Source organism: Lissotriton helveticus, chromosome 5_1 (genome assembly GCF_964261635.1).
Source record: "Lissotriton helveticus chromosome 5_1, aLisHel1.1, whole genome shotgun sequence".
Lineage (NCBI taxonomy): Eukaryota > Metazoa > Chordata > Amphibia > Caudata > Salamandridae > Lissotriton > Lissotriton helveticus.
The window spans coordinates 2,073,749,992-2,074,038,349 of record NC_136065.1 but is presented as its reverse complement, the minus strand read 5'-3'; the positions used below and the strand labels follow the sequence as shown (position 1 = coordinate 2,074,038,349).

Genomic DNA, 288,358 nt, shown 5'->3' with positions numbered 1-288,358 from the left:
TCTCGCCCCTCTCTGATATTGAAGAAATCGATTGACAACCACCTCCACCCCAGCCCGCAATCCATGAGATTCATAACCCAGGCGAATTAGTAGGCTGGAAACTGATAACATGGAATATAGCTGGGATTAGAACCAAGAGGGCTGATCCGTCATGGATTGAGTTTGTTAGTAGCCACGACATCATAGCGTGTCAAGAAACTTGGGATACTTCACCCAACTTCTGGCTAGATGGCTTCACATCTTATTCTATCCCGACCACTCCTAGCTCTGCTGGAAGGGCAAAGGGTGGTCTTGTTTTTCTTTTTTCACTTAATCTCAAGGGCACCTTTAAGAGGGTTCATAGTAGCTCACCGAACATCTTAATTGTCGAATGGACAGCCTTACCTAGTAGTAAAACTCTCTTAATCAATTTTTATAATTCTTGGAATAGGGATAGGGGAAACGACCACTTAGTTGATCTGGAACAATGTCTCACCACGTTCAGTCAAAAGAATCACACTAATTTCGAGCTAATCTTACTAGGAGATTTTAATGTACATCCTTGCAGAGAATCATGTTTTTTAGGCGAACAGGAGGGCCTAATGGGTATAGGGACCCCCAATTTTGAGCACACTAAGTCAGGGGAGGCGCTTGAGGAGTTGCTTGCTGATCTGAATTTATATGAACCTTGTGTTAGCGAGGGAGGGGCCATAACCATCACATATAAAGGTTCTAGTCCTGGCTCCATTTTAGATTATATCTTCCTGACTTCAGGTATTTTACATAGGGTGGTGTCCTATAAATCTATAGCTTCAATCCATAGCGACCACAACCCAGTCTTGTTAATTATGCATTGGGGGGCCCACATGGAAGATAAATCCCGTCCTGTGGCTACTGGTCACATCTTACGCCCCACGGATCAAGGGAGAAGGGTTAAATGGGCAAATGTAGTCCCCGGAGACTTTATGGATAAATTATTGCCTACAATTGAGGGGTATATGGCAATCTGCCAGGACCAACAGGCTACTGCCCACGAGGTCATGTTGGCCTTCGAATCTATATGCTCCCATGTTGCTGGAGCATTAACGGTTAAAGCTTTACATGGGGGAGCAAGCAGCATCGCTGGTTCGATGCCAAGTGCTCCAAAGCCCACAAGGCGTTAATGACAGCTTTAAAAACCACCCCGAGAGACAGGGCATTTGTGGCCTCTTTAAGAAAGGAGTACAAGGCCATCGTCAATGGGAGGAAAAATGATATAAAAAATAAGGCTTCGGACGATCTACTTTCTTGTGAGGTCTTGCGTGATAGTTCACAGTTTTGGGCCATAGTTAACCAACCATTTTTTGCAGAGGGGGACAACACAGTCATGGAATGTGTTATCCCAGATGACAAATGGCTGAGGCATTTTGGGGAGGTATATGCAACCAAGAAACTGACGCCCCCGAGAATTTGAGGGTGATGGATGAGTGCGCCCCCTTGTCCTTTTCCCCCGATGAGGTGGAGAGAGCAATTGAGGAGACTTCCAAGGAGAAGGTCCCAGGGCCGGATGGCGTCCCCGCTGACTTCTATAGACATTCTCCAAAACTCTGGGTGGTGGTTCTAACATATGTCTTTTCAGCTGCAAATGGTAAAGTCTTCCCTAAAACTTGGTCCACCTCTAACATCATGCCAATTTTCAAAAAAGGTCAGCGGGATGATCCAGGGTGTTACAGGCCCATCTCCCGCTTAGACTCAGCAATTAAGATCTTAGGCAGAGTCTTATTATATAATTTTAGAGGTAACATCGAAAGGTGCGGGGGCCTAACAAACATTCAATATGGCTTTAGAGAGAAGAGGGGCACATTGGACCAGTGTTCCAATCTACACTTAATAATATCTAAGTACACAGTGGCCAAGGAGGGGTCCTTGTTTCTGGCCTTCATGGACCTCTCCTCGGCTTTCGACCTAGTGAACAGGTCAAAATTGTGGGAAGTTCTAGTGCAGATTGGTGTGGACAAACCACTTGTGTATTTTGTGGCATCCTTACATCAGGAACTGTTCGCCTCAGTGAGGGTCACGAAGGAGGGAAGGTGTACAAGTCACTTCAAATCCTTGAGAGGAGTGCGTCAGGGTTGCATTCTGGCCCCCCTCCTCTTTACCATCTACATAAATGGCCTGGGAAAACATCTAGAGGCAGTGAAGGGGGACGTTCCGCATGTAGGAGAAGTAAAGATCCCGGCTCTCCTATACGCGGACGATGCTGTCCTGATAGCACGCACATAAAAGTAAATGCCTTTGCTGGTGGCAGATTCCTTATTGATCAAGTCCTCTGCTTCTGCTTAATGGAGGAGACTGTACTAACAATGAGAGGCTCCTCAATAGATCCAACTGTGCTAACCATGGAAGGCACCTCGACAGAGCCCACTGTGCTAACGATTGGAGGCTCCTCAACACATCCAACTGTGCTAACCATGGAAGGCACCTCAACAGAGCCCACTGTGCTAACGATTGGAGGCTCCTCAACACATCCAACTGTGCTAACCATGGGAGGCTCCTCAACACATCCAACTGTGCTAACCATGGGAGGCTCCTCAACAGAGCCGGCTGTGCTAACAATGGGAGGCTCCTCAACCGATCCGACTGTGCTAACAATGGGAGGCTCAACTGAGCTGACTGTGCTAACAATGGGAGGCTCAACAGAGCTGACTGTGCTAACAATGGGAGGCTCCTCAACAGATCCAACTGTGCTAACCATGGGAGGCTCCCCAATAGATCCAACTGTGCTGACCATGGGAGGCTCAACAGATACAACTGTGCTCACTATGGGAGGCTCAACAAATCCAACTGTGCTAACCATAGGATTCTTCTCAATAGGTCCGATTTGTGCTGACTTCTACTTCCTTCCCAGTGGAGACACCTGTGCTGATCACAGATTCCTTATCAATAGGAAAGACTGTGTTGATCTGTACTACTTTAGTCCTAGGGCAGAATATGGTGATCATGTATTCCTGTTCAGTGTTCTCGTCTGTATCTGGCGCGGATTCTGCATCAATCAAGTGCACAGTGTGGATTGTTGATGGTTTGTCATCAGTGCCTTTGTTGAATGTGGTGGCTTCATCCATGCTAAGCTCCACCTTAGAAAGCAAATAATGTATTAAATGAGAAGCAAGATTTAAAATTAAAGGGCAGCAAGCACTGTATGATGCATGTTCAGTGCAGTGACAGAAGAAGCACGCACCTGGGGACATTTAATTGATATATGGACAGCGAACGAAGATTTATCAATATTGAAATAAATATGCGTTGTAAACTTAGTATAAAATAAGTTCCTCCTTTTTCACAAAGCATGCTCATTTTTCACAAAATAATGTGTAGTAGATTGGGAACTGTCCCCCCCCCAAAGAAGAAAGAATTCAGGCCAGATGCCAACAAGGGGGCTAGATCAAGGACAAAATGTCTATAAGGACAAAATGTACATATTACATAGTAATTCTTGGTATCCAATACAAGTAATTTTGCAGACCTTTGAGAAATCCTCCAAACAGTAAATCACCTACATTCCAGCAGGGGTCAAGTTAGGCACTGACTTCCCCATGAAACCGTATGTACCAGTCTGCAGGCTTACAGACTGATGTGAAATATCCAGGAACAGAAGGCACCAGAGCCAGCAGCTGCTCTTTATTCCATGCAGAGATGGAGTGAAATTGAAGGAGAGAAATTCCTGAGATGTTCTTGGTTCCAGCATTGAGAGAAGCATTGAAATGAGTGGGAATATTTTATATTACAAGCGGTGTTACAATGAGAAGGAAGAGTAGACTGTTTTTTTAGCACACTAGTGGCTTAAAAAAAGCAACAAAATAATAACATACATGTCTGGTGTGTCCTTTTTTCCATGCACAGTTTCGGTGGGAAGGACAGAAGCTTATGGTGGTATGTGCACTGTGGCCCGACTCCAACTGACATTTTGCTGCCTGTACTACATTGCTTACTCAAACAGTGCTGCAGTTATAGGTGGTGAAATGCCTGTGGGCACAGTAGGAGGGAAGGCAACAGGGGTAAGCCCATGTTATTAATAAGGCAATGACAGAGGGGCAAAAACTGAGTATGTCAGTGTTGTTCCCATGGTGAAATGTCTATAATTTGTGTATGGTGATGTACACATTTCGGGAGTGGTTCTTCCTAAAGGGCAGAGGAGCATTCCTCCACCTGTTGCAAGCACAGCAGACAAACACAAATAAATAAAATGGCATAATAATGTCATTTTATTTTGCCACCGGTCTGGATCACACATGTGTGCTGCACTGGGCGGGAACAGCATTTATGGCGAGTTGTGCGCCATCGCGAACCACCATATTTATGATTTCTAGCCGCAACTGATATATTCCATGCAGTGACACAGTGAACGACGTAAATTGATACATTTATTTTGCATGCAAGTGTACATTGAGAGAGAAGGTCATGTCTCTAGTGTGCTTTATTTCATGCAGTGACGCAGAAGGATAGAAGTGTAAATTGATGTCTATATTGCATACACGTATATATTGAGATGGATGGACATGTTTGAAGCGTACTTAAATCTATGCGTGACACAGTGATATAGAAGGATAGAAGTGTATGGTAATGTTCATATTCCATGCAGTGACAAAGCGAGATAGGATAGAAGTGTATGGTAATGTTCATATTCCATGCAGTGACATAGCGAGATAGGATAGAAGCGTATGCTAATGTTCATATTCAATGCAGAGACACAGCGATAAAGAAGGATAGAAGAGTATGGTAATGTTCATATTCCATGCAGTGACACAGATAGGATAGAAGTGTATGATAATGTTCGTATTACATGCAGTGAAAGTGGGAGAGAAGGATAGAAGTGTATAGTAATGTTCATATTCCATGCAGTGACACAGCGAGATAGAAGGGTAGAAGCATATGGTAATGTTCATATTCCTTGCAGTGGCACGATGAGATAGAAGGGTAGAAGTGTATGGTAATGTTCATATTCCATGCAGTGACACATCGAGTTAGAAGGACAGAAGAGTATGGCAATGTTAATATTCCATGCAGTGAGACAGCGAGATAGAAGGATAGAAGTGTATGGTAATGTTCATAATCCATGGAGTGACAAAGTGATAGGGTAAAAGCCTATGGTAATGTTCATATTCCATGCAGTGACGCAGCAAGATAAGATAGAAGAGTACGGTAAAGTTCATATTCCATGCAGTGAGACAACGAGATAGGATAGAAGTGTATGGTAATGTTCATATTCCATGCAGTGACACAGCGAGATAGAAGTATAGAAATGTATGATAATGTTCATATTCGATGCAGTGACACAGCGAGATAGAAGGGTAGAAGTGTATGGAAATGTTCATATTCCATGCAGTGACGCAGCGAGATAGGATAAAAGTATATGGTAATGTTCATATTCCATGCAGTGACACAGTGAGCTAGAAGGTAGAAGTGTATGCAATTGTTCATATTCCATGCAGTGTCAATGTTATAGAAGGGTAGAAGCGTACGGTAATGTTCATATTCCATCCAGTGACATAGTAAGATATAAGGATAGAAATGTATGATAATGTTCATATTCGATGCAGTGACACAGCGAGATAGAACGGTAGAAGTGTATGTAAATGTTCATATCCCATGCAGTGACAAAGCGAGATAGGACGGAACTGTATGGTAATGTTCATATTCCATACAGTGACAAAGCGAGATAGAAGGACAGAAGTGTATGGTAATGTTCATATTCCATGCAGTGACACAGAGAGCTAGAAGGATATAAGTGTATGGTAATGTTCGTATTCCATACAGTGACAGTGAGATCGAAGGACAGAAGTGTATGGTAATGGTCGTATTCCATACAGTGACAGTGGGACGGAAGGACAGAAGTGTATGGTAATATTCATATTCCATGTAGTGACACAGCGAGATAGAAGGGTAGAAGTGTATGGTAATGTTCATATTCCATGCAGCCAGCACCAGACAACACTCCACGACTGACAACCGCCGAGAAGCCGACCATCACATCCTGGGCCCCTGCCTCCGTCGCAACCAAGAAGAAAACTCACTCAGGAGCCCCAACGGACCCCTGCCCCGTCACATATTCCACAGGACCACCGCTGTCATCGCACCCGAACTAAGACGGCTCATCAACACCTCCTTGAGATCCAGCATCTTCCCAGACGACTGGAAACGTGCGAAGTAGAAACTCCTCCTCAAGAAACCAACGGCCGACCCAACCGACCTGAAAAACTACCAGCCCATCTCTTTCCGCCCCTTCACAGCCAAGGTCACCGAGAGACTTGTGAATGCCAAGCTGACCACCTTCATTGAAGAGAACTCCATCCTAGACACCTCCCAGTCTGGCTTCCGCAGCAACCACAGCACTGAGACTGCCCTCCTCGCCGCCACTGACAACATCTGCATGCTACTAGACCAGGGACACACCGCGGCCCTCATCTTTCTATACCTCTCCGCAGCCTACAACACCATTTCACATTGCACGCTAGCCGCCAGACTCCATGGCGCAGGGATACAAGGAGCCACCCTCGACTGGATCCAATCCTTCCTCTCCAGCAGAAACCAGACGATTTGCCTACCCCCTTCCTCTCCAAACCCACTGACATCAACTGCGGAGTACTCCAAGCATCATCACTCAGCCAAACGCTTTTCAACATCTACAAGGCCCCCATTGCTGCCATCGCCAGACAGCATGGGCTCAGCATCGTATCCCATGCTGACGACACCCAGCTCATCCTCTCCCTCACGAAGAACCCAGAAGACACCAGACTCTGTTTCCAGGAAAGAATGAGGAATGTGGCAGCCTGGATGAAAGACAGCTGCCTGAAGCAAAACTCAGAGAAGACCAAGGTCCTCATCCTTGGACCCTGCACCTCCGCCTGGGGTAACACCTGGTGGCCCTCCGCCCTCTGAAGCCCACCCACCCCAACTGACCATGCTCGGAACCTCTGCTTTATCCTTGACTCCTCCCTCTCCATGAACAGCCAGATCAACGCTGTCATGCCGACCAGTTTCAACTGTATCCGCACCCTCCGAAGACCTTCAAATGGATCCCCCCACCTGCAGGCTCATAACCAGCAGACTGGACTACGGCAACGCCCTCTACGTCAGAATCAACAAAACTCTTCTACACAAACTCCAAACCATCCAGAACGCCGCAGCCAGACTCATCCTAGGGACACCACGCCAAGAGCACATGACCCACCACCAACGAGGCCTCCACTGGCTCCCCGTCGAGAAAAGGGTCACCTTCAAGCTTCTCACCCACGCCTACAAATCCATCAACAACATCGGACCCAAATTCCTCAACAACAGAGTATCCTTCCACATACCCAAGAGGAATATCCGCTCCACCGACCTTGCCCTGGCAGAGGTCCCCCACATTCGCAGAAACAGACCTGGTGGAAGAGCCTTCTCCTACATCGCAGCCAAGACCTGGAACGAGCTCCCTATTAACATCATCCGCTCCCCGACCCTGCACACTCATTCAGGAAGGGCCTCAAGACCAGGCTCCTTGACTAATCTGGATCTGGTACCACACCCCCCTCCCCCCGCTTCCCCCCAACACCTTAAGACCCTCACGGGTGAGTAGCGTGCTTTACAAACCCCTGATTTATTGATGCAGTGACAAAGCGAGATAGGATTGAAGCATATGGTAATGTTCATCTTCCATCCAGTGACACAGTGAGGTAGAGTATGTTGATGTTTATATTCAATGCAGTGACACAGTGAGATAGAAGGGTAGAAGTGTATGGTAATGTTCATATTCCACGCAGTGATACAGCGAGATAGAAGGATAGAAATGTATGGCAATGTTTATATTCCATGAAGTGACATAGCGAGATAGGTTTCAAGTGTGTGGTAATGTTCATATTCCATGCAGTGACAGTGATATAGAAGGTTAGAAGTGTATTGTAATTTCATATTCCTTGCAGTGACATAGGGAGATAGGACAGAATTGCATGGTATTGTTCATATTCCATGCAGTGACAGAGCGAGATAGAAGCGCATGGTAATGTTCATAGTCCATGGAGTGATACAGCGAGATAGAAGTGAATGGTAATATTAATATTCCATGCAGTGACATAGCGAGATAGGATAGAAGTGTAAGGTATTTTTCATATTCCATTCAGTGACAGTGATATAGAAGGATAGAAGTGTATGGTAATGTTCATATTGCATGCAGTGACATAGCGAGATAGGATTGAAGTGTATGGTATTGTTCATATTCCATGAAGTGACATAGTAAGATAGAAGCGTTTGGTAATGTTCATATTCCATGCAGTGATACAGCGAGGTAGAAGTATAGAAGTGTATAGCGATGTTCATATTGCATGCAGTGACACAGTGATATAGAAGGATTGAAGTGTATGGTAATGTTCATATTCCATGCAATGACACAGTGAGATAGAAGGGTAGAAGTGTATGCAGTTTTTCACATTCCATGCAGTGACTGGGATATAGAAGGATAGAAGTGTATGGTAATGTTCATATTCCATTCAGTAACAATGATATAGAAGGGTAATGTTCATATTCTATGAAGTGACACAGCGAGATAGAAGGATATAAGTGTATGGTAATGTACGTATTCCATACAGTGACAGTGAGATTGAAGTACAGAAGTGTATGGTAATGTTCATATTCCATACAGTGAGAGTGAGATAGAAGGACAGAAGTGTATGGTAATATTCATATTTCATGGAGTACACAGCGAGGTAGAAGGGTAGAAGTGTATGGTTATGTTCATATTCCATGCAGTGACAAAGCGAGATAGGATTGAAGCGTTTGGTAATGTTCATATTCCATCCAGTGACACAGTGAGGTAGAGTATGGCGATGTTTATATTCAATCCAATGACGGAGATAGAAGTGTATGGTAATGTTCATATTCCATGCAGTAACAATGATATAGAAGGGTAGTAGCGTATGGTAATGTTCATATTCCATGCAGTGACACAGTAAGATATAAGGATAGAAATGTATGATAATGTTCATATTCGATGTAGTGACACAGCAAGATAGAAGGGTAGAAGTGTATGGAAATGTTCATATTCCATGGAGTGACAAAGCGAGATAGAACAGAAGTTTATGATAATGTTCGTATTCCATTGAGAACACTGGTCAACACAATGGTGAGACTGTTAAACTAGAAAAACCCAATGGATTCAGTTCCACTATACTGAGACACGTCCCATCAGCCCACCTCACTGGCGGAGCATCGTCATTTGGGACTGAGAAGTACCGATACAGTGAAGTGCATCCCTCAATGAGGGGGACTTTACTCACACTGCATTTAGAAGACACTAAACTGTCCAAGTTCTCAGTAGAGTGGTGCTGAAAAATGTTGAAAAGTGCAGTGCATGAAAAAGTGCGGGTTAAAAATAGCTACCACGAGTGAGGTTCAAGACTTCCACGCCTGGCTCAACAGACAGAACAGGTTTTTGAAATTCACTGTTGAGATCAGCCCCACCCGGCTATCGTTCCTGGATATCAGTATCTTCCCACAAGAAGGGAGACTGGGATGTGAATTGTACAAGAAGCCCATGGCTAAGAACTCATTATTAGCCTTTAACAGCCATCATCCGAGGGCTTTACGAGAGAATCTGCCCGTGGGACAGTTTCTACGGTATCGGAGAAACTGTTCTGAGAAGCCTGTATTTGAGAAACATGCTAAGGCTTTGGCTGAACAACTGACGATGCTCCGCCAGTGAGGTGGGCTGATGGGACGTGTCTCAGTATAGTGGAACTGAATCCATTGGGTTTTTCTAGCTTAACAGTCTCACAATTTTGTTGACCAGTGTTCTCCTAGTTTTGTTATTTGTTCATTTTATGGGGGTTTGGAGTTCATTTGGTCATTAAAAATAATCCCTCGGACCCTCTTTTCATATTTTGGTTTTAGTGTATGGTAATGTTCATATTACATGCAGTGATAAAGCGAGATAGAAGTGTATGGAGATGTTCATATTCCATGCAGTAACACAGTGAGATAGAAGGATAGAAGTGTATGGTATTGATCATATTCCATGAAGTGACATAGTAAGATAGAAGCATTTGGTAATGTTCATATTCCATGAAAGTGATACAGCGAGGTAGAAGTATAGAAGTGTATGGCGATGTTCATATTGCATGCAGTGACACAGTGAGATAGAAGGATTGAAGTGTATGGTAATGTTCATATTCCATGCAGTGACACAGTGAGATAGAAGGGTAGAAGTATATGGAATTTTTCACATTCCATGCAGTGACTGGGATATAGAAGGATAGAAGTGTATGGTAATGTTCATATTCCATTCAGTAACAATGATATAGAAGGGTAATGTTCATATTCTATGAAGTGACACAGCGAGATAGAAGGATATAAGTGTATGGTAATGTACGTATTCCATACAGTGACAGTGAGATTGAAGTACAGAAGTGTATGGTAATGTTCATATTCCATACAGTGAGAGTGAAATAGAAGGACAGAAGTGTATGGTAATATTCATATTTCATGGAGTACACAGCGAGGTAGAAGGGTAGAAGTGTATGGTTATGTTCATATTCCATGCAGTGACAAAGCGAGATAGGATTGAAGCGTTTGGTAATGTTCATATTCCATCCAGTGACACAGTGAGGTAGAGTATGGCGATGTTTATATTCAATCCAATGACGGAGATAGAAGTGTATGGTAATGTTCATATTCCATGCAGTAACAATGATATAGAAGGGTAGTAGCGTATGGTAATGTTCATATTCCATGCAGTGACACAGTAAGATATAAGGATAGAAATGTATGATAATGTTCATATTCGATGTAGTGACACAGCAAGATAGAAGGGTAGAAGTGTATGGAAATGTTCATATTCCATGGAGTGACAAAGCGAGATAGAACAGAAGTTTATGATAATGTTCGTATTCCATTGAGAACACTGGTCGACACAATGGTGAGACTGTTAAACTAGAAAAACCCAATGGATTCAGTTCCACTATACTGAGACACGTCCCATCAGCCCACCTCACTGGCGGAGCATCGTCATTTGGGACTGAGAAGTACCGATACAGTGAAGTGCATCCCTCAATGAGGGGGACTTTACTCACACTGCATTTAGAAGACACTAAACTGTCCAAGTTCTCAGTAGAGTGGTGCTGAAAAATGTTGAAAAGTGCAGTGCATGAAAAAGTGCGGGTTAAAAATAGCTACCACGAGTGAGGTTCAAGACTTCCACGCCTGGCTCAACAGACACAACAGGTTTTTGAAATTCACTGTTGAGATCAGCCCCACCCGGCTATCGTTCCTGGATATCAGTATCTTCCCACAAGAAGGGAGACTGGGATGTGAATTGTACAAGAAGCCCATGGCTAAGAACTCATTATTAGCCTTTAACAGCCATCATCCGAGGGCTTTACGAGAGAATCTGCCCGTGGGACAGTTTCTACGGTATCGGAGAAACTGTTCTGAGAAGCCTGTATTTGAGAAACATGCTAAGGCTTTGGCTGAACAACTGACGATGCTCCGCCAGTGAGGTGGGCTGATGGGACGTGTCTCAGTATAGTGGAACTGAATCCATTGGGTTTTTCTAGCTTAACAGTCTCACAATTTTGTTGACCAGTGTTCTCCTAGTTTTGTTATTTGTTCATTTTATGGGGGTTTGGAGTTCATTTGGTCATTAAAAATAATCCCTCGGACCCTCTTTTCATATTTTGGTTTTAGTGTATGGTAATGTTCATATTACATGCAGTGATAAAGCGAGATAGAAGTGTATGGAGATGTTCATATTCCATGCAGTAACACAGTGAGATAGAAGGATAGAAGTGTATGGTATTGATCATATTCCATGAAGTGACATAGTAAGATAGAAGCATTTGGTAATGTTCATATTCCATGAAAGTGATACAGCGAGGTAGAAGTATAGAAGTGTATGGCGATGTTCATATTGCATGCAGTGACACAGTGAGATAGAAGGATTGAAGTGTATGGTAATGTTCATATTCCATGCAGTGACACAGTGAGATAGAAGGGTAGAAGTATATGGAATTTTTCACATTCCATGCAGTGACTGGGATATAGAAGGATAGAAGTGTATGGTAATGTTCATATTGCATTCAGTAACAATGATATAGAAGGGTAATGTTCATATTCTATGAAGTGACACAGCGAGATAGAAGGATATAAGTGTATGGTAATGTACGTATTCCATACAGTGACAGTGAGATTGAAGTACAGAAGTGTATGGTAATGTTCATATTCCATACAGTGAGAGTGAGATAGAAGGACAGAAGTGTATGGTAATATTCATATTTCATGGAGTACACAGCGAGGTAGAAGGGTAGAAGTGTATGGTTATGTTCATATTCCATGCAGTGACAAAGCGAGATAGGATTGAAGCGTTTGGTAATGTTCATATTCCATCCAGTGACACAGTGAGGTAGAGTATGGCGATGTTTATATTCAATCCAATGACAGTGAGATAGAAGGATAGAAGTGTATGGTAATGTTCATATTCCATGCAGTCATACTGCGAGATAGAAGGATAGAAGTGTATGGCAATGTTCATATTCCATGCAGTAACATAGCGAGATAGGATAGAAGTGTATGGCAATGTTCATATTCCATGCAGTGATAAAGCGAGATAGAAGTGTATGGAGATGTTCATATACATGCAGTAACACAGCGAGATAGAAGGTTAAAAGTGTATGGTGAAGTTCATATTTCCTGCAGCAACACAGTGATATTGAAGTGTATGGTAATGATCATATTCCATCCAGTGGCACTGTGGTATATAAATAAATAATACCGGATCTATTTTTGAATGAATGAATGAATAACAGATAGCTCAATAAATAAGAGTCAAGATTCGAGGTAGTGGGAGTTTTTGCAGGTTTATTACAGCATAAAGGACAGGATCAGAACAACCTGCATAGGAATAGGATGGCAGGGCCCGGCAGCTGCCGGGGACAGGATCAGGGATAGCTAGCTCTAACATTTAATAACAATACATGAGCATATATACATAACGCAAACACATAGCATTACATTGCAGTAGGCGTAACAGTGGGTGGAGTAGTAGGCATGACGCGTAGCAGTCGCGAAAGATAAGGGATAAAGAAGGCGTAACTCAGACATGTGATGTAAACGTAACAGAATATGTCACAAATGGGCGGAAACATTGGAGGGGGCTACCTAAGGAGCCGGGACCTCTAACCTGGTGGTGCGCGCAAACTGGCAATGACGTGTTACTAGGAGAAGCTGGGGGCTACGAACTCTGTGCTAGGAGCAGAGACTAAAGTCTGGAGGGTCGGAGCGACATGTACCTAAACCCTATCTAGTATCTGATGTTTAGGGAACATGTTGATATAAACTAGAAGTCATGAGGGGAAAAGCTAACGGACTCTAAGACTGAAGCATGAATTTATTCTACATGTAGTGCGTGATGAAGAATATTAAATGACCATTAAATACAGTATTTCTCTTAACATGGAGCCGCATAGGCTAGACAATGACGGAAACTATTGATGCAGTTCAGTAGCTTAGGAATGCAGAGAAGGAGGACTAAACTGATAGCTGGAATCATAACATAGTCTTGGCAGACTCAGAGGCAGAGCCAAGCTGCACCGGGCACTGCGAGGCAGGAAATAAGTGAAAGGTCGAGGATACAGGTGGGGGCTGGATCGCTCCTCAGCGAGGCTCAGGAGACAGGAGCTGAAGCTGAATCTGATGTCCGGGCCCTGTTGAGGCCTGGAAACGGGGACTTTATAATGAAGTAACGTGCACACTGAGAAACGTGGCAACATAACTTTACATAGGCCTGATACTCATATTACTCATGAGGACTGGGGAATGACATACCAGAGGTGGACACAACTATAATTGCGTCTTTAATCGGACATGGGGAATGCATATGCATATTGATCATGCACACATAATATGTGATGGATGACACGTAGTGACACAGAACATGACAAAATTTACTTTTCCACATTCCCTCCTTGTCACTACGTTTCCATTAGGAAACATCAATATTCATGATACCATCTATCATTTCATACAGTACCATTTGTTCATCTCGAATTGTCTTGGAACGAGATTTAGAACGGGGCTTGGGACTAGGAATACAAGAGGTAGCACACATGCCGCAAATCGCAGGGCCACATTGTATACAGAGGCAGCAGCTGAATATGATCGCTACTGCGATACCTAGAAAGGACAGGACTTTCCATCCCCATGCGGAAATTATATTCCAGAACCAACCGGACCATGTCCAGGTGCCTGGATCTTGGTGTAACAGATGGGCAATTTTATGAAGTCTGGTTATAGCTGAATAAACAGACGGCGCGTTATTTGGAATGAAAATGCAGCAACTAGATCCGATGACTCTACAGGCCCCGCCCCTATCGGCCAGTATGACGTCAAGGACGAGACGATTCTGGAGCACAACAATTCTCATGAAGGATTGCTCTTCGGTTAAGTTACCTAGAGCGGAGGCAGTCTCATCTACTACAGCTTCAAGGGTTCTTGTTAACCTACGGATTAGCTTACTATTTACAACTGTACCTAAATAAGGGAAAACACCTTTATCAATATCAATGAATTGCTCTGCAGCAGTTTCAGTATAATCGACAATCGGTAGGTTTCTTTTGTGTCTAGTATGAACTAGGTAGGAATTCCTATGGTAGTCTGGTGGGGCTAGAAAAACAGGTGGCAGTAGGAAGGCAATGTAACAGGTTCCTTCCCAATCGAGGGGCAGACGAACATATGCAGTTTGACCACAAACAAAATAAGAATGACGTGAAGCTTTAAAAATAGATTTCCCACTGTCACTATACTTGACAATAGTAGTACAATCACTATGTCCTACGTGTACAGAACCATGATTTCGGACACATAATTCGCCTTTGACTGGTAATACTGAAATAGCAGGTGAGTCTGGAGTAGTATCAGACTGAACATTCAGGACCATGAAGTTCGACGAATAGTTACCTAAATTGTACACTTCATTTTCTAGATCTAAACCTGTTCTGTGGGGGAAACCTTACTTGTCTGGGAAACATGTGCTGTTAAGAAAAGACATATCTGTTGAGGATGACGTTAACGTGGACCATGCTCCACACGAACCATTATGGGAAAAAGGATAAGGAAAAAGTGGCAGAACTCCCTTTGACGTCTGGAAAGGGGGGAGTCGACCACACACCCAACAATTAGTGGCATTGCTGGTCTGGTGTGAATAATGCAACATGCGGATAAATGTATTGTTACGCATAGCGAGGCGGTATGAATATTCGTGAGGAGGCAGATCACTAAACGTGTGCTCTACTGTAACATTAGAAGACACTTTTACATGAGAAACTGGAAAACACAGGTAAAATGCATAACTGGTGCAGGAAATCAAAATGCTGAGAAATAATATGAAACTCAGAAAAACGATACATCGAATTGAGTTTTGACTGACTCTCTCACTATGGGGGTCTATTTTATACATGTCAGAAACAGTCTAACCGTTTCACCTAGGGGAGGACTTAGACAATCAAACTGACTGACTTATTTTACTAGACCGGAGTTTTTGCTTATACTCCTGCTGCGGAGTTTTCTCTACCAAGGGAGGGGTTGTATCAATGTCATTTGCGGGACAGTCCTTAGGAACAATGTTTTGACAAGTCTTGATATCCTGGGAAATGTTCTTGGAGACCGGCTTTAATCCGTAGAATTTCTTGACGTGCGAAAGGTGCACCCAGCCGCGGCGTCCTTCCAATTTCACGGCTGTACGGGTGGTGAGGAGGACCTGACGGGGCTCCTTCCAACGTGGCTCCAGCGGACTTGATCTGTCGAAGTTCCGTACGAGTACCATCGAACCTGGAACGATTTCATGCGGTGCCACCTCGGTATTGTCTGGAAATGCGGCGGCAACCTGTGAACGACATGAGTTGAGGGCAGACATCAAGGAAGCTAGGTAATCTGTCAGCATATTACATGAAACATCAGTAATACTTCGGGGTCTAGGAGTACCCCACATGTTAGGGGGGCGGCCGAATACGACCTCATACGGGGACAGACCTGATCTGGAATGTGCGACCATGCGCATATAAAACAAAGCAACTGGCAGAGCTACTAGCCAGTCCACACCCTTATCTTTACATATTTTGGCAATTCGGATTTTCAGAGTCTGATTATGTCTCTCGACTAGACCAGCTGCTTCAGGATGGCGTACACAATGAAACTTCCACTGGTACCCTAACAACAGGGAAACGTGCTTCATGAGTTCAGATGAGAATGGCTGACCGTTATCAGAATATACGACTCTAGGGAGTCCATATCGAGGGAAAAACTCACGAACCAACTGTTTGGCAGTGGTCGCGGCTGTGTAATCTGGGACTGGATATGCTTCTGTCCATCTGGACAAAGCGCATACAACTACAAGAACATACTTGAAACCTCGACATCGCTCCATCTGAATATAATCCATCTGGAGGACCTCAAAAGGGTGGTCAGGAGGCTGGAAACCACCTTGTTCCACCGGGACACTTTTACCTGGATTAAACTGACAACATATCATACAGGTACGGACTTTCTGCTTGGCTGCAGCTCGTAAATGCTTGTTGAACCAAATGTTCTGGATACTGTCTAACATTGCTTTTTCTCCTAAATGTGCTGGACTATGTGCGGTATTTATAATGACTTGAACCATAGAGTCGGGGAGAAACCATGTGGTTCTTCCCTTCGTCACCCATCCTTGATCTGTCTGGACCCCTCCTTGTTCAGACCATTTCTTGATTTCATCGGGAGTAGCATGTAACTGGATATCTATGACATCTTGAGTAGGGTCCTTAACTGTCATACATGTAGTCGGATCTGGAGTATGTGTCTGTGTTAGATTAACTTGAGTGTCTGGAGTCTGTGCTGTAAGCTTGGCTGTGCGATCTGCTAGATCATTACCTTGGGAAATAATGTCAGCAACTTTCGTATGTGCTTTGCATTTCATGATAGCAATGGATGTCGGTAAATGTATGGCATCTAACAGAGCTTGAATAAGGAAACCATGCTGAATTTTGGTTCCATGAGAAGTCATGAAACCTCTCTCTTGCCAAAGCACTCCAAAGTCGTGTACGACTCCAAATGCGTAGCGTGAATCTGTGTAAACATTAACTTTCAAGTTCTTGGCATGTATACAGGCTTGTGTCAGAGCAACTAGCTCTGCTGCTTGAGCGGACAGGGTATCAATACGGTGTGTTTCAATAACTTCGGTGTCAGTAGTTACTGCATATGCGGCTACTAGTTCTCCTGTACCAGTTCTCATACATGAACCATCCACATAAAGTGTCAGGTCGGGATCTGGTAACGGAATGTCTGTCAGGTCTTGTCTTGGCTTTGTCGTAATGTTGACTACTTCCACACAGTCGTGTGTGGCAGAATTTGAATTAACTGATGGTAACAGTGTAGCAGGGTTCAGAACGTTGCAGCGTCTGATTTCTATGTGTGGCTGGAACAATGTCAATTCATAACCTGTTAAACGTGCAATTGTCAAGTGCTGTGTTTGTGTTCTATTTAAAAGAACTTCCACGGAATGTGGAACTTGTACTGTCAGGGAGTGTCCTAAAACTATGGAATCACTTTGTCTGATAGCTAGTGCTGTGGCTGCAACTGACTTGAGGCACGCAGGCAAAGCCTGGGCGACCGGATCTAATGTGCTCGAAAAATAAGCACACGGCTTATATTGTCCTGCTTGATCTTGTGTGAGAACAGATAATGCTGTACCTTCGCGTTCAGTGACGAAAAGTGTAAAAGGCTTACTGTAGTTCGGTGTTGCTAGAACTGGAGCTTGACATAAAGCTTTCTTTAACTCGTTGAAACTAAGTGTATGTTCAGATGTCCAAGGGAGGACAGTCGATACGGCTGCCTCCTGTGTCGTTAACTGTATCAGTGGCTTGGCTAGAAATGCATACTGAGGAATCCATTGTCTACAATAAGAAGTAAGGCCAATAAAGGCACGTACCTCCTTCTGGGTTCTGGGCTGAGGAAGACTCGCTATCAATTGGATACGGTCTGGTGTCAACTGCCTACCCCTCTTGGACAGTAAGTGTCCTAAGTAGACCACTTGCTGGACACAGAATTGAAGCTTCGAAGGTGACACCTTGTGCCCCATCTCGGCTAGGAAATACAGAACCGTCAGTGACGCTCGCTCGCAGTCACGTTCAGAACGGGCTGTGATCAATAGATCATCGACATACTGGAGCAGGGCGGTGTCAGTTGGCATGTGAATATTGTCTAGTTGTCTCTTAAGTGCTTGACTGTAAATACTAGGGCTTTCTGTGAAACCTTGAGGAGCGCGTGTGAACATATAGCTCCTTCCATTTAAACAAAATCCGAAAAGAAACTGGCTGTCTGGATGGATGGGAACACTAAAAAATGCATTTTTAAGATCGATTACAGTAAAGAACATGGCTTCGGAATCAATGGCTGTCAATAGGGAAGAGATATCTGGGACAACTGGGTACTGAGGGATAATACATTTGTTAAGCTCTCGTAAATCAATCACTAATCGATATACTGGGGGTGCATTTGGATCAGTACGTTTCATGACTGGAATGATCGGAGAATTGCATACATTTGAGTCAGTTTCTACAACTACTCCTTGAGCCATGAGCTCGTCTATAATTTTGGATAAGGCTGCTACAGCCTCAGGTGGCAATCTATACTGCCTGATTCGTGGTAACACTACACCTGGTTTGAGAGTCACACGATGGGGTGTGATTTGCATGTAACCTACATCAGTTGGACCTTGCGCCCATAAATGCTGCGGAACTTTAGACAGTCTGGGATCAAAATCTCGTAATACATAGTGACCCTTAAAGTCACGTAGGAACAGACGTATTCCCTCCGGGGAACAACATATAACTGCACCTAACTCTTTCAGTGTTTTAATGCCTAATAGATTTTCTGGACATGACTTAGTAAGTAACAGATCAGTAGTGCGGGACAATGGACCTACTTCTAGAGTGACTGGCTTTGAAATCTCATTAACGATAGGCTTTCCTGAAAATCCAAGGGAAACATTTCTTGAGCCTGAGAGCGGAGCCCCTGGAACTTCGGCATGACTAATTGTGGTCCTACTTGCCCCTGTATCAATCAAAAACTTTCTGTCTTTCCCTAATACTTGACTGTGAACATAGGGACCTTCTTGATCTACAGGTATCTCGATGAGAGGCAAGCCTACCTCCCTCTCCAGGCTGTTTCATGAATACTGCTGGTACTCTGGATACTCAGACTGTGCATACTGGTACATCTGCGATGTAACATGCTGTGTTGCAGCAATAGGCTGCGGTGCTGTAACTGTCTGTGGTGCATTCTGTGACTGAGGAGTCTGTGAAACTTGTTCTTGTCTAGGCGGACGTGGTCTTTCTTTAGTCTTACCAGTAGCTATGTTATGTTTCAGGACTGTACACTCGTTTATGAAATGACCTGGTTGTTTACAATAATTGCAGTTCCCTTTAACGGGTGCTGCAGGATGACTGGCTTGATTCGGACCCCTCTTCTGACTGTCTTGAGGAACAGATTGTGCAACTAGCACTTTCATTTTCGTGTCTTTCATACGTTTTCTCTCGTGTTCTTGCTCTTCCCTGATTCTATTCTGGTGATACTGGAGCATCTGGAGCATCTGGGACGGAGTATTTGCTTGCCAGGTGCTTTCGACTTTCAAAACTCGGTTTTTAACTTGTGGGCTTGAATTCTCGACTAATTTAGTAACAAAAAGGTGAGGGTATGACTCACTACTTGTCTTGAGACCACTGTTGATACTAAAGCACTTTTCAAACCTAGAATAAAAATCACTAATATCTTCATCTTGTTTCTGTTTACAGGCTGAGATTGCATCCCAGTCTTCCTTTTTCGTTGTTAATAATCTGGGTAAAACTTGAATCAATAATTCTGGTAATTCTTTACATTTCTCTCCAAGACCAGTACCTGGTACACGTATCTTATCTTCTGCTTCTAGGACTGCCCAATCGATCTTTTTCTCTCCCACCTCCCATTCTTTTTCTTTAAGCTTTTCATACACCCCTGCGGGCAACAGAACCTTTAACATTTTAATTATATCCGGGTATGTGTATTCTCCCATACGGAGCATGTCCTTTAATTCTCTATGGAACCCTGCTGGATCTTTATCATGACAGGGAATTAATTTCTTCATTTCGAGGAGTTCCATCTTTGTTATCGGAGTGTATACAAACACTCGCTGCATTTCGCCACCCGCTCCTCTGACTGGGTGGACTTCTCGTAACGGATTCTGTCTGTCTATGTAAAATGATTTACTTTCTGGGGGTGAGACATGAACGAAATGCGGGTTCAAGAACATTCTATATTTGTGGCGCTGTTCTAGAATAACACTAATTAAATCGGTACCTAGACCTCTCCATCTGTACTGGAGTAACTCGTTCAGGATATCATGTAACGGACCTGGATCAGAATGTTGACCCTCATACAGAATAATGAGGTGCTGAATCATATACATACCCACCAGTCGTTGCTCGGCTGGGGGCATTTTCAGAAACATTTGTGCCACTATTTCGTCTGGAAAAGTGGTAGAATCAGTAATCCATCTGACTGCTGATCGGACTAGTTCTTGTTCATGCATAGTACTTAACTCACTATAACCGATTCGTGATTTCAGAATGTGATCGGTAGCTTGGAACACTTGTTCTACGGAACCTTGTTCTGGTGCTGAATGATGGAAAGTAGACTTGGGTTCTAGACGTAAATGGCGATCTGGAAATCTAGGTTTTCCTACATACGCTATTCTGGCAGTATTCTCATCGTCTTCCTCTTCAGGATCAGAGGTACTTTCTTTCTCGCTTACTTGTGCTGCTTTACGCTGTTCGTGTATCTTTATTATCTCTCTACGGATTTTCTTGTACATACTTTCCATGGCACCAATAGTATTGTGCCTACCTTCGGCTATATTATCACTCCACTTTGTTAGAGTTTTCATTTCTTCCGGATCTTTAGATGGGTAATCCTGTTCTCTTATTAGACAATTAATTAAGAACTTTAATATCATGCGCTGAATCTCGGCTTTCCTTTGAGACATGGCATCACTAATACTTTGTGGGTCATCCCCTGTACGGATGAAACGATATATCCTGTCTAGATCTTCTTTCATACCTGGCAGGGTGACTAGATACTCGGTCACTCTCCTTACGCGTACGGAATATAAAACCATATTAAACTCGCCTGGAACTGGGTCATAGACACATTCGCCAAGGGTTTGCCTGATCTCTGCAACAGACTTATTACTTTTAGGAGTACGCTGTGATGCTTGAGCATGTAATTCGAGTGCTGATAAACGCTTGTATGGCGGCGGGGTTTGAGGAAGACTTCCTCCTGCGGCCCCTAAACTAGAATCGTCAACTGATGCTTTTCGTCCTGGCAGAGTGGGTAATTGTAACGTGGGCTGGACTTGTATGGCGGGCTGACCCGGGGGAGCTGTTAAGGGCACCCCGGTGTCTGGAGGAGCAGGAATTACCTGATTTACAGGGACTGGCGGAGTGCGAACAGGATTTGCATATTCTGGGACTGTGTCGTCCAGATAGGACGAAATAAAAATATCAGCCGCGGTCGGTTTGTGACGTAGCTTGGTCGGAACTAATGGTGGCGGAAAATTACTGGATGCCTCCGGGGTCGCTTTTGGCAAGCCCTCGGCAAGAAGAGGATACATACCCTTACTGAGGGCATTCCTCTGTCTGTCTGATTGTTCAGCTTTGACTTGTTCACCTATCTCGATCAATTCTCTTTCTTGGGCTCGTTCTGAACATTCTCTACTTAGTTCTGACTTTCTGATTTCTTTTTCGGTTCTCTTATGAGCTTCTTTGCGCCATAACTCGATGGCATCTTTCTGTGACTGTCTGGCTTTCTTCTTCCATAATGCTTCTTCTACTCGCATGATGCATTCGGCATCCCATGTACCCGATACGGGCCATTTATACTTTTCTTCTAACTGTTTGGTATACTCTACCCATAAATCTAGATACAATATGGCACTTATGCCATGTTTCTGATACATAAAATGACCTGGACTGTCCCTAGGCGGGACGGGAACTGCTGCTTCCAGCAGACCCTTTCTAGTCTTTAACAAGACGTAATTTTGAGAAGAGCGGCATGACTGGACTATAATCTGAACATAATACAATACACAATGAAAACACGAAATCACGTCGCACTCATACCACAACATTAAAATACATGAAGAACATTTAAAATAACAGTTCGAACAGAATACTACCCGGAAATACTGAGAACAGAACACATGAATTTCTCGAGAACAGAACTGACTAGAACAGAAACTAGATGCACTGCTGAAACAGTACGAAACTTACCGGTCTCTTAAAGAGACACGTCAGGACCCGTATCCACCGAAGTGAACACTTCGTTTGTGGGACTGTGTACCACCAACCCACAGACCAGAGTCAATTAAATTGACCCTGTCTAGATACCACCCCAGTAACGGTACTCACCGGGCAGCAAGAACGGAAGGCCTCGGACTGGACTGGACTGCTACGACGATGACGACGAACTTCGGACTTCGGACTTCAGTTACGGGTGGACCTCCGGATACCTCGGACCTTGGACTCTTGGCTTGGGCTCTGGTCGGGACTCGCCGCGTTCCTCCACCGTCTCGTTTGGATGCTGGACCGCCTCCTCCGTCTTCTCCGTGGGCCTGAGGGATACTTGAGCAGAAATATCTGCCACTGCGCAGAAGAGTTCCGTCACGACTGCAGAGGGTCAGGGGGTCGGCGTGGCTTCACCGACGCGTGGGGAAAGGGCAAGTCCCTGTTCGGGCGCCATTATGTGGTATATAAATAAATAATACCGGATCTATTTTTGAATGAATGAATGAATAACAGATAGCTCAATAAATAAGAGTCAAGATTCGAGGTAGTGGGAGTTTTTGCAGGTTTATTACAGCATAAAGGACAGGATCAGAACAACCTGCATAGGAATAGGATGGCAGGGCCCGGCAGCTGCCGGGGACAGGATCAGGGATAGCTAGCTCTAACATTTAATAACAATACATGAGCATATATACATAACGCAAACACATAGCATTACATTGCAGTAGGCGTAACAGTGGGTGGAGTAGTAGGCATGACGCGTAGCAGTCGCGAAAGATAAGGGATAAAGAAGGCGTAACTCAGACATGTGATGTAAACGTAACAGAATATGTCACAAATGGGCGGAAACATTGGAGGGGGCTACCTAAGGAGCCGGGACCTCTAACCTGGTGGTGCGCGCAAACTGGCAATGACGTGTTACTAGGAGAAGCTGGGGGCTACGAACTCTGTGCTAGGAGCAGAGACTAAAGTCTGGAGGGTCGGAGCGACATGTACCTAAACCCTATCTAGTATCTGATGTTTAGGGAACATGTTGATATAAACTAGAAGTCATGAGGGGAAAAGCTAACGGACTCTAAGACTGAAGCATGAATTTATTCTACATGTAGTGCGTGATGAAGAATATTAAATGACCATTAAATACAGTATTTCTCTTAACATGGAGCCGCATAGGCTAGACAATGACGGAAACTATTGATGCAGTTCAGTAGCTTAGGAATGCAGAGAAGGAGGACTAAACTGATAGCTGGAATCATAACATAGTCTTGGCAGACTCAGAGGCAGAGCCAAGCTGCACCGGGCACTGCGAGGCAGGAAATAAGTGAAAGGTCGAGGATACAGGTGGGGGCTGGATCGCTCCTCAGCGAGGCTCAGGAGACAGGAGCTGAAGCTGAATCTGATGTCCGGGCCCTGTTGAGGCCTGGAAACGGGGACTTTATAATGAAGTAACGTGCACACTGAGAAACGTGGCAACATAACTTTACATAGGCCTGATACTCATATTACTCATGAGGACTGGGGAATGACATACCAGAGGTGGACACAACTATAATTGCGTCTTTAATCGGACATGGGGAATGCATATGCATATTGATCATGCACACATAATATGTGATGGATGACACGTAGTGACACAGAACATGACAAAATTTACTTTTCCACAGCACAGTTAGGGAGACTATGGGGATGTTTATATTCAATGCAGTGACACATTGAGATAGAAGGATAGAAGTGTATGGTAATGTTCATATTCCATGCAGTGACACAGCGAGATAGAAGGATAGAAGCATATGGTAATGTTCATAGTCCATGGAGTGACACAGCGAGATAGAGGGATAGAAGTGTATGTTAATATTCATATTCCATGCAGTGACACAGCGAGATAGGATAGAAATGTATGGTATTGTTCATATTCCATTCAGTGACAGTGATATAGAAGGATCGAAGTGTATGGTAACACTCATATTGCATGCAGTGGCATAGCGAGAGATGATAGAAGTGTATGGTATTGTTCATATTCCATGCAGTGACACAGCAAGATAGAAGCATATGTTAATGTTCATATTGAGGTAGAGTATGGTGATTTTTACATTCAATGCAGTGACATAGTGAGATAGAAGGATAGAGGTGTATGGTATTGTTCATATTCCATGCAGTGACTCAGCGAGATAGAAGGATAGAAGAGTACGATAATGTTCATATTCCATGCAGTGACACAGTGAGACAGAAGGATAGAAGTGTGTGGTAATGTTCATATTCCATTCAGTGACACAGCAAGAAAGAAGGATAAAAGTGTATGGTAATGCTTGTATTCCATACAGTGACAGTGAAATAGAAGGATAAGATTGTATGGTAATGTTCGTATGTCATACAGTGACAGTGAGATAGAAGAACAGAATTCTATGGTAATCTTCTTATTCCAAACAGTGACAGTGAGATATAAGAACAGAAGTGTATGGTAATATCCATATTCCATGCAGTGACACAGCGAGATAGAAGGGTAGAATTGTATGGTAATGTTTGTATGTCATACAGTGACAGTGAGATAGAAGAACAGAAGTGTATGGTAATCTTCTTATTCCAAACAGTGACAGTGAGATCTAAGAACAAAAGTATATGGTAATATCCATATTCCATGCAGTGACACAGCGAGATAGAAGGGTAGAAGTGTATTGTCATGTTCATATTCCATGCAGTGACAAAGTGAGATAGAAGGACAGAAGTGTATGGTAATCTTCATATTCCATGCAGTGACAGTGAGATAGAAGAACAAAAGTGTATTGTAATCTTCATATTCCATCCAGTGACACAGTGAGGTAGAGTATGGCGATGTTTATATTCAATGCAATGACACAGTGAGATAGAAGGATAGAAGTGTATGGTAATGTTCATATTCCATGCAGTCACACAGCGAGATAGAAGGATAGAAGTGTATGGCAATGTTCATATTCCATACAGTGAGAGTGAGATAGGATAGAAGTGTATTGTAATCTTCATATTCCATCCAGTGACACAGTGAGGTAGAGTATGGCGATGTTTATATTCAATGCAATGACTCAGTGAGATAGAAGGATACAAGTGTATGGTAATGTTCATATTCCATGCAGTCATACAGTGAGATAGAAGGATAGAAGTGTATGGCAATGTTCATATTCCATACAGTGACATAGCGAGATAGGATAGAAGTGTATGGCAATGTTCATATTCCTTGCAGTGATAAAGCGAGATAGAAGTGTATGGAGATGTTCATATTCCATGCAGTAACACAGCGAGATAGAAGGTTAGAAGTGTATGGTAAAGTTCATATTCCCTGCAGCGACACAGTGATATTGAAGGGTATGGTAATGTTCATATTCCATCCAGTGACACAGTGAGGGAGAGTATGGGGATGTTTATATTCAATGCAGTGAAACATTGAGATAGAAGGATAGAAGTGTATGGTAATGTTCATATTCCATGCAGTGATACAGCGAGATATAAGGATAGAAGTGCATGGCAATGTTCCTATTCCATGCAGTGACATAGCGAGATAGGATGGTAGCGTATGGAAATGTTCATATTCCATGCAGTGATATAGCGAGATAGAAGTGTATGGTGATGTTCATATTCCATGCAGTGACACAGCGAGATAGAAGGATATAAGCATATGGTAATGTTCATAGTCCATGGAGTGACACAGCGAGATAGAAGGACAGAAGTGCATGTTAATATTCATATTCCATGCAGTGACATAGCAAGATAGGATAGAAATGTATGGTATTGTTCATATTCCATTCAGTGACAGTGATATAGAAGGGTCGAAGTGCATGGCAATGTTCATATTGCATGTAGTGACATAGCGAGAGAGGATAGAAGTGTATGGTATTGTTCATATTCCATGCAGTGACACAGTGAGGTAGAGTATGGTGATTTTTACATTCAATGCAGTGACATAGTGAGATAGAAGGATAGAGGTGTATGGTATTGTTCATATTCCATGCAGTGACTCAGCGAGATAGAAGGATAAAAGAGTATGATAATGTTCATATTCCATGCAGTGACACAGTGAGACAGAAGGATAGAAGTGTGTGGTAATGTTCATATTCCATGCAGTGACACAGCAAGAAAGAAGGATAAAAGTGTACGGTAATGCTTGTATTCCATACAGTGACAGTGAAATAGAAGGATAGAATTGTATGGTAATGTTCGTATGTCATACAGTGACAGTGAGATAGAAGAACAGAATTCTATGGTAATCTTCTTATTCCAAACAGCGACAGTGAGATCTAAGAACAGAAGTGTATGGTAATATCCATATTCCATGCAGTGACACAGCGAGATAGAAGGGTAGAAGTGTATTGTAATGTTCATATTCCATGCAGTGACAAAGTGAGATAGAAGGACAGAAGTGTATGGTAATGTTCATATTCCATGCAGTGACATAGCGAGATAGGATGGTAGTGTATGGAAATGTTCATATTCCATGCAGTGATATAGCGAGATAGAAGTGTATGGTGATGTTCATATTCCATGCAGTGACACAGCGAGATAGAAGGATATAAGCATATGGTAATGTTCATAGTCCATGGAGTGACACAGCGAGATAGAAGGACAGAAGTGCATGTTAATATTCATATTCCATGCAGTGACATAGCGAGATAGGATAGAAATGTATGGTATTGTTCATATTCCATTCAGTGACAGTGATATAGAAGGGTCGAAGTGTATGGTAATGTTCATACTGCATGTAGTGACATAGCGAGAGAGTATAGAAGTGTATGGTATTGTTCATATTCCATGCAGTGACACAGTGAGGTAGAGTATGGTGATTTTTACATTCAATGCAGTGACATAGTGAGATAGAAGGATAGAGGTGTATGGTATTGTTCATATTCCATGCAGTGACTCAGCGAGATAGAAGGATAAAAGAGTATGATAATGTTCATATTCCATGCAGTGACACAGCGAGACAGAAGGATAGAAGTGTGTGGTAATGTTCATATTCCATGCAGTGACACAGCAAGAAAGAAGGATAAAAGTGTATGGTAATGCTTGTATTCCATACAGTGACAGTGAAATAGAAGGATAGAATTGTATGGTAATGTTCGTATGTCATACAGTGACAGTGAGATAGAAGAACAGAATTCTATGGTAATCTTCTTATTCCAAACAGTGACAGTGAGATCTAAGAACAGAAGTGTATGGTAATATCCATATTCCATGCAGTGACACAGCGAGATAGAAGGGTAGAAGTGTATTGTAATGTTCATATTCCATGCAGTGACAAAGTGAGATAGAAGGACAGAAGTGTATGGTAATGTTCATATTTCATGCAGTGACAGTGAGATAGAAGAACAAAAGTGTATTGTAATCTGCATAATCCATGCAGTGACACAGTGAGATAGAAGGACAGAGTGTATGGTAATGTTCTTAATCCAAACAGTGGCAGTGAGATCTAAGAACAGAAGTGTTTGGTAATGTTCACATTCGATGCAGTGAGACAGCGAGATAGAAGTGTAGAAGGGTATGGTAATGTTGATGGTCCATGCAGTGACCAAGCGAGATAGGATAGAAGTGTATTGTAATGTTCACATTCCATGCATTGACACAGCGAGACAGAAGTATATGATAACGTTTGTATTCCATATAGCAACACAGTGAGATAGGATAGAAGTGAATGGAGATGTTTATATTACATGCAGCGATACAGGAGATAGAAAGACATGTTTCAATTGCCCTTTTCATTCCATGCAGTGCCTCAGTGATGTAGAAGTATTTGGTGACGTTTATGTTCTATGCAGCAATATATTGAGGTAGAAGGAGATGTCCGAGGTGTCCTTTATTCCATGCAGGAATACAGTGTCAGAAGGAAAGAAATGTATGATGAGGTTTATATTCCATACCATGATACAGAAGGATAGAGATGTCCCAGTTGTCCTTTATTGCATGCAGTGATGCATTGAGATAGAAGGTTGTGGTGATGTTTATATTCCCTGCAGTGGGTTAAAAGGATGGACATGCACCAGGTGTTCTTATACCTTGCAATGACACAAAGAGATAGAAAGATAGAAGAGTGTGGTGATGTTTATATTCCTTGCAGTGATGCAGTGAGAAAGAAGGATGAACACGTCCCAGGTCTTCTTTATTCCCTGCAGTGATGCAGTCAGTTAGAAGGATAGAAGGTTGTAGTGATGTTTATATTCCCTGCAGTGGGATAAAAAGAGGGACATGTTGCAGGTGTTTCGTATTCAATGCAGTCAGAAGGATAGAAGTGTATGGGGATGTTTATGTTCCATGCAGTGATGCAGTGAGAGAGGAGGATGGACATCTCCCAGGTCTTCTTATTCCATGTAATAACACAATGCGATAGAAGAGTGTGGTGATGTTTATATTCCTTGCAGTGATGCAGTGAGAGAGAATGATGAACACGTCCCAGGTGTTCTTTATTCCATGCAGTCAGTTAGAAGGATAGAAGTGTACAGTGATATTTATATACCATGCTTTGACTTGGAGATAGAGGTGTATGGTGAGGTTGATATTCCATGCTTTGAGATAGAAGTGTATGGTGAGGTTTATATTCCATGAAGTGAGATAAAAGGATGGACACGTCGCAGGTGTTCTTATTCCATGCAGTGATATAGGGCCCTCGACCTCGGACCTGGGGATCTGGGTTCGAGTCTCGGTAACGACGCCAAACAACCTCCTGTGATTCTGGGCAAATCACTTAATCTCCCCGTGCCTAAAATGAATGCGTGTCCTCATGTAACGTAACTGGTGCTATGTAAAGCGCTCTGATACCCGATTCAGTTCGGGTCTAGTTCGCGCCATATAAAACTCTGTAAAAAAGTATATGGTGATGTTTATATTCCATGCAGTGAGATAGAAGGGTAAAAGTGTATGTTGACATTTATATTCCCTGCCGTGAAGCAGTGGGATAAAAGGATGGACATCTCCCACTTATTCTTATTCCATGCAATGACACAATGAGATAAAAGTGTGTGGTAATGTTTATATTTCTTGCAGTGAGATAGAATGATGAACATGTCCTAGGTGTTCTTAATTGCATGCAGTGGAGCAGTGAGACAGAAGGATAGAAGGTTGAGATGATGCTTATATTCCCGGCAGGGAAATAGAAGAATAGAAGTGCATGGTGATGGTTATATTCCATAAAGGGACACAGTGAGATAGGATTGACATGTCCCAGTTGTTCTTTATTTCATGCAGTGACATAGAAGTATATGGCAATGCTTATATTCCATGGCAAGATATATTAAGGTGGGATGTCATGTTTGAGGTGTCCTTTTTTCCATGCAGGTAGATGATTATATGACATGCAGTGATATACAAGGATGGACATGTCCCAGGTGTCCTTTATTGCATGCAGTGAGAAGGAAGGATAGAAGATTGTGGTAATGCTTATATTCCTTGCAGTGAAGCAGTGAGAGAGAAGGATGGACATGTTCCAGGTGTTCTTTATTGCATGCACTGAGATAGAAGTGTGTAGGCTGTCCTGTTTTCAGTTTCTATTTTTGGTAAATTCTGGTGGGGTTTTTTCAGTGTTTTCAATATCTTAAAAAACAGTTGTTATCAGTGGTTACACATTTTCACGCCACTAAAAACAATAGAAAAAGTGTTTTTCCGGTGTTTATGGAACGTTTTGCTTGTATCATTGCTTGCTTTCTGCACTGAAAAAACATGGTATATAGACAGTGTACGTATAGCGTATATGAGGTCCAAAGAGATTTTTGCAAATTAATCTTTTGTAGTACACCATACAATACTTCTTCAGTGAGTCTTTGGTCATGTGCGCTCGCGCTTTCCTTCCCATGTAAATGTCTGTGAAAAGGCCCTCTCAGCATTTATAGCCCCTTGGGCTGAGAACCGTCAGATAAGGGACACAGTTGGGATGACTCTTTCTTTGATGCCACATAAATCACAAATTGATAAATATTTGCATTTTAGTTCCTGGGCATAAGAAAACAGTGCACCAGAATGGACTAAAAAGTCAATAGCATCCCTCATTAACTCTGAAGATTGTAAAGATGCTTTCAGCATACCATCTAACAAGTGGCAAGGAACTCCTATAGGGAATCACTTCAGCTTGGGTATCAATTTTGACACGTCATCACTCAAATTGTTTATATACGTAGCTGAATCACTACAAATACAAACAATATCACTCCAATCTTTGTTGAACTTGGAAAGAACCTTTTTTGCAGAGCATAACAAGTGACACTGCGTTCCATGTTTTCCAAAAGTCTGGTGTCACGTTTTCACCACTATCCCAGATGCATGGTGATATATATACTTGTCACTATACCTTGCATGTAATGTTTAAAGCCTGAGGTGTTGACAATTCACTTACTATCAATACTGTCCTACTAGAAACTATGGTCTGATGTATTAAGGGTTTTTACCCATTCTTTGTGGGTAAATGTGATGACACATATTAGGAAAGATTTTTATGAAACTCGCCGTTTTACCTATCAGTGAAAGAATCAAATGCAGCCAAAATATCAAATGTGAGTTTGATATGTCCTGATTCTCTACAGTTTATAAAATAATTAAACTAAACCTAAAATGTGAACCTAAACCCTGCATCTTTTGACCAAAGGCCATAAAACTGAAAAAAGTAAAAGGAAGAAGAAACAATATTTTAGTGGCATCCCTAAAGAACAAAACTCAAGCAGAATAATGTTAGCCAGTCTTTCTTACTACTAGCTTGTATAACAAAGTTACATTTTATTGACCCCTTCAGTAAGAACAAAATTACTCTTTCACTTTCTTTTTCCTTTCTTTGAATGGCATCTAGTTTGTGGTTGTGCAGGTGTTTTTTCAGTGTTTATATGTTTTCACCGGTGAGGGCTATTTTTCTTTCAGTGGGGTTTTATCAGTTATTATAGGTTTAAACCTAAAACCCCACAGCCTAGAAGTGTGTGATGTATATCTTTCATACAGTGATATATTGAGATGACTGGACATGTTTGAGGTGTTGTGTGTTCCACACAGTGAGGTAGTGAGATAGGACAGAAGTGAATGGCGATGTTTCTGTGTTGTGTAATGACATAGTGAGATGCAAGGATTCACTTGTACAATGTGCCCTGTACTCCAGGAAGTGATGCACTGAAACAGGGTAGAAAAGGATGGGATGTTTAGGTGCCATGTGTGGATACAGTGTGGGAAGATGGATAAATCAGGGGATATTACATGCTTCAACACGACATCTCAAGAAAGTAAATCAAACTCCTACCTTGTTAGTAATGGCTTCTGACACACTGATGCAGCTGCTTGTGTTCATCAATGATTCTTGACTGATGGAGCCATCAGGGTTTATAGAGTCATTATCAATAAATCCATCTGTGTGTAATGGTAAGTGCTGAACAGTGGAGTCTGTGCTGAGAGACGCTGCTTCCCCAGCGGAGATGTCTGAGCTGAGAGGCGCTGCTTCATTAATGAATTGTACTGAGCTAATCTCCAGTTTATCAATGCAGCTTTCTGTATCAATTTTAGCTTTATCATCAATAAAACTGTGTGTGTTTCTATGAGCTGCCTCATCTGTGGGCTGTCTGTGCTCAGAGGCGCTGGCTCATCCATGGGGCCGTCTGTGCTGGGACGCGAGGCCTCATCTGTGGGGCCATCTGTGCCGAGAGGTGCTGCCTTATCCGTGGGGCTGTCTGTGCTGAGCGGCACTGCCTCATCCGTGCAACCATCTGTGCCGAGAAGCGCTGCTTCCCCAACAAAAACGTTTGTGCTGAGAGGCGCTGCTTCATCAATGGATCATACTCATCAATGCAGCTTTATGTATCAATCTTAGCTTTCTCATCAGTAAGACTGTGTGTGTTTATAGTCGCATGCCTCATCTGTGGGGCTGTCTGTGGTGAGAGGCGCAGCCTCATTCGTGGGGCCATCTGTGCTGAGAGGTACTATCTCATCCATGGGGTCATCTATGACGAGTGGTGCAGATCCTTCTGTGGGGCTGTATGTACCGAAAGGTGCAGCCTCATCCGTGAGGCTGTCTGTGCCGAAAGGCCCTGCCACATCCATGGGGCCATCGGTGCCAACAGGCACTGCCACATCCATGGGGCCACCTGTGTCGAGAGGCGCTGCCTCATCCGTGGGGCTATCTGTGCTGAGAGGCACTGCCTCATCTATGGGGCCTTCTGTGCTGACAGGAGTTGCCTCATCCGTGGGGCAGTTTGTGTTGAGAGGTTCTTCCTCATTCTTGGGGCCATCTGTGCGAGAGGTGCTTCCTTTTATGTGGGGCCATCTGTGCTGAGAGGGGCTGCTTCATCCATGAGGCCATCTGTGCTGGGAGGCACTGCCTCATCCGTGGGGCCGTCTGTGCTGAGAGGCACTGCCTCATCCATGGGGCTGTCTGTGCTGAGAGGCGCCAACTCATCCGCAGAGCTGTCTGTGCCGAGAGGCGCAGCCTCATCCGTGGGCCCATCAGTGCCAAGAGGCGCCGCCTCATCTGTGGGGCGATCTGTGCCAAGCCGCACTGCCTCATCCGTGGGGTTGTCTGTGCCAAGCGGCACTGCCTCATCTGTGGGGCTGTCTGTGCTGAGAGGCGCTGCCTCATCCGTAGGGCCATCTGTGCCGAGAGGAGCTGCCTCATCTGTGGAGCCATCTGTGCCAAGAGGCGCCACCTCATCCATGGGGCCATCTGTGCTGAAAGGCGCTGCCTCACCTGTGGAGACAACTGTGCTGAGAGGCACTGCCTTGACAGTGGTTAAGTCTGTGCTGAGATGCACTGACTCAAAGTGGTGTGTGCTGAGAAGCACAGCCTTATCAGTGACATAGTCTGTGCAGAGAGTCACTGACTTATCAACTGAGCAGTTTGTGTTGAGAGTCACTGCCTTAATGGAGCCATCGGTGTTGAGTGACACTGGCCCATCAAGAGAACCATCTGTGCTGAGAGGTATTGCCTCAACAGAGCCATCTTTGCTGGGAGATATTGCCCCAAAAGAGCTACCTATGCTGAGATGCATTGCCTCAATGGGGCCATCTGTATTTAAAAGTACAGCCTCAGAGTCCTCTGTGCTGAGAGACACTGCTTCCATGGAGCCAGCTGTGCTAAGAGGGGCTGTCACAATGGAGGAGTTCTGCTGAGAGACTGTGACTTAAAAGAAATAAACGCTTCTTCAGCAACATCCGTCCACAAAACAGAAATTCTGTAAAGAAAAAAAAAAGAACACCCTCCCACAATAACTAACCAACGCATATTAATATCAACATTAAATATGAGATAATTGAATTAAACAACACATAATTAACACTACATAACACTTTACTACTATCCAACACATGTCAAACACATAAAAAACTAAACTACTAAAACAACACCTAACTACACCTCAAACGAACAAATAACATCCTAACAAATCTAACTAAACTACTACTACCTCGCCCCTATCTTAAAACTACGTTAAAAGTAAATTACATTAAACTTACCTTAACCAACAAAACACAGCACCTAACTGTGAGCTTCCGTCTTCTAAAATGACCTAAAAATGAAACAGATGGACAGAAAAGTGAGGAAATATAAAATAAATGGCTGCTTAATAAAAATGGAAAACAAACTGACTCCCCATAGACAAGAATCGAGAAATGATAAAAACATTCAAAAAATTAAATGTATACTTTTATTTCTTATAAATATTTTTTACAAATGTTAAAAAATATACAATTTTTCAAATATACATTAAATATTATATTATTAAAAAACTAAAAATGTAATATTTAATATATATTAAAATGTATGTTTCTTTCATGTACTAAAAATGCGCAACCAATATGAACATGTTTAATAAAAATATATGATAAAAAATATATTTGTTAAAAAAAATTACATTATTTAATATGTTAAATATTCTTTTCTTAAAAATAATCTTCAATATACTAAATAATAAAATGTACAAAATATACATTTGTAAAATACATATATAATTTTACCCCCAAAAAACTAATATATAAAAGGTATTATAAAAATGTAATGTAGTAAATAACGAGAGAGTGAGGAAAAAAGGAATGGGACTGCATCCTCTTCCCCAAGCTAATAGTTGAAACAACATGGACGAGCCCAGCAAAAATGTTACCACTTCAGGTGACTCAATATCCTGTAACAGAGTATAGACATCCAGGGGATGTGTAAGAAGACCTCTCACCCACTAACCTGGTTGGTGGCATGCTTTATCATTGCGGTCACAGCTGGGCTGCCGAATGCAACCCAGCTGTGCTACAATGTCTGATTACAGCGGAGAGAGTTTTTGATGAGTGAAGTGAGTGCTCTGTGAGTAGGGTACTCAGCGTGAGGTGAAAAATATTAAAAATGTCTCTAAGAAATGCCCCTGGGAAAAACTTTATTAGAAGGGTCTTAGGACATGATTAAACAAGCATTGGCATAGCCAATAGGTCTCGCCTTTGGGACCTTGTAAGTAAAAAAAAAAAACTGAAGTGTAAGACTTCACGTTTACATTTAGTGCAACCTACATACGAAGTATATGTAAACGTGAAGTCTTATACTTCAGGTTTTTTTTTACTTACAAGGTCCCAAAGGTGAGATCTATTGGCTATGCCAATGCTTGTTGATAATAGGCAGAAAGAGAGCTCCTGGGAAAAGAAGGGCGCTGGAAGTGAAAAGGAGGTGCTCCAAGGGGAGGGACAGTGTTGAAGCTCCAGTCTGCGGATGAATGGTTGAATGCTGGAGGGAGGGGGTGCCCGGGGCTGTGTGCTGAACATGGGAGAGAGAGGGCTGCCCGGAGAGCACCTGGGAGGGTTACCAGCAGGGAGTGGGTTGTATACAAGTTCATTTACCAAGTAACATAGTGCTACTTCTGCTTCACACGGTGAGCTCACACACACACAGGCACAATTACTTCAAGGGGCACACACAGTCATCATTGGAGCCAGGGCAATGCGCAGCGCTCCACATCCTCCTGAAACACTTGTGGGAAGTGCACAGAGGCAGCTGGAAAACACATACTAATGCTGTAATGTCATGCACACAGGTCTCGTGCGGAGGGAAAGCATGGCCTGGTCATGAAGGCAGGCCATTGATAGCACGGCCAGATTAGGGTAAAAAAAAAACAAGCCGCTGCCCCTGCCTGACCAACGCGGCCGGGGAAAACAGTCACACGCACACACATCGACGTTATCTGCCCTCCCAGTGCAAGGAATACAACGCACTTCCACACATACACACACACAAAAGCACACATGCTAACCAATCATCTCACTGTCAAAACACCCACTTGAGTCCGGATCTGGCCACATTGTAAAAACACACACAAGCAAAAGTGCACACAAGGGCAAACTTACAGCCGCCTCAGACACGCGATGCACGCATACACCTATCCACACACGCAAGCACGACCCAACCTGCTCCTGACTACTCCAAAAACACTTTTGCATCCAACACATACGCTCACAAAAACATTACACCCCACTGCTTCATGCGCAATCCACTCACACTGTATTACAAAAACACTCATAAACCACCACAGCATGCACTTAGACTCAATGAACAACCTTCGCTGTCTTGCCCAAACGCACACACAAATTTACCCCTCCACCCACGCACACACCCCACACACACACACATAACACCATGCCTGTTCCTTCAGACTACAGCAAACAAAATTACGCCCCCCCTAGCCCACCCTGCTAAGATCGGCCCTGGCTCGTGGTATATAAAATAAGTAACATAAAAATAAATATTTTGTGTTAAATTCAAGGACTTACAGCACGCATTTGTTAATCGCAATGCAATAAAATGCTGACCCTGATCTGTTTAGGACTTGTGCCCTGGTTGAAGGGGAAGGGAATCCTTCTTCCACAACAAGATCATCGACATTCCTCGGACTATCCCTGCTAACCTCACCACACCGGACCCACCGAACCATACAGAACACGACTACCTCACTACGTGTACCAATGTGAACTCTGAGGGCACTATCAAGACCATGAGCACCATCCACTTAGGCGCCGCATCTGACCCTCTCCCCCACCATGTCGTCAACAAAGCCGCCAGCTCCATCGCACCCTACCTGCGTAACATCATCAACCTCTCCTTCGAGACGGCAAACTTCCCTGAGAGCTGGAAGCACGCAGAGATCAACGCCCTGCTGAAAAATCCCAAGGCAGACCCGAGCGACCTCAAGAACGTCCGGCCCAACTCCCTGCTTCTGTTCCCAGCCAAGGTCATCGAGAAGATCGTCAACACCCAACTTACCCGATACCTGGAAGACAACAGCATCCTCGACCCCTCCCAGTCAGGCTTCCGCAGGAACCACAGCACTGAGACCGCCCTCATCGCCGCCACAGACGACATCAGACTCCTACTTGACAACGGCGAGACAGCAGCCCTCATCCTCCTGGACCTTTCCGCCGCCTTCGACACCGTCTGCCATCACACACCACACACACGCCTCCACGACACAGGGATCCACGAGAAGGCCCTGGACTGGATGACCTCCTTCCTCTCTGACAGAACCCAAAGGATCCGCCTTCCCCGTACCACTCCGGATACACCAAGACCATCCGCGGTGTCCCACAAGGATCTTCCCGCAGCCCGACGCTTTTCAACGTCTACATGGCACCACTCGCACGCATCGCCAGACTACACGCCCTCACCATAATCTCCTACACTGACGACACACAGCTGATCCTCTCCCTCACCAAGGATCCCCTCACCGCCAAAGCCAACCTCCACGGTGGTATGAAGGCCATCACCGACTGGATGCAAGAAAGCCGGCTCAAACTGAACACGGACAAGACAGAGATCCTCCTCCTCGGGCCCAACCCCTCAGCATGGGATGACTCCTGGTGGCCTGCATCACTGGGCACCCCCCCACACCTACCAACCATGCACGCAACTTTGGAGTCATCCTCGACCCGAAGACCAGCATGACCAACCAAGTCAACCCAGTATCCTCCACCTGCTTCCACATCCTCCACATACTCCACAAGATCTACAGATGGATCCCGACAGATACACGTAAAACCGTCACAAACACCCTCATCAGCAGCAGACTCAACTACGGCAATGCCCTGTATGCCGGAGCCCCGTCCAATCTCATCAACAGACTTCAAAGAATCCAGAACGCCTTTGCACGCCTGATCCTCGACGTACCGCGCCGAGACCACATCTCCCCACACCTGAGAATCTTGCACTGGCTCCCCGTAGACAAGAGAATCAGCTTCAAACTCCTGACCCACGCACACAAGGCACTTCACAACACGGTCCCTGCCTACCTCAACAACCGACACTCATTCTACGTACCCAACAGGAAACTCCGACCTGTCTCTGGCCGCCGTCCCACGCATCCACAGAACCATTTCCGGGGTCAGGTCCTTCTCCCACCTCGCCGCCAAAACCTGGAACTCCCTCCCCCTCCTCCTACGACAAACTGAAGACCCGCTGGCCTTCAGGAGACTACTCAAGACCTGGCTCTTCGACCACTAGCAGCAGCCTCTCCCCCCCCAGCGCCTTGAGACCCTCGCAGGTATGTAGTGCGCTTTACAAATTCTCTGATTGATTGATTGATTGAGTTAAAGAGAGTTATTTTCTCTTTTTGAAACTCAGGAGCAGCAACATTGTGGTGGTGTCATCAGGGCTTTAAATCAAAGCTTTTTCAATATTATATACAAGCCATAGTTGCTGTTTATTTATCTTATGCAACTAACAATCATTAACAAAGGCAATAGTCGTGACTTGTGGTAAGTATGATGTTTCTTGTTGTAGTATCATACATCTGGATGCATTGAGAAAAACATAAAAATACCAGTCAGGCGTCACACTATGCTAAGTTTTTTCATCCCACCTAAAGCTCTGGGTTTAAGATATGGCGATTCCCGGGTGCGAGCGCCTAGAAGCCCTAGTAGTGAGGGAAAGTGGGTAGGAGCGAGGCTGCCCAGGGTGCTGGCCTGGAGGGGGAGAAGGGCGTTTCCAGGGCTGTAAGAGACAGGCACAGCCTCTCCAGAGCCTAATGGGGCCAGTTCAGTGACGTATGGGAGTGACCTAGGGCGGGGTCACTACGCTTCTTGAAATCTGGGGCAGGGTGAGCTTGGTCGATAAGAGGGGCCAGTAGGCAGTAGGCACAGAGGCACGTGACGCTAGTCAGTGGGCAAGTAAGCTTGGTTGGGATAGAGGCAGCTAGGGGAGATAAACAACTCCGGGGTGGCGACTGGCGAATTGGACCGGGAGAGACAGGGATCAGTGCGGGCTGCTGTAAGCTCCCCGGATGGGGCCGAGGTGAAGCTGAGAGGGGTTGCAGTAGCACCCAGGGTTTGGGTAGGCTTAGGAATGGGCCGAGGTAGCACCGAGAGAGAGTGGGGCAACCCCCTAGGGTTTGGGTAGGGCTGTGGGCGGGGTGAGGTAGCACCTGAGACAGGAGGTCACTGGTAGGAGTTGTGGGAGGATTCCCTCTGTACAAGCTGGTGTTGTATCGCATGGCAGGGTGGCTATGCACCGCTGGGCTGTGTGAGTGACATTTGGATATACATGTGCTCTGGCACACTTGCCTCAAATGGTTTATTCCTACCCAGGCTTCAGTGGGGAAGATCAGGGCACCAGCAGGTGGCCTGCACTGCTCTGTTTTGGGAGCTGGGGAGTGACACTGAGCCCCAGGCTTGACAGTTTTAAAAATTGTGCTCACCCAGCTCTATGATTGATAGGAAATTACGGGGGGTCAGACAGCACGCTGTGTGAATACGGGGCTGTTCCTCGTGATGGTAATTAACCAGTCGGGTTCGGCCAGTCTTGTGGTGTTGCACTACATGTTCCCAGGACCTCTCTTATGCGGTTGGGGTGCAGGCAGGCTTGGGGTCGGTGTGGCAGGTCATCATTGCAAGGGCGGCGTACTACTTAGTGCTAATATCGGCAACACTCCCCAACCTTCCCACAGCAATACTTTAGCAAAATAATCAGACACAACACATTTTTGGTGGAGAAAATTGCTGCAGGTTTATTTGCATAACAAATATGCCAACATGGTGGGTTATCTTACGGGCGATCCCAGGGCAGGCAGCCCCTCGCCACCTACCCACCTGATGAGCCAATCTACCCATGTGGCCCTTGCCAACCGGTGTTTGTCGATTTTGGGGGAGGGTCTAGCCCCTCCCACCAGTGAACCGCCAGTCCGCCCCTTACTCAAGCCCCTCCCAGCTAAGGGGGGGCGGAGAGTTGCAGGCAACCCCCGGTTGCTCAGTTCCACAACCGCCCAAAGGACTAACGGGGCGCCGTCGCTCCTCCAGGGTCCAGCGTGAGGACCTCCCTGGGGATTTTGGCTTTCGCACCCTTCTTGTGCTCCTGCAGAGGGTACCCTTACTGTACCTTACAGCCTCTGGATCACCCTGTAAGTCCGCCTGCAACACAAAATAATAAGTTAGTGAAACACCCCCCCCCCCCTGTCTGTACGCTGGGTACGCGGTGGGGAGGTTAACAGCGTCAGGGCAGCAGAGAAAGAGGATGCTCCGAGGGCAGGGGAGGTATAAGTACTCCCCCCCCCGCTCTCCCCTGCCCGGAAGTGACGTCGGCCTAGGGAAGGCTGACCCGTCGTGTGCCATCCTGTGGCACTAAGTGGGGCCGCCCTCTTAGGAGGGCCCCCTGCGTGGGCCCTGGGCAGCCCTGCAAAGTGCCAATATCGGCAACACTCCCCAACCTTCCCACAGCAATACTTTAGCGAAATAATCAGACACAACATATTTTTAGTGGAGAAAATTGCTGCATGTTTATTTGCATAGCAAATATGCCAACATGGTGGGTTGTCTTACGGGCGATCCCAGGACAGGCAGCCCCTCGCCACCTGCCCACCTGATGAGCCAATCTACCCGGTGGCTCTTGCCAACCTGTGTTTGTCGATTTTGGGGTAGGGTCTAGCCCCTCCCACCGGTGGACCACCAGTCCGCCCCTTACTCATGCCCCTCCCAGCTAAGGGGGGGGGGGGAGTTTCTCAGGTCCACAACCGCCCGAAGGACTAATGGGGCGCCGTCGCTCCTCCAGGGTCCAGCGTGAGGACCTCCCTGGGGATTTTGGCTTTCGCACCCTTCCTATGCTCCTGCAGAGGGTACCCTTACTGTACCTTACAGCCTCTGGATCACCCTGTAACTCCGCCATAGCACTGGGTGTGGCCAGCAAGCACAGCACATCAGTTTTGCTTGGATGTGATAGGTTACGTAACTTACGTTACATTCCCCGTCATTGCACCTCGCTGTGGTCTCTTTTTAAATTAAATGGTGTGTGGCATGCAGTTCTCCACTTCTGCGCCAGCTACCCTTAAGGTTGAAAGCATTCCTTTCTTTCCAGCCTGTCTCGTTCTACTCCTCTCATGAGATGGCCAGCGCTGGCTTCGCCAGCACCGGTGTGTTGAGCAGTACGCAGTGTTTCTGCTGTGGGCTAGTGCTGTGCTCTACAAGTTTCATAATTTCCCCGCACAGTGCCCACTTGAAACTTTAGCACTCAGCCTGACTGTGGTTCATTTACGGAAAAGACGGGGGGCATCTCCAAGTATGACGTGCGTGTCCAGGTGCCCCACGGAAGTATCAGGCATGAGTGTGGAGAGGTTCAGAGCCGAGGAGCAGAGACTGGACTTGTCAAGAACTGGCCTTTCTACTCCAGGACAGACCCAGAGGCACTAGCAACCGCTGAATTTTTCTTTACTGGTAAATGAGAGTGTAAACATGGTCTTGCTGTTAAAGGTACATGACACGTGTCCCCCATAGGTACTTAAGTGTCACATCCACCTGATGCAACGGACTCCCCGCGCAGACAACTTTCCACAAAACATGCTGCACAAATATGTAAACTATGAGCATGTGTAACGTATGTTAATACGACCCAAATAAAGTACAGTTAAAAATTCCCTTAACACATCAGTCCTTAATTAATATCGGGACAGTTGCCGTTTAACTTTATTCCAGAGTGTTGTTTTCAGCCCAACAACTACCCTGACTATGCCAACCTCACTCATCCAATACTCAGCCAGCCAGGTTCTATGCACTTCTACCCTTTTGTATCAAGTGCCCAAAAGGTAGCCTGTTGCTGTGATAATATAGTAATAAATAAATCATCTGCTTGAATTCTTGAAAGGTTGTTGTTGATATGAAGAATTGCCACTTAAACTTAATGAAAATCTAATTTTTCAAAATTATTGCACAATTTATAATAAGGATGAATTTTGATTTCCAAAAATTATGTCTACTTCTTCGTATTAGACAAAGAAACATATGTCATATGCCCCGTTCTGAATGCGTGTTCAATGGAGATACTCATCAGACCAAGTTTTACAACATTTCTTGCAGCACACGGCTGCCGCAACCAGAACTATTACACTTTCTCCCACCAAGTTCACTTCCATTCAGTGACGTATCATTGACTGTACAGGTCACAAATCCAAACTTTCAATACTAAAACATAAATCATATATAAATATTTTTAAAGTAACTTAAAATAGGTTCATACAAAATAACATTCAACATATCACAGCTCTTCTTTGTACCCCAGCCTGCATCTGAACTCCTCTTCCAGATCATTGGTACATATTTCGGTAAGGCATCTGGAACAGTTGAGTACTTCCTCCTAGAAAGCACACGTACCACTATACTGACCCACTTAACCAAAATTAAAGTTTTTCGCCCTCATTTTTGTCTGCAACCCATGCCATGCCAGTCACTGTGGGATCCACGAAAGGTGTATACCTTCTAGATCTTTCTTCAGGCTAACAACTGACTATGTAAATTATTCCCAAATGTATTACATGTAAAATTATCCCTTATGGATATCCAGACATTCGAGCATGTATTTTGGACTTCTGCTTAAACGTTCGACACTTTTTTTAGTCTGCACTATATCAAATAAGCTCAGTGGTGCAATTTATTGTACCTTCATAATGATGCCGGGGTGGTGTTTTGTTTTGCCCCAGTTGCCAGTGTATAATCTTTGGTGTAAACTTAGTGCTGCTCAGTTGTATTGTTGAGCAATGCTTTTTTAACTGTCTATTTTTTCTTAGAGGGTGTTATTGTTTTGGATACTGTTTGCTATTTTTATGTATAACTGTGACTTTCTTACAAACTAAATGCTGCAAATGTTATACAGTGGTTCATTTGTACAGTTACAATTCTGTATACAAATACAAATGCTACGCTGAAGATTGACTCCTTTATTAAATTACGTAAAAAGAGTTCCACTCAGCTACCAAAATGTTTTCATTAAACTCTTGATATTTTAGAAACAATTACCAGCACAGTTGTACATTATAAACACAATGGTACACACCATCCTGCACCATTTTGTCTTCATAACAAATTGGCGCTCCAAAGCATGATTGATGTCATCTGGCCCGTAGTTTAAGAAGGATTCTATTTACAGTCCTGCAACATTCACTGTTACAAAAAAGGTAAAGCTTCTCTTGGCCAAATAGGACTCAGCAGTTTGGATTCATTTGTTCTGTGTTGGTTCACCTAGGGTGCAATCTCCCAGATTTTCTCTTGGGTGGTTGTGTTGAGTTTTCTGATACTCTCCATTTCCCTTAGCATGGGGCAGGAAATGTTTAATAAATGAACTCTGTACTTTTTGCCCAGCTGGCTAATTCTTTGGTTGACCTCTTGCTGTCCCTCAATAGATGGACTGGTCAGCCTTTTCAAACCTGAATTTCACAGGCAGAGATGCACTTCATATTGTCACCTGCCCGCAGACATGTCTTGAACCAGCTAGACCGTCAAGAACCTTTCTTCTAGACCCCTGATTGTCATCGGCACCGAAAGAGGCTCTTGTGGTAAAATAGTTTTTCCAATTAAAACTATTGAAAGGCTATTTGCATACTTGACCACTGAACAGAATTCAGCTGACTGTATTCCTGATTTTTATCAATCCTGGTTTATGGCAGTGGTGTCTTTCTCAGACTTACAGCCGACTTTTGTGTACCATTTGAAAGCAGCCAGATTGCTGACAACAGTTCCACCGGGGAGCATACCTCGACTGTTGCGGTCACATTGTGCGTGTACCCTTGGGACAGAGGGTCAAGTTAAGAGCCTGTGTGTTGATTTGTGGTTTCTATGGAAATGTCATGTTTCTGTTCTCTGTGTTAATCGTCCCCTTTAATCTAGTGCTTGGTGCTTACCACCCCATTGACAGCAAAGTGCTAAGCCTTTGCCATATTTGAGGACGTTAGTTCTTTTACCACAATCTCATATTTTTATTTCTTTGCACCAAATTATTGAAACTCGTAAATAACTTCTTAGTAGCCTACTGTGGTAGCCTGCTGGTTATGCGTTTCAATCGCATCAGAAGGATGTACATAAAAAATATCATGACATATAGAATAGGTTCCCTCGGTCTAACACTGTGGTGCAGTATGTCTTGAAAATTCAGAATTGTCCTTACTGAAAGAAAGATCCCGAAAAGAGTTAGTCCAAGGATAAAATATTTACAAACACTGCTTTTATGTTTGACAGTCCACTAATATCTCTATTCGGACATGCTTTAACAAAAGTAATTCATCCAACCTAGTGTTCAGCCATTGACCCATTGGATGCAATGTAGCCCTTAGAACTAGAATTTATCCCTTATCTGCATAGCAGGTGTAAAGAATTATTCTCGCTTCTGCTTTCGTAAATCACTGTAACCACCATGACTGCATCGTGTAAGGTAGCAATAATGATGGAGGGACTAGGGCAGTATGTTTCAGTGCCCTTCCATTTTCCACTAGATGCACGATCCTTGTAGATGCCATATTCATGGTCCTGTCAAGCATCAAATTGGTGGTAAAACAAAGCACCACCAATTTTATTATCTGGGTTTGGGCTACGCCCCGGATGTGCCACTGCTCACGTAGGGTTTCACAATCTAGCACCAGGTTCGGGTTTAGTGGAATAGTTTAATGCTTTTTTGGCTTTAGCCATTTATCCGTACAAGCCCCAAGGCATGTTTGATCCACCCCAAGACAATATTTGGAGGCAAGCCCATTATGTAATGCACACCTTGCTTTAGCTGGTTTCTGTCCTCATTTCTTCATCCCATCCGACCCCTCCATCATCTAAGGTCCTCTATCAGTGGGTACTGCCTTCTGTGACTGGATGGTTGTGAGGTTTCTCAGTAGTGCATTCTGGCAGGTCTCTGAACAAGGATCTTAGGTACATAAGAGATGAGAGTAAAAGGGAGCAATACTTTCGGGCAGATGCTCTAGGCTATGAAAAGAGTTATCCACTTGCCCAGGCCAAAAAAGAAAGGACGTGGCCAGAGCGGCTATGCCCACCAATAGGGAACTATTACAATAAAATACAAAGTAATGAACTAAACGTTTGAAATAATCTCAGCCACTAGTGATTGCTCAGGGCTGCAATCCAGTTCATTGTGCCAATTTAGACTGAGATTAGCAATATCCAAATATGTAGATATTAATGTTAACCCTAATAGGACATTCTAGCCCTAACTGCTAAGTAAGGTCTCTTTCAGACAGGAACATAAGTGACCCCAGACCACTTTCAGCCGACTCAGACCTCATCAGTGAGGCGCAGCACTTTTCAGAAGAGGTGTAAACATACAAACTGGGAAAATGGGAAGACTCAGCCTACTAAAAGAAAAAGAGACATGCGACAAATGGCAACAAAAGCCCTGGCATGCTCAGGCCATTGACCCCCTGCTCTTCGGCTACTTACATTCTTTGGAAAAGCTTTCTACCTACATAATCACTGTTGCATTACACTTGAGTAGGTTCTTCAATGCAGTGCCTTGCGGTTTGAAAGTCTCTGGGTATGAACTGGGTCCTTGCTGGCAGCAGCCCCCCTGTGATGGCCTGTGAAGCTGCATCAAATTAGGTGCAACCTGTCAGGATTTCATCAAAGGGAGTGGAGAGAAAGAGACATTGATTCATGGCCCTTGGTCTGACAGTGTGTCCCCCAATGCTGGTTCCGACATGGTCTCATGGAATTTTTGTGTGCTTATGGTGCTCATCATTGCCAATTTGTTTGAAAGACCGGGTGAGTGACATATAACACATAACTTTGTACCTAAATGGTGATACATTCGTGCTCTAGTATTTATTTGCTATTTGCTGTGTTAGGACGCTGCCCAGATCCAGACACAACCTTTCACTCCATTATCCCTGCAAGTATTAAAGGGGCTCTCTCTGGTGTCACACGGCTGGTATATCTACACTCTCTGCATCCCCTCAACCCAAAATCCTCTTAGCTTGCACATTACTACTTTCATGAGGCAGTTATGCACCTCTGCTTCTTGAGATGTCCATAGATGGAGATAAGTGGATTATATTTTGAATCCTTTGTTCAGTATTCCCTTGGGGGGGGCAGATGCCTTAGTAACACTACCTGGCATAATTAATGGGCAACGCCCCTCAGGGGCTAATACAATCAATGACAGAGCACAGCACAATGTGGTATGTAACTGACTATTCCCAGTCAGGTTCATACATTTTAATGCAAAGAACAAATGCAGAAATGTAACACTTATCCGGCACATAGATCTTCACCACTGTTGCTATGTTGTTACAGCAATGGCACAGCCGACACGAGTTTCGTCACTATTGCAACTTTTTCAAGGCTTAAATATATGTAGTAGTTAATCTTTTAAAATTTAAGGCCTTTGTATTTGTTCCAAAGGAGCACAGAATATGGATAAGATTGTCCAGATCCCTGTTAAGACGTCAATTTTGGACCGACATACAATAGTAGCGTATGCGAGGTTCCCAGTATGGAGAAAGATATTAGATAGCTACAGCTGCACGCAATGGTATCTCCTTCTCAGATGTATATATGCAATAGCTCAAACGGACGGACTCCGGGTGGCGGTATGGCCAGTTAGCAACAGAGGTGCTGGCTACTGTTCAAAACCACTGCCATCATTTATGCCCCTCAGGGGATGTACATCTCTTTTTATGGTTTGAGTTCATGAGTGGTGCACATGTTAGTGCCACATCTCTGAGTTCTCAGATGAATCAGTGCAAATGTTGTCTCCAGTACTGAGTTAGCTCTGAGTTCTGCTATTGATTTTCATCAAGCATATGCAGGATTTGCCAGGATGAAGATTCCACTGGTTTTAGTGGTTGAGGTGGTCTGGTAACTGTATTGTGATTGTGACAACTCCCCACTTGCTGCTTCACTGCCTCCCTGATTTTCGAGTCGTAGTTCTTATACCACTTTCTTAAAATATGTTTTCTCCCCCCTTGAGGTCAACTGTGTATTCTGTACTATTTACGTGATTTCTATGCAAAGTATTGTGTGCATTGTCCATATCTCCGGGTAGGGGATATCTAAACGTGTTAGTGAGTATTATATAATAAATACATATTTTTATAGATACCTTGTATAGGTGTTTTTTCATTTAATCTATACCTATAAGATTGCATTCTGGTAAAACAAGCTGCTTTACACTCCTTCTGGACTAAGCCTGAAGGCTGCTCTCCACAACTACCCCGTAGAGAGCTTTCTATGGTTGTCTTAGACCTCCTAAATCACCATAAGGGTTGTCTGGACTGATGCAGGGTGTCCACTTACATAAGTGTACATCATATACCAGGCCAGCCTCTCACAAAGTGATTTATGGTTTATAGATGGGCAGGGGTACAGGGATGTAATGGTGATTTTAGAGCTTACGGGGTGGATAGAGGTAAAAAGAGGTACAGCTGATTGTATAGCTTTAGAGTGGGTAGAGGTTAAATGGTAATATGGGTGTTTTAGGATTTGGGGTGGGTAGAGGAAGGTAAGGGTGAATGTGGGATTCAGGGGTGGTTAGAAGAAAAGGGAGGTCAGAGTGAATTTAGGGTTCAGAGATGGATAAAGGTAAAGGAAGGTAAGGATTCAAGTGTGGGTAGATGTAAAGGGAGCTGAGGGTGATTTTAGGGTTCAGGGTTGGGTAAACTGAGGTAAGGATGATTTTACGGTTTGTGGGTAGAGGTAAAGGGAGGTAAGGTGGTTTTTAGGATTCAGGGGTCGGTAGAGGTAAAAGGAAATAACAATGCTTTTAGGGTTTGGGGTAAGTATAGGTAATGTGAAGTTTGGGCTCTGGGATAGGTGGCGGTACAGGGAGGTAGGGGTGATTTTATAGTTCAGGGTTGGGTAGAAGTAAAGGGAGGATAGAGTTCAAAGGTGGGTAGAGTTAAACTAAGGTAAGGTTGATTTTAGAGTTCAGGGTGCGTTAGAGGTGAAGGAAGGTAAGAGTGATTTTAGGGTTTAGGAGTGGGTAGACATAAAGAGAGGTAAGGGTGAAACATAACACATTTTCAAACAATGCATGTTTGATTAATAAAACACCTTTCAGAAAAACACATACTGTATGGCAACAAAAATAAACAAGGGAGAATGTTTACAGTTTCATCATCAATTAACGCGACAGAAGGCCAAAATGTATGCTTCAGACATTGTCACTGGCAGCAAAGTTTGAATATTGCTAGTTGTTTGGGTTGGGGTACTGGAAATACTAGGAAGTGCAAGCTTCAGCTTTGATGGTTTCAAATTGTCTTGCAAGCAAAAGTAACAAACAAAAAGCACCACAATCTGAGTGCAAGCAGCTCCAAAGAACACTTATCAAGAAGTCAATTGGAAATTGGTCCAGGCCCCAGGGAAGACAAAAACACATGGAAAAAAAGGGAATCCCAAGTGAAGCTGGCACGCGCTGACACACCCTCATCAATGAAAAGGAATAAAATAAGAGTGACAATGAAGCCACCAAGTAATGGGCGGGCTAAAACCACCTTTTTAGATTTTACATTTTTTTTATAAAAGGAACAACAGATGATGCGCTGTCTGAGGCAGACCCTAAAAACCTTTCACCAGGAGAAATTAAAGACTGAAGGTTCAAGAAAAAAACTGGCTATGTAAGGGACAACGCAGGAGGCAAAGACTGGACTAAATTTCGAATGAAGGTGATCAAAGCCCCCACACACTGTCCTTGTTGCATTACTTTATAGTGTCATCTCGATTGTAATAACCCTTCATTTTGAAATACATGTGCAGTCGGCTGCCCATAACACTAGTATATAACATAAGATGTGTTTTTCTAAAGTGCACGTTCACCTATAGGTATCCTATCGCTGAATGACAGATGTTTCTTGTTACCCAACTCAATGGTACTCATTTTATCAACCTCATATAGATGAAAGGCTGAGTGGACCTTCCAGGATTTTAACCTGTGACCATAAGGACGAACACAGGCCCCTGCAGTAGAGGCATTAGTCCACTGAGCCACCAGACCCGTTTATACAGGTCTACCGGTGTATAAAGCAATCATGTGTGTGTGGTTGTGCATCCAGTTGTTACTATCCTCACTGTGTGAGTTTTTTCCTTTTCTTAAGTGGTGTTAGTCCATGACGCCATTGCTTTCTATGTCATTCTCTGATAGTATGTGTGAGTGGCCATGGATGATGTGTGACAAGTACTTAATTTGAGCTGGTGAGGCCCTCCGACCCTCATTTTTGGGGACCAGCACTTATTTTTCCTCATGGGACATTTCCTGAGAGCAAAACAGAGAAATCACACAAAATAGAACAAAGGAGGAAGAGAACGACAAAAATCATCGCAAACCGAGAAAGCAATAATCTGCAAGAGTGAGATAAAGGGGCAGGGAGTGTCTGGTAAAGGGTTTAAAGAGGTGTGAGGCCGATTTAAGAGTGGGATAAAGCAGCAGGGAGTGGCTGGTAAAGGGTTAAACAGACGTGAGGCAGATTCAAGACTACGATTCGGCACGCCAACATTTGATGGCGCGGGCCGTGGGCTTCTGAGCAGAGCTTTGGGACCGGCACTCATTCCTGTACAACGTAAGCACAGTGTGACTTACTCCAAGGCCTGGCTAGAGCCTGTTGTGGCCCTAGTACTGTAGAGCAGATGCGGGTGTAATTGTAGAGAATTGGAACTGACTTACCCCTTTGTGTTAGCAAGTCTCTCCCTGTACCCCCAATCCCCCCAACCACCTGATTTTACATCTGCTCCTCCCACTTTGCAGTGGCTATTTATTCCCCATTTACCATCAGCTCCCTCTTGTTATTCCCCGTTTTCCAACCACTTCCCCATGCCATTTCCATATCCACACCTACATTGTAAGCATTCGTGCGTGTAGTTTCTCGCATTTACAACTCTGAACACGCACATGCAAACAAGGCTCGGAGCCGGCAGGCCTCGGTCAGCATCTTTGTGAACGGCAAACGTGCGTGTGAAGTAGTGTTACCTGGGCACTTCATATAGACTCGCAGATTCATGCGTGGACTGCTCCCCCCCACCCCCCCCTTTCGCTCCGTACTTATTTATCAGCACAGGTTATTTTTGCTCACAGTTTGTAGGAGGGAGAGAAGATGGTAGTCATCGCGCAAGAAAACATTGTCCACACCTTCTTTTAGGAGCAAGAAAGGCCACTTTTATTTTAGGACAGGTGCATCATCAATATCATAAACATATTCATTATTTATTTATTATTTACATAATTCAACTCTACAGTGAGCCTACGAAACCTAAATCCCAAAACCCCGAACAAACTCCTGCCTACTAACCCTAGCCTACCCAACGCTACCCTTCAGGATGGCCAACCCGCTCCAGGCTGCCCACCCCCACTAACAAAAACCCGCCTACAAAAGAACAAAGGCACCCATCCTAACAGTGGCAAACCTACCTAAACTAAACAGTGCCTAGAGCACCGCAAAATAACAAGCCCAGAAATAAATAAAGAAAAAGAAAAAAGAGGGAGGGTGGGTGGGGCAAAACAACCTCCCTTCACGCCTCCCGCCACGCAGTTACTAATCCCCGCCTGACTTCCCCTTTTCCCTCTCTGCTAATCAGCCCCCACCTGTAGAATGTTCCTCGCGCGAACCTGCCCAGGGAGAGACCGGCTCGCGCCTGGCTCTCCCTGGGTCCCCCCTCGCGCAAGAAAACATTGTCCACACCTTCTTTTAGGAGCAAGAAAGGCCACTTTTATTTTAGGACAGGTGCATCATCAATATCATAAACATATTCATTATTTATTTATTATTTACATAATTCAACTCTACAGTGAGCCTACGAAACCTAAATCCCAAAACCCCGAACAAACTCCTGCCTACTAACCCTAGCCTACCCAACGCTACCCTTCAGGATGGCCAACCCGCTCCAGGCTGCCCACCCCCACTAACAAAAACCCGCCACCCAGGAAAACCTTTAGCGTTTTCCTGCCCCACCTAAAGGAAAGGAAGGAGCACACCACAACTGTACTTGAAGAACCTTGCTAATCAAGTCCCTGAGTTCAAGGAGGTAAAAAGAGAGGCCCAAAGCTGAGAGATGCACACCGTCCTCACAAAATAAATGATGTTCAGATACTTGTAAATGATAATGGTTCAAACTGTATATCCCCCAATGTTGACAAAAAAGGCGCATTGTCCTGTTCACTTTCCGTCTAGCCTTTTCCAGGGCAGAATGGGTCCGTGCCCCACGCCAGTGCAAACGGGGCACAAACTCAGTCCATATGAGCATGGTGCTCTCCCATGTGGTTCGGATGATTTCCAGGTCCTGCTTCATTAATTTTAACAAGGTCAGCCCAGAGAGAGAAACCAAGTCATTCTCTCCCAAATGTAGCACCAGGAGATCCGGAGGGCCCCCCAAACACTGCGAAACCAAAGCAGCCAAGGCGGGAAAAAGCCCACCCCAGCGCATTCCCCCTGTTCCATGCCATGAGACTTCATGTGTCATACTGTTCAGACCAAGCGATCTCCCACAAAGCTGGCTGGCAGCGGCTAAAGCTGCTCTTTTAATGAAAGAGTGCCCCAGTATCCACACCCTCCTTTTGCATCCGGCGACTGATAGCCAGGGACCTAGGAGAGAAAGAAATGTTAGACCAGCCAAAAATGCACTATTTCCTCACATACTTTTCACAACACTTGGAACGCCAACGACCAATGCGTCTGATCTGGGACCAGTCCCACCCCAGGCGGGCGGCCTCCGTCGCCGCACCAATTCTGAAGGAATGGGTACCAAACTGAACAGGGTCCTTCCCCAAACGCAGCAAGACCTTGCGTAATACAGCCAACAATTGAGATGCAACTATGGGACTACCATCTGCATGACAAAATATGGACCCCTGGAGAAAATGCGGAGAGGACACAAACACTTCCCATTCCCCAACCGGGCAACATGCAGAGACCCCACTCCTACCAAGGAACACCCACTTACCCCTCCCCATCTGGTCGGTTTTGGATGCCCGCAGCCAAAGTCGCACTCTGTCACTTTCCAACACCACCTCACCGCTGGTCATACCTACCCTGCCCCGCAACCCCAGCAACTCTGATGCCCGAAATGCCCCAAAGAACAACCACACAAAACACAAACGAAATTTGGCACACTCAAAAGCATCATGACAACACACCTCCAGTTCCAGCAACATCAACTGGAGCAATTCAAACGTCACAGGCTGCCGGAGCTGCTGACCCCCAGCCCGGAGCCTGGCCAAACCTTTCAACAATTTACGAACCAACACCCCCCCAACCGGATCCCTCCCCCACCAAAGCTGTCCATAAAAAGAAACCCCAGCCAATTTACCCGAAATGGTAGTGGGCGACAGGCCTTTGTCCGCCAGATGTAAAACAAACTGCAAGATGCATTGTTCATCAGACCAACCAGCCCTGAACGGCCCCATCGAAACATTACAAAACTGCAGAAACTCAGACCAGGCTTTCACATAACCCCGCCTGGTGGATTCAGCCACAGAATTTTCCACCAAGTGGTGAACCCTCAATCCCCCAGGTCCCATACGTACTGTGGGATCGCTGTTGGTGCCAGGTCCGCCCCAGGAGCTAACTTGCGGAACTCGGACCACTGAAAGCGAGACAAAGAGTCAGCGATGCAATTAGAAGTACCAGGAACATGCCGCGCTTTAAAGACAATATTCAGTTGCAGACACCGCAGCATGAATGCGCGCAGGAGCCGCAAAACCCGCAAATCGCGAGCCTTTTGGTGATTGACAAGGTGTACTACAGCCAAATTGTCCACGTGAAACAAGACGGAACGATTCTGAAACTCATCCCCCCATAGGTGCAAAGCAACCAGCAGCGGGAAGAGCTCCAGAAACGCAATGCTGCGACCCTGATCCTTCCAGTGCGCCGGCCAGCCGGCCGCGCACCATCGACCTTCCCAAAATATTCCGAATCCGTGAGCCCCTGACGCATCAGTGAACAACTGTACTTGCCACACCATGTCCTCATCCGCAAAAAACAAGGACACGCCATTAAAGTCTTGCAGAAAACGAAGCCAGACAGTCAAATCGGCACGCACAGCGGTGGTAATGCGCACCCTATGATGGGGAAGGCTTGCTCCGGACATGGACAGACCCAGACGTCTGCAGAACGTCCTGCCCGCCCGAACAACCCGGCAAGCAAAATTGAGATAACCCAACAACTTCTGAACAGTTTTCAAAACCACTTTCCGCTCCCCCAACACCAGATGTATGAAAGCAGACATTTCCTTCACTTTAGCCACAGGCAGTCTCGCCATCATAGACAGAGTATCAATTTCGATCCCCAAAAAAGTCAGGGACGTACAGGGACCCTCTGTCTTGTCCGGCGCCAAGGGGACACCCAATTCCTCCGCTAGAGCCTGAAAGATGTTCAAGGCCGACTGACACTGCCCAGAGCAACCCTCCCCAATGAAAAGAAAATCATCAAGGTAATGACAGACCAACGCGTGGCCACTAACAAAAGTGAATCGCCACTGTAGGAAGGTACTGAAAGTTTCAAACAGGGAGCATGACACTGAACAGCCCATGGGCAACACCCGATCCACGTAGAAACTACCATCAAAATGCATTCCTAACAGACTGAAATCCCAAGGATGAATGGGCAATAGCCGGAAAGCCGACTGAATGTCGCTCTTCGCCAGCAAAGCCCCAACACCAGCCGTGCGCACGAGCCGCAAGGCATCGTCCACCGAAGCATAATTGACAGTTGAGTCAGCTGGATCAATAAAGTCATTGATTGATGAACCCTCGGGCCAGGACAGGTGATGGATAAGACGAAACTCCCCTTCCGCCTTCTTGGGCACCACACCCAGGGGTGATACAATCAAGTCAGGCAGGGGACAATCCACAAAAGGACCAGCAATCCTACCAGCCGCAAGCTCTGCATCCAGTTTCTTCCGCACCACATGTGGACTCTCCTTCGCAGACTTCAAATTGTCCGACCACCTGCCCACCCTGGGTCCCTGATACCCAATCCGAAACCCAATTTTGAAACCCCAAGACAAAATCTTAGCGGCCTCAAAATCCGGATAATCCACCAGCCAGAGATCGAGAACCTCCTGCCTAATAGGAGTAGGGGCCCTTGTAAACAGACTGATGTTGCTGCCCCCTGCCCCCAGAACCCCGTCCCTGATCACCCCATCTCTGGCCGGGAAAACACTGGGTGAGGGCATGCTTCCCTCCACACTGCGAACACTCATGTTTATACCTGCAAGCGGGTCTGTTACAGGAACCCCTGTTAAAATGCCAGCAAGTGCCGGAAGCGGCCGATTGACCTCTGCCCCAAACCCCCGCCCCAGATTGAGCGGGGCGAGCTGAAAAGGGCCGATAAAACACAGGCTGCCCGCTAGCTGTGTGGGTCGTAGCAGGAGGGTTTGCCGATGCCATCCATTGCAACCATAACTCAGAGTCAACCGCACCCCACGAACGCTCAGGGAAAGCGGCCATGCGCGCCCTAAATTCGTCATCGTAGGACAACCAAGCAAAGCCGCCAAAATAACTGTGAGCCTTGCGGATGACATCTGCATATTTAAACATGTCTATTGCTTTCTCAGGATGACGTTGACAGTAAACGCTGGCATAAATGAGAAAGGCCGAAGTCCAGTTCTCTATAGACCTCGGAACACGAGGCCTCCGAGCCAATTCTAATTCCTCCTCTTTCGACCCTTCTTTTGCCTGGACATCCCTGTGGAGAAGTCGAAAAACATCCACAAAAGCCCCAGACCAGATCAGAGTCTTCGTTTTTTCGGACAAATGGGACCCCAAGGGCATCCCCACCCCAGAATAAGGCAACTTTTTCGGTAGGATACTATCCTCCGCTACCCGAGTGGCAGCCACCCCGCCATCCCCCGATATAGAAACTTCTTTTGCCACTTGTACAGTAGAAACATTCGAAAATACGGGCCGCTCAAGCCTCGGTGCCAGAGCGACTCGCTCAACCACAACCCCATCACCCGTACCACAAGATCTCGTACTCTTAACAGGGAGACTCTCCCTAGGTTGCACATTTGAAATTACGGGCCGCTCAAGCCTCGGTGCCAGAGCGACTCGCTCAACCACAACCCCATCACCCGTACCAACAGATCTTGTACTCTTAACCGGGAGACTCTCCCTAGGTTGCCACACTGACCACCACCCATTCTTACCTCTCGGTAACTGCTCCGACTGCTGGGCGACGGCCCCACGATCCCGCTGAGAAGGTCCAGACCACACTGCCCCTCGTACACCCGCAAGGTCCGCTCGAGACTCCTGCAAAACACGAGAAACAGCGGGTTGCCCTAACCCACCCCCCTGGGCCCGTGCTGCCAAAAACCCAACATCTGTCTCTCTCAATTCCCCTTCTTCCAAATCATCATCACGAAAACTCCCACAGAAAGCTTCATCAGAAAATGCAACCTGTTCACTCCCACTGGGCATAGCCCCATCACCAATACCCCCATCATAAAATTGCCAGTCGATGTTTTGAAAGCTATGTGCACTGAAAGCTGTAGAAGAGCCGTCCGCTCCAGACAGCCCCCCTGTAAGCCCACCACTGGAAACAGCCGTGTGGACAGTTCCCGGGCCCGTAGAAACAGCCAACAGCCGCCCAGCCGAAGGCGCAGAGTGAAAACTGCGGCCGCTCAAGCCAGACGAGGAAACAGCCCCTAAAACATCACCCCCAACATGAGAACCGCACTCACCCCCCGACGCCAGCCCAAATCCACCCACCGACCCAGCCTCAGGACCACCCAGAAGCCCACCCGGGCAGCCCCTGGGGACCGGGAACAGAGACTGACCAGTGGCCGGGGGCGCCCCTTTGCGCAGCATGCCCTTACCCCCCAAGGTCATGGACTTAGGGGTGGGGGGGGGCCGGGGGCAAGGAGCACCAGTTACAACAGCCTCGGGGGCCGTGGGATGCGGCGTGGCATGTGTAGCACCCACCTGGACCACAGCAGGAGCCGGGGGCGGGGCCTCAGGGGGGGGGCGCAAAGGCATCGCAACCCGGGAGTGCCCAGCATCAATGAGAACCGAGTGAGGGGGGCCAACAACGTGGGGGGGGGCAGAGACAGGCCCCGACACGGCCGGTGAGAGCAGGTAACACTGCCCATTGATCCATAAACATGGAGGGCCCCCAGCCGGCAAAGGCGGCACAGAGGACAGGGGGGCAAGAGACACCACAGCAGTGGGGGGGGCGTGCGCGCGCCCATGCGGCTCTGCGCTGCGCCCTCGCTTGGGCCTGGGCCCCGCCTGCTGCTTCCCCGACGACCCAGCAGCGAGACCGCCTGGACGCGGTGTCAAGCGGCCCGCAGAACGCCCCCGCCTCCCCCCGGGCGCCCCTCGTGAACAAGCAGGTAAAAAAGGGGCTTCACATACCTGCTGGAGGGCGCCCGGGTCACACGGCGGGGGTCCTGCCTCCTCGGCATGCAGAACAAGCCCAGGCCCATCGACCGACATGGCCGCCTCGCCGTCGTCGTCGTCCTCAGGGCCCGGCGACAGACACGCCTCCACCGCCCTGGCGACGCCCTCCGCAGCTTTGCGAGGGGGGCGGGACAAGCCAACCCACGCCTCCTCCGGGACGCCGGGCATCAACAAATCCTCCCGCCCTGCTGCACAGAGGAGGTGGACCGCCCGCCTGACCTCCGCCGCTTCTTCCATGACCCAGGTACCGCGCAAAACAACCTCCCTTCACGCCTCCCGCCACGCAGTTACTAATCCCCGCCTGACTTCCCCTTTTCCCTCTCTGCTAATCAGCCCCCCACCTGTAGAATGTTCCTCGCGCGAACCTGCCCAGGGAGAGACCGGCTCGCGCCTGGCTCTCCCTGGGTCCCCCCATAAAGAATAAATAGAGGGAAACAGCCAATGCTGACAGAAGGTGGCATGTTTGCGTGAGCGAGGGAGGACTTGAAGCAGGTCTGTTGACAGACAGCCCGGCCCCTCACCTGGGACCCACTGATGCAAAGATGCGCTTCTGCGGTCTCCTTCGTGTGGACGCAGGTGACGTCAGTGCTCACGCTGACGCGTCTGTGCGGCCAGGGCTCACGTGCGTCCTGACTGGAGCTTTTTTTCTGTGCACTCTTTACCGGTGGATTCTGCCCCAGAGACAGGTTGGTGTCACTCCTGCGACCTGCGCTGATCAATGCAAAGGGCACATTGTCATACTTCTCTGCCTCTTCTCCATGACCTAGATCTCTCCAATTTCACTTTATTTTCTTCTCATTCTTTTTCTTCAACTTCTCTTGTGGGTTTTTTTCAGTGTCTCTCATAATTTTCGCAATGTACTCTCTCGTGCTAACTCGCTGTCTCTCCACTTTCTCTTCTCCATCATCTTTTCTATTTTGTTCTATCTTTTTCTGTGTCTCTCTCTTCCTCTGTATCTTACTTCACTTTGTCATCACCTATTTCTCTGGCTTGCAATAATTCTTCTGTTTTTCTCACTATTTCTGTTTCTCATTGTTCATCTTTCTTTGAACTTTCAGCGCTCACCTACTCCGTCCCCCTCGCTCTATTTTTCTCTTGCCAATCAATCAATCAATCAAAGCATTTGTATAGCGCGCTACTCACCCGGAGGGTCTCAAGGCGCTTGGGGAGGGGGGGTCCGCTACTGCTCGAACAGCCAGGTCTTGAGCTGCTTCCTGAAGGCGAGGTGGTCCTGGGTCAGGCGGAGGTGGGTCGGGAGGGAGTTCCAGGTCTTGGCGGCGAGGTAGGAGAAGGACCTTCCCCCTGTGGTGACTCTTCGGATGCGGGGGACGGCGGCGAGAGCGTGGCCGGTCGATCGGAGCTGGCGTTTGGGAGCGTAGAAATTGAGGCGGCTGTTGAGGTATCCTGGTCCTTGGTTGTGCAGGGCTTTGTGTGCGTGGGTGAGGAGACGGAAGATGATTCTCTTGTTGACCGGGAGCCAGTGCAGGTTTCGCAGGTGTCCGGAGATGTGGTTGCGACGGGGGATGTCCAGGATGAGCCTTGCTGAGGCGTTCTGGATCCGCTGGAGTCTCTTCTGGAGTTTGGCGGTGGTTCCGGCGTAGAGGGCGTTGCCGTAGTCCAGTCGGCTGGTGACGAGGGACTGGGTGACCGTCTTCCTGGTCTCGGTTCCGCTCTCTTCCTTTCCATATTTTCCTAAGGTCTTTTTAACTTCCTGCTTTTCCTCATGGTTAGGTTTTATCTTTCTTTTCTTATTGGTCTTGCTTGTTTTCCATTTTATTTTATTTCCTTTGTTTCTTTTCCTGGTTCTCTTTTCTGTTCTCTTTTCAGTCATGTTTTTGAGACTCTCCTTAGTTCTTATTTTACCTTTCACATTTTCTCTCCTTTATGTTTTTCATTTCTCTCCTATTTTTAAACTGTAAATTCATGTTTGTGTTTTTTTTTACATTGTAATCTGAAAATGCATTTACCTAAACAGAAAAATACAGAAAACCTGCCTACCAGTTTCTTGTACTACCCCTCCCCCCTCCGATTCAATAGGTTGCAAGGTAAGACCTTGCACGGGCTGAGAACGAAATGACACGTGTCAGAATTAAGTGTGAGTGAACGTGACATAGTTTCCCTCTGACATCTATGCGAATATTTTTTTTTTAATTAAATAAAGTTTTCAACCTTCAACAGCTTCTCGAGGATGCATAGTTTAACTGGAGGAAATAACAATTCCTGGAGTAATAGGGGTTCCTCACAAATATCGCTTCAAAAATTACTTCTTAAAACGATTTGTTTCTCACATAAATGTTTTTTTTTTGTAGGAACAAGTTGTGCTTAAAAAAATTACCAGCACAAACTTTTAAATTTGCCCCTCCCTATCCATAAATTTGGCCTTTATTGCTCTATTTGTTGGAATTTCAACAATGAGAAACGTGAGGTTTCTCTCTGACAGTCTTCTTTTTATATTTTCTTTTCTTTTACACTGCTCTTTTTCCTGACATGATCAAAACTGGGTCCGTAAAGATTGCCACTGTATGTAAAGTCTATCGCTAATTATTCAGAAAAGGTCAGTGCTATGTTAGAGTAATTATATTTCAATGTATTAATATTGGTCTTTCTTTTCTTAAGGATCTCTTGGGAGTGAAGGTTTCCATGATCTCCTGGACTCTTTCTTTACGTCACTTCAAAGCACATACAGGGTGGAAGAAAACAAGAGGATGTGCTAAACGAAATGGGTGGTGTGATGAGGAAATGAACGAGCACTAACAAACCCAATAGGTCTCGCCTTTGAGAGACATTAGGAAACCCTTTGACATTACCAAGGGTTGTTACCTGTGGTTAAAAGCATCGGCAAAAGCACAAGACAGTTAATGGAAAGCACCAGTATGAGGATGTATGCCCAAGCAGGAGTCACTACGCATGTCTGCGTATGTCCATGCACGTGTCACGACTCATGCTCACGTATGTCTCGTCACTCTAGACCTTCTGACCCTCCCCCGCCAAGCCTGAGGCGGATGCTGGGTGCGGGCGAGTGGGTACCTACGCTGCTGCTTACTGGCCTCATTTTTAAATTGATTGTGTGCCGCGCTGACTGCTAGCGCTTTAATTTTAAAATTGCATTGTTTGCACTGTTGGATTTTTAACTGTGTACTCTCCCGTCTCTATTCTCCATTTTTGTTACCTGAGGCGGATGCCGGGTAACATCTTGCTCTTAGCTTTCCTCAGCCTTGCGCAGTCCTATTTTTCTGCCCCACAGTTCAGGGTGGCTGTGCTGCGCAGGAGACTCCCTCGCTGGTCCCCGTCCTCACGGCCGATTAGGTGCCGCATGGGATTGTGGGACGCGTAGTTTGAACGTTTTGGGAGCGGCCATCTTGGGGGGAGCCAGGCACACTGGTCGGCTGACTTGTGGTGCGGTTCTCTCGGCTGAGACGGTATAAATTTAGAGGCCCTTAACTCCTCGCAGCGGACGCGCATTGCAGTCGCGCCTCTTTCGCGCCGAAGGAGCGCCTAAGGAAAGCCCGTCTGCGCCCGTCAGCGTCCCGGAGGTGGACCAGTGCGGACCGACGGGGCTGGAAATTGTCGCTCCTTGCAATTTGGCATCATGCTGACATACACTACACCCGAGCTTACCGCTCTTAAGGGTAAGGATGGTAATTGTTGTACTGTTTTCCCTTGCCGGCCAAAAGGCAAGACGCGATGTCCAGGCTGTGGTTGGCTACCGGGCAACGCCTATGCTCCGACTCCCTTGGCTTCTCCTACAAAGAGCTCATGTTTGCTCGTGAATACTAGATATTTGAGCAAACATGCTTTAGACATTCATGAGCTACTAGTGGAAGCAAGGCCCATCTGTCTATTTCTTACTGAGACATGGCTGGGTGAATGTTCGAGCCCTGACATAGCCGCTGCTATCCCTGCTAATTATGTCATTTTTAGGAAGGATAGGGTGAATGGCAGGGGTGGGGGTGTCGCGATGGTGGTTGATAAGCGCGTTACCTGTTCAATCATTCAAACTGATGAGATCCAGGGGTGCGAGGCCCTTGGGTTTTCGTTATCCATTTCTCCTCACCAATCCTGCGCTGGGTTATTGATATATAGGCCACCGGGACCGACAGGTTCCTTCCATGAAGAACTTCATGCAGTGGTGTCGGCACTCTGCCTAAAAACTGAGCACTGCCTAGTATTGGGGGATTTTAACATTCACATGGATATAAGGAACGATGCTGACACTATTAAGATTTATGACACTACCTCCCCTTTGGGTCCCTCCCCCTATCTTTCTGTCTCCACGCATAATAAAGGTCATACGCTAGATCAAGTTTTCTCCACTATTCCTATTGATATCTCCTCACCCTCACCGGTCTTATGGTCGGACCACTTTTTAGTTAGTTTCTAAATTATTCATACTGACAAATCTTTGCGTAATATGTTTAGTCGCCCTCTCCAGGCCTCTCGTGCCTATCATCAAGTCACCCCCGAGATGTTAGCACAGGCCTATCTCTCCCACCCCTGCACGCTGTCTGGCACTTTGGAGAAGGGCCTTGATCTCCTGCAGACGTGGTTTGTGGAAAGATTAGATGAACTAGCCCCGGTAACAACTTCCCGCAAGCCCGCCTGCTGGGTTTCTGCTCCTTGGTTCACTGAAGCCTTGTCACTGAAGCGACGGCAATGTAAGGCAGCTGAGAGGGCGGGGCGGCACCATTATGACACCACGTCTAAGATGGCATACAGGGTATCCATTAAGTCATATCACAGAGATATTATGTTAGAGAAGAAAGCTTATTTTTCAGGAAGAATCGAGGCTGCCACTAACACCAGCAAAGAAATGTTTTCAATTGTGAAGGAATTCACTACTCCTAAAATGAGCACGTCTCCATGCGCTCGCTCTGAATCGTGGGTCATCCTATTGGCTGATTTTTTCACCAATAAAATTAAGTCCATCCAGGACTCCTTTCTGCTGTCCGGGGTAGTGGCAGACTCTGGTGCTAGCATTCTTCCCTCTTCTTCTCTGATGGGTGGGGACCCCACTCTTTCGGAATTTCCTCGATTAAGCTGTTCAATATCATTGGATCTTCTCACCAAATTAAATTCTGGCTCCCCCCTGGATCCCTGCCCGGCCAAGTTTCTTGCTAGAATGGCTGTAGTGATCAATCCCTTAATCAATCCCGTGCTTAATCTTTCCCTTAGCATGGGAGTGGTACCTTCAGCCTGGAAGCAAGCCCTTATTATACCGCACCTGAAAAAGCCTAATTTGGATCCGGTGGTCCATGCCAATTATAGACCTATTTCTCTCCTGCTAGCCTTTGCCAAGGTGGTTGAGAAACATGTTCACTCCTCCCTCTCCAACTTCCTTGAGGTGAATAACATTCTGCACTGCACTCAGTCGGGTTTCCGTGCTAATATGAGCACGGAGACAGCATTGCTGGAAGTAACGGAGGCAATCAAGGAGGTTTTGGATGCGGGGGGTAAGGCAATGTTGGTGATGCTTGACCTGTCGGCAGCCTTCAACACCGTCCCCCACGGGGGTCTCCTCACAAGACTCAGTGAGATCGGTCTGCGGGGGACGGTGTTCAGCTGGTTTAAGTCCTTTCTAGCGGGCCGGCGTCAAACGATCTGGGCCCCTCCGTTCTCTGCCGTGGTGCCGCCATTAGAGGTGGGAGTCCCTCAGGGCTCAATTTTGAGCCCAACTCTTTTTAACATCTTTATGGCCCCCCCTGGTGGCACTGGCGGAGTCGTTTGGCGCCCAGATCGTGTCATACGCCGATGACACCCAGCTCCTGTTCACTTGTGATAGGGGGTCTGATTTCGATGGGGAGAGCATCAGAGGCTGCCTGGGGGCGGTGTTTAAGTGGTTCCAGCAAAACAGCCTGAAGTGCAACTCGGACAAATCTGAGGTGTTATTCTTCGGCTGCCTGTCCGATCCTAGGTGGCAGTCTTGGTGGCCTGTGGACATGTTCCCTCCGTTGGCTGATTCTTCCATGGCCAAGAACCTTGGAGTAAAGATTGATAATGGTTTGTTGTTGAAGCCTCAGATTCTTGGCCTAGTAGGGAAATGTTTTGGCCTCCTTAAGATGCTCCGAAAATTCCTTCCTCTGCTTTCGCAGGTTCATAGGAAAGTTACGGTACAGGCACTAATTGGGTCTCGCCTTGATTATGCCAACGTCCTGTACCTCGGATTGCCAGAGTATCTTCTCCAACGCATGCAAGTAGTCCAAAACTCAGCTGCGCGAGCTGTCTTTCGCCTCCAGCAGGGAGCCAGAGCCTCTGATCTCTTGAAGACACTTCACTGGCTTCCTATCCGGAAACAAATTGTTTTTAAGGCACTTACTCTTGCCTTTAAGGCTCTCCATGATATCGGTGCTAAATACATCCAAAGACGGTTGACTTTCTACCAACCATCTAGATCTTTGAGGTCAGCGTCCCTGGCCTTGGCCTCGGTTCCCATTATTAGGAGAGCGTGGATAGGAGGCCGGTCTTTTAGACGCCTGGCGCCCCTACTATGGAACACCTTGCCGGTGTCTCTGAGACAGAATGTCCATCTGTTAGCGTTCAGGAAGGATTTAAAATCATGGCTGTTTGTCCAGTAGCGCTCATCTCCCATTTGCCTGTTCAATGTTCCGTGTTAGGTCTGAAGCGCCGGGACACTCCTCGGAGTAGCTGAGCGCTATACAAAACCACCCCTAACATAACATAACATAACCCTACGGTGGACATTTATTGTTCACTTGTAATTTACTGTCCATCTTGGTGCAGTGCATTAAAACACTATAAAAAGTGCGTGCACTCACAATCAGAGTGGCTTGGGCAGTGTTTGGTGTTCTTAGACCTTCTAAATGTTTTTGGTGTTTTGCTGTTTCCATCACAAACATCATCATTACACAGTGCCTCCATCACCTGCTCTGGTTCATGCTGTCCATCCTTCCTGCCTACCAAGCTCTGTGCAACTATCGTTAAAATATATACCTATCTCTTAGAAATATCGTGCTGACTTGGAAATAAATAAGTAGAAATCTGTAGGTTCTTTGTGGTTTTGATGTGGTCCAATCTGGGGCTTTCAGGGAAAAGGAAAATCCTAAACATGGTCTAGTGGAGTCCAAGAATAACATTTGCAAGACCAAAAGGAATGAGTTGTTTACCCAAAAAGTGAGCTCCCAAGATAGAGAAAAGTTACACTCTTCATTACTACTTGTAGCACACAGGCTCCCAAGTTAGAAGGTCAATCAACAAATATTGTTGACTGTTACAAGCAGTCACTAAACTATTGGGGACATTTGCTTGCTCTCCATCCTTGGCCTATAGTAAAGTCACTCGTTTGAGGGATTCACTAGTCAAAAGTTAAAAGTTGCATATGGCTGGATGCAAACCAGGAGGCCTGGTGAGCAAAAGAACGATGGGTTGGAATGCCACCTGAGCGATTGCCAGTGGGTAGACAAATTGCTAGCATGTATCCATCACTTTTTGTGTGTTTGATTTACAGCTCTAAGCTTTACCCAGCTGTGGGTCCCACACTCGCTGTGGCACTAGAAGTAGGCTGCTAATGACTGATAACCCCAATCAGGACGAAGCTGGTCCTGGGTTGCTTGTGTTCTGGTTCAGGGAGGACCTGACTTGACAGCTCGGCTTGGACTGTTCCTATTGGAAAGGGATCAAGACTATATTGCATATAGCTGGGTCCAAACTGAGGTGGCATATATCCTATTAGGATCCTACTCAGCGATACTACAATACAATAGATGACCAATGAGTTGAATATCAATAACACGTATTGTGTTCTTCTTCCCATACAGAACACAGGAGACATGTTGGGATGGGGCATTCTGCTGGCCCTCTGGCTCTGGACAGGTAAGAGAGAGAAAGAGACTTTCCTAAACTATTAACTGTGTGAGAAACAGCACTCGGCGTTCAGGGCGAGGAAAGAAAGTGAGATACTACTGACCCACTCGAAGGAGCACTCTGAGGTAGAAGGAATAGAGCGAGACACACACCCCTAGCACCTGGTCCTGCTAGACTCAGCACTCTGGGGGTCACTGAGAGGGAAAGACCGAGGCATGCCCCTTTTCTACTGACCCTGCTAGAAGCAGCACCCTGGGGGTCAGAGAGAGAGATAAAAGAGTGAGGTACACCCCTTAGCTACTGACCCTGCTAGATGCAGCACCCTGGGAGTCGCGGAGAGGGAAAAGAATGAGACTCACTCCTTAGCTACTGACCCTGCTTGAAGCAGCCCTTTAGGGAGTCAGTAGTTAAGGGAGTCAGAGAGATGCATCACACCTGCCTGAGTCGCACTCACTGAGTGGGACTCACTCAAAACTGGCTGAAATGATGACAGCAGTCAAGGGGCCACTCAATGGGGGCAGTGCCACCAAGACACACAACACAGGTCAAAACATTTACTGGGAGCGGTGAACAGTGAGGGCCCGATTCACAGAACTAACTTAAGACAAAATCCTAAACTTACTACTTTTGGTATTCACAGAAGTTAGGATTTTATCTTAAAACAGATTTAAGACAGACTTAAGACAGAATCCTAACTTAAGTCTGTCTTAAGTCTGTCTTAAAACAAACTTAAGACACAATCCTAACTTCTGTGAATACCAAAAGTAGTAAGTTTAGGATTTTGTCTTAAGTTAGTTCTGTGAATCGGGCCCTTAGGCAGGAAGTACCACTTGTACTTATACACAGGCTTTTTTATTTTGATGTTTTTATTTTGGCAAGATCAAAGGCCCTGAGGACGTCAGAGAGCCTCACAGTATTATGATACATATTTTGATACAATCGGTTGTAGAGAATCTCAATTGTGGTAAATGTAGGGGCCAGGGGGCAGAGATTACACAAATAATAATAATAATAATAGTCATTTGTAAAGCGCGAACAGCTACCTCCCGAAGGAGGTGTGCCAGGGCCATAACTACAAGTGACACACGTGGAGCAGGGCTAGAGCAAAATTAGTCACAACTAAAAAGCCACGTTTTAACTGCTTTTCTAAATTGCGATTCCGAAGTTATCAAGCGTAGTGTGTTGGGGAGAGAATTCCATAAACTGGACGCTGAGCATGAAAGATCTGCCACTCATCCGGGCTTTCCTTACTAGTTGGGTTCAATGTCGGTTCTGGAAATTAGACCTCAGTAGGCGAGTCTGCTTGTACTCACCTAGCCATTGTTTCAAGTAGCTGGGGCAGGCACCATGAATTGACCGATGTGCTAGAGTTAAGGCCTTGAATTTAATTCTTTTGGCAACTAGTAGCCAGTGTAGTTCTTTATTATGTGGAGAGATATGATGCCCGAAAGGGACATTTCTAATCAATCTCACAGTCGCATTTCGAACCATTTGCAACTTTCTGACAAGGTAAGCCGGAAGGCCAAGATACAGGCTGTTCGCGTAGTCCAGCTGGTATGTCACTGTGGCATGGACTACGACCTGACGAAAATTCACAGGCAACAGATGTATACATTTCTGCAGGTTTTTCAACCTGCCAAAACATGCACCTGTTACCTGCTGAATTTGGGCAGAGAGGATAGGTCAACGTCCCATTTGACTTCCAAATTTTTGGCAGAACTAACAAGTTAGGTGGAGGGCCCATTTCCAATGGCCACCAGAAGTTAGCATCTGGAAGTTGGTTTGTGCCAAAAAAACAGCACCTCTGTTTTATCGGCATGGAGCCTAAGTTTATTTTTGTTCATCCAGTTGGCGATGTCTTTTAGACATCCCTTGAGGCTCCTAAATGAGTCTTCGGACGAATCATGGAAAGGGAAAACCAATTATGTGTCGTCGGCGTAGGAAATCGCCTTCACACCCCAGGTGGCTATCAGTGAGAATAAAAGTAGCCAAATATATATTGAATAGTAATGGGCTCAAGGCCGAGCCCTGCAGCGCTCCACACCATAAGTGTTTGCGACTGAACCCATAAAAATGTAAGGCCACCCATTGAGTGCGTTTATGTAGGAAGAGTTTCAGCCAGGCCAGAGCAGTCCCCTCTATGCCGACATCCAGGAGACATTGAACCAATAGCGAATGATCAACTGTATCAAACGCGGCAGAAAGATCCAGGAGCACCAGCATCCATGATGCCCCTGGATCCAGAACCATCCTAACAGAGTCCACCACCTCTAGCAGCACCGTCTCGGTGCTAAAACCAGCACGAAAGCCAGATTGGGTATCGTGCAAAAGCCTGTGATTCTCAATAAAATTAGCCAGTTGACGCAGTGCTATCTTTTCTAACATCTTTACAGGAGCAGGCAGCAAATAAATAGGTCAATGGTTATTCAGTTCGCTTGAATCAACATTGGGTTTTGTTTAAGGGGAAGGAGAGTGGCATGTTTCCAAGAGTCAGAAAAAATACCTGAAGAGAAGGAGGTATTCCATAATTTGGATAGCACATGAGCAAGGAGACTCGCTAATTTATGCCATAATTTAGGGGGGCATGGATCCGCTGGAGAGCCAGATTTACAGACCTGTATCGCAGCTAATGCCTCCGTCTGAGAGATAGGAGCAAATACTGAGAAGAGGAGCACCTGTGCCTCCCGTTCTAGCACATCTGTCTTAATAGTTTCCACTGTAGTGGAGAAAGAATTGTACATCTTCCGTATTTTATGATCAAAAAAATCCAAAATCCTCTCACACAGCCCCTCAGAGGCCAGGGCATCAACAACCAGTTCTCGGGGGTTAAGAAACGAATTAACCACATTAAAAATAACTTTAGCAGGTTGCTCCGCATCATCAATACACTTAGCTTTAAAGTCCCTCCTAGCCTCCTTCATCAATTTATGCATTGCTTTAAGGGAAAAGAGAAGTGTACTTTAAACAAGAAGGTTTAATGGTGTGATTGTGTGCTTACATCATCAAGCATTAGGTGGAGAGTATACCTGCTCTATTGTCGTCACCTATGCTGTCTGTGCAACAGTAAGAGTGCTTATTGTTATATTATCGGCTGGTGATAAAGAGAAAACCTGGATTGTTGTTACCTATGCTATCTGTGTAACAGTGAGAGCCCTTCAGTGTTAGATATACCGCTGGTGTTAAAGTGAAAGCGCTCTATTGTTGTCACCTATGCTGTCTGTGCATTAGTGTGAAGGATACAGAGTTAGATATACCGCTGGTGAAGTGGAGAAGTGGAGAAGTGTGGCTCAGTGGTTAGAGGCGGCAGACCCGGAAGCAGTGGAGAAGTGTGGCTCAGTGGTTAGAGGCGGCAGACCCGGAAGCTGAGATCGGCCGTGGACCAGGGTTCGATTCCCCGCCTCGCCGGGTCTCGGGCTCTAAAAATTCCACGGACTCGATAATTCTCGCTCCGGTGCCTACTCGACTCACGGGGTCACACTCTGCGACTCTGGGCAATAGCTTGCTTAATCTCCACTATGGCCCCTCGTGGCGGGATGCCTGGCTTTCACCTTGTGGATACCCTGCCGGGGTATCTCACAGGGGAATACCAGGACGGGTTCCCTAAGCAAGCGCTTAGATACCGTGTCAGTGATTTGCGCTATATAAATACATGTACATTTACATTTACATAGGGAGAAAACCTCGATTGTTGTTACCGATGCTGTTTGTGCAACAGTGGGGGTGTTTCAGTGTTAAATATACTGCTAGTGATAGAGTGAAACTGCTCGATTGTGGTTACCTATGCTGTCTGTGCAACAGTGAGAGGGCTTCAGTGTTACATATGCCACTAGTGTTAGAGTGAAACCACTGAATTGTTGTTACCTTTGCTGTCTGTGAAACAGCAAAAGCGCTTCAGTGCTAGATATAACACTTTTGTCTGATTGAAAAGAACAGAATACGGATGGAATGCGGAACAATACAAACATTCACCCCAAGTCACAGATCTGGTTTTAATCCATTGTTTTCTTGCTCACTTTGCCACCTCAGTTTCGACCCAGCCACATGCAAATCATTCTTGACCCTGCTCCTCATGGGAACGGTCCAGTCTAAACTGCCAGAACAGGTTCTCCCTGGACCGGAAACAAGCATCCTGGGACTAGTTTTGGGGTATCACCCCTCATCAGACAGGCTAGCTTGAATCCATTGTCACAGTGAGCACGGAACCCATATCTGGGCATACCCTTCCCAAATAGGGCAACAAAAGCAAAACGAACATATGATATACAGAACGCTGATCAAATCAAACATTCACCCGCAGTAACAGATTTGGGGGCCCTGACCTGGCCTGGCAATTCTGGCTGGATTGTTCCCATGGAGGGCAGGGTCAAGACTGATTTGCATATGGCTGGGTCCAGAACTTGAATGGTGTGGCAAGCAAAAAAAACTATGGTTTAAACCCAGATCTGTGACAGGGGGTGAATGTTTGATATATTTTCCGTCCCTCTGTTGTTTTTGCAATTGTCACCGTAAGTGAGAAGGGTTGGCCCAGAAGTGGGTCCCATGCATCCTACGCCACCAGATTGAAGCTAGCCTAGCTGATGAGGGTTGATATCTCAAAACCAGTTCCAGAATGCTTTTCATAGGTCCAGGGAGGTCCTAGCCTGGCAGTTCAGGCTGGACTGTTCCCAAAGGGAGCAGGGTCAAAACTGATTTGCACATGGCTGGGTCCAGAACTGGAATGGTGTGGCAAGCCTAAAAATTATGGGTTTAACCCAACCTGGGGGTGAATGTTTGATTTTTTCAGCATTCAGTCGATCATCTTTTCTTTTTGGTGTTAGAGTGAAAGCGCTCTATTGTTGTCACCCATGCTGTTTGTGTAATAGTGAGAGCACTTCAGTATTAGATATACCGCTGGTGTTAGAGTGAAAGCGCTCTATTTTTTTCACCTATGCTGTCTGAGCAACAGTAAGAGCGCTTTCGTGTTAGATATACCACTGGTGTTGGAGTGAAATCGCTCTATTGCTTTCACCTATTATGTTTGTGCAAAAGTGAGAGGACTTTGGTGTTAGATTTACGCTGGTAGTCGAGTGAAAGTGCTCTATTGTTGTCACCTATGCTGTTTGTGGAATGGTGAAAGTGCTTTAGCGTTGGATATACCCTGGTGTTAGAGTCAAATCCCTTTATTATTGATACATATGCTGTATGCAACAGTGAGAATCCTTCAGTGTTAGATACACTGTTGTTGTTAATGTCCTCTACTGTTGTCACCTATGCTGTTTTTACAATGGTGAGAACGCTTTAGTGTTAGATATACCACTGGCGATAGAGTGAAAGCACTCCATTGTTGTCACCTATCCTGTTTGTGCCACGGTGAAAGTGCTTTAGTGTTAGATATACCCCTGGTGTTACAGTCAAATCACTTTATTCTTGTTACTTATGCTGTCTGTGTAACAGTAAGAGGGCTTGAGTGTTAGATATACCAATGGTACTAGAGTGAAAGCACTCTATTGTCACCTATCTTGTTTGTGCAACGGTGAGAGCACTTTAGTGTTAGATATACCGCGGGTGATAGAGTGAAAGTGCTCTATTGTAGACACCTATGCTGTCTGTGCAACCATGAGAGAGCTTCAGTATTAGATATACCGCTGGTGTTAGGTGAAAGCACTCTATTGTTGTCACCTATGCTGTTTGTGCAAAGGTGAAAGTACTCTAGTGTTAGATATACCGCTGGTGTTACATTCAAAAGACTTTATTATTGTTACATATGCTGTCTGTATACCAGTGAGAGGGCTTCAGTGTCAGATATACTGCTGGTGATAGAGTGAAAGCGCTCTATTGTACACACCTATGCTGTCTGTGCAACCGTGAGAGGGCTTCAGTGTTAGATATACTGCTGGTGATAGAGTGATAGCGCTCTAATGTTGTCACCTGTGCTGTCTCTTCAAGAGTGAGAGGTCCTCAGTGTTACATAAACCGCTGGTGTAGACCACCAAAGAAATATCCACACTTCAGCCCCCTACTTTCCAGCCTCTGAGACTTTTCGCAGCTACTTAAAGCTTACCATCTACAACATAAAAGTCATGATTCGGACTAGAAGAGACTCTGAGATGTAGGACACCATTGTTTATTGCTTTATTGCTTCATAAGCTCTGAACTTGGCTTGTTTCCGAGTCCCCATGCTGCTACCAACTGCTGTCTTTTGTTCTCTCTCTCTATGGACTGTACCGACTGCCTTGTATTGTATACTGATCTTTATGTGTCTGCTAATGTTTATTATCTCTCGATGATTCATTTCTTTATAATTGCCCTCCACTTGTGCCCATATTTTGGGTTGCATGTGATGTTTGTGGCCTTACTTTAAGCAAAATGATAAATAAAATGATTTTAAAAAGTATATACCGCTGGTGTTAGAGTGAAAGCACTCTATTGTTGTTACATATGCTGTTTGTGCAACAGTGAGAGCGCTTCTGTGTTAGATATATAGCTGGTGTTAGAGTGCTTCATTGTTATATATACTGTGTAACACTGATTTGCATATCTGAACTGGGGTGGTAGAGTGAGCTAAAGAATGATGGATTACACCCAGATCAGTTGACTGGGGGTGAGTGTTTGATTTGCTCAAGCGCTCCGTCCATCATCCCCTTTGGTAACACTGATAGCGTGTCAGCAGTGTTATATATAATGACCATCTAACAATGAGTGTGCTAGTAGGTATGTTACTACAACAGTGACAGCCCTAATGTGATACAGACCAAATGTAGAGCATTTCAGTGTGAGATGTGTTAATTTATTGAATTCTAGCAGGATTTCCTCAAGGATTAAAAATGATCATAGATTTTCTGATGCCATTTTTCCAGGTCTTCCTCCATTGGACAACGTGTCAGCAAGCAGCGGTGAGGATGCCACGTCTGGGTGACATTATTTCCTAACCAAACAGTGTACTTTTCTAGAATTATTAGGTAATTGCTTGTCGCAGGAGAAGAGGGCAGAGTGTTGGCTACAGCCAATGAGTTTGAGGCTACAGATTCCTGAATGGGTCAAACTAGTCTAAAATGTGATAACCATAAAATATAGATATTATAGGTACATCCAGCCTACTCAAAGAATACAACTCACTAGACATCCACGTCTCCAAAGAAACAATCTTCATGTAAGACATGAAAAGGCAGATCTTTTGCTTAAAATGCAGACCCTACCTCTGCCTTAATGTCCAAATGAGAGTAGTGAAGCACTCAGCCTCCACCAACTGAATGATCTTAAAAACCCTAACCCTCAATTGAGAAACTACCCTAAAGTTAACTCATACCTGGTCTATGGCAACAGCCTCAATTCATGCCTGCCAGAAAAACAAGCAAACACAATTAAAGAGCTGAAAATGCAGCAACCCACCTCCTAAAAAATCAATGGAGGAACTCAGGCAAAAGTCCGACCTGCCAGTTCCCTCTAGCGGCTATGCTCTGGCCAAGCACAGCTCCTAGCAGCCCCAGACCCATGGGCAGGAGCAGGGGAGAAGGATATTTCACTGCCATGATCATCTAGTTCTGGAAAAATCGCCTTGGTGGACCATCTGTAACAATCCCAGCCTCAACCTCTCTAGAACAAAACCAAAAACTCAACCCATGTTGCTCCCACTACTGCGTGACATTTGATATCCTGACTCCCATGCAACATGTGATACACATGATCTCAAAATCTCCCTCTTTTTCCAAATATTGGTATGTGTGATTTTAGCGCTGCCTGGTGTAGTTTATATGAGAGTCTTCTTTTTGTTTCTATGCTTTCAGGCTTTAACCTGCCTGCGGCTCGATCCGCAATGGATATTTCTGACACTCAACTTGTTATTTCACTGGACCTTCTGAGACTTTGCCAGTCTACTCCTTCTGTCTTTTTAACTTGAATTCGCACAAGTCTATCTTCTTTTCTCATGACTTCATATCTCATTGCCCGGATGTATCTCTGGAACTCACAATTTCTCTTCACAGAGATCGACGTCGCACGTTGGGGAGTCGCCAGCCAGTCCAGCACGCTGGACGATGAGGCTGTCGCGAGTCGGGCCATCGATGGGGATCTGAGGAGCGAATACACACAGGGTGACTGCAGCTCCACGGAGTACAGCTACAGTCCTTGGTGGAGGGTGGATCTACAAGTCACCTTGCCTGTAACATCTGTGGCCATCACCAACCCAGGAGGCAATGAGTCAACGAGAATCAGTGGTGCTGAGATCCACATCGGGGACTGGCTGGGGATGAGCGGTCTCCTGAACACCAGGTAGGGTTGGCTGAAAGTAATGTGGCGCATGTCATGAGCGATCTTTTGAGAGGACCAATTGTACACTACAGTTGCTTGGTTTATTGGCATCTCCAGCTTTAAAGCTAATATAGCGAGGCTGGATGGCACAAGGGATTGCCTAGGGCCATTGATTCTTCTACTCTGTTGTCAACTGTTAGCTTTACTGATTTACTTTAAATAAGTGGTTTCTGCCAATCTAAATTACTCTGCTAAAAGCAACTGGAATGTTAGTTTGTCGTCCCTCTTCATGTTAAGGATACAGAGAGAGTTTGCAGCCAGTGTACAGTTTACCATTCCTCTGGGTAACCACCTTCAAAGATCCTGGAGTGATGCTACTGCTGTGCTTCTGAAGGACAGTGGTAACCAGGTGAGGGTATGTCTAGATGTTTCCAGCCACACATGGAGGGTTCAAAGATATCTCCCTTAGGTGGCTGCCTTGGTGGACTCTCACGGCCCCAAGGGCTGGACGTTTCTCCATGAGGCAGGCCTGGTCCTCAGGTCGGCTGGTTACCCGAATTCACCTATGTCGTAGCCCGTCCTCACCAGGTGCTTGGTACAGAGGATGAAGAGGAGTCACCAGAACCAATTTCTGAGAAGGAGCTGGTTCAGGATGATGCACTCAGTGTGGTCAGATGTATTTGTTGAAGAAGGCTGTGGTACAACACAAGGTGCCCAGGCGCTATACTTGAAACCATGCCAAGGTCTAACACTAAATATAATATGCGTGTAATGCCTTTTAGCAAACGTTCTGTCAATTACTCTATCCACTATGAGCTGATAAACGGTACATTCCAAGGGACACTTGGAAGGAAAGATGACTGTTTGTAGACTGAGTCTAGGCTGACTTGGTGTTTACACTTTCGGATTCATCATTAACAGTTTTTGTCAAACGCAATAAATTATACAGTGAGACCTCAATGGATTTTGTTCACTTTATTACCAGTGGATGGGCTGATATTTTAAAAGCTCTTGAAGCAAGGTTTTAAAAACATTAGCAGTAGATGTTTTTTTGATATCAGGCTTCAGCTCAAGGATGTTTTTGGTGATGAAAGGTGATGCCATTAATGATTCAATTAGGAGGTCATCAGTGACGTCATTTGTGTGGCTCTGAGCACAGCATGACAGGTGCTTGAGTTGGGGTGTGCGTATAACTTTATGTGAAGTGACTAGCCCCTGAGCCTTACCTTTGATCTATATTTAAGTTAGTGGTATATGCAGCCTTTTAAAAGAACCTAGATCCAGGTCACACGTGAAGAATGTTTGGTACGATTATGAAGACTTGTAGTGTAGAGTGTTTTCAGTTTTTTACTAGTTATGTTAATAAACTTCTACCATATGGGTAATTTCTTGGATTTTCTTCAAAATGTCAAGCTTTCCTGCAAATTAAAAGAATTTAAAAAACAAGTTAATCTATCACTTTTTTTAGATTTTCTTTTAGTACATTTTGCAAAAATATTTTTTTAGTGTTTACATAAAATTGTTATAATTTATGTAATTCAAATCTTACCAAGGCGTCTTTTGCCATTCTCAAACACACTGACTGGTTTCAATAATGCAGTCATCAATAGGTGCACTGCACTGGGCTCATTTGGAGCATTTTGTCTTCACTCATAGAACCATATGGAAAAAATCTTAGTATACAAAAACCGATTACACAGTACATAATTTATTATGCATTGTAAAAAGTAACTTAGAAGTAACTCATACATCACATTGTCATTAGCTTTTGATCAAGGTGGTCTCAGTAAGAAAGTTAGAGGTGGGTTTATGTGGGCTACTGGACATTTGCTAAGAAGTGGCTTACATCTTGTCTGTCCTCCTTACAATATATTGGTATCTATAAATTCTTAAGAGTACAGGCCTCTTCTTTTTGACACGTGTTGCATCCATCAAACTCCAAATCCAGCCCTTAGTTTGAAATGTCAAAAAGCATGTGTCTTGAAATGGAAAAAGCACTATGCAAAAATACATTATCTTTACTACTTTGTGCACCTGCGTTGGTTGTCACCTGTGGAAGCTGAACAACAACCTATTTTCCTTTCTAAGAGGTGAACCTTTTGTTATCTCTTCCAATTGACATTTGAGTCTTTTTTCCAGTTGAGTCTTTTAAGTGTTTGGGCTACCTCTGTTTGGATGTTAAATATGTTGAGTAATCAAGAAGGTAGGGAGGAGGAATACATGTCCATTTGCTTCCCCAGGTTAGGTACAAAGGTTATCAAGTGTGGAAATGGACACTAGTTACAAATCTAAACCTTTGGGTAAAAATACTATAGCACCCTCAAAAACTCAATGCATTACGGTATTGCGGTGTATATCTTTTCTCCGCCCCACATTGTAGTTGTGGCAGGTATCATTGGGTGCTATAGTTCGTGATTTGTGCCCGCCTCATCCAGAGGCTCCTCTGGTCTAGTTTGCAGTGTCCACAGATTATTTAAGGGTGCCCCCACCAGGTAAGGGTAAGTGAAAAAATTTGGTGAGAAAGTGGGTTTAAAATATAGAACTCCTCCTCAAAAACTTTAATAAATGGTGTGAGTCTATAATGATAAAACATAAATGGTACTTGTGAAAGATCGAGTTACTTGATCTCTAAGTATATTGAAAGTTTTGTCGACATGTTTTAGCCCCCCTTGGCTCGAGCGAGTCTGTGGGGCTTTCGTCAGGACTTACAAACAAACAAACATTTAATGGTGTCTTTTACTTACACAATTTGTGTAGTAACTTTTTTGATTGCCTTATTCTAGGCTTTCACTGACCAATCACCCTCTGTGGCGCTGTAAGTAGAGAGAAAGAGGGAAAAAATACAGACAAGGAAAACAATCTATACATTTTACGATGTTATTCGCTGTATTCTGTGGGGGGTGAAGAAAGATAGCTTTTGTCTCAACTTTCAGGTATCTATATTAAGATTGTATCTGACAGATGGTTGGAAGGCTTACTGGGGGCAGAGGACTGAGAGCTTAGAAAGCGGTATATACATAGGTGAACTGACATTTTATAAAAATCAAGTTTATAAAACATGGTAGTTTAATCGATCTTAACGAGTGATTAGTCATCTTTTCACTCTCAGAAGTGAAATAGTGCCTCTTTGGTCTCTTATCTGTAAATAACACCCTGAGCAAACAAGATAGGCAAACGTGTATCGCTTTTAATGCAGTGCTAAAGGATTATACTGTTTTGCCATCTTCGTACTACGCAAAACTGTGCGCATGCTGTGGTGACTACAAACAGTAATTTTCTTACCTTATGGTGATCGTATTTGTGTCTCCACAGGGGGTTCCAGCTTCCTTGAAGCTCAGAGCTGAAGGAAAGCGGAACCGTATTTATTTTGAGCCTAATGCCGTCTTACCGCATTGCCGTGAAGTAAAGTTAAGTTGACGGAGTCTGAAAGACGCCAGGACGCCATTACCCGCATGGATCTGGATTGCGCCGCTTGTGCTGACTCTGCCCCTGGATGGGGAGGGGTGTCACTGTTCGTGTATTGAAGGGCTCGCATATCGTTTTTTTGGACAACTTTAATGTTATGATGTTAAAGTACATTCACAATTTGCGTTGAGTGGAAGGAGTTGGAAGGAACCCAATTCTTTAAATGTTTGTGCATTTGGGCAAAGCTTAATTTTAGTTCTCAAATATTGATTTTACTGTCCCACTTGAATATTTATGTGTTCGAGGCATGTGGGCTGCTAAATTCATATCTTATGCATAGATCGCCGCCTAGTGTTGGGTCCGGATGATTGCACATTGTTGTCCTGGAAGAGTCTTCGAAGTATCACCAGATAGGTGGCTCCTCCCCTGGACTACAGTGCACATGGGCATCGACTCCATCCCCAGATTGTTTTTTTCCGCCATTGGGTTCGGATGTGGGTTCGACGTCTCCGTGTCGGAACCGTTCAACTTTCTTCTTAAGGTCAAAAGGCCTTCGTTACCTGTGTCGGTATTGTTGCGTACGGTCTCGCGCGTCGTCCGACTCTCTGAGCCGGATATCTCCGGAGTCAAATAACTGCTCGGACATCGAGGCCCTCTCGTCGCAGCAAGACCCGGCGAACTTCACATGGAGCGGAGCCCGTTCAAGTTCTGCCCCGTCTGTGGATCCAAATATCCACACATCGATGTGCATCCGGTCTGTAATAAATGCCTGTCGCCGGACCACAATGAAGAAAACTGCATGGCCTGCTCCAAGTTCAGGTCCAAGAAGACGCTCAAGCTTCGGCGCGCGGTGCGCCTTGAGGCCCAGCGAGCGACACCGGCACCCGACAACATATTCGACGACCCCGAGGAGGAAGGCGATAGCCATCATCTCCAGATTTCGCCACCGTCGACGGAGGTCCAGGCCGATCCAGAGGAATACATCGAAGGACAGGCCCAAGACCTTGAATACGTCGAGGAGGTAGGGGACGACGAAGAAGTTTATGGGGCCGTGGAAGATAGCTCAGAGGAGGAGCTATGCCCCGATGTCTACATTATTCAGGCTCAGGTCACGGGATCGCCACTCGGCCTTACCCACGACCCTGCACCGCTATCCCCGGCCCCACCTTCTGGCCCGGCCACGGACACTCAAGCGGAGCCGCCATTGCTCGTATCGAAACCGAAACCTTCGGATTCTACGGCACACAAGATGGCCGACGTCCAGTCGAAAACGAAACCGAAACCTACGGACTCGACAAAACCTAAAATGGCCGACGTCCTACAAAAACTATCAAAGCCTGCTCCTTCATCGACTCCGTCGCCCTCCGGCCCACAAAAGTCGAAGAAGGCTGTTGAGTCGACAGCGCCGCAGAAGGTGCACAAGGAACCCTCCTCCAAGAAGGCCGTCCATCAGGCGTCGACCTCGGTTGCTCCGGCGCGGACACCTAAACCTCTTGAGACGCCTTCGGACGCTGCTACGGCGCCGTCCAGTAAACGCACGGCCGACCCAAAGTCGACTAAAAGCCACAACCCAAAGGCCGCTGGCTCAACGCATCGGCACAAGGATGCGGGATCTGCTGCAACGGCGTCGGCGCCAAAGCCTTCAACGGAGCCGCGACACATTGCAGCCGAAGATTCGTCGACGCAAATACCGTCGACACCAAGCAACTCCGACGCCACCGAAGATCGGCCGTCGGTTACAAAACCCTCTACCTCCTTCACAAAGCAGGTTACCGACTCCCTTAAACGTATTCGGGAAAAGACTTTGTCGTCCACGGCTTCCACGCCATCGGCTCCAAAATCAGTGGACACACCTCTGAAGCCCTCCAGCAAGCTTCTTTACACTCTGCCACCGAAGGTGGCCCCAAAGGCCTTTGCAACCACGTCGGTGCCAAAACCGTCGGATCCGTCGACGCCAAAGAGCCTCTCGGATCAATATCACGCCTCAGATGACCAATCTGAGCATTGCATCGATGCCCAAACAGGGAAATTGACCCTTTATAAGAGGAAAATCACTTCCCAACCACTGGAATCCTATATTATTCCACTGAAGAAGAAGAGGCCCGCACAGGACATTCCTTCACTTGTTGAGCCTATTCTGCCACCACCAAGAAGGAGTCCATCACCTTCCCCCAACCAATCAGGAGGAGATGATGATGACCAACAGGACCAATACAATTTCCCAGTTGGCAATGACCCTGATGTTCAGCAGGACTCATATGGCGACCCTGGGGACCAAAGTGGACATCAGGTGGTACAAGATCCACAAGGCTTTGGGACACGTACATCTCCAACAGAGGATTCTGCTGCATTTAATGCTTTACTCGAACGGGCAGCAGCAAATCATAATGTGGACATGCATGCTGACCCGGTAGAGGAAGACTTTCTATTTGACACTTTCTCCGTCTCAGAGAGAACAGTTAAAATACTTCCTATGCTTAAATGTGTCCTTAAACATGCCCCAGAGATCTTTAAGGAACCTACCAGGGCGAGAGTGGTGAACCCACGTATCGAGAAAAAATACAGGCCAGCGCCTGGAGATCCTGCATATATTCGAGGACAGTTGCCTCTAGACTCGTTGGTGGTCGCCAATGCCCACAAGAGGGCAAACTCCCAAACCACGGGTGAAGCTCCTCCCCCAGACAAGGAGTCGAAACTGCTTGAGGCATCGGGCAAGAGGGTGGCGGCGCAGGCTGCCAATGTATGGCGTATTGCAAACACACAGGCACTATTGGCACGATACGATAGGGCGCATTACGACACCCTAGAACAGCTCCTTCAACACCTACCTGATGAGTTTAAGGAAGCAGCCGAAATGCTCATACAAGAGGGAAAGCTTATCTCCAACGCTGCAATAAAGTGTGCACTTGATGTGGCAGATACAGCGGCTAGGGGGATTAACACTAGCGTCATGTTAAGGCGACAAGCTTGGCTTCGCATATCTGGATTTAAGCCTGACATCCAAACTACAATCCTCAACCAGCCCGTCAATCCTGACACACTGTTTGGTCCAGATGTAGACACCACCCTTGAAAAAATTAAAAAGGACAACGAGACTGCTAAGTCCATGGGGGCGCTTCAGTCACAACAATTCAGGGGAAACACTTTTCGTCGCTCAGGAGCACGTGGTGTTACCAGAGGACAATTGGGTCAACAAACACATTACGCGAAGGGTGGTGCACAATCCTCGTACCCCAAGCAGGGTAGAGGGGGTTACAGAGGTAACAGTGCCAAGGGCAGAGGCAGAGGGAACAACAACTCCCGTACCTCTGCCGCCAACAAACAGTGACTTTCTGTCTCTGCCCCCCGACCATACCACACCTGTCGGGGGGAGACTCCAGCAGTTCCTGCCAGTCTGGACGTCCATCACCACGGACAGGTGGGTGAGAAAACTTATCCAGTACGGTTACTGTTTGGAGTTAACATCCACTCCTCCCAACATTCCCCCAAGACACCGTCCTATGTCGGCAGAGCACTTGCACTTATTGCAGCAGGAAGTACTGGAGATGCTGCAAAAAGGCGCAATCGAGCTTGTGCCAGTGGAAGAGGAAGGCACAGGGGTCTATTCCCTGTACTTCCTCATCCCAAAGAAGGACGGATCCCTCAGACCTATTCTGGATCTACGCCCCCTCAACATGTACATACTGTCAGAACACTTTCACATGCTGACACTGCAACAAATCCTTCCCCTGCTCAATCAAGGGGACTTCCTAGCAACCTTGGACCTCAAGGATGCTTATTTCCACATCCCACTCCACCCATCCCACAGAAAATACCTCAGGTTTACCATTCTAAACAGGCACTATCAGTTCAAAGTCCTACCCTTCGGGGTGACTACTGCCCCCAGAGTGTTTACAAAGTGTCTGGCGACAGTGGCAGCGCACCTCAGGAGACAGAACATACATGTCTACCCCTACCTAGACGACTGGCTTGTTCAAGCAAAGTCGGAACAACAGTGCGCCACGGACATGTCCCACACTATTCAACTCCTTCACAGCCTGGGGTTCTCGCTAAACTACCCGAAGTCGCACCTTCAACCAGCCCATGTGCGGCAGTATCTGGGCGCGACAATAAACACCCTGACTGCTATGGCTCAGCCAAACCCAGTCAGAATCAACAGCATTCAGTCGCTGTGCCAAAAGTTCAGACCGCAACACTCCCTGCCAGCGAGAGTGTTCATGCAGTTGATAGGCATGATGGCCTCCTGCATCTTCATAGTCCCGCACGCAAGGTTGCACATGCGCCCGCTCCAAGAATGCTTGGCAAATCAGTGGACACAGGCTCGGGGACAGCTAACAGACCTAGTGTTGGTGACCGGTCGGGCATACAACTCTCTGCATTGGTGGAATCCACACAACCTTTGCAAGGGCCGACCGTTCCAAGAGCCAGTGCCACAGATAATCCTAACAACGGACGCATCTCTCCAAGGGTGGGGAGCTCATGTGCTCCACTACACTGTGCAGGGACTGTGGTCCACCCAGCAGCAGAAGTTGCACATCAACTACCTGGAATTGATGGCAATCTTCATGGCGATGAAGTCCTTCAAAGTACATTTGTGCAACAAAGTCGTGTTGATCCGGACGGACAACATGACCGCCATGTACTACATCCAAAAGCAGGGAGGCACACACTCTCCACAGCTGTCTCATCTAGCTCAGAGCATGTGGATGTGGGCCATTCAGAGGAACATTTTCCTCATGGCGGAACACCTCCCGGGCAAGGACAATCAGATGGCGGATCTGCTAAGCAGATACAGCCATCAAATGCACGAGTGGGAGATACATCCATCAGTACTCCACCCGTACTTCCAGCAGTGGGGTCATCCAGAGATAGACCTGTTTGCCACAAAGGAAAACGCAAAATGCCAAAGCTTTGCCGCCAGGTTCCCTCACCCGGAATCGCAAGGGAATGCGATATGGATGAACTGGTCAGGCAAATTTGCGTACGCTTTTCCCCCAGCGCCTCTCATTCCGCTGGTGGCAAGAAAGCTAAAGCAACACTCAATGACTCTCATCCTGGTTGCTCCAACATGGGCACACCAACCATGGAACTTTCCGTGGTACCACATCAAAGGCTGCATCTCACATCCCGGCTCTTGACGCAGAACCATGGCGACATTCAGCATCCAGATCCGCGACAGCTCAATCTGGCGATCTGGCTCCTGAAGTCTTAGAATTTGGCTACCTCAACCTGCCTCCAGAATGCATGAACATCATCCGGGAGGCACGTAAGCCCACTACCCGAGCTTGCTATGCAGCTAAATGGAAGCGGTTTGTCATGTACTGTCAAGACAACAATATCAACCCGCTAGATGCATCCATTCCTAACATCATCTGCTATTTGTTACATCTTTACAAATGCAATCTAGCGTACGCTTCCATTCGGATACATTTATCCGCCATAGCGGCTTATCTCCAGAATAGGCAACACCTCTCTGTTTTCAGGGTGCCTGCCATTAAAGCCTTCCTAGAGGGACTGAAGCGAGTCATTCCTCCAAGAACACCACCAGCTCCAGTGTGGAACCTCAATGTGGTCCTCACTAGGCTGATGGGCCCACCTTTTGAGCCACTGCACTCCTGCGAGATTCAGTTTCTCACATGGAAAGTGGCTTTTCTCATTGCTATCACATCGCTCAGACGTGTAAGTGAGCTGCAGGCGCTCACAATCCAAGAGCCCTTCATACAGATACATTCCAACAGGGTACACAACAACTTTTTGTTGCCTTCTCAGCACAGCACAAAGGCAACCCCATTTCCAAAGCAGGAATAGCCAGATGGATTGTTAAGTGCATTCAAATTTATTTTTGTGTGTTTTGGGAAGTGAGTAGAAATAGGGAGTCTTGGGTTCTTTTGCCAAAAGATAGTCCGCCTCTTTGTTTGATATCCACCTATGGGTTTCAGCTTCATAGATCATCATCTTGATAGTATTGACAAGTCTCTCTGTGGGATCTTTATCAATTTTCTTGTAGACAAAAATAAACTTCCCCCTCCTGGACGACCTATAGTTTCAGGCATAGGATCGATCCTGGAACCACTTTCAAAATTTGCAGATGAATATCTCAAACCCTTGGTCCAAAAAACGCCCACCTACTTAAAAGACACTAGAGATTTGCTAACACAGATTTCTGAAAAGACATTTGATCAAAAATCAATGCTCTTGGTAGGTCTGGACGTAGAGTCATTATATACGAGCTTACCCCAAGATGACACCCTACAAATGCTCGAGGACGTCCTCTACAATGAAGACTGGAAATACCATACTCCGAGGCATTTTGTCCTCCAATGCTGCAAATTGGCCCTAAAAGAAAACTTTTTTGAATATGAGGGAGAATTATATCTGCAGAGCCATGTCACCTCCATGGGGAGTGCCTTTGCTCCTTCGGTGGCTGGACTCTACGTGAGCCATTTTGAGAGCCAACACGTACTCAACAAATCCAATCCGTACTCTTCCAGTATTTTATACTGGAAGAGATACATTGATGATATCCTTGTCATATGGGATATAAAACATGACTTGAAACTATTCATCGATTGGCTCAATGTCCGTGATCCTTGGCTGAAGTTTACGTACACGGCTGATAACTCGACCATTGACTTTTTGGACCTTACCATTTTCGTTGAACATAACATTCTACATACTAAAACATACACTAAACCGACTGCCAAAAACAGTCTCCTTTCTTATAAGAGCTACCATCCGAAGCCTCTGAGAGACAATCTTCCTTACAGTCAGTTTTTGAGAATTAAAAGAAACTGTACAAAAGATGTTGATTATAAAAAACAGGCACAAGAACTCAGCAAGAAGCTAAAAGCAAGAGACTACACAACCGCTACCATCAATAAGTGTAGAAAACGTGCGAATAATCAACCCAGAGACTGCCTTCTACAGATCTACCCGAAAGACCCAGTACAAGATCTTGCAACCTGTGTAACTACATTTTGCCCCTCTACCTACGAGGTACAAAAGCTAGTGAATAAAACTGGAACATCCTTAACACGGGAAAATTTTCTTGGCCTAAACCACGATTCGCGAATAAAAGAACAAGGAACTTGAGGGACACTCTGGTCCATACGCGTCCCAGGAAGAAAAAATTACAAACAGTAACAACAAGAGACATGACTATGACACCAATAACAGGTCACCACCCTTTTGGCAATTGTATTGCCTGCAAATTCACGACGACTTCTAAACAATTACAACTTACAGACACACTCCTATGGACGCAGAGACAACACACGAACTGCAATTCTACCCATGTTATATACATGGCAAGTTGTCCCTGCCAAAAGAAATATATAGGGATGACTTGTAGAAAAGTCAAAACTAGAATAGGAGAACACAGGAGCAATATTAGACTCAAGAAAACAACGACTAAACTCTGTGCCCACTTCGTAGAGACAAAACACTCAAGCGAAGACCTACGTTGGACAGTTCTAGAAATGCTCGAGGATAAAACCCAAGATGCTGAAAAAAAGCTATATGAAAAGGAACAAAGGTGGGTGAATCGCCTTGAAACCCATATTTGGGGCCTCAACGATACCATACCTTGGCAACAATTTGCAAAATAACATCTTTGCAAAAATAACACCATCACTAACTCTTAGAGAACAAGTCCATAATGAAGTAGGGTTTAACTTGGATTAACAAGGTCTAACTTGATCTAACCTGAATATGATCGATACGAATATTAAAATCTTCCTCACCTAACCATACGTAAAAAACAGAGTGTGTCCTGTGATTGGCCAAAAAACTATGAAGCAAATATCCCTACAAACTTTCGCCATAATTCAGGAGAACAAAAACGACCCGTCATCTAGTAAAGAAGTCATAACATGCTATAAACCATTCAAGAGACTATAGGTTTCATATATATAAATAAATATTCAAGTGGGTCAGTAAAATCAATATTGAGAACTACAATTAAGCTTTGCCCAAATGCACGAACATTTAAAGAATTGGGTTCCTTCCAACTCCTTCCACTCAACGCAAATTGTGAATGTGCTTTAACATCATAACAATAAAGTTGTCCAAAAAAACGATTCGCGAGCCCTTTAATACACGAACAGTGACACCCCTCCCCATCCAGGGGCAGAGTCAGCACAAGCGGCGCAATCCAGATCCATGCGGGTAAGGGCGTCCTGGCGTCTTTCAGACTCCGTCAACTTAACTTTACTTCACGGCAATGCGGTAAGACGGCATTAGGCTCAAAATAAATACGGTTCCGCTTTCCTTCAGCTCTGAGCTTCAAGGAAGCTGGAACCCCCTGTGGAGACACAAATACGATCACCATAAGGTAAGAAAATTACTGTTTGTAGTCACCACAGCATGCGCACAGTTTTGCGTAGTACGAAGATGGCAAAACAGTATGATCCTTGAGCACTGCATGAAAAGCGATACACGTTTGCCTATCTTGTTTGCTCAGGGTGTTATTTACAGATAAGAGACCAGAGAGGCACTATTTCACTTCTGAGAGTGAAAAGATGACTAATCACTCGTTAAGATCGATTAAACTACTATGTTTTATAAACTTGATTTTTATAAAATGTCAGTTCACCTATGTATATACCGCTTTCTAAGCTCTCAGTCCTCTGCCCCCAGTAAGCCTTCCAACCATCTGTCAGATACAATCTTAATATAGATACCTGAAAGTTGAGACAAAAGCTATCTTTCTTCACCCCCCACAGAATACAGCGAATAACATCGTAAAATGTATAGATTGTTTTCCCTCTTTCTCTCTACTTACAGCGCAACAGAGGGTGATTGGTCAGTGAAAGCCTAGAATAAGGCAATCAAAAAAGTTACTACACAAATTGTGTAAGTAAAATACACCATTAAATGTTTGTTTGTTTGTAAGTCCTGACGAAAGCCCCACAGACTCGCTCGAGCCAAGGGGGGCTGAAACATGTCGACAAAACTTTCAATATACTTAGAGATCAAGTAACTCGATCTTTCACAAGTACCATTTATGTTTTATCATTATAGACTCACACCATTTATTAAAGTTTTTGAGGAGGAGTTCTATATTTTTTAACCCACTTTCTCACCAAATTTTTTCACTTACCCTTACCTGGTGGGGGCACCCTTAAATAATTTCTGGACACTGCTAACTAGACCAGAGGAGCCTCTGGATGAGGCGGGCACAAATCACGAACTATAGCACCCAATGATAACTGCCACAACTACAATGTGGGGCGGAGAAAAGATATACACCGCAATACCGTAATACATTGAGTTTTTGAGGGTGCTATAGTATTTTTACCCAAAGGTTTAGATTTGTAACTAGTGTCCATTTCCACACTTGATAACCTTTATATGATGTTAAATATGTGTCATTGCATTTAGTCCAATCTAAAGGGCTCATTATGATGGCGGAAGGACCGCCATCGCTGGGCCGGCGGTGGCGGTCCTTCCGCCATCACACATGAATTTCCCACCGCCAAATTAGGATGGCGTTGGGATTCCCAATGTGTCCGCGGAGGACGAAATTCTGTCCACCATGGTTCCACAAGGCATTTTACGCTCGCCTTGCAGAACCAGGACACAGGGCAGCATGCGGCGGTGCCTTGCAGGCACCATCGTAGGCAGTAGGACACCCCTTTCCACCAGTCTTTTTGCGGTACAATAGAGAAAAGGTCAGAGTAGCAACAATATGTTTTTAGAACAAAATTAAAGCAGCATTTACAGTACCAATTTAAAGACTTGCAAAGAATGCAATTTATTTCAAATGTGAATATTCAATTCAATTGTGGCAACACAGTTGATCTTTCATTATCAAATGATTTTAATATTTTGAAAAAGGTGATCAAGTGTAGGGAAAGTGGAGGGTTGTTGGTCAATGGCGGTGGGTAACGCGGAAGATGGAAAGTCCGTCTGCTGCTTTTCCGCCAGTCGGCAATCGTTACGATTGCTGGTCGGGCAGAGCTGGGGCACATATATGGTGGCGGTGCCTAGCAGGCACCACCATCCATATTATGATGTGTGGCATTATGATGTGTGGCATGCAGCGATGCCTGTGTGACTCCCTAGTTCATATATTTTGATGCCATGAGAATAATGCATTTTATGTATCTTTTTTACTTTGGGAGGGTTGTTGTGGGGATCAGATGTGCCATCTGTTCATTTGCTTTGAATAGTTTCTACACCATCATTGTTATGGATATTTATTTATTATAGTGACAGCATCAAACCACTCTTCACAGGTCTACCATTGTCCACTATTCATTTAACATTTTATTTTTGAAAGGAGAATACAATCTGTGTTGTGTTTCGATTTAGATACTCGTACATAGGTTTCCCGACTCAAGCCCTTATAAAGGCACAACTCTCATTGCCCTTATTTAGGCATGGAATTCCAGTCCTTATTTAGGCATTGCCCATGCAAACCAAATACAGGCATGGAAACCTACATCCGTCCATCCAACGTCACAACAAGTTCTTGGAAAAACCAGACTTTAGAACTTCCCCTGCTTGGATTATTGATTTCTCCAAGAACTCATTTATTATGCATTAACAAATATTCCTTAGGGGTTCATTCATGACGCTCCTCTGCCCGACTTTTACGTCAATGCTAGCATTCCTAAACACCTTCAAGGTATAAATATACATGCACTTACCATGGCAAAGCACGGCTCGGCTACACAGCTCGATACGGCTCGCCGCGGCAATGTGGGAAGGAATTTGAGTCCCCACCTGACCTACTGACCCGACGCTGTCATCCTCCTCGCAGAGAATCCAGCTTCCAGTGTTTCTGACTCCCTTCGCGGGGTGTTAGAGATTGAGACCCGGAAAGAGATTTCAACCTCTCTCATTCTAAGGTATGGAGCAGACTAGAACCTAGAGGGACTCTTGGCAATAATATACTATAGCTAAACTAGACTATAGAAAAACAGCATCTACTTCTTACCTCGTACTACACTGAGGTTAGGTACACTGGGGTAGAACTAGCTAGCAGCACCAGACGAGTATTCATATTTTAGCCTGTATTATTTATGTAAGTATTTATGAATATATGTCATAGCTAAAAACCATGCTATTACAATGTTATTTTATCTTACCAGACCCTCCAGCAATTCGCGATTTCGCGATTCACGAAAAAATCGCGAAATTGGCTGAATAGCGCGATGGCCGCGATATTTACATTTATCACCGCGATATTTGCCAAAGTGACTGCAAAACAAACAATGTCCGATAATAGGCTGTGCGCGCACACGTCACTACGTGCCGCCGTCCAATACCTGCTTCCTCCTGTCCAAGATCTGTCTGTTATTCTGCCATTACATCTGCCAAAGAACAACAAAAGCGCAGAAGTGCCAACAAAGTTGCCAAAGTAAGCATATTTTCGTTTGTCGGTAAAATTTATTGAACAGGCAATCTGTTTATAATCCTTTCCCTCGCCGTCAGCATTGGAGCGCCGGAGCTGCAGCTGAGTTGGATTCGACATTGGCTATTTTGACGGCGTTTGTTGTGTTTGCCCCCACCCTACTCCCCCCTCGCCTCCAGTGGGTAAAGGACTGTGCCGTGCACGTAGTTCTTCACTGATAATCCCACCACAGTGTTACACATTTTAAAGTGAGCCAGGAAAAATATGTCGGAGCTGAAAGTTTGGGGAAGAATGTTACAATGTAAGATGCACTTCGTAGCCTAAAAGAAATTAGTATGGTTAGTGTTTTAGACAAGGCTTTAATTTCAAAATGCTACACACCTTAGGTCTTCGGATCCCCCTCTTTCCCCCTTTATCGTTTCTTCAAGCAGTAATTAACAAAATGGATATATCAAGTCAAAAGGCAGGAGTTTGGAAAATACACAGAGACACGAGATAGCAAGTCTGAGAACCATAGATTACTTTTTTGCAGGGCCTTTTACCACTGTTACTTCAGCTATATACCTCTTTCTGCTCGGAGGTCACCAAAATGCGTTTTTGAAGGAAGCGTTATTAGACATATAAGTGTAGCTTTTATATGTAACAAAACGTGTTCCATTTAATAAAATTGGCATTCAATCAACTGACGTAATGTTATGTAAATATTAAATGTTTAAAATGTTTTTACTAGCAAAACAAATCTTTTAAAAACGTCCTCCCAAAGACACTGACTTACTGTGCACAAGACCCACCTTTCTTCAAGTGACACAGGCTCATACAAAACTAACAATCCAGCCACCTATAGGCAGCATTGTGTCAGGGGATGTTTGTACTTATAGCTACCAGCTTTTAACACTGCTTGTGTCTGAGTCAGCATCTGTTTAACTGTTATTCACGGACCTCTGTGTGCATGCCACTCACTCATGCCCTTGATATGTGGGACCTAGAGGCAAGCCATCAAGGAGGAAAGCAGCAAGCCCCCGGTGTGTATTTCTTTGCTGCAGTTTCAAGATATTCAGAGTTTCTACTTGCTCAAATTGGAAGTAATATCTGATATTTATCTGTTTTCCTAGACTTCATTGCTTGATTTTGTTCAGGAGAAATTGTCAGTCATTGAATTTTACTCATATGTCACTCATATGTACAGTGAATTTATGAAAATGTCACACATAAGCAATCTGAAACCTTGGCAGCTATGTACCCTGCAGCAGCGCTTCACAACTGCTCTGGATGTTTTAAGGCCCTTTTTAGACCATTGGGTATCAGAAAAGAGGATAGTTTTTTAAATGAATATCCTTGTCTTTGTCCACTCACAAATTTGCTGCATTACTTTCTGGTAAATCTAGTGCTCCAGCAGCTACGCAGGACTTCCTCTATGGGTTATATTTGTATTATCAATATATTTTCAATGTTAAAAAGGGTGATAGAAATTACTGTTTTTTAAAACGGACTGGTCCAGGAGACAGCGGTGCCCTGGCAGGGGTGCCTACATGGGTGCTATAACACCCAAGGGAGAAATACAGCCCCCTCAAGAGGTACAGATTGAAGCTGTGCTTCCGTAGAGTCCCAGACACTTTAAACATGTCAGTTTCCCAGTGGAATACCCTGCTGAATCAGTTTACATTGATTTAAGGCTGAAAAGGAATGATTACGAATAAGATCCAGTTTTGTGCCGCTAAATTTCCATTTTTGTGCCGCTAAATTTGACAATCTATGCCGCTATATCCTGGGGGGTCTGTCTTACTGCTAACGCTGTACGTATTCTATTTCACATTCTGTCTTATGATTGTAGCAGTTCATATCTCGTGCACGAGAAATAAGACTGTCAATAAAGCCTTTTTATTGAAACGCCCGTCTATCTATTTCTGTGTAACTCTACAGAAGGGAAGCATGCACGATTGACTGAGTGAAACTGTTATCTATTGCTTCCACGATTCTGAGAACTGTTCAGAATCTAAGGGAAACAAAGTTGTCATGTTTATGCAGTTGTCAGAAACAAATCCCTTCTTGTTCATTCGAGAAGTTTCTAGTGACCTCTGAGTTAGCTGGCACGGATGTATGACGTTACAACGCATACTTTTACAACTCATGCCTTTACAACGTGGTTTTTACAACGAAAACCTTTACAACGCATAGCGCTTTGGGGTGCTGGATAGTGAATAGTTTAATTTACTATTCCAACTCCAGTCCCCGTGGACACTAGGGAAGGTGTTGGATAGTAAATTAAACTTATTCCCTATCCTAGAGCGCCCCCAGCGCAATGCGTTGTAATGGTTTGCGTTGTAAAAGTTGCGTCGTAAAGGCACTGCGTGGTAAAAGTTGCGTTGTAAAGGATGTTTCTCAGCTGGCACACAAAGTAATTAAGTTTAATGTACTTGATAGTGGCATACTGACCTCAGTCCTATGCCACAACTATAGTTTATATTATTCCAATGCGCGGAGCCTATAAAGGAAATAGGAACTACACTACATGGTGCCCAATGGTTTGGTAAGGCACTCATTTAACGCAATATACTGAAGTAACACAGTTGTGCTTTTCTCAGAGACCCCTCCTCATAATACTCCATAAGACATCTGGAGTGGGTAGGGATAATATCGCCATAGCTGAGTAGGACGGAAATCTGATGTATTAGCTGTTTGGTTTGTTTAACGTTGAAGGATACTGTGTTCCAAAAATTTTGTGCACTTTATCTTTGTTTCCTTGAAACATGCTCTGCATTTTTCATTAAACAATGTTCGCAGCAGCTTTTAATCATACAGGTTTTAATGAAACCGATGAGAAGGTTTTAAACATCCCTCCAAATTTAAGGGAAACCATTACTCTAAAACTTATAAAACATGGCCTAACACCAAGAGGTGGTAGAGCAGTTTTCGTAATAGAGGCGCATGCATTTTTTCAGAAAGAGGCATTCTATTCATGGATAGTATTCCCAGAATCAAATCCAGCAACAAGAATGTTTCATTTCTAAAAAGGAGATGATCCACCTGAGGAATATATTCCTTTCGAGGTTGTTGAAATTCCTCTCATATACCAAGAGCATAATCTCTGGTTTAAAAGTGCCCTAAAACATTTAAGTCACATTACCAGGCTCGGTCCACTAGGTAGACCAGGAGCAACATTGCCGATTTTATCCGGTTACACACCTGATCCTGACATTGAAGCAATGTCGGACAAAGAATTACTAAATAACATACAAAAATTAATAGAATTACACAGTTAAACAACAACTGTCTGAAGGTCCTGCGAAGGACTCTGTTAAACACAATCCTACCTCTTCTAAAAAGAAGTGGGAAAATAACAAACAACATTCAAAAGAGAAACGTTCTCACTCCAGAGGTAGGTCTCCTCAAAAGGAGCCCTCTGAAAAGAGGTATAACCTAACCTAAGGAATAGGAATAATTTGAGAAAACCTGATAGGTATTAAGATACTGATACACTTTCCTCTCGTACCTTTTAGATATTGTCACAGACATCTGAAAGAAGAGGACCGTCAGATCAAAAAGAACGTGTGAAGTCCAAGGACGATCAACACGTTCAGAAAAACAAACCAAAACCGCAATTCACCAAGAAGAAGGTAGCAGGTCTGAAGATCAGACATGCCGAGAATTCTGAGAACACAACTCAAGAACGGAGAATGGGCTCAGACAATGCTGGACAGCGCAGCAGAAGTAACAATAGCTTGCCAGAACCTGAAGGAACTTCTGGAGACAGTGGACTTGAATGAAATCATTCACGTTGAGATTGTAAACACCAGGGTTAGTTCTCCACACAAGTTATTTATATTTATTATTTATTTTGAGTACTTGTTAAGCGCGACTGTCACCCAAAGGGTATTCTGGCGCTGAGACCATATCATTCCATCGGATGAAATACACTACATTGCTCTTGGAAAGAGGTGAGTCTTGAGATCCCTCTTAAAAGAGGTCAGATCTTGCCTACTCCTCAGCGCCAGAGGTAGGGTGTTCCATAATGTGGCGGCCGTGAAGTTGAAGGCTCAACCGCCCATCCTCACTCTGTTGATCCTGGGAACCATCACCAGGAACGCTGAGGAAGATCTCAAGGGTCTGGCAGCTTGATACCAGGAGAAGAGGTTTTGGAGCAACATTGGTCCCAGTCCGTGCAAAGCCCTGAAAACAAGTCATAAGTCCTTAAAAGCAATCCGCTGCTGGACAGGTAGCCAGTGGAGATCAGATAGTGCTGCAGATGAGGATGCAGAACGTGGGCGAGATAAAGCCAATTTGGCTGCCATGTTTTGAATCCTCTGCAGCTTTAAAATCAGGATCTTAGGAGCTCCCAGAAGCAGTGCGTTACAGTAGTTAACCTACTGAGAATGGAACTACGCACCACTTCTGCTCTGGCTCCTAAGGGAAGTAACGGCAAGATTTTTCGTAGGGCTCGAAGCAAGCCCATACAAGTCACCGCAGTCCTGTTAACAGAGGCATCGAGCTGCAGGCTAGGCTCAAACAAGACCCCTAGATTGCGAGCCGATTCTGCGGCAGTCACCGTGCCCAAAGTAGATGCTGGCCAGAAGTCATCTGGCAGCGGGCGGGGGAGTCGATCCAGGGAGCAGTGGAGAACCTCAGTTTTTGACCTGTTGAATTGAAGCGAGTTAACTCGCAGCCATTCTGCTGTTGCTGACATGCATCGGTGGAAGGTGTCCCTCGACACTGTCTCATTGCCCTCAAATGAAAAAATAATTTGGGTGTCATCGGCATAATTGATGACTGATATGCCGAATGATTTTATCAGACTTACTAGGGGTCGTAGATATAAATTAAATTGGATCGGACTGATCGCTGACCCCTGGGGTACATCCTGATTCACCTGTCGTGTGGCTGATCGAAACGGTGGCAACGCCACAGCTTGCTGTCTATTGCAGAGATAAGATGTTAACCAGCTTAAAGCCAGGCCAGTTACTCCCGCACTCCGAAGGCGGCCCAGTAGAACTGTATGGTCCACCGTGTCGAACGCGGCCGACATGTCGAGCAGCACTAAAAATGCTGACTTACCCCTGTCGACACGCGTTTGTAGATCATCCAACACGGTGACCAAAGCGGTCTCAGTACCGTGGGCCGGCCTAAAGCCAAATTGGGCTACATCCAGACAAGAGTTGGTTTCAAGGAAGTTGGATAAAGCTCTTGTGACCAACTTCTCTATGATTTTTATCGGGAATGGGAAAAGCGAAATGGGCCTATAATTGGCCGGACATAGAGGATCCAGAGAAGCCTTTTTTAGCAAAGGTGTTACTATTGCCAGCTTCCAACTGTCTGGGACTGACGCTGTAGTCAACGACTGACAGCAGATGGTATAAAGCGGGGGAAACAGCTCGGCTTGGAATGACTTCTAGATCTTATGTGGCATTGGATCAAGTGGTGAACCTGAGGAGACGTTGTTGGCCAGAACGCAAAATTCCTCCAAGGAGGGGATAGGAAAACAGGACAGCTGAGGAAGCTCTTCCCTGTCGTCGTCCTGCTCCGAACCCAGATAATAGGGGTATTCTAGGGAGCAAGGCAATGTCGCCTCGGACTGACCAGAGGCCAAGAGCCAATTCAGAATTGTCCTGATTTTCTCCTCAAACGCAGAGGCCAGGGAATTGCACAGTTCCTGAGAGGCCGGAATAGCTGGTACTGCACAGGCCGGGTTAGCTAGATTATTAACTAGCTTAAAAAGGGTCTGCGACTTATTGGAAGCCTTTGCCAAGGTGTCTTCCAGAAACTTTGCTTTGGCCTTCCTTAGCTGGGCTTTGTATTCCTGCAGGGCCTCTTTATAGGCTGCCCTATCCGACTCCCTATATCCTCTCCTCCAGGCACGCTCCGCCTGTTTACAGCGAAGTTTCTGCTGGCTAAGGTCGCTGGTAAACCAGGCATTGGCTCTCATAGGTTTGTCCCTCACCCTCCGTAAGGGGGCAAGTTCATCTAGTGATGTCAAGATCTGCTGGCAGAGGGCGGCATAGCTCTTGTCTACACTGTCCTCCACAGTAAAGGCTCTAGGCAGTAATGTAGGTAGGCTCGATTCCCTCACTAAACGAGACCATTGCCTGCTAAACTTGGTCCTGCCCGGGCCATTTATATTTAACGGACCTCCAGGCAGAGAGATAGACATGAGAATCAGTGCGTGATCAGTCCAGCATTGATCCACGACCTCTTTAATTGCAACCAGCTCCTTGTCAGCAAATACTAAATCCAAACTGTGCCCCTTAGCGTGAGTGGGTGCACACTTTGGATTTAGTATTTGCTAGCAAGGATATATAAGTTAAATGACATAACACTCCGTATGGAGGGAGACATACCAAGAAAAGTGAAAGCACTCTTTTGGGAGCGACTTTCAAGGGGTTATGATATACTTCTAGCTTACCAGGACTGACCACCAGAATTCGTCAGGGAGTGCCCACATGGCGAAGACATCATTATGCCAGCCTTCTCCAACCATGTTCCAGTACATTTCAAATATACTTATGCCAGGAAATGGGCATGTGCCCAAGCCACAGCATTATACAAAAATCATGTAGGATGGGATGAGGACTCACCTCACCATAAGATCCTGTTAACCCCTTTCATGCTCATGACGAGCTCAGCTCGTCATGGCATATACCTCTCAGGTGCTCATGACGAGCTGAGCTCGTCATGACCACACCCGTTTTCGTTGCTGTCCAGCACAGGAGGGGAAACTAGCAAGCAGCGATGTGGTTAAAAAGTAAATCAACTGCACAAAGTCAGTACCCAATTAAGCAAGAAGCTAAAAAACAGGTCAGGGAGATCTTAGATCAACTTGAATACCAGGGGGTGATTGAAACATACACTTCATCAATGGACAATCCTTTTTTTCCTGTTTCCAAACCAGACAATACTTATCGTCTAGTTTTGGATTACAGACACCTGAACTCTTGTTCTAAAACATTTGCAGGGCAAAATGCACACAGTACAGCATTAATGAATAACATTGTGCGTAAAAAATATAAAACCACATTAGACATTTTAAATGGTTTCCTTTGTCAAAATATTGCACCTGAAAGTAGGTATGTGACAGCTTACTCAATAATGGGGACCCTGCGTCACTTCTGTCGACTCCCACAAGGGTTCAAGAACAGCCCGGGGTTATTCTCAGCAAGAGTAACAGAGTTACTACAAATTTATGATGACGAGGCATTGTCATATGTCAATGATATCTATCGAACAGTCGATGACCTGGATAGGCACTTGGATAGGGTGAATACCATTATGCTGGGCTTCGCCTCTGAGGGCGACAAATTCAATTAAAAAAAATCAAGAATTGGACATCGCAATGTCCTTTTCCTAGGATATGAACTTTCAAGTGAAGGCAAAAGCCTGTTAGCCAACTTTTTACAAATGTGTGCGCTGCTCCAACCTTCAAAAACGCTGAAAAACTTACAGTCGATTCTAGGTTTCCTGACTTTTGGAAGAACTTACATTCTAAATTACGCAGAACTGGTTAAACCTCTCTACGAACTAATCAAACCTGATTTCAAAATCACAAATTGGACACAGGAACACACAGATATCCTGTGTTCACCACAAGCTGACATGTTAGCAACAAATCACTTACAAACACGCGTAAACGTACGCAATTTAGTGATCCGAATCATTCCGGGTCAATGCGGATTCACCTACTTAACTTTTAATGAAGGTGAAAAAGTACCAATTGCATACAAATCACATTTGTATACACAAGCGGAAATGCGCTTTACATCAACAGAAAAGATTCTGACAGCAGTTAAACCGCTGTAGCAAAAGAAAGAGCCCTAGCACAAAGGAAACAAATTATGGTTGTGACCAGCCTTAGAGGCAGTTACAAAAGCAAGCATTCCGAATGCAAACGCTTTACATCCGAGATGGATACAATGGGTTAATTCTCTTGCTGCAACTGATGCTGAATATGGTTTTGATCCTTATTTGAAAACACAAGCATTCCTGCAATACGAACACGAATGTCCTCTGCCTTCTGAGATTCTCCCTCTTGACCAGTACGAATTTATAATTTATACTGATGGATCAGCACAATCCGCAACGGTAAGTAAGCAAGCTTACAGTCCAGCATGCGCTATCATTAAAGGTTGTATGTGCGATGGTAAATTCCGACCAATGGTCCCAAAAACGCAATCTCAAGGAGATTGTACAGCTCAGCGAGCTGAACTACAAGCATTCAAATTGGCACTTGAAAATACGGATCGCGAATTCCCCACTCTCATTGTGTGCGATTCTATTTACTGTGTTCAATCCTACAATGAATATTTACAGAATTGGATTCAAAATGGTTTCAAATATGCAAAAGGTGGCACAATCAAGCATAAAACGCTTTGGGAACAAGTAGTTCAGTTGCGAAACGGACTACAAAACGCTCAAGTGATACACACGCTGAGTCATCAATGTGATTGCGTTCACGTTGAAGGGAATTCATTAGCTGATGAAGCCGCAAAGGGGGCTGTGCAAAAGGCTTCCGTAGTTGCAATCACACGTTCAAAAGCAAAAATAGACAGTGAAATATTACTGGATGTCAATGCTTCAAACAAAGGCAGCGGAGCAGCGTTACCTAAAAAGTTTCCACTCAAATACTCATATATAATTGATGCGAACAACGTTCCATTTGCTCGAATCCCTGGAGTGGGGGACAGGGTAATTCCAAACATGGAACATAGATTAGGACTAATCCTAGCAGCACATGAAGGTATAGCCTCTGCCCATGCAGGTGTTTCCGTCACGGTATCATTATCATCATTAAAAGAGAGATACTGGTGGCCCGGTATTAGGAAACAGACCAGAAACTATGTTTTGGAATGTGCAATATGCCGTAAGATAAAAGTCTCTACAGTAAAACGTCCTGCGCAGACGCCCCTGTTAATTTCAGATAAACAATTAGTGTGTGTTTACTTGGACCACTGCGGTCCCTTGCAAAGGGATGGTAACTATAAATATATCATGGTCGCAGTGGACTCGTGTTCAAGATTCCTATGGATGTGGCCTCAGCGCTCGGCTGACACTCGAACTGTTATAAAAGATTTGCGAGTCTTTATCGGCACATACACAATAGGCACACTGCACTCTGACCAGGGCCCTGCGTTTAGCTCTCGAGCTTACAAAGAAGCCATGGCCAGTTTGGGCGTTGCATTGCGGTATTCTTCTCCATTCCATCCTGAAGGTAATTCTGTTGTGGATACAAAAAACCGTGACATAAAGCAAACTATAACAGCTAGGGTATTAGGCTCGGGTGACGGGTGGATCAAACATCTCTATAGGGTCCAACACTCATTAAATAATTTGCCCAGAAGTTCTCTAGGGGGTGTCACTCCATATGAGGTCATATTTGGGACTAGAATGTTGGTACTGGACCTTGATTTGAAAGGCACAGTGGTGGAAAATAAACCATTTGATATCAAAGATCGTTTGGCTGTTTTACAGGACTTAAATGAACTAAGATCAAAACAAAGCAACGTGTTCCTGAAGCCAACCACCACCGGGGAAAAAACAGTCATCCTTCAAGGCCTGTATGGACCTCAAAGCTTGGTGATCTAGTCAGAGAAAAGATTGTGGACAAGAAGGAATTTGGGCCTTCTTACAGACAACCAGTTCCTGTCCTAGCAATCCACGGATCAAGAACAGTACTTTTGCCGCCCCTTTCTGGAAAAAAGGAAAAAAGATTTGTGTCAATCAACCTGATCACACCACACTATGTGGCCAATACTAAGAGGTAGGCCATGTGGACTCCAACCAAGTAACGGACGCACTCCTCTAGCTACTATCCAAGAGGTTCAAACTGAGAGACTCATAACCTTTGAAGATTCTACAGTGATAAATGAAGTACTAAGCAATGATGCTACGGAACTCGCTCCTCTTGAAACCCAAATAACAGTTCGTCCTGATACACCTGTCTACAACGAAGTAACAAGTGATCAACTGGTTCCTGTGATTTCAATGAATCCTGATGCAATTCCAACCATTTACAGAACTGCCTCTGGCTATTTTATTAACTTTGATACGTTTTCTGAGGATCCCAGCGAACCTGAAACGACGCCAGCACAAAGAACAAGCAACAGACTTTTTTCATCTCCTGAAAAAGATTTATCTGGTTTCACCATGGATTGAACTATGGATTGTTTTGGGAATATTTTTCTTTCTACTTTGGCTAGCTTTGGTAATGACTATGAGTATGCTGATAAATGGAGGATATATTCAAATGGACACAGCAAGTAAAAGAGTGAACTTACATATGCAGCCACACAAATCATCCCATTGTGAAGCAAGAGACTTGTCAGCAGTGAACATCACATCCGTTCCTATACAAGATGGTATAGTTTGGGACAAAACTGAATATGATATATTCAGCCCGTCTGAACTTTTGAAGATTCCACACTTATTTAAAATGTCATTAAGTGACTTTATTACCTCTTTTCTGATTATTGGGACTTCGAGACTGTTAATAACATGATGTCTTATCTAGAAATGTCTGCATCATTCTCTAATCATGAATACTTAGAGGGTTCATCAGACTATGAACAGCTATATTGTTACAACCACTATGGTCATCATATCTTGCATAAGTCTGCATCGCCTAGAAATGTATTTATGTATAACCAATGGGAACATTGTCCAACACCTCCAAAGGGTAGCTCAAAAACTCTTGCAAAGAAGTTTCCAGATTTTTCAGGGTTCAACATGTCAAATCCAGAAACGTTTTACTTTTAAAATGTTGACAAGACAGGAACGAAAAATATGTTAACCAATACAAAACAGACTTACTCTGCAGCCTTTATTGCCCAACTGTCTAGATAGGGTTTCAACTTTTGGAAAGACACAATTGACACAAAATCTGTCTGGGTTACAAAAGATTGGCAAGTCCAGGGGATAGAAGCTTTATTTAGAGCATGTATCATCCCAGAGCAAATAATGTTTTGAATGACACTGTCCAACAAACATCTTGCCTTGGTTTAACCAAGATCAAAGACATGAACACTCCGTCCATACCTGCACCTGCAAGTAATAGCACTACACAGTGGGAGGTCGACGTACATACTATTTTGCATCACAACAGATCGGATCCAGAATGGGAAAAACGGTTGCTCTGGCCCACAGACACAAACATCTGTCAAGATCAATTCCTGAACAAAATACAGGGTTTCACTATCAATAGGCCCGACCTGCGCTATGTTCAAAGACAGCATCCATGGGTAGTAACAACATACAGTGTAGGTAAACTATACCTTGATTGGCTACAGAAAGCTACACTAGAGGATGTGAAACAACACGTATCTTAAAGAAGGCGCAGACCTTAGGGAATTCTTGCTAGGTCCAAGAAAACTCCATCAAAAACGTTTCATATATGCCGGTATCTACGCTGCTTATAATGAAATATGGAAAGTTGACTAAGCAGAATCTGCAGAAAACATAGGAGAAATTGATCGTATTAATTTAGAGAAATCTCTCGCTGTAGTTGGCAATGGGTTAACGACTCTGTCATCCAAGATATATTCATTGGACAACATTGAATCCTCTGCCGTAGACATTATGGAACAAGACTTGGTCATGTTGCAACACGGCCAGTCTCAATTACGTTCTATTCTGCTATTAGGCTGGACGCTACAAACCTGCGTGCAGGCTATGTGCCTTGGCGTTTATTTAACGCGTCACTGTTTTCAGAATACAATCTCACTGATAAACAAATCAAACTGGCACAAAGGGGAGCAAAGTATAAAGTGCTGAGTATTGAAAAAATGGAAAAATTCCCATTTACGGTAGCAGAGAAACCAGCTACTGAGTGGAAAATTCATGGCAAGATTACTCTGCCTGTTACAACTTTCCAATTTCAGTATTGCCTAGAACATATACCAGCAGGCAAATATGAAAGGTTGGGTAAAGGATACATCAAAACATCCTGGGATTTAACTTACACACAGATGTTGAAGTGGGGAGCGTGAAGTGTTTCTAAGTAGTACAAACTGTAAAAGCACACTAAGCGGTTCTCGCTTATGTCAGAGTATTAATTTACACGGGGCCTGTAACGCTACCACTGCAAATTTGTACTGTCACCTGCAAGGTTCACCAGCCGCAGTGATTAATCCAATGTTCGGACTACTTTCGATTGAAAGTTACCTCATGTTGAATGATCAAAGCTGCTGTGGCATGTTGCCAGGCATCCCATATCTAGTAAAGGTTACTTCCATGGTCCCTTGCTGTATTCAAGTCTTGTTTCCCCAAACAGACTCAGTCAGGAAGTTGCAACTATTGCCTTCACTGAACATCTCTTCTATACAAATTGATACTCTAAGCAGAGTGAAAGCCATTCTTTTGCAACAAACCTTGCCTTTGACCTCTGCCAAAGAAACCTATGGTCTACAAGTCGCAAGGACTTCGGCTGAGATACAGGCCCTTTTTGAATACAAACTGCCGTATACATTTCTCAGAAATGTTGGGACATATCTTAAACATGTCTGATATGAGCGGTATTGTACATGTATTTAAGAACGTGTGTTCAGGACTGTTAGCACCTTTTCGAGCAGTCCTCGGAATAATTCCCAACTTCTTGCACTCGGTGTTTGGTGGACTGCCGCTAATTCTAGCACTCGTTGCAGGCATCCAGTTTTTGTTCCTACTGCTACGCTATGACAAGCCAAATCACCAACGTCACTCCCAGCAACGTGGAGAAAGCTCTACTGGAGAGGAAGTGTTGTGAGCCTATTGTCCATATTTTGGTTTACCTCGTCTACGAGAATAAAATACCGCATGGTTTCTGTCATTCAGACCAATCGACCAAAGATTGCATCTTACCTGTTCTACGCTGCCTGCTTTGCGGTGAAGAATGCGTGCTAGACATCTGTCTAACACTCCCATCAGCAATGCCTGCGAATATCAATACTCCGTTGGACCCGGTAACGGCCCATGCTGTGTGTTGTCCCCAGTGGCTACCAATCCTTATGACGGCATTCATTGAGATCTCACAGACGCAAATTGCTGCTGCTGAGGTACAAGAGGAAACAACAGGCACGCAGGTAACATCGGAAACTAACATTGCTGATGCTTACAATGTTGAAGGCGATGCTTTGCATCTATGTGCAGTTAATCTTCTAAACGAGGTTTCCAACTTTCACCTACAACGGTAGATGACTTTTTGTCTACAGACATAGAAAATGTCATGTTATCTCCGAGCCCATACACTGAATTCTGATTCAACACACAGTTTACCGGGAAATCTTTGAATTTGACCTTCATTTTTTAAAAACAATGACAATCCTTGAAACTTTTTCCTATGATTATTGTGTTTTCAAAATGTGTATTTTTCTTTTTTGGGCACAGTAATCTGCTTACAGTAGAACTATTCATAGAGAACAGATTTCTTTGAACACTTCCAGGGACAATATGTCACCTTATCAAGAAACAATTTGTTTATGTAACCTGAAATGAATTGGTTTTGGACTTTTTTCTTCTGTATTTACGAGCCGTATCATAATGTATATACTCATGTTCATTTGTTTAGCATTCAATGTCAACATATGCTTAGAATGAAACATTTTTTTTAGCAAATAATGTGAAACTCTATTTTAATATGTTTTAGCATGTTTAGCATTTAGTAATGTCGTTCATATGAAACTGAAGTAGGTGTTGTGCTTCGATTTAGATACCCATACATAGGTTTCCTGAATCATGCCCTTATATAGGCACAACTCTCATTGCCCTTAATTAGGCATAGCATTCCAGTCCATAATTAGGCATTGCCCATGCAAACCAAATACAGGCATGGTCACCTACATCCGTCCATCCCACGTCACCACAAATTCTTGAAAAACCAGACTATTAAGCCTTCAGGACTTCCCCTACTTGGATTATTGATTTCTCCAAGAACTCATTTATTATACATGAACAACTATTCTTTAGGGAATCATTCATGACGTTCCTCTGCCCGACTTTTACGTCAATGCTAGCATTCCTAAACACCTTCAAGGTATAAATATACCTGCACTTACCCTGGCAAACCTCGGCTCGGCTACACAACTCGATTCCGCTCGACACGGCAAGTTCGGAAGGAAGGAAGTCCCGCCTGACGCACTGACCAGACGCTGTCATCTTCCTCACAGAGAATCCAGCTTCCAATGTTTCTGACTCCCTACGCGGGGTCTTAGAGATTGAGACCCGGAAAGAGATTCCAACCTCTCTCATTCTATGGTATGGAGCAGAGTAGAACCTAGAGGGACTCTTGGCAATAATATACTATAGCTAAACTATACTATAGAAAAACAGCACCTACTTCTTACCTCGTACTACACTTGCGTTAGGTACACTGGGGTAGAACTAGCTAGAAGCACCAGATGAGTATTCACATTTTAGCCTGTGTTATTTATGTATGTATTTATGAATATATGTCATAGCTAAAAACCATGCTATTGCAGTATTATTTTATCTTACTGCTAATGCTGTACGTATTCTATTTCGCATTCTGTCTTATGATTGTAGCAGTTCATATCTCTTGCACGAGAAATAAGACTGTTCAATTAACCATTGTTATTCAAACACCCTTCTATCTATTTCTTTGAAACTCTGCAGGTGATACTGCTATCTATTGTTTCCACAATTCTGAGAACTGTTACGATTCTAAGGAAAACAAAGTTGTCATGTTTATGCGGTTGTCAGACACTAATCCCTTCTTGTTCATTCAAGAAGTTTCTAGTGACCTATGAGTTAGCTGGCACACAAAGTAATTACGTTTAATGTACTCGATAGAGGCATACTGACCTCAGTCCTATGCCACAAGTATAGTGTATATTATTCCAATGCACAGAGCCTATAAGGGAAATAGGAACCACACTACATCTGAGCACTCAAATGCCACTCAGTGTCCCTTGTTAGTTGCGCCTTGCAAAGCACAACTCCTACATTCTCTTTCTACTAGAGACAGAATGTACTGTTAAACAAAGTGGATGGTGTTATTCTAAAATTCTATCCTGCTAACGTGGAGTTATAGATATGTTTACATTACAGGATTGTCTTCACCAAGGGGTACTGAGTGGCATCAAATATACAAGTAGAGCAAAGCTCGAGCTGTCTATGATGTCACTCAGAACGCAGAGGTGAAAAACATCAATTAATTCACTTTTTTACCCGGTATGCAGACATAATATCGAGTTTTAAATATTGATATGCCATAATATAGATGTTTATATTTCGGTGTGACAGAATGTCGACCTGCAAGAATATCGACATACAGGTAAGAAATATTTTTTTACAAAATATCGAAGTTAGTAATATCATAAGTAAAAATATTGTTGTATATAATATCAAATTTTTGGGGGGTGTTTTGTATGTTAGTATATGTGTTAAAAGTATAGATTATGTTTCTAATGTATGTTTGAATTTTTTACAAGTAATAAATTGTATGTTAATGAATTTTTGCGTATTTTAGTTCTGTAGCGGGTTGTGCGTTTATAGGGGAATAGGGTGGGAAGTAATTGAGTTATAATATATTGATTCATAATTTTTTAGAAGTTATTAATTTGAAAAATAAATAAATATTGTGTTTTAGTTCTGTAGCGGGTTGTGGGTTTATAGAAAATAGGGTGGGAAGTAATGTAATTAAAATCAATTTATTGATTTTATTAATTAATATTTCTATATTTATTATTTTATATTGTTAATTGCGTTAATTAATTGGTTATTCATTATTTTTTAATTGGTTATTAATAATTAATTAGTAAATATGTTATTTGTGTAAATTGTTTAGGAGTGGGTTGTGGTTTTATAGGGGAGTAGGGTGGGAAGTAATTTAATTATAATTAATGAATTAATAAATATATTAATTATTAATTATGTAGTTCATATTTTATATTGTTAATTGTGTTGATTTTTTAATAATTAGTTATTAATTGGATATTAAATATTAATAATGTATTGGTAAATATGTTAATTGTGTAATTTTTTTAGGAGTGGGTTGTGGGTGAATCAGGGAGTAGGGTGGGAAGTAATTTAATTTTAATAAAATTTTTATTATTTTTTATATAATATTTATTTAAAGTTATTTTACAGTGTTAATTGTGTGATATAATTTATTTATGATGGTTTTTACATTTCTTGTTAATTGTTATTAATCAATTCATTACTTAATTGTTAATTAATTTTGTTAATTGTGTATTATTTTATTATGTTGGTGCTGTTGTTTATAGAGGAATATGGTGGGAGGTAAATTATTTTTGACCAATTCATTATTTCTTAATTAATGTTAATTATTTTGCATGAGTGGGAATAGTAAATTATTCTCCTACGCTAACCAACACTTTGCCTACTGTTACACTTGGTGGAGTGGGAATCATTCCCACACGCTATCCAACACTTTCCCTAATGTTGCACTCACCGGAGTGGGAATAGTAATATTTATCCACTGGCTATCCAACACTTTCCCTACTGTTGCACTCACTGGAATAGGAATAGTAAATTTTACTCCTCCAATATCCAACACTTTCCCTACAGTTACACTTGTTGGAGTGGGAATATTAATTTATACCTCTCCGCTATGCAACACTTTCCCTACTGTTGCACTCACTGGAGTGGGAATAGTAATTTTTACCCACCAGCTATCCAACAATTTCCCTACTGGTGCACTCTCTGGAGTGGGAGTAGTAAATATATACCCTATGCTATCCAACTTTTCCCCTGCAGTTATAGTTAATGTTGTGTTGTTTACAAATAAATATTACTTTTAATAATGTAATTTATTTTACATATATATATACATGTATATTAGCAGAACAACTCAGCCGAACCCCACGGAGTATCCACAGCACAGAGAGTGTCCACAGCACGGCAATTTTCCTTCAGGGTAACTTTATTTTTCTTCTCTTACACCATGTGCAATACAAAAGGACGGTCGACGCGTTTCGGCTGATGCCTTCAACTGGACCATGAATATATATTATTTTTATATTTATATTACAGGTTTATGTATATATATGTATTTATAATTTTATCATGTTTCTAACATTTTATATTTAAATAACATTTTTATCTATGAATATTATTAAGTTAATATATATATATATATATTTTTAAATATGTATGTTACATTTATTTTATATTACATTTATTATTTATAATTTTTAACTTTTTAAAATAATTCTAACTATGTTTTTATTAATTATATTTATTACTTCATTAATTTTATATTATTTGTAAGACATTTAAAAAAACGATATTTTAAACAACGATATTTTGGTTTCAATATTTTTGTACTTACCTTTGTAGAGATTGGATTTTGATATTCTGTCCATCAATATTCTTGTAGGTTGATATTCAGTCCGTCAATATTCTGTCAATATTCTGTCAGTGATCCTTTTTACCCATATCCAATATGCTCTTTTTGGCCCCAAAATCATCTGTCCCTGTTTTCGACTACACAGTGACAGAAGAGTAAAGTGGGAGCCATACATAACATAACCTCTGTTATGCATCCCTGTCCCAAAGGTTCAAAAACCGCCTTGCCATCCTTGACCAGCCCCCACAACCTCCCCTGCTCCCTTTCCCCCTCCTGTAGCAGTGCTTTCTGATTACCGACAAAGCATACAGGCAGCACTGTGCTTACAGTCTCTCAGAGAGCCCTGTCTGCCTTGCCTGGCAAGCCTTTATGGTCTCCCAACAGTGGGTACGCAGTTTTGTTATTAACTGTTGCTATGTCTCAGCAGTGGGTTATGAGATTCAGAGACTGAAATAAACAACAGAGGGCCTCTATGAGAGCCAAACATAAAAACATTCTAAATTATGTTTCTCTATGTTTACTACAGACAACCAAATATATAGCCCAATGTTTCTATTACTGTTTTCAATGAACATAGCCATGTTTGAAAAGCATATTTTTCATGCTGATTGCCCCAAAATAAACATTAAATAAAACTTAAAATAAACATGTAACATTTATGCAGCGCTCGGCCTTGGGTCTCATGGCATTCCCAACCACGCACACTTACTGGCAATTAGGGCCATATCGTACATTACACGATTGCTGCAGGCAACCAACAGTTGTACCTTTGCAGTAGATGTTGGTACAGTGCTCCATAAGAATTTTTTTTTTGCATTATTAATGAAGCCTTCCTTCATAAAGGAATCTGCACCAAACTTTGGGAAAATGTACTGCACTCTCACTTTCAGCCTGCCAGCTTTGGTGCAAATTCATTCAGTTATAAGGGGGTTTGCAAAATGAAGCCTTTCACTGCTTTGGTGTATGCTCGATAAGCTGTATATAAATTAGAAGGGGAGAACTAAGTGGCCAATGCAAGGCTATGTGATTAGGCATATCTAATTTATAAGCAAGAAATATGAAAATAGTAAGGAAGCATTTTTAGTGTTAACTGCCACAGTGAGTCCTGCACAGTCGCAAAAAAGGCAGTGGGCAATTGTGCACCTACAGCTCCTTATGCTGCAGCATCATGAGCAGTGCTCAATTTGCGCCGGTGGTTTCCGGTGCTCAGTAACACAACTTATTCATCAACACCAGAGCTTTTCATGAGCACCAGTTAAGGACACATGCATAACAGGCTCAGGGAGATTAAGTGATTTTTCCAGAATCACAGAATGTTGAGCTGACATCGAGACTCGAACCTGGTTCCCTTGCTCCGAAGTCTGCAGCTCTAGCCATTATTTCTCATCCTCTCCCCACTTTCATGGTGAGTAGTTAGTTCTGTTTTAGGCGCCACTAATAGGAGAAATGGGTTGGTGCAAGCTGTCTTCTGTCGAGGGTCCCTGCATTTATTGGATTACAAATTAAACACTTTTCAAGATATTTAAGAGGACCAGGACAGTGGTTAGCTGCAAAGGTGCCCCGTTAGCAATTGGGGAAGACAGTAGGGAAAAATGGCTCCAAGGGCATTTCTCGTCTGCCCTGAAAAAAATGCTTAATGCTATTACTTGATTTTTACGTCTATGTCGATTTTAGGACCTTGTAGGTATTTTTTTTAGCTTTCAAGCTTTGCTCAAGGACAAGGAGCCAAGAGGTTTGTTTTGCCTCCCCTCATTCCCAGGTACTTATCTGTTCATTCTTTTATTTCTTTTAATTTTTTTTTTACATTTTATGAAACTTCTCTGCTTCTATCATATAAAACTGGCAGATTTGATAAAAAAACTTTTTTTATTGAAACCATGCTCATCATACAATTTAAGTTAAGATATCGAGAATATGACAGTACATACATGGTAGTTAAGAAGTGGCAATATCCCATAGGAGAACATTAATCACAATCAGTAGGGGGACTTTTACAGCCCATCACAGTTTATATCCCAGTTGTCCACCTTCCATCGAGCATATAGAGTCGTCAGTCCCCCTGGAACACGTTCCCTGCCAATCAACACCCCCCGTGGGGCTGCCAGGCTCCCCACACCTTTTTCCACTACTTGGGGGCAGCCTGTTTTGATAAACCAAACTGGCAGATTTGATTATCTAGATGGAGCAGCATTTGCAGCACTGGTAAGGGGCAACCAGTACTTGGTGCAGAGACTCCACCAGCAAATAGGTCAAGAGCTTAGGAGACACCAAGGGGCATATTTGCAAGAGGATTGCACCACCAGGACGTCACTGTTTCTGACATGCCGGTGTTGCAATGCCCTGCTCCATTTTTACAAGCAGCATTAAGCCACTATGTAGCTTAAAGCCGCTTTGTAAATATCGTCCCCTTTCACGCAGGTATCTGCGTGAAAGGGGCGTGCAATGGGTGTTGCTGTGGGTGTTCCACTGCAACAACCATTGCTTTCTGCCCACATTTACAAGGATCTGTAAATCTGAGGCAGCACCAAAAACTAACACCACTGTATAGCAGACGTTAGATTAGTGAACAAGGAGAAATACCTATAATTCTCCTCATTTTTGCTCTTTCTAGATGTGCTGCATCCTGTATCCTCAATATGCCTTTAAAGATTGAAAGATATCCCTTCCTGCACATAAGTATTATTATTATTATTATTATGCTTTCTTATATAGCGCTCGATTACCCGCAGGCATCTTGGCGTTTGCCTTGGGAACCCATCCTGGCTTTTTCTCTGTGAGATTCCCGTAATGGGCATCCCCAAGGTGGAAGCCAGGCATCCCGCCGCGGGGGGGCCGTAGTGGAGATTAAGCAGGCTAATGCCCAGAGCTGCAGAGTGTGAACCTGTGATTCGAGTAGGCACCGAAACGAGAATTATCGAGTCCGTGGATATTTGGGCTCAAGACCCTGCCGCGTCGGGAATTGAACCCTGGTCCCGGGTCTGACCTCTGCTTCAGGGTCTGCCTCCTCTAACCAGTGAGCCACACTTCTCCACACTTCTCCACATAAGCAGCCATCCATGCAACAGAGACACCTTTGCACCATAGGGCAAGGGAGTCTGTGTTGGCACCAAGCAGCTTTTTTTGGCACCAGCGCAGGTGAGTCCCCCCTCCCCCATGGGTGCACGGTATTCTTGTAAATACAGCACATCCATGTGTTTTTTAATTGAAGCAGCTCTGCTAAATTGCATGTGCCATTTCCTTGTGAATATCCCTCCAAGTGGGAGGTAGTCAGAGCCCACAAAGAGGCTTCAGAAAAAACCAGAACAGGCCAATAAGATAAGAGCAAAATGGATCTCTGTAGGTCTCTTTTCTCACTTGAAGAGGTGAGATGTAAGAGGTGCAGTGATCTTACAGAAATCAACAATCTGTGTTTTTGTGTACAGGTGTGCCACTATATTGACTCTCGGTCCTGGTGAGACGAGATCCTTCAACTGCGACGGGATGGCAGGACGCTACGTCACAGTGATTATTCCTTCAGTTTACCAATATCTGACTCTCTGTGAAGTGCAAGTCTTTGCCCCACCCAAGCCAGGTAAGCTCCTCTCTGGAAAAGTGCGGATTCAGTGATAGTAAGAAATCCAGTGCCACCATCAAGCTACCGACCTGTACCTCCCATCAATCGGTTCAATATAGTGTTAGTCTGTTTAGTCCCTTCTCACAGCTTCCTGATGTATTTATCATACCCTGGGCAGTCTATCTGTGCCTACTGCCTCTTACAGAGTCCTCCCGATCTTCAATTGAATTAAACCACAAAATAAGATCTGCTCCAGTAATCTGTCAACAACAACTGAACTCCAGACTAAATATGGACGGAAAATCCGTTCCGCTCGCTCCCTGTGGCTTAACAGGAGGTCAGTTAATTAACCCTTGAAGTCCACTTCTTTGTCCTACATACAAGTAGGGGCAGGCCCAGCCTTGCTGGTCACCTCACGTGTTTTAACAACAGTGCTGTCCTTATTCTTACTTCCACAGGTGCAGTCATCTTCTGAATTGGGTGCCCATGTTTGCCTGGCACTAGGCCGTGGGTGGCTGTAACTCTCCCTAAACAACAGGGATAATGTTTCTATGGGTAAACCTACCCACATTTGCAGCAGTTCCTATGTGCCCTAGTGCAAACAATCCTAAAGTACCTCCCTGTCCCCAAACGCTTTGTCTCATAAATCTTTTTCTTTAAAATATAAGTCGCGATGTGCTGACGGTATTTCTAATCTCTCACAAGTGTCTTTCATTCATACCTTTATCTCTCAACTTAAATGTCCTACCTGTTTCATATTCCTCTTTGTTTGCACAATAATCCTCATTTTAAGACCAAGGACCTTCAGTAGAAAGCTCTTTTATGGTGGAATCCTTGTAGTTCCCCAAATCACAGGATCTGCAACCACAAAAGGCTTTTTTTTAAATGTACTAAAGACCTTTTGTATGGGGACCAGAGTATGGAACACGGGTTGCTTTAAAGAAAATGTTTCCCATTTGGGAATGTGCTGGTCTGCTGTCCCTTGCACTAACATTCATTATGGAGGTTGCTGTGCCACTCACTGCGGCTGGACATTTGTGGCACAACCTATTAGTGTATATGTGGCTTCACAAAATCACAGGCTGATAGGAAACCATTGGTGCACAATTTGCACCCACTGTTTGCAACTAGCCTCTACCTGCATCGGGTAGTAAGATTGCAAGGGCTTTCTTCTCTCCATTGATCCACATACCATATGCACATTCTTTACACAAAGGTTCAGTGTAACTTGGAGGATTACAGTATTAGATTTGGTATTTTCAATGTCTTTTTAGCACAAATGATCAGCACACACTATACATTTTTTAAACAGTAATTGCACATTCCATATAATCTGAATGAAGTAATGCATAGACTCTATTCAAGTTTGTTTTAAAATCTTTCTTCATTATCAATGTTGTTTTTTAAGCGTAATATACATCAATACAAATGATGTAGCCGACACGTTTTGTGTGTTTCCAGAGACTTCTTCAGGGCTACAAAATATAGACAATACATACATTTAAAATCTTTAATTACAAAACATTTGCTCTACAATTATTGCATTAATTGCTCATATGAAATCTACCAGATGGCACCATAATCAATATACCTAAAACACTGTGCAAAACCAGTACACAATAAATCCATTGGTTAGGCCAACAGATAACATCTCATTGATATCAAACAATTTTTTTTAATTCATTGCATCATTTGCCAATGCATAATACAATTCTTATCTACTCATTCATCAAATGACACCATAATCGATACGGCATAGACATTATGTAAATCAAGGTATAGTGAATTATTTGGTGTGGCTATTCAATTGCATATTCTTACACTATTAGCAACGTTCAAATTTCAAGTCTCTAATGAGAAACAACAAAAAGGAAAGAAAAATAAAAAATTATGAAAGAGGGGGAAGAGGAAGAAAAAGAAAATGAAACAAATTCGAAGAAAACAGAAAAGAAAGGAAAGAAATATAAAGAGAGGCCCAATTCTTAATATACCCATATGTTTCCTCATTCATAGTTACATAGTAATAACACATTCATATTAATTTCACGTGGTGCCTTTCTTATCCCGATCTTGTGCATGTCCAACTCATTTTCTAAGTAATAATAAAGTAAAAATACCTTTCTAATGTTCTCACACCCGTACTTGTTATGTTTGGATAATGTCATATGTCCCAGTCTACAAATAATAGAACTATTAACCCATTAGAGATACATTGTGTATGATGAGATTCTTTATGCCAATCAGCTATATTAATACTACATCATACTTTAGTCATGTTCCTACTGTTCTTACAGAGGTTATCATCAGTAAATCTTGTTCTTGCCAGTGTTGGCATCAGAATCTAATCAAATCCATAACAATTATATATATAAAATTATTTGTGTAAAAATTTTGACTAAAATACAGGCCATCAAATTTTACTTTTTAGCATCCATATTCTTTACCTTTACAGGTACCATGTTAGGAAAATGTCTAGTGTAGTGCTAAAACAATCCTATTCTGTCTATCAGACGGTATATGAAAGTAGGGGCTGTCTCAACATATGGTCCAAGATCTGGGGGAAATGGAAGGAATACCGGGGAATGATATGTTCACTACTGCCCCCTTGAGCGCCAAAGGAATTGTTGGAAGACACCTAAGGGGGAATGGAAGATCTCAGGGTTAGGGAGGAAGACTTAAGAGTTAAGTATTGTATTACAATGGATGTCACCTCCTTTTTGCCGGAATGTATTGCAAAATGTTATGCACTAAATGTGAATTGCTGTCGCTTGACAATGTTTTCATTTTATGTAATAAAAAGATTTTAGAAAAGATAATAATAATAATCTGTCCATCAGATTCTCATGTGAGATTGTAATAGTATTAATGTTCACTAGTAATAATTCTCATTGTATTGTGTTCCTTTTTTTTTATTTTTTATATTTTTATTGAAAATGTTATCCCCTTTTTTGACACAGGACACGACATTCGAATCAGACATTATATAAACAAACAAACACATGTTTTGCACATATTGGTTACAAGAATCACCTTCTACATTATTCTCTTATAACAATAACGGGATATATAGTAAGACATCAGATAAGACTTTTCTATGAAAACATGGAAGCAAAAGAAAAGATAGAAAAGAAGAAAGAAGACAGCATGGCGCACATCATAATAAATCCAAGTCTAGAGACTAGATTCATCTTTCCATTGCCTGATCGGGTCCCAGATTCGCTCCCCCAACTTTCTCCCTTTCTTCCCCTTTCTAGCATATATTGCAGTCTCTAAATTATATATCGACAATAATCTGGCTAACCATTGATAATATGTTGGAGGTATAACGTCTAACCATGCTGAAGCTATACATAGTCTCAACACTGCCATTGTGACAAATATGAAATATCCCCCCTTCATATGCCTATCATTGTTGTTAACACCAAGGAGGATTATCGAAGGGGACAGAGTGATTTTACCACCTAACACTCTACTGAGGAATCTCTCTATATCTTTTTGGGTTGATTGCAAATGTGTACATGTCGCAAACATATGTGCTAAATCAGCGTCTGCACTTCCACATCTAGGGCAGCTAATTCCTGAAATCCCTCCCCACTGTGCAATTCTCGCAGGGGTGTAGTATAGATGGTAAACAGTTTTATAGTGCTGCGCCTGGAGAGATGCAGAGCATAAGATACTATGCCCCAACTCTAACGATATATGGAAGCATTCTTCACCTATTGCGAGCATGTTCGCCCATTTCTCCGCCATCCTATCCATGTCATCCTGCTTCACTTTTATCAGTTCCGAGTAGAACCTCGTAATCGTACAGTCCAAACCTGCTTGTATAATATCCATAATTGGAATTTTGATGAACCCTGCCTGTCCCCCCTCTTTGTTTTGATGTAACTGCTCACTTGTAGAAATTTGAAGAAATGTCTCGGCTCTATTCCATACTTTGTCTGCAACTCTGAGAATTGCAATAACCCTTGTGTGCTCCTAAGATCGCCAATCATCCTTATCCCCTTCCTCCCCCATTATCCAAAAACCAAGCCCATAAATATATCTGGAGGGAAAGTAGGATTCGCACTCATCCTAGTGTAAGCGTTGTATTACCCAAGTCCAAAACTTTTTGCGAACGCTTTCCAAATGCTGTAAGCTGCCAGAATCGTCTTAAATCGTGTCCTTTTAAAATAACTGAAGTCAGTATACTTCAAAAACCAGTTCTCAGCTTCTGCTCCCATAACTAAACCGTATATTGCTAATGTGGCGAACTCGTCCTGCCCTTCTGCTTCTGCCCCTCCTAAAAGACCTGCCATGTTTTGTAATGCCGCTGCCCAATAATAGAGCTTTAAATCCGGTAACGACCATCCACCCATTATCCCGGGGCAGTGCCATATACCTAAGCGCTCTCCTTGTCTTTCCTTTTGTCCAAATAAATCTATTAATCATATGCTCACATCCCTTAAACCATTTGAGTTCAAACAACAGTGGTATTGCTCTAAAAATATATAAAAACTTGGGTAAAATCATCATCTTTAGGATGTTAGTATGTCCCACAATTGAGAGATGTAAATTCTCTCGCCTATCCAAATCCTTCCTCGCTTTAGCCAAAATTGGTGTTATAGTTTTCTCCACTAGGGTATCTAAATCAGACTAGATGGTTACCCCCAAGTATACTTCAGCCTGCACCACTCGATGATCAGAGCAGTCAACATAATTGTTTTTAATTATTTGCGTTGTACTAGTGTTCAATGCATATCCTGAGACCTGTCCAAATCTCATAGCCTCGATCTCAACCTGCACTATGGCCTCTGTGGGGTTAGGTGTTATCACTGCCACGTCATCGGCATATGCGAGCACTTTCCATTGTCCCATACGCGTATGCAGTGGGGGAATCCTCTCACAGCTCTCTATTCTTCGAATTAGCGGGTCCATGTACATCGCAAATAGAAGTGGAGAGCATGGACAGCCCTGTCTGGTACCTTTCCTTCCTTATTTGAAGAAGGCGAGTTGAACCTGGATTAATCCGAATTGCAGCTCTCGGGTCCCTATATAAAGCTTGAATTGCCTTGATGTAACCACTACTAAAGCCTGCTCTTTTTAAAATATGCCACAGATAGTCCCAGGAGACCCGATCGAAGGCTTGTTCTGCGTCTGATAGCATTAACGCCATCGGGTCTCCTGCGACCTCCATGGCATTGAATAACATATGATGAGGCGTACCCCTACCCGGCATAAACCCATGTTGATTGCTACTCACAAGGGAACCTATTACTTGAGCGAGTCTTGTTGCTAGGACCTTAGAGAATATTTTAGTATCAGAGTTCATAAGCGTAATTGGCCTATATGAACCAGGTTCAGTGGCTGGCTTCCCCTTTTTTTAAATTATCACTATGTCAGCACCTGCCCATGACCCCGGTATAGAGTCCCCAACCTGTGCCTTCTGCATCATTATAACCATGTCCTCCCAGAGGACATCCCAAAATACCTTATAAAATTCCATTGGAATTTGGTCAGGGCCTGACGCTTTTCCAGAAGGGAGATTTGATAAAGTAATTTTAATCTCTTCTGAATCTAACAATTTTTCCAATCCTTCCGATTCTGCCTCCGTCAGTCGCACCACTGGGATGTCTTCTAAGTATGTCCCTATTTCCTCCAGATCTCGGCCTTGCTGGCCATCATACAGTATGGCGGTGAACTTCCTAAATACCTCGCTTATCTTGTCCGCATCTGTGTATAATCTACCTGCAGAGTCCCTGATTTCTCTTACTTCTCCCGAGGCGGCCTTTTGCCTTGTGCGTACGGCTAAGGTCCGCCCAACTGTTTTGCTGAACTCATGACATCTCTCCTTTTTGGTCAGAAAGATCTTAGCTGCCTTATTTGCAATATCCTCTTCCGTCTCCATTTTTGCCTTTGCTATTTTTAGGAGGACCTGGTCCAGCGGAGCCCCTGTTGAGACACAGTGGTGAAGCTCTTCCTCCGCATCCGACACTGCCGTAGCCAGATCTCTATTCCGAAACTGTTCCAGTTTTCGTTTATGGGTATTAAAGCTTAAGGTTTCGCCACGTGCTCCCGCCTTAAAGGCATCCCAAACTATACCTGTAGCCGCGCTACCCCTATTAATTTAAAAAAACTCTTTAATCCAATGAGCCATGTGCTGTATATATTTTTGATCCTGCAGGAGCCCTCGTTCAAAAGTCCAAAATCTCTCCTTCCTGACCCTGATTATTATATCTAGCCTTAAGATCAAAGGGTTATGGTCGCTAAGTATTCGGGGGGAGTCTTTCAATCTTAACACAAGAAATCAATGAGCTGGAGGCGAAGAAGTAGTCCAGTCTCACACACACCTGGTGAGGGGCAGAATAGTATGTAAATCCTTTGTCACCAGGTCTTATTTTCCCCCAAACATCTGAGAGCATGTTATTTCTCACCAATTGTCATAATGCTCGATGCACTCTTTTTTTCCTCACCTGATATCTCCCAAATGACCCTACCCCTAACCCATCCGCTCCATTAATATTAAAATCCCCCCCAGTATTACACGAGGAGCCCAAGCGGCTAACTCCACAACTAGAAACTCAAGATTCTCCGGATCATCCTCCATTGAACCATAAATTACCCCTAGGGTAAACCACTCTCCCTCCAAGAGACATTCGACTAATGCCCACCTACCCCATTGATCTTCAAGTTTCTTTCTAGTGATCAAATTCCTACTCTTAGATAATATAGCGACACCTCTGTGTTTTGAGCCTTGTTTTGAGTACGCTAGTACCTGGAAGCCTAGTTGATCCAAAAGGTACCCCTGTGAGACCATAACATGAGTTTCTTGTATCAACATAAAATCCACGTTCATCCGCTTTAGTGGTACTGCAATCTTTTGTCTTTTCTGACGATCATTCAGGCCACTAACGTTCCAAGTTACTATACTAATAACCATTAAATAGTATTAGATGTATTACCTCCGATAAAGCCATAAAGCCAAAAAGAATTTCCTTCCCCTTCCCAAATGGCATTTACGTCTGATTCTAACTTCTGTTCAGATATTGTTTTCACAGTTACCTTAGTACGAAACATGACAAACCATTCCCACACCAATCGTGTTCCACTTGTGAATATCTTAATCTGTCGTGCCCTGCCCCCCTTCTCCCCCCTCCCCCTCCCCAGACAGACTTATGTTCCCCCCCCCTTACTGGCAAATAGGTCAATCCTGACCTATATTTGACAGCCTGGGCCCCAGGATGTCTTCCCTCCCCCCTCCCCCTTTCCTTGACTGTCTATTTCCCGTGTGCTGACCCTGATATTGCGCCATTTATCACCTTTATGTGCTAGCATTCATCTAGCGACTTATTTCTGAGCCTTTCGGTTAACCTGCACTAGAGCCGTTGTCTGGTTTTTCTGGCCCTTACTCTCCTTCAGTGATGAAAGGTACTCCTGAGCCAATATTTCAGAATAAAACACCCTGAACTGCCCATTGATTCCTACTTTGAGACGAGATGGGAACATCAAATAAACTTCACACCCAACATTTCGGAAAGGAGTTATTAACTGTCTCATCCGCCACCTTCTCTCAACGGTGGTGTGGCAGAAATCCGGCCGGGCAAAAAATGTTACATCTTTATAAACTTATTTAGCCTCTGGCTTTGCCTTGCTCATTATTTCCTCCCTTGCCAGAAAGCTCCCGACATATACCAAGATGCCCTTGGTTTACCGGCTGTGGTCCCTTTTTTCTGGGCCAGGGAAAACCGGTGGGCTCGTTGTACCTCTTTTTCCCAGTCCCATTTAGTGATTTCAGGGAATGCTCCTCTGAGCAGGTCCACCACAAATGCCCGAACATCCTGCCCCTCCTTTCCTTCGTCCACGTCAAGCAGCCTTATATTATTTCGCCTTTGCCTATTCTCGAAATCTTCGAGCTTCCACAGAACATCTGATGTTGTTTTCTCCTGCTCCTGTTTGTCCACCTGAAGCTTCGCAACTTCATCCTCCAACTTCCCAGTCCTATCCTCGACCTCTGCAACTCTTCCAGTCATATCTGCATATAGTTTGTTGACTTTTCGCAAGGACCCCTGTATTTTTTTATTAGCATCTAGCTCTACGTCCTTCAGCTCTTGCTTCACTCTGCATCTGCTTTAAGGTTGCAAATAACAAATCAAAGTTAGCGTTGGAGTTAGAGTTAGGAATGGAGTTACGACTGAGTGACTGATCGAGTTGATGAGGCCCGGCACCTATACCCTCACGATAAACCTGCGATGTAGCAGAGTAGTCCCAGTCTAGCTTCTCAGCCACTTCCCTCTGTGTTGGACTTAGCGAGCTCTGTACTCTCATGTGTGACCTCCTCTTGGCGCTATTCGATTTCCGACGTGAGGGAGCCCTGTGTGCCGTTGCCCATTCAGCTTCTGATGTTTCTAGCCCTGAGTTCCCGGTTTGCTGTCTCGGTGAAAGGGAGACCTCATCTGAGTCTTATTCAATACTCTCGCTTAGTCCTGAACCTACATCCGTTTCAGAAGCACTTTCTCCATCATTGACTGGGGAAAAAACACTCATCGCTAGGTGAGCCTTGCACACTTAATCCTTGAGCAATGAGAACGTCAGTAGCATGTTCCTCTCCATTGTTTGCCCTACCTTCCTTTAGGCCCTTTAGGTCAGGTAGTCTCTTCACCCCAGACTCACCCCCAGCATCTTGCCTTAACAACTCATAGCCCAAGATCATCGTGGGAGATTCAACTGTATTTTCACCCGCGTCTAGCACAGCAGGTGTTCCTATCCCCGGCCCGCTCAATGTTCTTTCTCCATGGGGTGCAACTTTGGTCAATAAAGTATCAATAGGTGTAGAGACCTGCTCCTGAGCCCGCTCCCGAGCCTCTCCCTCTTTCAAAAGTTCCATGTTTACTGACTGCGATCTCGCATCCTCGCTATCCCCCCATGCTTGCCCTTGTACCTGGATTTCAGTCGGGATCTGTCCTGCTTGGAGGCCCCGGTGCTCATCCTGTTGTACGTGTTCTTTCTGCGGAGGAGCGGGCACTGCTAAGCTCTCCACCGACACATCCCTGACGCTCATGTTCTGGGCTCCTGAAGCCGAGCCCGTGGCCTGCGTCTCCATTTCTGCCGTCTCTGCCGATTGCTCGCAGCTCGCCTTGCAAGTCTTACCCTGGTTGCCGCTGCCGCCGGCTGCCTCTGTTCCTGTGTCACAGATGAGAGGCGGCGGTGGGGGAGATGTCTGGTCCTTAACTGCTTTCAGAGGGAGTGGTGGTGGTCCCGCGGAGAATACTTCAAGCAAGGTAGGTTGGCGGAGAACCGTCTCTTTTGCCCCTTCAACAGCTGTTGCTGGCTCCAAATCAGCCAAACGTTCCTTAGCGCTTTTCTAAATCAAAAGCGCTTTTGCCTTCCTTTCCTTTTCTTTTTCTTTTTTAGCTATACTCTCGGGCATTTTCTCACCTTTCTCCACACCGAGTGTTCCATCCTTCCGAGCCTGTATCTTTAGCCTGGACTTCGCTCTCAGATTATCTGCTGGGGCACCGGGGTCACTGTGCACCGCGTTGTCGTTTTCGTGCTCCTTCTCTCTTTCACCCAGCAAGTCTCTCAGCTCCTTTACTGCCCGCTGAGGTTTCGGGGCCATTTTTCGCTTAGAGTAACACCAAAGAGAACTGTGGTAGATGAATGTCCCTATGACTTAAATTCCACCGCTAACAATTTGGGTGATTTTTCTTTGAACCTTCAAGTTTAGTTTATTCAACTGAAGCCGTCGCATTTCTCCTTTACTATCTCGATTAGTCCATTTAATGGAGCTCCCTTCTATTTAGCCATTGTTGATGCACAGCTCAGGATACAGCGCCAGGAAGGATCAGTAAGTAGTATAGCCACAGGAGGAGAGGGAGAGTGCGACCATCCCTTACGGCCTGCCGGCGGCCATCTTGCCCCTGGGGAACCATTATATTGTGTTCCAATGAGAATTTTCTAACATCACTACTTGTTGACTCAACATATTGTATTCTTTCTGCTAATCACTAGCCTCACCTGCAGGATGCAATTCGATTAAAAAATATATATCCTATGAACTCCCATCATTTTTTATTTCAACATCCACCATCTTTGAATGCCCATTTATAACATCGCCACATATATAAGTGTCCTATAGTTTGGTGCAAATCAGTCCCATAGCAAAAAGGAGCAAGAAGGAGAACATTGAAAAGGTTTCTTTACTTTATTATTACTTAGAAAATGAGATGGGCATGCACAAAATGGGGATAAGAAAGGAACCATGTGAAATGAATATGAATGTGTTATCACCATGTAAAAGGAAACAGTAAGGGGTATAATAAAAATTGGGACCCTCTTTCCTTTTTCTATTTCTTTCCTTACTCTTCCTTTTTTTTTTTCCTCTTCCTTTTTTATTTGACAAGCAAGTCAAGGAGATTAACATTTTCCAAGTACAAAATCAACAAAAAATAACTCAAATTCAATTTAGTGCAAGTTCATATAAAAAAAGAGAAAAAGAAAAAAAAGACAAAAACAAAAGTGAGAAATAATTCCTGGTCAGTACAAATCATTAATAATTATTAGCATCATAAACAGAAAGAGCATCCATGATCCATATCGTTACGGACATTGCAAAAAATTACCCCATATCTTAGCAAACTTTGTTTTTGCTTTAATTCCTCTATTCCTGGCAATAGCATCTTCCATAGTGTAAATTTCATGAACCAATGTCCACCATTTGGTCGTATGAGGAGGATTCTGAGAGATCCAAGCCCTAGCAATCACCAATCTAGCACAAGCCAAGACAATATTTAGCAAATCTTTATAGATAGAACTAATCGGGTATATGGACAATAGTACCACTGCTGCATTTAGTGGAAAATTAATCAGTTGATTTTGAGTTAAAATATTTTCTATATCCAACCAAATACTTAGCTAATGATGGGAACGAATAAATCATATGTATGAGGTCTGCTGCCACCAGACTGCATTTAGGACATTTAGTACAATCGTTATTGAAGTTGTTTTGTGACCATTTTGAAATTTTTAATGGAGTATGGTAAAGTTGGCTAATCGTCCTGTACGATTGGAGTTTCAAACTAGAAGACTGGACGACTTTGCTGATATTAACTAAGGCAGCAGAAATATTCTGGGTTGTCACATTAGATCCTAAACTAGCAGTCCATTTTAGCGCCAAACTAGGGGCTTCATCGAAACTATTTTGACTGAGACACTTGTATCCCATACTAATTAATGATTTTCTATTCGCAGAATAGAAACAAGTCCATATATCTGAACTAGTAATTTCTATCAGATTCGTCTTACGTATTAAGTAGTCCCTAATTTGAATATATTTATATCTCATTTTTTCAGGCAATTTATACAGAAGTTGCAATGTTGCAAATTGTAAAAAACCATCGGTACCATACAAATCTACTAATGTCTCAATACCATAATTAGCCCATTCTCGACCAATTTTATCTCTAAAAATGTCTGGAAGTCCAGGATTGTCCCATATTGGCAGCCCATTATGGAAAAAGGAAGTATTGCACTTAGTCAACATCTGTTTCCATATAAATACTGCATCTCTCGCAGTCTTAAATTTTCCTCTTTTGAAGTAATTTGGGTCTTGTACTTTTGCCAGGAATTGTTTTAAGTGACCACCGAGCATCAATTGGTGAAAGAAATATTGATTGTTAGCGGCAAATAGGCTATGAAGCGGGCCTAGGAATGAAGCGAAAAAATAAGCTCTGAAATCAGGAAAGTTCAAACCTCCCTTTTCAGATGGAAATTTTAATATTATCATAGACCTTCGAGCCTTCTTATAGCCCCAAATGAAACTACTTAAAATGCCAACTAATTTTTTACAAAATAAGTTATTAAGGCGACAAGGTATGGAACGGAAAAGATATAAAAACTTCGTAGAATGTTCATCTTGATCAAATTCATACGCCCTAGGAGGTTTAATGGGATCTTGTGCCATTTTTTCAGAAGATTGGTCACTTCTTTTAATAGAGGAACGTAATTTAATGAATTTATATCAGCGATTTTAGATGATATCTTTACCCCTAGATATACTGCAGATTGACAGAGTGCTTGCACTAGTAGGTTGGCCTGATAATTCATAATAACTTGTGTTTTATTTATATTTAATTTATAGCCTGAGATGGTCCCAAAATTATTAGCTTCTGCTGTTATCCCTATTAGTGCATCCACGACATTGGTAGTATAAATAGCTAGATCATCCGCATATCCGGTCATTTTTAAGGTTTTACCTTCATGTAAGATAGGGGCAATCTTGGCTTGAGCTTCCAAAGCATTGATAAATGGCTCCATGGAGAGAGCAAAAAGCAGGGGTGATAGCGGGCATCCCTGCCGCGTCCCCCGGTCAAAGTACCCCAGCATAGCTAATTTTGGCATTAGGGTCCTTATATAATGCCTGTATACTTCTCAAGAAACGCCCTCTAAAACCAAATTGCCTTAGGACTCCCCACAAATAATCCCACCCCACTCGGTCAAACGCCTTCTCTGCGTCTAAAAGTATCATACCGAGTGGGGTGAAATTAGCTGTGGCCACATCGAAAGCAGTAATAGCCATGTTAACATGTGTGGTGGTGTCTCTCCCAACAACAAAGCCATGCTGTTGGTCATTCACCAATTGGGGCATAAGAGGAGCTATTCGCATTGCTAAATTTTTAGAATAAACTTTAACATCGGTATTTATCAGAGATATAGGTCTATAAGACCCACACTCCACAGGAAGTTTATTTTTTTTTAAGAAAAACATAATTTTAGCTGTTTTCCATGAATCCGGGGCCTTCCCAGTAGCACCAATTAAATTAATTACCGAGCAGAGAAGTGGTAGAATTTCATCCGCACAAGTTTTATATAACTCTATGGGAAGTGTATCTTCACCAGCGGCTTTATTAGATGGAAGAGAGGTAACAGCAAGACGAAGCTCTGATAATGTAACCTCCTCTTCCAATTGATCGATGCATGTCTGTTCCAAGTATATTCCTGCAGGCAAATTCTTATTAATATAGGATTGTATCTGAACCTCAGTGCATCTACTCTCAGGGGTATATGAATTTTCATAATATGAGACAAATTGTCCCAGAATTTGTGCTGATTGAGTATATAGAATATTATGGGGACCCTTGATAGCTTTAACTAGGGTTGTTGCACGATCATCTGCGACTTTATAAGCCAAAAGCTTCCCAACTCTATCCCCACATTCATATTGAGATAGTTTATATTTAATAATTTTCTGACTGTTTTTCTCCCTAAGAGAGCTTTTAAAAGTTGAAGGCTGAATTACAAGTTTAGTTTCTAATTGAGCTATATTTTGCGCGTTCAACTCATCAGCTTTAAGTATGTCATCTAATTGTTTTTCAAGTAATAAAATATTAGCTAGGATAGCCTCAGTCTATTTCTTACGTATAAAATTTTGTTTAAATACGTATTGCTGCGCAACTTCCCTGATAGAAGCTTTACAGGCGTCCCAAATTGATAGAAGATTGGCAGTATTAATATTAATTTCAATAAATTCTTTACTATGTTCCTTAAGCTTAGCTACAAATACTAAGTCTGTTAACAAATATCTAGGGACCGTGAAGGGTCTAAGTTCGGGTACCCTTTGAACAATATTAAATATGAAAAGTATAGGACTATGATCGGATGAGACCCTTGGGAAGATCTCCATGTGTGCTGAATCAATAATTTCATCCGATGCCCAAGCCAGATCTATTCGTGAGCACCGTTTATGAGGTGGAGAATAATAAGTATATCCAGGTATGTCGGGAAACAAATTCCTCCATACGTCTTTAACATTGTGTATCCTTGCTAGTTCTAAAATTGCCGCCCTGGTTTTACGCATACGTCAAAATATACCTCTCTTTGTAACATCCTGATCATAGTCTAACACACAATTAAAATCCCCCATCAAGATAAGTTCCCCCTCCCATGCAAGTAGTTCCAAGTTTAACCAATCAAAAATATGTGGATCATCGATATTGGGCCCATAAATAGCACAAAAAACATATTTACGATTTTCCAACTGCAATTGGGTAATTGCCCAATGACCCTCGTTGTCCGCAGCAGATTTGATCACTTCTACACGTAATTGTCGCTTTTTCAAAATAGCCACACCTCGAATAGGAGCATTTAAAGTAGTACATATCACCTTCTCGTATCCCAATTGGCCCAATAGCTTCTTATCTTTAGAGCATATATGCGTTTCCGTTAGCAAAACCATATGTGGATCATATATTTTCAACTCTTCATATACCAAATTTCTTTCATTTTTGTTATTCAAGCCTGAAACGTTCCAGGCTAAACATCTAAAACGCAACATACTGACTAATTACAAAATCAAAGTAAACTGCACCTTTCCTTAAATTCAAGCTCATTATTAGTCTATAGACTATAAATCAATCACCCTTAAACTTGTCTTGTGTTTTTCAATATTTTTCCCCCCTCCTAACCCCCAGCCCTTAAAGCACCCCCTCCCCGTATCTACCCGGAAGCCTACCCCTATCTTCTGCTGCCGCTCAAAGGGCAGCCAGTCAGAGAGGTCTCCCCAAGAACCACATCTCTCCGTATTAACCTCATACGTAAAAAATCAAGAATTACAAGCAAAAAGAAAGTGCCCCAGTAAATTTACAGTAAGCATTGATAATCGATCTAAAATTTCTTTCCCTTTCATTTTGTTGCTACTCCTCATCTCTCCCCCTCTCTCTCTTTTCTTCCCTTCCTTCATTGGTCTATTTTTAAGCATTTAAATTCATTTTTGCAAGTAATTGCTCAGCCTCCTTTGCATCATTGAAAAAGTAAGTATGACCAAATTTCATAACTTTGAGACGAGCAGGTTCTTGAAGGAAAACTGTGGCATTTTTAGATTTGAAAGGATGGATCAATTTACGCAGCCCCCATCTTTTATCCATAGTTATCTTACTGAGGTCAGTTTTAACAAAAAAAGTTATATTGTCCAGTGTCACCGGAGTATTTGGTCTAGCTTTAATTGAGACTGCTTGTCTTAGCAGATAGTTGCCGAAGTAGATCATAATTGGAAGTGGATATTTGCTTTCCTTGTTTCTTGGAATTATAGGTAATCTATGCACCCGCTGCAGTTGGGAGTCCCAATCCCAATCGGACAGGTCCGGAAATGCCCTTTCGAATAGTTTGACCAAATAGGCCCTGGCATCTGAGCCCTCTGATCCCTCGGGTATTCCAAAAAGTCTCAGATTCTGTCGCCTCTGCCTGTTTTCCAGTTCTTCCACTTTATTCTGTAGGGACCCGATTGCTTCATTATGTTGACCTGTTTGGGCCGTAGTAGTAGCTAGCGTTTCCTCCACTTCGACAACCCTCTGTTGTAGTCCATCAATCTCTTCCTTTACCCCGTTCAGTTTATTGGTAACTTTCTGCAAGCTAAGTTGCATCTTACTATTGACTTCCCTTAATTGAAGAAAATGTTGAGTCTCTTGCCGAGGTATCATTAAAGTTTTTAAAATTAAGTCCAGGGAAGAAATATCAGAAGATGCATTAGGAGAGAGAGAAGATGTTGCATATTGCAAAGGAAGGACCTCGCAGCCAAGAGCAGAACTGACCAGTGATTTGTCATTAGAATTCGGTTGGATATGACCAGTAGATGGTATAATATCATCGGAGGTTGCCTTGGAAATTACCTCCAATTGCTCTAGATTTAAATCTTGATCTAGTATACCCCCATTTTTTGCGGGAGAATTTTGCTGATTTTTTAAGATGCCACATTCTGTGGGTATAGTTCCTGGAAAGCACAGAGCAAAATTCTTAATACCCCCTCGAGGTTGCATCCACTTGAGTAGAGGTGTTTGGTCTTTAATAAATTTCCCTGCTGTGGTGGTTGGTACTGATGTAGAGATTAACATTGCAGGTTTCAATTTTCTCCCCCCTTTTTTTGCTTTGTTTTTTTTCCTTCCCCACTTCTTGAAGCCCGATGGGTTATTGTCTTTAGCTTCAGAATTAGCATGTTCTCTCTTTTCAAACCCTCCCTCTTCCTCGAGGAGCTCCTCATACTCATACCCATCATTAGAGTCATGGTGCAGCATTTCTTCTGGCGCCATAGCACACTCTCCATCTACTCTCAGCTCGCCTAGGCTCTGATCTAACGCAGGGGGCTGTTCTGGTGCTGGCGCTGGCAGGGAAATGCTAGTATTTTCAGTTATTATTGCATTGGAGCAGCAGCCGCCGCCATTGCCATTGCCACTGCCCCTATCCCTGCCCGCGCCAAAGTAAGTTCCTTAATTAACCCTGCATTGGTGTCGCTGTCAAATTGCATAGAATGGATGGGTTCAAAAGATTGTGGAGATGGAGATGGAGGGGTAGAGTTTACAAGGGATGTTTCAGGCTCTTCCACTTGCTTTTCCTCTTGATTTTCCTCTTGTTCCGCCAATATTCCATTTGCCCCCCCTAGTTCCCCTGTTCCCCCCAACGTTTTCCTATGTTCCGAAACTACCTCGGCCTCCACATCCGGGCTCTTGCTAGCGGTAGCGGCTCCCATCAGTTTACTAATTTCTGTCTCAACAACAGATACAAGACAGCCTTCGTCATCTAAGCCCATAGTATTCATTGAAGCTTTCGTGGCTGCTAAGTTTTTGTTTTTGTTTTGTCTTTATCTTTTAGAGTTGATGAGGAGATGCTATCTTTGGAAGGCGTAAAAAGAGAAAGAAGGTGCGGGGGAGTAGGTTGAGGCTTACCAGCTTTACTCTCTGTGTCACCGGGGCTTTCAGGAGCATTGACAACACGCCGCGGCATCCTTGCAACTACTGCAGGTGAAATTGGCTTAATCATTTTAAATACCAGAGCGGACCCTTCTTCTGTACTTTCACCCAAGGGAACACCTTTCCCCACTCGGTTCTGCCGTACTGGGTTTTTACACGTCATCGACGCTGCTCTTTCGCTTTTCCGTAAATCGGAAAACAGCCAGAAATAGCCGCGAGCAGCAAGCCTTAAGCCTCTCTCCCCTCTCCCCCTGCAGCAAGTCCTCGTATCAATTAAGCACTGCACTGCAACTCACCGCAGCTTTTTGTTTTAGTTCGTTTTCGCCCTTAACAGCTATTTCGGGGCTACTCGGGGGTACTTCCAAAAAAACAGAGCTCCCAATGAGCGGCGAAGAAGAAATGGGCAAACAACCCCGCTGGAACCGTGGCCGTGGCCGCACTCTCCTGTGGCTCCTCTATCGAATCCGCACACTGGGAGCTGCCTCCGTGCCGAAAGGGCGCCAAATGTGGAACACCTGCACAGCCTCACACAGCCTCAGCCTCAGGCGATGGAGCGGCGGAGCGAAGCACTCAGGCAGCAGTGGCCGCGGCAGCTCAGCTCAGCTCGGTGCTGACACAGCCGACTTGTCTCCACGTTTGTCAAAACCGCAGCAAGCCAAATCATCAATCTGGCAATCCGGCAGTCCTGGTATGCTTATGCACTTTCTTTATGCCATGAGGCATTCAATTCGTATTTTCAACTCGGCGAAAAAACACCAGTGCCTCTCGGAGTTCAGGGCTAAATCGGGAGCGACCTCTCAGTGGCGACTACAATGCGCCATCTTGCTTCCCCGGCCCTTTCCTTACTCTTCCAATTTCTTTTTTTCATTTGTCTTTATTTTCATCCTATTTCCCTTTCTTATTTATTTTTCTTTCCTTTTCCTTGTATCTTATTAGAGACTTGAAATTAGAATGTTGCTCATAGGGTAAGAATATACAATTGAGTAGCCTCATCAATAAATTCCCTAAACTTTGGTTTCCATAATGTATATGCTGTATCGATTACGGTGTCATGTGATGAGCAGCTAAGAATTTAATTATTCATAAGCAAATGATGCAATGTATTTAAAACATTATTTGATATCAATCAGGTGTCATCTATTGGCCTCACCAATGAATGTATTGTGTTCTGGTTTTACACATTGTTTGCGGTATATTGATTTTGGTGCCATCTGGTGGATTTCATATGAGCAATTATTGCAATGATTTTAGAATAAATGTTTTGTAATTAGGGATTTTACATATATTTATGTCTTGTCTATATTTTGTAGTGCTGAAAAAGTCTCTGAGAAGAGATGAAACGCGTAGGCTACATTGGCTGTATTGATGGATCATATGTGAAAAAAAGAACAACTTTAATAAAGGACTATGAAGAAAGATTTTTAAACAAACTTGAATGAAGTCTGTGCATTTCTTAATTCAGATTATATGGAATGTACAATTATTGCTTAAAGAAAGTATAGTGAGTGCTGATCATTTGTGCTAAAATAATGTCAGGACCTATAGCCCTATATGGATGATTAGGTGGCTGATCCTCCACATCTGAGCTCCACTTGTTGAAATTGTATCCACTCTAAGTCAAAGGTGTGGTTGCTAAGTCTCAGTCTTAATTTGTAAATCACATTTTGAAATGTTGTGCGCTGGCATATGATTTAGTTTATTGTCACCATATGTCTCCAATCTCTTGCTTACTCTGAAGCAATGGAATTTATATAGCATGAAATAACACAAGATTTTCTACGCAGTTGTCAATGTGGCCCGAAGAGGAGTGGCGACTCAGTCAAGCACTTACCAAAATGGAATTGCCAGTCGAAGCATTGATGGGAACCTGAGGAATGCCTTTGATCATGGTTTTTGCTCTCACACCAATAATGACTATTCCTCCGGGTGGAGGGTGGATTTGCTGGACACCTATAGCATTGCTTCAGTCAGCATAACCAACAGAATGCTTGGCAATACCATCATTGCCGACATGTATGTTGGGAGTTCCTTGGAGAGTAATGGTATCTTGAATGCAAGGTAAGGAAGACTGGGCAGCACCACTTTGAAACAATGCATCATCAAAAAAATAGTAGATGGAAGTTCGCTGTTCGGTCATTAACTTAATTTGTGGTCTACTATAGTTGGTCTATTATGAGGGAAAGAGCCTTTAACAACCAATATAGCCCAAGGCAGAAGGTCTATAGTCATATTAGAGCATTCCACCCACACAGGGTAGAATGTACTAAATATATAAGTTCTAAAATAAACAGTGAGAAACAGAACGATACACTTTGGAAGACATTATTGACCCAATATAAATAAACATTTTCTTCAATTTCACTCTCTTAACAATTCAGTATCCTAATTAAGCAATATCGGCTAAGAGTGAAGGCCCTCCAAAATAGTTTCTGACCAGGGTGATGTTAGAGGACCCAAGGTGAGGTTGAGGGCCCTACTCCACCCTTTCTGCAGCATCTTTGAGTGTCCTACCACTTGTATCATATTACTATTGTAAATAAGAGCCTTAAAATTGGTCTTTTTCATGGTACTACTTAGGTGGAAGGTCACAGGAAGCCTATCTGTTTGTTTCCTTGTTATTGATTAGGCTTCACCCTCTTTTTCCTAGTTAAGTCCTGGTTTTGAGGGTCAGAAAAAGGAACATATAGAAAGAATGTTAAAAGCTTTTAGTCACAATGTAAATCATTTATTATCTGTGCCAAAATAGTTTTATAAATTGTGGTGAGTTCTAAGGTGATTTCCACTTATGAAAAATGCTGTTCCTCTGCTGGGATTTTATGAAACATCTTTGAGAGGAAACACTTTTCACTTGCAACTATCTCATGGAAGTTATAATTAGTGCTCCAGAAACTAAAATGAGGAAAAATGCTCTGTAAATTCATATATATCTTCCTTATCCATGTGAGAAAAAAGACTGTAATTTTGAGTGAACTGTGTCCAAGAGCAAGAATCTGCCATTTGATTCCTAGTGTTCTAATTTAGCCTTATAGGACTAATTAATGACTTACTGGAACGCTAACATTGGATATTAATGACAAATGTGAGGCACATTTGAATGCCATATTGCTGGAATAGGAGTTGTTGAATTTAAAGCTTTTCTACCGAAGCAGGTTGAATTAATTAAACATTGAGCAGTAAATGATATGAAAACAGATATTTATGAGGGGAAGAATGGGTTTTAGTGATGTATGGCATACTATATTTTAAGGAGGCCTGGGCATAAAACTCCTCTCGCTGAGTTAGCAGAATTCGGTAACTCAGCGTTCCCGCAGAGAATACATAGTTACTGATAAACTCCACACTTTTTTCTGTTGGCGCTCTCATCACATCATTTGTTGCGTTGGTAGCGAGATGAGACTTGCCAGATGCTTACAAGCGCCGATGAGATTTGCTAGCAACACGCGTGCACCCGTGAGATTTTGTTCAACGCTTACTTGGCTTTAGGCTGTGCCGCGGCTGCAACCTGTAGAAGAATCTCTCCTTAAAAGCAGCTCAATCTCCTCAAAAATTAAAAAAACTTCTCAAATGGACCGTTCACATTGGTTTTTTGTGGGAGGAGCCCTTTTGATATTGTACTTTTATTTCAACAAGGAAAAAGTACCCTGAGACTCCAACTTCCTGTTCCTCTCCAGCAGGCTCCTCCCAGTGATTTGTCCACCTCATGGTCACTTATCATTTGGATTATTAGCTGGAAAGACCACTCTATTTGTTTGCTGCATTTATACCATTAAATTTGAGGACTTTGTTTTTGTGGTATCACAAGTAAGTTATACAACTGTTGTAAAAGGGTGTTTTTTGTGTGAAATAGGGCGTGCACCAGGATTTATTTGTACTATTATTTGAATTACAAATGTTATTGTGGTTGGTGGCCTGCAGTTTTAGTAGGGGCCTTGCTATTTTTTTGCATGCAATTTTTCTTCTTTTACAAAAGGAAAAATGTTGCGCAGTTCAGTACATTTTCTCCATGTTTTTAATAAATTTGCAATATTTATTTAATTCACTATGTTGCCTAGTCTACTAATGGGTCATCCAGCAAGTAGGCCCAGTACTAGTCATGGGCACGTGAAACAACTGTTTCACGTTGTCGTTCTGCAAACAGTGTATACGTGAGGTAATATATTTGATGCCTTTAGAGGGTGCGTGTTGTTGTAAAAAAAATATGCCCAGTTAATTTTTGTTTTTCACATGGTTGAATTAAGGCTGTTTTCTCCTATGTTACCATGACTCCTTTGTCTGGCCGGGGTGTGAATGTGTTTGCCATAGGCCACTATTTGTCTCTGTTTCCCATGCTATGTGGCCAGGGGCCATTTTGTATAGTCAGTTTCTATTAGCCTGCATGTGTTCTTTGTTTTCAATGCCTCCTGTTAGTTGTTTGACCATGTGGCTGGTGGCCATTTTGTGTAGACAGCCAGTGTGCTTTTGCCATAGGTCTGCATGTATTCTTTTTTGTGGCCATGCATCCCTATTGGTTGTTTGTGTAGGCAGTCAATCTGCTTTTGCCATAGGCATACAGGTGTTCTTTGTTTTGGCCATGCCTCCTTCCTGGTCGTTGTTGTTTGACCATGTGGCTGGCTGACATTTTGTAGGCAGCCAGTGTGCTGTTGGCATAGGCCTGCATGTGTTATTTGTTATGACCATGCCTCCTTCCTGGTTGTTAACTGACCATTTAGCTGGCAGCCTATCTGTGTAGGCAGCCCGTGTGCTTTTGCCGTAGGACTGCACGTGTTCTTGTTGTGGCCATGCATCCTTGCTGTTTGTTGTTTTTAGACAAAGTGACCATTTTGTTATCCACCCAGTATACTTTTTGCCATAGGCCTACATGTGTTATTTGTTTTCCATGCCTCCTTGCTTGTTGTTTGAGCATATGGCCATTTTGTGCAACCATCCTTTTTCAGTTTTCAAAGCCATTTTGTATCTATAGGCCTAAGCCTTTTTGTTAGTGCTCTTTTTTGTTTTGTTTCCCCTGATTACAGTTTAATAACAATACGCTTGAAGCCGAGTAGCTCAATGCTCATACTAGTCTAAATGTACTGCATGGACAGTGTTTTATATTATTGTATACTTTTTTTTTCATTTTTTACCTGCACCACTCCTAGTCCCCCAAATCCCAATAGGTTTCTCATGGTACATCAGCACGTATACATATATATATATATATATATATATATATATATATATATATATATAGATAGATAGATAGATAGATAGATAGATAGATAGATAGATAGATAGATAGATAGATAGATAGATAGATAGATAGATATCCACAAACGCGAAGGGTCCTTCCGGGATCCTTTCTCCCAAGTCAGGTGGCGCATAAATTTGGCGTACCTCTCCAAGCCGAAAATTTCTAATAATCCACAAATTGCTTCAAAGCACGAATCGGACTCAGGAACTTACAGCAAAATAATTTTATTCTGAGTTACACGCTACGCGTTTCGGCACCCCTTGTGCCTTGATCACACGTTAACCAGTCTGACTTGTCGGGCATGTTATATACAAAAGTAAACATAAATGAGGTAGTGGATCAGGTCATGTGACTTCGTATGTACACTGTTCCGCCATCTTGGAACGGAGTAAAAATTATGCCAAATACATCATATAGTTTAAACATTTCATTCTTTTAAACCTTTAGACAATCAGACTGTACAAATGCAAACCAAAATCCGAAAGTTATTTGCATGCCTTAATCAAATTGGAATCCCCCGGGCAATATATATCATGGATGCTTATTGTAAATTCCATATTCATTATAACTGTGTTACAGACCTAGTGCCCGTCTGTATTAACTTATGAATACCCAGGGATGGGAAAGATCTTTGAGGCGCCATGCAGGGGCCAACAAGGGAGAAAAGCTAACTCACGTGGGTATTGATCTCGGTCTAGTGCCCGAATTCCCCCAAAGGTGTCCCTCAGGACTATGTACCAACAAGGTAAGTTGGTACTTGAGTAAAAACTGGCTATTGTTTCTTTAGGACCAGTGCCTGATTTCTCACTGGATTATGACGTATGACGTATTATCTATTTCAAAATTCCCTCAGGTGACACCCCGTTGTGGGGGCAAGGTTTGCACAGTTTGGCTCATAGTCAGATCTATAACCAGGTACCCCACATTAAGCAGTACTAGACGTTATTTTCCATGCCGTCAAAAGTCAGTTACGAGTGCAAAGAACATAAAAAAGTGAACATCCACATTCATACTCGTGAAAGTGTCTTTCATCCAAGTGACAGGAATTGGTAGGGAAACCGTGAATCAACCATGACAGGAGTGACTTCTCCGTTCATTTCTCCTACAAAAAACATATAGACATACGATTAAATTTTTTTTAAATTAAAACAGCTAAAAAGCTATTTAACTTGTTCACATAAAGTTGGGCAGTACCTAATCATATTCAACTTATTGTATAGGCAATCACATTTTATACTTTACTGAAGGACGTATTTCTTACCTGGGATAACTTAGTCCTCATGCAGATGGGTTGTTAATTCCTCATCTAAGTTCATACCCTCTCAAATGACATCCAGTGGGTCGTACTTACCTTTTCTTCAAAGATACAAATTGCCTTTATCAATGTCTACTCTTAGCCTGTTAGCCTTAGCCAGGAATCTGTGACATTAGATCAACTGAGTCTCTTTATCCCCACTGTTGATCCAAGCATATGGTTGATCATAGAACGTGATTTCAACTGCCAATTTGAACCCCTCACTCAACTAAGTAATACCACCCCCAGCGAGGAGGACCTCCAATGGCCAATCCCACAAATCCAACCTATTAAAGCCTAGTCCCCGTTAGCACTCCAGAATAATGCAATTATATTAACCCACTCCTTAAGAGCATGCAAGGGGTGCACAAAATCAGACACCCCGGGGCAGTTAACATTCAACAGATTAGATCAATCATCCATGTTGGACTACGTTTTAGTGGAGACTAGACTATGGCAAATGATTTGTGATTTTGATGTCTAATGCGGCTGGACAGTGATCACAACGCTTTTACCATGGATCTGGAGAGGACAAATATGGATCATATTAAATCTAAGGACACTTGCACACCCAAGGACAGTGGATTAATACTTTCAAATAACAGAAGGAAAATTAGGTGGGACAAATCCAACAGTCACCTCACAAGATAGCCAGAGTATATCATTCAGTAATTCCAATACAAATAAAAATGTAGGAGTCCACAATTGCAGAGGGTACTCCTTCAACTATTGAGAGGGTTGTAAAATTGCACACAGAACTAACATCTAAATTAGTAGATATATTCTACCCAGTGGTACCTCATAAGGTGAAAAGTTGACCTAAAAGATCCTGGTTTTATGCCAAATATTGAAAAGCCAAACAGACTCTGCTGGAAGCCATTAAAGCAAATGACAAGCATCGAACCAAGCTGAATCAGGTGCTGTATAAGGACAGCATCCAGCAAGCAAAAAAGAACTGGGAATTGGACAGATGGGAGGCCCTTAAATTTGCCTTATCTAATAAAGACATGAAAGTTTTCTGGATCACAGTTAGCTCAGGTGAAACCGAAGGGAAGCCAGCTATTGAGCCGAATATAGCATCTGAAGAATTGGAGACTCATTTCCAGGCCATATATACAACCAAGGAAGCTGTGGCCCAAACTGATGAATCTTCCATAATCTTCACTGTGTTAGCCCAGGAGGCGGCCCCAGAAATCACTATGTCTGAATTACTAAATGCAATTAACAAGCTTCTCTTCAACAAAGCGCCGAGGTTGGACAAACTACCGGGGGACATCTTTCAGGGGGAACCAAAAATGTGGGGACCGTACCTATGGTTCTTATTCAATGCCATTATGAAGGGCATGGGCCCCCCTGATGCCTAGCATGGGGCAGAAATTGTCCCAGTCATCAAAAAGTGCTCACCTTTTCAACCCACAATTATACACCGATCAGTTTGCTCGATGTTACCCAGAAACTCTTTGCACGGGTACTTCTTGACCGCCTTCAGGTGTGGATGGAAGAACAAGAGATCCTGAGCCCCTACCAAGCCGGATTCAGAAAAACACCCCTACCGTCGACCAGATATTTAGACTCCAACTTCTTTTCTGGAAAACGGTGACAATAGAGGGTAACAGCCTCTACTTAATATTTGTGGATCTGAAGTTGGCTTTTGATCTCGTGCCAAGGGACAAACTATGGGATGTACTTAGAGTGCTGGTGATACCCCCCTACCTCTTTAGCATTTTGATGAGGCTGCAGCAGGTAATTTTGCCCAAGTGAGATATGGAAAACATGGTGAATTAACCCCCCGCTTTCTGGTTAACAAAGGGGTACAGCAGGGGTGCGTCTTCGCTCCTACTTTATTTTATTTATTCATTAATGCACTTGTTGACCAACTAAGAAATGTCAAGGATAATGATGCCCCTAAGTTAGCGTATGATAAGGTTCCATCAATGATGTATGCTGACGAAACCCTTTTACTCTCAAAGTCGCCTATGGGAATCCAGCAGATCCTTGATAGTTGTGTTGCCTTCTGTACAACCAGGGGGTTGGAGATTAATACACAGAAGACCCGTAACTTTTTGGCATAGATTGTGGGTGACCTTGGAACTGGCTGCCTATCGGTCTGAGCCTAAAGAGCTGTTGACTCTTCCTGGTATTGGTAAAATAGCTTGGCTTGTATACATGATGGATGTCGGTAACAGGCTGGGTAAAGCAGATCTATGGTGCACTCCTGAAGAATCGTGCCTTTTAATCTCATGGTCAGAATTGGTAAAATTCTTCAGGAGGCATAAATTTGCCATCATCCAGAAAAGCTTGTCCTCCGGCCGTCTGTCAGCCGAATTTTTAAAAATCAAAGATGAGTACATTATGGAATCTTTCCTGGATGACATGCAACCAACTCTGGCAAGGAAATTGTATGTACAGTTTAGATTTGGGACTCTACTGCTCTATGCTTTTTCGAATAAATGGTCCAAAACTCAATCTGGAGGATGCCCTACCTGTAATTATAAGGAAGAAACAGAGTTACATGGTTTTTTTTCTGCCCTGGTTATAAATTACGCAGACAGCGCTGTCTTATCCAACTCTGCAGGAACCTAGGCTTCGTACATTGTGCTGAGGCACTTAGAGTCTTAAAGTGCGACACTCATGCCCCCATCGTTTTTGCCGTATCTCGTTTTCTAATTTCAATGTGGTGTGTACGTCGGACTTTTTTAAATCAGTATTTACGGCCCTACAAACTTATATTCTTTGTATTTTTTTAATATTTGTATCTATTCCTTCATGTTTAACAGTTTTATCGATAATATCTCTTGATGAATTATATTGTTGAACCTGTGACTGTACTGTACCATGTTATACGCCTAGGATCATGCCTTGGAAGCATCTAAAATTAGCTTTATTATCATTAAATGTTTCAAACTGTACAGCTCTTTTTACTGACACACTTTTTTAGTAAATTTTCCTTTATATGAATAAACTGTATGGTTATGTATTATTTATGATCCATTTGTGAATGTGCCCTTTGGACAAATTTTATGATTTTGTACTTTTATGGTCCATGAGACCGAAATAAAGTTATGGAATGGAATGGGATGTAGCTTGCACACACCCACAATATAAACATTTGAACAAGCCTGTCACACAGACTATTGCAGAATAACGGACCATAAATGTCAAATGCCTGGTAAACTCAGGAATGGGGCATTTCTGTGGTCTATACGATGTGTTGTACTTTACTTTTACAAACGTGGTTTCAGATACTGTTCTCCCAATATTAGTACAGTGCTGCTTGGCAATGACCCTATTTGACTACTTGTACTTTCAACCTATTGGTAGACATAGCATCCAAATTGACAGTCGCGCACAGTATGTTTAAGACCCAACCTAACCAGATGCCATCACGTACGACACCTACAAGTCTTAACTTTTAGAAAAACAAACAATGCTTTATTTTTTAAATCTGTGAAATCAGAAAAACGCTATCCTGAACACCACTACACTCTAAATACCTAAAATGCTAATTCCTACTCTACACTAAACTAATCAACTGCACTAACATCCTATCATCTAAACTTATACTAAATAACTATACCTTATACTACCTTAAACAACAGACCGCTAAAACATCAACCCCCACCCACATGCAACAATGAAATGTGAGACTCACATACACAATATCTAAACATAGATTAACTACACCTAGCATACTAAACAAAGATATATTCTATAGGTTTTTTCTTAAAATACATTAAACAATTACTAAACATCAGCACTCCACCGACTTCCTATAACTTAACTTATCCTACAACTAATACTAAGCACTAAAACTACACTAACAGATAACAAACTATTACTACACTAATACTAAAAATGTTGTAAAACTACTATTACACTATATATATTTAAAATGAGCACTTAAAACACAAACATAGGAGAGCATGGTGGGGAGGGCTACAACCTCTGGTCCATTTGGTGTATAGTATCCTGTAAGGATGCCACCGACCTTAATAGGGTGGCAGCTGCAATTGAACCCCCGCCAGCTTGAGGCTCAAGTCCTGCTGGCCCTTTTCAAGTTTATCAACCCTGGTCAAAGGTTGAGCTACCAAAATGTCTGAGGGTGCCGTCGCAGGTCCAGGCGGAGGAGCAGTGGAGGGTACAGAGGGTGGAGCTGAGGAAGGTCCAGGTGGGGGGGCAGTGGAGGGTCCAGAGGATGGAGCAGAGGAAGGTCCAGGTGGGGGAGCAGTGGAGGGTCCAGAGGTTTGGAGAGTAGAGGTTCCAGCCTGTTGATATGAGAATGGCCCTAGTTGTGGGGAATGTGATCCTCCTGCTTTTATGGTCCTTGTTGTGTTTACGGTGCAGACGACTGTGTCTTGTTCTTGCGTGTGCCTCTTTTTGATGTTTTAGGTGGAGTTGGTGACTTCCAGCTGTCAGCTTGAATTGAACGTTCATATTGCCTGTCGTTCTGTCTAAAGACCCGTGCCACATGGCGAATGTGGCAATATCGGTCCAGCCTGATTCTGTACTGCCTCTCCTCATCTGGTGTCATGTTGGCTGCAATAGAGGGATGACATTATCATCAGTCTACACTTACACATTAACACTTGTACAGGCCCTATCACTAACACAACGCAACTTTGAAAGACGTGGGGCCTCACTTATGATGTTTTTACATAGGGCAGCGCAGCAATGAATCTTGCTGCGCTGCCCTACATCCAAAACAAAAGGCCAGGAATGTGCTGCATCTATGTGATACGGTGTATTCCTGTCCTTTTCCCCAGTGCCGGCGAACAATGGGCTGCCGTGTGTCAACGCAGGCCCCTTTTTCACCATGGTGCAAGTGTGCCTGCGTTGGGGCGAAGATTATTTCTGTGCAGGAAGAGAAACCTTCATGCACAGAAACAATCAAAAGAGGCTCTTTTCATCTTCCTATGAGTGGTGCAGAATGCAGCACACATAGAAAAAGTTAAACAATGAGAAATAAAGATTTTTCTCCTCATTGTGCGTCCCTTGCGCCTCCTCTGCAGATGAGTCAGATTTACGATTTTACGTAAATGTGGGGCACTGCCAGATAGCCATGAATGTTGCTGGGAATGCCCCCTGCAACATATTTATGGTAGTTGGACCTCTCTAACACTACACATGAGGTTGCATTTGATTTATAATCCTTCTCAGATGTGCAGGGACTCCTAAGATCTGTGAATTTGTTTGCTTTAATGGTTGTCGTGTTGTGACAATCACCGCAAGACCCATGAAATGCCACTTGTACACATTGCTCTGTGTGAAAGGTGCACAAGTACACAAGGCCATGCAAAGCAACCTGAAAACAGTTTTCATGGCCTTGTAATTGTGTGCCACTTTCACACATGACACTGTGTGTCAGTGGCATAACATTTGTCTTGATGTTGATGTTTCAAAACAATAACTATGGAAACAGGCACACTCGCAGCTGTTTGAGAAATCATGTGTATGGGTATGCATCCCAACCTGATGTAGCCCCCCGTGTGGCATTATGGATGCACACCGATGTGAAATTATCCTAAGTTTTGCATTTGGTAATTCAATGTGTGCTGCATTCCACAGCACACATAGTAAGTGATTATCAGGTCATTTTGAAGTATTTTACAAAAAGGTGATCCTTCCTGCACATAATCATTCTTCACCACAACACAGAGACACTTGCCGTATGGATAAAGGGTGCTTGCATTGGCGCTCGGGAGACACTTGTGCATCCTGGCGCATTTCCAGGTTTACGATTGCTTGTAAATTTGGAAATTCATCAGTGGACATGGGTGTTGCGTGAACACCCACAGCAACACCCATGTCATGCCCCTAACACGCAACATGTTGCATAAAATGGGCCGTAATTTACGACACACGTAAAGACACCCTGCGTGGCTTTATGTGTGCTTGTCACTATTTCCTCTTTTTATGCAACACTGAGCGTGTTAGGGGCGTGACATGGATGTTGCTGTGGCTGGTCCTCTGCAACACCCATGTCCACTGCCTTTAAAAATGTATGAGCAATTATGAATCTGGAAATACATCAGAATGCTACCCCAACCCAGGGAAGGAGTAGCTAGGTGCAACGAGGAGAACTGATTTATTTTTGCTCCTAATTTGTTAACTCGTTCAATGTGTCCTGTATGCTACAGCAAGCATTGGAAGAAATAATCACCTCAAATGATTGTTTTTGTGCATGAAGGTCCCCTTACTGCACAAAAAACAATAGGGCTTAATCCACAGGTGCGTCACTTTTTAAATGGTAAACACTGACATACTGGTTGCACAAGGGTTTGTAAAAAGTCCCAATACCCCCACAACACAGGCATATTTGCACCAAGGTGCATGGGTGCCTGAGCCAGTGCATGGCATCAGTTAATGCATCAGTGCCTGAAAAACCAGAGATGCATCATTTTAATTTAACTATGTTGCATCACTGGGCTTCAAAAGTAACCCAGTGCAGCGTAGAAAACGGGCTTGCGCCACCCCGATGCGTTCGTTTCTGGTAAAATGAGCCCTACGTTTGTCAACATAAATAAAGTCAAAACAACACTGGGTTAGTCAACCTACCTACTATTCCGTAGAGTTCCAGGCCCAGGTGGTCCAGGACATCCTGCTCACGATTGCAATGTCTGCTCAGCTGTGTTTATATTGGCACATGTTCCTCTCCACACCAAAAAGGTGCTTCTTTTGGAATTGCACCTTCTCCCAACGTGTCTGCATCTCCTGGGTTGGGTACCCCCGGAGTACCCTGCCTCCACTCCCACTATCCAGATAGTGAACAATGAGCTACAGTAGCCCTCCGAACTCCTGCTCAGTCAGGTTCCTGGACCTGCCATACATATTTGTGACACAGCACAAAACTGAAAAAGTAACTCTATGATCTAGCAACCCTTCCCCCATAACTATGAACAAATACCCCTAAATAGACAAAGACCCCTTAAGAATCAAGAACAAACTACACAATACACAAATACACAACAGTTCTGACACAATATGCACACAATAGACATGAAAAAGACCGAGAAACAACTTTCAAACTAGACAAAAATCACCAGCAATCCAAAGCACCTTCCTACACCAAGTGAAAGAGAAAGTGGAAGGAACTTGGTTTGCAGCATGGCAGGCTCATGACATCATATCCTGTTTGGATGCAACATGTTTTTACCAGATGCATCATTTTTCGTCCAGTGTGTCATATTTTTGTGACGCATCGATCATCTCAGATGTTCAGGTTAAGTTACACAATCTTAGAAGCATAGTTTTACACGCAGGACACCAGATGCATGTTTTCCGCCTGTCATCAATGTGTCTCAACAGGCACATTCATTAGTAATGCATCAATTTGGTGTAAATATTTGCATGTGAGTCTGATCTTGGCAATTGCATGGAATACAAAGATGTCCCTCTTGATTGTTTATCTTGGAGCACAATATTTGTCATTTCATCTTGCAATGTCAATTTTGGTGGTTGAGTGAAAAATGCATAGGTCTGAGTCTGACGTATGATGCTCTGACATCATTTTTGGGTGTGTCATATTTTGAGGTAGGCCAAAACTGACGTTAGGTGATGACACCACCCTAATCATTCCAAGACATCAATTTACAGCCCACCACTGTCCAAGTGGATGTTTTTTTATGTCTGCACTTGTTATAAGTTTTGGATACATCCAATTTTACTAGATTTTTTGAATATTTCTATTGTTCAAAATGTGTGTGGCATTTCATTATATGGTGTCACCCTCACATGTGTACTTTTTTGCTCTTCTAAAGAAAGTATTTTATGGGCACATGGAATTAATGACATTGGGAATAGAGTGTACCTCTGGACTAATTTCATGGCTTTTGGATGTAAAAAAACAATGCATGGAATCTTTGAGCGTCCATCTGGAGAAAAGCTTGGTAATTTGCAGTTTCTATGTGAAACAATGCATTTCACTTTTCACATGTGCTCACACACTATTGTATGCCATGCAACGTCATAGGTACCTTTGCGCCATGGTGCAAGTGTGGCTGCTTTGCAGGGTTGATTGGTTTTGTACAGGAAGGTTTCCCTTCTTGCACTGTTTCAATCAATTCATACCATCACCTCTTTCTATGTCTAATTGTTTTAGCACAGACATTGTACGCAGAGCTTTCTAAACCTTTCTACTCTTTGCATCTCCCTAATACAACCACTGATATTGTAAGTGCATTTTGACACATTTCAGGATTTGGGCTATCTTTGTTAGCTTGGATTCCTACAAAATCCATGGGTGATGCCCAGGGACACCCACAGCAACGCCCATAGTATGCTTCATAGTGTTTTGCATGACGAGAGCACATATTGAACATGACATTGATGGACACATGAATGACTAGGCTTCATGTGTACTTGTTTATATTGTGCCAACTGAATGTCGGAACTGTGAAATCCATGCGCCAGAGGCCCATATTTTTTTGTTTGATGGATTTCTGATGCCTGGCATCGGACATGAGAGTCCATTTCGGACATATAATCCAAGTCTAAGGTTTTCCAGCAAGAAAACAAGTTACTTACCTGTAACTGTAGTTCTCCAGTATTGGAAGCTTTCATAGATTCACATGCCTGAATCATTCCCCGTCGTCGAGACTGGAGTCTCTGGTACATAAAAAAGCAATTTCTTAGTAGTATAGCAAACTGAAAAGAGGCCTAGGCCCATTTCCCTTTTGCAACCCATAACCTTCGTTATGTAAAAGAGACCAAACTTGTCCCTGATCCCAATCAGAACTCCTCACCCTCTAGAACACTCCTGAGAGAACCTTTTGCCCCTCAGATTTTCATGCACTTGTGCCATAAACACCTTTTGTGCTAAATCCAAGGTGAGCCTCTCAGGGGAGGAGGGTGGGTTGCATGTGAATCTATGAAATCTTCCAATACTGGAGAACTACAGTTACAGGTAAGTAACTTGTTTAGATTCACATGCCTGAATCAGAATAGCGAGCAGTAGAATAAAGCATATTTTTTTAATTTATCTTTTTAGACTCAATGCAGATCTGGTATAGCTATGTAAGACATCATCCATCTATACATATAGATCATGGAATTCTGCATATTAGAAATGTAACCACTCTTACTAAACATGACAATAAACAATGTGCATTTGTAACCAAGAAACAAGGACGGAGGGATGGAAAGAGGGCTCACCGTTGCTGGATAAGGTTTCTCAGCACCGCTTCTCCCACCGCCACATCTCTTCCTGCAGCTGCATCCAAGCAATAATGCCTGGTGAAGGTGTGTGTACTCTTCCAGGTCGCTGCCCTGCAGATATCCTGGTTCACTACTCCCGCAAACAAAGCAGTTGAGGTGGACACTGCTCTTGTCAAATGGGCACAAACTTGTGCATTTAAAGGCTTTCCAGCTGCCTGATGACAATACTCTATCACACTGGAAATACATCTGGCAATTCCCCTTTTTGATACAGGGAAGCCCTTCCTGGCTGCGCTGGAGGTGACAAACAGTTGTGAAGATTTGCGGACGGGTTTAGTCTTTTGTAAATATAATTTGAGACCGCATTGGACATCCAGCGAGTGGAGAGCTCTTTCCGCCGCTGTTGTTGGTTGAGGAAAGAACCGTTTGAGAATTAGTGGCTCATTTAAATGAAAGTCAGTTGGAACTTCTGGAATACATTTTGGATTAGTCCTGAGTATTCTTCTATCCTCTTTAAATTGTAAGAAAGGGTCTTGAATCGTGAGAGCCTGTAATTTCTCCACTCTCCTGGCTGAAGTGAGCGCTTTGAGAAGCGCAACTTTCCACAATAGAAATTTAAGATCTGTCCCGTGTATTGGCTCGAAGGGCTGTTTCATTAATTGAGAAAGAACAATGTTCAACTGCCAGAGAGGTGGTGGAGGCTTTACTGGAGGAAAAACCCGGAACAATCCCTTCCTGAATTGTTTGATGACTCTTGCAGACCACAGACATGGTCCTGAGGAAGTCCTTCTGTAGCGTGATATTGCGGCTAGATGTACCTTTATGGATGCATGGGCCAAACCAGACTTTACTAAAAGTAAAATGTATGGAATAATCTCATGCGCTGCCGAATTCAGAGGATGACTGTTACATCTTTGGCACCACAAACAGAATCTTTTCCATTTCATCCTGTAAGTCTTGTTCGTACTATCCGCTCTGGCTTTTGATAGGATGTCTTTGCATTCCTCTGAGATCTTCAGATGTTGAAATTTACAATGTTCAGGAGCCAGGCCGCTAAGTGCAATGATCTCGGGTCCGGATGGTTCAAAAGCAACAGGGATATACCCAAATAACCCTTCTAAACCTGGGTATCAAATATAATGGGAGTAACCAACAGTCGGTATGAAGGACTGGATAATGCAATAGGTGTGGTGAAGGTATTTTTAATTTACCTTCCCTGTGTTCTATAATTCACAATTAACATATCATACATATTTTATCTCCTCACAGCCAACAACACCACATCAATGAATTACAAAAAATTCACATATAATGACACTCTGTACACGGACATAAATTCTACAAAAAACACAAAGTAACCCTAAATAATCATACAATTTAGATAGTGGCTTCCATTCACATCTGGACAGACCACTCGGAGGTAGTCATAAACACACACTACTGAATCAAAACTGCTACTTCTATAATTTACAGTGTGACACTCTAAAATTTAGAGGTGCACTATAACTCCATTGACTCCTCCAACAAAGTGTCGTCGACGTGACCACGTTTCAGCCTATCTTCAACTTATGTTCAAAAGACAGAGCCACCCAATAATCCCGTGAGGACTGGGTATAATCAATAACAGATTTACAATTGTCCTCAGAGGAATTGTTTAAACATACTTCATTAATTAATACCGTCACTATGAGTGATCAATCATTCACCAGAAGCAAGGTAGATACAGTATTTTTACTGTTTGTTTATTTCTCAGCAGTTTTTTGTTAGAATATTTTATCAAAATTCAGGCATGGCAACATGATACTACTACAATTAATTGATTTCAGTAGCATATAACACCTTATGCTATTTACATGGATAAAACAAAATACCATATACAAAAGAACATCTCAATGTAATACATTCTTTTTTGGCAAAAATGGTATCAAAATTAGCACGCGCGAGAATAAAACTATCAACATGGCAAACAGGCTCTCAAGAAATATATTAGAGGCGCTATAGTGGGGATTGCTAATCCTAGACCATTGGCAAATATAGCGGGCCACTGTTGATGCATCTGCGGGAAAGCAGAGTACACCTTCAAATAGAAAAATTATGAATAATAAAAAATAAATAAAAAAATAATAAATAATAACAAGTGCAGAATAGTGCATGCAGCTACTAAACAATAAAATATGTTCGCCAACCTGCTTGGACAGGCAATAATCACACAAAAATAGAAAAAATATATATATACAATAAACAAATATTATATAGAAATTTCTCACATATCGAACAATATGTCACATTTGAACAAATATGTACACTGTACATTAATAAGCAATATATTACACAGCTGTTTTAGCAACCCTCATTGAGATAGGTAAAGCAAACTAACTACTGCCCGTATCAGTTTGTAGCGTAATTCCATTAAGCAGATCATCATCCTTAATGAGTACACCCTCTAAACAAATCAACAAACAATGATAGAGATTAGAGGGACTGGGCTATACAGCACTTGTCCCCGGGACATCGTCAGAAGCAATGGTATTGGCTGGAGGCGAATCGGTGGACCTCCGACAGTAGCAGAAGCTCAGTGAACCAGTGTTGCCTGGGCCACCATGGGGCTAACGGGATTATCTTGCACGGCTCTTTCTTGATCTTCGTCAGAATGCGCGGGAAAGGCAAAGACGCCTGACCATGCCATCAAAAACGCAATCCCCCAAGGTTTCCCGTTGGGTAAGCCAGCTTGCAAAGAACCGGCATTTCCTGTTCTCTGCTGTTGCGAAGAGGTCTACTGTCGGTTGCCCCCATCTTTGGAAGATGTTGTCTAGAGTCCCTTGGTCGATCTCCCACTCGTGGCAGGTGGATTTGAACCTGCTGAGAGTATCTGCCTTGACGTTCTGGTCTCCTGGAAGATGTTCGGCTGTTATGGATATTTCGTGTTGCAGCACCCATTCCCATATTCTCTGGGCCTCTTGAGACAGGGAGAGTTATCTTGTACCTCCCTGTTTGTTTAAGTAGTGCTTCGCTGTTGTGTTGTCCGTTCTTATTAACACAGCTGATCCTCTTATCCTTGGTTGGAACGCTAGCAATGACACGACCATGTCCCCGCTTGGATCATGGTCGGAGTCACCTTGACTATGTCTTCGAAGGATCCCTCCGCTTGATTCCAATGTATGCTCTTGCAACGGACGCATCCTTAACCTGCAGCAAGGTACGAGGGGAATGCAAGATGACATCGTTCCTAGTAATGACTTGTACTTCCGTACTGAAAGACACTTTCTTTTTGTAAAGTCTTGGAATAGAGTTAATATTCTCAGTTGCCTTTCTTTGGCGGGGAACGCTTTGTTTACTTCTATCAATCAATCAATCAATGCATTTATATAGCGCACTACTCACCCAGAGGGTCTCAGGCACTGGGGGGGGTCCGCTACTGCTCGAACAGCCAGGTCTTGAGTTGCTTCCTGAAGGCGAGGTGGTCCTGGGTCAGGCGGAGGTGGTTCGGGAGGGAGTTCCATGTCTTGGCGGCGAGGTAGGAGAAGGACCGTCCCCCTGTGGTGGCTCTTCGGATGCGGGGGACGGCGGCGAGAGCCTGGCTGGTTGATCGAAGCTGGCGTTTGGGAGCGTAGAAGTTGAGGCGGCTGTTGAGGTATCCTGGGCCCTGGTTGTGTAGGGCTTTGTGTGCGTGGGTGAGGAGTCGGAAGGTGATTCTCTTGTTGACCGGGAGCCAGTGCAGGTCTCTCAGGTGTCCAGAGATGTGGCTGCGACGGGGGATGTCCAGGATGAGTCGTGCTGAGGCGTTCTGGATCCGCTGGAGTCTCTTCTGGAGTTTGGCGGTGGTTCCGGCGTAGAGGGAGTTGCCGTAGTCCAGGCGGCTGGTGAAGAGGGCCTGGGTGACCGTCTTCCTGGTCTCGGTGGGGATCCACCAGAAGATCTTCCGTAGCATGCGCAGGATGTTGAAGCACGACGAGGCGACGGCGTTGACTTGTCTGGTCATGGAGAGGGAGGAGTCCAGGATGAAGCCCAGGTTGCGTGCGTGGTCTGTTGGTTTGGGTGCGCTGCCTAGGGCGGGGGGCCACCAGGAGTCGTCCCAGGCGGAGGGTGAGGATCCCAGGATGAGGACTTCCGTCTTGTCCGAGTTCAGCTTCAGGCGGCTGTTCTTCATCCATTCGGCTACCTCTTTCATCCCTTCGTGAAGGTTGGCTCTGGCGGTGGCGGGGTCGTTGGTGAGGGAGAGAATCAGCTGGGTGTCGTCGGCGTAGGAGATGATGTTGAGGTTGTGCTGGCGTGCGATGTCTGCGAGGGGGCTCATGTAGACGTTGAAGAGGGTTGGACTGAGCGAGGAGCCTTGAGGGACGCCGCAGATGACTTCGGTGGCTTCAGATCTGAACGGGGGAGGCGGACTCTCTGTGTCCGACGTTGCTGAGTCGCTGCACTAGTGTTCGGTGGCAGACAGTGTCGAAGGCCGCGGAGAGGTCTAGGAGGATGAGGGCTGCTGTTTCTCCGTTGTCAAGCAGTGCTCGGATGTCATCGGTGGCTGCAATCAGGGCGGTCTCGGTGCTGTGGTTGGCCCGGAAGCCAGACTGCGAGATGTCGAGGGATCCGTTCGTCTCGAGGAAGGCGGCCAGCTGCTTGTTGACGGTCTTCTCGATGACTTTTGCAGGAAACGGGAGCAGCGAGATGGGGCGGTAGTTCTTGAGGTCGGTGGGGTCGGCTGATGGCTTTTTTAGTAGAGCGCTGAGTTCGGCGTGCTGCCAGCTCTCCGGGAAGGTAGCGGTGTCGAAGGAGGTGTTGATGATGTCCCGCAGGTGGGGTGCGATGACAGCGTCGGCCTTGTTGAAGACGTAGTGAGGGCAGGGGTCAGTAGGAGATCCGGAGTGGATGGAGTTCATCGTGCGGACGGTGTCTTCGGTGCTGATCGGGGTCCAGGCGCGGAGGGTGGTTGTGGGGGGCGGTGGTTCGGTCGTGGCGAGCGTCGGTTGAGTGCTGAAGCTGTTTTGTATGTCCGCGATCTTGTTGTGGAAGTAGGAGGCGAGGGAGTTGCAGAGGTCTTGCGAAGGGGTGATGTCGTTGTTTCCGGCTTTGGGGTTGGAGAGCTCTTTAACGATGTTGAAGAGTTCCTTGCTGTTGTGTGCGTTGTTGTCCAGTCGTTCCTTGAATGCGGTTGTCTTGGTGGCGTGGATGAGTTGGTGGTGTTTTCGGGTGGCGAGCTTGAGGGCAGTCATGTTGTCCGGTGTTGGGTCTCTGCGCCAGGTTCTCTCGAGGGCTCGGCAGTTCTTCTTGGAGCTCTTGAGTTCGTCGGTGAACCGTGGGGCTTTCTTGCTACCGGGTCTGCTGGGCGGGGTCTTCAGGGGGGCGAGGTCGTCTGCGCAGTTGCTGATCCACTTCGCGAGGTTGGTGGCCGCCTGGCTTGGGTTCGTTGCGCTGGTGGGAGGGTTCATGCTCAGGGAGGTCGCGTGCTGGTCGGCTGTGATCTTGTTCCAGCTCCTGTGTGCAACCTGTTGCTGGTGGTGGTGGATCGTGGTCCTACTGAAGCTGAAGTGGACGCAGCTGTGGTCCGTCCAGTGGAGTCCGGTGGCGTGGCTGAAGGCGATGTCCTTGCTGGATGAGAACACGGGGTCGAGTGTGTGTCCAGCGTAGTGGGTGGGGGTGGTCACCAGCTGCTTGAGACCGAGGTTGGCGAGGTTGTCCAGCAGGGTGGTGGTGTTGCGGTCGTTGTTGTTCTCCAGGTGGAAGTTGAGGTCCCCGTGGAGGATGTAGTCAGCGGAGAGGAGGGCGTGCGGGCTGATGAAGTCGGCGATGTCTTCGCTGAATTGTGTGCGTGGTCCCGGGGGTCTGTAGATGAGGGTGCCTCTGAGGGTGGTCTTGGGGTTGACGTGGACCTGGAAGTGCAGGTGTTCGGCGGGTGTGAGGGTGTCGTCGGTGTTGGTCGTGATGCGGATGGTGTTCCTGTGGATGATGGCCAGTATTGCTCCCAAGATGGTAATGTTTCTTGTCGGCTGAAGGGATGACTTTTCTTTGTTTAAAGTCAGTCCTAACCTGGCAAACAACACCACGCAAGCTGCTGTTGACGATCAGGATGATGCTGCTGATGGTGCTTTGACCAACCAGTCTTCGAGGTAAGGAAATACTTGGTGTTTCTGTTTCCTTAGAGCAGCTGCCACGGGAGCCAGGCATTTCGTAAAAATACTTGGGGCCAATTTCAGGCCTAACGGCAGTACCTTGAATTGGTAATGTTTTCCGGCTACCTCGAACCGAAGGTACTGCCTGTGGGAAGGATGGATGGGGATGGGGATGGGGATGTGAAGTACGCATGCTGTAGGTCTAATGTCATATGATTTCCTGGGTCTAAGAGCAGAAGGATGTCTTGAAGGGAAACCATCCTGAATGATTGTTTCATGAGATAGGTGTTTAGGTATCTGAGGTCAGAATAGGACGCCATTGGAGCACGTTGTTCTTGACAAGAAAAAACGGGAATAAAATCCCCTTCCCCTCTGGGAGTTCGGTACCGGTTCTATTGCTCACTTTTGGAGCATTGTCTGAATCTCCCTACGCATCTGATGTAAGTGCTTGACCTCTTGATGTTTCGGCGGAGTACAAGGGGGCATCTGAAGAAGTTCTAGAGTGTCTAAATTGTATTATGTTGAGGACCCATTGGTCCGTAGTTATTTGCTGCCAATTTTGAAGATAATAAGCAATCTTTCCACCCAGGGGAACATGTGACGCAAGAGGGATAGGTGTAGCCAGATCCTGAAAGCTGTCATTGTCGTCGGGTGTTGTCCTTCCCCTGACGACTTCCTCTACCTCTAGGAGTAGATTTTTTGTGGCCTCCTGACTGACGTTGCGTATACTGCTAACGATAGGGCTGAGATGAGGTGGAGTAAGAAGAGTACCTTCCTTGCTCGTACCCTCCTCTATAAGACGATTGGCCTCTACCTTTCGAACCTCGAAAAGTAATCTTCCGATATTGCAGTGCTCCTAATGATTTTGCGGTATCAGTATCCTTTTTGATACCTTGCAGTGCCTCGTCTATATGTTTCACGAATGAATCCTCTCCATTGAAAGGAAAGTCCAAGATTTTATTTTGGACTTCAGGTCGAAACGCTGTTGTTCTTAGCCATCCTTGCCGGCGTAGGACCGCTACTCCTCCCAAAGATCTGAAGGCTGTGGTCGCGATGCCCATCGTGCAATCAATAACTTCAGCCGAAGTCCTTTCCCCTTCTTGGAAAATCTTCCTGGTCTCCTGTCTATCAGCTTCTGGAATGCGGTCTATGTAAGGCAAGAGGTCACACCACATCTGCCTATCGTACCTGCCCAGAATGGCTAGGGCATTCGCCGCACTAACTAGAAGGGCAGACATGGAGGAAAACCTCCATGTCTGTCCAATCTCCTACACTCTCTGTCAAAAGGTGTCGTAATCGGAGCTGATGGATTCCTCGCTTTTTGCTGAGCCACCTGGGTTATAACTGAGTCCGGCTTAGGGTGGCCTAGAAGACAAGCTGGAGCATCCGAAGGTGCTTTATATTTTTTGTCCAGTCTGGCGAGTACTGGAGTCACCGTTGCCGGGAGAGACCCAACTGCCTAACGATATGGTTTCTTCAAGTCGTACAAGAAACATTCTGCCTTGTCAGATGATATGGTGAGTGCAAATCTGTTTGTAGCTCTCTCCATTAAATTATGAAACCCACCGATGTCCTCCGGTGGTGAATCGACAGGCTTCGCTGAAGGAGAGGAATGCAATGGAATGAGATAATTGTCCCACTCTCTGCTAGGGTCAGTTATCTCTCTCTCTCCTCCTGATCATCATCCGTGGTCACTGGTTCTTGTTGAGACCTTGATAGTGGTGATCTAGGCAAGGGCTCTGGTAAAATCTCTCACCTTCGCACTGGTGTACTTGGTCTAGAGCGTGGTTGAGACGTAGTCCCCGGTAACTCTTGAGAGGTATGAGGTACAGGATGTCTCTTCTTATAATCTTCCAGCATTAATTGCAGAACTTTTAACAATGAAGACGGAACACTCACCATCTCCTCCTGATACTCCTTGGGATAATGTTGTTGGGGACGATCCTGATACTCTTCATATTTGTCCTCTGAATCATCATCTTGGCACTTCACATGCAATTGCAACGGACTACTAGCGTGGCCAAAAGGGCCACCATCGTCCTCCTCATTCTCGGTCTCCTCCTCCTCCAACAGGTGAGATGGTACCAGAGGTGTCACTTTACTTGGAGAGGTAAGTTCTGGGGTAATTCTCCTCTTCCTGGCAAATACCCGTTTCTCAAGGGTTTTTTCTCTCGAGCCCGTCGACGAGATCGCCGTCGAAACCGCCGACGATATTATTGTCGTTGATGCTGCCGTCGACGTTGCTGTTACCTTCATCGTCATTGCCGTCGACGATCTGGTTGTTGCCGTCGTCGACGATCCGGTCGACGAAGTGATCCTCGCCGTCGATGCCGTCGTCGTCACAGATCTCGGCGTCGACACTGTCGTCGTCGATGACGCCATTTTCTTCGTCGGTGCTCCCGTCGACGACGTTGATTTTTCCACTCTTCCCTCAGGAGGTGTAGAGGCCGGCTTCTTGAATGAATGTTTGACCTTAGGGGGCGATTATGAGGGCTCTGAGCTTGTCCTCTTGGTATGTTTTACCCCTGAAGCATGACCCTTGCTCTCCTTTTCTTTGCTTGGAGGAGATTTAGAGGGACTGCGCCCAGATGACCCTAGGGTGGTCTTTTTAAGGGCTTTCTCAGGTTGTTCCCCTGAGGTATGAGCCTGAGGAGATCTGATTCTTTTTTTGAAATCTCCTAGAAGTTGAAGACTCCTCATCACTGTCACTAGACATGACTTCTTTCCTGGCTTTTAGTTTTTGAAGCCATAGTAAAAGCCTTTCTTCGGGCGTGGCCAAGATGGTGACGGAGTAAGACGCTCTTTCGTGTCCCTCCGGCGCCCAACCCAGCTTAGCCTTGTCCAGCATACCTCGCGGCGTGCTGTTCGACTGTCGTTGGCCAGCGGAGGACCCCCGTAACGGTGGGGTAGGGTCCGGTCCTGCGACCGAGAGCGGAGGCTGCCTAGAGGCGATCTTGAGAGCGGCGGCGGACTGCGGCCCTGCGAGCCTCGGCCTTGCGTGGAAAGGGGGCCGGACTTCCTGATCTGCGGCGGCGAAGCGGGACCGCGAAGTGGAACCTCGGCTGACTCGGGGCTCTTGGCTCCCGCCCCGCCGCTTGCTGGTGGCTGCTCCCGCACCTAGAGAGGGGTGGCCGCCCTGGAGGTCCCGCGACGATCGACGGACGAGTGCCGGTAAGAGAGGCCGGCTGGGACCAGCGAGCACGGAGCCCGCGGTGCTGCCCCCCCGCCGCCTCTGACTGATCCTGTCACGCGGGGCCGCCCGGCCAGGCACGCTCACCGGGCGATGTCCTGTAGTGGGCCCCTGCCGACGTGGTTGGCTTGGTGACCGCCGGAGACCTGCTGCTGGCTGCGGTGACTTGGCAACCTGAGGCCTAGAGATCCCCGGCCTGGCCTACCTGAGGAATCCGAGCTCCCTGCTCTGTGGAGGCGGAGTGAGCCCATAGGAGAGGGGCCCCGGCTGCCTGGACTCTTAGCGTTCTGCCCTGTCGGGCCATCTGGCGGAGGGGCCGGGCAGAGCGACGGGGGAGCACCCTCCCTAGCAACTTGAGGCTTGTGATACCGGGCTATGGGAGCCGGCCGGGCTCGGGCCCCGGGCAAAGCACGTGGAGAAAGGAGACGTGCAGGTGGAACTGCGACGGTGGAGACTTCGGACCTTTGGGCTAGCGCCTACCCCCCGCAGCTTTGGGGAGCTACTCCGAGTGGACAGTGGCACTGCGGCGTGGCCGGAGGGGGGGGACCGTGGTGGTGGCCCAGCAGCTGTTAGGGGCCCGGCAACAGCACCCCCTTCCCCCGCTGCTTTCCTGAAGTCTCCAGGAGGTTGGGAGGGCCCTGCTGAAGCGCGGCCCCCTGAGATATTTGTGCCCTGCAGTGCCGGTCCGTCACGGGGGTGACCCTCCCTGGGAGCTGACTGGAGAGCATTGCGCATCGGAGACGGCGTGGTGAGTCGAGCGGCGTCGCCTGGCCGCGGCGGGCCGGACATAGGCCGAGACCGTGAGCACGGGGGGTCCCCTGCCCTGGAGACACTAGCAGTGGTACCGGCGGCGCAGCCACCTGCTTTTAGAGAACCCTGACTGGGGGAGAACCGACAACAGGTCTGCTCTTCCGACGCTGGGACTGAGGTGCCTTGTACATACCGGAGAGGTGACTGCTGCCTCCCCAGGGTGTTGCGATGTCCTCCACACTACGCAAGGGGAAGCCGGGGAAAGATGGCGCAGCAAAGAACTCTCAACAACCGCCGTCGCCCGGACCCAGCGTGTCACCCAAGAACTCGGATGATGAGGCCCCTGCAACCAAGGCCTTTATGACGGAACTCTTTGCCTCTATCAAGGAGGACATTTCTGAACTTCGCGCCCAACTAGCGTCGGACCTCCGTGAAGTACGGAGAGACGTGGATGGCCTCGGAGAAAGATTGGCCACGCTGGAGGACCACGACCTGAATGTTGCAAACAATGTCCATCACCTGCAGCAAGATGTTCTTAGGCTCACGGAGCAGAACCTGGATCTTCAGGCCCATACGGAGGATCTGGAAAATCGTTCCCGCCGGAACAACATCCGTATTCGGGCTGTGCCCTGGGACGGAGAAGCAGGCGATCTGCGGGGTTATGTCCAGGCTCTCTTCTTGCAAGTGCTGGACGACGCCGATGTTCAAGAAGTCAGAATGGACAGAGTGCACAGGGTCGGTCTCCCTAGAAGGGGTGGAGGGCCCCCCCGGGACATCCTCGCCTGTGTGCACGATTTCCAGCTCAAAGAGAGGATCCTACGGAAAGCGCGAACTATCCCTTCCTTGCAATTCAGGGAACACCATCCGCAGCTGTACCAGGACCTGGCGGCGTCGACCCTCCAGAAGTGGCGGGAGTTCCGCCCAGTGACCACCTTCCTTCGGGAACGCGACATCTCCTATTCGTGGGGTCATCCATTCCGCATCATCTTCCGGTGGGAGAACAGGCTTGAGCAGATTCGGTCTCTCCAGGTGGCAAAAGACCTGTTGGGGCTGGACGAGGAGACCCCCTCACAGGAGTCTGGCAGATCGCCGCGGCGGAGACGCAGGCGTTCTTCCTCATGGCAGAGAGTGGGCCTGGCCGCTGATCGTGGGCGGCCTGGCCGTGTGGCTAGCTTACAGGACAGAGGGAATGCGGTGGCTTCGGTGGCCTCAGCGACTTTGGCGCCATCCCAACAAAGCTCCGGTGCCGCTTGATCCTTGAGCCGCCAGCTGGTTGGTGCCGGAGGGGCACGTCCTGCCAGGTAACGTGGGTTTAGTGTACTTTTGGAGAAGACACCCCGTACCGTGGCCTGTGGGGTCCTGCCTTGGACACCACATCCCCAGCCTAGGAGGACCACTACAACTTACTCCTCGATGGGACTGCTAAGTACTCTTTTTTTTTTATTTATGTTTTTGGATTGGGGTTGGGAAGGGGGGGGGATGGGAGGGCCTTGGAGGTTGATTGATGAGGGGGCCGTTTGGGATCTGGGATTGTTTGTCCGCTTTTGAGGGTTGTTGGAGCTCAAAAGTGTTGAATGCGGGGGGAACTGTTGGGGGGAAGGTGGGGCTGGGGGTTGGGGTGGTTAGGTGGGTTGTTCGAAGGGGTGGTGATGACAGGAATGCGTGGGTTGTTATGCGTGCTGTTGTTGGTGTGTGGGTCGCTGAGTGCTGGAGGGACTGGGGGAGGGGGACTGATGTGCTGGCTGGTTCAAGGTGGCGGGTGGTTGTAATGAGTGCAGAGCGGGTGACTTTACTTTATTTCTATGTTACTTAATATTGCTACTTGGAATGTGAAGGGCTTGAACTCACCACAAAAGCGCCAAAAAATTTGGAAATACTTGACTGACCATCAGCTGGACGTGGTGGGTCTGCAGGAAACCCACTTGGCGCGTAGAGATGAGCTACGCCTTAGGCATAGGCACTTTCCGCTTATTTATAGATCCTCTGCTTCCACCAAACATAGGGGGGTGGCCCTTCTGTTTCGAGCGGCCCTTCATTTTCAACCAAGGGGGATGCAGAGTGACAGGGAGGGCCGATGGTTGATGGTCAAAGGGTTGCTGCATGAGAGGATTTGTACATTTGTGGTGGTGTATGCTCCTAACTCGGGGCAGAATAGTTTTCTCCAAGATCTGCTGCGAAAAATTGAGAACTTTGTTCAGGGTCATTTGATTCTTCTCTGTGACTTTAACTTGGTGTGGGACAAAACCCTGGATAGTTCAGGCACCCTTAGAACCGACGCCGGCTCGTTCTCTTCAGCCACGCAGCGTAAGATAAGTGAAATGGGTTTGATTGATAGTTGGCGCGCACTGCACCCCCACTCCCGAGACTACACTTTTTTTTCTGCTGTCCATCGCTCCTATTCCAGGCTCGACCATATCTTTCTAAGCCAGGCCCTTCGGGCGATGTCCGCGACTCCAGCATCTTTCCACTCTCTGTCTCAGATCACAGCTTACTGGTCCTTGGGTTGCGCTGGTCGGCGAAGGGCGACGGTTTGCGCAAATGGTATTTCCCTGCTGCCTTAATCTGAGATGACACTTCTTGCAAAGCATTGCGAACGGCCATCCGAGATTTCTGGGCTCTAAACCCGGTCTCAGACACCTCCATCTTCACGACTTGGGATGCCTGTAAGGCTTCCCTGAGAGGCACGTGCCTCGCTCTCAACGCTAATCTTAACAAGTTGCGGAGAGCGGAACGTGAGAAGCTGGAAGCTGAATTGGCCGACCTGGAATCGGCACATAAGTTGAACCCCTCCCGGCTCACCCTTTGCCCCCTTACGGCGGTGCGCGGGAAATTGAGGGCCCACTACAACAATAGGGCGGAATTTACTCTACTACGGCTGCGCCACACCTCCTACGCGCAGGGTAACAAGGTGGGGAGACATTTAGCCCGACAACTCCGAGACAAACGAGAAAGAGAATACATTGGGAGCATGCAGGACGGAGCGGGGGACCCCCTTCATCGTGACGAGGAAAAGGCGGCCCTGTTTGGCCGCTTCTACGCTGACCTCTATAGAAGTGACGACCACGATCCTGAAACACAAAGGCGATATCTGGCTGACTTATCACTGCCTCAAGTCTCTGCTGACCGAAACGAACGCTTAACGGCCCCCTTCTCTCGGGAGGAAATTCTAGACGCCATCAAAGCTCTGAAGCCTCACAAGGCGCCGGGACCTGATGGATATACCGCCCTTTTTTATCAGACCTTCTCCATCGAGATCTGTGACTACCTAGTTGATCTCTTCAATGGGATGGCCGAGTCTGGCGGCATCTCTGGCTCTATGGCCGAGGCGGTGATCTCGGTCATTCCTAAACCTGGGAAGGATCCCGCTAGTTGCTCTTCCTACCGACCGATTGCCCTTTTGAACATCGATGCGAAATTATATTCGGCTATTATTGCACGACGCCTCCAGGATCTGATTCCGGTCCTCATCCACCCGGATCAGTCGGGCTTCATCGCGGGACGACAGACCCACGATAACTTACGCCGAGTGATTCATTTGATCGAAAAGGCCGATAGATTCCGCATCCCGGCGGTGCTAGTGGGGTTGGACGCGGAGAAGGCCTTCGATCGAGTGGATTGGGGGTTTATGTTTCGTGCCCTAGCGGCCTTCGGTTTCTCGGATAAATTCATCACGATGATCCGGGCGAACTACAGTACTCCCCGCTCCAGAGTAGCTGTTAATGGACGCCTGTCACCCTTCTTCTCCCACTCCCGCGGTACTAGGCAGGGCTGTCCCCTTTCCCCTCTGCTCTTCGCGCTTAGCATTGAACCGCTGGCGTTGGTGGTAAGGAAGCATGAGGGGATTCGGGGCCTCCCCTTCACGGGAGAGCAACACAAAATCTCACTCTTCGCAGATGACGTTCTACTGTCCATAGGAGATCCTGCTCGCTCGCTCCCACACGTCCGGAGGGTCCTATCCGAATTTGAGGAGGTAGCCGGCTTTAAGGTAAACTTTGGGAAGTCGTACATCCTAAACCTCACACTATCACCGGCTGAACTGGAGCGGGTACGGCTTTTGACCCCCCTGTCCTGGGCGACCGGCTCCCTCTTGTATCTGGGGGTCCGCTTAACACCTACCGTGGGGGGCCTGTTCGGGGCTAATTTCCCTCCGCTGCTGACGTCCATACGGGCTGACTTAGCCCGCTGGAGGCCCAAATACATCTCATGGCTAGGCAGAATACACGCCATTAAGATGGTTCTCCTCCCTAAGTTCCTCTATCTTTTTCAGGCCCTTCCCATTCCGCTGGATCTAGATTTTTTTAGACGCCTCAAAACTCTGATGCTCCGCTTCATCTGGCAAGACGGGCGCACCCGTTTCTCCTTTTTTACATTGCGCCGATTGCGGTCGGAAGGAGGAGTGGGTCTTCCCGATATGCACCTGTACTATAAAGCGGCGCAACTGCGAGTTCTTGTGGAATGGTCCCAGCAACTCTCAGAGAAACACTGGCTGCATATGGACAGGAGTATCGCGGGTCGGTCCGTATGGGATCTAGCTTGGAAGCCTGAGGGAGATAGGCCCAGGAATGCCTATATCAGTACCCCCACCAGCACTGTGCTGAAAGTGTGGGACACAGTCTCAGGCGATGATCGTTGGACGACGTTCCCGTCGCCCTTCACTCCCATTCATTTCAACCCGGCCTTCCCCCCCGCATTGCAGGAGGGTCCCTTCCGTTTGTGGCGTGAGGGAGGCTGTCGAGCACTTACTCACCTTTTCCATGGTACAGTTCCGCTCACCTTCACTAATTGCATGAGAGACTATGGGGTCCCCCAGTCTGAACGATATCACCATCTCCAGCTCCTCCACTGGGCTACCTCCACCGGGACGGGTGATGCAGCTACGAGACCGCCCTCCACCTTCGAGGCCTTCCTCCTGCGCACTACCACCATGAAGGGGGCCATCTCCTTTCTCTATAAACTGCTGTTCACTACGGCGGCATCGCCCCACCCACGCTATATGGGACATTGGGAGGAAACGATCGGAAGAGACATCGCCGATGCCGAATGGACAGGCCTCTGGCGGGACATCACGGCGCACAATTGCTCGGTATCGCTGCGAGAAGCCCACCTCAAAACGATGATGGACTGGTACTTATACCCATCCAAATTGCACCGCATCTTTCCATCCTCTTCCGACCGCTGCTGGAGAGGCTGCGGTTTCCTGGGGGATTTCCGCCATATCTGGTGGGACTGCCCGATCATTCGCCCTTATTGGGAGGAGATCTTGTCCCACCTCAAGGACATCCTTGGCTATCCGATATCTACCTCACTAGAACATGTCCTACTCGGGCTTCGGGACCCAGGTCTTGCGCATCAGACGAGAGCCGATAAGCAAATTCTTTGGCTCTGCCTTGGGGCGGCTAAACTCACCCTTGCGGCAGCATGGAAGACGCCGACTGCGCCAGCGACCTCCCTCTGGCACGCGAGGCTGTGGAGACTTCTGAGTGTAGAGAGAGTGGTGGACATCTTTTTGGGGAACTTTAAGAACTTCATCTTTCGCTGGGGCCCTCTAGTCCGATTCCTTTCACGAGGATTGCTCTCGGCAGTCTGTCCTTCCTCAGTGCGCGCGCTCCACCTATTTCAACTTTAATTAAGAGAAGTATGTCTGTATGTATGAATGGCTGTCATCACCACGGGGGGGGAGGGATGGGAGGGGTGGGAGGGGGGTTCGTTGCGGGTTGATCCTATTATGCGACATTCATTGCACCTTTAGACGGGTTCAGCAATTTGTGCACGAGACGGCTTGACTCGGCTCCGGCTGCCCTCCTTGACTGGAACTTGGACTCCGACTTTGGTTTATCTATGCTGCACTGCCGTTGAGTCTCTTCTTCCTGAAGTGCGTTGCCCATGTGTAGACTGTAATTCAGAGATGTCGCTCGTTGTACTGTTTTATTTTGTGTTTTGCACACTGAAAATAAAAATAAAATTTTTACAAAAAAAAAAAAGCCTTGCTTCACGATCCCTCAAAGTTTTATTTGAAAAGGTACGACATACCTTACAATCCTTTGCCTGATGGTCTGGATAAAGGCAGTAGATGCAATCTTTATGAGGGTCGTCTGTATAGAGCCTTTTCTTCGAACAGGTGGCACAGGCTCTAAATAAGCCTTTTTTCTCCTTGCCAGCCATTCTCAGGAGATGGAGAATAAGTAGGTAGTGATCCCAATAAACAAATCAGAAGAAGAAAACTTTCAAATCCAATCTAGATTGAGTAGAAACTGTAGAATTTGAGCAGAGCTCAAAGGAGACTCCCTAGCACAACATGCGGTAGAAAATCTGAGGGGCAAAAGGTTCTCCCAGGAGTGTTCTAGAGGGTGAGGAGTTCTGATTGGTTCAGGGACAAGTTTGGTCTTTTACATAATGAAGGTTCTGGGTTGCAAAATCGAAATGGGCCTAGGCCTCTTTTCAGTTTGCTATACTACTAAGCATTGCTTTTTTATGTCCCGGAGACTCCCGTCTTGACGACGGGGAATGATTCAGGCATGTGAATCTATGAAAGCTCCAATACTGGAGTAACGTACAATGTTTATTTGACATGTGATACCCACATAGGCAAGTAATAGTTTTAGACCTTAATTGTGTTTTTGCCAAAGCAAATCAGGGTGCATGAGGATTAATAACAGATTACTATTACATTAAGAAATTAAGGACAATGTGGGCACGTCTGCATATTCCTGCTTCTGTGTTTGGATTTGCTGGAGCCTGGCCATCATCCTCGTCATCCTCTGCCATATGCTCATTGATTTCAAACTCATGATCCCAGGGGATAGTTGTCAGCACACATATGTTGAGCAGTATTGCACATGCCAAAATAATTTTGCATACAGTTTGTGGTGAGTACATCAAACGACCTCAAGAAATATCCAAGCATCTGTACCTGGCCTTCAGCAGGCCAAAGGATTTTTCTACAATGTTTCATGTCCTGCACAGAACCTGGTTGTAGGCGATTTCCTGGGGCAACTGTGGGTTGCCATAGGGTGTCATGACCCATGGCTGTATCCCAAATCCCTGGTCAGCTAAAAAATTATAATAAAATGTACAATCACTTCTTTGAGATAGTTAAGGGTACACTAATAATTATTGTTTATGTGCAGGAAGGTCCCCCTCATTGGCGTTTTGCTATTTCTATGTGCGTTGACCAAGGCAGGACACATGGAAACTGCAGAAACGAAGAGAAATAAAGCATTTCTTGTCATTTCACCTATTTAAGACCAGGGTTTCCCTGGTCTTAATTTTGGCGATGCCTCCTATTTACGGCACTCTTGTAAATAGGGGGCAGCATCAAAATCAATGGGTGTCGCGGTGGAACGCCCACCACAACACCCATTGCACGCCCCTTTCACACAAAGGGATCAATTATGATCTTGTTCGGAAGGGCTCCGAAACGGATTCAGCTTTGCCAAAACCGATTCGGAGCCCTTGTTTCCGGCCAACTCGTTCCCAGTTCCGAATGACTAAGTACGATGCCTGAAAACCGTTAGGGCTGACCAAATCGGTTCCAGAAGGCATTCAGACAGTACGAGCCTTTCTGGAGCCGATTTGTACAGCTCTATAATAATACACATTTGTAAAGCGCACAACCACCCATAAGGGCCTCTAGGCGCTGGGGGCCGTCAGGAAGATTAAGCAAGCTATTGCCCAGAGTCACATGGTGCTGGGCTAATCTGCCGCCGGTGCCGAGGATTGAACCGTGATCCCCAGATTCCAGAGTCAGTCACCCTAGCCGCGGCGCCATACCTCTTCCTCCTCCTCATTCGGGAGCCAAGCTCTACGGACTTGGCTTCCGAATGAGCGAGTATGCTGACCGATTCGGACAGCCTTTCCGATTCGGTTTGCCTGGAACGAAACGGCTGCCAGAATCGGACTTGGCCCGTAACGGGCCCCCTTCACCCAGAGCGCTCCAAATTGGGCCTGTGGGGGTACCCATGGGTGCCACCTTACCAACCATGCACAGTGTGGCATGCACCAAGGGGTGCCCGCCCCAACCACCCCTTTCTTCAATGGTAGTCTGTGTTCACGTTCGGAACACAGGCTCCCATTAAAGTCAATGGGACTCCCCCAATCCGAGTCGTATGGAAAGCATTCCGGAACTGAGTTGGTCGGTACGCTTTCCGAACAAGATCATAATTGGCCCCTAAGTGTAGCGTGAAAAGGGGCCATATTTACAAGGCATCTTTAAGTCACGTTAAGTGGCTTAACGCCGCCATCTGAATAAGGCAAAGCCCCTATCCCCATCAAAATGCCGCTAAACGTGACGTTGTGCTGGCGATAGGGGCTTGTAAATATGCCCCAAAGTTTCCCTTTTATGGTTCAGAGATCTGTAATTGCCATGTTTACTAAGTACATTTTTGATTGTTGATGCTCAATGTATCTTTCAGGGATATTTCTGTAGTACCAAGAACAGGTCAGTGAAGTCTAAAATTATAGCAGATATACGTCATTTGAGATGTTACCAGTGATGTCATCAATATTATGACTTAATGTCATGGGTGATGTAATATCTGAGGTTCTAGGCAGCGCTTGAAAAGCACACAAGTTATGGTTACTTCATTGAATCATAACTGGTGCTTTTTAGTGGTTTTTAGGTCTCGGATTCAGCTTTGCCAAAACTGATTCGGAGCCCTTCTTTCCGACCAACTTGTTCCCAGTTCCGAATGACTAAGTATGATGCCTGAAAACCGTTAGGGCTGACCAAATCTGTTCCAGAAGGCATTTGGACAGGACGAGCCTTTCTGGAGCCGATTTGTACAGCTCTACGGACTTGGCTTCCGAATGAGCGAGTATGATGACCGATTCGGACAGCCTTTCCGATTCGGTTTGCCTGGAACAAAACGCCTGCCGGAATCGGACTTTGGGGGCCCGTAACGGGCCCCCTTCTCCCGGAGCTTACCAAATTGGGCCTGTGGGGGTACCCATGGGTGCCACCTTACCAACCATGCACAGTGTGGCATGCACCAAGGGGTGCCCGCCCCAACCACCCCTTTCTTCAATGGTAGCCTGTGTTCACGTTCGGAACACAGGCTCCCATTAAAGTCAATGGGAGTCCAACTGAATCGTATCCGGATGCATTTAGATGCATCGTACTCATTCGGTCGGACTCCCCCAATCCGAGTCATATGGAAAGCATTCCGGAACTGAGTTGGTCGGTACGCTTTCTGAACAAGATCATAATTGGCCCCTAAGTGTAGCGTGAAAAGGGGCCATATTTACAAGGCATCTTTAAGTCACGTTAAGTGGCTTAACGCCGCCTTCTGAATAAGGCAAAGCCCCTATCCCCATCAAAATGCCGCTAAACGTGAGGTTGTGCTGGTGATAGGGGCTTGTAAATATTCCCCAAAGTTTCCCTTTTATGGTTCAGAGATCTGTAATTGCCATGTTTACTAAGTACATTTTTGATTGTTGATGCTCAATATATCTTTCAGGGATATTTCTGTAGTACCAAGAACATGTCAGTGAAGTCTAAAATTATAGCAGATATACGCCATTTGAGATGTTACCAGTGATGTCATCAATATTATCACTTAACGTCATGAGTGATGTAATATCTGAGGTTCTAGGCAGCGCTTGAATAGCACACAAGTTATGGTTACTTCATTGAATCATAACTGGTGCTTTTCAGTGGTTTTTAGGTCTCAGTCTGATCCAGCGCATGCGCTGGTCTGGCCGAGACATTTAGTAGGTGCTCTGAGAAATGCTACTTTGCCGGAGATCAGCTTGCTAGAACGCGCACAAGAGCGTGTGCGCATGTGCGTTATAGAAAGCTGATCGCCGGCAAGTTAGCACTTGCGGTGACACGCGTGCGCACCGCTCGCGTCACCACTCGTGTTTTTTTTTTTTTATTAAATTGTGCGGCCGCCAATGGTTGTTGTGTTGTGTTTCCTCCCACAGAGCCCCATCCAAGTAGCTCCACGTAAGGAAATTGCTGTATCCTGCTTTTATTCCTTATGATTTTCCCAATCGCCAAGACCGCCAAGACTGCCTCGCAGCACTGGTGACTGTCCTTCCAGTACGGCGCTACCATACATAACTCAGCTCCTCCCCGCCTAGACAGGATAGGACCAACTCTGCAGCTAACGTACGGGGTGATCTGCGGGCCATAAATACAAGAGACTGTGGTATTGGAGCTGCACGATTACATTGCATTTAGGTGAGTTCCAGATCACGGTTCTGCTGCCAAGCACACATCTTACTGGCCACTCGCCGCCTGATAGTTCTCCCCGGCACCCCACTCCATAATTGCCCACAGGCGGTTATTGGGTTATCGTGTGTTCTTCATGTTATCAGCAATATGGTAAATCTGTTTTTTTGTGCACCTCTACCAGTGCATTACCGTTATTCTGCCCTCTCCCAGTTTGCCCCCACCTCTACGTGGTCTTTTTTTTTTTCTGCATAGCACCTGCTTGTTTTAGAACTTCTACCAGAACTTTGCAGTCAGCCTTCCCACTCCCCGCCCTCGTTTGCACCGCCCCAGCCACCCTCCGTGGTCTTGCTGCCTCTTCCCGAGTCCCTCCTTGTTGCTCGCTGCCTTCCCATGTCATTCGCTGTCCCCTTCCTGTGTAGTTAATTTCCCAGTCCATGCTTGTTTGTTTATCTAAAAAATTAACAAAGAGGAGCGTATAAACGCTACTGTTGGACACAATAAATATCAGAGGTACAGATTTTATTTTTGGGAACTCCTACCAGTGCATTGCAGTTAGTCTTCCCTCTCCCTGTTTGCCCTGCTCCTCACTCCCTCCCTCCCTCCCTCTGGGATATTGTTTTTCTGAACAGCGCCTGTTTGTTTTAATATGCCCTTAGATTATGCTGAAATTAGTAGAAGGTTATGTTATGTTAAATATTTATAAAGCGCTCAAATCACCCTGGGGCATCTCGGCGCTGGCTAGGAAATTGTCCTGAGAGATTGAAAAGAAGGCCCATTGTTTTTACAGTTACAATATTAAAAAAGAAAGGCTTTCAGCGGTTTCCTGAATATACCATAGCTTGAAATTTTGCGTAAAAAGAGAGGGAGATTGTTCCAGTATGTTGGTGTGAGAAATGAAAAAGCACTGCCCCCCGTGCGTACAAGGCGAACACGAGGGACCTGAAGAAGATCCTGAGTGCTAGATATAAGATTCCTACAAGGGGAATATTTTAGTAGTTTTATCTGCAAATATAAGGGACCTCTTCTATTCAGTGCGTTGTATATGAAGCAGCAGATCTTGAAAAAGGATCTCTTTATCACTAACAGCCAGTGCAGTTCCCTTAACAAGGGGGTTGAAGATGCGCCTGAAGGACGATTTAAGATCATTCTTGCTGCGGTGTTTTGTACTACTTGAAGCTTGGCCAAAAGTGACTCTCCCACTTCATCCAACATAGCATTTCCGTAGTCGAGGCGGCTGATTACCAACGTCCAGCTGCGGTGCGTCCATTGGGGCGTAGGGGCGTAGCCCCACTAAGCCTGCTCTGGACGCACCGAGGCAAGAAGTTGCGATAAAAACATTGCCTGTTGTCTTCAATCACTCAGTTCAAAAACAATCATAGCGCCACGAGAGGGATAATTTATTATGGTGCGGTCGGGTCCGGACTCGGAGTGCGCAGAGGGTGGGGGCGGGTCTGCTGCTGTGATTGACAGTCTCTGACTGCAGCAGGCCAGGAGCAGCACACTTTGCGCATGAGAAATATTGGGCTGTAACTTGCCCGAGCATGCGCAGATGTGTCAAACACAGTGAGGCATAATAGTAGAGAGGGTCAAAAGGGGCCGGGGTGCTCTTTCAGCCGGGCCCCGGGTTATACAAGGGCCTGCAGGGCGAGTACACAATGTGCCCCCCTAGCCAATCCTGGTGCTGCATGCAGTGCCAGGATTGGCTGGTCCACCGCGCAACATCCATTATTGGATGACGCGCGTGGGTCGGGGCAGATGCTCATGACTGTGGATAGACCTGGCCAACCACTGTGTGACTTCAGCATGAAGCCAGCAGTGATTGCCCATTCATTCGGGAGTCCCGCGCGCCATCGTGACGTTGTGTTTCTGTTTTAGTAGCCACTGCACTGAGCCAGCAGCTGCCTGAGCCCAGCGGTTCACACTCCGTCGACTCGTCAGACTCCGACCTCAGAATCAATCATCACACAGGTGGGTGCGTGCTGCTCATCAGTTTGAGGTTTGCTTCATTTTATTTCCAGCCCTCATTAAATCTAAAATTGGACGTTTGGATATGCACCCTTTCTGGTCTCACTGTGTATGACTCTGCCTGTTGTAAATGTTAACTCTAAGCCATCAAACAGTAAAACTGACCTTTCCTATCAAGTCATAAGTTTGGTCATTCGCACAACTATGGAATAGAATGGTACTGGTATTTATAAAGCGGTTACTAACCCTGACGAGGGTACTCCGGAGTGCCTACAACTTTAAAAACGTCATCAAAGTCATCTGTTTAGTAAACTTTCTATCATCCGATTAATCATACATTGTTATCAAGTGTATAAAAAGCTTGTACTTTCTTCTATATGAGGCTGCAAACGTGAAATACGGTGCACAGACATAATATCGACTCCAAAATATCGTTTGGACAGAATATCGAGTTTTAAATATCGTTTGGAGAAAATATCGACAGGACAGAATATCGACAGCCAAAATATCGTTTTTAAGGTAAGTGAAGTAATATCGACTGTAAATAATATCGAAAGTAAAAAATATCGTTTTTTATATAATATGTAATTATTTATAGTGTTTTTATGTTATAATATGTGTGAAAAGTGTCATTTTATGTTATAATTATTTTTAATTAATGTTTTTTTTAAATGATTGTGTAATTTTATTCTGTAGCGGGTTGTGGGTTTATAGGGGAATAGGGTGGGAAGTAATTTAATTATAATTAATTAAATATGTAAATGTATTAATTGGTAGTAATAATTAATTAATTGGTAATTAAATATTATATGTTAATTATTTAAAATTTAATTGGTAATTAATTTAATTTAATTGATTAATTGCTAATTATGTAAATTAAAATAATGTATTTCCTGTAGCGGGTTGTGGGTTTATAGGGGAATAGGGTGGGAAGTAATTTAATTATTATTTATTAAATATGTAAATGTATTAATTGGTAGTAATATTTAATTAATTGGTAATTAAATAATATTTGTTAATTAATTAAAATGTAATTGGTAATTAATTTAATTTAATTGATTAATTGCTAATTATGTTAAATTAAAGGGGTATTCTTAGGGTTCAGGGTCAGTTTTTAGTTTTTGGGTAAAGGGGTATTTTTAGGGTTCAGGGTCAGTTTTTAGTTTTTGGGTAAAGGGGTATTTTTAGGGTTCAGGGTCAGTTTTTAGTTTTTGGGTAAAGGGGTATTTTTAGGGTTCAGGGTCAGTTTTTAGTTTTTGGGTAAAGGGGTATTTTAAGGGTTCAGGGTCAGTTTTTAGTTTTTGGGTAAATGGGTATTTTTAGGGTTCAGGGTCAGTTTTTAGTTTTTGGGTAAAGGGGTATTTTAAGGGTTCAGGGTCAGTTTTTAGTTTTTGGGTAAAGGGGTATTTTTAGGGTTTAGGGTCAGTTTTTAGTTTTTGGGTAAAGGGGTATTTTAAGGGTTCAGGGTCAGTTTTTAGTTTTTGGGTAAAGGGGTATTTTTAGGGTTCAGGGTCAGTTTTGGGTTTTTGGGTAAAGGGTTTTTTTAAGGTTCAGGGTCAGTTTTGGGGTACAGGGGTACAGGGGTACAGTGTAAAAATAAAGTAAAATTAAATTTACATTAATTTAATTTAATGAAATTAAATTAAATTAAATTATATTTAAATAATTTTAAATAATTTAAATTAAAAAAAATTATTATATACTTACCAATACTTACGTTGTAATGGTAGTGCGTTGTAAAAGTTGCGTTGTAACGTCATATATCCACTGTTGCACTCTTTGCAGTGGGAATAGTAATTTTTACTCTTTTGTATTTGTACGTTAATAATATTGGCTATTATTTAATTAAATTTTGTTACTATATATATATATGTTTTAAGAAATATGATTAAAAAAATATTATTTTTTTACTTTCATTAATTATTTAATTATTAAAAGTTATTTTAAGTATTGTTAATTATATTTTAGTAATACATTTTTTATATTAATGTAATTAAACATTGTTTTTATTAAAGTCGATATTTGTTACAACGATATTTTTGTTAACGATATTTTGTACTCGATATTTTTGTACTTACCTGTTTGTACATACAAACTCGATATTTTGGTTGTAGATATTTTCTCGTCGATATTTTGGGTAGTCGATATTTTGGTAGTCGATATTATTTCAGTGATCCGTGAAATACTCGTACTGCACACTGCCTTTAAGCGCGTGACTGGGCATATTAGACGAACATTTAACCCTCTTCACAACAAATGCGACTAAGCCGAAGACACTTCAGGACCTCTAATGGTGCTCGGGGGCGAGCGCAGTTGCAGCGGATCGGCTGTCTGTGCCGGGGCCCTGACACTGCTAAATAATCTGTTGTGCAGAAAGGCCGGGGAGAGGCTGAACATTTTGTGGATGAAGGTGACCTTGTGGGTTCCTTGACTCTTTCCAGAAAAAGGGCTGCTATCAGAGACTAGCTCTTAACAGTCACCTGTCTCCGAAAAAGTACCACCTTAAATACCACGGCAGGGCAAAGGGCTGATAATTGACTTGAAAAAATACATGATTCTTGCACAAAAAACACATTATTTCCGTTCAGTAAATATGCTGTGGTGTTGAAATATACTGTCAATGGTCGGTGTTGTAATTAATCTTGTGTGGATATCTAGAGAAATGTCTTGGGATTCTGGATGCACCTCAAAAGGCCCAGGGATACCATGGGGGTATCAAGGATTGCCTAACAGTCACAATGCGACTAAGTGAGGGATAATGTCGGGGGTGGATTTTGCAGTAAAGTGAGACGGTTTCTAAGAGATGTTTGTGTGTGTTTTAGTTTTGGCTAGTATTTTTCTTTACCTGTTAGCATTTTCTGTGTTTTTCCCTGCCACCCACCTAGGCTCAGTTCATAAATAGATATCCAAGGTCTCCAATGCCGTAACAGAAGCACTACATACCTTTTGGTAAATTGTCAACTAGGGTTCTCACTAAATTTTGCATTTCAGATCACCTGTTCCACTTTGAGAACAGTTAGGAGCACAAAAACAGGAACATTCTCCTTGCATTTGATTTTAGAAGGTGTAGACAAATACAGAGGGCTACCTTGGGCTTGGGCAAAAGTACTGGCAGAAAGTGGATATTTTTCCAGATTTAAGACCCCGGGCTAAGCTTCTAAATGCTATCAAAATCACACAGAGGTCTGGTAGCCTGAAAATGAGGGTAGTGGTAAGTGCATGTTTTTGGTATTGATACATTGGACAGGGCAACATTTCTCATTTCATGTGACTAACAAACACAAATATGTTAATACTTTATTATTTCCATTATTTACTGTAAACGTGGTAAAGGTAAGGCATGGTTCCCAATGCTTTGTGAAGGCTGTTTCCCAACTGCTGTGCAACTTCTTCTACTCTTAGAGCTGAGATTTCCATCAAAGTCTTATAGTCTGAATTCAGCACCGGAGCATAATAGGATGGAATGTATGAAGCCCTGTGGTTATACTGAATAAGCAGCTACCTATGTTATGCCATCTATTAATGTAATAACTGCACTTTCACAAATGCTTTATTAACCTTCCTGCTTTCTCAAATTTGCTTGAAAATGCACGATTTTTCTTCTTTTTTTTCAAAATTTTCTTGGGGGGTAACCCCCGCAAACCCCCCTTTTGGGGTTCGGGCACGCTCGCTGTGCTCGCTCGCTACGGTGCTGTATGCAAATCAATTTGCGCCCACCACTTTCAAATGTCACCCACCGCCCCTGCCAACGTCTGGACTACTGTTCTGAGGAGGGAGGAAGGCAAATACCGGAGAATTTTCCTAAGAATCCGGAGACCATAATAGCATGAGCTAGTGGTAGCCGCAATGTGGTCCTTCATAGTAAGGGCCCGGTCCAATTTTAGACCTAGGTTTTTCACTGACTGTTTGGGGGAAGGGGCCACGCCCAGCTGAGCGGGCCACCAGTCCTCTGATCAGGTGTCCGAGGCTTTACCCATTACCAGGACCTCCGTTTTTTCTAGATTTAACTGGAGACAATTTGCTGACATCCAGTTAGAGATGGCAAGCATACCAGTGAAAAAACGTTTTTTGTCGAGCTCTGGGTTTGGTCCGATGGTGAACATAAGCTGAGTATCATCGGCATAAGAGATGATCTCAAAACCCAGCCGCTCGACTAACCCTGCCAGCGGAGCCATGTATAGGTTGAAGAGAGTTGGGCTTAAGCAAGAACCCTGCGGAACACCCTTGTCAAGGTGCATTTTCGGCAAGATATACACGCTCAGCATGATCGTTTGCGTTATCTCAGACAGAAAGTGATTCTGCCACTTAAGCGCTACCCCCTTAATGCCACAGGTAAGAAATCTCTCCGCCAGCTTAGAATGTGAGATGGTATCAAAAGCTGCGGAGAGATCTAGGAGGATCAGAATCACTGAGCCTCCTGCGTCTATAGTCTGTCTGAGAGAGTCGGTCACGGCCAGAATAGCGGTCTCTGTGCTAAAGCCTGGCCGTAAACCCGACTGCGAAGGACCCAGCAAATGATTTTCCTCCAAATAAGAACTCAGTTGTCGGTTAATAAAACCTTCCAATAATTTGCCCAACAATGGTAGCAAAGAAATTGGATGGTAGTTACCAAGAATTGAGGGATTAGCCGTAGTTTTTAAAAAAAATTAATATTGGACGAACAAATGCCTCCTTCCAAGAGGCAGGAATCTGGATTGACAGATTAAATATATCTTGGATCACCGGGGCACATATTGTGGCTAACAGTGCCATTATTTTTGGCGGGCAAAGATCTGACGGTGATCCAGATTTAGCAGAAGCAAGACCTTTGATGACCTCTTCCGTTGTGATTAGTTCAAAGCTGTTAAAAGAACAGGCAACAGTCTTATTTTGGCCCTCCGATGTAGTGGAGGATGCGGCGTCAAGAAAAACTGGTGAAGAAAAGTTCTCATAGATTTTTGATATTTTCTCTTGGAAGAAAGACGCCAAAGAGTTGCATAAATCCTGAGATTCAATAGGAGCCTGACTGCAAACTTTAGGGGAAACAAAGTCCCGCACTATGCCAAACAGTGTTTTTGAGGAGTTACTGGCATTGTCAATATGGTTCATAATAAACCTACGTCTAGCCTCTTTTAAGGTGAGATGGTATTTGGATAAAGCCTGTCTGTAGAGGAGTTTATTTTGGTCGATTTTATTAGGTTGCTCGTGGCTGTCGGCAATCACAGAGTGCAAGCAGACTTACTTTAAACAAGCATTGGCATAGCCAATAGGTCTCGCCTTTGGGACCTTATAAGTGTTTATCCATGCAGCATACAATCCTGCTTGCTACAACATCTACTGTTACTTCACATGTCACTGGTGAACAGCCACACACACCCAAGGATGAGCTTTCATGCTACTTAATTCCTCTGTGTGTGTTAGTGCATGTTAAGATTTGCACCTTCACCCATTATTCCTCACTATATGCAAGGAAGTTCCGCTGTCTGCAGCACTGTAACGAGCAGGGATACTGGAGAGCTTAGAGGCTGTACAGTGGCACTCACTCTGTGCAGGAAGCTGGGCAGTGAGACAGGAGTTGAAGCTACACTACTGCAGCTCCATGGATCTATTACTCTGTTTATATTTACCCTTTGGTGGCCTCAAATCAGTGATCCACATTCTAATATAAAGATCTTATTAATCATTTGATGCTGGCTGAGCAGGGTGTGGGAGGTGGAGGAGTGCTAGCAGAGATGGTGGAAGCTCAAGGGCGGGTGCTCCTTTTGGCTGATGAATAGCTCCCCCCAATGCTTGCAGCAGTAAAGTTCTACACAGGGCAGTGGTTGCGGGGAGAGCTGGGCAGCAGAGGGCAGCTGCAGGGGATGCTGGGCACTGTATGTTGACTAAGTGACATGTTGAACATCAGAGAAGCAGCTGGGCACTCTGAATAGATAGAGAGGCCTGTGAAGAATGAAGCTAGCCCTGGTGCTAGCCATAACCTGAGCATCTCAGCGTCCACTTTCTAGGGATGCTGGGGGTGGGGGCTCTGCATGTTAAATGAGTCGCAGAAAGGCCGGAGCACCTTCTGAATGGAGGGAGAGTAACCCCTCTCCGGTGGCATACGGGGTGGCTTTTGTACCTGTGTAACTCAATCCCCTCGCAATATAGATGCTAAAATCACAGCCGGCACTTCCACAGTTACTCACAGGTAATGAATCCCATGCAAAAGGACTTTCCTCCCTGAGCAACAAATAAGGTAAATGATATAAGTATTCATTCAATAATAGACATATTTTAAGACTCAGGTACAGCTGGTGAATAAACAAGGTCAGTACAAGTAAAAAAGTTTTTAAAGTAAGAATCTCGCTTAATTAGTCCATGCTTGGTGTTGTCCAAAAGTAAGAATCTTCCAATAAATCTTGTCCAAGATGGTCATTTATTTCAAATCAAGTGTCAACAAAGTCAAAGGTGCACTACATCCAATCCGTAGCAAAGCAGCCAACACGTGTTTCGTCATGCACCAGTCTGTGCAAATGACTTCATCAGGGCAGCAGTTCCAAAAGAACATACATTTAATTATAATACATCTTCCAAAAGAATTTTAACAAAACGGTGAAAACATCTTAAAAAAGTCAAGCTTCCATTAGTCCAATAGTTTCGAGTATGAAATAAGTAAAGGAATGCAGAACAACACCACTAAAGTGTTATAACGGTAGTAGTGAAAAATACAGCAAGTCACCAGGGTCTGAGATCCACCGCAGTGCACAAATTCACCAAAGAATAAAATATAATAAATATAGTTATATTTCACCTTCTGAAACTATTAATTTTGAAGTCCCAAAATTCTACTTGCCAATATGACGTTAGGCTTGTACACTGAAAAATATTTATGATAACCAAAGCAGGTATATCAAAAATTAAATCAAAGCGTATCAGCCTTCTAGCAAAGTCAATACAAGATACTAGACATTGATCAGTAATATATGGCTCAACGTGACACCCCACCTGAGTTCATAATCAAGTATCACTACCCCTTAAAAAGACACCAGTAATTCGGCTTCAAAAAGTATAGGTGACTCAATATCCCTTACTATAATGCTCACCCGAATTCTTCAGTTATTCCTCACTCCATAATATTGACTAAATCATAAATATTTAATTTCCAAAAGGTAACCTGAAAATAGAAACAGGGGGTAAATATACACCCCAGAACGAATATACTCCACTATCAACAGCAACCCTATATTGCTCACCTATAATTCGAGGTCAGCAACAAGAAAACTCAATATCGATCCAATAACTCCTATCCGTCAGTCCTGTATGCAAAAATAGGAATAACGTGTATATCCTAAATACATCCATTAACATTCAAACCCCATAAGCCCCATTCCGTGTTCAAAATCTCACAGGAAATTGTCCGTAATCAATAGTACCGTTTACGTAGCCTGAAAAAATAATAAATCAATATAAACTACCGGTCATAGATACTAGTTGTAGAGCATAAATAAATCCCATAAAGAGCTAATCGCAAAATATCAACTGTTTGCACCGTATCAGTCTCTAACTGTATTACATGGCGTGCTCCCCGTGCGCCATTACAGAAGCTGTTTATAAAGTCGAAAACAAAATAGGCGCCATCTTGAAACGGTAAAAAGAACCCACTAATACAGGAAAGAAACGTATTACCTAGGCAATCAGTTCTCCCAATAGTATTTGTACCTACTTATGCATTATCTAATGCAATAGTATAAATTATAATGAATTATTAATTTCGTCGATCAACGAGCAATTTTCAGTCCGTAATAAAGTACATCATCACTTTCTATTAGTAATGTACGTCCTACCGTCGGCTTACAGGAGACGCTAAAATAATATTAGTTCCCTTTATCTGAGTCTGATTCATCCTCAAATAAATATAATGTGCGTAAGAGTTACATTATATATGTTAGAATAAGTTTGAAAAATACACTCAGACATAATGGCCAAAGCCAGTGGTTCCCAAACTTTTTTGACCTGCGGCTCCCTGTACCTATTGGCCTTTGGCCGTGGCTCCCCATTATGTCACTTTTTTTTCGGGTGGGGGGATGTAAGCCCGGACTTAGAAGTACTTTCATTTCTCTTCATGAAAATAATTGGGATGAAGCCGATAAACATATTCTAATTATATTTGTATCAAAATTAAAATGAAAGCAGTCGTTTAATAATAAACTTTAAGTGTTAAGTGACTAAGTGCAGAGAAACATTCCTGCGTCTTCAGGTGCCTGTGTTAATCTCACTTTGCCTGTTCCGTGATCTTCGGGACCTCCTTTTCCCTCCATCTGTTTTGGGGCATCTCTCTGTTTGTACATATGTGTTGGTATTTTTGGAGCAGAGACCTAGTTGGAGTGAGATGTGTTCAAGAGTAGACGCTGACAGGGAGGGCTTTCTTAATTCCCCCACGACAGTCTCTTTTTAATTCAGATGTTCTGGATCAAGTGAAACAAACGATGTATATTTTAGTAGACACTGCAAATTGACATTCACCTCTGGGGTCAGGTCAAGCTGTGCACTCCCTTAAGTACTGCCTGGTACAAGCTGTACATACAGTCCGCACGGGCCCCAAACCCTTTAAATATGAATATTTACAAATATATTGTTTTTTAGATAAAAATGCAGCATTCAAACACTAAGGAGCGCAGAAATGAATAATGTATATTTCCCTTTCATCTGATGTTGTCCATTAAGAAAAAAATGGTGTTTTGGGGAGGCTTTTGTTTCTGTAAACAACAAACAGTAAAATGAATTGCTACAATTCTTTGGTGTGCCTGTAGCAGTTTTGTGTGTGTTTAAAAAAAAAAATGTAATTCCATCATATAAAATAATAAAATTCATATGCAAGACATTAACAATAACAGGACTACAGCAGTCACTTGCACACATATTTCTAGAAATCTCGGAGGAGGGTCTCTTTCTGTTGAGTCCTGGCTATCTCTTAGGGTGCTTCCCAAACCACAAATAAATTGAGTTATCTCCCCCCCCCCCCCCATTCTGGCTTCCCCCTTCCCTTTCAAAGCGCTAACAGCCAGGCCAGAGTTCAGGTCCCCATTAATGTTTCCCACTAAAGATGAACCATCATAATGTGTAGAGCCCTTGACATGCGCTCCCCTTGTGATCATCCTTACAAAGCCTTGTTGAAAATCAAAGCCCCTCCCAGACCAGTGAAGCAACCCCCTCAATATGTTTTTGCTACTGGATGAGCCAGCCTGGCCGCCTGGGACTGCTTTCGTTTCATCTTACTGCGGTGCCACACCTGGATAAACACAGGCTTATTTTTAATCACACAATAAAACCTCGTTCGAAATTAAAGGTTTTTTATATAAACATAAAAGCCACACTTCTGCTCTAGGACAGCCTCTGTGAACATTAAGATTCTGGCTGTAGGTTTATTTCGATAGCGTTATAAAAATGTGCCCCACCCCGAAGTACTGCATCTTTTTTTAAACAATTTTACTTGGAATAAAAATGAGTAACGATAGCAAATGCTTCTCCTGATTTAAACCACGGTCATAAAAAAACGACAACTCTCTGTCCCAAATGGGTTATTCGGCGCCACAAAGAATCTACAAACGTTCCACATTGCTAAAATATTAATCCGAACCTGCTACCTTTTCCACTTTCCCAAGCTGTGTGGCGCCCCTGGCTACTTCTAACGGCGCACCAGGGCGCCGCGGCGCACAGTTTGGGAACCACTGGCCAAAGCGATGACATCACTCACCTACGAAACGCAAGCAGCCCGGGCTGAGCGTGAGAGGGCGGGGGCTGCCGGCGCATGCGCGCTCCGAGCCCCGGCGCCAAAGCGGACTGCGGCATCTGAAGTCCCGGGTCCCAGGAGGGGGCCCGGGTGAAGACCAGCGCTGCGGAGGGAGATCGAGGATCGAGACTGACCCCCTGGCTGACGAGAGACAGAGACACGGAACACACTAAAAGAGCCCGGTGAGTTGGGGGGAGGGGGATGTGTGTGCGTGCGTCTGTCTGTGTGTGTGTGTGTGTGTGTGTGTGTTGTGTGTGCCTGCCTGTGCCTGCGTGTGTGCCTGCCTGTTCCTGCGTGTGTGCCTGCCTGTGCCTGCGTGTGTGCCTGCCTGTGCCTGCGTGTGTGCCTGCCTGTGTGTGTGTGTCCCTGCCTCCTGTTCCTGCGTGTGTGCCTGCCTGTGCCTGCGTGTGTGCCTGCCTGTGCCTGCGTGTGTGCCTGCCTGTGTGTGTGTGTCCCTGCCTGTGCCTGCGTGTGCATGTGTGCATGTGTTGTGAACAGCCGGCCGGGATCGGAGCGCGTGACCTGATCCGATCCCGGCCGGCTGCGTGCTCGTGACAGTCTGTTGTCTCTGCCTAGTCCTTGAACGGGACAATGGCTGAAATGATTGCAATAGATCGCTTTGCGACAGCAGGGGCTTTCGCCCCTGCATCGCAGGCGCGACCTAAAAAGGCTGGGTTGACAGATACTTGCGCTTTCAGCAGCGCCAATGCTGAGAACTTTTATCAACTTTAAAAGCCTAGTGCAGCACAAAGACGTCTAAGAAATGAAGGGCACACAAGATTGGCATACTAGTCAAAATTAAATTAAATGTGTTTCCTTCCACGGCCTCAAAGTGAAATGTGAAAAGGGCTGTATGCAAGATCGTGAAATATTTATCCACTTTTTATTAAAGTGTAAAACCTTTGTTTGTTTACTGCATAAACATCTTTAAAAATACATGTTTACTGTACTTAGCGTACCTGGAACTTTTAAGGTTACACTTGCTGTTTTAGGAAAGGGTGGAAGAGGTGTGGCGCCGCGGCCAGGGCGACTGACACTGGAATCTGGGGACCACGGTTCGATCCCCGGCTCCGGCGGCAGGTTAGCCCAGCACCATGTGACTCTGGGCAATAGCTCGCTTAATCTTCCCGACGGCCCCCAGCGCCTAGAGACCCTAAATGTGGACTTTACTTTGACTTTACTTTACAGAAAGGGTTAATAATTATATAGATGGTATTATGTAATGGTACTCAATTTATTGACCTCGGAAGGATAGAAGACTGGGTCAGCCTTGCCTGCATTCAAACTGGTCACCTGCAAGTTTCAGAGGCAGTGTTCAACTTGCTGAGCCATTTGGTCTCTTAAGTGTGCAAGTTATGACTAAGCATAAAGACTCCCCTTGAAGAAACTGTCTCACGCACTAATGATAACTCACTTAGTCACAGCACTCAACCAAGTTGTTCCTGTATGCACACTACTAGCAGCCCGTCCCGACGTTTTCCGGGAGCAAAAGGCTGCTTCAGGGCCCCTGCCCGCCCCGCAGAAGAGTTGTCTGTGCAAGTCCTGGCCCTGTTCAACTGATTTGGCCCACTTGTGTTATTTTTTTAATTCGTATGTATTGTTTTCCGCATTTTATGTTGTCCGCAAGATGTGAGGAAGTGTTGTGTCACCTGTTTAATGTATTTTTTTCTTTCAAAGGCTCTTTCCGTGTGTTCGTTTTTGTATCCCTTCAAAGAAGTTTCCCTTTCGTTTTGTCAATTGTGTGGTGAAGTCCTGGCAGTGCTCGAGTGATTATGGGCAGTTGTGTTATTTTCGTTATTCGTATGTCTTATTATAAGCATTTTATCTTGTCCGCAAGATGTGAGGAAAGTCTTGTGAATGCGCAGTCGATTGCGTTTCTCCGTTAAGAAATGTCGGCTTTTTTTGTTCGTTATTACCCCCCTGTGACGTCGTTGGTCAATGGCCAATGGTTAAAGACTTTTTTTTTGGTAAGCGAAGTCCTGTGTGTGTTTTCTTTAGTGCGTTGTGATTGGTGTAGTATGTGATTAATCCTGCCCCCTGTGTGGCGTCATTTGACACTCCTAGTCGATGGAAGGCCCGCCCGGTTTTTAATGCGAAGGCATCAATGTTGTCTGGGTAACTGCAAGGAATGTGTGTATTTATTTATTTATTTAATTTTTGCGATTTTTATAGCGCGCAAATACCCAAAGGGTGTCTCGGCGCTTGCAGTACAGAATCATCACTGTGACAGAAAATTATACTGGGAAGAGCCAGGTTTTTAGTTTTTTTCTGAAACTGATGAGCGTGGGGGCGATTTTGATGTAGAGGGGTAATGTGTTCCAAAGTCTGGCTGTGGAGATCGTGAAACATCTATCACCCCAATTGGCTCTTCTTGTACGTGGGATTTTGAGCAAATGGGCTGAAGCCGAACGTAGTGTTCTTGAGTGTTCAAGCGGGCAAAAAGCATTTTTGAGAAACTGTGGGCCCATGTTGTTATTGGCTTTGTATGCAATGCATAGTGCCTTAAATTTTGTTCGGCTCCTCACTGGGAGCCAGTGCAGCTGTCGAATGTAAGGGGAGATGGATGTGAACTTGGGAATATTTAATAGGGTTCTGGCCGACGCATTTTGGACCAGCTGCAATCTGTTAAGGACTTTTTCTTGGGCATTCAGAAAAAGGGCATTGCAGTAATCTGTTCTGGAAAAGACCAAAGTACTGATTAAAGTTTTGCCAGCTGAAGGGGGTAAGTATGGAATCAGTTTTTTTTATCCTTTTGAGGATATAGAAAGACGAGGAGACCACGGAGTTGGCATGTTGATTGAAAGTCATTTTATTGTCGAATATGACTCCAAGGTTACGAACCTTGGTAACAGGTTGCGGTGGAGCTCCCATCTCAGGTGGCCACCATTGGGGGGACCAGAGTGGGTCCAGTTTCCCGAATGTCATCACCTCTGTCTTGTCAGAGTTTAATTTGAGACAGTTTGATGACATCCAGGAACTGATTGCCCGCATTGCCTCTTGAAAATTAGCCGCAACTGATGTACCATTGTTGTGTACAGATAACACCAGTTGAGTGTCGTCCGCGTAGGTTGTGAGGGCGATTGCATAGGATTTTATTACCCTCGCTAAGTCCGAAACATAAATGTTGAAGAGTGTCGGACTTAGCGAGGAGCCCTGTGGTACTCCGCAAGGAAGAGTAAAGGTATGGGAGGTGAAGTGACCCATTTTCACTGTCTGTGGACGGTCGTGCAGAAAAGAGGTGAGAAGTTCTTTGGCTTTACTCTTAATTCCTATAGCTGAGACACGGTCGATCAAGATGCCATGATCGACCGCGTCGAAGGCTGCGGAGAGATCCAAAAGTATTAGTACTGCCGCTCCTCCTTTGTCCAGTGTCATCCTTATCTCATCTGCTGCTTTTAATAACGCAGTCTCGGTTCCATGACCCTGTCTAAACCCAAATTGGGTATCATCCAGTAAGTTGTTAGTGTCTATAAATTTCGATAGTTGTGTGTTCATAATTTTCTCGAAAATTTTAGCTGGAAGAGGAAGACAAGCAATGGGTCGATAACTGGCGGGAAGGAGGGGGTCTAGTAGTTTTTTTTAAAAGTGGCTTGATGATAGCCTCCTTCCAAACTGAAGGGTATATGCCCGTAGAAAACATAGCATTGCAGATGGCGGTCAGCGCGGGGGAGATAGCTTCTGGGATGAGGTTAAGGATGGCGGGAGGGCAAGGGTCCAGAGGTGATCCTGATTTAGTGCGAGAGACGAGTTGTAGGACTTGTTCCTCTGTGGCAGCTTTGAAGATAGAGAAGTTAGACACATCATTGGGAACAGATAACAAGGGGGTGGAGGAGGAGGAAGAGTGAGTGAAGGCTGAATAAATAGTACTAAATTTGTCTCCGAAGAATTTGGCCAGGGAACTGCAAAGGGTCTGTGATCCCTCAAGGCGAGGGGCGGGCGGGTTCGAAAGATGTGTGACCACCTGAAACAGTTCTCTTGCAGAATTCTTCGCCTGATTGATTTGGGAAGTATAGTAAAGTGTTTTTTCCGAGGTAATACGTTTTTTGTATTTAGAAAGGGCGTTTTGATAGGCGATTTTGTCCGTGGTAAACTAGTGACGGCGCAAGTGCCTTTCCAGATTCCTGCAATGTTGTCTCTGCAGTCGTAAGGATTCCGTAAACCATGGGGCCGAGGGAAGCTTCCTGGTGCGATGGGAAGTTTTAATGGGAGCTAAGTTGTTGCAAGCCATATTTAGGCTGTTCAGATAATTAGCGGAAGCTATTGTGGGATCCTGATCGTTAGTGGGGGTGCTATCGGATATCATAGCCGCAAGATGGGAGAGATTGATATTTTTCCAGTCTCTAAAGGAGATGGAGGAAGATGATATAGAAGGGAGCGAAAGGGGGTTAAGTTTTATAGAGAAGCAGACAGCTGCATGATCGGTCCAAGTAAGAGGGATTACCTTAGAGACGGAAATGTGTGGATCTCTGGTAAATAACCCATCTAGGGTATGTCCCTGCTTGGTGGGTCGATTGTTTGACTATTTGCTAGAGATCGACCGCTGCAAGATCGTTAGTTAACACCGAGGTATCAGGGTCGTGTGTGGCTTCAAGATGAAAGTTGAAGTCTCCCAGTATGGTAAAGTGTGGCGATCCTACTGAGACCTCGATAAGATTGCTAAGGTTCAAGAGAAATTTAGATCTGGACCCGGGGGGACGATAGATTAGCATGCCTGTAAATGATTGTTTACCAGAGAGGCCGATGGAAAAAGAGAAAGCCTCACATTCCCTATATTTAGAGTCCATAATTGTAACTCTGAGGTGATCTTTATAAATGATGGCTATCCCTCCACCCTTTCTTTTATGTCTATCTAGTCTGCAAACACAGTAGTTTGTCGGGGTGGCTGCTTTAAAGTCTGGACCGGAGGAGTCATCACCCCAGGTCTCAGTAATAAATAATAGATCTAGGTTGTGTGAATCAATAAAATCTGAGATTTCAATTTTGTGTTTGGGAAGAGAGCGCACATTGATAAGTGCTGCCAAGACCTGATGGGGGGAGATATTGGGGTTAGAAATAGCGCAAGTAGGACATTTGTGGGGACCTATGATGGAATTGGTATAGAGCAAGTGTGGTAAGGCATGTGGCACATCAGCTGAGGCCTTGAGATGTAGGAGTTGCTCGGAGGTATATTTGAGTGGGCTTTGAAACCAACACTCGCCCGCGGCAGCGTTCAATCAGCTGAGCGGGGTGTCAGTTAGCTGGAAATGAGGAGTGCCCAGGGGGTAAGTGAAATTAAAAACACAGAAAATATAGTGACATCAATTTTAAAATTCGGCAATGTATATTTCTTATAGCGCGCACCTCTGCTGTTTTTGTATATTGGTGTTACTGCGCTGTATGTGTGAATTTAAATTCATTGAAAGCGCATTTCCGCTGTATGTGTTGGGATTTGCAAATGTTTGTTAGAAATTCATTGAAAGCGCATTTCCGCTCTATGTCTGCATATTGTGCGTTCTAAATTCAGTGAAAGCGCATTTCCGCTCTATGTGTGCATATGTAAGTGTGTTGTGAAGTCGCTTGGCCTATGTTTGCTATTTGCACTTGGCACGGCCCTGTAAACGCCCACATTTGTTGTTTGAGACGCCCACGGCAACGACCACGCCCCCAAGGGACTACTTTACCACTTTTGGCGTTTTTGCTTTTTTAATGTATAGGGCGTACATATCTATAGCCTATGTCCTTCTGCCACATCTCCCCTTTCAAATGGTGTATTGGGTGTAATGATTGGTGCATTACTTTTGTAGTTTACCTTGCTCAAAGGTTTGTGTTCTCTCTTTATAATAGTAGTATAGATATAGATAGACCTTCTTCCCCTCAACAAGTACCACCAAAGTTAAAAGTTCTACAAAGCTTTAATGTCATATATGTGCACCAACAATTGCATCAAATCAACATGGAGCAGATCAGACTTTCATGTCTCAATGCGGTAAAAACTATTACATATCACATAAACATAAAAAGTAGTTCATTGCTTAAACCCCTCCCCCTCCCCAATACGGCGCAACAAAGGACCCACAAATTGTATTTTAAAAATTTTGAACACTGCCATTTAATTTTCTCCCTTCTAACATACTGTACCTCTCTAGCGCTCCAAAGTAGTCAGTCAATGGAGTATTAGTGATATACTGATATGTAAATAAACTTGAATGCAGCCTTCAAGTCTCGTGATCAAATCCTGGAGGGATCGCATATCATTTCTTTTGTTCTGAGATGATTAAAGAGGGCCATTGAGTTGGTATTGTGTGCAATAACAGGTTTTTAATAATCCTTTATTAAAATAATTTATCTGCGTATTCGGTTATTTTGTAAACCGCCAACATCCCGTCTTCCAGCCACTTCAAGTACTTGTTAGGTTTTGTTTTGTAACCACAATGGCTCTTTAACTGTGGTGTTTTCGGTGCAGTTCAGAGGTTTTTAAACATATGAAGCAAACTGACCCATAACTTCACTTTTTAATCTTAGCTTTTTTCATTCAATGTATACCATTTAAACATACACCTCATATTCCACCTGCTGTTTGCACCTCAACTCCATATATTATGTAAATTTAGAATTTTTTACACAACACAGCCCAGCAAACAAAGTTGCTGCTTTGCATAATGTGAAAGGGAGCGAGCAGAACAGCCCTATATCTACTCAACTATGGTTGTGCTGCTGACACCCCCTATGCTGGTGCACTTTCTTGTTGCGTTAGGCCAAGCTCACATCTTTGAGGGATGCATGAGGCCTAGCACAGGTTTTGTACTGGTACCCTTCTATGCAAAGTACTAAGCTCAGATATACTGTCAAACGTTGCCCACTCTGTATGTGTGCTGTCAGAAAAACGTTCTCCGACTTTGCATCTGCTTTGAGGAAATGCTAGTAGATAGGATTTTGCTTCAAAAACCGTGGACAGTTACATGAGCTGCCAGATGATGAAGCTTGACACCCACCTGGGTGTGTGAGGGCTCTTGCTTCTGAGCAATCAGATCCCCCGATCTGCTTTCTCAGTTCCCCACTGACCTTTCCCGCCTTTCTTTCCTTGTGAGCTAACAGGAACTGCATACCCTACTGGAATACCTATTAGAAAGGTTAACATATTTACAGATTCAAAAACATCACATTAGTGTGAGTCAATAATCAATACATGAATGGATTAGTAAATATGAAGTTCAAATCACTCAACATCATATACGTGAGAGGAAGAATTAGTATAAAATTGCTTCAAAAAGGAACAGTAATCCTAAATCAGTTCTTCCATTAAGAGAGCCCCCTACTCAAAGCTGTCTAAATAGAAGACAAAAATATATCTGGATACGCTATGCTCCGCACTAGCTCAATTTACACAATTCTACCGGTGCACAGACATAATATCGACTCCAAAATATCGTTTGGACAGAATATCGAGTTTTAAATATCGTTTGGACAAAATATCGACTAGACAGAATATCGACAGCCAAAATATCGTTTTTAAGGTAAGTGAAGTAATATCGACTGTAAATAATATAGACAGTGAAAATATCCAAGTATATAATCTAGATAGTAAAAAATATCATTTTTTAAATAATATTTAATTATTTATAGTGCTTTTATGTTATAATATGTTTGAAAAGTGTCATTTTATGTTATAATTATTTTTAATTAATGATTTTTTTTAATTATTGTGTCATTTTATTCTGTAGCGGGTTGTGGGTTTATAGGGGAATAGGGTGGGAAGTAATTTAATTATAATTAATTAAATATGTAAATTTATTAATTGGTAGTAATAATTAATTAATTGGTAATTAAATAATATATGATAATTATTTAAAATTTAATTGGTAATTAATTTAATTTAATTGATTAATTGCTAATTATGTAAATTAAAATAATGTATTTTCTGTAGCGGGTTGTGGGTTTATAGGGGAATAGGGTGAGAAGTAATTTTATTATAATTAATTAAATATGTAAATTTAATAATTGGTAGTAATATTTAATTAATTGTTAATTAAAAAATATTTGTTAATTAATTAAAATGTAATTGGTAATTAATTTAATTTAATTGATTAATTGCTAATTATGTTAAATTAAAGGGGTATTTTTAGGGTTCAGGGTCAGTTTGGGGTTTTTGGGTAAAGGGGTATTTTTAGGGTTCAGGGTCAGTTTTTAGTTTTTGGGTAAAGGGGTATTTTTAGGGTTCAGGGTCAGTTTTTAGTTTTTGGGTAAAGGGGTATTTTTAGGGTTCAGGGTCAGTTTTTAGTTTTTGGGTAAAGGGGTATTATTAGGGTTCAGGGTCAGTTTTTAGTTTTTGGGTAAAGGGGTATTTTTAGGGTTCAGGGTCAGTTTTTAGTTTTTGGGTAAAGGGGTATTTTTAGGGTTCAGGGTCAGTTTTGGGTTTTTGGGTAAAGGGGTATTTTTAGGGTTCAGGGTCAGTTTTTAGTTTTTGGGTAAAGGGGTATTTTTAGGGTTCAGGGTCAGTTTTGGGTTTTTGGGGTACATATACAATATTGGCTATTATTTAATTAAATTTTGTTAATATATATATATGTTTTAAGAAATATGATTAAAAAAATATTATTTTTTTACTTTCATTAATTATTTAATTATTAAAAGTTATTTTAAGTATTGTTAATTATATTTTAGTAATTAATTTTTTATATTAATGTAATTAAACATTGTTTTTAGTAAAGTCGATATTTTTTACAACGATATTTTTGTAAACGATATTTTGTACTCGATATTTTTGTACTTACCTGTTTGTAGATAGAAACTCGATATTTTGACTGTCGATATTTTCTCAACGATATTTTGGGTAGTCGATATTCTTTTAGTCGATATTCTTTCAGTGATCCAATTCTACCATTTGCTACACCTACACCTCGTTCCCACAAAATGATCCATTCAGATTAAAACATAAAGATGCAGATTGACCCCATCTCTCTGGGCCAAAGCAATAAAAAGAGGGAAGGGCTGCATGGCCCTCATCCCAAAGCTTTATTAAGTCCCTGGGACACAATCCCCCAGGGCCGACTTGCATAATTAAGGGAAGGGAGCATGTAAATCCATCCTCGAGCCTTCTTGGGCCTCGTCAACCTCATCCCCTGGGGCCAAAATCTAAAAGGAGGGAGCGTGCAGCCCCACCTCCCTAGCCTTAATAGGCCCCAGGGACAAATACAACAAAAAGTGGGGGTGGGGCTGAGCCTTCTTGTGCCCAAAGGACCTCAACCACCAGGGCCTAATGTGAGCACGCACAGGGAACCCATAGATTTCAAGTTGGGGGGCTGTGGAGAAAGCCCCTAAGGCCCCAGCCGGCTCCCCATATGGTGCAGGAGCCAGCATTGTTATCGCCGGAGGGAATAGCAATGTTTTCTTGTTGGCTCCGGGTGGGAGCGATATCTGTTTCCCTGCCTGCAGCATTGCGGGCAGATAAAAAGAAGCCTGCTCCCACTTGGCAACAGCATGTTTAAATCTCCCACTGCTTGGGAGTAGACATGCCTTCCCTGCCCAAAACTGCTCTATCCCAGGGTTGGACTCCTCAGGACAGAGCAATAGAGTTGTCCTTGGACGATAGGGTCCCTGGGGTCTTTCAATCAATCAATCAATCAATCAATCATTTGTAAGCGCACTACATACCCGCGAGGGTCTCAAGGCGCTGGGGAAGGGGGGGTTGCTACTGATCGAACAGCCAGGTCTTGAGTATCCTTCTGAAGGTCAGCAGGTCTTGGGTCTGTCGTAGGCTCAGTGGGAGGGTGTTCCATGTCTTGGTGGCGAGGTGGGAGAAGGATCTCCTGCCGCTGGTTGTTCTTCGGATGCGCGAGACGGTGGCGAGTGAGAGGTCGGCGTAGCGTAGCTGGAGGTTGGGGATGTAGGAGAGCCGCCTGTTGAGGTAGGCTGGGCCGATCTTGTGGAGTGCTTTGTGTGCGTGGATGAGGAGCTTGAAGGATATCCTCTTGTTGACGGGGAGCCAGTGCAGGTTTCTCAAGTGGGGGGTGATGTAGCTGTATCATGGTACATCAAGGATCAGTCGTGCCGAGGCGTTTTGGATGCGCTGTAGTAGATTGATGAGCATGGTCGGGGCTCCCGCATAGAGGGCGTTTCCGTAGTTGAGTCTGCTGCTGAGGAGGGCCTGAGTGACTGTCTTTCTTGTATCTATCAGGATCCATCTGTAGACCTTACGAGCATGCGGAGGGTGTTGAAGCAGGAGGAGGAGGCGACGTTGACTTGCTTGGTCATTGAGAGCATTGAGTCGATAATTCCCAGGTTGCGTGCGTGGTAGGTGGGTGTTGGGGCTGCCCCCAGGGCCGTCGGCCACCAGGAGTGGTCCTAGGCTGAAGGGTTGGAGCCGAAGATGAGGACCTCCGTCTTGGCTGATCTTCATCCAGTCGGCGACGGCCTTCATTCCTTCGTGGAGGTTGGCTTTGGCGGTGATGGGGTCCTTGGTGAGGGAGAGGATCAGTTGAGTGTCGTCGGTGTAGGAGATTCCGTTGAGGTTGTGCTGTCGGGCGACATGTGCGAGCGGGGCCATGTAAATGTTGAACATTGTCGGGCTGAGGGAGGATCCCTGGGGTACGCCGCAGATCTTGGAGGCTTTGGAATGGAATGGAGGGAGGCGGACGCTCTGGATTCTGCCGGAGAGGAAGGGGGTGGTCGATTCCAGAGCCTTGTCTGGGATCCCTGCGGTGTGGAGACGTGCGTGTAGAGTGTGGTGGCAGACCGTGTCGAAGGCGGCGGAGAGGTATATGAGGATGAGTGCTGCAGTCTCACCGTTGTCCAGCAGGGTTCTGATGTCGTCGATGGCGGCGATGAAGGCAATCTCGGTGCTGTGGTTCCTGTCGAACCGTGACTGGGAAGGTTCCAGGATTCTGTTTTCTTCAAGCACATCTGTGTTAGACAACTGAGGTGTGTGAATGAAAGGAAATGAATCCCATCAGCCCACCCATATGGCGGAACTTCATCATCTGGGATTGAGAAGGGTCCTGGTCCAGATAAGGAGACACACCTGATGATATTGTGTGTATTTCTCCAATTCTCCAAGACCACCCAAATGGATCCGACCTTGAATGTTGTGTGTGGGTATAATGGTGTGGGAAAATAAATTGCAGTGAGGTAAATAATGTGAAACAGAGATCAGAAAAGGTGCTAGTTAAAATTGGCTACCATGATATGAGGAAATGTTTATTGGGGATAAATCATGGTGTCAAGATTAAAAGAAAAGTGAAGTTCCGCCATATGGGTGGGCTGATGGGATTCATTTCCTTTCATTCACACACATCAGTTGTCTAACACAGATGCGCTTGCTTCTATTCCATTGGCTCAGTCTTCAGTATAGACCGCAACCAGTTTTTCTTTTTGTTACATGGTCTTGATGGTGTCATCGACGCTCACACTGGCCCAGGCTAGCAGAGGGTCATGGTCGATGGTGTGCGGAGGGTCTGTTGTGTTGCTGTCTGTTGGGGCTGTCTGGGTGTTGAAGCCGTCGTGGATGTCTGCTATCTTGCGGTGCAAGAAGGTGGCGAGGGAGTCGCACAGGGCTTGTGACGGCGGGATGTCGTTGATGTTGGAGCTGGGGTTGGAGAGTTCCTTCACGATGTCAAAGAGCTCCTTGCTATTGTGTGCGTTGTTGTCGAGGTGGTCTTTGAAGGAGGCCCTCTTAGCCGCCCTGAAGTGGTGGTGGTGGTTGCTGAAGGCGTCCTTGTGTGCTGCGTGGCTGTTTGGAGTTTGTTCACTGTGCCATTCCTTCTCTAGTTTCCGGTAGGCTTGCTTGGAGGCAAGGAGTTGTGGGGTGAACCAGCTGGCCCTCTTGCTGGTGTCTCTGTGGGGGGGTTTCTTCAGCGGGGCGAGGATGTTGGCGCAGTCCTCGATCCAGCGTCTGAGGCTGTGGGCAGCGTCGTCGGTGTTGGAGGGTTCGGTGGGTGGGCTGAGAGCGAGGTTTGCATGTAGTTGGTCTTCGGGGATTTTTCTCCAGCAGCGGCGGGGTATCTGTTGGGTGAGGTGGTGTGTGGTGGGTTTCTGGAAGGCGAAGTAGAAGCAGTGGCGGTTGGTCCAGAGGAGTTTGGTGGTGTGGCTGATGGAGACTTGCGTGCTTGAGGAGAAGACGGGGTCGAGCGTGTGGCCGGTGGAGTGGGTGGGCGTTGTGACGAGTTGCTTCAGTCGGAGGTTGGCGAGGTTATCGATCAGGGTTGTGGAGTTGTCGTTGTTGTTCTCAAGGTGAAAGTTCAGGTCTCCGAGCAGGATGTAGTCAGTGGAGGTCAGGGCGTGTGTGCTGATGAAGTCGGCGATGGAGTCGCTGAACTGGGGCCAGGGTCTCGGTAGACGAGGGTGCCTCTGAGGGTAGAGTTAGTGTCTGTGTGGATCTGGAAGTGCATGTGTTCGGCAGTGCTGAGCGCGTCATTGGTGCTAGTCGAGACCCTGATGCTGTTCTTGTGGACGATGGCGATTCCTCCTCCGACTCTGTTGGTGCGGTCTCTGCGTGTGATCTTGTAGCCGTCTGGGATGGCTATGGCGATGTCGAGTGCGGAGGAGTCGTTCAACCAGGTCTCTGTCAGGAAGGCGATGTCCAGGGATGTTGTGTCGAGCAGGTTCCAGAGCTCAACGGCTTGTTTGTGTGTGGAGCGGGTGTTAGGTAGTATGCATCGGAGGTGGTTGGGGTCTTTCTTGGCAGGTGGTTCGTCGGCTCTGAGGCTGACGCAGAGGTGGGGGTGGTGAGTGACGATGAAGGGAACAGAAGGCAAAAGGGCACAAAAAATGAGGGAAAACGAGTGTCACAGAAGGCAAGAGGGCACAGAAATACAGGGATAAAACGAGTGGCACAGAAGGCAAAAAGGGCACAAGAATACAGGGGCAGCTGAGAAACAGAAGGCCAAAACGGGCAGAGAGGCACGGGGGCAGCAAGGGGAACAGAAGGGAAAACTGGGCTGAGAGACACGTGGGCAGCAAGGGGTACAGAAGAAAAAACCAGGCAGCGACACGGGGGCAGCGAGGGGTACAGAAGGAAAAACCGGGCTGAGAGACACGGGGACAGCGTGGGGAACAAAGGGAGGAAAACGGGCACGGACCACCAACAGGCAGCGGGTGAAGACCTAACAACAGCAGTCACAGACGCAACAATGAAATACAGGTAATACAATAAAACAAAGCGGAAGATGAACAAACCTACGGTCTACCACTGGCTACCAGATATGAGGCGCAGGTGGTAGCCTGCGGGTGGTGGAGGGCCTCGAACTTCCTCAGCAGCGGCAGCTGGGGCAGGGACACACAGGCGGTGCTGTGTGGAGGCGGAGCTACCTACCTGGTGGGGTCAAGGGTCGCTCTCCTCACCGACCAGCGGCCGGCCTATATGGGGAGGTGGGAGGGAGGAGCAGCTGGGAGGCTGGAGGTGGGGGCAGCGAATGGGCAGTGTGCAGTCAGGGGGGTGGCCCGCAGGGGACACAGCAGCGGGGGCGGTGAGGGACGACGGAGGGAACAGAAGGAAAAAAGGGCACAAAAAACAAGGGACAGGCACAGAGGCAGAAAGGGCACAAAATCGAGGGAAAACGAGTGTCACAGAAGGCAAGAGGGCACAGAAATACAGGGAAAAAACGAATGGCACAGAAGGCAAAAAGGGCACAGAGATACAGGAATAACGAGTGTCACAGAAGGCAAGAGGGCACAGAAATACCGGGAAAAATGAGTGTCTCAGAATGCAAAAGGGCACAGAAATACAGGAAAAACGAGTGTCACAGAAGGCAAGAGGGCACAGAAATACAGGGAAAAAACGAGTGGCACAGAAGGCAAAAAGGGCACAAGAATACAGGGGCAGCTGAGAAACAAGGCAAAAACGGGCAGAGAGGCATGGGGCAGCGAGAGGAACAGAAGGGAAAACCGGGCTGAGAGACACAGGGGCAGCGAGGGGTACAGAAGGAAAAACCGGGCAGAGACACGGGGGCAGCGAGGGGTACAGAAGGAAAAACCGGGCTGAGAGACATGGGGACAGCGAGGGGAACAGAGGGAGAAAAACGGGCAAGGACCACGAACAGGCAGCGGTGGAAGACAGAACAACAGCAGTCACAGACTCAACCAATGAAATACAGGTAATACAATAAAACAAAGCGGAAGATGAACAAACCTATGGCCTACCAATGGCCACGAGGGATGAGGTGCAGGTGGTAGCCTGCGGGTGGAGGAGGGCCTCGAACTTCCTCAGCAGAGGCAGCTGGGGCTGGGACACACAGGCGGTGCTGTGCGGAGGGGAAGCGACCTACCTGGTGGGGTCAAGGGTCTTTAAAGACTTGAGAAGGAATCAGCCCTGGGGGATGGTGCCCCTGGGCCATTAAAGTCTCTGTGAGGAGGGCTGCAGGGCCCTGCTCATCTTTACCACCGGGGGACAGAATGGATTTGGGGAGGGGGTCCCACTCTCACCCCCCCCCCCCAATTAACTTATAATAAATTGTGGGCCGGCATTGTTTATAATTTTAAACTTCAGGACAAATGACAAAGTCCCCGAGTCCTATGATGGCTGCCAGAGACATTTTTCTCATGTTGCTGGCATTCAAACAAAGTGTTGCGCACGCACATGTTTTACTCCTGTGAGCTCAAATTGGGCCAAGGGAAAAAATCTTTATTTTTTTAATTGGTTTTACGACACTCAACCATCCATATATACAAACATTTTTTCACCTTCATTTTTCAATAACTACTAAATGGATTTATGCCAAATCACTAAAAATAAAATCTATGGACTGAAATCTAGCTTTCTGAGAAGCACTGCCAAATGAAATCTGTGGAAATGCATGAGTATTTTGTGTTTTGGGAGTGCCAGTCTGTGTCAGTGTCAGTGTCAGTGTGTGTCTGTGTCTCTCTCTCTCTCTCTCTCTCTCTCTCTCTCTCTCTCTCTCTCTCTCTCTCTCTCTCTCTCTCTCTCTCTCTCTCTTCTCTCTCTCTCTCTCTCTCTCTCTCTCTCTCTCTCTCTCTCTCTCTCTCTCCCTCTCCCTCTCCCTCTCCCTCTCCCTCTTCCTCTTCCTCTTCCTCTTCCTCTTCCTCTTCCTCTTCCTCTTCCTCTTCCTCTTCCTCTTCCTCTTCCTCTTCCTCTCCCTTTCCCTTTTCCCTCTTCCTCTCCCTTTCCCTCTCTTTCTCGCTGAACAATCAGGGGTATGAGAACACCACCAGCAGCTGTGATGTAAATAGCTCAGCCCGAAGCTGCAGATCAGAACTATCACTGCAAGCATAGAGCACTTGAACTAACCACAGTATGCATTACATGTGACACACAACATCCTACACAAGCCAAGGAGTCAGGATACTGATAGGACATCACACAATCCTTGTAACTCACAACGTAGGACCCTTACACGTATGATATCAACAGTCCACGTAACTCACAACCTCCCCCACCTGGCTAGGCGTCAGGATACTCCAATTGATAGGGATAGGACACGCACACATATGATATCACACAGTCCACGTAACTCACAACGTCCCATAACCAGGCTAGGAGTCGGTATACTCCAACGGATAGGGATAGGACACGCACACGTTTGATATCAGACAGTCCACGTGACTCACAACTTACCACACCAGACTAGGAGTCAGGATGCTCCTACTGATATGGATAAGAGCCTCGCGCCATCCACGTGCCTCAGAGCATCCACCACCAGGCAATTAGAGAGAACAGAATACCACAGGAATGCCCTAAAAGGGAGTGGTCATTCACCAGTTTGTGTTTTCACGTGCAGGTGCGTGCAAATCAATTTTTCAGAGCAGAAGGGAACAATATCCTTCAACTGTGGAGGGATGGCAGGGCGCTATGTCACGATCAGTAGTGCAACAGCGTATCAATATCTGGTCCTTTGTGAGGTACAAGTCTTCGCGGCACCCAAACCAGGTGAGTCTTACACTGCATTAGGGGAGGGATGACCACTGGCTGTAATGATGGGCTATGGTGAAGAGGAGAGGGGTGCAATGACATCAGATCCCATTGCTCAGCTCCTGATAGAGGCCAGACTTCACTTCCTATGCCCACTGCCCCTTTAGTCTGAGAGGCCCTGCCCCACTCCCAGCTGAGAGGCCCTGTTACATCTCATTCTACAGCTGAATGGGCCTGCCTTGCCTGTCCTTCACCACTATGTCCTCACTGAGACCTGGCCTCACTTCCTATAACTATTGTTCCTCCCACCTGAGAGGTGCTAATGTACTTCTGTGGGCTTGGTACCTCTACCTCATTGCTAAAGCCCTTTGCCTCTCAGGTCATTATAGCTCTTCCTTTTAACTGTGGGACCTGGCCACACTGCCTTTGCCTACTGCTCCTCCTAGCTTTGAGGCACTATTTCACTTCTCTTACTGCCTCTACATCCCATGTAGGAGACCCTGCCTTGCCTATCATTCCAGTACCCATCTGATGGGTCTGCCTCAGCTGCCATTCTACCTCCACCTCCTAGCTGTGCACCTTCCTCACTTCTCCTACTACATTTACCTCCCAGCTTAAAGGGCCTGCCTCACTTCTTCATCTACACCTACCCCCAGCAGAGAGGCCCTGCCTCACTTCTTCATCCACCTCTACACCAGCTGAGAGGCCCTGCCTCACTTCTTCATCCACCTCTACACCAGCTGAGAGGCCCTGCTTCACTTCTTCGTCTACCACTACACCAGCTGAGAGTCCCTGCCTCACTTCTTCATCTACCTTTACACCAGGTGAGGGGCTCTGCCTCACTTCTTCATCTACACCTACCCCCAGCAGAGAGGTCCTACCTCACTTCTTCATCCACCTCTACCCCAGCTGAGAGGCCCTGCCTCAGTTCTTCGTCTACCTCTACACCAGCTGAGAGGCCCTGCCTCACTTCTTCATCTACCTCTAACCCCAGCTGAGGGGCTCTGCCTCACATCTTCATCTACCTCTAGCTGAGATGCCCTGCCTCACTTCTTCATCTACATCTACCCTCAGTTGAGAGGCCCTGCCTCACTTCTTCATATACCTCTACCCCCAGCTGAGGGGCCCTGTCTCACTTCTTCATCTACCTCTACCCATAGCAGAGAGGCCCTGCCTCACTTCTTCATCTACCTCTATCCCTAGCTGAGAGGCCCTGCTTCACTTCTTCATCTACCTCTACCCTATCTGAGAGGCCCTGCCTCAGTTATTCATCTGCCTCTACCCCCAGCTGGGGGGCCCTGCCTCACTTCTTCTTCTACCTCTACCCCCAGCAAGGAGGCCCTGCCTCACTCTTTCATCTACTTCTACCTCAGCTGAGAGGCCCTGCCTCACTTCTTCTTGTACCTCTACACCCATCTGAGAGACCCTGCCTCACTTCATAATCTACCTACATCCCCAGCTTAGAGGCCCTACCTCACTTTTTAGTCTACCTCCACCCCAAGCTGAGAGACCCTGCCTCACTTGTTCATCTACCTCTACCCCCAGCTGAGAGGCCCTGCCTCACTTCTTCATCTACCTCTACCCCTAGCGGAGAGACCCTGCCTCACTTCTTCATCTACCTCTACCCCAGCTGAGGGGCCCTGCCTCACTTCTTAATCTACCTCTACCCTGGCTGAGAGGCCCTGCCACACTTCTTCATCTACCTCTACCACCAGCTGTGAGGTCATGCCTCAGTTCTACATCTACCTCTACCCTAGCTGAGAGGCGCTGCCTCACTTCTTAAACCACCTCTACCTCCAGCTGAGATGCCCTGCCTCACTTCTTCATCTACATCTACCCTCAGTTGAGAGGCCCTGCCTCACTTCTTCATATACCTCTACCCCCAGCTGAGGGGCCCTGTCTCACTTCTTCATCTACCTCTACCCATAGCAGAGAGGCCCTGCCTCACTTCTTCATCTACCTCTATCCCTAGCTGAGAGGCCCTGCTTCACTTCTTCATCTACCTCTACCCTATCTGAGAGGCCCTGCCTCAGTTATTCATCTGCCTCTACCCCCAGCTGGGGGGCCCTGCCTCACTTCTTCTTCTACCTCTACCCCCAGCAAGGAGGCCCTGCCTCACTCTTTCATCTACCTCTACCTCAGCTGAGAGGCCCTGCCTCACTTCTTCTTGTACCTCTACACCCATCTGAGAGACCCTGCCTCACTTCATAATCTACCTACATCCCCAGCTTAGAGGCCCTACCTCACTTTTTAGTCTACCTCCATCCCAAGCTGAGAGACCCTGCCTCACTTGTTCATCTACCTCTACCCCCAGCTGAGAAGCCCTGCCTCACTTCTTCATCTACCTCTACCCCTAGCGGAGAGACCCTGCCTCACTTCTTCATCTACCTCTACCCCAGCTGAGGGGCCCTGCCTCACTTCTTAATCTACCTCTACCCTGGCTGAGAGGCCCTGCCACACTTCTTCATCTACCTCTACCACCAGCTGTGAGGTCATGCCTCAGTTCTACATCTACCTCTACCCTAGCTGAGAGGCGCTGCCTCACTTCTTAAACCACCTCTACCTCCAGCTGAGAGGCCCTGCCTCACTTCTTCATCTAGCTCTAACCCCCAACTGAGAGGCCCTGCCTCACTTCTTCATCTAGCTCTAACCCCCCACCTGAGAAGCCCTGCCTCACTTCTTCATCTACCTCCACCCCCAGCTGAGAGGCCCTGCCTCACTTCTTTATCTACCTCTACCCCAGCTGAGATTCCATGGTTCAGTTCTTCATCTACCTCTAACCCCCACCTGAGCGGCCATACCTCACTTCGCCATCCAGCTCTACCCCAGCTGAGAGGCCATGCCTCAGTTCTTCAACTACCTTTTCTCCAGCTGAGAGGCCCTGCCTCACTTCATCAACCTCTAACCCCAGCTGAGGGGCCAGGCCTCAGTTATTCATCTACCTCTACCCCGGCTGAGAGGCCCTGCCTCACTTCTTAATCTACCTTTACCTCAGCAGAGAGGCTTTGCCTCACTTCTTTATCTACCACTACTCCCAGTTGAGTGCCCTGCCTCAGTTCCCATTCTATTTCTGCTCCTCAGCTGAGTCTTTTTATCAGTCTTGCAGCAGGTCCCGGGCCCCCTGGATCTCATGTTTGCATTCCTTGAAATTTCAGAATTTCACAAATTCCCCTGTTTTGGACATCTTTGCACATCCTATATAAACTGGTGGCATGCATGCATAGAATGGTGAAATTGTGGCAGGGCTTGCACCGCATCTCCCTGACGAGTCCTAGGTGGGGCTCGAGTCACTTCTAGAGACACCCTAGCTTGGCATCTGGGGCTGAAGTGTTTGTAGTGGAGCAGGGCCAAGACTGATTTGCATACGAACTGTGGCTGAGACCTTTAAAAGTATTCCAGCTGTTATGTTCATATTTTGTTCTTAACATTTATCCCTATTGCTCTAATTCATTCGAAACCAATATAAGTCCTGGGGAAGCATAACAACCCCAAATATTCATAACACTTTGTAAATAAGGTCAGTTTAGAATAATTAGCTGTAAGATTATCTGTTTTATGTGATCACAAAAATCTGCCTACATTCTGGCTCTCTAGAACTTTCGGGCAAAACTACACTCCACACTGTAACTTGAAGCATAAAAGGCCATTTTATTAGTACAAGGTTGTAACAGTTAACATCAACCAAAACATCAGCACAACTATAACATTTTCCATCATCATCCCCCTCATTCACGCCATTCTTCCCCAAACCGTCACACCTGTTGCGCTCCTCCCCTTTCACTCCCCGACCTCCTACATCTCCCCATTCTCCGCTTCACTTTTCCTCTAACATCCTCTCTTGAAATTTCCTGCCGTTTCTCTCTTGCATCCCGCACCCGCCATTAGTCACCTGTTCCCCCTCAGGGGTGCATGCGCCTGTATGTGACTCACCACCCCTCCAAAGTACTGCTAACCCAAAACGCCCACGACCTGCCCTAAACTGGCACGCTAACATCACCAGCATCCCTTCCCCTATGACTTGTAGGGTGCGTGGGTGGACTAACTTTGTTTAACCCTACCCGGTGATGCCAGGTGCAGGAAGAGGCTAAAACCTCCCTTCCTGCACCTTTATACCCACCCTAATACCTCCCTTTGCCAAAACCCTTGACCCCCTCCCAGCTTGTCCTCTCGGCCTATTGTACGAAGAACCCGGGGGGAAGTCTGGTCTGTGACCCTACTTCCCTTGGGGCCCGACATCGCACAATAACTACACTCCAGACTGTTACTTGAAGCGTAAAAGGCCATTTTATTAGGACAAGTTTGCAACAGTTAGCATTATTAACCAAAACATCAGTACAACTATAACATTTTCCATCATCATCCCCCTCAATTACCCGATCCATCTTCAAACCATCACACCTGTTGTGCTCCTCGCCTTTCACTCTGCGACCTCATCCATCTCCCCATTCTCCGCTTCACTTTTCCTCCTACGTCCTCTCTTGAATTTCCTGCTGTTGTTCTCTTGCATCACGCACCCCGCCATCAGTCACCTGTTCCCCCCCCTGTGGTGGATGCATCCGTATGTGACTCACCACCCCTCCAAAGTACTGCCAACCAGGAAACCCCCACCTCTCCTGTACACCTTTTGCCTCTCTTTTAGTCTCTCCTGCATCACCAGATGGATTCGTTCCACAACCTACTAATCACATCCTACACCTCCATCAGGTAGTAGGCATTTCCCAGCTGGAAAGGTGCACTCCATCGTCCCTTCCAATTTTAGCCACACATGAGTAATCTCCTGAATTTCTTTCACTTGGCAGAAACCCCTCATTGCCCTATTCAATTTCCTGCAGGCTTTCTCCATGGCTGCATGCTTCACAGCCACTTTCCACACTTTGCGCGGCACACACTCAGTCCATACTAAGCATGTTCCAGCCAAAATGCATTTCATCACCTCTAAATCCATCTCCATGTGTTGCAAAATTGCCTGTCCTGATAGCCGTATCAAATCATTTTCGCCCAAGTGTAGAATCAACATATCGGGGCAGCCTCTTTTTGGTACCATTTTTGTCAACCAAGTCAATAACGCCCCCATCTCATCTCTCCTTTAACCCACCAACAAACCTCATGGTGGCTGCTCCTCAGACCCAAGTTATGACCCTAAACCTGCTGTTCTGAGTATTTTGCCACAAAATGCACCAAAGAATGTCCCTCGATCCAGGTAACCATCTTGGTTCCTGGGCCGCTCACACAACCTCCGACATAAAAGAATATATTAGTGTAAAGACTGACCCATCCCTCTCCTACTCTGTACAAGTGTTTCCTGTCCCTGCCCTTCTTTAGTTCCACCCCCCCTCCTTGCGCACGTATCTCTCGCAGCAGCTAGACCTCCATCTCCCAATCTGATTAATTCTGTCCCAGTTCCAAGCTAAACGTGATGCCGCTGTAGGTGCCCCAATGCGGAAAGAATGTGTTCCATACCCAGTAGGGTCCCTGCCCAAACGCCTTAGAGCCATGCGAAGTACAGCCAGCTGCTGTAAAGCTGTCAGCCGGTCTCCTGACACATGATAAAAAATACCTCGAAGGCCGGCCTGCTCTTACTAGATAATCCCGCCATTCCTGTACCGGGCACACACCTTTGCAACTGCTCCTATTCAACCAAACCCACATACCGCTGCCAGCCTGGTCTGTCTTGGAATAACCTAGCCAAATCCCCAGTCGACCCTGATCCAAACTCACTCCTTCATACATTCTTCCTGCCTGTTTCCAACAACTCCGAGACCCAGAAATCTCCCAAAAACCATACATAACCTAAATACTGGCACCTCAAACGTGTCATAACAACAATCCAGCAACACCCCCAACAAGCTTTGCAGCAATTCAAATGTTATGGCATCCCTCGGAGCTCCCTCCCCCCCACACCCTTGTTCAAGTCCCCAACCTTTCAAAATCCTACTCAGAATTTCATCTTTTGCGGGATCAAAACCTAGATATAGTTTGCTATAGAACGATATCCCTGCCAGCTTCCCTGCTATGATCATCTGCGACAGACCCTTGTCAATACAACTTAGAACACAGGCATCACTCCCTGCTCAGTATCCTGTCTTGCCATGCTCCATGCATCTACAGTCTGTCCCATTAAACCTCCAAATTCAGACCACGCCAGCCTGTACCTTAGTCTTGTGGATTCCGGCAAAGATTTTTCGACCAGGCCTATCACTCTTAATCCCCCCCCAGGCACAGATGTCGCTCGGCAGCTCTGTCTGGTCTACGTCTACTTCAGTCCTCAAAATCCTTATGACTGCAAACGAGAAAAAGCATCTGCAATGTCATTACTTGCCCCTGGGACGGGTTTTGCACGAAATACCACATTCAGCCTCAAGCACTTCAGCATGAACCTTTGCAAAAGCCTCAATACCCTCAAGTCCCTTGCTTTCTGCCTGTTGAACAGTTCCACCACAGTCATGTTGTCCACATGGAACAGCACCGTCCTATTCTGTAGTTCAGTAACCCCAAACCGCCAGTGTCACCAAAAGTAGAAAAAACTCCAGAAATGCTATGCTCTGTCCCTGCTTCACCCAATGTGCCTGCCGTTGCTCCGTGCAACAACACCCATCCCAAAACAGTCCAAAACCAGATGCCCCTGCTGCAGCCGAAAAAAAGTAACCTGCCAGATAGTATTGTCCACCACGAAATCCAAAGACACCCCATTGAAACCTGACAGGAACGTTTGCCAAACCCTCAAATCTGCCCTGACTCCCATCGAAATCCCTACCCTGTGGTGCGGTAGCACTTCCCCAGACATGGCTGGCCATGCCGAGGTGCCAAAGTTCTCCCCAACTCTCACCACCCGACAAGCAAAGTTCAGAAAACCCATCAATTGTTATACCATTTTCAGGTCGATCTTCCTCTCCCCTACCACCCACAGCAGAAAAGCATGTTTGTCTGTCACTTTTTCACTAGGCAGTGTCACCACCCATTGGACCAATTCCAGTTCAATGGCCAGAAAATCAGTCTGCAGCTGGGCCCAGCTGTTTTTACCGGCACTAAGGGGATCCCAAATGTCTGTGCTAATTCCTGAAATTGATGCAGCGCCTTCCCACAATCTCCTGAAGTTCCCTCCCCTGTGAACAGAAAGTCATTCGTAATGGGACACTTCCCGGTGACCACTACTCTTCACGAAAACCCATTGTAGGAAAGTGCTGAACATCTCAAAGAGTGCACAAGAAATTGCACAACCCATCGGCAGGACCTTGTCCACATAGATGGCATCCCCAAACTTCATCCTCAGCAGCAAGAAATCCGCAGGGTGTATGGGCAGCAAGTGAAAGGCCGATTTTACATTACATTTTGCCATTTCTGCTCCCTGCCCACACAACCTTACAATCATTAATTGACCTTCCTTCGGGCAAAGATAGATGGTGGAACATCCTGTATTCCCCTGGCTCTTTCTTCGGCACCACTTCTAGAGGTGATATGATCAGGTCCTCCACAGGCCAATTCGCAAATGGGCCCACTATCCTCCATTCCTCCACTTCTTTTTCCAATTTCGCTGCTATTACTTCTGGCAATGCTCCGGCAGATTTCAAGATATCAGCTCACCTTCGTTCTCTGGGACCTTGGTATCCCACCCGAAAACCCTCAATGAAACCCCATAGTATCATCAAGGTAGCCTCTCTATCGGGGCAAAATTGAGAGCCACTAGGACCATGGCCTCGTTCCTAACTGGGGGAGGAGCCCTTTGGCCCACAATGTCCTCTGCCTTTAGTGGCCCTCCACTTCTCAGCTGGGGTGGACAGTGTAAAACACAGTGTGAGAGGGTGTCGTCCCCCGCATTTGGAGCACTCAAGTTTAAACTTGCAAGGGTGCCTGGGACAGAACCCCTTGTTGAAATTCCAGCATGCCACTGTGATGGTTTCCCCTTGCTTTGGTGGCAAACCTGCGCTTCCTACCCCTAAACTACCCCTCCTACTCCTATCTGGGAGAGACACACTGGAAAGGACCAATACATCATCGGCAGTCCGCTAGCCTTATGGGTGGATGCCCAGGATTGCGTGGATGACATCCCCTGCATCCACAACTCCTGATCTACCTCCCCCCATGGTTTGTCGGGGTTGATGTTCATTCTGGCCCTAAACTCCTCATCGTAGCTCAACCATGTGAAACCCCGATGTGCATCTGCACCTTCCATATATTATCCATATACTTCAGTTTGGCGATTGCCCTTTCCAAATGCTTCTCGCAGTAAATGCTGGCATATATTAGGAACGCTGAGGTCCAGTTCTCCATATTGATGGGAACCCTTGGTCTCCTCGTCAGCTCCAACTCCTCTTCTTTTGATCCCTCCTTTGCCTGAAACTCCGTATGGAGCAACTTGAACACGACGACGTATTCGTGCTTTCATATCCTATTTTTTGTTTTGTCAGACATATGATACCCCAAGGGCATTGCCAGTCCCATGTATGGCAGCTTCTGTGGTGTTTGGCGTCCCCTTTTTCTTCCTTCCCTTCACTTCCTTTGGCCTCGTCTGTCTGGACACTCATGCCAACTAAAAGCTTCGCCCCGCTGTTCTCTGCGCCTAATGCAGGAGCAGCTGCTGCACCTGTGTGCACCGCCGAGTCTCTTACTACTGACCTGTTTCCCATACCCACTGACCAGGAGGCTTGTTTCTTAGTGGCCTTTGGCCCCCCTTCCCATTATGGCCACCAGTCACCCTCACCTGATAAAGTTCCATTGGCCTCTTTGTCCTTGCCCCGGTTGCTGGCCTTCTTCGTGCCCGTTGTCCTTGGCCACACTTGCCTCCTGAAAAACACCAACCTTCCTGGTTGTCTTCTCTGGCCCCCCAGAAACCCTAGTACTCTTCAGCATGTACTTCACCTTCTTCTTACTCGTCACTCTCGTCCCCATATTCCAACAGTATTTCAGCCTCATTCTCTGCAGGTGCACACATCACCTTATGCCCTGCTCTCTTTTGATCCTTCCAATTCTTTCTGTCCACACCACTGCATTCTTCTGTCGCCGCCGATGACACCCAATCCCTTGTCAGAGGGTAGGGTGTCGCGGAGCCCCCTGCTGCTTCCAGCCAGTTTCTCGGGCCGTTCTGTGCAGCGCTGGGGCAACCCCACTTCTACCCCCCTCAGGCTGCTCCAACCTGAGGGGTCACCAGCACCACCGGATCCCTCCGCTGTAACGGCTGTCCCTGGTGGCTGTCTCTGGTCCCTTCCCTTGCTGCTGTTTGTCCCTGAACCACACCCACTTGCCCCCTTCCACCTCTGCTTTTGGGTCCTGTTCTATTGCTAAATCTTCATCCCATGATGGCCGGTGTGGCCCCCCACCCATGGTCTCCAGCCCACTACTCTGCCTGACTTCGCACAATGCATCCCTCTTCAGTTCTGTCTCCTTAATGATCCAGCGCTGTTCCCAGAACTTAGCATCCAGATCTAGCCCTTCCCACCTAGGTAAAATGGGGGGTTCCCCCCTGGCGGTCTGCCTCCCTGTCCCCCGCTTCCAAACTGTGGGTTACTACCTTATCCCCCACCTCTTTCAACTTCTTGAATATGGGTGGGGAGCATCCCACTCTCATTCCTACCCTGCATGCACCCAGGAAGAGGTCTCCACTTGAGGTCCAGTAGGGCCTCCTCTCCCTGGAGCTAATTTTCTCCTAGCACCATACCGGCTCCAGCATGCTGCTGAGCCGGTTAATACATGCTCAGCCCCTCCCCTGGCTCACCGTCTGAGTGCTGGGAGCGTCGTCCTGCAACAGCGCCTACGGTCGCTGCGTATGGGCATCAGCTGTTTAAGCTGGCCCCACTCCCTTTGACTGCTCATCCTGGCACACCTCTACTGCCGCAACACCAGCAGAGGTGGAGCGCAGGGTCGGATCATGCTGACCCACACCTGGTCCAGTACACCGGGCCGCTGCAGGTCCTTCCGGCCCACCTGACCAGGACTCACAGTGCGGCCCTCACCGCTTCGTGATCGGGCTCCACCATGCCCACTAACACCACGCAGGTAAGGCGCCTAAATCACTCCCAACGGCGCTCACACAGTTCACCCGGCTAATAAGATACTAGGCTTCACTAGCTCCCCATTGGCTACACTAACTTCGTTTAACCCTCCCCGGTGATGCCAGGTGCAGGAAGAGGCTGAAACCTCCCTTTCTGCACCATTATACCCACCCTAATCCCTCCATTTGTCCAACCCCTTGACCCAATCCCAGAATGTCCTTCCGGCCCATTGTGCCAAGAACGCCGGAGATAGACTTGTCTGTTAGACTACTTCCCCTGGGGCTCAACAATTTGAACACCACTGCTCGAGACCCACAAATACACGCTTACATGAACATCACTTCATAAGCATTCAGTAGGAAGCAAATGTGAAGTCAAGTACCCCTAATGCAACCAATAACATCACAGCATTGATCTCGTATCCAGACCACAGCCCCTTAGCCTCCACCCATTGTGACTGAGCACAGGGTAACATCAAGTACTGGAAAGGAAGCATGCCTATTAGAACCCGGTTTACTTTCCGTTCCTGTCTCTGCCTTATGACCCTTGACATCAGGAGTCATAGAACAATTCCAGGGGTACCAAAGGGCAAGCCAGGGACACTAGCTGCTTGCGCTAATTGACATCCATGCAGATATATAGGGCACAATAATAGTCCACAGGTTTCAAATAATAAAAATATTAAATATTTAAGGATGTAAAATTCATCTTCGGCTATAATCCCTAGGGAGCATTTGGGACATGCCAGAAGCAAGGGGAGGGAGAGGGCACCAGGAAGATCCTTTTGAACAATGACCATTCTGTGACTTCTCTTGCAGTGACCAATGTGGCTCTAAATGGTGTGGCCCTGCAGTCCAGCAACTACGTGCTATGGTCATTGGCAAGCATCGCCAATGATGGAATACTGGCCAGTAACTTACAGCTTCGTCAGTGCTCCTGCACAAACCTCAACTTCCCAGCCTGGTGGAGGGTGGACCTGCTGGCCACGTATAGCATAGCCTCTGTGGTCGTGACCAACAGGAGAGATGCTGTGCCTGAGAGACTCAATGGTGCCGAAATACGCATCGGAAACTCGTTGGAGAACAATGGCATCATGAACCCCAGGTATCTGTCCATATACCTCACACCCAATGGCCCTCTTCTAGGTGACTTGAACTACAGTGATCTCAATCCAGAACACAGATACTGAGCTCAAGACCTCGCATGGTGTTCCTGAGAACTACAATCTCTTAAGACCGACCCCTTTCAGTCACAGGTTGTGCTGTTGTGGCTCCACACATGATCACTTTTAGGGTCTTGCTCCCAGTGCTGAAAGTCAGTGCAGATTTGTGCTGTTTCCTTACCTTTTCACACTCAGGTTCTAGCTGCAGTCTCCGAGGTTTCCTTGCACTCTCCAGGTCCGAACCTCTTGGTTTGCTTTACTATATGTTTACCTTTTAACTCTCAGGGTCAAGGCCGCAGTCAATTGATTGGAAGAGTTGTGTCCATATTTTTTAACTGTAAGTATCTAGCCCACAGTCTCATGATTGGAAGAGTTATGGCCATACCTTTGAACTCTCAGGGTCCAGACCACAGTCTCATGACTGGAAGAGTAATGTCCAAACTTTTGGACTCTCAGGGTCCAGCACACAGTCTCATGATTGGAAGAGTTATGTTCATACCTTTGACCTCCAAGAGTCTTCCCTCAGAACTCGTTATGCTATCTCCGTGCCTGTGCATTCCAGAGGTCCCGGTCTCATGATCGGCTTTCCTATCTCCATATTTCTGACCTCTGACAGTCAAGTGCCCTTTTTCAGAGTTTGTTGTGCTATCTTCACAGCTTTGCTGTCTCATGGACAGATCACACGCTAAGGGTCACAGTCTCAGTCTCAGGATTTGCTGCGCTATCTCCAAGAAGTTAAAACTCTCAGGGCCTGTGGTGTATATTTGCCTAATACTCTTGTGCACTAGATAGGCATTCACCATAATCAACATTTTGTAATTATTTTCACAGGTGCACCACTATTGTCACACTCAATGCAGAAGTAACAAGATCTTTCAACTGCGGTGGCATGTCTGGGCGCTATGTGACGGTTAGCATTCCTGGACGCGCAGAGTATCTGACGCTGGGTGAGGTGCAGATCTTCGCTCTTCCACCAGACGGTGAGTTTCAGGTGCAGGTGGTGGTGTACCTGAGAGTAGCATGGGAACGGTCGTTACATGGAGGAGGGAGGTAGGTGGTGGAGTACCTGCGAGTGGCATGGGAAGGGTTGTTATTTGGAGGTGGGAGGTAGGTGGCAGAGTGGCCCTGCAGCACTGATTGAGCCACCCACATGAGTAGCCCTGAAAAGGTAACTCAGATCTACCACTGTGATATCTGTGTGCAGCTTAGGACTGCCATGTTGACTTGGCAAGTGCACCCACTTGCCAGGCCCTCCCCTTCTCTCTTCTTACATATTAGTCACCCCTAAGGTAGGCCCAAGGTACCCCTGTGGGCAGGGTGCAGTGTATGTTAAAGGTAGGACATGCCCTGGTGTGTCGAGCATGTCCTGATAGTGAAATACTGCCAATTTCGTTGTTGGCTATTGCAAGGCTACCTTTGCTAATATAATAGAATGGGGAGTGTGCTTATGACATCCTACAAACATAATTACCCCCGGGAACAAGGTAGGAAAATAAAGTTTAGTAGGCATGAACTCAGAATGTTAAATTGCTTCTCTTCGTGAGGGTGATTTTTACATTCTGTGTTTGAAAATACAACTTTTAGAAAGTTGGCATTTTCTTGCTTAGCCATTCAGTGTGCATCTGCTAGGATTTGTATTGACTGGGGCTGGGAAGGAGCAGTTGCTCCAGAGAGTCTGGATAGATCAGGCCTGGGCTGAATAGACCTGGACTGCATTTAGAGTAGGGGGGAGGAGATTCCCTTTCACCTGAATGGGCCTGGTCTGCCTCTGACAATTCTGTCTCTACCTCCTGCCAGGAAGCTGCACCAGAGAGGACAGAACTGGTTCTGGCTGGGCAAAGACACTCTCTGCCTCCAGAGAACAAAGATTTTGTGGTGTATAACTATTGGGGCCCAAACCCCATAACTTTAGAACTCTCTTGGACCAAGAAGACTGCCAAGAAGAAAAGCTAGAGAAGCTGTGAGGAGGAAGTACCACTTTGCTGGGTGCTTTGCTATGTTGGCCTGCAGTGGCTGCTTCTGTCTTGGGCAGTGAAAGGACTGGACTGAACTTTCTGTAACTTCTTTATTGAGTATTTTCAAGGGCCTGAAATCAAGCTTGCGTTCTGTTCTGAAGTCTCAGGGACTGCAAAGACTTCACCAACCTCTGGGTACCGCTTCTGAAACCACTGTTTCAACTGCCACAGAGAAGGGAAACGCTACCGACTCTGTCGCTGGCTTTGTGCCCTAACAGCACTACAGACCACACCATTCGCTTCTCACACAGCAACCCTGGTCTCGCCGATGACGACGAACGCCGCCGCCAAGTCGCTGCTTGTACTGTGACATGTGGGCACCACACTCCGCACTGCCTCACTTCACTTCGCCATTCTGGTCTCAGTGACACCGTCGCTGTTGCTGACTTGGACACCCATGACCACATCATGGCTGGGGGCACCGCTCCAAAGTTTCACGATGCTCCTCCTCGTCCCACAGCTATCTCGGCCGCCCGACGCCAGCTCCCGCTAACCGGCTCTGTCGCGTCCAACGCAACCTGCAAGCACCGCATTGAGCACCATCTCACCCTGCACTGTAAGCCTTGGTCTCACTGATGCCATCTCGACGATCATCACCAAGCCGCTGCCTGCACAGCATGGAGAAAACACTGCACCTGCACAGCTTTTATTTCGCAATGCAACAACAATGGTTGCCACGACTGGCTCGCACCACTGTGTCAGCCGCAGCGAGAAAGGTACTGGTACTGGGTCCGCCCACGCTTTTGCTGGCCCGTACCGACGCGGTCAGCTGGAACTGTTAGACTCTGTTGTTTTCAGAATTGCGGTAGCCCCGGATGGAGCTACCAACTCATACAAACTGTTTTTCAAGTATTCTTGCAAAGTGTACCCTTTTAAGTATTGTATTGTGGATTTTTATCGTTTTGGTCTTGTTTAAAGTATATCAAATATTAGATATTTTTCTAAACTTGTGTGGTGTCCTTTTGTAGTGCTTTAACTGTATTACTGTTTGTTGGTTAGGTACAAATACTTTACACAGTGCCTCTAAGATAAGCCTGACTGCTTGTGCAAAGCTATCATAGGGGTGAGCAGGGGTTATTTTAGTAGTGTAACTCCCTTACCCTGACTAGGAAGAAGGGCCCCTATTCGGACAGAGGTGCAAACCCCCACCAACTAGAGACCCCCATGTCTAACAGCAGAGTACCTGCGCGTGGCATGGGAAGGGTGAGTACCTACGAGTGGCATGGGAAAAGTCATTACTTGGAGGAGGGAGGTAGGTGGTGGAGTACCTGCAAGCGGCACAGAAAGGGTTGTTACTTGGAGTTGGGAGGTAGGTGGCAGAGTACCTGTGAGTGGCATGGGAAGGGCCGTTACTTGGAGGTGTGAGGTAGGTGGCAAAGTATCTGCCAGTGGCATGGGAAGGGTCGTTACTTGAAGGAGAGAGGTAGGTGGCGGAGTACCTCTAAGTGGCATGAGAAGGCTCGTTACTTGGAGGAAGAAGGTAGGTGGCAGAGTACTTGTGAGTGGCATGGAAAGAGCTGTTCTTTGGAGGTGGGAGGTAGTTGGCGGAGTACTTGCGAGTGGCATTGGAAGGGTCGTTAATTGGAGGCGGGAGGTAGCAGACAGAGTTCATTGTGGTAATGGTGGTAATGGGAGAAACATTGCCCACAGACTGGTCAGACCATTTCCTTGTAAAATTCTTTGTAAACATTCGTGATCTTCACACTAAGGCTCCATTAGTCACTAAGGAATTTTGGTGTAGAGACTGGAAGGCGCTTACTCGTCTGAGCTCACCAAACGGGGTATTCAATGTGAGTAAGGCTTTTAGCCTGGACAGGCAAGTTGAGGAGAACTATTCCTCACTCTGTTCTGGAATCACGGCGGTGTTGGATGCTTATGCTCCCCTAAAAAAACGCTGCTGTAAGGGGAGTGCTTCTGCCCCATGGTTCAATGAGATGTTGGCTAAACTTAAGCAGGGCTGTAAACAAGCAGAAAGGAGATGGAGGCGGGAATATGATGAAACATCTAGGCTGCTTTGGAAAAGCAAAGTCCTGGAATACAAAAGTATGATCAGAAAATCTAAATCGGATTATTATTCCTCGGTCATCTGCACGGCTGCTAACAGCTCCAGGAGCATCTTCAATATATTAAACAGCTTAACCAGCCCTGACTGTTCTAAGAATGCTATTGTCCCATCTCAGGAACTCTGTGAAAATCTGGCTAAATTCTTTAAGGAGAAAATTGAGCTGATTGTTGAGAACTTGGAGGGGGACAGGTCATCTGCTGGTCACTCTAATGACACCATACCTGAAGTAACAACAGATCGGGCAGATGACTTAGCCTGGTCGTCGGGGGAACTGCTATCTGACTTCCCTCTTCTTACAGACGATGCATTTTGTGGGCTGGCTATGGGGATCTCCTCTGGGTCTCCTCTGGATCCGGTGCCATGCAAAATTTGGAAGGAGCATAAGGAAGAATTGTTTCCCATACTCCATCTAATCTGTAACTAGTCTATTGCTACTGGCATTGTTCCAGCTCAGTGGAAACAGGCTGGGATTTCCCCTTTGCTGAAAAAACCCTCCTTGGATCCGGACTGTTCCAAAAATTACAGGCCTATTTCTCTGCTGCCTTTTCCTGCCAAGGTGGTTGAGCGACTGGTCAGTGCTACCCTCTCCAAACATCTTGAAAAGCATCATCTATTAGAGAACGATCAATTTGGGTTTGGCCCTGCTCACGGGACTGAAACAACCCTGGTGACGGCCGTGGATGAACTTCAGAGGCGTGCAGACAAGAGACAGACAGCATTTCTGATTGTGTTAGACATGTCTGCCGCCTTTGATACGGTTAATCATAAGATCCTATTGAACCGTTTATCTGATGCTGGGGTGAGAGGCAGCGCTCTGGCATGGTTTCGCTCTTTCCTGCAGGATAGGCAGCAGGCAGTGTCTCTGCCACCTTTTCAGTCTGTATTTAACAAAGTGGCTCATGGAGTCCCACAGGGCTCGGCGATTAGCCCCATACTTTTTAATTTATATCTAAAACCTTTGATCTCACTTATTAAGACCCATAACATCAAGACTGTGAATTATGCGGACGATATGCAGATGATCCTCTCCTTTGAGGGAGAGGAGTCAACACCAGTGGAAGTTTTCCACAACTGTATGCGGGACACGTCACGGTGGCTAAAGGCTAACTCGTTGCAGTTTAATGCTGCAAAAACGGAGGTGCTTTTTAGCACTGGGAATAAGATCGCACGCCCGTTTCCAGAAAACTTTTGGCCTCCTGAAATAATGACTACTGTACGACCTGTGGCCTCAGTTCGCAATTTAGGGGTCATGCTTGATCATAAACTAAGTATGGAGACGTATGTCAACAAAACGACCGCCTGCTGTTTTGCTATTCTCCGATCTCTGAGGAAAATCTTGCCACTCCTACCATTCCATGCTCGTGCTCAAGTGGCAAGGTGCACAATCCTCAGCAGATTGGATTACTGCAATGCTCTATTACTGGGTTCCCCTGAGTTTCTCTTGGACAGGCTCCAGAGGGTGCAATCTGCAGCTGCCAGACTGGCTTTGGGGCTTCCCAGAAGAGCACATGGTGCGGCTGCCCTTGCCAAACTGCACTGGTTACCTGTGCGACAGTGTATACAATTTAAAGCCCTCTGTCTGGTGTTCAGGGCTCTTCACGGAATAGACCCCGCCTCCATGCAATCTAAATTTAATTGGTACACTCCAGCCAGGCACCTGCGGTCGTCATCGGCCAGGCTGGTGAAAGTATCCAGATTTAAAAAGGTTAGAGCAGGAGGCAGATCCTTTGAGGTGACAGCTGCCAAATTATGGAATCTGCTCCCACTCGATATCAGACAAACCGCGCAGCTTCTCCCATTCAGGAGAAAGATTAAAACCTGGTTGTTCCCTGAGTAACTTGACATGTGGTCTTTGCTCGGCCTGACACTTGTCCTCTGCCCATGAACTAGTTTAGCGCCAGGATGCCTGCAAGGTGACAGTGCGCTTTAGAAATAACAATAATAATAATATAATAATAATTGTCCCTAATGAATCAGCAGCAGGTGTCATGGGTATGACTTTACTTTTATAAACTTTACTTCCTTACCTTACCTCATTATGCCTTCATTTCACCCACGGATCCATAAAACTAAAATCATCTTTATTCATCTGTTTTACTTCATCCGAACTTTACTTACTCCCCTATTGCCAGCCTTGCTATAATGGTATTTCCTAAACCCTAATTTTAATTTAATTACATTTGTTTCATAAATATTAACTCTTGACCTAACTTAAATTTAAAATAAAATTATGTAGTAAAGTAAAAGGTTGCCTTATGAAAATGTTAAAACATAGCGTAAATTATAATTATAATATCATTCATCATTGTTTGCTCCTTGATGTTAATACAAGCATCCCTCTCTTCGCAGGTCAGAGGCTTGCTTTGAAAATCACAGCGGCCACTCTGGATGGCAGCCTCTTGGATACCCCTGAAAAGAAGAATCAGACTTTTGAACAGGTAACAAGGCATGTCATCCCCCTCCCCCCTCAAAAAGCCAGAGCTTCAGATCCACTATAACCTGGGATTTGTGCTCATTGAGCTTGAAGGTTTGTCTTCGAACATAGACAGATGTGAGGGGTGGTAGGAGACACTGGAAGTGTAGGGCGGGGAACAGGGATGAAGAGAAATGCCAGATATTCGTTCAATATGGGGTTCTAGTATTCATGTATGAGCATCACATACAATTTAAGGCTGTCTCATTAAGCCCCCAGTTTATGAGGACCACATCCCATAGATTGTCATAGCCACCAAATGCACCTTTTTTTTATTTTTGGGGAGGGAAATTAAAATTGGCAGGTATTTCCAGTCCTTTCCTCTGAGCTGTCCTACAGTCGAAAAGTGGTGTCTAGAATCTGACAGATGTCAGAGAATATATTCCTCTTGCAGAGTAGTGATAAGAAACCCCATCTTAAGCTATCGTCGGGACACAAACACGCCTTGGTATATTTGTGAATGGTTGAGCAGGATCGTTCCACCACCCTCCTGGCACTGCAGTAACATCTCCACCCCAGGGTCTGACTTGAGGCAAAAACTGGAGCGTCACTACATCTCCCTGTACTGCCTGATAGCTGTCAGAAGGCTGGGGATCATACAGCAGATGGTTTGCAAACTGCCGCCCCAGCTGCAGACGGCATGGTCATCCTAAAGGTGACCAGATGACCCACAGTGATGTGGCGGAAGGAAGGATGGGCATACTGCAGCTTGTATCTCCCCGTCTTCCAGCTCCGGTACATGCAGTATAGCCCCTTTGGTTGGCTATCAGAGGAGGGGGAAGGCTGCTAGGTGTTTACAGTGCCCGCACCCACTGCCATCTACCAGAGAGTTGAGGGCTCATTAGACTGAGAGTTGAGTGAGTGGATCCATCTGTGCAACCAAACTAAGTAGAGCAGAGCTGAATTTGAATTGAATCTCAGTAATCTATAGAACTTAACAGAACTAACAGAATTAAGTGGCATTTGGTAGATCTTCACATTTGACCTCTGAAGACTTTTACATGTGATGTGCGGCACTTCTTGCCATAGATGAGGAAGCTGTCTAAACTAAGAAAAGAACAAAGCCAGGCATGGAATAAGCAGAAATAAAGCACTGCAACACAAGCAAGCATTTTCCTATTGAACAAACAAGATTTTCCTTTCAACATGGTGGGTTACCGAAAAGACTGAACTCTCTGTCATCTGCCCAACATTTGATTGGCAGCCTCTGTGCCATCAACCTGTAGATTTAGATCAGACTCCGACTGCATACCTAGGGATATGAACAACGGAACCGCCTTAGATACACATACAGATCCAGAGATGGAAAGTTTGTACGAACTGTAAACAGTAACCATGAACCCCATTGATACATCAGGAAAGGCATCTCACGGGCACCTTAAGATTTTTGAGAGAAGGCCAGGCCAGGTTGTCATCTTAAAGATACTGCGAGAGTAGCTTTGACTGAAACGTGCATGCACAGATCTTTCCTCCTGCACCACTCAGGGGAGCAATTTACTCTACAGGACTGGAGAGTCATGGCGCCTTTCAATCAATTGAATGTAGACTTGACCTTCACCTATGCTCTGGAGGACCCATTCTCAATGGAGTCTATGTACTTCCTTTCTGGAGATATGTGAGGGGTGAACAAAGTCACCTCAAGCAGCATCTCCTTTGTAGAATTCATAACATGCACAAGAATGGGTAACAAATAGACAAAAAGAATCTACTGGGAGGCCACGGGTCTCTGTAAGATCATGGCCACCCACAAGAAGTGGCTGTGAAATGTATGCAGTAAGGCACCAAAGGTATTCCTTCTTGATGAGGATCTCTGAAACAGGAACTGCCCCCAGCGCAGTAACCACTCACAGACAACTAGTACGCGAGGGACTAGTACGTAAGGTCCCTGAGATCGAGTGGGACCGGTCTGCTGCTAGTGCCGAAGGTGAAGAAGGCCAGAATGGGAGGCAGGTCTTTTAGGCTCCTGGCCGCTCAGAGCTGGAACAAGCTCCCTCTGAGCCTCCGGATGGAAACTTCTGAATTAAAGTTTAGGAAGGCTCTTAAAACCCATCTGTTCTCATGTTGATTAGGTGGGCTGCTCTGGACATGGTTGAGGCATTGCCTTTCTCTCTCACTGCAGCACAGGGACACGACGATGTGGCGTAACCATGCGCTTTATAAACTCATTATTATTATTATAGGTGTTTAGTTAATAAATGGGGCCAATACCAGTGTTTTGGTTGATGAGCTAAGCATGAAAGTAAATTATGACTTGTACAACAACAATAGATTAGAGACAAGCCAATCATATAGAATGAGAGTCCTTAATACAATCCATATTGCACTGTACCTAGTAAAACCCTCTAGAACATAGATTACTTGACTACCGGTGTCTCCCCTGATTCCGACAACAAACCAAACAATATTGGCCTTCCCCCAGTAAAATCTATTTGAACATTTACTCTTCAATTATAGATATTAAAGGAGGAAACAAGGGTGACAAATGTATGGTAGATATTCAGCAGTTACCTTCAGCATTTAATTATGCTCAGCTATTAATTATTTTAAATATATATCACTTATACTAAACATTGTCAACATCAGGCTACATATGGCCCGAAACATTAGTTAAGAACAGGTCAGTTTTAGTGGTTGCAGTGATATCAACACCACGTCTGAGCCAAGCAGTGACTATCTTGCTACGTCCACAGAAGACGACCAGGCATGGGATAGCTCTTTCATAGTCGGCCTGCATATAAAAAATTGTTGTCTAACAGGACAGTAACTAGCCTTGTTAACTTTAACGCGTGGTCTACAGGCCTACAAAAGAAGGTGCTAATCAGACCTTGTCTTACCCCACGCATTTAACAACGGCCTTCACCCAACTACAATTGATTATATAAAGCTGGACCATTCTAGCTGGAGATTATGTTTGATATGATCAATAAGGAGGGGCCTGGAAGTGATCCAGATCCCTAAATTCTTTCTCTATGCGTCTTCATACACAAAGATCTATGCACCTTCATGTCTCACTAACCTGTGCTTATGCTCGTCACAACATGTGTGTGTGTGTGTGTGTGTGTCCGATAACTAGAGAAGATTGAAGTGGGACCATATGGATCCAGGAGCCGTATTACCTTTAATAATGAATTTTATAACAATGGCCATGGACCCACAGACATTCCTGCATTAGAAACACATCAACACACAAAACTTCCACATGGCAGTATGCAAGAGCATTGTTCCGTATCTTACCAAAGCCGCCGCCTCTAGAAGGCCATCCGAATAGATACCTTAGTTTGTTCTATTAGAGCAAGGGAAGCGTATCTCTTCTGGCGGCTTGATCAAGTAATAGCCGAGGGCACATAATATCAAAAAGGGAGAACAATAAGACTCTCCTAGATGAGAAGCAAGCTGAATGGGAATGGGTTCATTACAGGGGGAGGTTGACTTGGAGCCGTTGGGCCCAGAAATGCTTAACTCTTCTGTGACAGCATAGCAAATGGCAGTAAAAAGTACATTTTAAAGTTGGAGATGTATAGAACTGAGGATGGATTGTTTTTCACCCTTATCATCCTTGCACTATGCTGCTGGAGACCAGGCAGGCAGTGTCACATTAGGGGTTCCGGGCCCTAGGTAAGAAATATTTTGCGGGCCCCTGTTTGGAACAGCTTTGAATTTTACTGCTCATTTTCTGCTAATTCAAGCTCTATGTTGCCTAACAATAGTGAATTACATATTAAAGGTTAATATACAAAATATGCAGAAGTGATCTGCGCCCTCACCGGCCTGGTCGCCCCACGATCCTCGCTCCTGCTCCTGCGCCCTCCTGCTGCCTGTGCCGCCCGACCTCCATCGTCGCCTGCTCCCGGCGCCCCAGCCGCCGCAGGGCCGCCAGAGAAGCCCGCACCCGGTTTTCCCGCCGCCGCTGCCTGCAGACCCGCCCCCCCGCCAGCCGATTGGCTAAGACGCTCCCGCCTCCCAGCTGACCCGCCCTCACTGCTCCCTTCTTATGACGCCCCCAGAGCGACCGTGCAGCGGACGCGCGCAGCGGGAGCACCGATTGAGCGCCGAAGGTGCGCCAAAGGTAAGCCCATCTACGCCCGTCCGCGCCAGGACCCCTGGCCCTCGCAGACCCCAGCCCACCCGCCGGACGTACGACGCCGCCACCCTCAACGCACTCAACGCCGGCCGAACCCCTGGATGCTACCGAGCCACCCCGAGACGCACCCACGGACCCTTCATCTGCCAGTCCTGCAAGTTCTCCTGCATCCGGACCTGCACTGCACCAGCGTCCACCAAGCAGAACACCAGCAGCACCCACCTGAAGTGCATCCTGCTCAACACCCGCTCCGTCCACAGACACGCCATCGAGCTCTGGAACCTGCTCGACACCACAGACCCAGACGTCGCCTTCCTCACGGAAACCTGGATGAACGCCTCCTCAGCGCCCGACATCGCCATCGCCATCCCGGACGGCTACAAGATCATCTGGAGGGACCGCGTCAACCAGACAGGAGGAGGCATCGCCATCATACACAGGAACACCATCCGCATCACGACCAACACCGACGACACCATCGCACCCGCCGAACACCTGCACTTCCAGATCCACGTCAACCCCAAGACCACCCTCAGAGGCACCCTCATCTACAGACCCCCGGGACCATGCACACAATTCAGCGAGGACATCGCCGACTTCATCAGCCCGCTCGCCCTCCCCTCAGCCGACTACATCCTCCTCGGGGACCTCAACTTCCACCTGGAGAACAACAACGACCGCAACACCACCACCCTGTTGGACAACCTCGCAAACCTGGGACTCAAGCAGCTGGTGACCACCCCCACCCACTACGCCGGACACACACTCGACCCGATCTTCTCTTCCAGCAAGGACATCGCCTTCAGCCACGCCACGGGACTCCAATGGACGGACCACAGCTGCGTCCACTTCAGCTTCAGAAGGACCACGCTCCACCATCACCAGCAACAGGCTCCCCGCAGAAGCTGGAACAAGATCACTGCAGACCAGCTCACTACGTCCTTGAGCAAGAACCCTCCCACCAGCACAACGAACCCCAGTCAAGCAGCCACCAACCTCACGAAATGGATCAGCGACTGCGCAGACGAACTCGCCCCGCTGAAGACCCCGCCGAGCAGACCCGGCAGCAAGAAAGCCCCATGGTTTAACGACGAACTCAAGAGCTCCAAGAAGAACTGCAGAGCACTCGAGAAAACCTGGCGCACAGACCCAACACCGGACAACATGACTGCCCTCAAGCTCGCCACCCGAAAACACCACCAGCTGATCCGCGCCACCAAGAAAACCGCATTCAAGGAACGACTGGACAACAACGCACACAACAGCAAGGAACTCTTCAACATCGTGAAAGAGCTCTCCAACCCCAACGCCGGAAACAATGACATCACCCCTTCGCAAGACCTCTGCAACTCCCTCGCCTCCTACTTCCACAACAAGATCGCGGACATACACAACAGCTTCAGCACTCAACCAACTAACGCCACGACCGAACCACCGCCGCCCACCACCACCCTCCGCGCCTGGACCCCGATCAGCACCGAAGACACCATCCGCACGATGAACTCCATCCACTCCGGATCTCCGACAGACCCCTGCCCTCACCACGTCTTCAACAAGGCCGACGCTGTCATCGCACCCCACCTGCGGGACATCATCAACACCTCCTTCGACATCGCCACCTTCCCGGAGAGCTGGAAGCACGCCGAACTCAGCGCTCTACTCAAGAAACCATCAGCAGACCCTACCGACCTCAAGAATTACCGCCCCATCTCGCTGCTCCCGTTTCCGGCCAAAGTCATCGAGAAGACCGTCAACAAGCAACTGGCCGCCTTCCTCGAGATGAACGGCTCCCTCGACCTCTCGCAGTCTGGATTCCGGGCCAACCACAGCACCGAGACCGCCCTGATCGCAGCCACAGATGACATCCGAGCCCTGCTCGACAACGGAAAAACAGCGGCCCTCATCCTCCTGGACCTCTCCGCGGCCTTCGACACTGTCTGCCACCGCACCCTAGTACAGCGCCTCAGCAACGTCGGAATCCAGGAGAAGGCACTGGAGTGGATCACCTCCTTCCTCACCGGAAGGACACAGAGAGTCCGCCTCCCCCCGTTCAGATCCGAGGCCACCGAAGTCATCTGCGGCGTTCCTCAAGGCTCCTCGCTCAGCCCAACTCTCTTCAACGTCTACATGAGCCCCCTCGCAGCCATCGCACGGCAGCACAACCTGAACATCATCTCCTATGCCGACGACACCCAGCTGATCCTCTCCCCCACTAACGACCCCGCCACCGCCAGAGCCAACCTGCACGAAGGGATGACAGAAGTAGCCAAATGGATGTTGAACAGCCGCCTGAAACTGAACTCAGACAAGACGGAAGTCCTCATCCTGGGATCCTCACCCTCCGCCTGGGACGACTCCTGGTGGCCCCCCGCCCTGGGCAGCGCACCCAAACCAACTGACCACGCACGCAACCTGGGCTTCATCCTGGACTCCTCCCTCTCCATGACCAGACAAGTCAACGCCGTCTCCTCGTCGTGCTTCCACATCCTGCGAATGCTACGCAAGATCTTCCGATGGATCCCTACCGAGACCAGGAAGACGGTCACCCAGGCCCTCGTCACCAGCCGTCTGGACTACGGCAACTCCCTCTACGCCGGAACCACCGCCAAACTCCAGAAGAGACTCCAGCGGATCCAGAACACCTCAGCACGACTCATCCTGGACATCCCCCGCCGCAGCCACATCTCCGGACACCTGAGAGACCTGCACTGGCTCCCGCTCAACAAGAGAATCACCTTCCGGCTCCTCACCCACGCACACAAAGCCCTACACAACCAAGGACCAGGATACCTCAACAGCCGCCTCAACTTCTACGCTCCCACGCGCCAGCTTCGATCGACCAGCCACGCCCTCGCCGCCGTCCCCCGCATCTGAAGAGCCACCACAGGAGGAAGGTCCTTCTCCTACCTGGCCGCCAAGACTTGGAACTCCCTTCCGACCCACCTCCGCCTGACCCAGGACCACCTCGCCTTCAGGAAGCAGCTCAAGACCTGGCTGTTCGAGCAGTAGCGGACCCCCCTCCCCCCCCCCCCCCGCGCCTTGAGACCCTCCGGGTGAGTAGTGCGCTATACAAATGCTCTGATTGATTGATTGATTGATAGAGAGAAAGTTAACTTTCCCAGGGGGCCCTTGGAAGGTGGGCACCCTGGGCAATTTACCACTTTTCCTATGCCTTACAACACCCCTGCAGGCAGGGACCGCTCCTTTTTCTTATATTGCTATTATGGGAACCTCCACAACTAAAGCCCTTTACCTTGAATAAGATTCTACAGGTAATTAAAATATAAAAAGAGAGCTGGCCCCGGACACATACACTAGCAGGTGACCTACATAAATCGAAAGGAATCATGTGAGGCAAATACATTCTGCTTGGGAGTAATCCAATTTTAAATGGAGCCCCTTTAACAACACCCTCACTGGGAGGAGCTCAGCTTGTGCCTTCACACTAGAAGGCATCTAGAAATGATCCATGAAATTACCTCCAGGCAAGTCTACATGATAACATTCTTAGGAAAGTGACATTTTATGTGGTGGTTGTGGATCTCATCCACCTGATTTAGAGTTCATTACTTGCTGTGGGTACTTCATATGATCTTTTCAATATTATGGTAGTGTTCCAGAAAGGAAAATTTGTCATGGTTCATTATGGATCGGATGGGGAAGCCAGAAGTGGCTAAGGGGCCTTAGGAATTGCTCTTGCACCACGCAACATGGTACAAGAGTGACGCAAACCATAAGACATTTTTTAAGCCACGTAAAGCCACTTTGCATGGCTTTGAGTGGCTCTAAAAATATGGAGTAGCATAAGGCAGTACAAATTGCTGTGTTGCGTTACTCTGCCCTCGGAAGGTGTTCCATGGGCATTGCGTGGGTGTTTCCATGCAACCTTCATGGTTTTTGACATACTCCCAGATTTACAAGAACTAAAAAAGCTGGAGATACACCAAAATGTTACACCCTCCGATTGGCGGTGTAATGAGGAGAAATATCTCTATTTCTCCTCTGTTCTTCCTCTTTCTATATTTATGCCTCCCAGGATAGTTTTTGTGCTGGAAGGTGGCCCTTCCTGCACAAATAAAATCCTGCATGCAACACAGGCTCCCTTGCACCATGACGCAAGGGTGCCTGCGTTCTGCCCTTTTCCTGTGTGACTTTTCCATACATAGGCCCCTAAGATTGCAACCCTGTTATATGCCAATGGCAATTTACTGGTCTCAGACACCAAGTGAGCTGCGGAACCTATTCGATAAATTCAACGAGTTCAGCAGATTAAAGATCTTAACCCCAGTGCAGGATTTCACGTATCTTGGCATATTGAGTTCAAGAAAACTTGTGCTGTTCCTGGGTGCGACCAGACACTTTGTGAGGGAGCAAAGTGACCACTGATCTCTCCTGCCCTAGAGTGTGATAACCCATTACAAAACAATGGTGTAACTTAATAGGCTGTAGGACCTGCGTACAATCCAATACAGACAACAATTGGTCCTGACAGATATTTTAAAGATATGGCAATTGAATGAGCCTCCATACAAGCAGTCATAAGACCCCAATCCAAAAGAGAAGGGAATATATCATTCCTAAATAAAGGGAAGAGTATATTGATATGACAACACACCGAAACCGAAATAAATTGAAACTAATTAAAAATTGTACTGAAGTTGGATAATATACATATATATATATATATATATATATATATATATATATATATATATATATATATACACATTATTTACATATAATGGTTGCTCCATTGTGCAAAATACAAGTGATTGAAAAGAGTGCACGTGCGTAGGTGACTGAAAGAAACCGAAGAAACCAAAATACATAAATGCACCAGACAGGGATGCCTGCTCTCCCCGTTCATTTTTGCTCTCTTCATGAAGCTGCTGGTATACATTTTGTGCATACCAGCTTTTGGCAGGTGGCACATAGTGTCACTATCCGCGGATGATTCCTTAATTTACCTGCACAACGTCCACACCTCTCTCCCGCCCTTGATGGACCTGTTAGACACATTGGGAGAAATATTATTCTCTTAAAATTAACTTGACAAAAGACTGTTCATTCCTGCTAAAACAAGTACCAGAAGATTGGAAAGGTGTTGTAATGTCAACTAGACTCATGTGGGACTTTGAAAGACTTAGATACTTGGGAGTGCACATATGTTACACTGATATAGACTTAATTGAGGGCAGTTTTTTCAGGGTGCTGGCATCAATCCTTCGGTCTCTCCCCTTTGGGATATGTCTATCATCCCCACTAGATTTATCTTTTACCTCTGGGCAAGTCCCAAGCCACTGGAAACATGCAATGGTGGTCCCTTTACTGAAGAAGCCCTCCTTGGACCCCACACTTCTAGAAAATTTGCCCAGTATCACTGCTACCTATCTTCGCTAAAATAGCAGACAGATTTCTCAACCTGCACTTGACCAAGTTTATGGAAGAACACCATGTGGCCTTATTTGTGGCCTCTGAAGAGCTAAAAATGGCCGTGGATGAAGGTAAGACAGCAGCACTGATCCTGTTGGATCTAAGTGCGGCTTTTGACACGATATCCCACGGCCTTCTTTTAGAACGGTTGTGGGATGCTGAAGTCAGAGGTCATACATTGGAATGGATCAAGCATTTCCTCCAGGATAGATCCTTCCAAGTCCTCCTACGGCCTTTCAAGTCTGAAATCTGACCCCTGTTACAAGGGGTTCCACAGGGCTCTGCCCTTATCCCCAAAGGTAATCAATGTCTACATGCGCCCACTAGTGGACATAGTCACAAAACACGGGGTGAAGCTGGTGTCTTATGCTGATGACACTCAGCTGATTTTATCACGCTTGAACAGAATAATGTGGAGGCTGCATCTAAACTTAAAGCTTGCTGATTCGACCTGGCCAATTGGATGAAATTCTGTTGTCTTAACCCCTTCCAGGCTAATGACGAGCTCAGCTCGTCATGAGCGTAACCTGCCGTGCGCTCATCACTAGCTGAGCTCGTCATGAACCGCTGTTTTTTTAAAACCGCCGCGCACAGCGGGAAAAGACGCCGCAGCGATGCGGTTAAACTAAATGCAGGCAAAACTGACACTATGGTTGTTGGTAAACAACCCTCCACATGGTCCCACATCTGGTGGCCGTCAGAACTAGGTCCGACCCCGGTTCCCAAATCTAAGATTCAAATCCTAGAAGTATGGTTTGACAACATCCCATCTTTTGCAGAACATACATCAGTTTTGGCCGGCACTTGCTTTGACCTACCGACGAGGTTACGAAAAATCTTAGATCTTCTACCTCTGGCAGCAAAAAAAAAAACAATTTTGCGGCTGCGATTATATCTCGCTTGGACTACTGCAATGTTCTCCACTTAGGGGTCACCAAAAGTAGTATGAGAATGCTGCAGAGAGTACAGAACGCTGCAGCCCGGCTTCTATTGAACATTCCAAGGTGAGCCCTGCTTGGGAATGGCCCTGAGGGAACTACACTAGTTACCGGTGCTGGACAGAGTGACTTTTAAAGCTTTGTGATTGTGTCACATAATTCTAAACTAGGAAGGCTCTAGCTTTCTACTACTTTTACTCACCCCCTACAGACCTAGTCGTGATCTTAGATCTGCAGGCACTGCGAGGCTGAAAGTTCCCAAATGCATAGGGCACTTTTAGGAGGTAGAACTTTTAGCTTTCTGGCAGCAAAAGTTTGGAACCAATTGCCACTGGATCTTAGGATGCAGCCCTCCGAAGCGCTGTTCCAGAGGAAACCTAAAACATGGTTCTTTAGGTCATCCCAGGTAGACTGGTGCTAAGGTATCTTCGGACGGGGGCGGACTCGACCCTAGAGGAAGAATTCCTAGTGTGGGAACACTCTGTCGGTGTAACCTGTTTCTCTACAAGATACTAAACTAGGCTGCATGACAATAGGTAATTTTGCTAATACTACCTCATCTATTGTATTTCCTTGCTGCGCTAGCAATACTTATTCGTAAACAGTTCTTCAACAAGCTTCACAGGCTTCTATCGGACTTGATCTGAAGGAAAGATTGAAACAAGCATTGGCATTGCCAATAGGTCTCGCTTTTGGGACCTTACAAGTATTTAGTTATGCAGCACAACCTCCTTGGTGCAACAACATCAACTGTTTGATGGCTAAAGGCGAGACCTATTGGCTATGCCAATGCTTGTGTTTTTTACCAATTAGAAAAGAATGAAGAACCAGACTTGCACTGCACTAAACATCAGGCTGGACTGTTACCCATGTGTTTTTGCAGAGCTTCTAAAACAAGGCAGTTTTTCAATTAAATTCAAAGAACTTTATTCGGTTATTATACAAAAAATAACCATAAAAGCACAGTTTATAAATAACAGTCAAATTCCATGGTTAAAAATAGAAAGAATAGATAAAGCTAAAAACATATATATAAAAGTTCATATCACAATCAATTTACGAAATTTAAAAACGTTTTTAAAAAAAGCAATTACAGAAGCAACAGTAAATACATTATCCAGGGTCTGTAGGGACAGGAAAGCAGGGTGACATTGTCTCAGTTCCAATCTCTTTAACACTGGGATGATCCATCTTTTATCTGGGTATGGGATAAAATGTGCAGAAAAACAAGATGTGTATGGACGACTTGACTGATATGTTATCACATGGGCAATTACAGAGTGGTCTTGACCAATCATTTACCTCAGGAAAACTTCAAGTTCTATGCAAGATGTTAAGTCCGAGGCGCGTTAACAAAAACCTGTCAAAGTCCTTAATGGTTAACAAAATGTAAGGCTGTATATTGACACTAATGAAAGCGAGATGATGTGCCACCACCGTGGTTTTGGTAATTTCACTGGTAATTCTAAGTTTGCTCAGGTATGACATACATAAATTTTTAAGGTCCTTTCTTGGTACCCGACACATAGAAGAGGGGTCATTAAAATATTCTTTGTGGCCTAATTGAGTTAAAAACATCTTAACATAATGTAGCCATCTTATCTTATTAGCCCCATCAATTCCCAATGCGTCCTTTAAGATGTGACGATTAAATGCGGCCTCTTCAGCGGTCCATACCCTGTGCCACAAAAGGACAGGTTGTATCTTGATCACATCCTCAAGATAAGACAGACCCAGTTTTGTGTGGCAGATAAGTGTAGACGTACTGTCCGGTACTGCCAGAAGATACCTTAGGAAGATGTTTTCTGCCACTTGTATTGAATACCCCCAGATACCTGCACCTGCAGATGCTACACATGTTGCCCTATAAATTCACAGCAGTTCCCCTGGGGAATGTCTACCCAATTTCCTGCTGAAATGTGTTAGTGCCATCAATGATTTGCAGAATAGGAGCCTTCTAGCTTTAATTGCACTGCACCAGGAGCCGGACTGATCAAACAAGATCCCTAAATAAGAAAATGTGTTAGTGTTCTCTAATGCCTTAGAGTTAATAAAAATAGATTTTTTCTTCTTATTTGGCCCAGGCCCACATTTCATCGAAAACGTTTTAGAGCAATTAATTGTAAGGCTCAGGTTTGGCATAAATTGTGTAAAGGAGGTTACGACCCTTTGCAGACCAATGGGCGTACGGGCCATCAGGACCGCATCATCTTCTTAAAGGAGTGCAGGGATAGGGTGAGTGGCTTCCAGAAGTAGATCCCTGCACTCCTTGATTAAGGTGCTTTCAAGATCATTAATGTATAACGTAAATAGGAATGGGGCAAGGACGCAGTACTGCCGCACTTCTCTAGAGATTTGAAAGTTCCTAGTACAGTCCCCACTCTGTCCAAAGCGGACCCTCGCCCTTCCTCCTAAGTAAAGTTGCCTTAAAAAATAAACTATGGCGTTATCCACCCCCAGCCTTTCCAAAATTGCACAGAGCTTTTCGTGAACTACGCAATCACATGCTGATGTTAAATCAACAAAAGTTAATAACAACCTCTCCCTTTTGGCTTTCGTGTATTTTTCTAAAAGAATGTGGAGGTTTGGACCCTGGTCTATAGTGCTGAGGTTCTTCCGAAAGCCATATTGAAGACTACTTATAATTGATTGCTCCTCTGCCCACGTTTGAAGTCTATCTAAAACCACACGCCCTATTATCTTGACTGTAAAATCCAATAATAAAATTGGGCGATAGCATGCAAAATTTGCTCTATTGCCCTTTTTGAAAATAGGAACGATAATGGATTCATACCATGACATTAATAGCCCCATAGAACAACAAGCGTTAAAAAGTTGCGTTAGGAGAGGTCCCCATAGTGCCACGTTGTTTTTGAACAGTTAAACCGGGACACCATCCGGGCCCGGTGCCTTGCCACCCGTGCTTGCTGTTATAGCCAAATTAACCTCGCTCAAGGTAAAGTCCATTCTAGGATTATAGAAAGTGGGTTGAGACTCCACGTCGGCTTCAATCTCTACGGACACCTGGTTGGCTAGTATTTGATTAGTGTAGAGCTTGGAGTAGTGTAAAACCCACTCATCCTCCGAAATGGCAGTCTCTATGGTTGCTTTAGATTTATCAGTAAGGAAAGGCGCATTGACCTCATTCCAGAAGGCAGCAGAATCGCGGTTAGTCGATGCCTCATGCAGGGTTTCCACGCTTCCTCTTATAGTTCATCCTTCCTTATTGTTAATGCCCTCCTTCGGGCTTGCCTAATAAGGTCATAATCCTTAACTCTAGCTTTTAAAGCGTATTTGAGTCTAGAATGGGCCTTGGTACAAGTGGAATCAAACCACCCTTCACTATGATTATCGCACCTTTTAGCATTTACCCACAGACTTTTTTTAATTTGGGCTGAAATAGCTATAAAATTCTCAATGATTACTGGGTGAGAGGAATTTTCATCAAGGCATGCATGGAAACTATTTTTACACCTCATCAATAATTTAGAGAGAAATTCCTCTGGTGTCACCTTCGTCCACTTCAATGCGTATCCGTTTTGCCTGCTCAGAGTGATGTTATTCAAGAACTGCGTGGATCTATTTTTTTCTATTAAAATCTTGGTTGAACACCAAAATATCAATACTTAACGGAAAGTGGTCGCTTGAAACGATATCATGAGTAATAAAATAATTAACACGGGCAGAGTGTCTGATAGATATTAGAATATAGTCAAGTGTTGAGAAGACACCTCGACCAATAAAAGTTGGGCTAAAAGTGACTATTTGCAAACCCCATGTCGCAAGAGACTACAATGTCATACAGGAGGTCCCCATATGATGTGTGAGAAAAGTGCGGGAAACTAGTGTCATTTCCAAAAGAAATCCCACAACCCCCTATCCCCCTTGTGACATACGAAACAATTAACACCCCTCAAATAACAAAAATATTTTTAGTAATCCGGCTAAGCAAGTCTTTCACATCTTTGCATAAATTTCCCAATACTTCCTCCACCATTTCAGAGGTGGCGTTGTTATAGAAATTCAATTTAATCACACAGGATGTCTGGTCCACGTGCATACTGACGATATGATAGTAGCTATTGTTAACAACTAACTCAACTTTCCTAGTTTTTAAGTAGTTAGAAATATAAGTACAAAAGCCCCCTTTTGCTCTACCATGAGTCGATCTAGCTGCTGGGGTGTGAAAAGTTGTATAGCAACACAAATTAATTGGCACCTCAACCCAGGTTTCTTGTAAACTAAATATCTCATATTTGTCCACATAGTCCACCCACACTTTATTCGTCACTTTTGTTTGGATGTATGACGTTACAACGCAGGCTATTACAACGCCTGCCTTTACAAAGCGGTTTTTACATCGCAATCCATTACAACGCATAGCGCTTTGGGGTGCTGGATAGTGAAACGTTTAATTTACTATTCCAACACCAGTCCCCGTGGACACTAGGGAGGGTGTTGGATAGTAAATTAAACGTATTCCCTATCCTAGAGCGCCCCCCAGCGCAATGCGTTGTAATGGTTTGCGTTGTAATGACCGCTTGTAATGGTAGTGCGTTGTAAAAGTTTCGTTGTAAAGGTTGTTCACCCTTTTGTTTTAAATCCGGCCACATTCCAAAACATGATCTGGCATTTGGTATCCTTCACACTACTGCCCGATTTACCACCAATGCCCTTGTCAAGCACGGGCATAGGTTCATTGTGGGGCGTGAAGGTATGCACAATGACATCCCACTTCTCTACATGATTAACATCTGTGCTAGCTAATATCTCTTGTGGTGGTTGTGCTGTTATGATACAACTGGGGCTGCATTATAGAGGGCCCTTATAGCGGACATCTACCAAGCGGCTGATTATAACAGCTTGGGTGGCGTCCACAGATCTCAGTCAGTCCACTTCTTCAAGCTGATTAAGTCTATCATAGCGGTTTTGGGTAGGAATATTAAACTGTCTCCTATACAGCGGAGTAGGGTTTTCACAGTTTGACCTAGGGGGATTCGGATTGGTGTCACTACAACGCATGCTTTTACCACGCATGCCTTTACAACGCGGTTTTTACCACGCAGTCCATTACAACGCATAATGCTTTTAGGCGCTGGATAGTGAATTATTTAATTTACTATTCCAACTCCAGTCCCCGTGGATAGCAGGGAAGGTGTTGGATAGTATATTAAATACATACCCTATCCTAGAGCGCCCCCCAGCGCATTGCGTTGTAATGGTTTGCGTGGTAAAAGTTGCGATGTAATGGTAGTGCGTTGTAAAAAATTCGTTGTAACCGTGCTACACCGGGGATTCCAATGTGAGGGCTGATAGAAATATCCTAAGGGAACAGCACTGATCTGGGAGTCTCCTATAAAGTTAACTCCGACTCTGCTCAAGATCAATCTCACAATATTTGGCATTTTAAATGTCAACACAACACAGTCCCCTTGGTGAATTTTAGGCCCTCTTCCTAGCCAGCCCACTCCCCTAACCATCTTGAACTCTTCAAATAATTTTTCGGTTAGGCCTGACCCGCAACCCAGCCACTGTAAGGACTTATTCCTTAAATTCTCCCATGATTCTCCCATCTCATCCGCCAGTGTAGGGACATTAACTAGAACCACTACATACGGTGTAACCGCTGGTGGTAAATCTAGGCGTGTGACATGTTGTGATCCCTGAGTCCGGCTTGCATAACTTAGATTTACTGAAGATGGAATTAATGCTGACTTAAAAACGGCTGGTGCAGTAGTAGCTAAATGGACCTCGGTGTTGGCAGGTGTTTTTTAGTTATGGCAGGAGGGGCATATCGAGGGGCGTTAGTACTAGTTGTAGCAGGACCAGTGTGGTTTGTGTGTAAATTATTAACTTGATGGTCATTTTTAGGTCGAGCCTTCGCAGCGCATGTGCTGCAAAGGAAAACAACCTATTACGAGGGCTTAGGCTTTTCAGCCAAGCACGTGCACGCGTTCCATTGCCTTCAATGGCAATGCGTGCACGTCAGGAGATCCACTCGCGGGAGCGCGCGGCCCATCTGGTCGCAATTATCGCTCCCGCGAGTGAATCACGTCCGCCCCCCCTTCCTTCTAGTGTGAGAAATCTGTTGCTTTCAGATAACTGCATTTTCGGGTGGTGTTAAAGCCTGGAATTCCCCCAGTAAACAGGGCGATGTTGTGTGTTTGTAAAAGCGTTTCGCAACTTCCTGTTGGCTCCGCCCTCGCAGTTGGCCATGCCAATTAAAGATGAAGCATTACGTTTTTCCACTGCCCAGAGGACAGCAGCGGCCACCTCCCGCCCTTCTGTTATGTTTTTGTTTCACTTTAGTTTGTGTATTGTTGTCCCTCCTTGAAAAACAATCATGCAGTCAGTGGATCTGTTAGCTGCTCGACCTTCAGAGGGTCGCTTCTTTTCAGGTATGTGCTGCACGCACGCACATGCGTGAAAGACATCCCGAGACTGGGCAGTTTAAATAGCAGTTCTGGGCGTGGCTTGGACGGCAATGAGGACGGGCGCCTAGGTCCGTTACCTCCGTAACCTAGAGGCTAACAACGGCGAATGGCACATCGAACAGAGCTTGGTCCTAAACTTTAAGAACAGAAACGGCCATCGGAACACTCGGGTCATAAGGCGAGCAAGGCAGGAGAGCCGCCGGGGCACACTTAAGAAGATCTGTCTAAAAATCCACCCAAGGAAGACCGGGTAGGAGTGAGCAAAATGGCGCCCTAGCTGAGCAGAGAAGAAACGAAACAAGACAAACACAAAAGGAAGGAATTGCCGCTGGTCAAGGCAGGGGGTAAGAGCAAGGGGCGGACGTTTAGCCACACCAACCCCAACCCCGGATGTCAACAACCATCGCCAAGTAAGCTTTTTACAAACGAATCTACGTGTTGCAGCAAAAAAGGAAAAGAACGAACCTTAGGGCAAAAGTGAAACAACTTGGGCGCCGCCATCTTGCACATCGAGCGAAACAGTGTGGACGAACTGGGAGAAAGGACGCTGAGGTACCCCGCCGCCCCACTGCTGCTAAACACAGCAGTACCGCAGAGCAGCGGCCGCAGCAGTAGACCAGGGAGCGCGTCGGAGCCAGGGAAGAGACGGGAGCGAAGGGGGAAGCAACCGCAACACCCAAAGAAGCAAGATGGCGCCCTAACTCCTAACTCACAAATAAGTGGTACAATCACTCGCAGAGCTGCCTGGAAACCAAAACAGACGCACAGTAAGCCAACACCCGCGACGGCCTCGGATCAATACCAAGTAAGTGACAGACCTACGAGAAGCAGTATCGTTGGAGCCGACAACGGGCAAAACGAAAATGAAGAGAAAAGGAGGAGACCAGGTGGACGCCATCTTAAAGGGAGCGTGCGCAAGGGGAAAGAGGGGAGAAGCCACCCCACAGCCACACAAACACCACCAAAGAACGCAGGGGCCACGTGAGGAGCATAAGGATAGGTTACACCCGACAATCAGCCAACGAGGGGCAGTATCGGTAGAACCGACAACGAGCAAACGAAACCGGAGAACACACCGGGGGGCCGCCATCTTGAGAGAAGCTGCGAAGCAAGGAGAAGCAAAATAACCAAGTGAGAGAGTGTGCAAGGAAGGAGGGGAGAAGTCAGCCCCAGCCCACAACCATACAAGCGCCACGACAGAGTGCAGGTGCAACGTGAGGAGCATATAGACAGGACACACCCGACAAGCACCCAAGTAAGGAGCCGTAGTAATAGCCACAAGCAATAGAAAGGGAAGGCAAGCGCGACCGTTAACCTAGCGCCTAGCCCGTGCCACATCGCAAAATCAAGGCCTGACCGCTAAGATTCAGAAAGCAGGGGGCAACTGCACTGCCATCAGCTGACTAGACATAGCGTGCACACATTACACAGGACAGAGAGACACGGTAAAGGAAGCCGCCACGCAGTGCCGGCAGGAAGCACAGCGCACAGCGCCGATACCGAGCAGCCAGGGCAGCCAAAAGCAACAATAGTCGCCAATAGATCAAGAGGCAGAAAAATCACGGAGAACAGAAACAAAACACAAACGGCGGCCAGCGCAACAACACCTCCGCAGCTTACAGGCACACGCAAGCGTCTGTGACACAGCAGATCTGGCAGGAGCAAAAACCAGAACAAGAACAATCAAGGAACCCAGTAGATTCAGACTGAACAGCCAAGACACCGAAGGCGGGGTGCTGACGCTAAACAGGGACACACTTAACCCAGTTAGCTCCCAACAGAAGGACGGGAGACTAGTAAGCTACCAAGTCAGAAGAGGCTTCGCAGCAATGGCTGGTCAGGACAGCAAAATAACTAATGACATCAAGAAACATAGGAAGGAAACCCCCGAATTGCCGCTAAAACAACAGAAAAACGAGATCACCCTGGACGTGATCCTGAAAAGAATCAACAAAGGAAATGATCTAGCAAACAAACAAAACAAACATTAGACAACATGCAGATGGGGCTCCCCCCCCCAACCAGTGGTAAAAGTCCGGAACCTAGGAGTCATCTTCGACAATAAGCTGACCTTTCACCATCATGCTAACGCTGTCGTATCTTCCGCCTTTTTTACCCTCAAAAAAATCAAAAAGCTTCTGCCATACCTACCTCAATCAGCCGGCAAAACCCTCATCAGCTCTCTAGTCTTTTCAAGAACAGACTACTGCAACTCACTCCTTCTGAATGCGCAGGAAGGGGTTCTCAACAAGTTGCAGACCGTGCAAAACGCGGCGGCTAGAACCTTACTTTCCATTCCTAAATTCACTCCCACTTCCCACCACATCAAAAGGCTCCACTGGCTTCCAATCAGGAGCAGAATCAAATTTAAAGCCCTATGTATAGCCTATAAAACCCTAAACCATCCAGGGCCCCAGTATCTAAAAGAAGCTCTTCATCCAGTGGAACAACGCAGGACGTTACGATCTTCCACAGCCCTCTTGCTGAATGTACCTCGTACAAGAAAGGCCACCTGGGGAGATAGATGTTTCACCACTGCTACAGCTAAGCTATGGAACACTCTCCCACTCCATATCAAATCTGCACCTACGCTTCTTAAATTTCGAAAAAGCCTTAAAACATGGCTTTTCTCTACCTCCTAACCCTTCGTCTTCAGTAGTGAGCTCAAAGTTCTGTAGCGCCGAGACACCCGTATGGGTAATTGTTTGCGCTTTAAAAATCGCAAAATAAAATAAAATAAATAAAATAAGAGAAGACCAAAACAAGATGAACTGCAGGATCGAAGGAGCGGAAGAACGAATAAGTAGCATAGAAGACGCGAACGCTCAATCGAACAAATGCATGCACTCCATCGCAAAGACCTCAGCTAGACTTCTGAAGCAACTAGCAGAGCAAGAAGACCACAGCAGAAGAGGGAACATCAAGCTACTAGGGATCCCTGAAGGGGAAGAAGATAAGCCCGGCTCCTGCACAAACATAAGAGAAGAGCTACTACCACTAATAACAGGCATCAAATTTGACAGGCAATTTGAGGTAGACAAAACCTACAGAGTGCCTGCCAACAAACTACCCCAAGACCGCGGCCCAAGACCAATTATATGCAAGCCATTGAGAGCAAACTAAACTGACGCGATCTTTGCTGTAGCCAGGAAAAACCCGAACCTAAGATGGAAGGGACACAAAATAATAATAACGCAAGACTTCTCTAGACAAACAGTTGAAATAAGAAAAGCATTCCTGGCGCTAAGGGAAAAAATGCGGAAAGAAAACGTCACCTTCAGCTTCGCTGGCCCAGCTAAACTAAGAGTTACCGACAAAATGAGAACTCAAATCTTCGAGGACCCCAACGACCTAAGAAGATACCTCCAAGGCCCCCCGCCGGAGGACACGGATGCCTAGAACGCTGGAGCGGGGAAAAGAAGAGCATCAATGAGCACCACGGAAACCGGAGAACCCAAGGAGAACTGATGAACAAGACCTAAGACACGCATAAGACTATCTGGAACCACTCTACCTCAATCCACAATGACCTAACTCAGGACAAGACTAGACCAAGATGCAGACAGCCGGACACACAGAGAGGCAAGCCGGCCTGCAGCAACAGAACTTAGACCTCACTTAAAAGCTAAGACTGCCTCCATCTAGTCAAATCCAACAAGAAAAAGCTACCTCAAAGACGAAGCTAAGTTGCTCACATATCCTTTAAGTGATCAAGCAAGACCTGGACCTAGCTCTGCATGAGCCTCAGGGCATAAGGGAGGGGAGGAACTTTGCTGTTGCACGCCCGTAATGCAATCAAAGGGGAGTGGGGGTTGCCGGGAGGGAGGGGGGCCTCCGAGTACAGATTTCTATGGTTTCCATGCTTTCCTTCCTTCTTCCTTCTTTCTCTTTCTCTTTCCTTTCCCTCTCCATCCTAGTTGCGGACAGATCCATAACCAGATGAAGCCATCGAGCTAGTTACATCATTTTACACAAGGGTGTAGCAACAAGAAGTAACAAAGGGCACCACCGAGGAAGTGCGAGGGCACAAAGCAACACCACAACACACAGCGATTCCACAACTAAGGGATGACTCCCAACGCAAACAACCAATCACCCACAACTATTAAAGTAGTCTCCTTCAACGTTAAGTGGCTAAATCACCCGGTCAAAAGGAGGGAAGCCATAGAATACCTGAGCAAGAACAAAGGAGACGTATGCGTCCTCCAAGAAACCAAACTGTCAGAAGAGGATACACAATGGCTAAGAGCCAACTGGATAGGCCACACACTCTGCTCGCCCGCGGTACACAAAAAGAGGGGGGTCATCACACTTATAAACAAAAGATCCAGACTCATATTCCAGGACACCTACGCAGATGAGGACGGGAGAGTACTAATAACCAGCCTCAAGAGGGGGGAGGACACCATACACATTGCTAACATTTACGGTCCCAACGCAGAGGACAATGCTTTCTGGAGTAATGTCGAGAACAGGCTCAGCAAGCTCCCACACAAAGACCTACTCATAGTAGCTGGGGACCTCAACGAGACACTAGATAGCGAGATAGACAGGCACCCACAGAGAACTAGCCACTGCACGCCCGGCAACAAAACACCAGGCAACCTGTGCGCAAAGCTCAACCTTAAAGACCCATGGCGACTACAACACCCAAACGAAAGAGACTACACATTCTACTCTCACCCTCACAACTCATACAGCCGCATCCACTATATCCTTATCTCCGCACAACATACTCATCTCATAGACCACACAGACATTGCTCCCAGAACAATATCAGACCACTCACTCATCAGCCTAACACTCAGTGGGCACCACAATGACCAGACTAGCAGGAGGTAGAGATTAAACAACGACATACTTAGAAATCCGAATAATGTCACGGAGATAGAAAATACTATAAAGGAATACCTAACCTTTAATGACGGCCCAGACATGGACAGAGCCACCCTCTGGGACGCCCTGAAAGCCACGGTTAGGGGGAAATTGCTTAGCATCAAGGCAAGAGCGAACAGAGAAAGAAACAAAAAAGTAGAAGTGCTCAAAAGCCAGATCAAAGAGCTAGAGAGAGGACACTGCTCTAACCTCAAAAACAAAAATACCCTGACAGAACTGTCCAGGAAAAAATACGAGCTTAACAAGTTACTAAGCGAGAGAACAGGTGTGTGGATAAACAGATTCAAGGAAGTTAACCTCTGCAAAGCGAACAGGGCAGGAAAAGCACTGGCGTCTTACCTCAAGTCCAAACAGAGACAACACACCATCGCAGCAATGACCGATAGCAAAAAGATATCACAAACGTCAAACAAAGAGATCCTCAGAGTCTTCAAGGACTTCTATGAACTCCTATACAAAGAGGACAAATACCTCAAAGCAGACAATGGGGCCAGTCTCCTAGCCAAACGAAACCTGCCTAGTCTAACTGTAGAGCAGAGAATGACCCTAGAACAAGACATCAGGGAAACAGAGATAGAGAGAGCAACCGCAAGCCTCAAAGACAACAAAGCCCCTGGACCAGACGGGGACACAGCGGGTTTCTACAAACAATTCCTCCCCGTACTCAAACCCACAATGAAGGAGGTGTTCACACACTGTTTCCACTAGGGCAAAATGACTAGCTCAATGTCAGAGGCCAGCATAATAGTAATACCCAAAGAGGGGAAGGACCCACAGTACCCAAAGAACTTCCGCCCCATTTCATTAATAAATGTGGACTGCAAGATTTACGCCAAGGTCCTGGCAGCTAGACTAAACAACCAACTGCCAACGCTAATCCAGAACTTGCAGGTAGGCTACCTCAAAAACAGACTATCCCAAGGCAACACAAGACTGCTATGCCACCTGATAAACCACTCCTCCACCAAGAGTGAACAAGCGGTGATGATCGCACTAGACGCTGAGAAGGCTTTTGACAGAGTGTCATGGCCATTCCTGGAACAATGTATGCGAAGGTTCGGGTTAGGAACGAACTACAGAAGAATGGTGATGGCACTATACAATGAGCCAAAAGCCCGAGTGGTAGTAAATGGGTGCTCCTCAGAGTTGCTGCTACTGGAAAGAGGTACCAGGCAAGGGTGCCCGCTATCCCCGGCACTGTTTCTACTTTCCATAGAGCCACTGTTGTGTATGATCAGGACCAATCCAGAAATAAAAGGAATTCAGATCAAGGACAACACGGTTAAACTAGCTGCCTACGCAGACGATATACAGAAGACCCTAACAACTCAATAGCAGCCCTGATGACCACCATTGAGGAATTCGCTCAAGTGTCGGGCTACAAACTCAATAGAGACAAATCGGAATGTAAACCCCTGAACGTGCACACCTCCAAGGCGGTTCTAGGGAAGTCAGGACTGAAATGGCAAAAAGGCGACCTGAAATACCTTGGCCTACACTTCGAGAGAGACCTAAAAATGACACTGGACCACAACGAGAGAACATTTCTGAACAAAGTAAAAGAGAAACTAGACTTGTGGTCTCCAAAATATGTAAGCTGGTGGGGTAGGGTTGAAACAGTGAAAATGATGATAGCACCCCTGATTAACTATCTGCTCAGCATGCTCCCACTATTGACTACAGTAGACTTCCACAAAAAACTAGACCTCTTGTTAAACAAATTCCTATGGAAGGACAAGAAGCCAAGAATAGGTCTCCAGAAGCTAAAGCTACATAAAAACCTAGGAGGTCTCAATCTCACCAACTTCAAAACCTTCCAGACGGCATGCCTAGCCAAACAAGGTCTGCACTGGTTAACGATGGAACAGGACTACACACCTGTGTGGCTAAAGCTGTAAAGAACTATGCTAAACGGGCTAGACCCCCTAGCCCTGCTAGCGGCCAACAAGCACCCCGAAGCGAACAACCCTATCCTCAAAAACACAAAGAATGCACTCATATGGTGGACAAAAGAATGGAGAACACAATAAAAGGAACCAAATGGGAGTCCATCTGGTTCAACACAAAAATAAAATACAAAGACCGGACACTGGACACTGGACACACCCCCAACCAAACAGAAAAACTAGGCACTCCACTCACATTTGACACCCTAAAATACCTCCCAAGTTCCTGAACCTAGAATTCTATAACTTTCTAAAAATAAGAGCGGCAATCACCAGGGCAGACCTAAACAGACTAACACCATCAATCTTGCAATACGCGGTCAGCCTAAACAAGGTAGGCCACCAAACTTCACACTTGTACAAACTACTAAGCCCAACATCAACAAAATTGAATGCCAAGACATTAGAGTTCTGGGAAAGTCAGCAGAACAAGAGATTTAGCGACAGGGAAAAAACCCGCCTGTGGAACTCAGCAAGCACAAGCAAAGTCACCCCCATCTTGGCACAAACGAAATACTGGCTCCTCCATAAAGCATACTGGACTCCCGCCAGACTAGCAGCAGTAGGGATCCGCGACAATGACCTATGCTGGAACTGCCATAAAGAGAGAGGAGACCTGGCACACCTTATCCTCCACTGCCCCAGGGTCAAAACATTCTGGAACAAAGTGTAAGACTTCATATCCAGCATAATGGGGTTCAGATTGCAGGCCGACCTTGCAGGGATAGTAGCCGGATTCATGACTCAGGACACCCAGTCTAAGGAAGATAGCGAGCTATTAGATATCCTACTTACTACAGCAGTCAAATCAATCCTATCAAACTGGAAAGACACAGGGAAGGCCGCGTTCAAGAGCTGGTTCAACTGGATCATCTTCCTCAGAGGGGCAGACAACATAACATCTAAACACACACCAAACTCAGGCATGAAAGGAGAGATGTAGAATACCCTAGACAACCATCTAGACTCTCACAAACCTCCTTAGGCAGCTGACAGGTCCGAGACCGCACGCTCTCCCGACGCACACTCATGCTGATTCCCAGCAAGATGGCTCCAACCAACCAAGGAGCACCAACTACCCGTACGCCCCCATCCCTTTCTTTTCTGACTTTTTATTTTCCTCCTTCTGAAGGCAGTATGCAATAGGACTTAACGCCAACATACCAAACCACCATAGTGCATGCCCGTACAGAAAGAATGAGCAGCTCAACCAATAAACGCCAAATGTAACCTCAAAAAAAAAAAAAAAAAAATAGCAGTTCTGTATGGAGATCATTTCGCTCCTCGGGTGAAACAGAAGAAACTGAATTCGCCCAAATGGTGCTTTGTTAAACTGTTTCGCTAAACCTTGTCCAGTTATCCTCTGTGACAGGGATCTCAGTCTTGGGGAATTGGTGGCTGGAGGTTAGGGGGGTGCTCCTCCTGCAGTGCCTCACTCTCTAACGGAAAAGCAAACACATGTAAGCATGATCTAGCTCTTAGTCCCCTCTTTGACCAAAAACCATTTGCTGTTTCTTCACTTGCAAACCAGCTTCGTCTCTGCACACAGAATTACTGAAGTCTCAGCGTCGGCTCAACATCCTGTGATCCTGTGCAAAATCACTTAATCTCCCCGTGGTTTTATTTGTTTACATTTATTTTTATAACTTGCGCGTATGTGCACTTCTGAGAGCAGTCCGGCAGTGAGGGCTGTGGCTTTGAAAGTGTCCTTTATTTATTTATTTCCGTTTATCGCGCCTTAATATAGCGCCAACTCGCATGGAAGGGACTGAAGTGCTTTGCATGAGCACCACTTATATTACACAAAGATCCAGCACCACGCTGCCCGTTATTTATTTATTTCCGTTTATCACGCTTTAACATAGCGCCAACTCACCAGGAAAGGACTGAAGTGCTTGCATAAGCACCACTTACACTATACCAGTTCCTATTGGCCCGCTGCAACTCCATTGTCTCCAATGGGATTCCAATAATTCCAGTGCTCTGTTAACTTTATGCCACTGGGGCGTGGTGACATGCAAAACATGTAGCTAACTGGCTAAAGGCAATGCATGGCAGATGGGCAAAGCATTGCAACAAAAAACACTTAAATGTAGGAAGCGAGTGGAAGCTGGTGACGACAGTAGGCATTGGTGCGTTCAGCCACAGAAATTCTAATAGTGCCCACACCGTCATCCGCTCCCACCCAACATCATGCACATCTAAACCAATAAATGATACACTGGACACGTATTTATGGGTAAGAACTGCTGCAGGTTTATTTCTATACAACAAGCGTATGAAGTTTGGTGGGTCATCTTACGGGCGATCCAAAGCAGGCAGCCCCTCGCTGTCCTGCCTGACTAACGAGCCAGCCAGCACAGTGAGTCGATGCTCGGACGGTGCAGCACCTTGTAGATCCTATCTTATACTCCCGCCCCCCCTTTCAGGGCCGAGCGGTATGGCACACCTACGGTCAGTTCAGGCCCCCCGACCGCCCGAAGGACTAACGGGACACCGTCGCGGTTTCCCGGAACCTCCTGCGGCTCCAGGTCCTTGGCTCAGGCACCCTTACTGTGCCAGGAAGAGGTACCCTTACTGTACCAGACTACCGCAGAGGTACCCTTACTGTACCCGTCGCCCTGTAACTTCGCCTGCAACACAAAAGACAACGTTAAAACATTCCATCACTTTGCGCCGCCTGTTGAGCCGCTGGGTACGAGGATAGGGTGGGTGCAGTGCTCAGGCGGGCGGAAAGCCGAAAAAGAGGCAGAGCCAGAGGCAGCAGGGGCTTAAGTAATGGCACGCCCCCCCCACAGGTAAGCCCTCCCCTGGCCGCGAGTCATGGCGACCGCGGAGAGGGGCAGGAGTCCTGCATGCCACCCCTCCACACCCCGGGTACAGGGCGGCGAGCTACGACGAATGGCCACTAGGGAGCTGCCCTGCCAATGTCCCCCTGCGTGAGACGCGGGCAGTGGCATAGTGCCCACATCGTCATCCCCTCCCACCCAACATCATGCACATCTAACCCAATAAATGATACACTGGACACGTATTTATGGGTAAGAACTGCTGCAGGTTTATTTTCATACAAGCGTATGACTTTTGGTGGGTCATCTTACGGGCGATCCAAAGCAGGCAGCCCCTCGCTGTCCCGCCTGCCTAACGAGCCAGCCAGCACTGTGAGTCGTTGCTCAGACGGTGCAGCACCTTGTAGATCCTATCTTATACTCCCGCCCCCCCTTTCAGGGCGGAGCAGTATGGCACACCCCCGGTCGGTCCAGGCCCCCCGACCGCCCGAAGGACTAACGGGGCGCCGTCGCGGTTTCCCGGAACCTCCTGCGGCTCCAGGTCCTTGGCTCAAGCACCCTTACTGTGCCAGGTATAGGTACCCTTTCTCTCCCTTGCAGACTCCAGCTCGTGTGAGCGGCTATCCCTGTCCTGGCGAAGCATATCAAAGGCCATTTCCCACCTTAGGATCTAACCTGCCCTGGGAAAAGAGACATAGATGCGGGTGTCCATGTGTCTTTGACGTATAAAAGGGGGAAACACATCCACGCACAACACTAGACCCTTTTTGGGCAGTCGGACCGCCAAAACAAACTTCTTCAATCATTGTAGCCCTTTTTTGTTGACCCCACGTTCTCCTCAGGTTCTTGCACCGCAACCCACAATTTAACTGGCAGCTACCATCACTGCCTAGCTCCCTGGCACTTGCGCAGGTGTTAATGTCTGCTTTGAATGGACTTGATAATCCATCACTTGGTGCGTGCTTGCCCTTAATGTAATCACCTTGGTTGTGCAAGTCCCTGCCTGGCCGCAAGCTTAGCTAAGCCCCTGCGGAAATCACCTGCCTGTGGAAGCTGCGAAGCTACCTCCCTTGGCAACCCGTCTCTACAACACAAGGCTTACCTCTAGGCATGTCACTAATTATCTCCATCATGTGTATAAGGCTAGTTGGGACCTTCTTATGCAAACTCCCTTATAGTACACCGTGCCACATCACTAGTAATGTCTGTCACTTGACCAGTCACCCCGATTGGGCACTCGTTGGACCCAAGCCGCTATTAACAAATGTATATATCAAGTTGGGCAACTTTGTACACTACTACTTTCTCACTGTGTACTTCCCGGCGTGGAGATACTGCCTACGATCTCCCCACCTTAGATCATGAAATGACTAAATAAATGTGACTCAGGCCGAACTATTCCTAGTGCACCTCCACTGCATGTGAACCCCAGCAGTTTGTTTTAAGACTGTGGTTATTACCTGCCCACGTCTGGACCCTACAAGTGAAACCCAGCCAAATCAATTGCAGGCCCTCCTGCTACGACACCCCTATCTGGCCAAACGTGCCTAAAGTGTCTAAATATTCTGAGCACCAGAAATTACACCAACCAATAAAACCAAGGCAATAGTCACTTGACTTACCCCGTGGCTGTAGTAGCGGTCGTCTCTGAAAGCCAGACAGTGCTATGAGTGACAATTGAGGGACGGTGCCATGCACCAGAACCAACCACCCTGTAAAATAGAGCACCAGTGAACTTGCTGCTGATAATAGCAGTGGCGGGCCCTAGCCGCACTTACGGAAGTCCAGGCAGACTCGCTCACCTTGTGGGGTTAAAAGTTACCAGGTGACAAGTGAGTACCCCGCAACGCTAGGCGGGGAAAATGGTAAGGGCCCCTCCCCCTTGTGTGACACAGGTGGATTGCTATGGCAAGAACGATGCACTTTTGTATTTTATTGTGTCCCGGTATTTTTCCACAGCAACATAACGGGGATAAACAATAGCTGAATAGAGCCATCCAAAGCTTATTAACACAAATCTACTAGCTGCACATCGTAGCGTAAACACTCCTACGAGTCCTATCAAGTGGATGCAACGCATCGCCCGCTAGTAACATATGCTTGGGAAAATTAGCCAACTGTCTACAAGTACTAACCTCTAGTACATGTCAAAAGGACATGCCCCATAAACTATAGAGCGATAATCTCTTATCCTGCCCTTGTTGAGAGGCTCCCAGGTGCATCTGGACCCAGGCAATGGTGGGCGGGGGAGGAATTTATACCTCTCCCCCGCCCCCAACACGGCCGGAAGTGACGACGGGACCCAAAGGGGGTCGCGGAACACTGGGCTGCCCCGTGTGCCATCTTGAGGCACTAAGGGGGCCGCCCTCTTATGAGGGTCCCCTGCAGGGACGTGTCGGTCGGCCCGCATAGTCTCCGGGGTGAATGATCAAAAGGTGTGTCTGCCTGTTCGGTCTGTTCACGTCAGAGTCGGTTTTTCGGATACTCCTAAATTATAGAAGCAGCACAGCTCTAAAACACGACTGTTTCCAATGAGTCGCGCTCCAGCGTCACAGCTGAGAAGAACTTTAAAACAAGCATTGGCCGCGTAAAATTAAAAAAGAGAAGAAACCGGAAAGCATATTAGAGTCCCACTCTCAGGGATGAAATTCAAAGTAGCAAAGATCAGCAACATCATGTCTCTGGGGCAGCCAAACAATGGCATCACGGGACTAAAGAAAGCTAAAAGTGCTGTGGCATTAGTGGTAACAAACATCTCCAAATAATTAGAAACTGATCGCGGGGGAAGCACGCAAGTGGTGCGCACGCAGCAGTAATTACGCCATATGGTGCCTCTGCTCAAGTGCGCGCCCACGCACATGCACCACAAGCTGTAGCCGGCGGTAGCATTTTTTGAAGTCCTCCTTACTTAAAGTCTCACTAGACCACCACAAGTGCTGGGTCAGGCGAGACCTAAAAAGGGCAGTATTAAACAAAACGAAGTGCCTTTTTCTGGACGGGGGACTTGGGGCACCCAATTACAAACTGTATTATGTAACAGCACAATTGCAATGCCCAATGCCCTGGCTGAGGACCGTCCTAAATGCGGAGAGATTGGACATCCATCTAGTCCTACCTGGTTAATTGGTCCCTCCACAACACTGCCATCTGAAACACAGCAGCAGCGAGTGGTATGTAAAGGTTAACACAGATCATGCACAACAGAGGGTCACACTCCCCATAGGCCCACCTACTCCCAATGTGGTTAGAACCGAAAACACGGGATGTTACGTTGTGACATGATGTACGATCATGGGTGGAAGCTGGGGTGCTGCTCACGGAGGGCTTATATACAGAGGGCATTCTGCAATCCCGCCAGGAGATCAGTGACACATACTGAAAACAATGGTTTTAGGCCCAGATCTCTGTACCGGGGTGAATGTATTATATTGTCCATCAATTGTTCTTTTTGCATTTGTCACCCCGAGTGGGACGGGTATGCCCAGATGTGGGTCCCGTGCTCTCCTTGCCACTGGAGTCAAGCTATTCTGGCCAATGAGGACTGATAGCCCGAAACCGGTCCTAGGATTGTTTCCAGTCCAGGGGGGACCTGGCCTGGCAGTGCGGCATTTGGACTGTTCCCATTGGGCTCAGGGTCAAGACTGATTTGCATATGTCTGGGTTCAAACTGGAATGGCATGGTGAGCAAAAAATACGATGGATTTAGGCCCAGATCTCTGTACTTAGGTGAATGTATGACATTGTTCTGCATTCTGTCCATCAATTTTGCACATACTGAATACAGACAGGCCATTGTTTAACGTACAATGCAGAACAACATGCTTTCACTGCTGAGTGGGGCAAGGGCAATCTGAACTGCCCACAACATCACTCATACTCACCCACAGTGGCATGTGAAAAGCCATAACTGCTGTGTGCAATGCTCTACTCGGTCAGCAATACAGGACAGACCTAGAAATCAGAGAGAGGTGGGTGAGCAACCAGCAAACAGACCTCACTGACTAACAATGGACATGTGCTACTCAACAAGTGAGAAAGATCTCCAGGAACCGAGTGTTCCAATACACACAATTCAACTACCTGCATCAGACCTACTTGACACCGACACGTGTTCGACGTATGTTCACAGGGGCATTATCGGGCTCTCCTAGGTACCAGCTGCAAGCTTCTTTCATATGGTGTGGGATTGCCCAGTGATCCACTGTGCATGGGAAGAAGTGAAAGGGATTTAGTGGACTGCACTGTACCACCCACAGCAGAAAAAGGGACAAATATCCACACAGGTTCATAGACGTAGCCTATGTACTCTTCAAAAGACAAATAGCAAGGTCTTAGAAGGCCTGTGTGTCGTTCAACACAAAGCACTGGCTAGGAGATCTACTGAAATGGGTTAGGGCAGAATTGGATGTCATCACGCTGGCCCGATTGCAGGGAGGCGAGGGCCCGGCTGTACAACAGGCGATGTCTATGTCATGAATGGAAGCTAAGATGAAAAACCACCTTAAGGGCAAGCACATCAGCTTTCACTGAATTTGGGGAAAAGACACAGACACCAAGTTGAAAGACTTGGACTCTCCAAATGGCCAACTGAATGGCAGCCAATCCCTTGAGCCGCCATAGCCAGGATAAGTGGTACATGGAACAGGCGGAGGGGTAAACTGGACGGTAAAGTGGACACTCCCCACATAGCCGAATGGAATTGCTGCAGCGGAGGCTCTCACAGACGCTTTGTGTGCCCAGGGGTCCTTGAGGTATTGGCATTCACCACTTGCCAGAACTCGCTGTTTAGTGCAGTTGTGAGTCTCTACAGTGCATGATTATATACCCGATCAGAGCATGTTTTTACATGCATTGCTCTTTTTTTTTTTTTTTTTAAAGTAATTTTTATTGTAAACACACTTTACACAGGCCAATAGTTACGCACATTCAGTATCAATCACAGTGCCACAGTCTGGTATGTCAACATCACGTGTACACAGCCTGCAGGCCCACATCCCGGGGGCCGGGCGGCAGCAATGGTTCCGCGCCCACATGCCTGGTGTTTCTTCTGCAGGAGTATTGTCTCGGATTTGTGTGTGTGCCTACTTTTCCGTCCTCAACTAAGGAAACCCTGAACTCCCCCCCCAACTCCCCTCCAGTTCAAAGATTCTAACCCCCCCCCTGTTCCCCCCCCCCAACCCACCATCCGCACAGGAGCCTCTTGAGGTGTACCTCTAACCTTGGACTTCAGGCTTTCCCTTCTACCGGTCCTCTTAACTCCAGTTTATTGTAATGTGCTGTTCCCGGCCACGTCTAGGTCCTCCCCATCATCCACCATTCCACTATCCCTGAGGCCTTGAACCATTACCTCCCAGGCCGTTGCTTGTTCTAGCGCCCTTTCATTAGCAGTTCTGCGCGCCATCTGATATCTATGTGTGCTGTCGCAGGCCGCCCACTTCAGAAATTCGTTGTACCACCTCTTATGCGTCGGGCCCGTCCTTGCCTTCCAGTTTCTAGTTATCTCACGCTTGGCTACCATCAATCCCATATCTATGAATTTGCTTGAAAGCTTGTTTTTGGGGGTATGTGGGAACCAATGCAGGAGGCACGCCGCTGCATCATAGTCAACAGTCCGGCCCGTCACCTCGTTCATGGACCCACCCACGGACCGCCAATAGTCCGATAGGGCCGGGCACGACCAGAGCATATGCACCAGCTCTGCTCCTCCTGCCGCGCAGCGGGGGCATTTCGCATCAGTCGCGCCAAAGTATCTCAGGATTCTCCCAGGGGTCATGTATGCCCTGTGCAGTATATAATAATGAATAATTTGAAACCGAGCGTTCCTTGTGCTATTACGCGCCCTTCGCACCAGTTGTGCCCACGTCGTGTCCGGGATGGGCTTGCCCAGGTCAGTCTCCCACTTGAGTTTCAGCGCATCGAGGGGCGGCAAGTGCTCGTGGAGCATTCTGTTATATAAACAAGACACCGCTTTCACCGTTCCCGCCGCCATCATGGTGTATTGGCACGCCATGGCCGTCTCCGGCTCCGCCAATCCCAGTCCCCAGTGTTTCTGCATAGCTCTTATCACAGCTGCGTGAAGGAGATAACCCCCGCGTGGGAGATCAAATCGTTCCTGGAGGGCCAGGTACGGGAGGAGCTCCCCGTTGTCGAAAAGATCCCCTATCACCTGTATTCCCGCCTCCTCCCACTGCTGCAGGCGGGACCAATCGCCTCCATGGGGCAGGGCAGTCAACATGCCCAGTGGCATCTCCGGGGCGTAGGGGTGCGTAATCCCTGCCCGCTTCTGTGCTCGGTTCCAGCAGCGCCGAAATGTATCCTGTTCAAGGGATAAATCCCGGGCGGCGAGTTTCTGTCCTAGAGCGATGTAGGCTAGTATTTGCCGTGGCGTGCCCCGCAGTCGCCCATCTTCTGGGCCCCGGTAAACACGAGCTACCTCTTGCGTAAAGATCTGCAACTGGGCAGCGAGGTAATAGAGCTCATAATCAGGGAACGCCAAGCCTCCCTCATCTTTCGGGCGGGTGAGTGTCGCCAGCGCCACTCTACATCTGCCCGTCCCCCACAGGAAGGTAGTCAGCTGGGATCTAAGTCGACGGAAGAAGGAGCTGGGGATCCAGATCGGGAGCGTTCGAAAGTAATACAGCAGCCGCGGGAGGGCCACCATTTTTAACAGAGCTATCCTACCAGCTATGGACAGGGGAAGCGTGGCCCAGAATGCCATGCTGCCCTTCAGGCCTCTGACGCATCTCTCCACATTACCCTCGAACAAGGCCGTCGCTGCGTGATAAACGTAAACTCCAAGGTAATGGAGACAAGTCGGCTCCCAATGGAGTAGCGGTCTGTGTTCTGGGCGGGCCGCGTCCTCCTTCAATGGAAAGAGGCACGTTTTCTTCCAATTAACCCTCAGTCCCGACAGGTCGCCAAAACGTCCCAGCAATTCCTCCGCACCATCGAGCTCTATTGCGTCATTAGCAAGGAACAACAGGAGATCATCGGCGTACAGCGATATAAACTGTCGCCCGTCGCTAGCGAGCACGCCTGCGAAGTATCGCCCCCTGCGGGCTTCCACCGCCAGCGGTTCGATCGCTAATGCGAACAGTAATGGGGATAGGGAGCACCCCTGCCGGGTGCCCCTCTCTACTGGGTACTGTCGGGACACCAGGGACCCAACTCGCACTCTCGCCACTGCCGCTGTATAGAGCACTTTCGTCCAACGGATATAGCCTACGCCCAGCCCGAAGCGCTCCATGACTGCATATAAATAATCCCACTCTAGACTATCGAACGCTTTTTCTATATCGACCGAGAGGGCAAGCGGGGTTCCACTCCTCTCTCGCAGATCTTCCATAAGTCGGATAAGCCTTCTAATGTTTAACGTCGTGTTCCGGGTAGGGATAAAGCCGTTCTGGTCCACGTGGATCAGAGTGGTCATGTGCGGCAGGAGTCTCGATGCTAGAATAGAGCTTAAGATTTTATAGTCAGCTGTGAGCATCGAGAGCGGCCTATAGGAGGCCGGACTGCTGCCTTCTCTGCCAGGTTTCAGCAGCGGGATGACTATCGCTTCCCGCATCGATTGGGGGAGTCGACCCGTGGTTCCCGCTTCCTTGTACACAGCTAACAGCCGCGGCGCTAAGGCGTCCACAAATTTGCCGTAAAATTCAACGGGCAAACCATCTATACCTGGCGTCTTATTGCGGGCCATGGACTTAATAGCTCTTCTAATCTCCCCTAAGTCGATGTCTCTCCCCAAATCCTCCGCCTGCTCGTCCTCTAAGCACGGCAGGGTGAGGTCGTCCAGGAAAGCCTCTGCCTCCTTCCCTCGGTCGCCCGGGGTGCTACTATAAAGTTTCTCGTAGTATCTCTGAAAGCCGTCCACTATGGCCGACTGGGTGTAGGACAGACTTCCCTCCTCCTCGGCAATTTGCAAGATAGGGGAGCAGCGTTTCGCGGGGTTAGCAAGCCACGCCAACAAAGTGCCCGATCGGTCGCCTTCTACATGAGATCGCAGCGCGTATGCCCGATGATCGTAAGCCCGTAGCCTCTCTACTTCAACCGCCACCGCTTCCCGGGCCGAGCAAACCGTTCCCTGCAGCTCCGGCCGGCCCGGTCGGTCTCTCTCCACTGCCCTCAGTTTGGCGTCTGCCCTCTCTAGGTCGGTCAACAGTACCCGTCTCGTGCCCACGACCTGCGCAATGCACTGTCCCCTCACTACCACTTTGAAGGCGTCCCATTCCACTGCCCTAGAGGTCGCTGAACCCTCGTTATTGGCAAAGTATTGTGCCAACCCCTCCTCCAGTGCCGCCCCGAGTATCGGGTCTTCTAAAGTCTCCTGCCGGAGCCTCCAGGTTGGCACCCTAGGCTTTTCCATCATCCAGTCTAAGTGAATTAAAAGCGGATTGTGGTCTGAGATCGTTCTCGTCAGATATTCCGACCAGGCAACCTGCGACAGCACTTCTCGTGTGCACAATATCGCGTCCAGTCTAACGTGGAGTTCATGCATCCCGGAGTAGAACGAGTAATCCCGGTCTGTTGAGTGCCGCGCCCTCCATGCATCAGTTAACCCCCAGCTCTCTTGCCAGTCCCGTCTACCCTTGGCTACACGGTGTACCGGGGAGTCTCTCAGGGGTGGGTGGGACCTATCTAATTGCACGTCCGCCACGGAGTTAAAGTCCCCTCCCATGAGTATCGGACCCACCAGGAAGTGCGCCAGCGTCCCAGATAGGTTTGCATAGAAGGTCAATTGGTCTATATTCGGGGCATATACACTGCATAGAACGATAGCTTTACCCCGCAATCTGCCCTCCACTACTACAAATCTCCCCTCTGGATCTATCAGCTGTCTAGTCATTTGAAAAGGCGTCCCCGCCCTCACCCAGATCAGAGCGCCCCTTGCGTAGGCCGAGTAAGAGGTGTGAAAAACCTGCCCCCGCCATCTCCTCTGTAACGCCACCCCTTCCTGCTTCGTAATGTGTGTCTCCTGTAAGAGCGCTATGTGGATCCCTCTCCGCTGTAGGTAGGCGTGCACTTTATGCCAGCGTTGCATCGTGTGTAGGCCCCTCACGTTCCAGGTCATGCATTTCAAAACATTCGAGTTAGCCATTGTCCCATAAGTCATGGTTCTCCTCCCCCTCCCTATATCCATTCCTGCGGAAGATGGTCCCTCCCCGTCCCCAAGCAGAACCTCCCAATTGCTCAGCCCCTAAGGAATTCAAGGTCTGTGTCTGCAAATCCCCCCCATCACCAAACCCCAACTGTGGTGTTCCCCCTCCCCCCAGAACAGGCCCCAATACCGAGATATCAGACCCCATCCAAACTCCCCTAACTCAGAACTCCCAAGTGTTTAGTTCACGGCCGTAGCCGCAAGTGCCTGAAGGGCGTGCGGAGCGAGGCCTCGCCCAAAAGGGGGCTACATGACCCAGGTCCGCTGCCATCCCCCCACTACTGAGAACAGCGCATAGCCAGTCACCCAGCGCTCATGCCTGGAATTAATTCCCCCGTTAACCGGGTGAACCCCCTCAAGGCCCTCTCCCCCTACCCATCAGTCGCAAGTCAGATGTTCAGGATTTCTTCCGCTGTTTGCGGTGTCACCACCGGGTCCTTGGCACCGTGGACCCCCGACAGGTCCGACTCCGAGCCCGAGGCAGATACATGCGTCTCTGTGTCCGTGCCTCGTTTGGATTGAGAGCCCCCTTCTGTTCCAATTTCGATCACTGCTTGCAGCGCAGCCTTGCGCTCAGCCTCCGTTTGCGAGGCGGTTGGTCTCCCGGCTCCGCGACGACGCCTGCGCAGTCTTTGCGATTTGCGCGGACCCTCCGGCGCTCTTTCCCGCTCCTTTTCTCGCTCCTCTCGAACCTTGGCGCCATCCGTGCCCGCTTTGTAGGTTTCCCACCAGTCCCAAGCGTCTGCAGCCAGGTTGAAAAACATCGTTTTGTCGTCCACCACAATTCGAAGTCTGGCAGGGAATAGCAAGGAGTATTGGATGCCCTCTGTGCGTAGCTCCTTCTTGATCGTCAGAAAGGAAGCCCGCTGCTTCTGCGTCTCGAACGTGAAGTCCGGGAACAGCGTGACTTTACTGTTCGCGATTTGGAACGGGCCATCGTCCCGGGCTCTTTGCAGGAGCAGGTCCCTGTCCCTGTAGTGCAGCAGTTTAGCCACGATGGGTCTCGGTGGTAGGCCAAGTTTGGGTGGGCCGGATGGGACCCGATGCGCTCTCTCCAGGGCAAAGAAGGGCGACAGGCCCTCAGGTGCCACTACAGTTCTTAGCCAATTGTCACAGTAGGCCACCAAGTCCGTCCCCCCTTCGCTCTCCGGCAGGCCTACGATTCGCACGTTGCTGCGGCGGCTTCTATTTTCCGCGTCCTCTGCCCGTCGCTCCAATACCTGAATCCGGTCTAGAGCCTCCGTGAGTTTGCCCTCAAGAGTTTTGTGGGCAGGAGCCAGGACTTTCAGGGCCCCCTCAGTCTCTTTTACCCTGTCTTTCAATTTGTCGTGGTCGGCACGGAGCAGGCCGAGCCCTGACGCCACCTGCGCAATATCATTATGCAGCGCTTCCCTCGTTGCTGTGATGGCCTCCAGGATACGATCTTGTAGCCTCTTCAGGTCTGAGGGCTCCCCCATGTCTCCTTCCGCCGTCCCCGAGGCCGCCGCTTCCTCCTGCTTGCCTCTCGGCTTCCCCATCGTGGCCTGCGGGAGTTCTCGGGGCTCAGTCCAGCGCTCGCCCTTCACACTGCCTCTTCAGCGTCGTGCTAGCTCTCTCAAAGCAAGGTCAATCTCCCCTGTCCGGGCATCCAGCGTTTGCAGTTAGCGTCGCTGGGTAGGGGTCAGACACGGGGGGATACGGGCGTGTTGCCCCGGGCCGTGGGTGGTAGGGCACCGATGTCCTAATGTCGCCGAGATCAGGTTCACTCCCAGCGGCCGCCCGCCGCTATCCGGGGGCGAGGCTCACTAGCCCTCGTGGCGGGAGTCAGCCAGGGCCCCCCAGCTGGCAAGTACAGTCACTCCCTGGCGTGCTTGCCTCCGCCGTTAACAATCCAGGTAGTCCCCAAATGTTCGCCGCTCTCCCCCCGCCTCACTTCACCCCCCCTGTGGGCTGCTCGGTGTTACGGCTTACCGCGTAGTTCAGGGGGGGGGAGGGGGGAGCGTTCAGGATCCCTCCGGCTCGCCGGGTCTCAGCCGCGCCAGTCTGGGCACAGGGTGTCCGCAGCGCACAGCGCTCTCCACGCAGCCTCCCCGGGGCTTTCACCAGCAGCCGCTTCGCTGCTCCGCGGAGCTTCTAGGAGAGGCCTCTACAGGGCCTCCGGGGGGGAGGGGGCACTTCTCCACCGGTTCCGACCCTCGGCGGGTCTCAGCTTCACCCCCAGGCGTCAGCCCTCGGTTCAAGCAGCCGGACGTTACAAGTCCGTCACTGCGGCCGCCATTTTGGGTGTTCTCCCGGCCCGGCTCTGGCTTCTCCGTGGTCCGGCGGAGGCCGGTCCTCCCAACGGCCCCCTGTCCGCTCCGCTCTCGCCCCACCAATGCCGGTGCCCGGATCGATGCTTTCCAGGCGCAGCGCTGGGCTCCCTGCAGCAGAAGACAGGATAATTGCGGGGAATAGGCGCGGAGCTCCGGGCTCACGCCGCCATCACCCTCGGCGTGCAAGCCACGCCCCCCTTTACATGCATTGCTCTTATACATGCTGATCATGTCTGTGTATTTAGTGCAATCCCTCTACAATCTAGGGGGAGATTAGCATTCGCAGTTATAAGACTTGAACATCACTGTTTCTGTGCTGGTAATGGCCAGAGCTGTGTGTTGCTATCTGTTTAAAACCACATAAAGAAATGTGAAAAAAATATTTTAGTGAACATTATATTATAAAAAACTCATGAATATTATAAAGTGAATAAAATTTAGACCACAAAGATAGCCCTAACCAGATAGACTAAAACTAACTTTTTGCCTAATGGTATTACATTGTTGTTATTATTATTCCGTTTTTTGCCAAGTCATGCAATGACCCCCACTAGACCTTGGTATCAGAGGGTTGCCAGTTAAAGGTCACAACAGACAGCATATCTTCCACCAAGTGGTTTCTCTCTTCGCCTTCCTAATTGGGCGAAGTGTACAAACCTACTCACACCACGCCAACATCACCCAGCTCAAGACCAGGCTTCCAGTTGAAGCATTTGGAGACTCAGAGCCATTAGTTCTTTTTACTTTTTAAACCTCTCAGTTACAGAAACCAAAGTCTGTCGTGTCACAGAAAACCCTTACCTCTTAGCTGCAGTTACTACCAAACGTCAGCAGAAAAGAGGTACATTCCATTCTACTAAAGCAGTGTAGAGCAGGTTGGACACAAAACATATCACTTTCCACAAACTAAAACAAGAAAACCCATATTTATTTTGAGGCCTGATTTTCAGCCCTAGCATACTCATGCTTAGTGAAAACACTTAATGCAGAACTCAGAACGGAAATGTAGAGCATACTAACATGCAAAAGCCTGTAATCCCTATTAACATTATAAAATATATTCAAGAGCTCAGCTCAAGACAAAACCAGTGTCATCTTCACCAGTCCTTACGCCATAATGATTGCCTGATGATGGATGACGGGGTAAATAATATCTAGTAAGAGAGGGAGTTGAACGAGGGCGCTTTGAAGGTGACTCAAGATCTGTCAGACCTGCTGCAAAAGAGGACATCTCTGAATAAAGAGTTAAAATACCTAATGACTCAGAGTAGGTGGTGGGGAGGCTAGATCTTCACGACATCTGATACCATGGTGAGTGTAGTCACACTGTCGAGCATGTAACTCATTGTGTAACTCAACGCTCATGGCTTAACACTTCTACCATGGCGCACACATGTAGACTTGCCAGCCATGGGCAGCCATGGCACTGGCAGGCTGCACCTTAAAAAAAAGAACAAGAAGAAAGGAGAATCGACAAAATGGATGGGGTCAGGGAGACAGAAGCCTCCCTTATGGCGTGGTGGCTTAGAAGGTGTACATTTGTTGGTAAGGAGGCACACAGCAGGGCAGTGTGCAGGAGGAAGGCCACTCGACTTGGGATGCCTTACGGCAGGGCAATTAGGCTGGAAGGGGGAGCAAGTGGAGATGGTACTCACAGGCCAGACCCGCCGAACAGCAGGGCACAAAATGGACACACAAGATAGCGAGTTGGGGCCTAACTCCAGGGAGAAGCTACCTCCCCTCACCCCCCCCCCCCCCACTTAATCAGTGGGAAAACCAACAGGTAACTTTATGACCCCATAAAACCACATGTATGATGGCCTGAATAAACTATGAGTTGTCACAAGTATGGTCAATAGATAAAAGAGCATGATTGTGCTATGTCAGAAATAATTTCTGACCGGTCAGCTATTGTGAGTTATGATCTGTCACGTGATTTACAAGCCTGTCAAAATGATTTATGACTGCTAAATAGATGGATTAATGAACTGTCATGTCTATGAGCTTATGAGGAGAATATAATGATTCATGACATCCCGTGATGTTGGTTCATGGCCTGGTAATAGCAGGTTATGACCACACTACTGTAACACAAAAAGTAACTCGTACATGTAATGCAAAAATAAACTGCGGCCAACATATACCACAAGAAACAAGACATGCATATGTTGGCAAACTTTATTGTAAAATATATGTGAAGACTGACATGTGTGGCAGTTTGGGAGTGGGCCCAGTTCAGAGGTTATTGCCAAAGTTAGTCAATGAATGCTGATCAGGCAAGAAAACCAACTTCCAGCATGATGACACTTTACCAGCCTACTCACCAAAATGTCATCCCCAGCTCACCAACTTCCAATCTCTTCTCTCTGTTGCCTTTCTAGATACGCATCCAGATTGGACACTACCTCTCCGACTGGGCCATCAGAGACATGAAGTGGCGAGAGGACCACAGCCAATGGTGGAAAGGTGAGCTCACAACAAAATTGGAGTCCTCCAATTCTTGTTCGGAGGAAACAATTTCCAAAATACACCCAGAGAGAAAGACTGAGACAAGGGGCAGAGAACATGGAACTTGTTCTTGTCAATAGTCAATGGTAATCCAATCTCTGCAAAATAAGCATCCAGATGCCATTAAGAGTCTCAATAAATGCTGACAGGGCAATGGGCTTGGAGTCCAGCCAAGAATCAGGTGGTGTGAAACTCAGTGCCTCCAAGTTTGAAATGAATTCAAGTGTGGATGGTGTCCCACGTCCACTCCTGATCCGTTCGCCCTCTTCATATATTGTAATACAGCTTGAGCCAGACTCATTCAAAAGGACTTTCTGCACAAATACAATCCTATGGTTTTGCCCAAGTACGCCGAATCACTTTACATTCCTTGTAAATTGTGCACAACAGGCAGCTTCAGCTCTATGGTGCTATTGGTCAGTCCTACACTTTCTGCTTTCATTTATTACACACTAGCTTACCCGTCGAGCGTTGCCGCGATCTCAGAAGAAAGGAAATTCAAGGAAACTCGTTATGATTACCTTAAATTTACATTGTGTCATTGTTATTGAAACTTATTCATTTTATTTTTTTAAACATTTCTAAGTGTGGCTTGAGTAGTGCGTCCTCAATTGGCTTCCAATCTTGATTCTGGTTGCTCTCCTGTTTCATTCGAGCGGGCTTGAGCAGTGCGTAATTGAGCGTTTTCCAATCTTGATTCTGGTTGCTCTCCTGTTTCATTCGAGCGGGCTTGAGCAGTGCGTAATTGATCTGTTTCCAATCTTGATTCTCGATGCTTGTTCGTTTGAGAAGAACGGGCTTGAGCAGTGCGTACTCGATCGGCTTCCAATCTTGATTCTCGTTGTTCATTCGTGTTAGACGGGGACCTGGAGGGTCGGCCGAGCACAAGGGAGAGGCCTCCGGTGAGGACCGTCTCTAGCGATCGCACAGACAGGTAACTTCCCCCCCACAGATGGACACCACACAAAGATCAGGGTAACACCTTTTATAGGCAATTCTTGTAGTAGAGTGGTACGATACAAGGCGATCAGGACACGATGATCCTCTCAATTCTAGTCTCTAGGAAAAGGAAGGGGGTAGCGGGACAGTCTTAGTACCCACGGGTACGGAGGTGTAACTGGGATAGCTCACAATCCTCGAGCTCGGTGTTCGGACGGGTCAGACCGCGGCAGCGCCGGCAGGTCCCGAAGAGGTCGTAGGTGGCAACGGGCCGCGGCAGCGCCAGCAGGTCCCCACGAGAATGAAGGTTACAACGGGCCGCGGCAGCGCCAGCAGGTCCCACGAGAATGCAGGTTGCAACGGGCCGCGGCAGCGCCAGCAGGTCCCACGAGGATGAAGGTTGCAGAGGGCCGCGGCAGCGCCAGCAGGTCCCACGAGGATGAAGGGTGCAGAGGGCCGCGGCAGCGCCAGCAGGTCCCACGAGGATGAAGGTTGCAGAGGGCCGCGGCAGCGCCAGCAGGCAGGACAATAGTTCACAAGGCAGGGCTGTGGCAGCTCCAGCAGTCCGTCAAGGATGAGTTCGTCGCGGTGTCTCTCGACTCCAGGATACAACTGCCTTCCTGTCCTGGGGCTGCCTCAGTTATAGGTCTGGCGCCCTTTGATGTCCGGACCCTCGCTCTTGGAGGTCGGGAGGTCTGGGATGAGGGAGTCCAGACACCCAGCAGGGGGGTGGAGCCAGCGCCCGAGGAGGCTGGGGGTGCTCGGCACCTGGCGGGGGAGAGCCATCGACACTTCTTACTCCCATTGACCTGCCAAGTGGTCCGTTCACCTCCTGGGTGGATGGTGGTGCCGGGATGTCGGGGCCTGGCCAGGCCCAGGGTCGGGGTCGGGCTGAGGCCGCGCGGCCGCGTGGTGCCGTGTCCAAGATGGCGGCTGGGCCGGGCAATGGTGCTGACGGTGGCCCGGGCTCGTGACACAGGGACATCCGGGAGCAGGCGTCCCATGGGGGACGGGTTGCGGGTTTGTTCTGTGGATAGTACCTGGGAGGCCGGGACCCGGGCCCTGTCTTGCGGGGAGGGAGCGAGCCCTTCATGGGGCCTGTCCAACATGCGTCCCCCCCAGCTGAAGGCGGGGAGAGTCACCCATCTTCTTGGGGACTTTCCTCGTCGAGGCGGAAAAAGCGGGACAGGCCGTCCGCGTTGGCGTGGTCTTGACCAGGGCGATGCTCCACAGTGAAGTCCATCCCCTGCAGGGAGATGGACCATCGCAATAGTTTGGGGTTCTCCCCCCGCATCTGCATGAGCCATTGCAGGGGCCGATGATCTGTCTGTACCCGGAAATGGGTTCCGAAGAGGTACGGCCAGAGCTTCTTGAGGGCCCATACCACTGCGAAGGCCTCTCGCTCAATGGTGCTCCAGCGCTGTTCTCGGGGCAGTAGGCGTCTGCTGATGAAGGCCACTGGTTGGTCCACTCCTTCGGGGTTCAGTTGGGAGAGGACGGCCCCAATACCATGGTCGGAGGCATCGGTCTGCACGATGAACTCGCGGCTGTAGTCGGGGGCCTGGAGCACAGGAGCGGTGCACATGGCGGCCTTCAGCGTCTCGAAGGCTGCTTGACAGTCGGGAGTCCAGTTGACTCTTTTTGGGTGGTTCTTAGACGTGAGTTCCGTGAGGGGCCCCACAATGCTGCCATAGTCCCTTACAAACCGCCGGTAGTATCCGGTGAGCCCCAGGAAGGCTCGGACCTCGGTTTGTGTCTCGGGGGGTTGCCAGGACTGAATGGCAGCTACCTTGAGTTGGAGGGGGGCCACCAGACCGCTCCCCACTTGGTGTCCGAGGTAGGTCACGGACCCCTGGCCGATTTGGCACTTGCTGGCCTTTATGGTGAGGCCGGCCTGTTGGAGGGCCTGCAGGACCTCTCTGAGGTGGTGGAGGTGGTACGTCCAGTGGCGGCTGTATACCGCGATGTCGTCCAGGTAGGCGGCGCTGAATTCTTCGAGGCCCGCCAATACCTGGTTCACCAGTCTTTGAAAAGTGGCTGGAGCGTTCTTCATGCCGAAGGGCATCACTCTGAAATGGTAGTGCCCATCCGGGGTGGAGAAAGCGGAACGTTCTTGGGCTCTGGGGGTGAGGCCGAACTGCCAGTAGCCCGCTGTCAGGTCGAAGATGCTTAGGTAGCGGGCTGCCCCCATGCGGTCGACTAGTTCATCTGCTCGGGGGATAGGGTGAGCGTCGGTTCGGGTGACCGCGTTCAGACCCCGATAGTCAATGCAGAACCGGAGTTCAGGGGTGGTACCCGGGGCCGCGGCCTTGGGGACCAGGACGACCGGGCTGGCCCAGGGACTGTCCGAAGGTTCGATGACTCCGAGGGCGAGCATCTTGGAGACTTCTTCTTGGATGCATGTACGTACCCGATCCGGTACTCGGTACGCCCGGTGTCGAACAGGAGGACTGTCCCCCGTGTCCACGTCGTGCAGGCACCAGGAGGTGACTCCGGGTGCGAGGGAGAACAGGTTTGCGAACGGCAGCAGGAGGGCCCGGCAATCTTGACGCTGCTCTGGGGTCAGGGCCTCGGAGAGTCGGACCCCGTCCACCGAACCATCTCTTTCCCGGGTCCTCAGTAGGTCAGGGAGGGGCTCGGAGTCTCCTTCTGTGCCACTGTCGGTAGCCATCAGCAGGCTGAGCTCTGAGCGCACGAAGTGGGGTTTGAGTCTGTTGGCGTGGAGGACCCGGAGGGGGTTCCGGGGGGATTCCAGGTCGATGAGATAGGTGACGGGACTCCTGCGCTCGATCACCTTGAAGGGCCCCGTCCATTTGTCCTGCAAGGCACACGGTTCGATGGGGGACATCACCCAGACCTGCTGACCCGGTTCAAACTCGATGGAGGAGGCATGTTGGTCGTACCACTTCTTCATGTCCTCTTGACTGGCCTCCAGATTGGCTTTAGCGATCTCCCTGAATTTCCGGGTCTGATTGCGGAGGGTCAGGAGGTATTTGTAGACGTCCGGAGGGGTCTTTAGGGGGGCCATTTCCCATTCCTCCTTCACTAGGCTGAGAGGCCCACGAACGGGGTGTCCGTACAGGAGTTCGAAGGGGCTGAAGCCGAGGGACTTCTGGGGGACTTCTCGGTAGGCGAAGAGGAGGCACGGTAGTAGCACGTCCCACTGGCGGCGTAGGGGTTCTTCCAGCCCCATGATCATCCCCTTGAGGGTGCGGTTGAACCGCTCGACCAGTCCGTTCCCCTGGGGGTGATAGGGTGTTGTGAATCGGTAAGTGACTCCGCACTGCTGCCAGAGGGATTTCATATACTTTGAAATAAAGTTCGTACCCCTGTCGCTGATGACTTCCCGGGGGAAGCCCACTCGAGAGAAGATCCCCATTAAGGCTCGACCCACTACTGGGGCTGTTATAGTACGAAGGGGGACCGCCTCCGGATAGCGGGTAGCGTGGTCCACCAGGACCAGGATGAAGCGATGGCCCTGTGCTGTTCGGGGGTCCAGGGGCCCCACAATGTCTATTCCCACCCTTTCGAACGGGGTGGTCACCACGGGAAATGGTTGTAGGGGTGCCTTGAGTTTGCGGCCGCTCTTCCCGCTGGCCTGGCAGGTCGGGCAGGACCGGCAATGGTTGGAGACGTCATTTCTCATTTTGGGCCAAAAAAAGTGAGTCACCAGGCGGTGGTAGGTCTTGTCTTGGCCCAGGTGCCCGGCCAGGGGGACATCATGGGCCAGGTTCAACAGGAAGTCTCTGAAGTGGAGGGGCACCACCAGCACTCGCCCGGCCCCCAGTTCTGCGATTTTCTGCTCGCTGTACAAGAGATCATTGTCCCAATAAACCCAGTGGGCCCCGGTGGAGTCTCCTTGGCTCTGGGCGAGCGCTTGCTGTCGCAATCCCTCGAGGGAGGGGCAGGTCTTTTGCTCCTGCCGGAATTGTTCCTGGGTGGGCCCCCCTTCTTGACGCCACTGAGCCAGGTCGGGAAGCTCGGGGGGCTGTGTGGACCCCTCTGTGGTGGGGTCCGGGTGGTCGGTCTGGAGGAAGTCTTCTTCTGGAGCGATCGAGGGCGGAGGTGCTGCCCATTCTGGTTCTTCTGGTCTAGGGATGGTCCGGGTGGTCACGCACGCCCAGTCCGGGAGGCCCAACATCCCCAGATGCTCTCTTCTTTCCACAGCGGCCCACGGGGAGCTCTCGAGATCGTTCCCCAGGAGGCAGTCCACGGGGGCATCGTCGCGGACAGTTACTTTTAGCATGCCGGACACTCCTCCCCATTCGAAGGGGACGCAGGCCATCCGACACAGGCTCTCCGAGTTATCTGCCGATCGGACGGGGCAAAGTACGTTTGGTAGGATTTGTTCTGGGGTCACCAGGTGACAACGGACGGCCGTCACACTGGCCCCGGTGTCACGCAGGGCCTTGCGCCCATTGATGCTCACCCATTGGCTGTACTTCCGAGTGTTGGCGGGCAGGGGAGTCCGCGGGACCATGTCTCTTCCTCCCAGGCATGCCAGGGTCATGGCGGCGCGTTCCCACTCGAACTGCTCCGACTCATAGGTCTCAGTGTCTTCGGAGACTTGTTCTTCTCCCAGGGCGGCGGCCGCCACCTGGCGGGGCCCGGGGACCTGGTTCTTCGGGCAGGTCGGGTCACTGGCATAGTGGCCGACTCGCTGGCATCGATGGCACGTCACGTTGTCTCGGAACCCCGGGCGCATCGGGGGGTTTCCCCGGCCGGCTGGAGCCGGGGTGGCGTTAGCGGGTGCGGCCGGGACGGCGTCTCTGCCCCGGCCCGGGCCTCCTCCTCCTCCTCGGGGACGATGGTGACCTTGGTTGGTTCTGTTCTGCTCATTCGGCCCACTCCGGGCCACTCGGGTGCTCTCCCACCGGTCAGCCTCGGTGGCGAGCTGCCGGGGTTCAGTCAATTTACTGTCGAGGAGGTGCTGCCTGAGCTCGACGAAGCAGTTGTTGGAGAGGTGCTCCCACACAATGAGATTGAAGAGTTGTTCGTAAGTGGTTACGTTGTTACCCTTGATCCACCCCTCGAAGGCTCGGCTGAAATAGTTCACGTATTCCAACCACGTTGTACCTGGGATCCGGGTGCAGTTGCGGAACCTCTGGCGGTACATTTCGGGTGTAAGCCCATATCGACTGAGGAGGGCGGCCTTCATATGGTCATAGGACGTCATTTGATGGTCCGGAAGCTGCAGCAGGGCATCACGACCCTCGTTGACGAATCTCCCCCATAGACCGGCTCCCCAGTCACTTCGAGCGACTCGGTGGGCGGTCATGGCAATCTCGTAGGCCTTGAACCACTGCTGTATGTCGTCGTTCCGGTGATATTCTCGGACCACATCCTTGGGGATGTGGACCTTCTGCTCGGTAGGACCTGGGGAGTGCGGTTGCTCGGGCACCCCTAGGTTCTTGTTCAGTTTGCGTATTTCTATCTCCGCTAGTTTGCACTCGTGCTCGTAGGCCAGTCTTTTTTCTTCGAGATCCCTCTGTCTCTGTTTTTCCTCTCGCTCTTCTCTGAGCCGTAAGTGTTCTAAGTTTATTTTTTGTTCCGCCAGCTTCAATTCTCCGTCTAATCTGAGTCGTGCCAAGTCTAACTCGTGTAATCTATTTTTTTCCCGCTCTTGGATCTCTTCACGGGAAGGGCCTGTTCTCCGTTCTTCCGTCAGGGTGGTGTTGACTTCCGGGGCTGCGGGGTCCCGGGGGGTTGCGGTATTTGTCTCTGTCCAGGCCTCTAGAGCGTTTTTGAAGTCTTCTTTTGTGCTTAGCCCGGTGGTAGCAATGCCTAAGTCCATGCAAAATTGTTTTAGCTCTCGGTGGTTGTATTCTTCCAGCCTTTCCATCTGGAACTTCTCCGCCGATCCGCTCTCTTTGGTCGTCATTGTGGTTTTAGTCGTAGGGTGAGTTACTGTCTGCACGGTACGCGTTGGTTCGGATCGCGCCGCTAGCCACCAATGTTAGACGGGGACCTGGAGGGTCGGCCGAGCACAAGGGAGAGGCCTCCGGTGAGGACCGTCTCTAGCGATCGCACAGACAGGTAACTTCCCCCCCACAGATGGACACCACACAAAGATCAGGGTAACACCTTTTATAGGCAATTCTTGTAGTAGAGTGGTACGATACAAGGCGATCAGGACACGATGATCCTCTCAATTCTAGTCTCTAGGAAAAGGAAGGGGGTAGCGGGACAGTCTTAGTACCCACGGGTACGGAGGTGTAACTGGGATAGCTCACAATCCTCGAGCTCGGTGTTCGGACGGGTCAGACCGCGGCAGCGCCGGCAGGTCCCGAAGAGGTCGTAGGTGGCAACGGGCCGCGGCAGCGCCAGCAGGTCCAACGAGAATGCAGGTTGCAACGGGCCGCGGCAGCGCCAGCAGGTCCCACGAGGATGAAGGTTGCAGAGGGCCCCGGCAGCGCCAGCAGGTCCCACGAGGATGAAGGGTGCAGAGGGCCGCGGCAGCGCCAGCAGGTCCCACGAGGAGGAAGGTTGCAGAGGGCCGCGGCAGCGCCAGCAGGCAGGACAATAGTTCACAAGGCAGGGCTGTGGCAGCTCCAGCAGTCCGTCAAGGATGAGTTCGTCGCGGTGTCTCTCGACTCCAGGATACAACTGCCTTCCTGTCCTGGGGCTGCCTCAGTTATAGGTCTGGCGCCCTTTGATGCCCGGACCCTCGCTCTTGGAGGTCGGGAGGTCTGGGATGAGGGAGTCCAGACACCCAGCAGGGGGGTGGAGCCAGCGCCCGAGGAGGCTGGGGGTGCTCGGCACCTGGCGGGGGAGAGCCATCGACACTTCTTACTCCCATTGACCTGCCAAGTGGTCCGTTCACCTCCTGGGTGGATGGTGGTGCCGGGATGTCGGGGCCTGGCCAGGCCCAGGGTCGGGGTCGGGCTGAGGCCGCGCGGCCGCGTGGTGCCGTGTCCAAGATGGCGGCTGGGCCGGGCAATGGTGCTGACGGTGGCCCGGGCCCGTGACACAGGGACATCCGGGAGCAGGCGTCCCATGGGGGACGGGTTGCGGGTTTGTTCTGTGGGTAGTACCTGGGAGGCCGGGACCCGGGCCCTGTCTTGCGGGGAGGGAGCGAGCCCTTCATGGGGCCTGTCCAACAATTCGTTTGAGAATTACGGGCTTGAGCAGTTTGTATTCGAACAGCTTCTAATCTTGCTTCCCGTTGCTCGTCTGTATCTGAATCTCGTAATGCCTTTTTCTTTCGTGCTTCTGATGTAGATTGACCAATCAATTTCCGTTTGGGGGGTCTTAACTGTCGACGATGCTCGCAAATTTGCTGTCTATTTCCGTATTCGAAAGATTATGAGGTCCCTGGGGGGCCGATTTAAAAAAAAGATTTTTGACAGAAACCGTCGCGGGAGTGTACTCAACAACTTCCCAAAGTTTCATGGCGATAGGATGAATGGTGTAGTAATGCATAAAGGACAAACAGACAGACAGACATACTTTCGTTTTTATATATATAGATGAAAGGCAGACTCACATCATTTGGAATCAAAGCTCCTTCTGCTCCCGAGTGTCTTCATTAATAATCTTAAAGAGCAGAACGTTCCCTGGAGTGTGGTGATCCTGCACCATGTTTTACTAGACCATAAACATATCTACATCGCAGGAATCTGGAATTTTTTCTCACAAATACAAGTACACATATTGCAGGGTATCTGTAACTAAATATTTCAAACTTAGAAATATTTTCTATCTCAATTGGAATAGAAAAGGTACATAAATTAATATTACAGCATAACGACTAACCGTGCTGTCTAGGCAAAGGGACAAAACATGCAGGAATGAAGGAAAATGAAACCGGGGGGACAGCCCCATCATGCCTTGTGGTGGCAGGTACTCCACGGGCTCTCTTTTGACTTTTCTTGTTAGGATCTCAGAACACTGTTTGACAGGAATGTTCTTTCTGCTACGTCTGTTCACTCACCATCTTTGGCGTCTTGGGGATATTTACATTGTTTTTACATTAGAGACGCATTTTAAGCTGTTTTTACATCTATATCATGTCTTCGCTGTTTGTGAACTGTTCCTCCTGTAGGAGGTAGAAGGCTGCTAATGACCCAAATGAAGTGTGTGTGGTCTGCCTTCTACCCTCCCATTCACTTGAGGATTATGCATTTTTCCAGAGATCTAAAAGAACACCGAAGGACTGTCGGGGCACTCATCCCAGAACAACAGTGGAGGACTGAGGAGCAAGGAGGCGTAAAGCGAGCAGGATAGCGCTGCCTGGAAAGGAGCCCTTCCACTGCGACTTAGCTCTCCATCACTATGCACTCTGACAGAAGAAAACCTAGCCAGAGGATTAAGGAAAAAAGAATCACCATCATTCACATACTTTGTTAATTACAAAATCGATGTCAAAGGGACACATCATTGAATGTCAAGTGTTGTTTGACGCCTGCGTCAGTCATTTATGATAACACTGTTCATATTTATACCCTTCCATCCATGACCCTTCTCTCAACGTAGGCACACAAAACTTCAATATTAACACCACAATACTGGACTTCAAGCTGTTTTCTCCAATGGATTCCACTGAGCGGCCATCACTGCCCGCAATGGTACCACCACCAGATCTCTTGGTGTCGATAACTGTTTCTACCACTGCAGCTACCTCTAAATTAGGTGCCTTTATGGAGGCAAAAATTAGTTTTATTTGCACCAGAAGACCTATCCCTTCACAGGATACAGCAGGTCCTCCGACGTTGCTTGCGAGTCTGCATGAGCCTTCATCTTCACGTCTTCTGTGCAACACTCAACCAGAAACTGCTTCGTCACCCAGAGTGGATTGACCTGCTCCCTGCTGAAAGGAGACGAAAGAGAAAGCTAACTCCTTAGCCTCACAGTGGACACAGACTGAGATACTGATTCAGAGCCATCATCTGGGACTCCCACTTATCCAACAGGCTTGCTGAGTAGATATAAGGTGTTTGGCGAGACGGGTCAGAAGTCTCAATATCCAACACAGCAGATTTCAGTATCTCTCACAGTGTTAACTTTTTAGCCGAGGGTACAACTAAGGTTAATACTACCCGAAGTCCCCAGTTAGCGTGGGGAAAAATAAGTCCTGACGGCAGCCAAGACAGCTGTGCCTAGATAACTGAAGTAACGCAGGTCTCATAAGCAAGAGCCTTCATTTCTTAGGCCTGTCCCTAACGTTGGCAATACTCTGTGAAAAAGACAAGACGTAATTGGACGAACAGGGGTGGTCTTCAAAGCCGCAGTGTGCCATTGTTATAGGGATGTAATGACAGATTGCTTTGGAAATCTGTGCAGTTGTATTGAAAGCAGCCCTAAAGAACTCAGAAAGGACATTATGGAAGTCCTGGAGAAAGGCCTTCTGGTCTGTGATCGCTTGATTCTGCAATCCTTGCTTTATCCAAACCCTGTCATGGTGTTACCTTGCAGAGATCTACCGGGATCCATGTGATAATTGTGAAAAAATATTTGCAGATCATGAACCTCCCTCTCTCTTTGGCAGGTTCATATGAACCTCACATGGATGAAGAAATGCTAAAAACAAAGAACGAGGCAGGGACACGGAGGTTGTGTGCCTTGAATTTAAAATGTGGATTTCCCAGTTCTACTACACATGGAGAGACAGCACATAACACTAGCAACAGCAGAGAACAATTCCAGCAACACCACCTATACCACCTGAGTACATCCAACACCATCAAACTATCTCAACAACATTAATCCTCATCAGCTGTCAGCCAATTCAAGCAAGTCACTTTCCCCCCTTCACTTTCTCTCACTGTTTGGTGGTGGGGGCATCTCAAAGAATTGCAAAGCCTAACCAAAGAACACTGGGTTCAGAATACTGGCCAAGATGGGCTGCTCATCTTTGGCACCACCGATTTCACAGTGACAGTGCAATTGGATCAACCGTTCAAAAAGCCAAGCATGGTTCAAAATCAAGCCATTGAAAAGTGCTCTCCTTTCCAAACAGCAAAGAGGATTCACTCAACAAAGTTTCCAAATCAAAAGAAAACACCAAAGAAAGAATGCAGGCAGACTCTAGAATTGAAAACTGTCAACAAGGGAATGAGCAGCGAAGAGGTCTGCACGTCAACGATGTATCAGACTTGAACCAAACTCAAAGTGCAAGACTGGATGTGAGCAGTGGAGCTGCAAGATGCGTATCCTCATGCTCAGGCTGCACGAAAACAGGGGACGCACCTGAGGTTAAGGGTAGAACATTTGAATTAACAATATAGACTCCTCCCCTTTTGCATCAAATCAGAATGTTAGTCTTTCTCGAAGTACAGGTTAGTTGGCTGCTCATTGGAGGAAACAGCAATCTATCCAGGAACTTCACCGTATTATTGAAATTGTAACCATGCCGACTATCCACTCATCTCCGGTGCACGATATGACGTACTATGGCTCTACTCTGCATACACACCAAGGAAAAGTGCTCCAGTTTTCCAAAAAGTTGCTGGAACGGTCATCAATTTCAGCCACACAGCAAAGGCAAATTTCATCACTCAAGTGCTGCCTGTGTCTTTACAGGTGGAGGGTTTGTGTGGGGAATTGAACTAGGTTCAGTCATAGCTCTACTTTTGATTCAGGAATCTCTGTCGAGGAGTCCACAAGAACAGAAAAGTGTATAAGATATCTTACTGGAGGCGTAGCTTGGTCACTGAGCGCAATGGACGCACTGCGGTGAAGCTCCCCACACTGGTGGCCTAAATCCGCCCAAAAATCGGTGTACTGATCTGGTTTCAACCCCAGGAGTGCAGCAGTGTGTGATTTCAGCACCCGCTATGGCTCCGCTATAGCAGAAATCACTGGTGGTTCAATTTTACGGGGAGGAGGAGCCACGCACCAATTGGGCCTGTGAATCCCCAGGCTCAACTTTGAAGTCGGCCGACCGGGACTTCCAAGAGGGGCAGCCGCTGCTCTCAGGCCTTGACGGCGCCCTGGAGGAGTACAGGCGTCATTGCATAACTGGACCCCCAAAGGTTGGCGGATTGCAGGCAAGACTATCCCCGCTCCCCCTCCCCCCACCCCCATGCTGAGTAGTGGATGACAGCCACCGGGCAGAGACGTGCGGGTGGATCTGTGACGCAGCTAATAATTATCCTGCTGGGACACGCGGTCTCCCAGACATAAGGTGGCCGGGTTGGGGGGCGGTGGGGGGGGGTCGTGAGAGAAACGTGCCAGATTACTCCGTTTAGAAGATGACATATTGAAATTGGAGGAAGAATTTATCACTTCAACAGAGCAAGTTAAAATGCAGACACTTAATCTGACAAAAGAGGAATATGTAAATGAGGCGAGAGAGACAGCCAAAACAATGATTAGCCATTAGCTGGGGAGTATATACGAGCTGGGGGATAAAGCGGGAAAGCTACTGGCTTGGTTAGACAAGAGTGAATTAGCGAGCCGTCTGGTTACAGAGCTATAGACAGAGACTGGGGAATACCTCACGGACCGGCAGGCTTTGTGGATGAATTTGCTAGATATTGCGAACAACTTTACGCATCCAGGGCCACTAGGCAGGATGCAGAAACTAGGGAATTATTGGCAGAAATTCGTATGCCAGTATTTGCGGAAGAGGACAGAATTTTCCTGGAGGGTGACATCGTGCAAGATGAAATAGCTCAGGCCATTCGTTCTCTCCAGACAGGAAAGAACCCAACGGCCTTCCGATAGTGCTCTACAAACTACGACCAGATAAAATAGCCCCTAATCTTAGGGCAATGTTTGTGGAGGGTTTTGAGAAGGGACTTCTCCCACAAGACCAAAGAACAGCCATTCTGGTAGTAATATACAAAGACGTTAAACCCAAAAATAGTTGCACATCGTATCGACCCATATCACTGCTGAACACAGAGGCCAATATACTTGCTAAATTACTAGCCTGCTGGTTGGTCCGGGTTATCCCCAAATTGGTCCATCCTGATCAGTCCGGATTCATGCCGTCACAAAACACATCCCTGAACCTACAGAGAGTGCACGGAGTGATGGGAAGGGTGGACACCATAATGGAAAACGTGGTGGTGGTACCCTTGGAAGCTACCATGGCGCTTGACACCATAGAGTGGTCATATCTCTTTGCCATTCTGACAAAGTTGAGATTTGGTCCTACGTTTATTAACTGGGTCTGACTCTTATATGCCGACCCACATGCACAAGCCGTAGTCAACAACAAAATCAGCTATCTTTCGTCTCCATAGGGCGACGAGACAGGGGTGCCCCTTGTCCCCCCTGCTATTTGCGCTCACGCTAGAGCCCCAAGTTTGTTGGATCCGGAGGAACCCTATAATTCGAGGGCTACGCTTGACGGAGGACTGGTAGGACCATATATTGCTCTATGCAGATGATATTTTGCCGTACCTGGTCTCCCCCAAAGAGATCCCTGCAGCATAGGGTTAACATCGCTATTTTTGGTACATACATCAATTGGTCAAAATTGCTCATTTTTTATTAAAGGAAAGACCACCAACCCTGCCAAAAGAGTATTGGATTACGATAGCTATGGGGGGTTTAAATATCTAGGAATCTTTATTACTAAGGATCCCAAATTTGTTTATGCATCTAACTTGTTACCACCACTGCAGTGGCTGAGGTGTGATGTGGAACACTGGAAGTCTCTTCCACTGTCGCTTTTGGGCAGAGCTGCACTCTTTAAAAGGACGTTGCTGCCTCGTTTTTTTGTACATTAATTGATTTATAAAGTTTTATATAGCACGAACAAGATCCCGAGGGATATCTGATCGCTTTACAATAGGCTGGAAGGAAGGACAAATACAATACCAACATCGGGTAAGAATTGGAAACAAGGATGATCACATAATTACAGGACAATTGAATCAAGGAGAGTAGTACATAAATCACGTATAAAGCGGACTACAATGGGGGACATGCGGTAGAAGAGCGCAGTATCAAATGATTGTACAACTGTTGTAAAATTAATGACTTTCAGCAGGTGAACCTTGTCCAGTTAAGGTAAGAATTTATTCATTAAGAATCTTTTGGCTTCCAATTTGAAAGCAGTTGTTGAGGAGATTGTGTACTTCTGGTGGAAGAGAGTTCCATATCTTTGGGGCAGCGCCGGAGAAGGCGCAGTGACAATTTCTCTGTTTGCTCAGGATGAGGCGTTTCAAGAGGAAAGTGTTTGCGCTTCTTGAAGCTCTACCACCACTGGATAATTCAAGCTTTTGCGCTAGGTACCTGGGTGTTTGAAATGAAGGGCTTTGTGCCAGAACAGCAATTTTTAACTGAATTCAAGCTTCATAGGGCAACCATTTAAGAGATTTTAGGACTCTGGATATATATGCTCATTTCGTTTGGGGCCTGTCAGTGATGTCATTAATGGAGCCAGGGTGTATTTGGGAAGACCACAGAGTGTAGCACTGCCATAGTCTAACCTCGGCAAGACAAGCGCTTGGACCACCTGCTTAAAATCAGATGTTTCTAACTGTCCTCATCAAGTGGTTAGCTCCCTTACACAGATTGCTGATATGATTTTTCATATTCAGGTGCATGTACAGGGTGATTGAGAGAATTGGCAGAGTCTATGATGAGAGGGGTGCAGTTGAAAGCAGTGAGGTGATTCAGCCACAGGTCTAGCTTGGGGATGTGATTAGGAGGAGAAATGAACAGGAATTCAGTTTTGGAGGTGTTGAGCAGGAGATAGGCTCTCAGTTAACCAATTTTGAGTAGACATCAGGGTATTGTCGAGTGCGATGATGTAATCCAGGGATCAGATTTTCAAATAGAGTTGCGTATCGTCCGCATACATATGGAAGAAAATTCATGGAATTTAGTGAATTAGGTAATGGTTCCAAGAAGAGGTTGAAGAGGATAGGATATAGGGCGGACCCTTGGGGGACACCCATGAGTACTGGAGAGGAGCTGGGAGAGAGAGTAGTTTGCCTTGGCTCTTTGTGATGTGGCGGAGGAAGGACGAGAACCATTGTAACACCTGACCAGAGAAACCCATCCTTTTCTTCAGGATTGATAGGAGGTTGTCGTGGATAACGGTGTCAAATGCAGAGGAGAGGTCCAGGAGGATCAATAGGCAGGATTCGTTTTGGTCAAGCATTTTCAAAATGTCATCCACAACGTGAGTGAGAGCCGATTCTGTGCTGTGCCCCTTCTGAAAGCCGGATTGATGCTGGTCTAGGAGTTGGAAATTCTCTATGTGATCACAAAGTTGGGATAGTACATATTTTTCTAGGAGTTTGGCTAGGGTGGGGATGTTGGAGATGGGGCGGAAGTTATTCTTCAGAACTCATTTGCTCTCGTCCCCACATCGTACTTTAGAGTGGTGTAAACTTCCTGAGGAACATTACTTTGGTGAAATAGTCCGCCACAAATTTCATTCCAAAACTTGTGAAAGCCTGGTATGATGGGGAATTGGATTACCAAACACTAAAAATTACTACTAGGCGACACAACTAGCAACCATCAATCACTCCTTATATCAACCCCAGAATGATCCAGGTTATGCCGTGGACAGATGGCTACTCCCCGGTAGCAATCACACACGGGCATTGTATTCAAAGCCCACGAAATTTCACCTGACAGGTCCCACAAAACACTCCATACAGTTGTGGCATTCGGTCCAAAAGAGCATGGGATGGGCAAAGACTAACACAGACCACCCCACTATGGGATACGGAACAACTGGGCTCCCTCTGGAGAACAAAGGGATTTGATATAATAGGGATCTCTCCGGTGGGGGACCTCTGGGTAAAGGGTGGGGTGGTGCCCTTCACAGCCCTCCAGAAGAATAACGAATTAGCGGACACTGAGGGATCCCGATATCTGCAGGTGCGACACGCTCTACAAGCGGTGATTCCAAAAGGAGAAACCCCTCCTGAGGCCTCTCCTCGAGGCTAGGCTTCTGAATGGATATATGCCCAGGAAGGAAATTTCCCTGACACATTTAAGACTGGTAAATCACTCACCTGACCCTCTTCCACAACTCTGTGCAAAATGGGAAGGCAACTTAGCAGAATTCGAAGAGGAGGAGTGGCTGGAAGCGCTAGCATCCCCAAGGGAGAGGGCAATATCTTCTAAAATTGGTACAGCTGAAAATACCGCACGGAATCTATGTTACAGGGCCAACGTTGGTCAAGATGAAGTATAGAGACTAGTCTAGCTGTAGACGATTATGTGGCCGAGAGGGCACATTCTTTCATATAACATGGGAATGAGCTTATATTAGTAGATACTGAAGCGATGTCACCTCATGTAGTGGGGGGGGGTTTGGAGTCATGGGAGAGACAACAACAACGGATGCCAAGTGGTGTTTATTGAATATATGGGAACCAACGGACTTGGGTAGCAAAGAGAAAACATGGGTGACACTAGGTTTGATGGCTACCAGGAACAACATTGCAAGAAAGTGGGGAGTGCAGACGGACCCGACATTGTGGGAGTGGGAAGGCGATATGGATTGGTGCATGTTTAGAGAGAAAACAGTGTACATATCAAGGGGATGCCCTAGAAAATGGATTCAAATATGGGGGAAATGGAACGAATATAGAGGAAATATATGTGTGCCACCTGAGTTACCCTGACAGTTATCCCCAGAAGAATCAGACCCCTAGCATACTAGCTAACTCGGGCCACGAAGGATTTTAGATGATAATGCTAAACTATATGTACCACATCACTGACTACTATGATACTTTGATATTAATATCTGGAAATCTGTGCTGTTTTGTTAACAATAAAAATAATTTAACAAAAAATCTTACAGCGCTTGATCTTCTGGTATATCAACATCAGCTCATCTGATACCTGCTTTTTTTAAACTACTTCTCCAGCAACTCACATACATGTATCGTATCCTGTGAAGGAGAGTCAAATATAATCAATCCAGCATTTTGTAATATTGGTGTGTAATAATGGTGTGGGCATTCCTCTTTTGGAAGCTAATCATCATAATTTAAGTCAATAATTCAAAGCTCTCAGACAGACAATATATTAAAGAAATCCATCAATCTTTCTGCTTCAGATTACTTTATTCAGTTGTCCAATTTTTGATACAACAATTTCACTTTCTGGTAGCATTCTTTCAATCGTTTTCTCAAATATAGTAGGACTAAAAAAAGTAGACATCCGGCCAACACGTGTTTCGCAATGTAATCACTTCTTCAGGGGTGTTTTGTACCAAACTTCTTAGATCTCCTTTCGAATTCAACTTGAAAACAGTGGACCGGACCTCTATCATAACTGGAATGGATCAGGTCTGTGGTGCTGCAGCAAAGAGGAGACACCATTATCATGGGGCATTGATGATTAAGTTGATAACTTTGGATTTTAGATCATATGTTCTGTGGGGATTAATTTGATAATATTGTGAGGTTCGGGCAACTGCTTTCAAGTTGAATTATGAAGGGGCTTTGAGAGGTTGGGTGCACTCTGCTACATAAAAAGAGACTAAAGAATCTATTCTATTTGAAAAAGCGAATTGACTAGTTTTTGAAGTGCTAAGGAATCTATTATGGTAGCTGTGTATTGCAGAACACGACAGAGGTGCTCTCTCGTGCAGAACCGGACTGGTCTTGGCAGACATTCAATCAGTTTTTAAGTTTCGTTTGATTATTTCTTAGCACTTTGACGGTGCGTAGTAATGTGTAGGCCATTCCCACGACGACCTGCTCATGTCCACGCCCATTAATCCTGGACGTTGGTTCTTTAATTGTGCAGCAACTCCGGCTCCGACAGCCCAGAGCAAGTCTGGCTAGGAGAGCCCACAGACATAAAAGACAAAATAATGTGTACATTCTAAACTTTAAATGCATTTGAGAAGCAGTACACTCTCCAAAAGGTCTGACTTACTATGGGTCTTGAACCTGAATCAACAACAGGTTTCAAAATACAGGTAGGGTTTGTTGGGTGGTCATTTGACAAACCTGGGTAGATGCTCTAGTCTGCAAAGTGCAAACTACTCCACTGTGGTCGGATACCTAATCCACAGCCCTCTCTCTCCCCTCCTTTTTTCCTCTCTCCAGGACTGAACTCCAGTACCACAGATGCAAACACCGGAGATGCCAACTGCCCCGCCCCCTGAGAAGCTCCTCGCCTTGCTCCATTTCTCCTGGATGGTCACAAGAGGCCAAAAATACTGCTTCATATGGCTGCACAACTCTAATGGACGTTAACCACTAAAACACATGGTTAGCAAAAACGGCGTCATGCATCCTTTGATCGCTGAGGTCATGACAGACTTGAGACCATTGGCCCGCCCTTGACCCCTCCACAGCATCCTGTTCACTGTGGATTGGAAACAGTAACGTTTTAAGGAGTGGGCAATTGCTCATGGCCCCAACCTTGCAAATGGCCCCCTGGTAAATGTAGTGTGGTAGTCGAAATACCTCCCATAAAAATCTGGTAATAAATATTTAAAAACACGTATTTGTCTAATTTGACAGTCGAGCATGTTTAACAGAAAAATTAGGACTACATTCACTAAGGGTCTGCCACGGGGCAAAGTCTCTCAAGGATATTTACATTCCATTGCACAAACATTATGCACCAGAAAGGTGCACTTTACTCAGCACAAATAGCTCGTTGCGCCACTATGCATGGAGGGAGCATTGCTAGGGTGTAACTTGGATGGATTAGCACAGGCAAACTTAGCCACAGCCAGACCAGACTTTGAATCAAACAAATCATCTTCTTGAAGCAGGAAGTAACCAAGAGAAATGTTAGAATTTCCGCAAATATTCCACACATTGCCTGCGTGTAGAACTGTACAGCGTGCGTGGAATGTTTAAAAGTTTGTCTAAGCATAGCATTTTGTACTGGAAGGGTATGCTTACACACAAATGCTATGTTAGCAACACACACACGTCTCAACCAGGGTGCAAAGGCTGAGCAGAATCAGGCTATTTTTAATATACTTGGCTGTAATCTGCTTCACCCTCTGCAGTACCCGGTGCAGCAAATTTGGATGCTGCATTGTGCTATAACGAAAAAAAGATAAACCCAAGTATGCATTCCTGGCCTTTCCAGGCTTAAACCTTGTGCACTCTCAAGCAGTTGGTAGCAATTAAATTGAAAAATATTTGTGTGATCTCTCTCTAGTCTGTTTTTGGGCCGCGGAAGTGCTAACAGTAAGGTTCTATGCGGGGAGTCGCCGCGTCTCAAATGTAGCGCGACGTGAAGAACACCCCTGCCGCGCTAGCCCATGTAGCGTTTAAATTCACCAGCTACGATTGTGGGCCCTGGGAATATCCGGTAGAGCCCCCGCGGAAAGTCGTGAGTTTTACTATTTTTAACACTTTGCCTCACGGGAGGGTGCGTCTTAGCGCACGCATACCACCGGTCCTGACGAATGCCGAGTAAAATATACTCTTGATAGCAGAAACATGTTCAAAATCAAAACTCTATATTGTCCATAAAATCTTATTTTTAACTGGAACGGTTTGGCCCCTTATTAAAATTTGTATTGGGCACAAGCATTTTCTTTTAAATCACATACACTATCACTAATCACCTCACCATATCACAAGAAAAACACAAAAAACGAGCTCCGCTGTAACACAGGCGTTGTAGCACACTGGGGGGACATTCGGTCTCCCCAGTGGGAACCCGATGATGAAGCATGTCACCACTAGGTGGTGAGTGAGGGTTCTTCTTTGTTTTCTTCACCTTTCTGTGGCTTGGAATTTTTTCCTTACACACTTGTGTGCGCTCCACATATACTGTCACTCTTTAGTTGTTGTTGTCTAGTATTGAGGGGTTGAGGAGTGACCCATAAGGAACCCTAACTCTCCTGTTTACATATGATCTCTCTCTAGTTCACCTCACCTCTTCTACCTTAACCCACTATCTTAATCGCTTTCTAGATCTTACTTTGAAATTTACCTCCATCATCTCTATTCGGCTCCTCTCTCTACCTCTCCTCCCTCTCAATATAACTCACTCAACATCATCTTTGTCTACTTCGCTCATATGACCTCGCCCCGGCCTTGATCACTCTATTCCTACATCTAACATTCTCGATCCTCTTTCTCCACCTCCGCTTTCTATCCACCTCATCTCTGTAACTCAGTTTACTTTTCCATTTGGCCTTTCCAGCTCGCCTCCATCTAACTCACTTTTCACACATCATCTCTATCTTGACCTCACCTCTCTATCCATGCGTCTGCTCCTCCCTACCTTTCATAGCCCATCCTCTCCATCCACTCCCCCTTACCTCTCCATTTCATTTCTCTCACCAATCACCTCTGTATACTGCACAGTTTTTTTCTCTCGATACTTAACTTCTCAATTTACCTCATTGATAATTACCTCACCTTTCCATCTCCCCTTTTTGTCATTCTACATCTGTTCCCTTTCCGTCACCTCTCTAAATCTTACTCCTTTCTGTTTACCACTATATCTGTACCTCTACTCCCTTTTTTCTATCATGAGCTCCTTCTGCCTCCCTCACACACACCCTAATGCAGATCTTTATCTGGTCCACCTTATTCCATTCAAATCACCCTTTCCTTCCCAACTGTGTCTCTCAACCTTTCTTTATAGATTCTCTAACTTACCGACTCTTCCTCTTTTTTTATATATCACAACTCTCCATCTTATCTAAACCTCACATTTCTTTCTCAATTTCATGTACGCCTCTTTTCGCTCTACTACATTTTTGCCTTTCCATCTTTCAACGTTCTCTCTCTTCCCCACTACCCCTTTACTGGACACATTTCATCTATACCTCATCAGTTTGCGCTCTCTCTCTACCATCCCTCTCTTTATTTTCCTCAATTCTGTCTACATCTATCTCGCACAACCTTTCCCTCTTTCTTTTCCCACATTGCCTCTTTTTCTACCTTACCTCTCTTTTACTCTACATTTCCTTCTTCCTACTTCTCTATCCCTACCACACTCTAAAACCTTAAAGGTAGGCTTGTGGTGTAATATATGGTATGGTTTTGCGACCTTACCATGTAATACACTCAAAAAACAGTCTTGGGTCCAGTCAGGCTCCTTTGTAAAACTTCTAACTCAACACTGGGAAGCTGTGGCTTAGAGCAACAGGGCTTAAACAAAGGAACTAGTGTAAGTCCTTAACAAGCACCAGATAATTAAATAAAGACACAAAAGACATCGGACACCAATTTACATAAATACATTAGATTTGTATGCATATTTAGGCACAAAGATTAACAAGCCACCAGAAGGTTCTGGAGATGTAGATTTTTAAGCAAAACGTAAATCTCAGCTTTTTGGTCCAAAGCGTAATTAAGCATTGGTAACCGTAAAGTTCCCAAACTTTTGAAAAGTTGTGTTTGGCTACTCCGGCCCAAGTTGGGTGACCAGTTCCAACAGGGATAAGGTCAGGGGACTCAGTAAGGAGTATTTGGACAGTTACCTTGTCACCAAAGCCGTCTCAAGTTCAGTTCCACACTGTACATCAAGACCATCATACACTTCAATGGAGTGATCCTGATGCTGGGGATGCAGAATGCTGAAAGATGCTCCGGGTGCTGTGCGTTTGACAGGGGGGGTGGGGGGTTTAATCTCCTTGGGGTTATTCCTCAGTCCACGAGTAAGGTAAAGAAATTTTGGCCACAGAGGTCAGATTCTCTCGAGTCCTCTTTGAGCCTGTAGCGGTCCAGTTGCTGCTGGGCTGCCAATGCCTGGACACAGTCGGTCCAACGATATCCTTTGGTGAGGGTTACTGTCCATCTTTGGTGACCAATCCACAGTCCACACGGATGATTTTCCTGAGTCCAGCAGATATGTGTGCAACGTTTGCGTTCGGGTGCAGGTATCCTTAGCTGCATGATGGCAGTCAGTGGTGATTCCTTGCGAGTGGATACTAAATGGCCGAAATGGTCTACTTCAGCCCTGATGCGGGAACAGGGTGCCAGCAGGGTGAGTCATGATTGCGGCAAAGGAGCAACCTTTGCTCAAGGCAGACACTGAAGGCACTGTCCTGGTTAATCCAAGTAGCAAAGGGTGCAGTCTAGCAGGTGAACTCTTGCCAGGTTCAGAAAACAGGGCAGTCTTACGCCCCTTTCTCCAGTCTGGATTGTGATCTGAGGTTCAGGGTGATTTTTTTAAAACTGCCCTGGGGGGTGATGCACTTACTAATCAATGGGTTGCCAGTATCTCTCCCACCCTGTGACGACTTCTGAATTTTTGTGGCATGTAGCAATGCAGAGTGCACTATTCTGTCCACTATTGAGATGTCTGAAACCTTCAATGGATGTTAGGAGCTTGGAAGCCTACTCTAGAGGTGTAGCTACTTGTAGGCTACATGCCCTGGGAAAATTGGTTTGGCCTCTGGTTTCCCTGATCCCACCGCCAGCCTGTCTACCTGAACAAAGGGCAGCCCTACATCAGTGCAATCGTCATTTGCCCACCAAAGGCAGCTTCTCCTTTAAAGCTTGTCTTTTGAACTAACATCCTGTTTGGTTTACAGTGAGGGGGGAGGTAACACCTCCCTCTATAGCAGGCCTCTATTGTCCCTGAGCCTGGGAGTCATGTACACAACTCCACAGGAGAGCAGAAGGCTGTCTGGTGGCCGGCAACTATAAAGGCCACCGGATAAAGTGGGAACAGAGGGCCATATTATCAAGAAAGGGCAATACATTATTGCCGCTTTTATCGGCAGGAAACTGCAGCTAAAGCGGCGATAATGAGCTTGATAATATGCCCTTGTGAATTCACATAGAACACCAGAACCTGGGCTTCCATGGGAATTCACAAGGGCATATTATCAAACCCATTATCGCCGAATTAGCGGCAGTTTCCTGCTGATAAAAACGGCGATAATCTATCGCCCTTTCCTGATAATATGGCCCAGAGTTGCAACTTTCTGAAAGTTTCCAATCTCCAAAAGCAACAGTAAATTCGACTTTGGCATTATATCTGGTTTAATGTCACATTTAATTTGATAGCATGAAGTACCCATTTTAGTAGTCCCATTCAGAAGTTAGACAGACGTAAAGGTACGCTGGTAACTCTGTACTAGTCAATAGGACCACTAACTGAAAAAACCCAACAATTTGCAGGTTTCGCTGCTAGGACATATTAAAGTATGTGTCCCACTTAATAATTTACAGCTCCCTGCTGTGGGGCATGATAGGCCTTCATTAATGGAGACTCACATATATTGTTAAGGGGAATTGGGGGCTTTCCCATTGGTTTTAATGGCAAAGTTGGACAAGCAGCTTTAAAACTGCTCTTCCACACTGGGAGACATTTTGCACCTTGTCACACGCAGAGTAGCACAGTCAGTGCTGCAGCTCTCGATGGACACTAACACCTGCCCTGGGTACCCTTGGTACCACATATTGGAGACTTATAGGAAAGTCAGCTTATGCCAACTGGGGGTAGCCAATTCAGTGTACATTTTGTAAAGGGTTAGAGCACTGGCACTAAGGTCTGTCTTGGCAGGCCTCAGTGCACTCCCAGAGTTTAAAACCAGCAGCATCAGTCCAAAACTTTGGGTTTGATCATGCAGAAAGAGGCACTTCCTTACACTTGGGTATTTCTCTGCCTCTTTATACCTACATCTTCCTCTTCATAACGCGTATTACCTGTCCTTTTGGCTACCTCACTGTTCTCTATTTATTTGACTTCTCTCCCTACCAAGCATATATTTCTACATCATCTCTACCTCTTACCCCTTCTACATCTACTTCTCGCCTTTCGCTATAGTGTCTTTATGCCACTTGCCATCTCTTGCATCCTACCCTGTCCCATTTCTTGTACTTTGCAGGGTCCCAGGTAACAGTTTAGCCAAGGCAATGCACATGTATAAAGAGGACAATTCAGGGAAGAGAAATTAGAAGATAGTTATAAGATTTTACCCAATGGAATGGTGAAACCCCTCAGAGCAGCACTTTGATTTTCACTGTTGCAGCAAGTACGCCAGTAGCGCAGGGGGATTGATTTGTGATTACAAATACTCGGTAACTAAATCTAAAATTGAAAGCACTATGTGAAGTTGTCTAACTTTAATATTATGCACTAGTCCACTTAACATCTAACAAGTCACCCTTGGAATGTAAGTGATAAACTAGTTAGACATTTAATTCCACATAAATTACTACAAGTAAAAAGTATTTTTGTTTTGTTTATTCTGTGCCCCCTTTCTTGAATGCTTAATTGATATTGTGTGGCAAAACAAGGGCTTGAATGAGCCAAAAAAGGGTATTAAAATTCAAAGTTTCACCAAACAGGGGACCCGGAAATATCTCTTGCCAATGGCCCCAAGATACCACTGATTGGAATGGGAAAGTACAGGGTGTAGAAATTCTTTGAGACACACTAATTTTCATTTTTTTCTTCTTCCTTTATGATCCCTGAAACCAGGGTGTAGCAGGCACTGCCAGAGGCACAATATGGGTAGTTATTGTTACCAGCTGCTACTCTTATTATATGAAAACATATTTGTTTTCAGTAAAAATAGATCTGGATTACGAGCTTATCATTATGATCAGAGGTGTCTAATGTCAGCTGTCATCACTCTTTAGGATTTTATGAAAGATACATAGGATATATAAAATGAATATCATAATGTTTGTAGAAGTAGTAAAAACAGACTTTTTATGTTAAAGTCTAGGATTTAATGGAAGTATTGTTGTTTTTTAGCCTTAAACTTTTCTCTTGCTGTCACTTATGGGAAAACCATTAAAGATCGACATGGTCTTAAAAATTATGTTTTTAAATGGTATCTACAATTAATTATCTTCCTCAGATAGCTAGTAGTTCATTCTAGGTACTGAATTGATATTGGTCGCTAGAACCAATGAATGTCAATTCTTAAGATACAACTAACAGGTGTATACAATAGTCTTATGGGATTCTCCTGCAGCCCTGAAGAAGGCTCTAATTTAAAACTAAGAAACGTGTTGGCCTCTTCAGGGTTATAACAATGTAACAAGTGATTTACAGCGATATGTATATTCTTTACACGTACACCTGTGTGTAGATGCAGCTTTAATTGCACACCACTAGGATGCTGTCCATTTCAGGTTGCAAATCTACAGATCACATTAGGCATTTTAAGCAGGGAGAAAGGTGATCTACAAGAATCCTATTAACAATGCACTCAGAATATTATAATCAAACCTTGAAAGTCGGCTGCATCTAAAGAAACACAACATAAAATGTTTCTGAAGAAAGTACAGTGTGTTCCCTTCCATTTTAACAGTTTTAGACCTACACAATGTGAGATGAAGTGGTTATGTTGTGAAAACAGTATGTAGCCTTTATAGCGCAGCACGCTATCACACAGGTAAGTGCCATGCCATATTTTTTGGGTACTTTACAATGGAGTACTTTAACACTATTGAAAAAGAAATAAGGTAAAACAATTTAAGCGTTTTAGAAAGTATAAGGGCCCATAGAGGTAAAGTATTTAGAGGGTTCATGTGAGGGTAAAGGAAAGTAAGGGTTTCTTCGAGATTAGAGGAAGGTAGAAATGAAGGGGGAGGCAAGAGCAGGTCATCTGTGCGCCAGTAGCGGTGCCCAGCAGCTCCGCACCGATGATGTTCTGCTCTGGAAATGACGTGGGCTTTGGAGAAGAAAAAAAATATATATATATATATATATATATATATATATATTTATTGCATCGCCATGTCAGCAGACGCTTTGCGGGGCAGACAGCAGGCGGCACTTGGGCTATTTAACAACTCCCCGGCTGGGGAGTCTACCGCTGTGGGGGACCCGGTGGCAGTTCTGAATCCAGGTAATACCTTAAGGGACACTTACAAAAGACTGGAAAATGTGATGAAACGTGAACTTTCTAAGTGGTGGGAGCACTGCTCTTTAAGCAGATACCTCGAGGTGGATCGTATTCCCCGAGGATTGCGAATCATGTTGGCCCCATCTTTTGAGCAGCCTGACCCTGAAATGTTAGACGAATGGGCCCAATGCAATCTAGATTCGTCCCGCAGATTAGTGACAATTTTGGTCAAATATGCGGAAAGCGATCGCATAAAGGTTCAACAACAAGTGGAGACCATTAATGGAAAAAGGATCGGAGGCTGAATCCAAAAAATTACGAGATGAGATGACTGCTAGACTTAACAAGGAGGAGGAAATATTCAAAAAAAGAAAGGCGTATACATTTTTACGAGATAAGATTGATTACCAACAAGGCCGCGTCTTCACATTCTCTAAAAATTATGACGCCATTAAAGCGGCCAATATCACTTCCGACCCCGGCAATAATTTGGCAGCCATACCAGGTTCATCGGCCAGGATTGCATATTCCTCTGGTTCTGATGTCAGTTCCGCACCAGGAAGTGGCTCGGATACTGATAGTAGTTTAAGAGACCCCAGGTTGGGGTTTAGAAAATTCTCTCTGGGCCAGGAGGTAAACTGCCTAAGACAAGACAGGCGGGCCACACTGCGCCCGAGAGTAGCAAAACAACAGCTAAACAAAAACGGAACTACAAGCGACAACAGCTCCGCAAAGCAGGACGAAGACGATCAACCAAAAAAGAAAAAGTTCTACCCAAAGAAACGTTGGAACAAGTCAAAGTAATTGGGATGGATGAACAAGGCACGGTGGAGGGACCAGCAGTTATCAACCTAACTCCAACTGTGCTCAGCCAGTGCGATATTGAAATTCTTTCATTAGGATTGACATACTGTCCAGCAAGCAATTTCAGTTATTCAAGAACTAGAATTGAGCTTTTCAAATACATTCGTAAACTTAAGCTCAAAAAACATTTTTTGTTACATCAGCAAATGGCACAATCCCGTGTGATTCCCCGAGGTCCTTCCACCTCGGGTCCCATTGCCAAAAATGCAGAATTACTCCAGGATCTGACCTCACTAGGTGAAGAAGGGGCGCTTTCTGGGACACAAGATGTTGCTGAAGTATACAATGCGCCATGTCTGACCAAATTCAAACCCAAGTCTACCTTTTCTCCGTCAACTCTTCATGACAATTTAGACATTTTCCATGACCTTGCTGTGGATGGGATTAAACATTTGCATGTTTCTACTCTTCGATCCAAATATCAAGGAAGAACTCACAACACCAAATATTACAACTTGGTTAATAAAATCCAGGCTGATAATTCCATCATTGTTCGCCAGGCCGACAAAGGTGGCAATGTTGTTCTCTGGCCACGAACATTATACCTGGAGGAAGCATATGCACAATTAAACGATGTTTCCTGTTACAAGCGTTGTGATCTTTCCGAGATTAAACTGGCACATAACAATCTCAATAGCCTGTTGGTGGGGTGGAAGAGTAGGTTGAACAAAAAAGAGAGTAAGGGATAAATTCACGAAGGTGAATGGAGAGTACTCATAGTCTCCGGAGTTCCAATATCAAATAAACATAAGAGGAGTACCATCAGAAACTGCTTGGTGAAAACAGTCTGAGTGGGATGACTATAAAAAGAAGAGAGTCCTTCTTTTATTTATAAAACCCCTCACTCACCAACCTGGTTGGTGACATGCTTCATCGGGGTCCACCCTGGTGGCCAAGTGCCATCAGGGTGTGCTGCGACACCTGGATTACAGTGGAGCTGGTATTTGTGTGTGTGAAGTGAAAAAAAGTGTTAAAAATTATCCTGGTATACTTGTGTGACAAAGATTATTTATTTGCAAGTTACTAGACAATATTAAAATCAAGTGTGTGGATACAATAAGGTGTATTATGACCATGTGTATCACTATGTGTTAGGTCTACATGTTTCAACCCGTCTGATGGAAAGTACCGGGTTTTCTTCAGGACCGTAGGAAAATGGGTGGTCAGGGCACACTAACGTCCTGCCAATCCTAGATTCCTTTAGACTAGCGACAAAAATCTGTCGTTAGCAACAAACTCACACCCAAATGGGCGGGAGAAAAGCAAAAAGACCTGTAAGAGAGAAAGAAAGGAAAAAGTCATGAATATACTTGTTACAAGCCTGTAACGAAGTGCCGTGCTGACTCTCACGTGTCCGCTTTCTTGCTGTGCATCCCATTCAGAGTTTATCGGTTGTGTTATGTAAGACTGCTCATCATTGTCTACTTTTGATGGTGCTTACATAAATTATATTAGACTAAGACTGAGCCTGTCTAAGGCTAGAACTTGCACACTTTATCAATTTTGGCGTGCACAGTGATTACTAGGTCGTTATTTCATCGGTCGGCAGCACTCAGCAATATGTTGTGCGTGGCTCGACTACTCACATTAACGTTAGCGTGAATTAACAACGACGTGATATCTTTATCCAATCATACTGCCAGTCACACTAGACAGACATACAAGTACCACACATGCAAAGACCCGAGAGGGATCAGGGCTTACTCCTGTTTCGGGTCATTTAGGCTTCATGGGGCAGAGGGAAGGTTAGTCTCGCATAATGCCGTATTCTAGAAAAAAAGGGGAGAAGACACTCGTCAAAGCAAAAGGCTCACGGGACGTGGGTCGGCAATAGGTCGATGTTTGGGCCGTCAACGACTCATTTACTTACAGTTATGTCGAGGTTCAAATGGCAGTGTACCTATTCGCCTCTCCGTGCCTCCCCGGTAGTGTTTGGGAAAAGGTCGGCAGGATTAATAGCGTCAGCCCGATTTCCGGGGTGGGCGGGGATACGCACGTGCGTGATGACGCACTGCTGAGCCCTTTAGGTTGCGAAAATAGTGGTAGGACCAGTGGCTCAACTGATACTAGCGTTGCTAGGCAACAAGGTATTAAACATGAAACTTTATTGACAAGGGAATCGATCGTACTCGGGGTACAGAGTGATTTTCAAAGGTAAAATGTACTCGATTCGGGTTGGGACTGGAAGGAGAAATCGTTGGTCTCCACCATCTCTAGAGAAATAGACTGGCATAATTGGCGAAAACCACTCGGATTTATGGGGGAATATTAACAAATGGAAGGGTATTTAAGTGTCATGGAAATGCCATGATGGGGAAAAGGATACAACTACATATTCATTCTTTCATGGAGAATGGGCCTGGATATAGGAAGAGAGAACATGTATATGACCAATGGGAGGCGATTGGAGGATCAGAGACTGTTCATACAACTCGAGTATCAGATCACATGACGCTGGCCCAAGGAATATTGTCATTAAGTTCTGTGACGTGTGTGGATAGTCTATATATCCATCTCTGTTCTTTCTCAAAAAGGAGTTTCTGCATGTTAGGGCCAGGGGTGATTTGCTCAATTATTGTCCAATACATGTCATTGGGCGTGTGATTGTGTTCAAGGAAATGGTCAGTCAATTTAGTTGCGCTTTTCTTGCAGCGGATGGTGCTGCGATGCTCACAGATTCTCTGTTTAACCTTTCTTGTAGTCATTCCTATGTAGCGCTTGTTGCATGTACATTCAATTAGATACACAACATTGCAGCTGTTACTGTTCGTGTGTGATTGCTGTCTCCACACTTTGCCGGTCTCCATATTCAAAGTTTTGGTGTTGCTCGTTAGGTGGCAGACGCTGCAATTACCACAGCGAGAATGTAGAGTGACATCTGGTAAGCCCCAGACCCTGGTTAGTGATTGGCTCTCAGTCAGCTTCTTTGATTTTGGCCTGGTGTTCACCATTGTGTCTTTCATGCTATGATATTTTTTATAGGAAAACAGTGGCTTTTCCCAGCGGAGATTGCCAGTGCAGAGGCTAGACCAATGTTTGTTAATGCTTTTGGACACTTGGTTGGAAATTGAATTAAAAGTGGTAACACATGTGAGCGGTATTGTGTTTCCCATGGGTGTTTTTTTCTCCAAAAGAGCTTCTCTAGGTTGGTGCCTTGCACGTTTCTGGCATTTGTTTATGATCCCAGTTGGGTATCCACGGACCTGTAGTTTTTCAGTTAGGTCAGAGGCTTGTTTCTTGTATTCCGCGAGTTTACTGCAGTTGCAGGGTGGAAGAGTACCGGCCTCTAAAGCTTGGAGGAATTCAAGTTTTTGAAAAAAGATTTTCCTGTGATGCCGGTACTATATTTAATCCCAAAAGTGCACAAAGATGCTAACAAACCCCCGGAAAGACCCATTATTTCCTCCAGGGATGGTCTTTTGGAAAAAGTCACGAAGTACATTGACTTTTTTCTACAAGACTTTGTTTCCGCCTTGCCATCGTTTGTGCAGGATTCAAGTGACTTGTTGAGAAAACTTGAGACTGTGGAGTGGGAGCCTGATTATTGGTTAATCACGCTTGATGTATCATCTTTGTACACCAGCATTAGGCACCTTGACGGACTAAGGGCTATACAATTTTTTCTAGGCAATAGATCTGTTCAATTTGTGGAACATAACAAAATGTTGATTGCTATGATTTCATTCTGTTTAAATAACTATTTTTCATTCAACAATCAATTCTTTCAGCAGATCAGGGGTGTTGCCATGGGGGCCTGCTTTTCTCCCAGCTATGCCTGTTTGCATATGGGCTACTGGGAGAGGCAGGTCCTCATGGGCACACACGGTCTGATCATGGCTGAATTTGTGGCCCACTGGTATCGTTACATTGACGATATACTCTTGATATGGCGGGGCTCTAAACAGGAGGCAATTGACTTCATTGTACAGCTGAACAACAATGTATACAACTTACAGTTTACCTACAGCATGAGCCAAACTTGTATTGATTTCTTGGACGTTCAAATTTTGGTTACTGACAACAAATTACACACTACATTGTTCCGCAAGTCCACTTCGGGCAACACGTTGCTCCATGCCAAGAGTAATCATCCGGCACATCTGATCCGCAGCATCCCCTATAGGGAAATGCTGCGCATCAGACGTATCTGCAGCACAGAAGATCAGTGCACACTGGTGCAACGAGATAGCAAGGCCCGATTTTTGGCCAGGGGTTACTCTCTTGGCTTAATTGATTCAGCTATTCGCAAAGTGAACGCCATGCCTAGGGAGGTAGCTTTGCAACCCAGGAAACTATCCAACAAAGAAGTTGACAGCGCCAACCAACCGGTGAGATTGGTATTGACTTTCAATCGCCAGTTTCAAGCCCTCAGGAAAATAGTCTCTAAAAACTGGAATCACATTAGTTCCGATCCAGTGATTGGTCACCTCATGCCAGGGAGACCGGACATTTCCTGTAAGAAGGCATATTCACTCGGTGAAGCATTAGTCAAGTCGAGTCCTGAGGTTGTTACATCTATACCCTGGTACAAGGCAATCAATGGATTCAAAAAATGTCCGGTTTGCAAGGCTTGCAAACATGGTGTTAACGTGACCAAGTATTTAACACCTTTTTCGGATGTTCCCCGCTTGATTACCAAGCAATTGACATGTAAAACCGAGTTCACAGTGTATGTGCTGGAGTGTCCCTGTGCCCTGCGATATGTCGGTAGTACGAAGTTGCAGGTGCACAAGAGGATACTCCAGCACATTAGGGCCATCAACACTGAGGACCCCACCTATCCGGTGGCTCGTCACTTTAAAGAACATCACGATAAACAAAGTCATTTACTCAAATACTTTGCGATCGATTCGGTCCCGCCTCTTCGCAGAGGTGGAAACCGTGAAGCTATGTTGAGAGCCCTTGAAACTCAGTACATCCTTGATCGCGACACCAAGACACCTCTTGGCTTGAACACCAGTGTCGATTTCTACACCCATCTGTAAATTCCAGTCAGTCCCATCTATCATATTTTCTTCAGTCAACATAGTACTTTGACATCTTGTTCACAAGTATTGCTAGTATTTAGATATTGACATTTTTAGGAAAAGATCAGAAACAGAACTGTCACTGTAGGTTTCCCCCACCACAATAAAATGATTCATGATGATCAATCTAACACACTCCCATTATCCATCTAGGGAGGGATTTTTTAACATTTAGAAATTATTTTTTGTCATCACTGCTCACGACACCTTTTATTTTATGTTGTTTTTTGCATTTGACACATTTACATTTACGTAATTGCGATTACAATCGTTTTGTTTCGAAAATCTTTATTTCGGCATTTCTGCCATAAAAGATGCAATAAAATAATACAGAAGAACAGTCATACTTCCCATCCCACCCACACCCATAAAACACATAATTCATTACATATCCAAGAAGACAGTAGAATCAAACTGATAGTAAAATGCTAATATGTACAAAACAGTCTATCCAAAATTAAGCGAAAACATATTAACAATATGATAAAAGTGGCTCTTAGATACAGTGCAGTAATTATCATAATAATGGCACAGGGACAGGCAACTAATTATGGTATCCTGGCAGTGAGGCATAATCTCTTATGCCAGGCTGCCTCTAAAAACTTCGCCATTGCAAACACAGTTACATTGGTCAGATCAGTCTTGAGGATTCAAAAAGCATCAGAGCATCTGCGGAACCCTAGATTCTTGCATAAGGGGGCTACCCAGAATCTTCTAGCAGCAGAGTAAGCAGGACAAAAGAAGACTAGATGGAGTTCGTCTTCCAGCCTGCAATTGCAGCTTGGGCAGCTCTTCGGGTTCGATGGTTTCCATTTTCTCGTAAATGCTCTTAACGACAAGGTGCTATATCGCCATTGGAGGAACAACTTCCGAGCCAGATTTGGGAAAATATCATCCAAGACTGGCTCAAACTTATAAGAATCCTTGACCACAAGAAATTTATCCACCAGTGAGTCTGGGCGTGTACCCTGGATGTGAGATGCCAAATTGCATGCAAGAACGTATCCACAAGATGTTTACGGGGCATGCCCTGGCAGGCGACTAAAGGATCATTCCACAGCGGCAGAAGGCCCAACCGGTCAAGTTCAGATTTAATATATTTAAACCATGGGATATTTACTACGTCTGGCAATGCAAGAATTCCCTGCAATTCCTGCCTGTAGTTTGCTAACTCGGGGGTTGTCCATAGTCTTCTCCAGAAGGTTAAAGGTTTCACACCCACCACTTGGTCCAAGGGTTTTAGACCCAGATCCAACCTAAGCGGCAGGAGTGGAGTGCTAGGCGGTAGTTTTAGTAGCTGCCTAAGAAATTTATTTTCTAGGGTGACTAGATCTTTTTTACAAGCATACCCCCAGAGTTCACTACCAAGGAGGATAGCTCCTCTAGCCTGGAGTCTATAAATCTCCAGGGGAGGTGCTATCGGCCTGATAGTTGATAAGTTGGAATTTACCAGCCTAATAATACCCCCCCGATAGTTGAGCCAATCTAAGGTGTGACCTAGCCTGATGATCACCCCAATCGAATTTGTCATTAATAGTCACACCCAAATACTCAAAAGTATAGACTCTTTCTAATTGGTTTGCGCCTATGAGCGGATTGGGACGTGTCTTTTTTGGCGGATTAAAAATCATATACTTAGTTTTTGAGGCATTTATTTCAAGTCCATGTTCTTGACAAAATGCCTCAAACCCTGCCAAAACTCGCTGAATCCCCATAGGGGATTTTGAGAGCAGTAGGGTGTCATCCGCGAACATAATCGCGGGCACCCTAATGCCACCCAACCGCGGTGTATCGGTGTTGTCAATGGTATTTAAAAAATTGATTACCCCGTTGACAAAGAGGCAGAACAGAGTCGGCGCCAAAACACAACCCTGCCTTACCCCTCTGCCAACGGGGAAACTATTTGAGAGGCGGCCCATTCTCCCACACCTTACCTGTGCAAAGTTTGCAGTATGTAAGCGAATAATAATGTCTAGAAGAGGTTGGGGGACCCCAAGTTTAGCTAATACCGCCCACAGTTTGCACCGCGGAACAAGATCGAATGCCGCCCTGAGGTCGACAAAGACGGTGTATAAAGTGCCCCCCTCCAGCCTCACAGTCTTCCAAAATATAAGGGCCAACCTAAAGAGCTGGTCCGTGGTTGAGACCTTTCTCCTAAATCCCGCCTGGAATGTGCTCAACACTGAGTGGTCAGTCATCCAGTCCTGGAGGCGGTCAAGAATGAGTCTCGCGAAAAGCTTCTGCGAGACATCAATCAGGCTAATTGGCCTGTAGTTGGCTGGGAGCAGAGGAGAGCCCTTCTTGAAGATTGGGACAATCTCTGCTCCCAGCCAAGTACTAGGGACCGCCATTCCTGCAAGAATTGCATTAAAAATGATTAGCAAATAAGGGGCCCAAATCATGGGTTGGTGTTTAAATTGATCACCCGGAATTTTGTCTAGTCCCGGTGCTTTCCCTGGTGGCTGTTTTGCTATTACAGCAATAACCTCACCCAAGGAGAACTGCAAAGGGTCAGCTGCTACCGCATTTGAGGGGCAAACATTTGTGGTATCCAGCAGGGAATGTTCCAGTGGTACACACACGTACTGCTTCGGTGGACCCAACGCAGCCTCTTCATAGAGGCAGCGAAAATGGTCCTCCCAGACCGCGGCGGCAATATTCGCCTCAACTGCCTGAGTCGGCTCTGATGAGCCTGTTACAATCATTAAATGTATGTCACAAGTGATTTGGACGATACAAGGATTGAATATGACATGTGATATTCACCCACTTGGGTAGTATTAGAGATATATTCATTACAAACAAGGGTGTGTAGATCCCTTATGGTGAAAATATGAATGATAAGGGAATTGAACACTGTGTCTACCTCCATCTTTGCCATATTTTGCTAACATTGAAAAATCTAAAGTTTTGGTTTTTTTCTCCCTCTACACCCTCATTGTTTAGACAATATGATAATGTCTTTGTACGTTGGTTGGTATTTTTCTTTGTATTGAAAATCCAGTCTTGCTTGTTGTACATATGTAAAATCGGTATGTTAATACTTTTTTAACATTGTAACTTTACTGGCTTATCTAACGTATGATATGAACATGTTTTCTATATCTATGACCAGGAACTTGTGCTGAACCAATAATGTGTCTTTGTAATTATGCACTAGCACTTTACAAATAGTCTGTCCCACCCCTAGCGTCATGTGACCAAGGCCTCTGAGTAGGCCGAAACGTTATGCTGGTGGCGATGCAACGAATTTGAAATAAAACATCTTCACCTTGTGGCTGGATCAGCTTTCGTTTATTCAGGATCGGTGGTGCCCCGGGAAATTGGGGAGTGTTGGTTCGAATTGGACGAGTGCAGTTATACATATATATATATCTGGCACGAGCTGGTGGGCGCTCTTTTCCGCATCTGGAACTCTCTTCCTATCTACATCCGCAGCAATGATAACTATCTAGCTTTCCGCAAGGTTATTAAGACCAATCTTTTTCCTTGAACTTAAGCCTCCTTTCGGTTATCTGCCTCCACCTCCGTGTTCTATCAAGCACCGGGACGCCCCTTTGCTGGGGCAGCTGTGCGCTTTTTAAAACCTCATAACATTATGTGTGTGTGTGTATATATATATATATATATTTATATTTTAATTCCACCTTTTCCCCCTTGCGCACTCTGTAAAAGAATACGGCCCGTGTTCAAAAGGGAAACCAAGTGGGCCATTCAAAAATCAGAGAGACTGCCTCCAGTGATCAAGGAGGCTCTGTTGAACAGAGAAGTTGGGAACAGGAAGCCTCCTGCCTCTGTACTGTTCTACAAATAAAGGAATTTTAATTGCAACACAACCGGAGTCGTTGCACTTCTTTGAAGCTAAAGGAGGAATGGGTGGAATTTATACCTGGAAGCCTCGCACCAGAAGCACTGGCCGCCCTGGGAAGGTAGGGCTCTCTGCGTGGCAAAAGGAGATGGGTGATATATATATATATATATATATATATATATGTTAAAAAAAGGTGGTGTTGAGGGTTACCCTTAAAAATAAAAAAATATATACATTTAACAATACCACATAATGTGACTCCTTGGGGGATTTTTCCGCTACGGTGGAGTTCCACGCCTCCACGTAGTACCTGGATGCCCTAGTTCCTGGCTCCTCCCCTCCCTTTGCACGAGGCGGATGGCGGAAGGTGCTTAGCGTCTTGCTGGACCGCGGTACACCGAGGGTTTCTCTCTCATGTCTAATGCGAGCTTTTTGCTGAATGAATGAGGCGCGCAGACGGGGGAAAAAAGCCTGCTAATCTGGATGGTGTGGAATACGAGCCCTTCTCTGCAGCACTTTGACGGATTAAAGAATAAAGGACTCTACCGGCTGGTGGAGTTAACTGCGGGCGAGCCGCGCTGAGTTGAATTGAACGGGAGATGTGTAAAATTCACACAGACTGAAGTAAGCTCGATTCCCTTTCTTACTTGCTGGAAAGATTTGCGTTCACAGCAGGAAAAAAAGAGACAGACTGCAGATTGCAGTTTTTTTTGGGGACTATATTGCAGTGAGACCGGCTACGCATCCCCCAGTTAGCCAAATAAGACTTTGTTAATTGGCAGCTGTTCCGCTTGAACTGGAAAGAAGGGTCTTTTTCGATATCTCATTACATGCCATGGTGAAGGCTGTGCACCTATTATGTGATAATTCTCTTCTGAGCAGCATCAAGATGAGGTGTTTTTTTCTTTACTTAAGAAGAGATTAATCGGAACTGTGTTGTTAAAGCATAGTAATATTTTGAGTAAGACTCGTGAAAGGCAGCTCTTGGAGGGGGGAAAAGAGAAAACTACAAGTCCCAGCATTCCGGGGATTGGCCTAATCGAACTGAACTATTTCATCTTTTTATTGCAAAGTGCTTGGTAAAATTGCTGTTCAGCTAAGACTTCTTAATTTAATTGGTCCCTGCCAGCAAATGAGAATATCTTTGCTCGAGGTGAAGATTGCAGTTCAGAAAAACTTTGAGGTGAGATTGCTTCTTCTCGTTTTCTGAGTATGGGCAAGCAATTGACAGCTAGGACCAGAGCGATAAAAAGAAGACAACAGCTGAAAGATCAATCGGAAAAAGGTAAATTGGCAGAGCCTGTCATAGAGAAGGAAAACTCGTCTGCAGCTGAAAATTCAGAGAGCTCTGAAGAGGGAGAAAATAATATAACACTTGCTCATCAACCAAACCTTGATAATCTTAGTAGTAAGGGGAAGGAAGTATCAGAACTGCCTATAGCTGGATTGGACATGGCCATTTCAAGTCTCACGGAAAAGTCACTAGGAATGGCTCAAGGTGTTAATTCCATAGTGGCTCAGGATTCACAGGTATCCAAGGATCTCCTGGTAATTTCTACCCCTAAGGCATCTAAACATTTTCCGTTATTTGAGCGGAAGGGATCAGCTCAAGTTAATAGTACTGCTAGCGCAGCTGCACAGATGGGAGTCACAGTACCCTCACCTGAGGTCTCTGCCCCCTTGAGCGTTATAGATTCAATGGCATCAATATTAACCAGCAATGTTGGCAATTTAGTAGATTTTTCATCTGTAAACGTAAAAACCACAATCATTACTGAGAATGATGTGTTAATTTCCCCATCTACGGTCGTTCCTCTTCCTATGTCTACTACTAATTTGCCTCAATCGAAAATAGACTCGGATGATGACGCAATGGTACATGCAATGGCGCAGAGCACAATTTTGGAAATGGACACTAAGACTACCGGAGACTTTCAAATTTCAATGAAAGATATGCTAAATTTGATATTAGGGGAAATACGCGAGATGAAGCAATTCCAAAAGGCTGAGTTGGTAGTAATCAGTAATCGGCTGGACAAAATTGAAGATTCAATGACTTCCTTTACAACTCGATTTCTGGAATCTGAGACTAGAATTTCAGGGTTCGAAGACAATATGACTACCATACAGAAGGAAGTGTCTACTATCTGTAAATCTTCAAAAGCCTTTGAAACTAAATTGGATGAATTAGAAAATTATAATAGAAGGTCTAACCTTCGAGTGGTGGGCGTGCCAGAGAATATTGAGGGATCTGATATGATGCAATGGATTGTTTCTTTCTTTTCAAAAGAGGTAATCCCCGAATTAAGGGAGACCTAACAATTACACGTGCGATCGAGTACCTGCACGCCCATTCCTCAACTCTCCATCTCCTCGGACAATTATTGTTAACTTCGCCGATGTACGGGTCAAAGAGACAATTCTTTCGCAGGCCTTTAAGAAAAGACAATTCTATGCTAACCCCCCCGACTAAATGTCGGATTTTTTCCGATATGTCAGCAGCCGCTGCTAAACGAAGAAAAGAATTCGTAAAAATGTTGCAATTGTTTAAGGATAAGGGGGTTCAAGCTTCAATGGCCCAACAGGCAAAGTTAAAAGTTTTGATAAAAGGCAAATTTCACCTATTGACAGATGTAGACGAGGCACGCGAGATGCTTAATCTGTTGTCGCCAAATTAAACCCAAATAGGATACTGTAGATTGATGGGGGAGGGTAAGTCAGGAACTGGGAGATCACAGGGTTAGAGGCGCAATCACAAGGCGCCTCATGAGGGGGGTTAGTGTCAAGTGGCCAGCGTGGGGAGGAGGTGGAAGTGTAGAGCAGGGCCACAAGGCAAGGTGTTGGAGGGGGGCACCTGAGATGGGGGTAGGGGGGGGAAATATTAAAAAAGTTGACGTTTTTGTTGAATATTGATAGAAAAATAGGTTGGCAAGATGTATTTCTGAGTTTCACATATTTTTATATAGATGTCTCTGGGGGTACTTAGAGTGATCTCTTTCAATGTGAATGGGTTGAACAATCGAAAAAAGATGAGAGCAATAGAACTTTGGATTAAGTCTGAGCGGCCTGCTGTTGTATTGATCCAAGAGACTCATATTTCAAGTGCCAAAATTAATTCTTTTTCTATGTTTAAAACTTGGGCGTCATATAGAGGGTTTTCATGTGCTCAAGAATCTAAAAGGGGGTTTGCTATTTTTCTTAATTTAAATTTAGATGCAGAAATTATTCAGTTTGAAAATGGGGGGGCAGGGAGGTGGTGTTGGGTCACTTGTTTAATGAAAAATAGGAGAAGGCCAATTACTTTTGTCAGCTTTTATGCCCCAGTGGAAGATCGCGCCCTAAGTTATGATGAGCTATTTCAATCCTTGTTGTTAGTTAGGGGGGACATAGTGATAGGGGGAGATTTTAATATCCTTATGGTTGGAAAATTGGATTCTTCCGTTATGAGGAGGAAACCATCCAAACCAAAATCAAGAAGCTCTATTATGCAGTATATGTCAATATTAGATTTAAATGATCCATGGCGTAGTAAATTCCCACAGAAAAAAGAATATACTTGCTGGTCTGGGAGACATAGATCCTCGTCTCGATTAGATTTTTTTTTGGTTTCTAGATTATTAAAATTTAATTATCAGAAACTCTTTCACAATGGTTTCTCAGACCATGCAATGTTGTTAATTGAATTTGAAATAGGTAATGAAGTTAAGCCTACTAAAAGATGGACATTTAATAAAGTGTATCTGCTGGATGATAATTGGATCTCTTTTGTAAAAAACGAAATTGTTGAGTTTATAGCACGTAATGTAGACAGCCCCACTGCATATTGTGTGGGACTCATTAAAAGCCTTTATTCGCGGCATTATAATTAGTAAAGACGCAGAAGAATGGCGCACTATTAAACAAATTAAAACCTCACTCTCCCAAAAAATTAATTCACTTACTCTATTGAGACAAGTGAACCCTTCTAGGGATGTTCAAAAGAGATTAAATGAGGCTAAAAGTGAACTCAATACATTTTTCTACACACAGAGTGAACAGCAATTTTCGATACAATCACAGAGGATTTATGAGGAGAGTAATTTCTCTGGTAAACTCCTCGCATGGCAGGCAAAAGAACGGGCTGCCGCAAATTTAATTCACTCCTTAAAATGCCCTGTCACTCATGTTGAAGTTTCACAGACGGACGCTATTGGCACTATTATGTTGTCCCATTATAAACAGATTTATAGTCATCAGCAAACAATAGATCACTCCAGACTTGTACATTTTTTATTCAGATATAATATGCCCTCTTTAACTCCTGTGGATAGTGATTTAATGAAGCGCCCTTTTTCTAAATCCGAATTAGAATTTGTGGTGAAGAATTTACCGATTGGTAAAGCTTGTGGTCCGGATGGGCTTCCGGCTGAATTTTTTAAGACTTTCTTTAGTGTTTTTTCTGATTTATTATTACAATTATTTAATTATATGTTAATGGGGGGTCAAGTCTCAGGTTCTTTTGGGGATGGGTCTGTTAGTTTTCTAAAGAAAGGGAAACATTTAAAAGACCCTAACTCGTATAGGCCCATTACACTACTTAACACCGATTATAAGATCCTGACTAAATTAATTGCAATACGATTTAACTCGATTGCTGTGGATCTTATTCATTTAGATCAGAATGGTTTTGTGGCAGGTCGGCAGTTAGCTACTAACACCCATTTTCTTGCGGAGGCGTTGGATTATTTTCAGGTTAAAAAGATCTCGGCTCTAATATTATTATTAGATGCTGAAAAAGCTTTTGATTTAGTGGTTTGGTCAACTTTATTTGCTATTTTAAAACATTTGGGTATTCCTTCACAAATTATTACTTTAATTCAGAATTTATACACGGGTGCAAGAGCTAATATAGTTATTAATTCTGTTATGGTAGGCTCAGTATCGGTCCAAAGGGGCACCAGGCAGGGGTGCCCCTTATCTCCTATTCTTTTTGCTTTTTTTATTGAACCGTTAGCCATAGCAATTCGTGAATCTGTAAATATCCCCCCACCAATAGTTTCTATGGCCAAAATCAAACTCTATGCCGATGATATTATGCTGATAATTAAAACGGATATTCAATCCCAGAATGCTGTTTTACAGCTTTTTGAAGAATTCGAGGCCTTAGGAGGTTATCGAATTAATAAAAAAACAACTGAAATATTAGTGTGTGGTGGAGGGGAAGTGGATTTACATGCAGATTTAGTTGGATGTATTAGTTCTAGACCAAAACGGTACTTAGGGGTTTATGTTTTCTAGTCTCGTTTCCGATTTATTTAAATTGAATTTTGATCCACTTTTACAGAAGGTGCAATCCTTATTTACTAGATGGGATTCATTGCCATTCACTATTATGGGAAGGGTTGCACTTAAAAAGTGGCAGTATGGACATTTTTATAACTTCTTATTTTCAACCATTCCGTGCTATTTACCTAGTAGTTTTTTTTCTAAAGTAGAGTCACTTTTCTCAAGGTTTATATGGGCCAAAAAACACCCTAGGATAGCATTGAAAACACTATGTGGACACTGAATTGGGAGGCTTATCTGTTCCGAACCTTAGAGACTATTATAGTGGATATTTCGCCCAATATTTAGAACGATTTAAATTGGGAATGCAAAAACCAAAATTATTTAGCAATTTCTTTTTTGACCTAATTAGTTTAGAGGCTCAAACTCCAGCTCCTCTACATATTCCTAAATCACCAAAACTTACCCGGTATAAAATGATGCACTGGTTTTTTAAGCGTCGTGATGTTTTTCTAAAAAGGTATTCCCTTCCCCAGTTTAATTCTAGAACTCCTTTAGGGACCGCTTTCTCATTTATGGGAATTAAAATTGGAGCAGATATTGTTTCTCAATGGGAGCGAGCTGGGTTTGGTTCCTTGTCAGATTTTTTAAGAGAAGGGACCTGGTTGATACCAGGAGAGATGCAACGAATAATCTCAGGTAATTTTAGGTTGTTAAATTCCTATGTTTCAATTTTTAAAATACTGAAACAAGTGGAAGCAAATATGATGGACTCTCCTTCCCAGTTGAGGGATGAGTTATTCTTGATTCCTCAGAATAAGAAGCCAGGAGCATGGAAAAGATGTTTAGTGCAACATAGGGAAATAGATCTGAGTATTATAGCTGTAAAAAAATGGAACGATCAAGAAAATCATATTCTCACCTTAAATACCTGGAAATGGATAAATAAGATTAATTTTAGTGTTCTTCGAGGTTCGAATTGGAGGAGAATGATTATCTATAGTAAATGGCTCCTTTATAGAACTCCTGCCGTCATTTCTAAAATGTATGAGAATGTCAGCGCTATATGTTTTAGATGTCCGCAATATAGTCCTTCTAACTGGTCTCACACCATTGCTCATTGTGATAAAATTGTGCCTTTTTGGAGGGAAATCTTCAAATATATAGAAAAATATTGTGGGATTGAAATTCCTTATAATGCCAAATTAATTCTCTATGGATATGATTGTGATTTTGGATTTTCAGAACAGATGGCTAAATTATTGTTTATTATGATGGCAGTAGCGAGATCCCCGGTGCTGCAGAATTGGAAATCAATACATGCACCATTATTTAATGCCTGGTTTCAGAAAATGAGGAATGTTCGAACTAGCGAATATCGCTATGCACAACGAATTGGGGGGCTGAGGAAATTTGATAAGATCTGGAAATCGTATTTTGCGTAATTTTGGAAGTTGCCTTCTGTATTATTATGATTTTGTACTTTATTGTTTTGCTAATATTGTATTACTCGTCTATCTATTAAACATGATTCAAAAACTTCAATAATAAAAAGTGTTTTATAAAAAAAAAAAACAATACCACATAATGGATTATAAAAACCTTTGCTGTAATAAAATGCAGTGTAACGATCAGCGTGTTGGTAAAGAAATGAGTGGCAGCGTCGTACATATGGGGAATCCACTATTTTATACAGTCAGATTGTCTCCAAAGGAGCAGCCAATTTATACACCCTTCTCTGTTAATTTCGCACACATTTCGCCCTTTCCGTTTCCCTTTGTGAGGGTTTCTGTATTCAACCCACCCCACTGTATAGATTTAACAAACCACACAGTCCTGAGCAGGGGCGAGGAGGCTACAGATGGTACAGAAAGGCTGAGGGGTGATTGAGCAG

General features: G+C 45.9%; 2 protein-coding genes across 2 annotated transcripts; one reads left to right on the top strand and one right to left on the bottom strand.

Annotated features, from left to right (window-relative positions):
* Nucleotides 1-50,116: 50,116 nt before the first annotated feature.
* LOC144756312 (uncharacterized) lies at nucleotides 50,117-55,116 on the bottom strand. The gene is made up of 2 exons (XM_078646008.1): nucleotides 54,657-55,116; nucleotides 50,117-51,094 (listed from the first exon to the last, which is right to left on the bottom strand). Exons 1-2 carry the CDS (start codon nucleotides 54,925-54,927, stop codon nucleotides 50,445-50,447), a joined length of 921 nt encoding a protein of 306 aa, XP_078502134.1. The 5' UTR covers nucleotides 54,928-55,116; the 3' UTR covers nucleotides 50,117-50,444.
* Nucleotides 55,117-71,653: 16,537 nt separating this feature from the next.
* Nucleotides 71,654-264,305, top strand: LOC144752871 (uncharacterized). Its single transcript, XM_078640703.1, has 9 exons — nucleotides 71,654-71,973; nucleotides 107,423-107,571; nucleotides 126,050-126,323; nucleotides 187,578-187,726; nucleotides 198,513-198,798; nucleotides 199,688-199,836; nucleotides 205,286-205,374; nucleotides 245,756-245,840; nucleotides 263,807-264,305. The coding sequence occupies exons 1-9, from the start codon at nucleotides 71,654-71,656 to the stop codon at nucleotides 263,863-263,865; spliced, it is 1,560 nt and encodes a 519-aa protein (XP_078496829.1). The 3' UTR covers nucleotides 263,866-264,305.
* Nucleotides 264,306-288,358: the final 24,053 nt, after the last annotated feature.

Excerpts from the sequence above, each read along its gene's own strand:
- LOC144752871 (XM_078640703.1), top strand. The coding sequence starts at position 71,654 with ATGTATCTCTGGAACTCACAATTTCTCTTCACAGAGATCGACGTCGCA. Across the intron at positions 107,572-126,049 it reads CTTTGCCCCACCCAAGCCAG|TTGTCAATGTGGCCCGAAGA; the intron begins GTAAGCTCCTCT and ends TTTTCTACGCAG. Across the intron at positions 199,837-205,285 it reads CTTCGCTCTTCCACCAGACG|GTCAGAGGCTTGCTTTGAAA; the intron begins GTGAGTTTCAGG and ends CTCTCTTCGCAG.
- LOC144756312 (XM_078646008.1), bottom strand. The coding sequence starts at position 54,927 with ATGCCCAGTGGGAGTGAACAGGTTGCATTTTCTGATGAAGCTTTCTGT. Across the intron at positions 51,095-54,656 it reads GTCGGAGCAGTTACCGAGAG|GTCCCTGGCTATCAGTCGCC; the intron begins GTAAGAATGGGT and ends TTTCTCTCCTAG.